The sequence below is a fragment of the Triturus cristatus genome, chromosome 11 (genome assembly GCF_964204655.1).
Source record: "Triturus cristatus chromosome 11, aTriCri1.1, whole genome shotgun sequence".
NCBI lineage: Eukaryota > Metazoa > Chordata > Amphibia > Caudata > Salamandridae > Triturus > Triturus cristatus.
Genome location: NC_140594.1, coordinates 976,576,551 through 976,864,908, shown reverse-complemented (window position 1 = coordinate 976,864,908; position 288,358 = coordinate 976,576,551). Strand labels below are relative to the sequence as shown.

Below are 288,358 nucleotides of genomic sequence, written 5' to 3'. Positions count from 1 at the left end.
TTCCTTCTGCAGGTCCTAACTGGTCTGGGAACATATGTATCCTCAACTGTCTCATCACTTGCAGAGTTCACATCCAAATCCTGATCTACAGGGCCCTTGTGAACCTGAGCAGTGGCCGTAATCATAGCGCTTGCTTGAATAAGGGGAGGGGAAACACAAACAACTTTGTCCGAAAGCGAACTCTCATTAGTTAAAGGATTTTGGGGGCTCACCTGGAGGCAATCCTTCCCCAGGGAAGCCCGTCGGTCACTGTTAATTTTATTGACCTTTTTAACTAAATAGTTATCAAGAGGGCCGGTCCCCGTTAGCCCTGGATCCCTTAAGCTTTTAGGCATGGTCAAGGCAAACAAAAAGACAAAAGACAATAACCAGGGCAATTAACACCAGTTAATAGTTCGACTGTACAGTCAACCCTTTGACGAAATTACCAGCTTGGAAGTCTTCAGTGTTCTGTGGCTGCTTAGGTCGACATACAGGGTAGGGCCCAGCCCAGCCTCGAACAGTCCCGGACTGTCACAGACTGTCCGCCCTTTGTCCGGGCTTCGTCCGGCGGCGTCCGTGCGCGTCCGCTGCGCGTCAGCGGCGAGGCGCTTTAAAGGCGCCTGGCAGGATGGCAAATTGCAACCAGGTGAGGGCGATGGCAGCAGGCCCCCTGGGAACTGTAGTCCTCCAAACGATCCTCGCGGCAAATCAGGCGAAGCGGCTCCAGTGTTGTCAACTCTTTTTCAACTTTGCATGTACCCCCAATCTAAAATGGCAGGCAATGGGATCCAGGGCATAAGGAGGAGGCACAATGTCAGCCCAAAGGCTAGCCCACACTGGCCATGCAGCACTCCACTCAGCAATGACACAGCCAGGCCTGCCTGAGCTAGTGGGGGAGATGGGGCAGCGCGTCCTCTCAGTCAGCATATAATGCCCCCTTCAGCAATGGGGCCAGCACAGCTTCACGCGGCTCCCTGCTCCTTGCCGCAGTGCTAATCTCCCACTCCTCCTCCAATGTAGTACCGTCACTGAGCGCTTCAGCGCTAGGCCTTCCGCAGCGCGGGCCGCTCCGATGCAGTCTCCCGCATCTACCTCCACCGCGCGGGATCGGCACTCGGCCCTGGTGAGAGGCAGCTCACTTCCCGGATTCCCAGCCGTGATGCACGAAGTCCGCGACTCGGCTGTCGCCCGCCTCCGCCTCAGTCACTCGGAGCGGCGGCCAGTGGCAGGGGTCAGCACGCACTCACCGGCTCTGGCGCGGCGTCAGCTCCCGGGCCGCAGCACGTCTCCGACAGTGATCTAGTCTAATCACTCACCCTATAACACATGGTCATGGTCTTAAGGAGCTGTTAGGACATGTGCTCTTTTTTGCTTCTGTAAATGATAAGGGAAATGTGTCAGGCTGTAACAGTAATTTGGTACTATTCAGGGACACTGTTTTGTTCTAAAAAAACATAGCATGAGTCTGTGTGCGCACAGGAATTGTGGGCAGAGATTTAGTTTGTGAAGTTGTTGTTCAGTAAGAATTGCAGTCCCAGGAAAGGCGCAGCCTGTTGTGTTTACACAAATTATTCCTTAGCACACATGCACTGTTACGTACATCCCTGCAGTCTTCATGCAGTTCTGGAAATCTCCTTGCTCATGTCTCTTGCAGCTGACAATACATACTCTGCAGAAACACACTCTTGGGACACATGCAGCAGCTTCTCCAACACTCCCATGCGTACTACTCAGGACTGTGTGTAATGCAAACACATTCAACGTCACCAAGGCCTCATTTTCTTTGCTCTACTCTAAACACTCACCCAGGTTGCAGATACTTATGGTATGAAGTAGCTGTTAGGAAATGTGCTCTTTTCTGCCTCTGTGATCTACAAGGAAAATGTGTAAGGCTGTAACAGCAATTATCACTTGATCTACCAGAGTAGTAAATGTGCTTTGAATTTGCAAATCAAATTCTATTTTCTGCTTAGAAGCACACCATGAGGCTGTGTGCGCACAGGAATTGTGTCCACAGATATAATTTGTGTTGCAGTTGTTCTGTTAAAAGATGCACTTGCAGGAAAGGGGCAGCTTGTTTTTTTTCAACTGTGGTGGTTAGCACTGTGCACAAATTAGTAAATCACAAATGAGAGACAAATGGAAAAACATTTGAAATAAATGAAAAGTAAAAAAAAATATTTTAATGAATTATAATTTCAAAAAGGATTTTTTTTTAGTTCCTTGCAGGTGTTGCTGAGCAACAGTGAAAAAAAATGCCTTTAAGGACAAGAAAAAGGAAAGAAAAGCAACAACAAGTATATCTGGACAAAACTGGGGAAAAAAAATAGCAGGAGAAGCTGGTGATGGCAAAAAGAAAAAGTTTACTGGTAAGCATAGCAGAGATTTCTTAAAAAAGATTTTCAAAAAACAAAAAAATGGCAAAAATAACTGTAAAACAAAGAGAGTTTTATGTACAAAGCAACAACCCAGTCAACAGCAAAAAACAAAAGCTAATGTACAATCAGAAGTATGTCAAACTGATTTAACACGAAAATTAGATTTTAAAAACATTCGTCGCAAAATGTTTCATAGAAGAGTGATGTTAAATTTGCTAAAGGATGTGAAAAAATATAAGAAAAAAACAAAATTTATTAAGAACAATTTTTTTATAGAAAATATTGTAAGTAAGGCTTTGGAAATAAAAAGAAAACTTTTTATTCTAATTTTGAATAGGATGCGTAGATTAGATAAATTAGTGAATGCAATGAAGTCACAAAGCAAAAGGAAAAGAGAAGTGAAAAAAAGTAACTTTTGTAAAGTGTTCTTGGGAGAATGGAAACACAGTTCAAGTACTGAACCATTTTTTAATGAAGAGAGTTATCTTCAAAGTAATAGTTTGTTGCATGCAGTTGACACCAATGGTAGAGCATATGAAGTTAAGGATGGTTGTGTGATGCAAAAAGAGAAAATGGTCACAAGAAATGAGGAAGAAGTAATGGCTGCTGAGGCTATGGGGAGACGTCCAAAAGCCCCAGTGTACACTTGGAACTGTAGTAGTATTTGTACTGTGCGTAAGGAATCTATTGATAAATTACGTGACTTTCTAAGAGAATATAGTAAAAAGTTTGTAAAACAGAAGATGAAGGTGCTTCAAACACTAGATCCATGCAGAGTGAGAGAAAATACTGGTTTGCAGGGACATTCTCTGGCTTGTCTATCTAGAAAAGTGTGTAAAAGTGTTTTTCATCATTTTAGGATGCTGGCTGTTCATCATACTGAAATGAGAAAGTTTGTGAGAACATTGTATTTTGCTAAAAGTCCAGCAGTAAAGTTGAATGAGGTGAATAATGCTCTGTTCCATGGATCTGTATCAGATGTAGTGAAGGTTACTGATGAGATTCAGTTTTGTTATTTTGGTCCAGAACAAGAAAGTGCAGAAAAGGACACAGTAAATGAGGAAAATGAGGAACAGAATGTAGAACTCATTATTACTAAAAAATTTGAGGATGAAATGACAAAATTTACTATCACCTCTAATGAAAGACCAAATATTACTTGTATTTGTTGCCGCAGAAGTCATTATAAAATTCAAACAAGGAATGTTGATCTGTATAAAAAAAGAGAAAATGAAGATAATTATAAGTGGAAGGATTTTGCAACATATATATTTCTTGAAAATTGTTTTGAATTGGGTGAAGATCAGCGTATTTGTAAATACTGTTATAATAAGTTAGAAGAAAATAGAATGCCGACCAGAGCTGTACATAATAATTTAGAATTGGATGCTATTCCTGCCGAACTTTCTGAATTAAATACATATGAGTCTATACTCATTCAATGTGTTCATCCGTTCCAGACCATAGTACGTATGGAGCCCAAAACTGGTAAATTACCTCCTTCTGATTTACTGAGAGGTTTAAAAGGAAGAGTGGTGTATTTGCCCTTGGATTTGAAAAAAAATATGGAAACTATTGATGCAGATACTTTGGAAACTGAACCATTAGTAATTCTGGTTAATGATGTACCTACAAAGAATAAGAAGATTTGGCAGGAGCTGGTGGATGTACGAAAAGTACAAAGAGCAAATTTGTATTTGAAAAAAAATAATAAAAGGTATGAATCAATTTATATAGAAGAAGAAGAAGAAGATTTACAAGAAGACACAGAAACACCAACTGGTCAAATTGAAAAAGTGGACAAGTCAAAGGAAGAAGAAATTTATGAACATTTTAGCATACATCCTCTTCATTCAAAAGAAGTTATGGGAGACACTATTGATCTGTTTCAGATGAAGAAAGCAAAAGGAACTCCCGTGAGTGTATGGGAGGAGAGCTTGGAAGCTCGATGTTTTCGTCAGCTGTTTCCTACAGAAAAAGGAGGACGATACGATGAACGTCCAGAACAGATTCCAGCTTCTGAGTATCGGACCACAAGACTATATGCAGAAGATCCAAGATTTCGTCAAAGTATTCCTTATTTGTTCCATCTTTTATTTGAAAGCGACTTGTCTGCATTATCTTATGCAGTAAATCACATTTTAAAAAGTGGAGTACATTTACAAAATGTGTCTGCTAACGATTTTATGGAGAAAGTGCAGCACCGAGATGATCATTTGGAAACACAACTGATCAATCTGATGGCTTGTCAGCGTGGGACAAATGAATATTGGTACCGACGCCATGGTGAATTAAAATGCATGTTACGGAATTTAGGAACTCCTAAATGGTTTCTAACCCTAAGCTGTGCCGAGTACGCTTGGGATGATTTACTGGATTTTCTAAGAGAGGCAAATTCAAACATTAAAAACATTGAATACAAGACAGATGGAGAACTGTGCTCATTGGATCCAGTTAATGTTTGCAGATATTTCAATCATAGTTTTGAGGCTATGATGTCCTTCATCTGCAATAAAAAAAATCCACCTCTTGGAGAAGTAGTGGATTTCTTTTGGAGAAAAGAGTACCAGGCAAGAGGTGCTCCTCATATTCATATGCTGTTGTGGATCAAGGATGCCCCAAAGTTTGGAACAGATACTGATGAAGCAGTGTTATCTTTCATTGAAGAATATGCAACATGTGCTATACCTAAAATCACAGAAGAGAAAAAGTTAAAAGAGCAAGTTTTACGTTTCCAAAGTCATCGGTGTGGAAAATACTGTCGACGGAAGTACAAGACGAAAGATAAATTCTACACAAAGTGTCGATTTGGATTTCCTAGACCTGTTCTTTCAAAAGGAAGAGTTAACAGTTTTATGTCAGCTGTGCGACATACTATAACCAGAAAATCTCCCAAAAATACCTACAACCTAAAAAGAAATGAAGAATCAAAATTTATAAATGACTTCAACCCAGTCATTTTATCCATGTGGAATGCTAACATGAATATTCAGTATGTGGCAGACAATTCTATTGCTGTTGCTCGGTATGTGACATCTTACATCACTAAATCTGAGAAAACAGAATTGAAGGAAATGTGGGAAGAGATTTCTCACGAGAAGACTGTCAGTAAGAAGCTGTAAAGTTTCAGTTTAAAGATGTTATCGCATCGAGAAATTGGATCCTACGAATGCTCAGATAGGTTATCATCTGCAAGTCTTTACTCGAAATCCAGAAGAATAATATGGGTAAGCTTAGGCCTTGCAGGAATGAGAAATCGGGTACTGAAATCTGTTGGAGAAATTGAATATTTGGCCGAGAATGACCCAGAAAGTACAGATATTTTGAAATCAAACATGTTGGACACATATTACCCAAAGAGAAGTCATCATCTTGAGAACATGTGTCTCTATGAAGTGCTGCAGAACTACATTTATTCACGGAAAGCCACAGAAGACATCAACAATGGAAAATATAAAGTCATTGGTGAGGAAGGATGTTTGGTGAAGCAAACAAAAGGAAGTTTGATAAATCACAGGAAGCTCAGTTGCGAAACTACTGACAAAAAGGAATTTTACTACTTGGCTCTTTTACAGCTGTTTAAACCATGGCGTTCAGAGGACGAACTACTGGGAGAATTTCAAAGCTATGAAGATTCTTTTAATGCTAGCAAAGACAGCATAGAATGCAGTACTTTCACAACTTATGTCCAAATGTTAAATGAAGAAAATGAACAGGAAGCAAAAATTGCAGCTGAAGTAGCTAGAGACAGTTCTCAAGACAGCCAAAGTTCAGGAACACTTAGTCAAGATCCCCTAGGACAACCAATCATAGAAAATGAAGCTGCAGTAGCCATGACTGAAGTAGAAACGGCTATGAATCAAGCACAGGAAGATTCAATCGACTTACTAAATCTGGAACAACAACTGAATGAAGAACAAAAATAAATTTATGAAGAAGTCATCCAAAAAATTGATCATGGATTACTACATGAAAAGAAAGAGTGCTCATGCACATCATTTGAACCAATCAGGATGTATGTGAGTGGACAAGCTGGAACTGGTAAAAGTTTGTTAATAAAAGTCATCAGAAGCTACCTACAGCAAAAAACAGCTTCAAATTTGTCTTGTGTGGTAACTGCTCCAACTGGGTTAGCAGCCTATAACATAAAAGGAATTACCTTACATCGCTTGCTAATGTTACCAGTGGAGCATGAGAACAAAATAGAATACCACAAGCTAACTGGAGAAGCATGCCTCGAAGTTTCAAGAGTGTTGAAGAAGATGCAAGTTCTCATTATTGATGAGGTGAGCATGGTTTCAAATTTAATGCTTGCCTTTGTGCATTTAAGAATGCAACAAATTCTTAAGAGAGACTATGACGTGTTATTTGGAGGAAAACACGTCATAGTTTTTGGGGATCTTCTGCAGCTCACTCCAGTTAAAGGACAACCAGTGTTTAATACTGTGACACATGAAGACACGAAGAAGTCAATAGGAAGCATTGGTAATGCGAATATTTGGTCGTTCTTTGAGTACAAAGAACTCACTACCGATATGAGACAAGCAAACGACGAAGATTATGCAAGTATTCTGAAAGATATCAGAATTGGACTACTCACAGAAGTTGGCAAAAAAGCATTACAGAGTCGGTTGCTACATAACTTATTTCCAAATGAAGAAATAGTTGCAGAGAAAATATACCAGAACATTGCAGAAAAAAATACTGTAATCTGCTTAATGCCAACACTACGTGAGTGCTCAATATTCAATGAGGAACTTTTGAAATTGGAAAAGGAAGAGATTAAGAAAATGGAAGCAGAGGACAAAATTCAGCATGAAAGAATTACTTTTACATTAACAGGCAAACTGAAAAATAAATTGGATTCACTAGAGAAGAATATTTCCAAAACAGCTGGATTAGAAAAAAATCTATATGTTTGCATGAATTGTCGAGTGATTTTAAGTAGAAATTTGGATGTAGAAAAAGGTTTAGTGAATGGAGCTATGGGAAGAGTTGTGGGTTTTATTAATTACCAGAAAAAAGATGGAATTGAATGTTTAAAAATAAAATTTGATCAGATAGAAGAAGTTAAAGACATTTGTCGTTGTTCAGTTCGTTTCATGCTTGTGAAAGACTTATATGTACGTAGGAAGCAGTTTCCGTTTTCTCTAGCATATGCTGTAACTATTCACAAGTCTCAAGGATTCACTGTAGATAGTGCTTTTGTAAACATTGGTTCTACTGTGTTCAAAGAAGGTATGGCATATGTTGCTTTGTCACGAGTGAAAACATTATCTGGTTTATTTATGATAGACTTTGATGACTCAAAAGTTAGTGCTGATACAAACTGTGTAAAGGAGTATAACAGATTAAGAAGAACCTATGCTCCTCATTTAGGTCAGTATCCTGTGATTGAAAAACATGTTGTTTGTCGGAAAAGGAGATTTGAGAATATCTGTAATGTGGATGAACAGAACAAAACAAAAAAAGGACAGTGATGTGATAGCAAGGAAAAAGAAAAAGGACAGTGTTGAAGAGGTTGTTGGTTGCCATTTTGAAAATAGCTCTGGTGTCAACTGCTATGCAAATGTAGTGCTGAATGTTGTATTTTATCTTGAAAAGTTACTAGAACAGATAATAGTAAATCATGGAAAAAGTTTGTGTTCTCTGCTGAGTCTCCTTTATGAGAATCTGAGTAATGATAAAACTGAAATAGAAAGTGCTACTGATGTTAGAAATCTTTTATATGTATGTTGTGGTTCTACACAGTTTAAAGAAAATGTCCAGCAAGATGCTCAGGAATTCTTAATATATATTTTGAGTGTACTAGAAGATGAAGGAGTAGAAGTAGAAAACTTATTTGGTGTCTCTTACAAATGGGAACATTGCTGTGAAAACTGTATGAACACATGTAGTAGTAATGTTGATTCAGAAAGGTTCATATTTTTACCATTACCACAAAGTAAATCAGTGACTTTTAGTAAATTAGTTAAAGATGCCAATCACAACATGGAATGTTCTGAATGTAAATCAGACATGTTTTCTACATTATTTTTACAGAAATATGGTCAGTATGTAATTTTAATGATGCAACGTTGTAGAGCTGATGGTTCAAAATTGGACACTTTAATAAAGAAGTTTACAGGACAGCAATTATCAATTTCTGGAAAAACTTTTGTTACAGTTGCAATAATTTTTCATGAAGGACCTACTGTAACTTCTGGGCATTACACAGTTTATCTTAAATGTGAAAAAGGCTGGACACTGTGTAATGATTCCCAATTGATTTTCAAGCAACGTTTGCCTTATGATTTACCCAATTCTTACTTAATTTTTCTGAAACCTAAATTTTGAAAACTAAAAACTGCATCTGAAGAAAGCATTTTTTGTAATTTTAAAGGATTATAATTGAAGATATCACTTAAAAAAGGATTTTGAAATTACTATTTGGCCTAAAGGAAAAGTAATAAAAACAATTGTGGACTCCTTTGACAGAAATTATTTTGGCATGTGTGCTTTTGCGACAAGGTTTAAAGACGGTTTGTCTACAAAATTTTTATTCATCTAGAGAAGTACTTGTAATATATATGTAATATTTCTAACAAGGTATATTTTAGTGAGGAAAGTTTTAGGGCTTTTTTTAAGCAATCTTTCAGATTGGTTTTTTTTTGCCCGCTGTTAAATGATGAATACAATTGTTTTCACTATTTTAAGTGAAAAATAAAAAATTCTGAAAACAGCAAAAAAAGGGCAAAAAATTGCTTAGTAAAATATGTAAAAACATGTAATGCTTTTTGTAATGTATGATTGAATATTAATCCTTTTTTTTCTTTTTTGCAGAACTGGAAAGAAAAAATAAAAAAAAAATTCTGTTCCCTTGCAAAATACTTTAAAAAAAAAAATTTCGAAAAAATTTATTTTTTTTCAAAAATAAGTGAAAAATATTAGTATTACTCAATCCTCCCTTTTCATGCTTCCATTTCTTCACCTCTTTTTGTACATTAAATTAAAAAAAAATCCCTCAAAAAAAAATTTTTGGGGTTTAGTTTATAAGTGGCTCTTAAAAGAGCCCTTGAGTTAATGGAGGGAAACAGGAAGAGAAAAACGAAAAAAAAAAAAAATCATCTATGGCCTACTTGCACTCATGGGCATCAAATTTTCTCTGAATGAGATCAAGACTGGTCTCACCCACAGAAATAAGTTTACCGCAATCAGTGCAGCGTGTGGACAACCTAGCAAAACAAGGTGGTCCAACAAGAGGTGTGGAAGAAGGCAAAGGCACCACTGCAGAAGAAGTGCTCGGCTGAGCTGCCGAAGATGTGCTCGGCTGAGCAGCTGCAGATGTCGTCGGTAGAGCAGGCGGAGGGTTTGCTCCAGAAGCTCGACGAAAAGTCACTGGATGCATTTTGTCAACATGCCTCAACATAGTGTGAATGCTAAAAGAATACTTCTTGTTAGGATTCCCATGTGACAAGACTTTTTGACAAAGTACACATGTAACTTTGGGTGCATTTACCTTTTTTTGTCCCTCTGGAAAAGTGAAAAACTGCCATATAAAGCTGTCTTTCTGCTTCCTGTTCCTCTGCCTCTCAAGAGTGTCCTGGTCACTGTCTGAAGATGGTTGCTGTTCAGCCATTGTCTCTCAACAACAGAATAGCTCCTTCTCCAAAGGAATCAGAACTAATAATGAGGGGAGTAGGTGTGGTTTGGGAAGAATCTGGAACTGAAAGTACTTCAAACCAATCAAAAGTGATGATTCTTGATCACATGACTTGCCATGAGGGGATTGGGTGTGGTGTTGAAACAATCAGAAACTGAAAGTAATGATAACCAATAAGAAGTGCTGTTTTATTATGCATATACCCGAGGTGCGCGCACTGCGCAAGCTCCGAGCGCGCACCTCGTGATTACGTATGCGCGAACTCGTAGGAGCGCCTGTGCATACGTCATATGCGCGTACGTAGCGCGCATACGTTGAACACGCGTATACGCGACCGTTATTGCGCGTAATTTTAGCGTATGCGGAAGTAAACCGCGTGGAGCGCGTTGGACGCACGCACGCATGCATACGTACGTACGCATACGTACTGGGTGCGCGCTCCCAGCGCGCACTATAACGTATATTTGCGTACGTAAATAACGTACGGCGGTATTCATAAAAAACTTACGAAATTGTACTAGGAGCGCACTCAGAGCGCGCACTCCAAGAATTTATATAAAAAAAAAAAAGTGGAGAAAAATTAATTGCAAAAAATAAAAAAACTGTTCAACTTTATCCTAATTGAAATTTTTTTTAAAAAGCAAAAAAAAAAAAAGATACAGATAATATATAAATGAATACATAGGAATTTTATTTTTAATATAAAAAATGTTTTTTTAATTAAATAATACAAAAATTAGCATTTAAAAAACCGTACAAATTCACTGAAAAAACCAAAGGTTTCACACACATTATAGTTAGGAATTAGCATTTAAAAAACCTTGCAAATTCACTGAAAAAACCATAGGTTTCACACATGTTATAGTTAGCTGGACATTTCACTCGTGAAAAACCAATGAAATTCCCCCGTTATAGTTAGTTCAGCTAACTATAACTCGCGCCCCCGCAATGCACTGCTGATGACGTCACATATTACATCACTCATGACATGGTCAGTGACATCACTCATGACATCACTGATGACATCTCAAATGACATCCCTGATGACATCATCCTTGTGACAGAGTGGCAGACCTCCTCTCACCCTAATATAACCTTTGATACACACATTCAAAAATAGAGACTAAAATTTTCAAAAAAATGGACATACCAATACCAGTTACAACAACCTCTTCAGTAATTCTAAGATCCACATACACATCCACTCATTCACCAACAGTCCTGTACAGTCACTCATACATGTACTCACTCATCATATGTACTCATACACCTATACATCCTGTTACACAACGCCACTCATCCATAGAGTTACTCACACACATAGTCACTCATGCTAATAAAGAATCAAACATACATTTACTTGCATATACAGTTATACACACACCACCACACTTACTTCTACGGAAACTTACACAAACTTAGTCTTTTAAACAATCACTTATAGAAACACATACTTACTCATACAGGAACTCTTTCATTCTCTCACTCTCACATATACTCACTTATATACAACAATAGTCACATATACTAGTTTAAAACATATGTAGTTACTCATAGAGACACTATTGAGACAGTCATTCACTCACTAACACACCCATGCACACACTCATCCACCCATACAGTCCTGCAGACATGCTGTCTTCAACACATACAAACAGTGAGTCACTCATTCATGTACCTATGCAGTACGTAATACCCCCCACCGAACCATGCAGACACTCAGACTGATACTCAAAAAACCAACTAATAACCTATATAGACACTCATGTAGCTACTCACCAACCCATGCAGCCACTTATACACAAAGTGAGAGACTGATAAAGATATTTACATATTTAAACATTACTCAGTAAGCCATGTATTCACTAAGATACACTTAATCAGTCAGTTATACAATCAATTTTTCAAAAACAAATCATCCATTTAGACACTAAAAAACCCATTTATTCTTCCATCGTCCGTGAGATATACATATATAAAACATATTTAATTTTCAGAAAAATACACATTCACTGGATGATGTCATCAGTGATGTCATTTGAGATGTCATCAGTGATGTCATGAGTGATGTCACTGACCATGTCATGAGTGATGTAATATGTGACGTCATCAGCAGTGCATTGCGGGGGCGCGAGTTATAGTTAGCTGAACTAATTATAACGGGGGAATTTCATTGGTTTTTCACGAGTGAAATGTCCAGCTAACTATAACATGTGTGAAACCTATGGTTTTTTCAGTGAATATATATATATATATATATATATATATATACATATTTATATTTATATATATCCAGTACCAATTCCGCCTCTACCAAAGAAATGGGTCTGACACATGCTTGGGACCTCTCCAGGTAAGTTTATTCACCACTCGGATACTGGCACAAAGTCACAAATAAAACACCTGGCAGATGCGTTTCGGCGAATGCCTTCCTCATTGCCAGCATTGTGTTTCACAGAGTTGGTTTGCAGGGGGCTTTTTCATACTGTTAGGTGTAATCTTATTGGTGCTCATACATCCTATCAGTGAGCTGCTGGTAAAGTCTCTCACTCCAGTATGGTTTTACATTTTGCTGACGTTTTTAAGCCCCTACTGTATAGTGACATCTGAAAAATCCCATCAACCAGGGCATGCAGGCAGTCCCATTCAGCGAACGAAGGTTCAGTAACCGGTTCGAGCATATAGTAATGCCCTGACTGTGTCAGCTGTGAGGCTGCCCACTCTCTTTTGCGGGATCATCAATGGTGGTAATAATAACCTGGTGGTGTCCTGTTCAGCAATAATTTGCTGCTCTCTCCCCGATACCGCAATCCTTGTCTCAGCCGGGGGGGGGGTCGCCGCCGTGCGCTTTCTGCACTTCTCCCAAACAGCTTGTCAGCTTGTCGTCGGAGCACCAGAACGAGAGGCGTGTCTGCGTGCAGCGCCGACCGCTGCAAAAATATCCAGAACCAATCCCACCTCTACCAAAGAAATGGGTCTGATACATGCTCGGGACCTCTCCATGTAAGTTTATTCACCACTCGGATACTGACACAAAGTCACAAATAAAAGCACCTGGCAGATGCGTTTCGGTGAATGCCTTCATCATTGCCAGCATTGTGTTTCATAGAGTTGGTTTGCATGGGGCTTTTTCATACTGTTATGTGTAATCTTATTGGTGCTCATACATCCAATCAGGGAGCTGCTGGTAAAGTCTCTCACTCCAGTATGGTTTTAAATGTTGCTGACGTTTTTAAGCCCCTACTGTAGAGTGACATCCGAAAAATCCCATCAACCAGGGCATGCAGGCAGTCCCATTCAGCGAACGTAGGTTCAGTAACCAGTTCGAGCATATAGTAATGCCCTGACTGCGTCAGCTGTGAGGCCACCCACTCTCTGTTACGGGATCATCAATGGTGGTAATAATAACCTGGAGGTGTCCTGTTCAGCAATAATTTGCTGTTCTCTCCCCGATACCTCAATCCTTGTCTCGGTCGGGGGGCGCCGCCGTGTGCATTCAGCACTTCTCTCAAACAGCTTGTCGGCTTGCTGCCGGAGCTCCAGAAAGAGAGGCGTGTCAGTGTGTAGCGCCGACAGCTGCAACAATATCCAGAACCAATCCTGTCTCTAGCAAAGAAACGGGTCTGACACATGCTCGGGACCTCTCCAGGTAAGGTTATTCACCACTCGGATACTGTTACAAAGTCACAAATAAAAACACCTGGCAGACGCGTTTCGACGAATGCCTTCCTCATTGCCAGCATTGTGGTTCACAGAGTTGGTTTGCATGGGGATTTTTCATACAGTTGGGTGTAATCTTATTGGCGCTCATACATCCAATCAGCGAGCTGCTGGTAAAGTCTCTCACTCCAGCATGGTTTTAAATTTTGCTGACGTTTTTGAGCCCCTACTGTAGAGTGACATCCAAAAAATCCCATCAACCACGGCATGCAGGCAGTCCCATTCACTGAACGTAGGTTCAGTAACCGGTTCGAGCATATAGTAATGCCCTGACTATGTCAGCTGTGAGGCCGCCCACTCTCTGTTGCAGGATCATCAATGGCGGGTAATAATAACCTGAAGGTGTCCCGTTCAGCAATAATTTGCTGCTCTCTGCCCGATACCTCAATCCTTGTCTCGGCCGGGGGGGCGCCACCATGTGCATTCAGCACTTCTCCCAAACAGCTTGTCTGCTTCTCGTCGGAGCTCCAGAACAAGAGGCGTGTCCGCGTGCAGCGCCCACCGCTGCAACAAAGTCCAGAACCAATCCCGCCTCTACCAAAGAAACTTGTCTGACACATGCTCGGGACCTCTCCAGGTAAAACTAATATTATACATCTTATCAAAAACTGATAACTTTTTTCTGAATTTTAATTACCTCTTTAGTGTAAAAACACATACAAAGCAATTTAAATTCTGCCATTACATCATTAATGAACTTGCTGGGAAGATCTCTCAATGTGGCAGTTACAAGAACTGAGGAGATGGGCAATCTCAAACCGAAATAATGTCTTATTACACCATATTATACTCAGACGTAATTTATTATAACGATTTTGCAAACTATGCACCCTTACCTGCTATGTTACATTACAAAGCCATTCCCTTTCAGAATGATGTGCGCATGCAGGATATATTCTTCAATCATTCTATCATACATAGACTCAAAAAATAATTACTTTAACTTAGAAATTCACTCATACAAAAAAGGTTAAAGTAACATTATAGTTAGGTGAAATTCTCAATAACAACATTAAAATTTTGAATTGAAAAATACACAAAAATTCACCTGATATATTTAGCAGTGCTAACTATAACTTGCGCCCCTGCCAAGCAATGCTTATAATCTCACATATTACATTACTCATGGCATGTTCTATGGTATCATTTATTACATCACTGATGACATCTCAAATGATATTATTGGTCACATCACTGATGACATCATCCAATGAGTGTGCTAGTTTGTCTTAGAGTTTATATAGTGGGCATTAAGGACCATATTACTTGTCTACCTAATTTTTTATATCCTTAGTCTAGCTAATGGGTGTAAGTGTTTACAAAACAACTGTGCTCTTAATGCTCTATAGCTGTGTAGAGGTAATGAACACATTATAAATCTTTGCATTCAAGAGTAACTGTGGGTGACAGTTGACTTGTGTTCATTATGTCCAACACAATTTTGTTGGTTCTGCTGAAAAGGTTGTAATAGGAAAAAGATGGTTCAAGTAGATACTAACTTTTGTAAGCAGGTGAAGTTATTAGACACAATTGTGTCAGCATGACAATTTCTACATGACATAGAATGTGTGCAGCAGGTACTAACCTATGTACATGAGCTTGTTTTGTTTCAGAAGATGTGCTACCTGTAAATTTTTTACCATAGTATGAAGGTTGCAGAAAGTACGATTTTTAGCACCTTCAGATCTTGGGTATTTTGAGCATAGTGTATTTTTTGACAACTGTTACAAAGAGTGTACACTGTTTTTCCTCCACACGTTTTCAATACTCTGTGGCATATTTCTCTTGGGAGTTTCACTGTTTGTAAATAGTGTGGTATAGAGTAAACTTTCTCTATGGAGTAAACACTGATTACAGTACCCACTTCTGTACTGATATTAGATTTTTGTCAATGTAAGTTCAGTGAGTGTCAGCGGTTTGATACAAATAAAAGCTATCCATAGAAGGGCATTCATTTTGGAATAGACTTTCAGCATTTTTAGGAACCTGGGTTCTCTGAACAGTTGTATACAGATTGAATGCCGTACTCAAAGAGAGTTTCTCTTATATATGTTGTTGACTGTTAATGTTAACTATGCTACCTGTGAAGTGTATGGTATAGGGTCAATATTGCAAATAATGCATGTTTTTTACACCTAATGGAGTTGCATCTGTGATGGCACTAATGATGCCTCATATTCTCCTGTGCTATTTTGCAGTTAATTTCAGGGCTCTAATGTCATAGAAATTTATAGAGCAAAATGTGTAAAAACGAAGCTTAGATAATGTCATCAATTATATCATTTGAGATGTCATCAGTGGTGTCATAATTGATGTCATAGAACATGTCCTGAATGATGTAATATGTGAGGTCATAAGCAGTAAATGGCAGGAATGCAAGTAAATATAACTGGTGAATTGCTTTTATTTTTTTTGTTCAAAACGTTAATAGTGTCATTGAGAAATTGACCTAATTTTAACGTTACTTGAACCTTTGCTTTTTACAGTGAATTTCTAATCTATATATATATATATATATATATATATATATATATATATTCACTGAAAAAACCATAGGTTTCAGGGGTGTTATAGTTAGCTGGACTTTTCACTTGTACAAAACCATTGAAATTCCCCCGTTATAGTTAGTTCAGCTAACTATAACTCGCGCGCCCGCAATGCACTGCTGATGACGTCACATATTACATCACTCATGACATGGTCAGTGACATCACTGATGACATCTCAAATGACATCACTGATGACATCACTGATGACATCATCCAGTGAATGTGTGTTTTTCTGAAAATTAAATATGTTTTATATATGTATATCTCAAGGTCGATGCAAGAATAAATGGGTATATAAGTGTGTAAATGGATGATTTGTTTTTGAAAAATTGATTGTGTAACTGACTGATTAAGTGTATCATAGTGAATACATGGCTTAGTGAGTAATGTTTAAATATGTAAATATATGTATCAGTCTCTCACTTTGTGTATAAGTGGCTGCATGGGTTGGTGAGTAGCTACATGGGTGTCTATATAGGTTATTAGTTGGTTTTTGGAGTATCAGTCTGAGTGTCTGCATGGTTCGGTGGGGGGTATTACGTAGTGCATAGGTGCATGAATGAGTGACTCACTGTTTGTATGTGTTGAAGACAGCATGTGTGCAGGACTGTATGGGTGGATGAGTGTGTGTATGGGTGTGTTAGTGAGTGAATGACTGTCTCAATAGTGTCTTTATGAGTAACTACATATGTTTTAAACTAGTATATGTGACTATTGGTGTATATAAGTGAGTATATGTGAGAGTGAGAGATTGAAAGAGTTCCTGTATGAATAAGTATGTGTTTCTATAAGTGATTGTTTAAAAGACTAAGTATGTGTAAGTTTCCGTAGAAGTAAGTGTGGTGGTGTGTGTATAACTGTATATGCAAGTAAATGTATGTTTGATTCTTTATTAGCATGAGTGACTATGTGTGTGAGTAACTCTATGGATGAGTGGCATTGCGTAACAGGATATATAGGTGTATGAGTACATATGATGAGTGAGTACATGTATGAGTGACTGTATAGGACTATTGGTGAATGAGTGGATGTGTATGTGGATCTTAGAATTACTGAAGAGGTTGTTGTAACTGGTATTGGTATGTCCATTGTTTTGAAAATTTTAGTCTCTATTTTTGAATGTGTGTATCAAAGGTTATATTAGGGTGAGAGGAGGTCTGCCACTCTATCACAAGGATGATGTCATCAGTGATGTCATCAGTGATGTCATTTGAGATGTCATCAGTGATGTCATGAGTGATGTCACTGACCATGTCATGAGTGATGTAATATGTGACGTCATCAGCAGTGCATTGCGGGCGCTCGAGTTATAGTTAGCTGAACTAACTATAACGGGGGAATTTCAATGGTTTTGTACAAGTGAAAAGTCCAGCTAACTATAACACCCCTGAAACCTATGGTTTTTTCAGTGAATTTCTGAGGTTTTTTAAATGCTAATTCCTAACTATAATGTGCCTGAAACCTATGGTTTTTTCTGTGAATTTCAAAGGTTTTTTAAATGCTAATTTCTAACTATGCCTACAGAGATAGGACATGTGAAGAAAGAAGAAAAAATGCACAGAAAGAAAAAAAAGAAGTGCAGAAAGAAGCAACAAAAGTCCTCAAAGACGAAGAAAAGTGCAGGAAGAAGGATAACATGCAGAAAGAACAAAAAGAAGAGCACAAAGAAGCCTTGTTGCAAAATCATCCTGTACCCTCAACTTTTTCAGACGGATACTGGTGGTAACTGAGACTGACTAACCAGTCCTAGAGCCAGTGCTATGTTAAAAGACACTTAGAATACAGTGAAAACACCTACATACACTAGGGAACATTATGCGTTGGGGTCCCCCTGTGATTAGCATGACCTCCTCTGTAAGCCCCTAGTACATAATAAGGCAGGGGGATTAAAACTACCTCTTAAAACAGGCCACAGGGCGTTCCTGCACACGTTAACTCAGACCCCGTCCCCTCCCTTCACCACTGTGTAAACACGCCCTGTGTCTGTTTTTAGTTGGGAGATTAAGTTACTTTGAATCCTGAGGGTCCCTAGGGTCCAACTAGCCCACTAGGTACCTTCAGTAAGTGCCACAGAGCTGCGTTGCAGAGAGGTGTAAAAAGTGGCACGGCCTGGACCACCACTCTGCAATGCAGCTCAGTGGCGCCTACTGGAAGCACTTGGTGGGCTAGTTAGCCCCCAGGGGCCCTCAGTATTGAAGGGAAATTATATCCCCAATTTAAAATATGCCACAGTGCGTGTTTGCACGGGTCACCTGAGGCCCCGTCCCCTCCCTTCACCACTGTGTAAACGCACCCTGTGGCTGTTCTAAGTTGAGAGATTAAGTTCCCTTGAATCCTAAGGGTCCCTAGGGTCAAACTAGACCACTAGGTACCTCCAGTAAACGCCACAGAGCTGCGTTGCAGAGAGGTGTAGAAAGGGGCTTGGCCTCAGAACACCTGTCTGCAGCGCAGCTCCCTGGCGCATACTGGAGATGCCTGTTGGGCTATTTGGCCCTCAGGGACCATCAGTATTGAAGAGGAATTAATTCCCCAACTCACAAATCACCAGGGGGCGCGTTTGCAGAGTGCTGCAAGGAGGGGGCGTGGCCTCCGGCACGATGCCAGTCTTTTATTTATTTTAATTTTTTAAGAAGGGGGCTGTGTGGTTCCCCTTCTTATTCTAATTTATTGGACCTGATGACCCCAATCCCCAGGGCCGGCCAGTGTTTTTTTAATTATTTAAAAAATATATATATTTATAGACACACCTAGGACATGCTGGACAAACCGTACGTACCTATCACCATGACGATTTGCGTGATATTCATTCGGGATTCGACAAAAATTCGACCAAAACTATGCAAGAAACCCCCCTCACGGTTAATAAAACACACATCCACTGCCGGATGTGTAATACTTTTTATTTTACTCTCTGGAAAGGGGACGAACATCACTTGAGAGTCACAGCGCGCTCCAGGCCGAGCCCAATGCTGTGTTACACCCACCATTGCCTGCTGAGTGCCACACACCTCTGTGTTGTATTCCACTAGCTAGTGCATATGCTATGACACTCTCTAGCCCATGTGCACTGTAACACCACCCCGTGAATAGGTCATGCCACACTTGTCTTCGCACGGGTTATATTGTCCCATCTAACGTGCCTTCCTCGATGCCTATGTTATAACGCACAGTGCTATGCCATACATATTACAATCTGGGATCCATATCTTTGTCACAGTGCATATGCAACGTTACACTCCCCAGCACATATTTTATATTACAACTTTAGAGACTAGTTAGGTTACACAACACTGCCCTGTGCATATTACACTCCAAGGCGCACATCGCATAGCACACGCTAGTGCCTGTGCTATCTCGCGCTCTCCAATGAATCTGTCATTGCGCACAACGTATTGCATATTATATTTCACGCCCCGGTTCATCTTTTATCACACTTTTTGGTGCATAGTTTATACCATACATTATATCTAGTTTTCATTTTCAATCATGGTCTCAGGACTATGTTCTATATAACACTGTGTTCACCTATCCTTTTCATGGGCATTACATTTTGCGATAGGGGGTGGAGGGTCAGGGGGTGTTTCTGCCAACTGAGCCCGGAGTCACAGTCACAAACGTCCTCTTCTTCCTGAATAAAAGTGAGATTATGCTGCATACTTGTTCATATTTTAAGTAGTTCGCACAGACACACGTTTTAAAAACAATAAAGTTCCTAATACCCGCCTTCTCTGAACAGTTAGCTTGCTGCCCCATCCCCCTCCTCCCTATCCTCTGTTGTGTGAAACCATGGACTAGCCTCCTCCCTCCTGCCATGCATGGTCTGATGTGCTGCCACTGCCCTCAATTTAGTATGATGTACCAGTCCACTCCTCCTGCCCTCCATTGCCCAATTTTATGCCCCATCATTGACCTCCTGCTTAAACTCTGTGCTTAGCTTGCTGCCCCTATTCTCCTTCCCCCTGCCCTCCGATGTCTTTGTGCATGCCCCTGCTCCATCCTTTTTGCCCACCATGTTCCATGGACCTGCCACTCCTATCTACTCTGAGTGTTCTGTTGAGCTGCCACTCCCCTCCCACCTGCCTAGCATTGTCAGATGACTGTAACCTGTCCATGCCACCTCCACCCTGCCTGTCCACATGCCATGCCTCTATCCTCTACCTCCTGTCCTACATGGTCCATTGTACTGCCACACCCTTCTGCCCTCCCTGGTCTGTTGTGCTGCAACTGCTCCTCCTGCCTGCCCCATGCGGTCTGTTGTGAGGCCCCTTCCCCTGAACTTTCTTGTCTGTGCACAGGTCCTGACCCTCTCTTCTATCCTCCATCGTCCTTTGTGCATGCCCCTGCACCCTCCTTCTTGCCCATCATAGCCATTGTGCTGCCACTAACTCTCCCACTTGCCATGCATGGTCTTCTGTGCTGCCATGGCCCCTCCCACCTTCCCTGTGTGGTCAGTTAGCTGCCCCTGACCCCCTCCCACCTTCCCTCCATGGTCTGTGTGTATGCCATCACAGTCTCAGTGTTGCTCTTCATGGTGTGTCTTGTTTCTAGTGCCCATCCTGCCTGACCTCCATGGCTATCTTGCTGCTCCTGCCCTGCCCCCTTGCCCCAGCCCTCTGTTTACATGTGCAGACCCCTACTCCCTCCCTCCTGGCTTGTCTGTTCCATTGTAATGCCCCTGATCCGTCCCTCCTGCCCTTTATGGTCTGTAATGCTGCAGCTTTCTCTCCTGTCTGTCCATTATGGTCAGCTAGCTACCATTGCCTCTTGCCCCTCTGTTCTCTGTTGTCCATGTGCATGGTCCTGTCCCCTCCCTCTTGCTTTCTATGGATTGTTGTGCTGTACTCCCGTCCCGCATGCCCTGTGTGGTGTATTGTGCTGCTGCAAACCCTGATGCCTGCCCTGCAGGGTCAGTTTGGTGCACCTCTCCATGTCCCTCCTGTACTCTGTTATCCAAGTCCATGTCCCTACCCCATTTCCTTCCATGATCCAATGTACCATACTTGCGAACATTTTGAACTTGGTAAGAGGGAGATTTTGAAAAAAAACTGGGGTATTGATTTTCCCCTTTGAGTTACATTGAAAAAGAGGAGATTGTAGACAGGAGACAGATAAAATAAAGCCCATTTGAGCTTAAAAACATTGGACGCTTCCTGGCTGAATCGGGTCTGTTGGCATGTATGGTTGTACTACCATTGCCTCTTCCTTCTGCCCACAATGGTCTATTACATTGCCACAGCCTCTCTTGCAAGTCCTGTATTGTTGGTTTGTTGCCCCTGCTCCCCTTTCCACTGCCCTCCATAGTCTGTTGTGCTGCCACGGCCCTTCCTGCCTGCTCAGTGTGGTTAAATTGTTGCCTTTGCACCCTCCTACCTGCCTTCAATTTTCAGAGTCTGTGCCCCTGGCCTCTGCCTCTAAACAGTATCCTAATGAACAACTAGACTGCTAACATTCTATATTTATTACAAAAGTGTGGAACGCCTGACGTCATCTTGATGTAATCAAAACTGTAATACCTAGAGCATTTCCTTTAGAAATTACATATATGAGAGGGTCTTATTGGCATCAAAATTATGGTTAGTGCTCTAAAAGACTAAAATAAGGACATATTTTCTGAGTTTTCAAATAGCGACAAAGCACTTTTAAATTATTTGTTATCTTTATGTTTTTTATCCAGTTGACCACTTGATTAAATGTTGCACTTAGGTGAGAGGATGTGGTGTTACTTCTAGAACTGCAGACTTTGCAACTGGGGAACCAGGTTGGAGTTTCTGCTTCAGCTCGACATTCTGTGATTCTGGTCAAATCACTTAGTCTCCCCATGTCTACAACCAAAATGAATTTGTTCTTGTGTGATGTAACCAATGCTCATGTAAAGCACTCCAATACCTGACAAGTCTGCACTATATAACACTGCAAAAACACAAAATAATAAGTGTTTTGCACACTTCTGTCATTGGGCTATATTTGGGCTACATCTGGGTGATTTTGGGCTACATTTGGGCTCTTTTGTCTCCGGTGGCCATCTTGGGAGATTTATTTGTTATGAAGTTTCCTAATTTCCTCATGTACTGCAGTCTCCTCAGTAGGAAATGCTTTCAGTTTTTTACTTTGATTCCATCATGAAGGTATTCAGATATGTCACACATTTGCCATAAATTCTGAATGTTAGCACTCTAGTTGCTCAATAGATCACTGTAGTAAAACTACTGTTCACCATGGAAGTCTGCTCCTGGTATTAAAAGTGCCTGTTTCCGTCTGCATGTCAGAATTTTTTAATGAAATAGAAGAGGATTTGAGAAGTCACTCAAAATGTGCCCTCATTTTCTTTCTTCAGCATTAATCATAATTTCTATGGCAAAATGAACCCCCTCATTGTGTTCCTTTTTAAAATAAATGTTTTAAGTGTTACCAGTTTATTCCAATCAAGATGGCTTCAGGTGTGCCATACTTTTGTCATAATGAAGACAGTAAGCGCTCTAGTTGTTTTTAAGAACACTCTGGGACATTCTGTCATTGGGTTATACTTGGGCTACATCTGGGTGATATTTGGGCTACATTTGGGCTCTTTTGTCCCTGGTGGCCAACTTGGGAGACTTATTTGTTATTAAGTTTCCTAATTTCCTCATTTACTGCAGTCTCCTCAGTAGGAAATACTTTCAGTTTTTTACTTTGATTCCATCAAGAAGGCATTCAGATGTGTCACACATTTGCCATAAATTCAGAATGTTAGCACTATTTTTGCTCATTAGATCACTGTAGTAAAGCTACTGCTCACGAGGGAAAACTGCTGCTGGTATTGAAAGTGCATGTTTCAGTCTGCATGTCAGAATTTTTTAATGAAATAGAAGAGGATTTGAGAAGTCACTCAAAATGTGCCCTAATTTTTCTTTCTGCAGCACGAATCATACTTGTTATGGAAAAATGAACCCCCTCATTTTGTTCCTTTTTAAATTAAATGTTTTAAGATTTACCACTTTAATCCAAGCAAGATGGCTTCAGGTGTGCCATATGTTTATCATAAGTAGGACTGTTAGCGCTCTAGTTGTTCTTTGGAACAGTCTGGGAAGCTGCAGTAGAACACAAAGGAATCAACTGACAGTCTCTGCCCTTGTTGGATGTACATGTTTTACTGAGAATGTCAGACTTCATTCTCACATGACTGAGAAAGATAATGTGAATTTACAGAAAATAAGCTCTCAGTTTAGCTTATAGATCACCTTCCAAACCTCTGTGGGAAAAGCATGAGAAAATATTTTTCTCTCAATCATGATATCCCAGCAGAAGGCTTTTTCACATGGTGAAATCACCTTAGAACATACCACAATTCCTAAAATGAGTATGGTACCATCAACAAATGATTTATAATGTAACTAAAGTCTTAAAACCTTCTATTAACTGCAATGCTTTTTAATGAGGTGCTATCATGTATTTTGGTCCCAAGATGGCTGCCAACACTTCTTGGATGAAGTGCTGACAGCCAATCAGATCTCAGGATGAGATGTGTGGTTAGGCTCCGCCCACATATATATATGATTTTACTTTTGATTTTCTCAGGAACTACTGAACAGATTGACACCAGACCTGTAAAAGGCACTTCCCTGACCTGAGGACTACCTCTCTGCCAAATTTCAAGTAATTCTGTTCAGCCGTTCGGGCTGTACCGTGGACTAAAGGTCCCTATGGAAAATTGCATGGGTAAAATGCGTTTTGGGACCCACCTTTTTTCTCAGCCCCCGCTTGACGAATCCCCCCGAGACTTTCAGGGTAGGAGCGGAGCGGAGCGTCCCACCTATTTTGAAAGTTTCGCGAGGATTCGTCAGCCGGCGCCAAAGTTATTCCAAATAGAATGTTGCGGATTTCCTATGGAAACACGGTCCTAACTATAACTATCTACTGGCGACCGCCAGTAGATAATATATATTATCTACTGGCGGTCGCCAGTAGATAGTTATAGTTCGGACCGTGTTTCCATAGGAAATCCGCAACATTCTATTTGGAATAACTTTGGCGCCGATTGACGAATCCTCGGGAAATTCTCAAAATAGGTGGGGCGCTCCACTCCGCTCCTACCCTGAAAGTCTCGGGGGGATTCGTCAAGCGGGGGCAGAGAAAAAGGGGGGGTCCCAAAAAGCGTTTTCCCCATGCATTTGTCCATAGGACCTTTAGTCCGAGCTACAGCCCGAACGGCTGAACAGAATTACTTGAAATTTGGCAGAGAGGTAGCCGTCAGGTCAGGGATGTGCCTTTTGAAGGTCTCGTGTAAATCTGTTCAGTATTTCCTGAGAAAATAGCATTTAAATCAATATATATATCTATAGGCGCGCTCCGAGCGCGTACCGTAAACTTACCGTACGCGCACGCCGCCGTGCACGAGCGCAATTCTGATTGGTTGTTAGATCTCAGTAAACATTCGAATTGGTCGAAACCAGGAAGTGTCGGCCGCCATTTTGTCTCTCGCAGTCTGAGGGGGTGAAAAACAAAGGTGGAGAACGTGAAAAGGGGGCAGGGTGGACAGTTCCTGACCCCCTAGCCTTTGTCAGGGGGTCCCAGAAGGACCCCCAAGGGCAAAAATGTATTTAAATTTTTTTTCGAAAAATCACCGAATGCGCGTAGCGTACGCGCATGGCGTAAACGGAGAAATTCCGCGAGAAAAATTCCGCGAACTTTGCGTAACTATTCTGCGATTACGCGTACCGTACGCGCACGGCAAAAAAAAAAATTTCAAAAAGGAAACCTTAAAAAAAAATTTAAAAAATTGTGAGGTAAGGTTGGCTCTTAAAAGAGCCGTTGGGTTAATACAGGGATAGAGTAAAGAAAGAATGGGAATATTATGAACGTCTACAAACGTGCTGGTCTATCTTACTGTTAATAAGGGAAACACTGGTCTCCCCAAAAACAATAAGACCACAACACGTTGTACACCTCATTGAAACCCTCTTAAATCGAGGGCTAATGTCCAGAGGAGCAGAAGAAGGTGATGCTCCCACCTCAGAGGAAGGGCTCAGCTGAGCTGCCGATGATGTACTCGGCTGAGCTCCTTAGGTTGGGCTCCGGTGACTTACTGAAGAGTTTTCTTCAGTATGTCGAGCAAAGGTCCTGGGATGTTTATCCCTAATGTGTCTCATCATAGAGTGATTTCCAAAGGAATACTTCTTCCTTGGATCTCCTCTAGATAAAACACGGTCACAAAGTGTGCAAGTGACCAATGGAGCACTGACCTTTTTCTGCCCCTCTGGAAAAGTAAAATACTCCCACACAAAAGAATCCTTTTGTTTCCTCCTTCTCTGTCTGATGATGGTGCTGCTAGGCTCACTCTCAGAAGAGGTCTGCTGCATTGCCATTGTATCTCAATGTCAATTCAGCTCCTTCTCCTAGGGGATCTCAAGCAGTAATGAGGGGAATGGGTGTGGTGTGGGAAGTTTCTGGAACTGAAAGTAGTTTCAACCAATGAAAGGTGTTCTTTGTGGATCACATGGCATACCGTGCGCGCTCCGTAAGCTTACGGTAAGCGCTCGTAAACAAGTACGCATGCGCAAACGTGACGCTTACGGAGCGCTTACGGAGCGCGTACGTAAGACGCACTCGCGCATGCGCATTACACGCCCCTGCATAACCGCGACATTGCTGCCGCGCAACGCGCATGCGTGTACGCGTACGACACGTACGTATCACGTAAGCGCACTGTACTTATGACGTATGGAGCGCGTAGCATTAGCTTACCGTACGCGCATCGTATCACGTAAGCACACCGTACTTATGACGCACGGAGCGCGTAGCGTCAGCTTACCGTACGCGCACGGCAAAAAATGCATAAAAAAAAAAAACATTTCAAGAGTTGTAGAAGATAATAACTGTGATGTACAACTGTACGTAAACATTAATTTAAAAAAAATTAACCATTCCATAATGCAGGATATAGTACATATATTATTTTATACATAGGTTGGAAATTATTTTTTACCAAAAATCTCCCAAAAAAATTTGCATTTAAAAAACCGTACAAATTCACTGAAAAAACCATAGGTTTCACACACGTTATAGTTAGGAATTAGCATTTAAAAAACCTTGCAAATTCACTGAAAAAACCATAGGTTTCACACATGTTATAGTTAGCTGGACATTTCACTCCTAAAAAACCAATGAAATTCCCCCGTTATAGTTAGTGCAGGCAACTATAACTCACGCGACCGCAATCCTCTGCTGATGATGTCAAATATTACATTACTGATGACATATGTGTCTTTATGAAAAATAAATATTTGTAATATATGTATAGCTAAAGATTAATGGAAGAAGACATGGGTAAATAAGTGTCTGAATACAGTATTAGCATCAACAGAGGATTGCGGTCGCGTGAGTTATAGTTGCCTGCACTAACTATAACGGGGGGAATTTCATTGGTTTTTTACGAGTGAAATGTCCAGCTAACTATAACATGTGTGAAACCTATGGTTTTTTCAGTGAATTTGCAAGGTTTTTTAAATGCTAATTCCTAACTATAACGTGTGTGAAACCTATGGTTTTTTCAGTGAATTATATATATATATATTGCCATGTCCTTTTACACTGCCGTGGTGATAAACTCGAATTTGACCTTTGCACTAAATAATCGTGTGGTTGTTCGTTTATTAGTAAAGCTGCAATCTTTTTTCTCGTCTTCCTAGGCCTGTGTATACATAGTTGAAAATCTTTCTTCCATCTCGTGATCCCAAACATTAATAATTTCCTTTACTGTGACAATCCATAACCAATCCTCAATCAGATTATTAAAAACACAAAGGGGCATATCAGCAACAACCGGCGATAATTATCGCTAAGCGCACTTAGCGCTAGGATAATTATCGCCGGCTAGCGTGGATTTTGACTCCTGAGATAGCGTGCTATTAGCAACGCTTATCTCAAAAGCGATAAAAATCCTAGCGCTAACTGCCAAACTTGAGATTATTGCTGGAAACCCAGCGATAATCCCACAAAGTTTGGCGATAGCTTGCTGATAGGGCCTCACATACTTAGCCATGATATTCACCTTCCATAGGATATCATGGCTTAGTCAGTTTCAAAGCAGGCGTAAGGAAAGTAGCGATAACAGAGGTTATCGCTACTTTTCTTGTCGCTATGCTGCTTTGCGTAAGGCTTGATAATAGGAGAAATGTCGCTTAGCAACATTTCTCCCGTTATCCTGGGGAGGAACGCCCACTTTTCATCTCATTAGAGATGCAGAGATGGGTGTTAAGGGAAATGGCGATAAGGCAAGGTTTCATGCGATAGCGTGACCTTGCTGAAAAGGCGATAAAATTATCGCCGCTTTTCGTCCGAAAACGGATGCAAAAGCGGCGATAATTTTTTATCGCCTGCTTGCTGATATGCCCCAAAATTTGTTACGTATTTTCGCTCTTTCAATCTTTTGTCAAAAAAATATTTTATTATGTATATTTACAAAAGGTTAAAGCAATGTAAGGGAAGCTTTAGAGCGCAAAATGTCGCAATTCGATGGCACACTTTTCTCTGCATTGACATTTTGGCTTATTTCGCCCGTTTTGCAGCGCCTATCTCCAGTTAAATACATTTACAAAGAAATCCATCAGTCGCCTCCAAAACCTGACAATTTTTCAAACTATTTTTTTGGGCGTGATAACAGTTAAAGGATTTTTTTTGTTTTCATTTTTTCCTACAATCTGGAAAGCGGCAACAAGATTTTATTTAAACATTGCAGTGTCTTGCTAACAGTGGCGCATCAATTCGTGCCCCCTGCGGACCCCCAACAAAAACCCAGACATGAACTCCGCAAGCATAATCAAATTTTAGCGTCAGTACGGTTTAATTCGAGGAATGTGCTGCGCTTTCATTGGTTGGATGTATATGGTAAACTATTGTCTCCAACTCAAAAACCCAACCAGGAAACGCATTACACATCTGGACAGGGCCACAATAGATCACAGAGCCGAATTGGTGGAATTGATGTTATTTCGCTTTGTGCTCGATGGAGAAAGCTTGGACTGTGAACTTTTATAACAAGAAATGTTGTGCATGCAATGATCTCCCCCGAGAATGAATAGATGACCGTGGCAACTTGCCAGCGCCGAATGCACTTTGACTTTTCTTTCATTGCCTGACGCCAGAGTGTGATTTTCTATAGTTTCGACCTAAACTCGTCACCAAGATACGGACGTCTCTTACAGGGGAATCCTGTCTGCATAACAGGCTTAAGCACACAGAACTTGTGAGCCCAACAAAGGGGTTTAACATCAAATGGAGTTTTTTTTGTCGAGAGGCCCTTTTGTATTTAAGCCTCAGTAGACACAGCACCAGTTTTTCCTGCATTACATATAAATGAAACATTTAAAACAAGTTAAAACATTTGACAGGCGCACTTTATATGCACGCCCAGTATTAGCATTTTAAAATGCCTCAGCAGCACCTAACCACTAGCAGTCGTGGGCATGCTGCTGCAATACAAAACAAAGATTTTATTTCAATGCGACATTTACTGTTTAAAGTAACCTTTATTTAGTCGTGCAGAGACAAGCGTCACTTTATTCGATAACATTTTAATTAATTTTACATGCAATTCGTAAAATGCATCATATATTTTTGAAAGTTCAAAATTAGAATTCATTTCAAAACAGGCTGAGGTAAGGTTGAAAAAATATTTAGCAAAATTAACTTGCTGATTTTGACACTTTCGTACTATGTAGCAATTTTCAAAAGCTCAAAACGCTATTGCTTCACACTGGTGCCTACTGTCACTCGCATCTTCCCTTTTAGCCAGGGATGCTGATAAGATAATGCCAGAACCATCCGTGCCATTGCTGTTAATTTCCTGGAGCCGGATCTCGGGATAAAAAATGTTGAGCAGATTCCTTGTTTTAAATTGGCAAGAAACAGCCTTTTCACTTGAATTGCTGGAGTTTTGGGCAATTTTTTGATGTGCCAGATAATCCCTCATCTGCTGCATAATTTTCAGATTTCACCCCAAAATGTGTTTCCGTCTCAAACGGATCAAAAGTTCCTAAAATGTCAAATCATGTGTTTCAAGTGGGACTATTGCTTTGTTGTCACAGACCATTCAGAAAAACGACTGCCTGCATACCGTTTCAAGGAAATGGCCTGCCATCATTTTTCTGTAGCACAGAAATATGCTTTGCCTACAATTTAAAGATCTTCTGACGTTATGAGATAATGCAGTCATGCGTTCCTCTATCTGCTGCATGAAGTTCAAAAACAGAATTTAGCTCGAAAGAGTAAACTTAGTGCATGTAAATAGATAATATTTTTTTGTATATGTGTGTGTTATTGCTCAACAAAACGGTGTGTCGTTCTTGGTGGAAAGAAGAAGGGTGCCACTTCTGCCACGCTCAAGCATTTCTGTTGCTATGGCAACCTGTAATAGCAACGGAAATGCTTGAAGGTGGCAGAAGTGGGATGAGACAAGTCAGTAGGAGCCGAGGTGTCTGCAAAGAGGACTTGAAAGGGTGTGCCAGACTGCGCCCGTAAGCAGAAAGTGATGCCCATTTCAGGGCATTGTCCACACTCATGCTGCACAAGCACATGCAGAAGGTGCTACAGGCACACAACATTTGGTGTATACGAATGTGTGGTAAAAGGGGAATGGGTGCAAAAGTTGCTCCTTGAGTATGGGTCCACAATAGCTTGAGTCGGCTATGGCTGAACTTCAAGTGGAGGAATGATGTATCCCACTTCACCAAGGGTGGAAATATGCTTGCATGGACACTGCTTGATGTATACAGCAAGTGTGACCCTCGATACAGACAGCCACAACAACCACAGTGAGTGAAAGGAAGAAGCTTTACAGGGACTTCCTGTTAGCCACCCATTTTATTAATTAAATAAATGTGGAACACCATTGTATGAGGGGTTTTCATACACTGGTGCCAAGTGTATGAAAACCCCTCCTAACCGGTTCCCTAAAGTTACTGGAATATCTTGAACTGCACCAGTGGATAAAGTAGAAGAACACCTGGGCACTTTGGTATTATGCTGCCGTGGCCCCTTCTTTAATACAGATCGCGCTGGCACACACGTTGCACCAGCACTATCTCAAGAGGGCATTCCCTCATTAGCATGGGGATGTGGCCCTCTGCAATTGAGGGAATCACTTTACCTCTGGCCAGCACTGTATTATGGATGTGGGCACAGAAGTAAGGAAGCTATCAGGAGACTCATGGACAGTGCACCACAAAAAGGTGGTGCACTGTAAGTGTGCCTCCTGATGGAAGCCATCTGGAGGGGGTCAAAGGGATCCTATTAACCCCGAAGGACTCCGATTGCAAGAAGGTACAGACACTCATTGCACCAGACTGCAATAGGCCATCTCTCCCCTCTTTAAAGAGCAAACAGGGGATGCCTGCACAGTGAAACACGGTGGTACTTAGCAGCAGCTGCTCTGTATTTCACTTGAATGATCTGCCCCAAAGCCAGCATGAGTTCACAGCTGCCCTGAGGACAGCGCATTCAATGTAATAGGGCACATTTTCTCTGTTTGAACACGGCTCACCTGTTTGAAGGTGCACCGTGGCGCAAACAGGCAAAATGCACCCTCTACATATTAGGGCCTGATAATCACACAATTCACACTGCTGTTAAGCCTTGGTTGAGTTTTGTTCTTTTTCAAAGATTCAATGGAAGATTCCTGTATTGATTAAAAGACTTGAAGCAGAGTAGAATGTGCTATCAATTGGATTCCCCTTTCACAATTTGATGAGTAGTGTAACCCCACTGTGCGATGGCGCAGTGAGCAAAAACAGCTTATTTGGACCTGTGCCACTCATTTCTAAGAAATAGTCTCCTCTGTTGTATATTCACAAAAGTAAAGTTTGCCTGTAATGGGCATAATTTCATGAAAAACAATTGTCAGCTAACAAGTGAATATTATTTTTGAATTGAAGGAGCAGTCTATCTGAGGACAACCAGAGGTATGAAAGTTTTGAGAAATCTTAAATTCAGTAGTCACCTTCAGCAGGGGCACTGCTGATTGGGTGCCATCAGATAACTTAATTACAGCTCACCACTACTCTACATTAACCCACAAAGTGCCACTCCACTCTACGTCACTCTCCTGTACACCACTACACTCACCACCACTCCAGTGTTCACTATTCCACTATATGCCTCTCCGCTCTACACCACTACTCTCTATACCACTACACTCTATGCTATTTCACTCTACGCCACTCCATTGTACCAAGTTCCACTTTACTCCACTCCACCCTACTCCACTCTGCAACACTATACTGTACGACTGTACACTTTACAACATTCTCCTACATGCTTCAGTACCACATTCCACCTAAGGAAACTCCACTTGATGACAGAAAACAACATGATTTGAAAATATTTTTTATTAGAAATATAAGAAAAAAAACAGTGGCATTAAAATCCAAAGGTTAAGGATAAGTTACAGTTTGGAAAACGTTATGTCTTCTTTCTGTTACACACCCAACTTAAAATACACAAACATTACAAAAACTCTAAAAGTTATAGTTATAAATAAAACGTATAATTTAAGCAACACCTTCAAATTACTATGTCATAGTTATAACTTATATTTATAATTTATGCACCACCTTCAAAGTACAATAAGTCACTAACCTCTATATACAGTCTAAACACCTTACTCGCCACACTACATTAACTGTAACTCATCACTGTGGTCTCACAAATCATGCCATTTCAGATGTCATAAGTGTTGTTCTGAATGGTATGATTTTACATGCTATACGTTATGTAATATGCAAGCATATAATCAGTGCATGGAGAAGGTGCAAGTTATAATTAATGCAGTACAATGAGTGAGGTGACCAGACTGTGTATGGAGTTGCACAGCTTATAGATATTTGAAGGCGGTGCATAAATTATACATGTAAGTTAGAACTATGACTTATAGTAATTTGAAGGTGACATATATTAGAATTCCTATTGTACCTGGGACCCAAGAAGGTTCAAGGAGGGGGGCTGCATACCTCCTCCCCTGAAAAATGCAATTTGTCCCCAGAGGATGGAGTCCATGAGGTCTAATAAGGCTTGGAGGGGGGTGCATGCTCCCTCCCCTATTATTAGTGGTTGACCCTGGGGGATGGAATCCCTGGATCCCAAATGGCTCAGGGAAGGAGACCAAAGCCCCCTTCACTTAACAATGCAATTTAGGCCCAGAGGATGGGGTACCCGGGGTCTAATAAGGCTTAGGGAGGGGGCCACATGGCTGCCCTTTCCATTTCATTACATTCGGCCCCAGTGGATTCGGTCTCCAGGGACGGGGCTGTATGTTACATGTGGTTGGCTGCCTGCTAAGGGGTTGGCCACAGACCCTGCAGCTAGACTCCAAAGGCCATGAGTTGCAGGGGGATGGCTGCCTGCAGGAGAGTTGTGCACAGGGCCTGGCCAGGCCCTGTGACCAACCCCTTGCTGTGCACGGTCAAAGGAGTTGGCTGCCGGTGGGGGATTGGATGCAGGACCTTGGCCCCAGGGGACGGGTTCCCTGGGACCACTATTGGCTCAGGGAGAGAGGCTATATGTGACATGATGTTGACTTCCTGTGGCTACCACTCCTCTGAGCAGGGCCAAAGGTAGCCACATGCACATCGTGTGGTGGACTACCAGCATGGGGGTTGGCCACAGGGCCTGGTTTGTGCCCTAAGGTAACTATAACTGGTGCCCCCGCCATGCACTGTGCACTCCTAATTACCCCATATATTACATTGCTCATGGCATCTTCTATGACATCACTGATATTATCACTGCAACATTTGCAATGAAATATTGATAGGAAACATGGTGCATGGAGGGAGCATTAGTTTTACTTACCTTAGGGCAAGAGTTATAGTTACAAGAGCTAACTATAACTGGTGAATTTCAGTGGGTTTTTACGTTCCAGATGCAACCTTGTTGCAGAAAGTCACTGTTGGGAAATGGCACTTTCTGCAGGGTCACCCCCAAACATTTTGCCTTCCCCCTCCACTTTTTCTGACCTTATTTTTACTGGTATTAGGACTATTAGCACTTTGCCACTGCTAACCATGTGCTTCCTCTTCTTAAACATGCTAACATTGGTTCATACCCAATTGGTATATATAATTGACTTGTAAGACCCTAGCAAAGTGCACTTCATGTGCCCAAGGCCTGCAAATTAAATGCTGCTAGTGGGCCCGCAACACTGCTTGTGCCATCTACTTAAGTAGCCCTCTAACCATGTCTCCAGCCTGCCATTGCAGAGCCTGTGTATGCAGTTAAACTGCCATATCGACCTGGCAAAAAAAAACTTTTTGCCAGGCCCAAACTTTCCCTTTTTATACATACAAGTCACCCCTAAGGTAGTTCATGGACAACCCAGAGGGCAGTGTTGACTATATTTCAATGGCAGGATATGTATATTTAAGTTTTCCGTTTTCTGGTAGTGAAAAACTCGCAAATTCGTTTTTCACTTCAGCAAGGCCCATCTCTCCCATAGGATAACATTGGGGTTACTTTATTATATTTTTAAGTGTAATATCCAATTGTGAAAATTACACTTTTAGAAATATGGCATTTTCTTACGTTAGCCATTTAGTGTCTGCTGCCTGTCTCTGGTCACATGTGTCGGGTGGGTGACAGTTGGGTTTTGCAAATTCCCATAGACAGCCACACACAATGGGAGCTTAGGTGTGACTCGATGGGCCGTCCTGACAGGATGGGAGGGGGGCGTTAGGCATATCCTCACTTACACTTGAATAGACTGTGTCCTGTTCACACACCATAGGTTTCAGGGATGTTATAGTTAGAAATTTGCATATATAACACCTTAGGAATTCACTGAAAAAAACACAGGTTTCAGGGATGTTATAGTTAGTTGGACATTTCACTCATACAAACCAGAGAAATTCAGCCAGTATAGTTAGCTCAGCTAATTATAGCTTGTGCCCCCAAAATGCACTGCTGATGACATCACATGTTACATCACTCATGACATGGTCAGTGACATCTCTGATGACATCACTGCTGACATCTCAAATGACAGCACTGATGACATCACTGATGACACATCATCTAGTCACTGAGCATTTCTAAAAAGTTTAAGAATGTTATAGACATACGCCAATGTGTATTCAAAGAATGAGTGGGTGTATGAGTGTCTGTATGGATGACTTAGTGGGTACGTAAGTGACTGTATAAGAGAGTGATTAAACGTGTCTTAGTGAATGCATGGGTGAATGACTAATCTTTGTGATTGTCTGCATCAGTCTGTCAGTTGGTTTGTAAGTGGCTGCATAGGTTGGTGAGTAGATACATGAGTGTCTATATGGGTTAATGATTGGTTGTTTGAGTACCTTTATGGGTGCCTGAGTGTGTGGGGGTGGGTGGGGGTGTCTGTGACTCTTTGCATGGATGTGTGAATGGGTGATTCACTGGGTGAATGGCTTCATGAGTGCATCTGCGAGGGGCTGTATAGGTGAGTGATTGTGCACATGGCTGTGTTGATGAGTGAATGGATGTCTCAGTTGAGTAACTACATATGTGAAAGGCAGTATATGTGAATATTGGAGTGCATAAGGGGCTGTGAGAGTGAGGGATTGTGACAGTGGCTGTATGGATGAGTGTGTGCTTGTGCCAGTGACTGTATAAGAGAGTAAGTATATGTTAGTATCTGTTTGAATAAGTGAGGAGGTGTGTGTGTGTATAACTGTATAGATAAGTAAATGGCAGTGTGATTGATTCTTTGGGTGACTGACTAGGTACGTGAGTAACTCTAAGGGTGAGTGGCAGTGTGTGAGTGTTTGTATGGGTATATGAGTGCATATATCAGTGGCCATATTGATAAGTGACAGTGTGAATGAGTGATTGCATGTGTGATTGAGTGGATGAGTGTGTAGACCTATGAATCAGTGTGTGTGTATATACTTACTGGCTTTGGTGTGTCTATGGTTCCGAGTATGGTAGTCTGTATTTTAGAGTGGGTGTATAAAAAGTTATATTAGAGTGTGAGGAGGTACATCAGATATTATGAAGATGATGTCAACAGTGATGTCATGAGTGATGTCATTTGTGATGTCATGAGTGATGTCACTGATCATGTCATGAGTGATGTAATGTGGGAAGTCATAAGCAGTGCATTGTGGGGGTGTAAGTTATTGTTAGCTCAGGTAGGTAACTTTCACTGGTAAAATTCAATAGTTTTGTACAAGTGAAATGTGAGCCTAACTATAATTTTCCATTATCGCAAAATAATGGGGATCAAAGCATGAATGCCCGCACCAGTCTTAAAGTCCCTATAATTTAAACACAAAACAAGGTGCAAAGAGCTTGGGACACAATCCCCTAGGTCCCAATATAGAGAACCGAGGAGTGAGACCTAACTGGTTCCTCTAGTACCATACAACAAAACAGCTCAGCACACTTGTAAATATTGAATGTAGACAGTCCACAAAAATATGTCTATAACACAATTGTTTTCCCAAGAAAGAGTCGATATGTTCTGTCGATATTGAAATTCATTCTTTATTCACATATTTTTTACAACCGCCAACGCGTTTCGTCCGCAATCTGACTTCTTCAGGGCTCACAGTGTAAACTTTATATGTTTTCAAGTGTCCATTTCCAATGTATTTGACCAATTGATTTGAGAACAGGTATATCCAAACACTGTACATCTATCGTTTCAAGAAAAGGCCCAGTTAAGAGTGTATCGGTGGATAAATGCACCTGTCTTCACACGATTGTCAGGTTCGAAAAAGAGTTCTTTTTTGTTTTTAATTTTTTTTTGTGCTGCAGTAGCTCTGCGGGTCTGAAAACATAGATGAGACCACAAGTACTCTATGGATAATATTTTGATCAAGTCATTGGAATCAATCCACAAAGCCAGCCCCACCAATTCTGGGACATTTTAAGAATATTGCACACATGTACCTCCCTCATTGTTCATTATTGATGTCAGTGTGAACATATATACAAGTAAATATATTGCCCCCTATATCCGTTTTTCAAGAAAGTAACTCAAATTATGAGTTTCGCAAATCTGCGTATCTATGGACCGGATTCGCAAAGTCGCTTGATGACACTCTCATACCTTGCCTTTTGATTGGGTACAGAAGGACCCCATTCATGCACATGTAAAACCACACCCAAAACCAGTTAATTTTTCAGTGAACTCTGAAGAAATGGGATTGAGAACCAGTGGTGCTCTCCCTTCATAGAATGGCTGAAGCTTTATCTTCTGTCTTGGATGAAAATCTAGAACCTGATGACAATCAAGAGGAAGATACACCACCTCCAAGAAAACAAAGTGATATCTTGAAATCTGAAAATATTTTACAATACTTTCAGGGTAAAAGAAGTTTAGAGCTAAATATATGCGGAGCACAGTGTTTGCAGCAAGCAGTTATCCAGGGGCACAGACAAGAAGTATTCCCATAGGACAAGTTTCATGTGGAAGCACCTAAAAACAATTCATGAATGGGTCTACAACTCAATGATGGGGAGAAAGTAGGTGCAGCAGGAGTTATCCTTTACAGCACCTTGGGAGAACTCTCATCAGCTGCAGTCATTACAATATTAGCTGCCTGTGAAGAATTGAGTGAAGCAATTAATAACTTTATAAAATCCCACATGCTTTTTGCTGTAAAAACGTCTTCTGTGGGTCGATGCTTGGATGCAGTAAAGAAGCATCGTTTTTAGTTTTTTTTCTGCTTTCAGTTACCACATAATGTTTTTTGAACACTGAAGGCAGTTGCTTCTTTCCATTTCCCAATCCTTACCATTGTATTGCCCTTTTTACTTTCGATTGAAAAAAAGAAAAAAACTTTAAGATCTTTTTAGAACCACCATGTGGCCAAGGAATTCGTTACCTCAGTGTTTTTTATGTGTCAGAGACTATTTCATGTGAGACTGGGTATATCAGTGCTATATCGGTGTATGGGTGTGTCAGTGGTTGTATCGGTGTGTGCATGGATGCATCAGTCTCTGTATCAGTGTGTGCCTGGGTGAGTCAGTGACTGGATATGTATCTGTGTGTATAGGTGTTTGAGAGGCCTATTAGTGTTTGACTGAGTATGTAAGTGAGTGTATTAGTGTTTGACTGGGTGTGTCAGTACCTGTATCAGTGTTTGGCTGGGTGCGTCAGTGCATGTATCTGTGTGTGTAGACATGTTTGAGAGGTTGCATTGGAGTTTGGTTGGATGTGTAAGTGAGTGTATTAGTGTTTAACTGGGACTGTCAGTTGCTGTATTGGTGTGTAGCTGGGTGTGTCAGTGTCTGTATCAGTGTGGGCATGAATGCACCAGTCTGTATAGTGGATTGTGGCTGGGTGAGTCAGTAACCATATCAGTGTGTGCCTGGGTGTGTAAGTGGTGCTAAAAATGTGTGAGTGAATGTATTATTGGGTGTATGAGTGTGTGCCTGGTGGGTCAGTGGCTGTATCAGTGTGTGCCAGGGTGTGTCACTGGCTATATCGGTATGTGCCTGGGTGTCTCAGTGTCTGTAACAATGTGTGAATGAGCGTGTTAGCATCTGTATTATTGTTTAGCTGGGTGTGTCAAGTGGCTGTATCAGTACGTGTATGGGTGTTTGAGAAGCTGTATCAGTGTTTGGCTAAATGTCTAAGTGGTTGTATCAATCTATGACTGAGTGTGTCATTGGCTATATGACTGTGTGCCTGGGTGTGTCAATTTCTGTATTGGAGTGTGGCTGGGTGTGTCAGTAGTTGTATCAGTGTATGTCTGGGTATGTCAATAGCTGCCTTGAAGTGTCTTTGGGTGTATCATTGGCTTTATCAGTGTGAGCCTGGTTCTGTCAGTGGATACGCTGGAGAGGTGAGCTGTGAGGAGAGCTTTGAAACCGGCATGCTGCTTCAACGTCGGGAAAATCAACAGCGCGAAGTAACTGCCACTTAACTCGTTGAAGACCAACAGCGGCTTACCGGCTAAATGCAGGCGGTGAAAAGTTGGTGAGGCAGGAGCCGAGATGAGGAGCCAAGACGCGGTGCTCCGGCACTTAATCTCCGCATCTTTGCTTGAGCCCGTCAGCAAGAGGCTGCTTTGCGAGCGGCGCAAAAGGCGGGAGACTCTAAAACAATCGAGAGTAATCGGGAGAGGCAAAGAAGTGGTTCCTATTTATCGTTTTCGGCAGACTGAAGGAGGTGAGAAGGAGGTGTGAGAGGTGAATGGTGAAGCCGTGGCGAAGGTTTGGTTTGAAAAAAAAAAAATGGTTTTACAAGAAAGGGACAGGTAATTGTGCGACACTGTCTTTCTTTGAAAAAGCAGTTAATGACTGAGCGCTGAAAAGGGCACCAAACCGAGACTTATTAAAACTGTTCCCTGAACACTTTTGCCGCATTGCCCTTGGTGCTGGTCTATCCTGTTTCTTTGTCCTGGGGGCTGGCGAGTCCGTGTTGCTGTTCCGGTCTTTCCCCTCCCGCCGTCGCAGTGGTGTTTATGGTGACCGCTGTGTGAAGGGGGTCAGCGAACTACACTCCCCAGGCTCCTCCGCTACAGACACCGGAAGCGGACACCCTGCATTTCGCGCCCGAAGGCGCTTCAAAAGTAACTCCGCCCCCCGCATCGCGGGACCGCGTGCGGGCGGCGCCGGGCTAAGCCCGGGCAAAAGGCGGGCCCTCTGTGGCCCTCAGAGGCCAGAGGAGACCGGGCTGGGCCATAGACTTTGCTCTAATGAAGCTGCAGGCCTAAACGAAGCTGTGCACAGTGAGATTCGTCATAATATATTGTGTTTGAACTGTGTCTACTGTTTTGTATTAGTTTTAAAATTCGCTATCTCACCAGTTGATGGTGTGTAATAATTAGCATAATTCAGTAAGCTTTATTCTGTATTATCATATCTAACTATCCTGCTAGCATGTCGAAACAGAAGGCCCCTTCTGGACCACGTACCATGGATAATTATTTGGTACAGGTAGTGAGCAAAATAAATACTGAAAGGCGGCAGTCACTGGGGATAAGTATATCTCCACCGCCGGCAACCCCTACCCAGTTTCCGCCAGTCCTTTCATTACTGGATGATAATAGTTGTATTAATGCTACTAATTTGGATGTTTCAGCCAGGGAACTGCCCGAGCTTGAGCAGGTTCCCCCCATTTTAGTGGATTTAGATGATTGTACTGATAAGGTAGTACAATGCTCTCCGACACCAGTAGCGCGGCTAGTTAGAGCATGTAGGAAAACCCAAAGCAAAAGGGGGGGAACACGTACTGTAAGGAAACGGGTAGCATCACCATTGAAACATTCTGAAATAGATGAGGCTGCCAAATCTAACGAAGTCATATTAGAAGCTGATTTGACGAAGAACTTAGCGGATATTATTGACCTAAAGATCAGAGGTATTATACACCCACTTGTGTCAAAAATTGAACAACTAACTGCAGAAGTCGCTAGATTGGGCGGACTTCTAAAAAAGGCCATTGAAGAACCAGGAAGAGTAACTACTGCCACAATTAACAGTAAATGTAACACTCAGGACGTTCATTCTATGAAGACTACAAGTTGTAGGGAGAATGTTATAGATAACTCCATAGCCCCTCAAGTGCCAATTTGTAGAGACAGTCAGACTGCCACTATTACTAAAAGTAGCGAGGGCTGGAAAGAAATAAGTAAAGGGCACTTTACTAACCTCCCGCCTGAATGTGCACCATATGTGGTAGTACTAACGAATGTACCGCCACTAGAAAGTGGGGGTCACCAAGAAACACATGACTCTTTAAAAAAAAAAAGTATATCCTGGTTGAATAGGCAAGGCGGTTTTCCGTTAAATCTTTCTGACCAAGTCCTGACTACCAGGAGAGTTAAATGGATAGGGAGTTCTAGGAAAAGCTCAAGGGGGGATTGTGTGATTGTAAACTTTAAATATCCACAACATGCTGCCACTGTCCTCCTAAGAGCTGCGTCTCTCCCGACCTCTGATGCTAATGTATGTGCTCGATCATTAGGTTTCTTTTACAGTCATCTTAATATTAATCACCGTGAGATCAGAGGAAACATTACCTACCCGGCTACCTATAGACCTCACCTTGGTATTCCAACTCAAAATAGATTTCATGCCCTTAGCTCCCTGGACTCTAATGATTGACTTATACAGGGGGGAGAGATGTATTTAGAGAGGGCTAAAGGTATTGGCGTAGATGACTGTGCTAACAAAACTATAGCCATGGCCACACGACCTATGTCTTTATTGACCAAGGTAGAGACTGTTGTTGAGGGTCATGAGGATCTGTGTAATATGAGACACCCTATTGGGGGGGCCTCTGTTACTGGACCTGTAACTACGAATGCTACCAGTAGAGGTACACGCACCAGATTGGTCTGCTGGAACGTGGCCGGTTTAAAATCCAAGGGCAGAGATCTAGGCTGGAAATCTTTTATTAGCAAGTATGACATCTTATGTTTTCAAGAAACCTGGTGCAAAGGTGATGTTAATTATGAGGGATTTGTGTCCTATAACTTACCTGCACGGGGAGAGGGACCTGGTAGAGCCAAAGGGGGTTTACTTATACTTATATCGGTCCATCGCCGGATAGTGGTAAAAAAGCATATACCAGTAGGTGATCTTGTACAGATGCTCTGGATCTCCGAAGGTAAAGGCCGCAATATCCTTTTGATCAACTATTATAATAATATCTTTGACGGCACCAGGAGTAAAATAGTAACAGACCTGGCCAATACCATTGATAATCTGAGTTTGGAATCTAATGTTGTATTTGATATTATCTGGTGTGGGGACTTTAACACTACGTTGTGTGAATTGTCACCCTTAAAGGTTTGTGGGGTTACTAACAATGCTGGTTGGGATGTACTGCTATTTGGTCATGATACCTACGGGGAAACCTTGCACAAATTAATGGGTTGTCATGACCTGGAAATATTGGAATGCTGTAAGGATGGAAATGGCCTGCCCGTCCCAACATTCAAAAACTGGCGTACTGATTCTGTGATTGATCATGTGATAGTATCTTCCAGTATTATCGATTGCTTTGCACCTCCGGCAATTGAAATATCAGCTATAAGTGACCACAATTGTATTATTGTGGCCACTACTTTATGGGAGAATAGTGATGTAGAGGTGGGGATTACAATTGGTAATGTAGAAGCTCACAGGGTCAATGGGGTAAGGCTTAGGTGGGTAGGGGAAAAATCCTCAGAATTGATTACATCTATAATAAAGGGGAATTTGGCAGACATTGTTTTTATTCTGGAAAACAGATTCGACCATGAGCAGGTCTTATCTTCTTTTAAAGGAATCAACACTGCCATTGATGCCAAATTTACCGGTCGTAATAGGGGTCGTTCAAGGATTGGACCTGGTTGGTTTGACCACTCCTGTTCGGCAGCTCTAACCAGCCTCAAGCAGGCCTTAGCAATGAAGCCCAGGGATAAAAATTTAGTAATAAATTTAAGGACAGATTATAAAAATGCTCTTAAATATAGGAAGGGGGATCTACAGCAGCAAGCTTGGGACTCACTCAACCAAGCCGCAGTATTATCTAATTGCACGCTGTTTTGGGCGACGGTTAACTCATCATTCCTTAAAGAGGCCAATGTACCCGAGTTAACAGCAAATGTCTCAAGTGACGGATGGATTACCCACTTCTCGATTATTTTTGACTCTGGTAAAATTGATGATGCCTGTTCATCCAGTTGGCCTATTTTGCCACTTGATTTCTCTGTTAGGGAGGTCGAAAGTGGCATTTGGGCGAGCAATGGCGGGAAAGCCCAAGGCCCGGATGGGGTCCCGATTGACGTTTATAAAGCTGCACCTGAAGTCTGGGGACCCCTGTTAGCTGTCGTTTTTAATGCTGCTGTCTGTACTGGGCCCCCTCCATCCTGGGGGGAGTCTATTATTGTCCCAATTTATAAAAAAGGAAGCAGGTCTGATGCAAAGAATTATCGTCCGGTTTCTCTATTGGACTCCTCTATAAAGGTTATGAGTAGAGTTATGCTTGTAAGATTGGAGGAATGGGTGGAACAGGATTGCATTTTGGCAGACAGTCAGTATGGATTTAGGAAAGGCAGGGGTACGCTTGATCAATGTGTTAATTTAGAATTGTTGATCGGGAAGTACACTGATGCAAAACCAGGCCTTATGTACCTATGCTTCGCAGACTTGAGCAGCGCTTTCGACATGGTGGACCACTCGATTTTGTGGCCAACCTTGTTGAAAATGGGAGCACCAGAGGGTATAATATTCTTTCTTGCCAGGATGTACGAGAAATTAAAAACCTGTGTGCGTTTCGGGAGTAAGGGAGAATGTACCCCAAATTTTAGCGTCAAACTTGGAATAAGGCAGGGTTGTGTTTTAGCTCCTCTTTTATTTATTTTATTCATTAATGGAATTGATGCTATTTTAAAGGAAGCTAACGCAGATGCTCCCATGATCAATGGCGTTTCAGTGCCGGTGTTATTATACGCCGATGACGCTGTTTTGTTATCTAGAACTTCCGTGGGACTGCAGCGGTTGATGGATAGTTTTGCGTCCTTTATTAAAGACAAGAAACTAGTTATTAACAAAGGAAAAACGCATACCATGATCTGTGGTTCAAAGAATTCAAAACATATTATTAAAGGGTACTTTATTGATAATGTAAAGGTGCAACAAGTGGATAAATGTTGCTACCTAGGTATTACCTTTCCTTGTGATAAGAAGTGGATTTATGAATTTAATAATATACGCAACAAAATGGCTAGAAATGGCCATGGCATCTTCAGATTTGCCGCCAAAATTGGGGACCGTAGAACCAGGGACATGCTTAAAATTTACCAGGCCAGATGTGTAACTATTGCACTGTATGGGGCAGGAATTTGGGGTCACTGTTGTGCCCATAATTTGCAGCTGGAAGAAAATCTTTTTCTTAAAAAACTTCTATGCTTGCCTACCTCGGCCTCTAATGTTCTGAGTCACCAGGAATTATCTGTTAACTACCTACTCGACTTCTTATCCCTAGGCCTTTGATGACCTGGCGGTCTATCTGGCTGAAGGATGAGAAGTCCTTTACTAGGTCTATTATCCAGGATTGTTTGCGATTAGACAAATTTGTAGCAATACCCTGGATTAAATACATTATTGTATGTTTTTCAGATATTTTTAACCTGAATATTGTAAAAGACCCCAAAGCAGTTCTATCGATCCCCAAATCTGAGCTGAAAAGAGCTTTTCTGGATTTTGCAGAGAGAAAGAGGGCAGTCGCTGCCGGAACTCTGTACACTGTTATGTTTTACAATAGGTATTTATCTACGGAAGGATTCCCTGTCTATCTAACTTTGGTTACAAGGCCCTCGCATAAATTTGTGTTAACAAGACTCAGATTTGGAATGGTACACCATTTGGTGGCCCATCCGACAGCGAAAAAACATCCATTTGGGCCTTGTAGATGTGATGGGACTTCCACACAAAGCACACTGCACTTTATCTTGTTCTGTAAACTGTACTCTAATTTTCGTATTGCTTTCCTTAAACCAATGTTTGTTAAATATGGAATACGTACAGTTGAGCACGCAATGAAATTAATATTTAATTTGCAATCTGCGGACATTTGTTTTTACACTGCAACTTTTTTAAACAAATGCATCAATTCCAGGAAAAGTATGTGTTTTTAACAAAGTGTGTGATTGTGTTTTTCGCATTTTAAACCAGTTTTAATTAATTTATTGTGATTCTTAATGTATTGTCAATGTTTACTGTAACTTGCCCTTTGTATTTTTTACTATGTCTGTCCCTTGTGCTTTTATGGTCATTAATTTATACCGAATAAAGCTTAATTGAATTGAATTGAATTGAGTGTATTAGTGTTTAAATGGGACTGTCGGTTGCTGTATTGGTGTGTAGCTGGGTGTGTCAGTGTCTGTATCAGTGTGGGCATGAATGCACCAGTCTGTATTGTGGATTGTGGCTGGGTGAGTCAGTAACCATATCAGTGTGTGCCTGGGTGTGTAAGTGGTACTAAAAATGTGTGAGTGAATGTATTATTGGGTGTATGAGTGTGTGCCTGGTGGGTCTATGGCTGTATCAGTGTGTGCCAGGGTGTGTCACTGGCTATATCGGTATGTGCCTGGGTGTCTCAGTGTCTGTAACAATGTGTGCATGAGTGTGTTAGCATCTGTATTATTGTTTAGCTGGGTGTGTCAAGTGGCTGTATCAGCACGTGCATGGGTGTTTGAGAAGCTGTATCAGTGTTTGGCTAAATGTCTAAGTGGTTGTATCAATCTATGACTGAGTGTGTCATTGGCTTTATGACTGTGTGCCTGGGTGTGTCAATTTCTGTATTGGAGTGTGGCTGGGTGTGTCAGTAGTTGTATCAGTGTATGTCTGGGTATGTCAATAGCTGCCTTGAAGTGTCTCTGGGTGTATCATTGGCTTTATCAGTGTGAGCCTGGTTCTGTCAGTGGATATATCAGTGAGTGCCTTGTCTGTCAGTGACTGCATTGGTCTATGCATGGATATGTCAGTCTCTGTGTGGATTTAACAGTGTATGGCTGGGTGTGTGAGTAGCTAGATTGGTGTGTGGGGGATATCTATGTATAGCTGGGTGTATGAGTAGTTATACTGATATGTGGCGTGGTGTGCCAGTGGCTATATGAGTGTATTAGTGGGTGTGTGAATGACTATATGTCTATATGAGTCAATGCCAAGTAGGTGTTTGCATTTAAAAATGGGTGTGTGGATTTTGACTGGGTGTGTGAGTATATGTGTGGGTGTGTGACTACTTGTGTGAATGACTGTATAGGTGTGTGAGTTCATGAAGAGGTACCTGTATAAGTGTGTTTGTGTCTCATAAGTTAACTTAATAATATACATTTTATAATTTTACAAATATGTTTTATTAACTCATTACAATACAATTTTAATCAAACAATAAACAAATAAGTATAACACAAATGATTTACCTATTTACGAATACACTTTTGTACACAACCCCTTCAGATACATGCAGGTATATCTTTACACCAGCAAGAACAAAACAAAGTGATGTCTGGAAGCATTTTACAATACCTTCAGAGGAGAAAATGTTACAGCTAAATATATGCAGTGTCATATTTGTGGCAAAGCTACCCAGGGGCACTACTAAGAAGTATTCACATGGTACAAGCTCCATGTGGAAACTTTTAAAAACAATTCATGAAATGGTGTAGAATTGGATGATGTGAGAGAAACAAGAAGCAGCAGGACATTACACCTCTACAGCACTCTGGTGAGAAACATCATTAGCTGCAGTCATAGCAGTACCAGCTGCCTGCGAAGTTTTGAGTGAAATGGTTACTCACTGTGCAAAATACCACATGCTTGTCGCTGTAAAAATGTCTTCTGTGGGTGCACTTTCCCTTTTTTACTATTCTCTGGTTCTATACATTACTCACATACCATAAATGAGATACTGTTGATAGAATCATCATTGAATAGTGGGGAAAAACAATTGTGATGATTGTAGAAAAGAAAACCAAAACTGCACAAAATGTGTATGCAAGTAAGTGTTTACATGTGTAAATGTATGTGAGCCTGACTGTGTGGGATTGTGAGTGAGTGTGTGAGTGTATGTGTTGGGGTATCAGTACACGTGTGAATGACTCCATAGGCATGTGAGTTCATGTATGATTACCTGAATGTCTATGTTTGTGAACCACAAGTCAGAACAGTACTATACATTTTTAGAACTTCACAAATACATTTTATTATCATATTATAATGCAATTTAAACAAACAATTAACAAAGAAACATAGCATAGCTTATTTAAGTATTTACAAATACAGAAACACACCCAAACCTGGATTTCTCATTAACTACACTAAGACCCCACCGATGTACTTGCAGTGCTGCTGTCTGTTTGTTTTACCTCTCCAAATGTGTTAAATTTGATGGTATGCCCATGTGGGACCAATAGGTACTGGTATCATCATCATGTTGAGCTTAAGTGCACATTCTTAAATTTAGCAACACCAACGTGGTTTTTAACCTTCAGTTGTGCAGAATACCCCTGGAATGACTTACAAGGCTCATTGAGAGAAACAAACGCTAACATTAAAGGCATCAAATTCAAGGCACCCAGAGAACTTAAAGATAGAGTTTCATTTTTGCAGATGTTGTGCAATGTAACATCTGCGGCAAAAGCAATTATCATGAGAGACTGCTAAAACGTGTTCTTATGGGACAAGTATCATGTGAAAGCATGTTAAAACCATCCACGAAAGGGCATACAATAACTTCATGTGAAAGACGGCACCTGGAGGAGAAGGACACTCACCATCTGTAGTAGTTCTGGGGGATCCTTCAAATGTTCAACAAATAACATTACCCTTATACTGCAATAAGTTATCAGACATGCTAACATTGTACAATTTAAACCAAACAATTATTAAATAGACATAACATAACTTAGTGAGCCATACACTTTTGAGCACAAGTAGTGATGGATTGATGGGTTGTCGGAGTACGTGTACGGAGTACGTGAGGGGCGGAGCAAACTGTGTGAGCTGTGCGAGACAAGGCAAGGAGAAACGACTGTCTCAAACCTCCCGCTCCCCCCCAGACCAAGTTCCGAATCCCGTGAACCACAGCCCGATCCCCGCTGGCTCACAGGGACACACTGTGGCCAGATTACAGGACCGGCTTAAGGAGTGCGAGGACAAGTGCAGTCGCCGTTAGCTGGCAGCTGCGGAGTAAGAGCTACCGGCGGCCCGCAGAGGTGGCCTGACTAGGATCAGTTGCAGCCTGTGGACTCGCTGGGCATGCCCCACTCAATCAGGGCAGGGAACTGGGACATTTTAAATTTTAAATTAGCCCTCTTAAAAAAAAGGCACTGGCAGAAAGGATTTTATGCACGTATTAGGAGTTGGACACGGCATATATTTTCCTGGATTACCAATGAGCTAGGACCAAAGAGGGGCCAGTAGGAAAGCGGTAAAGGAGGCAGTTAACAGTATAATGGGATAACGGCACGAAGAGCGGCAACAGAGGGCGTGTCTGCCATGGAGGACGGAAAGGCAATGGCTGCTGACCGCTCTTGGGTACAAAAGATTCATGCAGCACTAGAGAGGAGGGCAAGTACACTAATACAAAAGTAATTAAAGGGTCAAGGCTCCAAAAGTAGCTGGGTGCACCAGACTTTTAACTACCTTGCCAGTTTTTCATAGACTACAGCCCAAAGTGCATGCCCCACTTCCCTGCAGAAGCGGCCCTGCTAGAGTTGGGCATGGGTTGCAGGTGTGGATGGTGTGCCCTACTTAAGCCTTGAAGTTTTAGAAAATACAGTGGCTTGGTGTGAGGCACAGCAGCCTAAAAGGGAATAGGAAAGGTGCCACAATGGCCTCCTCTAGCTCACTCTTGATTATGAATTAAGGAGGGAGGAGAAGTTGTTATAGGACAGAGGCCCACATTTTGTACAGGCTATTTTTGATGCTGCAGACCCAGAGGTTATAAAGGGAAATGCCGCCGAAAGGAAAATCACGCGGGTTTAATAAGGGACTGAAAGATGTCGTACCAAGAAAGTGCAAACAAGGCCAGCATCTTAAGTCAGTAGAGAGTACTATCATTGACCCCCTAGAAGAAAAATCGGCATCTAGTAGGCAAGATATAGTGTTACTCCCCGTAGAAGAAGTGAGTGGGACACCCCTGGGGCAATCTATAAAATAATTTTTGGGGAAATATTGCAAAAGGAAACCTGACGCTTGTGATCATCCTTCTGCGTTGGGCAGTGTTCAAAGAAATGACCTTAAAGAGAGTCTACAGAACGTAATGAGTGTAACAATGACTCTATTATACTTAAAACACTACCAAATTTGGACCAAGTACTGGGAGTTGAAGGGAGGTTGTTTCTATTGGAACCTAGGTTATCGTCATCACCCTGCCTCTCCCGTAGTGGAATTGATTGTCCCAAGGTTGACAGAGATGCTTCTTAACAAGCAGCGACTAGGCAGGGAAGGAAGGGAACGGATACCCTCCAGCAAGGCCCTATCTCTCCCGATACCCCACAATCGTCCTTTGCACTCAATATGACAGCAACCTCAGCCTCGTTATTACTAACAGTGATGTTTTTGATGCAAGAGACCCTCCAGGCAATATTAGAAGCTCTAGTTGAGAACAATGGACAGGGGAAAACCCATAAAATTCAATTACAGCAGATCGCAGAGGAATTAAAACAAATTAACAACTGTGCACCTACCATAGTACGACCAGTAACCGATAAGAGAGATCAGGAAGGAAATTTTTCATCATGCACTGATGAGGGAGAATCTGCACAGCCAGAAAATCCCCGTACAGTATATACCTCAAAATGCCCAGTGCTGGTAATGAAGAGGAGGCAGCACTGGAGAACGAAGAGGTATATATCCAAACATAAAACTATAAGGAATTTGCTGAAAATGTTGAAAAAGAAAGGGGGTTTAAAACCAAGTTGTTGGAAAGAGCAGGATATGGTGGCACCAGAATTAGAGAGACGACTGACAGATGGAACCAGAAGTAAAAAGGGACACAGGGGGAATTTAAATAGAAAAAAATAAGAACCCTGAAGGGGACGAACTCCTTGTTCCGAAGTATACAGTAGTACAGAGGAACAAGGAAAGAATGGGGAGCAGGGCGGGTGGTGAGCTGCCCAGTATAATAATAAGGGGAGAGCCCTCTTCAGATCAACATGGGTAAAGAGATTGCCAGAGGCCGGAAACAGTACCTACAGATGGAAGCAGTAAAGGGAAGTATAAAAACAGAGATAGTCTATGGGTATTTATGGCAACATGGGGGAGAAGGCTAGGGAGAAAATGGCAAAGAAAACTAAAACCCCTAAATCATTCACACCTGCTACAAATATTGGTTAAATATCCTACACTGGGTGAGGTTACATCTGGTGATATAAGGCAAATAGGCTTTACAACTAATTTGGAAGGAAATGAGGTGACAAAGGTCCTCTTCTATTCAGAATATGTAAAGCAGATGGTGGTAAGGGCAGAGGGAGAACTGGAAAAGAAGGGGATAAGACTTGTGCATGATGGTGAACTAAGTATAGAAGGGAGTAGCCCCGGGAACCTTGGGGTCCTCACCTACCAAGCAGGACTACGCCCGGAGTAAATACAGTATGACATACCAGGTGCTCAGCATAGAAGAATTTGTACTGATAGAAATCAGGGAGGGATACAAGTAACTATAGCAAATGCTGTAAAAGGTCCAGTATTGAGCAATCGATATGAATCACTATCTGACTCATTAATAAGTTGGGGTGATAATATAACTGAAGGGTTGAGCAACCTGGATTAGGAAGTGGGGTACTTGCACAGCCTATGGATATTGTTGTGGAATATAGGGGGATATAAGGAACAGTTAACCCAAGACACTCTTAGAGAGATGTTGGGCAGTTATGAAATTATGTTCTTCCAGGAGTCTTGGTTGTGCGAGGTACCCGAACCAATATACAGTTTTTTTCTGCTTAGCAAAGAGGCAGTGTGTATGATCCTAGGGCACCCTTCAGGGGGGTTGATTAGGTTAGTATCATCAAAAATAGCTAACAAAGTAACCAAGTTAAAAGTGAAATGTCGGTGGCTATTAGCTCTTCAGTTAGAGCGGCATGTGGGCAAGAAGACAAATAATAGTGATCAATATATACATCCAGCCAGGAGCCATAACAGACTATGAAGAGTGACTGGTATTGCTAGAGGAAGGCCTGGAGCTCATCTGTACAACAAAAGCATCACAGTTGATAATGACCCTAGGGGATTTCAATCACAAACTGGACCCCTAACTTAGCAATAAACGGTTTAAAGACCTATTAACCATGGCACAGGTTCCCCCATCTTTACAAGAGTAGGTAGTTCTGTATGAGATGAATCTCTAGCAAAGTTTCTTGGATCTATAGGGCTATTCTGTGCCAATAGACAGGCAGATACCGACTGCCTCGCAAGAAAGACCTTGCTAATAGGGAATCAGAATTGCCCAATTGATTATGCCTTTATAAATGCTTAGCATTTTACGGAAGTAGAAGGGTTTGAGGTGCTGCAGAGTGATGGCAGTGACCACTGGCCCTTACGACTATTACCCAGGATAAAACAAGGGTCAAAAAGAGATAGAGTGGTCCCTTTACAGATAGATCACCCTCGACTCAGAACCACCCATATAACTGAGGACAGTCTGAAATTGGTCAATGACCTGATGATTGATAATATGTCTCTCGGTAATCTAGAGAAAAGAGAGAAAGTCCTAACATGGTATGACCAGGTGTTTGAGCAGGTGGTAAATTGTTTAAGGATACACGTAAATTCAGGGCCTGCATCCAAGAAAAAAGAGAAAAGAAATGGTTGGTTTAATAATGAGTGTAGGAGTCTAAAATTGAGGGCACGAAAATGGGAAAGACAGCTTAGAGAAAGACAGGAAAAAGAAAACAATGGAGAATCTCCGTTTGGCAAAACCTGCGTATAAAAATAAGCTGAAGGAAAGGAAAATAGAATATATGTCCAAAAATTGGCAAACAATGTTAGAAGTGATAAGCACAAATAATATAAGATTATTCTGGTGATTGGTAAGAGAGGGAAACGTGTAAGAGGAAATGTGGTGTTTAGTGGGAGCAAATGATTGGGTTAACCATTTGCGGGTAGACTAAACCTTGGAAATAAGGTCCAAGGATGTGGAAGAAATAAAGCCTTATTTCTATTTTCAAATAATAAAAGAAACTATCTGATCTTTAAAACTAACTAAAGCAGCAGGGCCAGATAACCTACCAGCAATTATACTAAAACATAACTTAGACTGGTGGGCAATCTTTTTAAATGTGACCTTTCAAAATAGTTTAACATCCAGAATTTTTCTGGTAAGCTGGAAGGGGGCAATTGTTAGACCAATATATAAAAAGGAGTATGTCACACAGCCCCAGAACTCTCACCTTATAAGTCTGCAGGATGTGGGGGAGAAAGCATTTTCTAAGATTTTGTTAGGGGTATTGAAGACCAGGGTAGAACAATATAACTTGATACCGATAGAGCAAGGTGGGTTCAGAGAGGGCCATTCAACAATAGACCATTGCCTTAGTTTATGGGCAAAGGCAGAAATGGCAATTGAATTGCGAGGTAGTCTGTTCTGCTGTTTTGTCGGTTTCCAAGCTGCCTTCGATTTGGTAGATCATAGTCTATTGTGGAATATGTTGGTGAAGCTTGCAATCAATAAAACAGTATTCTCACTAATTCAGGAAATGCATTTACTGAATTGGGCCAGGGTAGTTTTGGAAACCCTTGGGACGCTATCCAAGAAAACTCAGATAAAGAATGGATGGCGCCAGGGTTGTGTCTTGGCCCCACTGTTATTCTCTTTGTTCCTTTCTGACATACCAAATATATTAAGTAAGGCTGGTGGGTTAAGCCCTAGGATGGAGGGAACTCATATATCATGTCTGCTGTATGCTGATGATCTAGAGATAACAGACATGACAGAGCTGGGTTTGCAAAAACATTTTTTTACCATTATTGTAAAAAAAAAAAAGCCTTACGGTCAATGTTGAAAAGACTAAAACAATGGTGCCGGGGAAAAGAAAGGATTCGTTTTACTGGCAACTGGGAGAGGTCAGAGTTGAAGTTGGGGACAAATATAAGTACTTGGGTATGTGGTTTGACAGCAAGCTAAATTGGAGGGACTACATACAGTCATTAAAATCAAAGGCTCTTTCCTCATCCGTGGCTGCAAACATGGATACAGTGAAGAATCACTGTTGTTATTAATTGTTTTCCTCCCTGTTGAATCTTCATGATTTTTCACAGACTGATGTCAGTTGCTTCTTCCCAGTTGCCCTCCAATACCCCTTTCAAGACTTTGTTTATTTTATTCATGAAAAATGTTTTGAAAAAAATATATAAAACTGTTAATGCTGAAGGACCACTACTAGCATTTAATTTATAGGCACCGGGCACACATAGTATACTATCAGATAAATTAAATATCCAAATTGTGGTTAAGTCAATCAAACCATGTTTAGGTGAGAAGCAAACATACTTTACCACTACCTAGCTGTGGTAAAACTGCTCACATTCATGAGGTGAACTAGGTGTCTCAGTGTGTGACTGGGAGAGTTAGTGGCTGCATGGATGTTTAAATGGGCTGGGTGTGTTAGTGACTGTATGGATATCTAAATGGGCATATAAGTTGCTGTATGGATTAGTAACTGGCTGTGCTAGTCAGTGTTTGGCTGTGTAACTGTGTGAGAAAGTGGGTCTATTTGTAGTGCATACATAAGTACTGTGTGAGTGTGTAAGTGGATGTGCAAGAGATTCTGTCATTGTCTAACTAGATGTGATGTTGGCTGCATGGTTTTCTAAATAAGTATGTTTGTGGCGGTATGGGTGGGTGACTGGGTGTATGGGTCTGTAAGTGTGTGTGTAAGTGAATGAAACTTAGAGGTTCATGTCTTACCTTTTAACTATAGAGACACCTGCCCATTGGCCTACAGAGGGAATACCTTAGTGGTGACTTATGCATTAAAAAACGAGAGTTTAAACATTTGCAAGAGATATTAAATGCCAAGCCAAAGTGGCAGTAAAGTGAACACATAGGCTCAGCAGTGGCAGTCCTCAGTCAGGTTGTATACATGACTCAATTAGTGCTGAAGGCCCACTGCTTGCATTTAATTTACTGGTCCTTGGCAAAAAAGTGCACTCTACAAGGGTCTTTCAGATCAATTAAATCTACCAATTATGGATAAGTAAATGACATCATGTTTAGGTGAGAAGCACATACATTTTACCACTATCTAGTAGTGGTAAACTGATTAGATTCCTAAGGCAAATTGGGTCTCTCAGTATGTGACTGTGCATGTTAGCGAATGCATGGGTGTCTAAATGGGCATATAAGTGGCTATATGGCTTAGTAGCTGGCTGTTTAGTCAATGTGCAGCTGTGTAACTGTGTGTTCAAGTGGCTCTATTAGTAGTGCATACATATGTACTGTGTGAGATTGTGAGTAGAGGTATAAGTGATTCTGTCATTGTCTGACTGGATGTGACAGTGGTTATATGGTTTACTAAATAGGTATGTTTGTGGCAGTATAGGTGGGTGCCTGGCTCAATAACTGGGTGTATGGTAAGTCTGGGCAGTGAACTCTGCTCCGCTTGCAGAGTTTGCAGTGTTTTCTGAACTCCGTGTTACGCGGAGCTCACGGAGTTCTGAGAAACTCCGCTCTGAGTAGCGTAGCTGAGTTTTTCCTCGCTCACGTTCATCAACGTCAAGTTGTCAAGAGCAAGTGAGGAAAATCCACCTACCTGGGAGATTTTTCCTTGTTCGAAATCGTCATCGTCAAGTTGGCGAGCGCGATCATGTCAGTCTTCTCATTGCGACTGATCGGGTATGCTAGCGACTGCTCATGTTGAGAAAGTGTCCGATTGCATTGAGAAAGCTACTGCTCAAGGAAAAATCTACTCAACCGGCAGGAAGGAAGCAGCTTCCGCTTGTGCTGTGCATGGTGCTGTTCACAATAATTGTAGAGTGCGGGTAAGCACCTGGCTCTGAAAATCATCGTGAATGGCCTTTATCTAACGCACTCCGCCACTTGCGGCGCTCCACGTAGCGCGGCGGAGTTTTTTTGTACTTTGCGGAACTCCACTAACTCCACCCAGGCTTAGTGTATGGGTCTGTAAGTGCATGTCTAAGTGACTGAAACTTAATAGTATATGTCTTACCTTTTAACTACAGAGCACCATGCCCATTGGCCTACTTAGGGCGTTCCTTAGAGGTGACTTGTGTGTAATAAAAGGAGAGTTTAAACATTGGCAAAGGCTTTTTTTAAATACCAAGTCAGCCTGGCAGTAAAACTGCATGCACAGTCTGTGCAGTAGTAGGCTCAAGACATGTTTAAAGGGTTACTTGTCTAGATGGGTGACTGGGAGTCTCAGTTCTTGAGTACATGTCTGAATGAGTGTATCAGTCCCTCTGTGGGTGTGTCATTGGAAATATGAGGAACTATGTCATTATATGACTGCCTCTCTTAGTAACTCTATGGATCTATAAATGTGTTTGTATGTGGCTGTACGCATTCCTTACTGGCTGCTTTAGTGACTGTTGGGGTATGTAACATCTGGCTCTGTTACTGATGTATACATATGTGCTATACTGGTGTGTGAGTGACTGTGTGACTGCCTTTGTTGCTGTCTGTCTAGGTGTGTTAGTGGCTCAATGCTTTTGTCCATAGATATGTGAGTCACAGTATGGTAAGTACATTTATTATAACCAAAAAGCAAAAGAGGGAGTGGAGAGGTGCAATAAGCCATGGACTCAGCCTCCTATACAAGTTATGAAAAACTTAGAAAGTCCACTCTTATTTGAAAACAATACTTTCCTTTCAAACGTTGTGCTAAAGTGACTAAAAAAAGAACAATTGGGTTTCCTAAGTAGGTAAAACAATATGTGTTCTAAAATAACCCTCACCCACCAAAAGGTACCTTGGTGGCATGCTTCATCATCGGGTTCTTCCCACCCGCTGCGGGACGGGGCGTGCTATGGCCGACGAAGATGTGGGAGCACTTAATAGTGAAGTGATACTATGTGCTTGATGTGAGAGTGGAAGGGTCAGAAATAATTGTGAGTTAAAAAATACCTGGCTGCGTGGAAACTAAACTTTAATACTCCCTATAGCTGGTATTAATAAAAAATGGGGGGAAAATGAGGAAAGGGTGCTGTAATGGGCTGTTTCTTCGCAGGTCTACATGTTTCTAAGCCTACCCCTATGCTTCTCTTCAGGACCAAAGTGGTTGATCCCTTGTACCACTCTAAATATATAACCTATATGGTCAGCCTGGTCAATATCGAGGGCTAATATACATTAGATGAACATGCATTCATCTGGTACCTAATTGGTATTTTCCTGTAAAAAAACAATATTTTAGGTGTCTAACTTAGATCCCATGAGCTTGAACACAGGAGGGTAGGATAGCTTGTAGTCAAACATTCGTCAAAGCTTCTCTTTCACCCAAGCACCGATTAGAGTGTGGAGTTGGGCCACAGCTATGTCTATTGAGCTAAAAAGGGTTCTAAAAACAGAGGCATTGACAGGGACATGGGTTTTCCAAATGTGGAGATTACTTGGTTTGTCTAGAGAGGGTTAAAGTTTCATCAGTTGCTGGCTATGGTTAAATCCATTGTGGATTGCCGAGCTCCTCCCCTCATGATTGTGCACTGTGGTGGCAATGACCTAGGCACATTGACTAGGATTGGGCTAAAAATCCTAATGAAAGATACCTTTGCAGATCCTATGTTGCTTTGTCCTCACACGGTTTGGTGTACTCTAATATTTGCCAAAGACAATAATGGAAGAGGTCAAATCAATTCTGGCCACAGATTGACAAAGCCAGGAAACATGGTAATAAAACAGTTTCTGCTTTCCTCAGAGACCATAATATGAGCTTTATCCATAACAGCAATCTTCATTTTGACATTCATGGAATATACAGAAGTGATGGAGTTCACCATACAGATGAAGGGAACAGGGTGTTTCTAAGCAACCTGAAACTACATACAGTCATATCTGTAGCTGTCTTTCACACACTCTCATGACAAAAGCTCCTGTCAGAGCTACCCAAGAGGCTAAAATTGTGTTCATTTTCTTGTCAAATAGATATTTTTTGGATCTTTAGAAATCTGCGATGATGTCGCGATGATCACGATCACATTGCGAAATTGCAAAACAAAAGCAGACAATTAAACAACTACCACCACATTAAAAAATTGTACTTAATAAATTAATTCTAAGTATTACAATACACACATTACTAACCACATCAATGCTTTAAAAACATATTTCTACACATGTTTTTCTAGTAAGTTTTTAAGAAACTGTTTAATCCCTACTTCCTGCTTTAGCAATTACACCTAGAGTCGCAATGACTCCAGTAACCGCGACGATCGCACCTTTTTTAGTGGGTGCAAAAGACACATATGCACACATTTTACAGTATTTTAGACACTAAAGGTGTATTACTGCACTGTTTAAAGTCATATTTTTGTATGGAGTTTGTATAAAAACAACCATTGAAACCGATTTTCTGGGTTCTAGGTGGCGCCCGGCGTCACAATTAAATCAGTAGCCGCGATCACTGAGAATATGTCGCAAAATGACAAAACAAATGCTTTCATTCCATAGCCACCACCATTCAAAAGTTATAGCTGCAAAATGGATTATAACCAATACGCTAAACACATTACAATCTAAATGACTGTATAATAGCATGTACAACTCCCTTAATTTCTCTATAACACACTGAATATCTTTTTCAGTGTAAACTATGACTGCATTCATCACTGTATCACTAAGTCTTTCATTCACTGTATAAGCATTTTAGAGGATCGGGGAGATGGTGCATCAGTCTATCAATACTTCTGTAACAAAATGCTTGACTGCCTCAGTGCATCTATGAGTGGGTGCATCAGTGTCACAAGGGGTCTATTATTGCTTGCATATGTCTCTCACTCAATCTGCTAGTAGGTGCATGAGCGCCTTTGTGCATTTGCAAGTAAGTATATAACTGTCTGACTGGAGTGGATACATGAGTGTTTAATTACATGTTTCAGTGTGTGAGTGAGTTGCTACATTAGTCTTTGAGTGCGTCTGTGACTGAGTGAATGAGTATCTCAATGGGTCTACAACTGGGAGCGTTAGTGTCTGAGTGGTTCTGTGAGTGGGTGCATGGGTCTCTCAGTGGGGCTGTGAGCATGTGTGTGTTTTTGAGTATATTAGTGACTGGGTGCATAAGTCTCTCAGTGGGTCTATGAGTGGGTGTGAGAGTGACTGTATGGGTGTATGAGTGTCTAAGTGGGTCTGTGAGTGGCTGTATGAGTGTCTCAATGGGTCTTTGAGTGAGAACATAATCTTCTCAGTTGGTGAGTGAATGGGTGCATGCATGAGTGTCTGAGTAAGTCTTTGATGGGGTGAGTGTGTAGGTAGGTCTGTGATTGAATGCATTAGCCTTGACTGGGTGAGTGTGTGGGTGTATCTATATCTGACTGAGTTTGTGGGTTGGTGTGTTAGTTTCTGAGTGTATGAGTGACTGACTGAGTCCATAAGTCTCTGAAAGGGTCTCTGGCTGAGTGTGGGAGGAACTGTATGGGTGTGTGAGTATATGTGTGAGTGTCTGAGTGGATCTATATGTAGGTATATGAGTGTCTTAGTCGGTCTGTGAGAACATACATGAGTGTGCGAGTGGGTCTGTAAGTGGGTGGGTATGTCTCTGAGTGGGTCTGTACATGGGTGTGTGACTCTCTGAGTGAGTCTGTAAGTGGGTGCTTACGTATCTGAGTGGGTCTGTGAGTGGGTGCATATGTGCCCAGGTGGGTCTGTGAGTAGGTATAAGACTATTTAAGTCAGTATGAGACTGTATGCATGAGTCTATGAGTTGGTCTCTAAGTAGGTGCATGGTTCTCTGTGTGGGTCAACTACTTGTGTGTGTCACTCTCTGAGTGAGTCTGTAAGTGGGTGCATAAGTACCTGAATGGGTATGTGAGTGCATGAGTATCTGAGTGGGTATATGACAAGATGTAAAAGTGCATGAGTGGACTTGTAAATGGTGTTTAAGTGTCTGAGTGAGTTGGTGAGTGCATACATGAGTGTGTGAATGTGACTGACAAGTGCGTACAAATATATATATATATTTTAAATATTTTCACTAATGTTCATGAAAACTTTGTGATAGCTGTGACGTCCCCGCAATGCTACATGGGCTGCACAGATGATCACAGTGTCTTCACAAATAATTTGCACGATTAAAAAAAAATATTTTAGACACATAACTTGTGTCACTAACACACCCATTTCTCAAACATGAGGTCAGAGTATCTCCACCCTGACCCCTTATGTTAGCTTCCACACACATTTTCATCCCCAGGAACCATTTCCAAATGAGAAAATGGCAGCTGCCACTTTCTGTTCAGGTTGTATCAAGCCAATCACAGCATTCCTGATGGCATGCGCATCCACGATTAATCGCAAAACCGCAGCAAAATATCTGCAGCCAGAGATATATTTATACATTTCAGCTTAAATTTGTCAGAAACTGCTGGCCAAATATGCATCAAATAACAAAAAGCACAATCCGGGTAACAACATCTACCTTTCTGCCAAATTCGGTGACATTCCGTCCAGCAGTTCGGGCTGTAGGTTCCAAAGGGAATTAACATAGGAAACGCACTTTTTTGCGTCCCTATTTCTTGGTCCCTACTGCACGGATCACCTCCAAACTTTCCATATCACAAAGAACCTATTTAGACACTTTCGTGGGAAAGTTTTATGAAGATTAGTCAAACGACACCAAAGTTATAGGCAATTCAAAAAATGCTTTTTCTTTGGAAACTAGGTCCTAACTAAAACTACTTACTGGCGACTGCCAGTAGGTTATATGTATATAAATTTGTTCAAGAAAAATGGAAGGTGCACTCATTGCGGAGCCAATCATTCCGGCCAAGTTTGTTCCAAAAATACTTCTTTATTTAGTTAATCTTAAAACTGGCGCACAGCTGTTTTTTGTTGTTAATTCTTTTAAATGGCAGACAAAGGGGGAAACGTGGTGTTATGGGATTGAACTTTGTACACCACGGAAGCACATCGTCAATTAAATGATTGCAATTACTAAGAAAAATTACAAACGAATCCCACCATATCAATTAAACATGAAATTGACAGAAAACTCAAGATATGGGTATCAAATAATCTAATTGATGAAGATGAAAGTAAATATTTGTCTGTGGATTTTCCAATTCTGGCTACAATGTATTTTCTCCCAAAGCTTCACAAAAATCAAAAAGAACCACCAGGGAGACCGATTTTGTCAGCAAAAGGCTCTCTCCTAGAACCAATGGCTAATTGTATTGATTATTTTTTGATTCCATATGTGGCAGACTTAAAATCATATATTAAGGATACAATAGATCTCCTCAGGACCTACAAGGTATAACTTGGCAGAGCACCTACCGTCTGGTCACGATGGACGTGGTTGCTCTATATACAAATATTGACACCACCCTTGGTCTCAATGCATGCCATCACTTCCTACAAGAGAGAAACATCCATTTTAAGGAACACAATGAAATGTTGATGGACATGATTAATATGTGCCTAACAAACAATGTTTTTTTATTTGGGGATGAGCTATATCGTCAACAAAATGGAGCGGCTATGAGATTTTCCTTCAGCCCCAGTTACGCGTGTTTGGTAATGGGGTGGTGGGAAAAAGAGATAGCATGGAACATCAAGTATGAAAAGCACACAAAAAGGATAGTCAGCTGGACACAATTCATAGATGATCTCCTTATCATCTGGAATGGAAATGAGGCAGATTTCCAGGAATATCATGAAATTCTGAATGCGAGCATATCCAATTTAAAATTCACGTATGAATAAAGTAATGAAAGAGTACTCTTCCTGGACGCAGAAATTTATGTAAAAAACAACTGTTTGGAAACTACATTACATCGAAAAAGTACGGCGACCAATGAGACTTTGGAGGCAACAAGCTTTCACCAGCCATCCCTCATTTCCAGCATACCCTATGGGGTGTTCCTCTGCCTGTGGCGAATCTGCAGTGAGGAGGAGGAATGGAAAAAGCACAGTGTAAGAACAATAAGAAGATTCAAGGATAGAAAATAGAGTAAAAACATCATAAACAAATGTTGGAATACAGCAAATGAAAAAACAAGAAAAGAATGCTTAGCACCAAGAAATGTTGAAGCACCATCTGATGGGGAACCCATAAGACTCATCATGGACTTTAGTCAAGAGTCTAAGGAAATAGCCGATACAATAAAAAAGAATTGGAAAATCCTCCAGTTGGATAGAACTTTTGGCAAAAAAATGGGTCCCCACCCAATAATAACATATCGGAGAGCTAAGAACTTGAAAGATCGGTTGGTGCATAGCCATTTTAAAGCAAAGAAACAAAAGGAAACATGTCTGAACACAAAGGGCTTTATCAAGTGTCAGAATTGTAAAGTGTGAAATTGCGAAACCAGTAACAGAAGTCTCAGTGGCAAATAACAAAATCTGGCAAATCAGAGATCTTATAACATGTAAAAGCCAATACACGGTGTATGTAATTGAGTGCCCTTGTATGCTAAAGTATATAGGCAGCACCATTTGTGATTTAAGAAACTTATACTGGAGCATGTACGTGCCACCAACAACAAAGACAGGAACAACGCTGTGGCAAAACATATGGAGACACACCACAACGCAAACTGGAAATCCTTGAAATTTTATGGAATCAAGACTATTCCGGCAAATGCACAAGAAGGCAACAGGGAGAAGAGTTTGCGAAAAAAAAGAGTCCCAACATATCTTGAATGTCAGAACCATGACACCCTTTAGTTTGAACCAGTCAGAGGAACTTTACATACACCTGTAAAAATTGTTAGCTTCCCTCAAAGTGCAACAGGAAAGATGATGTTCTAAACCATGCAGTAAATCACATGGAACATATGAAGCCCAAGCTATAGCATGCCAGCAATTGGATTTACCCAACAGAGGGAAGGAAAAGAGGGAAGTTTTGGAGACTACAAAAGCATAAAATGCGTGATGTCTCCACCAATGCCCACTGGAGGGCTAAAAAAACAACACAAAAAATACATATGATTTCCTTTGTGGCTGCTGTAACAAAAGCATCAGTGATATGCTCATGGAGGGGATGCGGAAGGACAGTATGTAAAACAAACGGTAACCTATACTCAGTATGGTTTCTGAGGAAAATAACTTATGATATGCCATGAAATGAAGCATAGTTAAGAACAAAAAGAATATAATATATTTGACTTTAAAACAATAATTCCTGAATGCACTAGTTGTAAATATATTGTAAATATTTTGTTGTTAAATACAGGACTACATTTCCCAAGAATCAATGGGAAAATCCTGGTAACAAGTAGGAAATGAAGTCACAGTATTTCCTGGAAGGGGTTTTTAAAAAATGTGAATAATCATGTGACAAACCAACTGTGATCAAGGTATATGGAGATACCGAAACGTGTGGGTTGATCTGTGTTTGGCTGTAAAGGAAAATTGATTTAAAAATAAATTAAGATTGAGAAGGACACTGCTGGACTGCGACCATTTACTTTCTCACGGAGGTTTTGTGTTCATTAAATTGCGGTTTGGTTCAACCGCGTTGGTTACGCACCTTTCAGAGCGCCTGATAATCCGGGAGAAGTGAACCGCTGTGGCATTGAGATAAATATATATATACATATATATATATATATTCACTGAAAAAACCATAGGTTTCACACATGTTATAGTTAGGGATTAGCATTTAAAAAACCTTGCAAATTCACTGAAAAAAACATAGGTTTCACACATGTTATAGTTAGGAATTAGCATTTAAAAAACCTTGCAAATTCAGTGAAAAAACCATAGGTTTCACACACGTTATAGTTAGCTGGACATTTCACTCGTAAAAAACCAATGAAATTTCCCCGTTATAGTTAGTTAAGCTAACTATAACTCGCGCGCCCGCAATGCACTGCTGATGACGTCACATATTACATCACTCATGACATGGTCAGTGACATCACTCATGACATCACTGATGACATCTCAAATGACATCACTGATGACATCACTGATGACATCATCCAGTGAATGTGTGTTTTTCTGAAAATTACATATGTTTTATATATGTATATCTCAAGGTCGATGGAAGAATAAATGAGTATATAAGTGTCTAAATGGATGATTTGTTTTTGAAAAATTGATTGTATTACTGACTGATTAAGTGTATCTTATTGAATACATGGCTAAGTGAGTAATGTTTAAATGTGTAAATACCTGTATCAGTCTCTCACTTTGTGTATAAGTGGCTGCATGGGTTGGTGACTAGCTACATGAGTGTCTATATAGGTTATTAGTTGGTTTTTTGAGTATCAGTGTCTATATGGTTCGGTGGGGGGTATTACGTAGTGCATAGGTGCATGAATGAGTGACTCACTGTTTGTATGTGTTGAAGACAGCATATGTGCAGGACTGTATGGGTGGAAGAGTGTGTTTATGGGTGTGTTAGTGAGTGAATGGCTGTCTCAATAGTGTCTTTATGAGTAACTACATATGTTTTAAACTAGTATATGTGACTATTGGTGTATATAAGTGAGTATATGTGAGAGTGAGAGATTGAAAGAGTTCCTGTATGAATAAGTATGTGTTTCTATAAGTGATTGTTTAAAAGACTAAGTATGTGTAAGTTTCTGTAGAAGTAAGTGTGGTGGTGTGTGTATAACTGTATATGCAAGTAAATGTATGTTTCTTTCTTTATTTTCATGAGTGACTATGTGTGTCAGTAACTCTGTGGATGAGTGGCATTGTGTAACAGGATATATTGGTGTATGAGTACATATGATGTGTGAGTACACGAATGAGTGACTGTACAGGACTGTTGGTGAATGAGTGGATGTTTATGTGGTTCTTAGAATTATTGAAGAGGTTGTTGTAATTGGTATTGGTATGTCCATTTTTTTGAAAATTTCAGTCTCTATTTTTGAATGTGTGTATCAAAGGTTATATTAGGGTGAGAGGAGATCTGCCACTCTATCACATGGATGATGTCATCAGTAATGTCATCAGTGATGTCATTTGAGATGTCATCAGTGATGTCATGAGTGATGTCACTGACCATGTCATGAGTGATGTAATATGTGACGTCATCAGCAGTGCATTGCGGGCGCGCGAGTTATAGTTAGCTTAACTAACTATAACGGGGAAATTTCATTGGTTTTTTACGAGTGAAATGTCCAGCTAACTATAACGTGGAAATGAAGTCACAGTATTTCCTGGAAGGGGTTTTTAAAAAATGTGAATAATCATGTGACAAACCAACTGTGATCAAGGTATATGGAGATACCGAAACGTGTGGGTTGATCTGTGTTTGGCTGTAAAGGAAAATTGATTTAAAAATAAATTAAGATTGAGAAGGACACTGCTGGACTGCGACCATTTACTTTCTCACGGAGGTTTTGTGTTCATTAAATTGCGGTTTGGTTCAACCGCGTTGGTTACGCACCTTTCAGAGCGCCTGATAATCCGGGAGAAGTGAACCGCTGTGGCATTGAGATAAATATATATATACATATATATATATATATTCACTGAAAAAACCATAGGTTTCACACATGTTATAGTTAGGGATTAGCATTTAAAAAACCTTGCAAATTCACTGAAAAAAACATAGGTTTCACACATGTTATAGTTAGGAATTAGCATTTAAAAAACCTTGCAAATTCAGTGAAAAAACCATAGGTTTCACACACGTTATAGTTAGCTGGACATTTCACTCGTAAAAAACCAATGAAATTTCCCCGTTATAGTTAGTTAAGCTAACTATAACTCGCGCGCCCGCAATGCACTGCTGATGACGTCACATATTACATCACTCATGACATGGTCAGTGACATCACTCATGACATCACTGATGACATCTCAAATGACATCACTGATGACATCACTGATGACATCATCCAGTGAATGTGTGTTTTTCTGAAAATTACATATGTTTTATATATGTATATCTCAAGGTCGATGGAAGAATAAATGAGTATATAAGTGTCTAAATGGATGATTTGTTTTTGAAAAATTGATTGTATTACTGACTGATTAAGTGTATCTTATTGAATACATGGCTAAGTGAGTAATGTTTAAATGTGTAAATACCTGTATCAGTCTCTCACTTTGTGTATAAGTGGCTGCATGGGTTGGTGACTAGCTACATGAGTGTCTATATAGGTTATTAGTTGGTTTTTTGAGTATCAGTGTCTATATGGTTCGGTGGGGGGTATTACGTAGTGCATAGGTGCATGAATGAGTGACTCACTGTTTGTATGTGTTGAAGACAGCATATGTGCAGGACTGTATGGGTGGAAGAGTGTGTTTATGGGTGTGTTAGTGAGTGAATGGCTGTCTCAATAGTGTCATTATGAGTAACTACATATGTTTTAAACTAGTATATGTGACTATTGGTGTATATAAGTGAGTATATGTGAGAGTGAGAGATTGAAAGAGTTCCTGTATGAATAAGTATGTGTTTCTATAAGTGATTGTTTAAAAGACTAAGTATGTGTAAGTTTCTGTAGAAGTAAGTGTGGTGGTGTGTGTATAACTGTATATGCAAGCAAATGTATGTTTCTTTCTTTATTTTCATGAGTGACTATGTGTGTCAGTAACTCTGTGGATGAGTGGCATTGTGTAACAGGATATATTGGTGTATGAGTACATATGATGTGAGAGTACACGAATGAGTGACTGTACAGGACTGTTGGTGAATGAGTGGATGTTTATGTGGTTCTTAGAATTATTGAAGAGGTTGTTGTAATTGGTATTGGTATGTCCATTTTTTTGAAAATTTCAGTCTCTATTTTTGAATGTGTGTATCAAAGGTTATATTAGGGTGAGAGGAGATCTGCCACTCTATCACATGGATGATGTCATCATTAATGTCATCAGTGATGTCATTTGAGATGTCATCAGTGATGTCATGAGTGATGTCACTGACCATGTCATGAGTGATGTAATATGTGACGTCATCAGCAGTGCATTGCGGGCGCGCGAGTTATAGTTAGCTTAACTAACTATAACGGGGAAATTTCATTGGTTTTTTACGAGTGAAATGTCCAGCTAACTATAACGTGGAAATGAAGTCACAGTATTTCCTGGAAGGGGTTTTTAAAAAATGTGAATAATCATGTGACAAACCAACTGTGATCAAGGTATATGGAGATACCGAAACGTGTGGGTTGATCTGTGTTTGGCTGTAAAGGAAAATTGATTTAAAAATAAATTAAGATTGAGAAGGACACTGCTGGACTGCGACCATTTACTTTCTCACGGAGGTTTTGTGTTCATTAAATTGCGGTTTGGTTCAACCGCGTTGGTTACGCACCTTTCAGAGCGCCTGATAATCCGGGAGAAGTGAACCGCTGTGGCATTGAGATAAATATATATATACATATATATATATATATTCACTGAAAAAACCATAGGTTTCACACATGTTATAGTTAGGGATTAGCATTTAAAAAACCTTGCAAATTCACTGAAAAAAACATAGGTTTCACACATGTTATAGTTAGGAATTAGCATTTAAAAAACCTTGCAAATTCAGTGAAAAAACCATAGGTTTCACACACGTTATAGTTAGCTGGACATTTCACTCGTAAAAAACCAATGAAATTTCCCCGTTATAGTTAGTTAAGCTAACTATAACTCGCGCGCCCGCAATGCACTGCTGATGACGTCACATATTACATCACTCATGACATGGTCAGTGACATCACTGATGACATCACTGATGACATCTCAAATGACATCACTGATGACATCACTGATGACATCATCCAGTGAATGTGTGTTTTTCTGAAAATTACATATGTTTTATATATGTATATCTCAAGGTCGATGGAAGAATAAATGAGTATATAAGTGTCTAAATGGATGATTTGTTTTTGAAAAATTGATTGTATTACTGACTGATTAGGTGTATCTTATTGAATACATGGCTAAGTGAGTAATGTTTAAATGTGTAAATACCTGTATCAGTCTCTCACTTTGTGTATAAGTGGCTGCATGGGTTGGTGACTAGCTACATGAGTGTCTATATAGGTTATTAGTTGGTTTTTTGAGTATCAGTGTCTATATGGTTCGGTGGGGGGTATTACGTAGTGCATAGGTGCATGAATGAGTGACTCACTGTTTGTATGTGTTGAAGACAGCATATGTGCAGGACTGTATGGGTGGAAGAGTGTGTGTATGGGTGTGTTAGTGAGTGAATGGCTGTCTCAATAGTGTCTTTATGAGTAACTACATATGTTTTAAACTAGTATATGTGACTATTGGTGTATATAAGTGAGTATATGTGAGAGTGAGAGATTGAAAGAGTTCCTGTATGAATAAGTATGTGTTTCTATAAGTGATTGTTTAAAAGACTAAGTATGTGTAAGTTTCTGTAGAAGTAAGTGTGGTGGTGTGTGTATAACTGTATATGCAAGTAAATGTATGTTTCTTTCTTTATTTTCATGAGTGACTATGTGTGTCAGTAACTCTGTGGATGAGTGGCATTGTGTAACAGGATATATTGGTGTATGAGTACATATGATGTGTGAGTACACGAATGAGTGACTGTACAGGACTGTTGGTGAATGAGTGGATGTTTATGTGGTTCTTAGAATTATTGAAGAGGTTGTTGTAATTGGTATTGGTATGTCCATTTTTTTGAAAATTTCAGTCTCTATTTTTGAATGTGTGTATCAAAGGTTATATTAGGGTGAGAGGAGATCTGCCACTCTATCACATGGATGATGTCATCAGTAATGTCATCAGTGATGTCATTTGAGATGTCATCAGTGATGTCATGAGTGATGTCACTGACCATGTCATGAGTGATGTAATATGTGACGTCATCAGCAGTGCATTGCGGGCGCGCGAGTTATAGTTAGCTTAACTAACTATAACGGGGAAATTTCATTGGTTTTTTACGAGTGAAATGTCCAGCTAACTATAACGTGTGTGAAACCTATGGTTTTTTCACTGAATTTGCAAGGTTTTTTAAATGCTAATTCCTAACTATAACATGTGTGAAACCTATGTTTTTTTCAGTGAATTTGCAAGGTTTTTTAAATGCTAATCCCTAACTATAACATGTGTGAAACCTATGGTTTTTTCAGTGAATTTGCAAGGTTTTTTAAATGCTAATTTCTAACTATAACGTGTGTGAAACCCATGGTTTTTTCAGTGAATTTGTATGGTTTTTTAAATGCTAATTCTTACCTATAACATATGTGATTCCCATATTTTTTTTATTGATTTTGTATGATTTTTTTATTATAAATTTTTATCTTAAATGTGTTTTTTTTTAAAAAAAAAACAAGTTTTTTTTAAACTTTTTATTCTCTTAAAACACTATGTTTTTTTAAAAAACAATATGCAATATATCAAGTTTTCTCTTTTTTTTTTTACCAAACAGGTAAGATATATTAGTAAAACATAGAAAATATATATTTTTTTTTTTTAGTGCGCGTACGGTAAGCGTACGGTAAGCGTATGGTTTACGCAATGTCCGTAATTTATCTACTCTGTTTGCGTATAGTTACGCAATTTGCGTAGCCGCGCGTACTGTGTGTGGGGCGCGTAGGCGTGTACGCTACACGCGCACGTTACGCGGAAGTGTTGTGGAGTGACTGTTTTGCGCATGCGCGCGAGCGCGTGTCTTTTTTACGCGCATGCGCACTTTTACCGTAAGCGCACCGTAAGCGCACCGTAAGCGTAACATAAGCGTAACGTAGGCGCACGGTGGGTCATGTGATCATGAAACACAACTTTTGATTGGTTGAAACTACTTTCAGTTCTAGAACTCTCCTACACCACACCCATTCCCCTCATTTCTGCTTGTGATCCCTTAGGAGAAGGAGCTGACTTGTCTTTGTGATACGATGGCAGACCAGCACTCTTCTACTGAGAGTGAGGCTAGCAGCACCACCATCAGGCAGAGAAAGAGGAAACAGAAGAGCTCTTTCATATGGGAGTATTTCAGTTTTCCAGAGGGTGAGAAAAAAGTCAATGCTGCCTTGGTGACTTGCAAGCTGTGCCAGCGTGTACTTTCGCGAGGTAATCCCAACAAGAAGTATTCCTTTGGGAATCACACTATGTTGAGACACCTTGAGGATGTGCATCCTAGGACACATGCACGACATACTAGGGGCAACCCTTCAGTAAGTCGAGCAAGCACATCCACAGCAGCTCAGCCGAGTCCTTCTTCGGAAGCTCAGCAGAGCCCTTCATCTGTGGGGGCACAATCACCTTTTTCTGATCCTCTGGAAACGAACCCTCGGTTTGGTAGGGTTACTATGCGGTGTTCATTTTGCCATGATCTAATTGTTCATAGGGAGACCAGTGTTTCCCTCATTAACAACAAAATAGATCAGCACAAATGTCCAACCAGCTAATGTTCCCGTACTTCCTTTCCTCTGTCCCTGCATGAACACAGCGGCTCTTTTAAGAGCCAACCTTACCTCTCAACTTTTTTTTATTTTTTCTTTAAAACTTTTTTTTTTTTTTACCGTACGCGTATTTTTTTTTTTTTTAAAAACACTAAAAATCAATTACCACATCTCAAGATCCTTGAGGAATTAATAACTAAATACTAAAAATCTTTTTGAGATAAAGTGGAAGAAAGAGACCTTCTAATTTCTCAGTTACCTGTCCCACCCAACAATTTAATTTTTAATTAAAATGTAATTGAAATTACTTGAAAAAATGGTTGGTTTTTTTTGAAAATTTTCTTTCACAATCTGAAAAAAAAGAAAAAAGTATTAATATTTAATAAATCAATATATTACACAGTACACGTATTTACATATTTTTCCCCAAAAATGTTTTGCCTTTTTTTTGCTGTTTTCAGAATATATTGCATTTCACTATAAATTGTGAAAGCAATTGCATTCATCATTTAACAGCGGGCAAAAAAAAAATAACAATCTCAAAGATTGTATAAAAAAAGCCCAGAATCTCTTTTAACTTAAACATAACATTATAGAAATGCATAATATTCTAAAAAAATAACAACTAATATCAATACTTATTTCTTTAAAATACCGTCTGACATTTTTGTTTCAGAAGTATAATCACGAAAATATATCTCAAATAACTCCACAATACATCTCGTTCCATTTCCTTTAGGCCAAATAGTAATTTGAAAATTCTTTTTTGATTAAATTTCCAATGGTAATCCAATAAAATTCTAAAGTTTAAATTGTACAGATCTCACCGATTCTCTGTAACATTTTGGTTTCCGAAAGATTAATTAATAATTAAATAAGTCCACAATACAATTGTTTACCTTTCCTCATGGCCAAATAGTAATTTTAAAAATCTTTTTTGAATAAATTTCCAATGGCAATCCAATAACATTCCAAAATTTAAATTGTGCAGATGTTACCGATTTTGTCTAAATTTTTGATTTTCCAAAGTTTCATTAAAAATTTAAAAAGTCCACATTACAATTCGTTACCTTTCCATTAGGCCAAATGATAATTTGAAAAATCATTTTTTTTGAAAATTCCAATGGTAATCCAATAAAATGGTAAAATTGTTTTGTACACATCTTGCCAAGTCTCTCTAAAATTTAGGTTTCAGGAAGATTAGATAGGAATTTGCTAAATCAAAAGGCAAACGTTGCTTGAAAATCAATTGGGAATCATTACACAGTGTCCAGCCTTTTTCACATTTAAGATAAACTGTGTAATGTCCAGAAGTAACAGTAGGTCCTTCATGGAAAATTATTGCAACTGTTACAAAAGTTTTTCCTGAAATTGATAATTGCTGTCCTGTAAACTTCTTTATTAAAGTATCCAATTTTGAACCATCAGCTTTACATCGTTGCATCATTAAAATTACATATTGTCCGTATTCCTTTAAAATTAACGTTGAAAACATTTCAGATTGACACTCACTGCATTCCATGTTATGATTAGCATCTTTAACTAATTTAGCAAAAGTGACTGTTTTACTTTCTGGCAATGTTAAATAAATAAACCTTTCAGAATCAACATTAGAGCCACATGTATTGTAACAGTTTTCACAACTATGTTCCCATTTATAAGAGAGACCAAACAAATTTTCAATGGGAACCCCTTCTTCTTCCAGTACCTGAAGAAAAAACATCAAGAATTCCTGTGCGTCTTGCTGTACATTTTGAGAAAACTGTGTTCGTCCTGAACATACATCTAAAAGTTTTCTAATTTCAGTAGCACTTTCTATTTGAGTTTTATCATTACTCAGCTTTTGAAAAAGGAGACTCAACTCAGAACAGAATCTTTTTCTCTGATTTACTATTATCTGCTCTTGCACACTTTCCAGATAAAATGCAACATTCAGCACTACATTAGCGTAGCAGTTGACACCAGAGCTATTTTCAAAATGACATCCTACAACCTCTTCTTCATTTTCCTTTTTCTTTTTGCTTGCAATTACATCACTCCTCTTTTTTTTCCTCCTCTCTACATCTTCATTATAGATATTCTCATTTCTCCTTTTACGAGAAACTACACGTTTCTCGAACACAGAATACTGACCTAAATGAGGAGCATAGGTTCTTCTTAATCTATTATACTCCTTTACACAATTTGTATCAGCACTAACTTTTGAGTCATCAAGGTCTATCATGAATAAACCAGATAATGTTTTCACTCGTGACAAAGCTACATAAGCCATACCTTCTTTGAACACAGTTGAACCAATGTTCACAAAAGCACAATCTACAGTCAATCTTCGAGACTTGTGAATAGTTACAGCATATGCTAGCGAAAACGGAAACTGCTTCCTACGTACATATAAGTCTTTCACAAGCATGAAACGAACTGAACAACGACAAATGTCTTTAACTTCTTCTATCTGATGAAATTTTATTTTTAAACATTCAATTCCATCTTTTTTCTGATAATTAATAAAACCCACAACTCTTCCCATAGCTCCATTAACTAAACCTTTTTCAACATCCAAATTTCTCCTTAAAAATACTCTACAGTTCATGCAAACATATAGATTTTTTTCTAATCCAGCTGTTTTGGAAATGTTCTTCTCTAGTGAATCCAATTTATTTTTCAGTGTGCCTGTTAATGTGATAGTAATTCTTCCATCCTCAATTTTGTCCACTGCTTCCAATTTCCTGATATCTTCCTTTTCCAATTTTAAAAGCTCCTCATTGAAGATTGAGCATTCACGTAGAGTTGGCATTAAGCAGATGACACTTTTCTTTTCTGCAATGTTCTTGTATATCTTCTCTGCAACTATTTCTTCCTTTGGAAATAAATTATGTAGCAGCCGACTCTGTAATGCTTTTTTGCCAACTTCTGTGAGTAGTCCAATTCTGATATCTTTCAGAATACTTCCATATTCTTCATCGTTTGCTTGCCTCATATTAGTAGTAAGTTCCTTGTACTCAAAGAAGGACCAAATATTTGCATTACCGATGCTTCCCAATGACTTCTTTGTGTCTTCATGTGTCACAGTATTAAACACTGGTTGTCCTTTAACTGGATTAAGTTGTAGAAGATCCCCAAAAACTATGACATGTTTTCCACCAAATAACACATCATAGTCTGTCCTTAGAATTTGCTGCATTCTTAAATGCACAAAGGCAAGCATTAAGTTTGATACCATGCTCACCTCATCAATAATGAGAACTTGCATCTTCTTCAATACTCTTGAAACTTCCAAGCATGCTTCTCCAGTTAGCTTGTTGTATTGTATTTTGTTCTCATGCTCCACTGGTAACATTAGCAAACGATGTAAGGTGATTCCTTTTATGTTATAGGCTGCTAACCCAGTTGGAGCAGTAACCACACAAGACAAAGTAGAACCCGTTTTTTGCTGTAGGTAGCTTCTGATGACTTTTATTAGGAAACTTTTTCCAGTTCCAGCTTGTCCACTTACATACATCCTGATTGGATGAAATGATGTGCATGAGCACTCTTTTTTTTCATGTAGAAATCCGTGATCAATTTTGCTTCTGATCTCTTCATAAATTTGTTGCTGCTCTTCATTCAGTTGTCTTTCCAAATTTTGTAAGTCTATAAATTCTTCTTGAGCTTGATTCATAGCCGTTTCCACTTCATTCATGGCTATTGATGCTTCATTTTCAACGATTGGTTGTCCTAGGGGATCTTGACTGAGTGTTCCTGAACTTTGGCTGTCTTGAGAACTGTCTCTAGCTACTTCAGCTGCAATTGTAGTTTCCTGTTCAATTTCTTCATTTAACATTTGCAGATAAGTTGAGAATGTACTGCATTGTATGCTGTCTTTGCAAGCATTAAAAGAATCTTCATAGCTTTGAAATTCTCCCAGTAGTTCATCCTCTGTACGCCATGGTTTAAACAGCTGTAAAAGAGCCAAGTAGTAAAATTCCTTTTTGTCAGTAGTGTCGCAACTCAGCTTCTTGTGATTTATCAAACTTCCTTTTGTTTGCTTCACCAAACATCCTTCCTCACCAATGACTTTATATTTTCCATTGTTGATGTCTTCTGCGGCTTTCCGTGAATAAATGTAGTTCTGCAGCACTTCATAGAGACACATGTTCTCCAGATGATGACTTCTTTTTGGATAATATGTGTCCAACATGTTTGATTTCAAAATATCTGTACTTTCTGGGTCATTCTTGGCCAAATATTCAATTTCTCCAACAGATTTCAGTACCCGATTTCTCATTGCTGCAAGGCCTAAACTTGCCCAAATTCTTCTTCTTGATTTCGAGTAGAGACTTGCAGAAGATAACCTATCTGAACATTCGTAGGATCCAATTTCTCGATGCGATAACATCTTTAAACTGAAACTGTACAGCTTCTTACTGACAGTCTTCTCGTGAGAAATCTCTTCCCACATTTCTTTCAATTCAGTTTTTTCAGATTTAGTAATGTAAGACGTTACATATCGAGCAACAGCAATGGAATTGTCAGCTACATACTGTATATCCATGTTAGCATTCCACATGGATAAAATGACTGGGTTGTAGTCATTTATATTTTTTGATTCTTCTTTTCTTTTTAGGTTGTAGGTATTCTTAGGTGATTTTCTTGTGATAGTATGTCTCACAGATGACATAAAACTGTTTACTCTTCCATTTGAAAGAACAGGTCTAGGAAATCCAAATCGACATTTAGTGTAGTATTTTTCTTTGCTCTTGTATTTCCGTCGACAGTATTTTCCACACCGATGACTTTGGAAACGTAAAACTTGCTCCTTTAACTTTTTCTCTTCTGTGCTTTTTGGTATAGCACGTGTTGCATATTCTTCAATGTAAGATAACACTGCTTCATCAGTATCTGTTCCAAACTTTGGGGCATCCTTGATCCACAACAGCATATGAATATGAGGAGCACCTCTTGCCTGGTACTCTTTTCTCCAAAAGAAATCCACTACTTCTCCTAGAGGTGGATTTTTTTTTTTGCAGATGAAGGACATCATAGCCTCAAATCTATGATTGAAATATCTGCAAACATTAACCGGATCCAATGAGCACAGTTCTCCTGCTGTCTTGTATTCGATGTTTTTAATGTTTGAATTTGCCCCTCGTAGAAAATCCAGTAAATCATCCCAAGCGTACTCAGCACAGCTTAGGGTAAGGAACCATGTTGGTGTTCCTAAATTCCGTAACATGCATTTTAATTCACCATGGCGTCGGTACCAATATTCATTTGTCCCACGCTGACAAGCCATCAGATTGATCAGTTGTGTTTCCAAATGATCATCTCGGTGCTGCACTTTCTCCATAAAATCCTTAGCAGACACATTTTGTAAATGTACTCCACTTTTTAAAATGTGATTTACTGCATAAGATAGTGCAGACAAGTCGCTTTCAAATAAAAGATGGAACAAATAAGGAATACTTTGTCGAAATCTGGGATCTTCAGCATATAGTCTTGTAGTCCGATACTCAGAAGCTGGAATCTGTTCTGGACGTTCATCGTATCGTCCTCCTTTTCCTTTAGGAAACAGCTGGGGAAAACATCGAGCTTCCAAGCTCTCCTCCCATACACTCACGGGAGTTCCTTTTGCTTTCTTCATCTGAAACAGATCAATATTGTCTCCCATAACTTCTTTTGAATGAAGAGGATGTATGCTAAAATGTTCATAAATTTCTTCTTCCTTTGACTTGTCCACTTTTTCAATTTGTCCAGTTGATGTTTCTGTGTCTTCTTGTAAATCTTCTTCTTCTTCTTCTATATAAATTGATTCATACCATTTGTTATTCCTTTTCAAATACAAATTTGCTCTTTGTACTTTCCGTACATCTACCAGCTCCTGCCAAATCTTCTTATTCTTTGTAGGTACACCATTAACCAGAATAACTAATGGTTCAGTTTCCAAAGTATCCGCATCAATAGTTTCCATATTTTTTTTCAAATCCAAGGGCAAATACACCACTGTACCTTTTAAACCTCTCAGTAAATCTGAAGGAGGTAATTTACCAGTTTTGGGCTCCATACGTACTATGGTCTGGAACGGATGAACACATTGAATAAGTATAGACTCATATGTATTTAATTCAGAAAGTTCAGCAGGAATAGCATCCAATTCTAAATTATTATGTACAGCTCTGGTCGGCATTCTATTTTCCTCTAACTTGTTGTAACAGTATTTACAAATACGCTGATCTTCACCCAATTCAAAACAATTTTCTAGAAATATATATGTGGCAAAATCTTTCCACTTATAATTATCTTCATTTTCACTCTTTCTGTAGAGATCAACATTCCTAGTTTGTTTTCTATAATGAGTTCTGCGGCAACAAATACAAGTAATATTTGGTCTTTTATTAGAGATTTTTTCAAACTTTGTTATGTGATCATTAAATGTCTTACTTACAGAGGGTTCTACATTCTCTTCCACTTCTTCCTCATTTACTGTGTCCTTTTCTGCACTGTTTTGTTCAGGACCAAAGTAACAAAACTGAATTTCATCAACAACCTTCTCTACATCTGATACCGATCCACGGAACAGAGCCCTATTCAATTCATCTAACTTTATTGCTGGACTTTTAGCAAAATACAACCGTCTCACAAACTTTCTCATTTTAGTATGATGAACAGCCAGCATCCTAAAATGATGGAAAACACTATTACACACTTTTCTAGATAGACAAGCCAGAGAATGACCCTGCAAACCAGTATTCTCTCTCACTCTGCATGGATCTAGACTTTGAAGCACCTTAATCTTCTGTTTTACACTTTTTTTTACTATATTCTCTAAGAAACTCACGAAATTTATCAATAGATTCCTGACGCACAGTGCAAATACTACTACAATTCCAAGTGTACACTGGGGCTTTAGGACGTCTCCCCATAGCCTCATCCGCCATCACTTGTACCTCATCTCTTGGAACCATTATCTCCTTCTCCATTATGCAACCATTTTTCACTTCATAAGCACGACCTCTGGTGTCAACTGCATGCAGCAAACTATTACTTTGAAAATAACTCTCTTCATTAAAAAAAGGTTCACTACTTGAACTATGCATCCATTTTCCTAAAAACACTTTACAAAAGTTTGTTCTGTTCACTACTCTTTTCCTTTTGCTTTGTGATTTCAGTACATTAACCATTTTATCTAATGTACGCATCCTATTCAAAATTAAAATGAATAGTTTCCTTTTTAATTCTAATGCCTTTGCTGCAATGGCTTCAATTTATTTTTTTCTCTTGTAATATTTTGCCTTTTGCTTATATTTCTTCACATCCTTTATCAAATTGGACATAACTCTTCTCTGAAACATTTTTCTACGTATCTCTTTAAACGCTGTTTTTCTGTTTAAGTTAATCTTTATTGTTGCAGAAGGTATATTTGCATTAACTAAATTCTCAATTTTTTCCTGTTTTTTTCTATTGAAAACATTCTTTCCAGTACAGACATTTTGTACATTTTTCCTTTTTTTGAAGATGTTCTTTAAAAAATCTTTTGTCTGCTTACCAGAAGATTTGTTCTTTTTCCCAACATGAGCATCTCCAACTAACTTAGGTCCTCCAGTTGTCTTCAAATATAGGTTTTTTTTGTGGTCTTTCTTTAGTCTGGATTTTGTAGGCATCTTAAATTTTGTTCACTGCTCTTCAGCAATACCTGAAAAAAACTAAAAAAAAATTCCTTTATTTTATTTAAATATATTACTACATTTTTTATGATCTTTTCAAATCTTAAAATACTATGTACCCCTTTCCTACAAGTGAAAATCACAATAACACCATCACAAATTAAATATCTAAAAACAATTCCTGTGTGCACACAGAGTCATGGTTTGAAATTAGGCAGAAAACGAAATTTCTTTGCCAATTGCAAAGCATACTTTCTACTACTTTTTTGGCAAGTGATAAGTACTTTTACAGTCTGACACATTTTGAATCCACTTTTCAGATTCTGAAAACAGCACATGTCCAAACAGCTTTTTCAGACCAGCAACATGTGTAACCTGGGTGACTGACTACACTCCAGCAAAGGCAACCAGCCTTAGTGATGCTGAATGTATTTGCATTACTGATTAAAACCTCAAACCCCACTCGGTTGTGAATACTGTGCTTGATTCCACAGGATAAGCAGCTGGTTGTGTGCTAAGAGTCTGCTTCTGCATAAAAAAATAACACCCCCTTTCCATCTAATGCAAATGTAAAATCACCAGAGCAATACCAAACAGCTTTCTCTGACCAGCAACACGTGTAACCTGGGTGATTGACTACACTCCAGCAAGGGCAACCAGCGTTAGTGATGCTGAATATATTTGCATTACTAAGTGCAACCTCAAACCCCACTCGGATGTGAATACTGTGCATGATTCCACAGGATAAGCAGCTGGGTGTGTGCAAAGAGTCTGCTTCTGCATAAAAAAATAGCTCCCCCTTTCCATCTATTGCAAATGTAAAATCACCAGAGCAATACCAAACAGCTTTCTGAGACCAGCAACATGTGTAACCTGGGTGACTGACTACACTCCAGCAAGGGCAACCAGCCTTACTGATGCTGAATGTATTTGCATTACTGACTGAAACCTCAAACCCCACTCGGTTGTCATTACTATGCATGATTCCACAGGATAAGCAGCTGGCTGTGTGCTAAGAGTCTGCTTCTGCACAAAAAAATGGCTCCCCCTTTACATCTAATGCAAATGTAAAATCACCAAAGCAATACGCAATAAATCTCTGCCTGTAATTCCTATTTGCACACAGTCATGTTTTCACATTAGTCACAAAACGAAATTTCTTTGCCAATTTGAAAGCACACTTACTACTCTTTTTTTTTGGCAAGTAATAAACACTTTTACAGACTGACACATTATGAATCCACTTTTCAGATTTTTTACAAAGCACATGTCCAAACTGCTTTTTCAGACCAGCATCATTTGTAACCTGGGTGTCTGCCTACACTCCAGCAAGGGCAACCAGCCTTAGTGATGCTGAATGTATTTGCATTACTGACTGAAACCTCAAACCCCACTCGCTTGTGAATACTGTGCATGATTCCACATGGTAAGCAGCTACCTGTGTGCTAAGAGTCTGCTTCTGCACAAAAAAATGGCTCCCCCTTTCCATCTAATGCAAATGTAAAATCACCAGAGCAATACGCAATAAATCTCTGCCTGTAATTCCTATTTACACACAGAGTCATGTTTTCACATTAGTCACAAAACGAAATTTCTTTGCCAATTTGAAAGCACACTTACTACTCTTTTTTTTGGCAAGTGATAAACACTTTTACAGACTAACACATTATGAATCCACTTTTCAGATTCTGATAAAAGCACATGTCCAAACTGCTTTTTCAGACCAGCACCATGTGTAACCTGGGTGACTGACTACACTCCAGCAAGGGCAACCAGCCTTAGTGATGCTGAATGTATTTGCATTACTGACTGAAACCTCAAACCCCACTCGGTTGTAAATACTATGCATGATTCCACAGGATAAGCAGCTGCCTGTGTACTAAGAGTCTGCTTCTGCATAAAAAAATACCTCCCCCTTTCCATCTAATACAAATGTAAAATCACCAGAGCAATACGCAATAAATCTCTGCCTGTAATTCCTATTTGCACACAGAGTCATGTTTTCACAATAGTCACAAAAAGAAATTTCTTTGCCAATTTGAAAGCACACTTACTACTCTTTTTTTGGCAAGTGATAAGTGCTTTTACAGACTGACACATTATGAATCCACTTTTCAGATTCTGATAAAAGCACATGTCCAAACTGCTTTTTAAGACCAGCACCATGTGTAACCTGGGTGACTGACTACACTCCAGCAAGGGCAACCAGCCTTAGTGATGCTGAATGTATTTGCATTACTGACTGAAACCTCAAACCCCACTCGGTTGTGAATACTATACATGATTCCACAGGATAAGCAGCTGGCTGTGTGCTAAGAGTCTGCTTCTGCATACAAAAAAATGGCTCCCCCTTTACATCTAATGCAAATGTAAAATCACCAGAGCAATACGCAATAAATCTCTGCCTGTAATTCCTATTTGCACACAGAGTCATGTTTTCATATTAGTCACAAAACGAAATTTCTTTGCCAATTTGAAAGCACACTTACTACTCTTTTTTTGGCAAGTGATAAACACTTTTACAGACTGACACATTTTGAATCCACTTTTCAGATTCTGAAAACAGCACATGTCCAAACTGCTTTTTGAAACCAGCACCATGTGTAACCTGGGTGACTGACTACACTCCAGCAAGGGCAACCAGCCTTAGTGATACTGAATGTATTTGCATTACTAACTGAAACCTCAAACCCCACTCGGTTGTGAATACTATCCATGATTCCACAGGATAACCAGCTGGCTGTGTGCTAAGAGTCTGCTTCTGCATAAAAAAAAACCTCCCCCTTTCCATCTAATGCAAATGTAAAATCACCAGAGCAATACCAAACAGCTTTCTGAGACCAGCAACATGTGTAACCTGGGTGACTCACTACACTCCAGCAAGGGCAACCAGCCTCACTGATGCTGAATGTATTTGCATTACTGAGTGCAACCTCAAACCCTTAAATTATTCCTTATTTTTACCAGTACACCTTAATTTTTCGTGAAAACATAGTCCATATTATTTTACATGTTCCTCACATTTAAATTTCTCCCAAAACAGAAAATAATAAACACAACTTCAACAAAAGGAATTCCAATTCTATTATTCATTTCTTAATTTACCATATACATCCCCTCTCAAACTCTAAACTCACCTTTAAAATTAGTTAATTGTAAAAGAAATGTGGCACTCAAACAGCAGATTATCAGAGCTAGGATCTCTGTTCTGTTCACCTCTCTCCTCTCAGCAGAACCAGATAATGGCAAACTTTCCCTCTCTTTTTCCACACATATACATGTTAATTTCAAATCTCAGTGCTTCCCCCTTTTTTTCAAATGTAATCACACATTTCTATTGGTTGAAAACCAACCCTTTTCCAAAAGTACCCTTCCCCCAACTTGACTTCTGCCTAGTACCCTTCCCCCAACTTGACTTCTGCCTGCTACCATAGCAACAGCTCATGGAACACTGCTGTGTGGAGTTAGGTCAGAAGTTCGCCACACAATGTTTCATTTCCAAAGAGCAGGAGTGCTTGACTTTTCAAACCTAACAGCAAATCCATAGTACTGTTCTTTGGTAACACATTTTTCTGTACCAATACAAAACATGCTTCTATAAATTTACACATACAGCCTAGTTTTTATTCTAGAATGGTATGAAACAGCCAATCAGTTATTTTTTTTATAAAAAAAAATATGTATGCCTCCATTTCCAAACTGTCTTTCATTTCTTTTTACCATTCTACTGAATTACACCTCCTGAGTGCATCCAGTTCTCCTTTGAAGATGTTCACAGAGTGGATTGTAGGGCACAGCTATGTCTTCTGGAGTGAAAAGTATGCAGAGAAAACAGATTTGGTGAGAGACCTTGCTTTGCCAAATGTAGACATTAAATGGATTGGTCAGAGAGGGTTAAAGTGGCACCAATTGATGCCATTGGTGAAATCCTTCATGCAAATCCAACACCCTGACCTCATAATAGTGCACTGTGGTGGCAATGACCTAGGCACTTTGACTGGGGTAGGTCTGGAAATGCTTATGAAGGAGACCTTTGCACAACTGTTTTCACTTTTCCCTAAAACTGCCTTTGTGTTTTCTAACATATGCCAAAGGCAAAAATGGAACTGGTCCAATCAATTTTGTCCACAGATTGACAAAGCAAGAAAGCACGTCAACAAATCTGTTTCTGCTTTCCTCCGTGACTATGGTATGGGTTCCATTTACCACAACAACTTGCGTTACGACATGCAAGACATTTATAGAGGAGATGGTGTACACTTCACTGATGAAGGGAACAGAGTCTTCCTCTTGAACCTTAGACTCTGCATCGGTACTTACTTGTAGGTACCAATATAAAATCACTTCATAAACACAACGGCTCTTTTTAGAGCCCCCTAATATCTAAACACTTAAATCTGCATTTCATTTCATTTTTTTTTTTTTTTTACCGTACGCTTACGGTGAGCTTACCGTACGCGTACCCCGCGATTTTTTTTAAAATCAATAAATGTTTTCTTTGTACTTTTCTGTCCTTCTTTGACCCCCTTACAAATGTTAGGGGGTCTGTAACTCTCTTCCTTGCCCCCTTTTCAAGTTATCACCCTTTTTTTTCTGAGTGAAATACACAAAATGGTGGCCGCCGCTTCCTGGTTTCGACCGATTCGAATGTTTACTAAGATCTAAGAGCCAATCAGAATCGCGCTCGCGCACGTCACCGTACGCGTACGGTAAGCGCACCGTAAGCGCACCGTAAGCTGGCTCAGATATATATATTGATTTAAAGGCTATTTTCTCAGAATCTACTGAACAGATTTACACCAAACCTACAAAAGGCACTTCCTTGACCTGAGGACTACCTCTCTGCCAAATTTCAAGTAATTCTGTTCAGCCGTTCGGGCTGTAGCTGTGTCTAAAGGTCCTATGGAAAAATGCATGGGAAAAACGCGTTTTGGGACCCCCCTTTTATCTCAGCCCCCGCCTGACGAATCCCCCCGAGACTTTCAGGGTAGGAGCGGAGCGTAGCGCCCCACCTATTTTGAAAAATTCGCGAGGATTCGTCGACCGGCGCCAAAGTTATTCAAAATAGAACGTTGCGGATTTCCTATGGAAACGTGGTCCTAACTATAACTACCTACTGGCGACTGCCAGTAGGTAATATATATATATATATATATATATATTCACTGAAAAAACCATGGGTTTCACACATGTTATAGTTAGCTGGACATTTCACTCATAAAAAAACAATGAAATTCCCCCGTTATAGTTAGTTCAGCTAACTATAACTCGCGCGCCCGCAATGCACTGCTGATGACGTCACATATTACATCACTCATGACATGGTCAGTGACATCACTCATGACATCACTGATGACATCTCAAATGACATCACTGATGACATCACTGATGACATCATCCTTGTGATAGAGTGGCAGACCTCCTCTCTCCCTAATATAACCTTTGATACACACATTCAAAAATAGAGACTAACATTTTCAAAACAATGGACATACCAATACCAGTTACAACAACCTCTTCAGTAATTCTAAGATCCACATACACATCCACTCATTCACCAACAGTCCTATACAGTCACTCATACATGTACTCACTCATCATATGTACTCATACACCTATACATCCTGTTACACAATGCCACTCATCCATAGAGTTACTCACACACATAGTCACTCATGCTAATAAAGAATCAAACATACATTTACTTGCATATACAGTTATACACACACCACCACACTTACTTCTACGGAAACTTACACATACTTAGTCTTTTAAACAATCACTTATAGAAACACATACTTATTCATACAGGAACTCTTTCAATCTCTCACTCTCACATATACTCGCTTATATACACCAATAGTCACATATACTAGTTTAAAACATATGTAGTTACTCAAAAAGACACTATTGAGACAGTCATTCACTCACTAACACACCCATACACTCACTCATCCACCCATAGAGTCCTGCACACATGCTGTCTTCAACACATACAAAGAGTGAGTCACTCATTCATGCACCTATGCACTACGTAATACCCCCACCGAACCATGCAGACACTCAGACTGATACTCATAAAACCAACTAATAACCTATATAGACACCCATGTAGCTACTCACCAACCCATGCAGCCACTTATACACAAAGTGAGAGACTGATACAGATATAGTGCATAGATGCATGAATGAGTGACTCACTGTTTGTATGTGTTGAAGACAGCATGTGTGCAGGACTGTATGGGTGGATGAGTGTGTGCATGGGTGTGTTAGTGAGTGAATGACTGTCTCAATAGTGTCTTCATAAGTAACTACATATGTTTTAAACTAGTATATGTGACTATTGTTGTTTATAAGTGAGTATATGTGAGAGTGAGAGATTGGAAGAGTTCCTGTATGAATAAGTATGTGTTTCTATAAGTGATTGTTAAAAAGACTAAGTATGTGTAAGTTTCTGTAAAAGTAAGTGTGCTGGTGTGTGTATAACTGTATATGCAAGTAAATGGATGTTTGATTCTTTATTAGCATGAGTGACTATGTGTGTGAGTAACTCTATGGATGAGTGGGATTGTGTTACAGGATGTTTAGGTGTATGAGTACATATGATGTGTGAGTACATGTATGAGTGACTGTATAGGATTGTTGGTGGATGAGTGGATGTGTATGTGGATCTTAGAATTACTGAATAGGTTGTTGTAACTGTTATTGGTATGTCCATTGTTTTGACAATTTTAGTGTCTATTTTTGAATGTTTGTATCAAAGGTTATATTAGGGTGAGAGGAGGTCTACCACTCTGTCACAAGGATAATGTCATCAGTGATGTCATTTGAGATGTCATCAGTGATGTCATGAGTGATGTCACTGACCATGTCATGAGTGATGTAATATGTGACGTCATCAGTAGTGCATTGCGGGCGCGCGAGTTATAGTTAGCTGAACTAACTATAACGGGGGAATTTCATTGGTTTTTTACGAGTGAAATGTCCAGCTAACTATAACATGTGTGAAACCTTTGGTTTTTTCATTGAATTTCTAAGGTTTTTTAAATGCTAATTCCTAACTATAACGTGTGTGAAACCCATGGTTTTTTCAGTGAATTTCAAAGGTTTTTTAAATGCTAATTCCTAACTATAACGTGTGTGAAACCCATGGATTTTTCAGTGAATTTGCAAGGTTTTTTAAATGCTAATTTTTTTTTTTTTCTTCTATTTTTTTTTACATATTTTTATTTTAATTTTCTATCCTTTTTTAAAGACTATGGTTAAATTTTTAAAATTCTATAATATGTTTTTTTAAATTATATTTTATAAAATAAACATGTAAAATTTATTAGCAATACATTTTTTCCTTTTTTTTTTATTTTTTTTTTAGTACGCGTACCGTAAGCTTACGGTAAGCGTACGGTTTATGCAATGTCCGTAATTTATCTACGCTGTTTGCGTATAGTTACGCAATTTGCGTAGCCGCGCGTACTCCGCGTGGGACGCGTACGCGTGTACGCTACACGCGCACGTTACGCGGAAGTGTCGGGGAGTGACTGTTAAGCGCATGCGCGCAAGCGCGTGTCTTTTTTACGCGCATGCGTACTTTTGCCGTAAGCGTACCGTAAGCGTACGGTAGGTCATGTGATCATGAAACACAACTTTTGATTGGTTGAAACTACTTTCAGTTCTAGAACTCTCCTACACCACACCCATTCCCCTCATTTCTGCTTGTGATCCCTTAGGAGAAGGAGCTAAGTTGTCTTTGTGATACGATGGCAGAACAGCAGAGCTCTTCTGAGAGTGAGGCTAGCAGCACTACCTTGAGGCAGAGAGCGAGGAAACAAAAGACCTCTTACGTATGGGATTATTTTACTTTTCCAGAAGGCCAGCAAAAGGTAAATGCACCCTTAGTGACTTGCAAGCTGTGTAAGCGTGTACTTTCAAGATGTAATCCTGACAGGAAGTATTCCTTTGGGAATCACACCATGATGAGACACCTCAAGGATGTACACAGAAGGACACATGCTCGACTTACAGAAGGTAACCCTTCAGTAAATCAACCAAGCACATCCACAGCAGCTCAGCCTGGACCATCATCTGCAGAGCCGAGTCCTTCTTCTGCAGGTCAGGTGAGCCCTTCATCTGTGGGGGGAGCATCTCCTTTTTCTGGTCCTCTGGAAATTAACCCTCGGTTTGCGAGGGTTGAAGTACGGTGCGCCCATTGTCACGATCTAATTACTTATAGGGAGACCAGTGTTTCCCTAGTGAACAGTAAAATAGATCAGCACACTTGTCATACCGTCTAATATTCCCAATCTTTCTTTCCTCTGTCCCTGCATGAACACAACGGCTCTTTTAAGAGCCAACCTTACCTTTCATCTATTTTTTATATATTTTTTAAAAAACTTTTTTTATTTTTTTTTTGCCGTACGCGTAATTGTTTTTTTTTTTTAAAAAAAAACACTAAAAATCAATTATCACATTACAAGGTCCTTGAGAGACTACAATTAAAAACTGCAAATGTGATTGTAGAGAAGTGGAAAAAAGGGACCATGACATTATTGACTTACCATACCCACTCAAAAAAAGATTTATTCATTTAATTTATTTTTAATTGCTTTTAAAATGGTTATAGTTTTCGAAAATGTTCTATCTCAATCTGAAAAAAAAGAAAAAAGTATTAATATTTAATAAAACATTTAATAATACAGTACACATATTTACATATTTTTCAAAAAATATTTTTGCCTTTTTTTTGCTGTTTTCAGAAAATATTGCATTTCACTATAAATTGTGAAAGCAATTGCATTCATCATTTAACAGCAGGCAAAAAAAAATTAACAATCTCAAAGATTGTTTTTAAAAAAGCCCAGAATCTCTTTTTTCATAAACATAACTTTAAAGAAATGCATAATATTCTAAAAAAATATCATCTAATATCTATACTTATTTCTTTAAAATACCGTCTGATATTTTTGTTTCAGAAGTATAATCACAATAATATATGTCAAATAACTCCACAATACATCTGGTTCCATTTCCTTTAGGCCAAATAGTAATTTTAAAATTCTTTTTTTGTTTAATTTCCAATGGTAATCCAATAAAAAACAAAAGTTTAAATTGTACAGATGTCACCGTTTCTCTGTTACATTTTGGTTTCCGAAAGATTAATTAATAATTAAATAAGTCCACAATAGAATTGTTTACTTTTCCGCATGGCCAAATAGTAATTTTAAAAATCTTTTTTGAAAAAATTTCCAATGGCAATCCAATAACATTGCAAAATTTAAATTGTGCAGATGTTACCGATTTTTTCTAAATTTTTGGTTTTCCAAAGTTTCCTTAAAAAATTGAAAAATTCCACATTACAATTGGTTACCTTTCCATTAGGCCAAATGATAATTTGTTAAATCTTTTTATTTGTAAATTCCAAATGGTAATCCAATAAAATGGTAAAATTGTTTTCTCCAGATGTTGTCAAATCTCTCTAAAATTTAGGTTTCAGGAAGATTAGATAGGAATTTGCTAAATCAAAAGGCAAACGTTGCTTAAAAATCAATTGGGAATCATTACACAGTGTCCAGCCTTTTTCACATTTAAGATAAACTGTGTAATGACCAGAAGTTACAGTAGGTCCATCATGGAAAATTATTGCAACTGTTACAAAAGTTTTTCCTGAAATTGATAATTGCTGTCCTGTAAACTTCTTTATTAAAGTATCCAATTTTGAACCATCAGCTCTACATCGTTGCATCATTAAAATTACATACTGTCTGTATTCCTTTAAAATTAATGTTGAAAACATGTCAGATTTACACTCACTGCATTGCATGCTATGATTAGCATCTTTAACTAATTTAGCAAAAGTGACTGTTTTACTCTCTGGCAATGTTAAATAAATAAACCTTTCAGAATCAACATTAGAGCCACATATATTATAACAGTTTTCACAACTATGTTCCCATTTATAAGAGAGACCAAATACATTTTCAATGTTAACCCCTTCTTCTTCCAGTACCTGAAGAAAATAAATCAAGAATTCCTGTGCGTCTTGCTGTACATTTTGAGAAAACTGTGTTCGTCCTGAACATACATCTAAAACTTTTCTAATTTCAGTAGCACTTTCTATTTGAGTTTTATCATTACTCAGCTTTTCGAAAAGGAGACTCAGCACAGTACAGAATCTTTTTCCCTGATTTACTATTATCTGCTCTTGCAAACTTTCCAGATAAAATGCAACATTCAGCACTACATTAGCGTAGCAGTTGACACCAGAGCTATTTTCAAAATAACATCCTACAACCTGTTCTTCATTTTCCTTATTCTTTTTGCTTGCAATTACATCACTCCTCTTTTTTTTCCTCCTCTCTACATCTTCATTACAGATATTCTCATTTCTCCTTTTACGAGAAACTACACGTTTCTCCAACACAGGATACTGACCTAAATGAGGAGCATAGCTTCTTCTTAATCTATTATACTCCTTTACACAGTTTGTATCAGCACTAACTTTTGAATCATCAAAGTCTATCATGAATAAACCTGATAATGTTTTCACTCGTGACAAAGCAACATATGCCATACCTTCTTTGAACACAGTTGAACCAATGTTCACAAATGCACAATCTACAGTCAATCCTTGAGACTTGTGAATAGTTACAGCATATGCTAGAGAAAACGGAAACTGCTTCCTACGTACATATAAGTCTTTCACAAGCATGAAACGAACTGTACAACGACAAATATCTTTAACTTCTTCTATCTGATCAAATTTTATTTTTAAACATTCAATTCCATCTTTTTTCTGATAATTAATAAAACCCACAACTCTTACCATAGCTCCATTAACTAAACCTTTTTCAACATCCAAATTTCTCCTTAAAAATACTCTACAGTTCATGCAAACATATAGATTTTTTTTCTAATCCAGCTGTTTTGGAAATCTTCTTCTCTAGTGAATCCAATTTATTTTTCAGTGTGCCTGTTAATGTGACAGTAATTCTTCCATCCTCAATTTTGTCCACTGCTTCCAATTTCCTGATATCTTCCTTTTCCAATTTCAAAAGCTCCTCATTGAATATTGAGCATTCACGTAGAGTTGGCATTAAGCAGATGACACTTTTGTTTTCTGCTATGTTCTTGTATATCTTCTCTGCAACTATTTCTTCCTTTGGAAATAAATTATGTAGCAGCCGAGTCTGTAATGCTTTCTTGCCAGCTTCTGTGAGTAGTCCAATCCTGATATCTTTCAGAATACTTCCATATTCTTCATCGTTTGCTTGCCTCATATTAGTTGTAAGTTCCTTGTACTCAAAGAAGGACCAAATATTTTCATTACCGATGCTTCCCAATGACTTCTTCGTGTCTTCATGTGTCACAGTATTAAACACTGGTTGTCCTTTAACTGGAGTAAGTTGCAAAAGATCTCCAAAAACTATGACGTGTTTTCCTCCAAATAACACGTCATAGTCTGACTTCAGAATTTGCTGCATTCTTAAATGCACAAAGGCAAGCATAAAGTTCGATACCATGCTCACCTCATCAATAATGAGAACTTGCATCTTCTTCAATACTCTTGAAACTTCCAAGCATGCTTCTCCAGTTAGCTTGTTGTATTGTATTTTGTTCTCATGCTCCACTGGTAACATTAGCAAACGATGTAAAGTGATTCCTTTTATGTTATATGCTGCTAACCCAGTTGGAGCAGTAACCACACAAGACAAAGTAGAATCCGTTTTTTGCTGTAGGTAGCTTCTGATGACTTTTATAAGGAAACTTTTTCCAGTTCCAGCTTGTCCGCTTACATACATCCTTGTTGGATGAAATGATGTGCATGAGCACTCTTTTTTTTCATGTAGAAATCCGTGATCAATTTTGTTTCTGATCTCTTCATAAATTTGTTGCTGCTCTTGATTCAGTTGTCTTTCTAAATTTTGTAAGTCTATAAATTCTTCTTGAGCTTGATTCATAGCTGTTTCCACTTCATTCATGGCTATTGATGCTTCATTTTCAACGATTGGTTGTCCTAGGGGATCTTGACTGAGTGTTCCTGAACTTTGGCTGTCCTGAGAACTGTCTCTAGCTATTTCTGCTGCAATTGTAGTTTCCTGTTCAATTTCTTCATTTAACATTTGCAGATAAGTTGTGAATGTTCTGCATTGTATGCTGTCTTTGCAAGCATTAAATGAATCTTCATAGCTTTGAAATTCTCCCAGTAGTTCATCCTCTGTACGCCATGGTTTAAACAGCTGTAAAAGAGCCAAGTAGTAAAATTCCTTTTTTTCAGTAGTGTCGCAACTCAGCTTCCGGTGATTTATCAAACTTCCTTTTGTTTGCTTCACCAAACATCCTTCCTCACCAATAACTTTATATTTTCCATTGTTGATGTCTTCTGCGGCTTTCCGTGAATAAATGTAGTTCTGCAGCACTTCATAGAGACACATGTTCTCCAGATGATGACTTCTCTTTGGGTAATATGTATCCAACATGTTTGATTTCAAAATATCTGTACTTTCTGGGTCATTCTCGGCCAAATATTCAATTTCTCCAACAGATTTCAGTACCCGATTTCTCATTGCTGCAAGGCCTAAACTTGACCAAATTATTCTTCTTGATTTCGAGTAGAGACTTGCAGAAGATAACCTATCTGAACATTCGTAGGATCCAATTTCTCGATGCGATAACATCTTCAAACTGAAACTGTACAGCTTCTTACTGACAGTTTTCTCGTGAGAAATCTCTTCCCACATATCCTTCAATTCTGTTTTTTCTGATTTCGTAATGTAAGACGTTACATATCGAGCAACAGCAATGGAATTGTCAGCTACATACTGTATATCCATGTTAGCGTTCCACATGGATGAAATCACTGGGTTGTAGTCATTTATATTTTTTGATTCTTCTTTTCTTTTAAGGTTGTAGGTATTCTTAGGTGATTTTCTTGTGATAGTATGTCTCACAGCTGACATAAAACTGTTAACTCTTCCATTTGAAAGAACAGGTCTAGGAAATCCAAATCGACATTTAGTGTAGTATTTATCTTTGCTCTTGTATTTCCGTCGACAGTATTTTCCACACCGATGACTTTGGAAACGTAAAACTTGCTCCTTTAACTTTTTCTCTTCTGTGCTTTTTGGTATAGCACATGTTGCATATTCTTCAATGTAAGATAACACTGCTTCATCAGTATCTGTTCCAAACTTTGGGGCATCCTTGATCCACAACAGCATATGAATATGAGGAGCACCTCTTGCCTGGTACTCTTTTCTCCAAAAGAAATCCACTACTTCTCCTAGAGGTGGATTTTTTTTATTGCAGATGAAGGACATCATAGCCTCAAATCTATGATTGAAATATCTGCAAACATTAACTGGATCCAATGAGCACAGTTCTCCTGCTGTTTTGTATTCGATGTTTTTAATGTTTGAATTTGCCTCTCGTAGAAAATCCAGTAAATCATCCCAAGCGTACTCAGCACAGCTTAGGGTAAGGAACCATGTTGGTGTTCCTAAATTCCGTAACATGCATTTTAATTCACCATGGCGTCGGTACCAATATTCATTTGTCCCATGCTGACAAGCCATCAGATTGATCAGTTGTGTTTCCAAATGATCATCTCGGTGCTGCACTTTCTCCATAAAATCCTTAGCAGACACATTTTGTAAATGTACTCCACTTTTTAAAATGTGATTTACTGCATAAGACAGTGCAGACAAGTCGCTTTCAAATAAAAGATGGAACAAATAAGGAATACTTTGTCGAAATCTGGGATCTTCAGCATATAGTCTTGTAGTCCGATACTCAGAAGCTGGAATCTGTTCCGGACGTTCATCGTATCGTCCTCCTTTTCCTTTAGGAAACAGCTGGGGAAAACATCGAGCTTCCAAGCTCTCCTCCCATACACTCACGGGAGTTCCTTTTGCTTTCTTCATCTGAAATAGATCAATATTGTCTCCCATAACTTCTTTTGAATGAAGAGGATGTATGCTAAAATGTTCATAAATTTCTTCTTCCTTTGACTTGTCCACTTTTTCAATTTGTCCAGTTGGTGTTTCTGTGTCTTCTTGTAAATCTTCTTCTTCTTCTTCTTCTATATAAATAGATTCATACCATTTGTTATTCCTTTTCAAATACAATTTTGCTCTTTGTACTTTCCGTACATCTACCAGCTCCTGCCAAATCTTCTTATTCTTTGTAGGTACACCATTAACCAGAATAATTAATGGTTCAGTTTCCAAAGTATCCGCATCAATAGTTTCCATATTTTTTTTCAAATCCAAGGGCAAATACACCACTCTACCTTTTAAACCTCTCAGTAAATCTGAAGGAGGTAATTTACCAGTTTTGGGCTCCATACGTACTATGGTCTGGAACGGATGAACACATTGAATGAGTATAGACTCATATGTATTTAATTCAGAAAGTTCAGCAGGAATAGCATCCAATTCTAAATTATTATGTACAGCTCTGGTCGGCATTCTATTTTCCTCTAACTTGTTGTAACAGTATTTACAAATACGCTGAACTTCACCCAATTCAAAACAATTTTCAAGAAATATATAGGTGGCAAAATCCTTCCACTTATAATTATCTTCATTTTCACTCTTTCTGTAGAGATCAACATACCTGGTTTGTTTTCTATAATGAGTTCTGCGGCAACAAATACAAGTTATATTTGGTCTTTCATTAGAGATTATTGCAAATTTTGTTATGTGATCATTAAATGTCTTACTTACAGAGGATTCTACATTTTCTTCCACTTCTTCCTCATTTACTGTGTCCTTCTCTGCACTGTTTTGTTCAGGACCAAAGTAACAAAACTGAATTTCATCAACAACCTTCTCTACATCTGATACCGTTCCACGGAACAGAGCCCTATTCAATTCATCTAACTTTATTGCTGGACTTTTAGCAAAATACAACCGTCTCACAAACTTTCTCATTTCAGTATGATGAACAGCCAGCATCCTAAAATGATGGAAAACACTATTACACACTTTTCTAGATAGACAAGCCAGAGAATGACCCTGCAAACCAGTATTCTCTCTCACTCTGCATGGATCTAGACTTTGAAGCACCTTAGTCTTCTGTTTCACACTTTTTTTGCTATATTCTCTTAGAAACTCACGAAATTTATCAATAGATTCCTGACGCACAGTGCAAATACTACTACAATTCCAAGTGTACACTGGGGGTTTAGGACGTCTCCCCATAGCCTCATCCGCCATCACTTGTACCTCATCTCTTGGAACCATTATCTCCTTCTCCATTATGCAACCATTTTTCACTTCATAAGCACGACCTCTGGTGTCAACTGCATGCAGCAAACTATTACTTTGAAAATAACTCTCTTCATTAAAAAAAGGTTCACTACTTGAACTATGCATCCATTTTCCTAAAAACAATTTACAAAAGTTTGTTCTGTTCACTACTCTTTTCCTTTTGCTATGTGATTTCAGTACATTAACCATTTTGTCTAATGTACGCATCCTATTCAAAATTAAAATGAATAGTTTCCTTTTTAATTCTAATGCCTTTGCTGCAATGGCTTCAATTTCTTTTTTTCTCTTATAAAACTTTGCCTTTTGCTTATATTTCTTCACATCCTTTATCAAATTGGACATAACTCTCCTCTGAAACATTTTTCTACGTATCTCTTTAAACGCTGTTTTTCTGTTTAAGTTTATCTTTTTAGTTGCAGAAGGTATATTTGCATTAACTAAATTCTCAATTTTTTCCTGTCCTTTTCGATTCAAATCATTCTTTCCAGTACAGACATTTTGTACATTTTTCCTTTTTTTGAATATGTTCCTTAGAAAATCTTTTGTTTGCTTACCAGAAGATTTTTTCTTCTTCCCAACATGAGCATCTTCAACTAACTTAGGTCCTCCAGTTGTCTTCAAATATAGGTTTTTTTTCTGCTCTTTTTTTACTCTGGATTTTGTAGGCATCTTAAATTTTGTTCACTGCTCTTCAGCAATACCTGAAAAAAACTAAAAAAAAATTCCTTTATTTTATTTAAATATATTACTACATTTGTTTTCACATTAGTCACAAAAGGAAATTTCTTTGCCAATTTGAAAGCACACTTACTGCTCTTTTTTTTGGCAAGTGATAAACACTTTTACAGACTGACACATTATGAATCCACTTTTCAGATTTTTTACAAAGCACATGTCCAAACTGCTTTTTCAGACCAGCATCATTTGTAACCTGGGTGTCTGCCTACACTCCAGCAAGGGCAACCAGCCTTAGTGATGCTGAATGTATTTGCATTACTGACTGAAACCTCAAACCCCACTCGCTTGTGAATACTGTGCATGATTCCACATGGTAAGCAGCTACCTGTGTGCTAAGAGTCTGCTTCTGCACCAAAAAATGTCTCCCCCTTTCCATCTAATGCAACTGTGAAATCACCAGAGCAATACGCAATAAATCTCTGCCTGTAATTCCTATTTGCACACAGAGTCATGTTTGCACATTAGTCACAAAACGAAATTTCTTTGCCAATTTCAAAGCACACTTACTGCTCTTTTTTTTGGCGAGTGATAAACACTTTTACAGACTGACACATTATGAATCCACTTTTCAGATTTTTTACAAAGCACATGTCCAAACTGCTTTTTCAGACCAGCATCATTTGTAACCTGGGTGTCTGCCTACACTCCAGCAAGGGCAACCAGCCTTAGTGATGCTGAATGTATTTGCATTACTGACTGAAACCTCAAACCCCACTCGCTTGTGAATACTGTGCATGATTCCACATGGTAAGCAGCTACCTGTGTGCTAAGAGTCAGCTTCTGCACCAAAAAAAGGCTCCCCCTTTCCTTCTAATGCAACTGTGAAATCACCAGAGCAATACGAAATAAATCTCTGCCTGTAATTCCTATTTGCACACAGAGTCATGTTTTCACATTAGTCACAAAACGAAATTTCTTTGCCAATTTGAAAGCACACTTACTGCTCTTTTTTTTGGCAAGTGATAAACACTTTTACAGACTGACACATTATGAATCCACTTTTCAGATTTTTTACAAAGCACATGTCCAAACTGCTTTTTCAGACCAGCATCATTTGTAACCTGGGTGTCTGCCTACACTCCAGCAAGGGCAACCAGCCTTAGTGATGCTGAATGTATTTGCATTACTGACTGAAACCTCAAACCCCACTCGCTTGTGAATACTGTGCATGATTCCACATGGTAAGCAGCTACCTGTGTGCTAAGAGTCTGCTTCTGCACCAAAAAATGTCTCCCCCTTTCCATCTAATGCAACTGTGAAATCACCAGAGCAATACGCAATACATCTATGCCTGTAATTCCTATTTGCACACAGAGTCATGTTTTCACATTAGTCACAAAACGAAATTTCTTTGCCAATTTCAAAGCACACTTACTGCTCTTTTTTTTGGCAAGTGATAAACACTTTTACAGACTGACACATTATGAATCCACTTTTCAGATTTTTTACAAAGCACATGTCCAAACTGCTTTTTCAGACCAGCATCATTTGTAACCTGGGTGTCTGCCTACACTCCAGCAAGGGCAACCAGCCTTAGTGATGCTGAATGTATTTGCATTACTGACTGAAACCTCAAACCCCACTCGCTTGTGAATACTGTGCATGATTCCACATGGTAAGCAGCTACCTGTGTTCTAAGAGTCAGCTTCTGCACCAAAAAAGGCTCCCCCTTTCCTTCTAATGCAACTGTGAAATCACCAGAGCAATACGCAATAAATCTCTGCCTGTAATTCCTATTTGCACACAGAGACATGTTTTCACATTAGTCACAAAACGAAATTTCTTTGCCAATTTGAAAGCACACTTACTGCTCTTTTTTTTGGCAAGTGATAAACACTTTTACAGACTGGCACATTATGAATCCACTTTTCAGATTTTTTACAAAGCACATGTCCAAACTGCTTTTTCAGACCAGCATCATTTGTAACCTGGGTGTCTGCCTACACTCCAGCAAGGGCAACCAGCCTTAGTGATGCTGAATGTATTTGCATTACTGACTGAAACCTCAAACCCCACTCGCTTGTGAATACTGTGCATGATTCCACATGGTAAGCAGCTACCTGTGTGCTAAGAGTCTGCTTCTGCACCAAAAAATGTCTCCCCCTTTCCATCTAATGCAACTGTGAAATCACCAGAGCAATACGCAATAAATCTATGCCTGTAATTCCTATTTGCACACAGAGTCATGTTTTCACATTAGTCACAAAACGAAATTTCTTTGCCAATTTCAAAGCACACTTACTGCTCTTTTTTTTGGCAAGTGATAAACACTTTTACAGACTGACACATTATGAATCCACTTTTCAGATTTTTTACAAAGCACATGTCCAAACTGCTTTTTCAGACCAGCATCATTTGTAACCTGGGTGTCTGCCTACACTCCAGCAAGGGCAACCAGCCTTAGTGATGCTGAATGTATTTGCATTACTGACTGAAACCTCAAACCCCACTCGCTTGTGAATACTGTGCATGATTCCACATGGTAAGCAGCTACCTGTGTGCTAAGAGTCAGCTTCTGCACCAAAAAAAGGCTCCCCCTTTCCATCTAATGCAACTGTGAAATCACCAGAGCAATACGCAATAAATCTCTGCCTGTAATTCCTATTTGCACACAGAGTCATGTTTTCACATTAGTCACAAAACGAAATTTCTTTGCCAATTTGAAAGCACACTTACTGCTCTTTTTTTTGGCAAGTGATAAACACTTTTACAGACTGACACATTATGAATCCACTTTTCAGATTTTTTACAAAGCACATGTCCAAACTGCTTTTTCAGACCAGCATCATTTGTAACCTGGGTGTCTGCCTACACTCCAGCAAGGGCAACCAGCCTTAGTGATGCTGAATGTATTTGCATTACTGACTGAAACCTCAAACCCCACTCGCTTGTGAATACTGTGCATGATTCCACATGGTAAGCAGCTACCTGTGTGCTAAGAGTCTGCTTCTGCACCAAAAAATGTCTCCCCCTTTCCATCTAATGCAACTGTGAAATCACCAGAGCAATACGCAATAAATCTATGCCTGTAATTCCTATTTGCACACAGAGTCATGTTTTCACATTAGTCACAAAACGAAATTTCTATGCCAATTTGAAAGCACACTTACTGCTCTTTTTTTTGGCAAGTGATAAACACTTTTACAGACTGACACATTATGAATCCACTTTTCAGATTTTTTACAAAGCACATGTCCAACTGCTTTTTCAGACCAGCATCATTTGTAACCTGGGTGTCTGCCTACACTCCAGCAAGGGCAACCAGCCTTAGTGATGCTGAATGTATTTGCATTACTGACTGAAACCTCAAACCCCACTCGCTTGTGAATACTGTGCATGATTCCACATGGTAAGCAGCTACCTGTGTGCTAAGAGTCTGCTTCTGCACCAAAAAATGTCTCCCCCTTTCCATCTAATGCAACTGTGAAATCACAAGAGCAATACGCAATAAATCTATGCCTGTAATTCCTATTTGCACACAGAGTCATGTTTTCACATTAGTCACAAAACGAAATTTCTTTGCCAATTTGAAAGCACACTTACTGCTCTTTTTTTGGCAAGTGATAAACACTTTTACAGACTGACACATTATGAATCCACTTTTCAGATTTTTTACAAAGCACATGTCCAAACTGCTTTTTCAGACCAGCATCATTTGTAACCTGGGTGTCTGCCTACACTCCAGCAAGGGCAACCAGCCTTAGTGATGCTGAATGTATTTGCATTACTGACTGAAACCTCAAACCCCACTCGCTTGTGAATACTGTGCATGATTCCACATGGTAAGCAGCTACCTGTGTGCTAAGAGTCTGCTTCTGCACCAAAAAATGTCTCCCCCTTTCCATCTAATGCAACTGTGAAATCACCAGAGCAATACGCAATAAATCTCTGCCTGTAATTCCTATTTGCACACAGAGTCATGTTTTCACATTAGTCACCAAACGAAATTTCTTTGCCAATTTGAAAGCACACTTACTGCTCTTTTTTTTGGCAAGTGATAAACACTTTTACAGACTGACACATTATGAATCCACTTTTCAGATTTTTTACAAAGCACATGTCCAAACTGCTTTTTCAGACCAGCATCATTTGTAACCTGGGTGTCTGCCTACACTCCAGCAAGGGCAACCAGCCTTAGTGATGCTGAATGTATTTGCATTACTGACTGAAACTTCAAACCCCACTCGCTTGTGAATTCTGTGCATGGTTCCACATGGTAAGCAGCTACCTGTGTGCTAAGAGTCAGCTTCTGCACCAAAAAAAGGCTCCCCCTTTCCTTCTAATGCAACTGTGAAATCACCAGAGCAATACGCAATAAATCTCTGCCTGTAATTTCTATTTGCATACAGAGTCATGTTTTCACATTAGTCACAAAACGAAATTTCTTTGCCAATTTGAAAGCACACTTACTGCTCTTTTTTTGGCAAGTAATAAACACTTTTACAGACTGACACATTATGAAACCACTTTTCAGATTTTTTACAAAGCACATGTCCAAACTGCTTTTTCAGACCAGCATCATTTGTAACCTGGGTGTCTGCCTACACTCCAGCAAGGGCAACCAGCCTTAGTGATGCTGAATGTATTTGCATTACTGACTGAAACCTCAAACCCCACTCGCTTGTGAATACTGTGCATGATTCCACATGGTAAGCAGCTACCTGTGTTCTAAGAGTCAGCTTCTGCACCAAAAAAGGCTCCCCCTTTCCTTCTAATGCAACTGTGAAATCACCAGAGCAATACGCAATAAATCTCTGCCTGTAATTCCTATTTGCACACAGAGACATGTTTTCACATTAGTCACAAAACGAAATTTCTTTGCCAATTTGAAAGCACACTTACTGCTCTTTTTTTTGGCAAGTGATAAACACTTTTACAGACTGACACATTATGAATCCACTTTTCAGATTTTTTACAAAGCACGTGTCCAAACTGCTTTTTCAGACTAGCATCATTTGTAACCTGGGTGTCTGCCTACACTCCAGCAAGGGCAACCAGCCTTAGTGATGCTGAATGTATTTGCATTACTGACTGAAACCTCAAACCCCACTCGCTTGTGAATACTGTGCATGATTCCACATGGTAAGCAGCTACCTGTGTGCTAAGAGTCTGCTTCTGCACCAAAAAATGTCTCCCCCTTTCCATCTAATGCAACTGTGAAATCACCAGAGCAATACGCAATAAATCTCTGCCTGTAATTCCTATTTGCACACAGAGTCATGTTTTCACATTAGTCACAAAACGAAATTTCTTTGCCAATTTGAAAGCACACTTACTGCTCTTTTTTTTGGCAAGTGATAAACACTTTTACAGACTGACACATTATGAATCCACTTTTCAGATTTTTTACAAAGCACATGTCCAAACTGCTTTTTCAGACCAGCATCATTTGTAACCTGGGTGTCTGCCTACACTCCAGCAAGGGCAACCAGCCTTAGTGATGCTGAATGTATTTGCATTACTGAGTCCAACCTCAAACCCTTAAACTATTCTTTTATTATACCAGTACACCTTAATTTATTGTGAAAACATAGTCCATATTATTTTACATGTTCCTCACATTTAAATTTCTCCCAAAACAGAAAATAATAAACACAACTTCAACAAAAAGAATTGCATTTCTATTATTCATTTCTTAATTTACCATATACATCCCCTCTCAGACTCGAAACTCACCTTTAAAATTAGTTAGTTGTGAAAGAAATGTGGCACTCAAACAGCAGATTATCAGAGCCAGGATCTCTGTTCTCTACACCTCTCTCCTCTCAGCAGAACCAGATAATGGCAAACTTTCCCTCTCTTTTTCCACACATATACATGTTAGTTTCAAATCTCAGTGCTTGCCCCTTTTTTTCAAATGTAATCACACATTTCTATTGGTTGAAAACCAACCCTTTTCCAAAAGTACCCTTCCCCCAACTTGACTTCTGCCTAGTACCCTTCCCCCAACTTGACTTCTGCCTGCTACCATAGCAACAGCTCATGGAACACTGCTGTGTTGAGTCAGGTCAGAAGTTTGCCAAACAATGTTTCAATTCCAAAGAGCGAGAGTGCTTGACTTTTCAAACCTAACAGCAAATCCATAGTACTGTTCTTTGGTAACACATTTTTCTGTACCAATACAAAACATGCTTCTATTAATTTACACATACAGCCTAGTTTTTATTCTAGAATGGTATGAAACAGCCAATCAGTTCTTTTTTTTTTTTTTTTAAAATATGTATGCCTCCATTTCCAAACTGTCTTTCTTTTCATATTGCCATTCTACTGAAAGACACCTCCTGAATGCATCCAGTTCTCCTTTGAAGATGTTCACAGTGTGGATTGTAGGGCACAGCTATGTCTTCTGGAGTGAAAAGTATGCAGAGAAAACAGATATGGTGAGAGACCTTGCTTTGCCAAATGTAGACATTACATGGATTGGTCAGAGAGGGTTAAAGTGGCACCAATTGATGCCATTGGTGAAATCCTTCATGCACATCCAACACCCTGACCTCATAATAGTGCACTGTGGTGGCAATGACCTAGGCACTTTGACTGGGGTAGGTCTGGAAATGCTTATGAAGGAGACCTTTGCACAACTGTTTTCACTTTTCCCTAAAACTGCCTTTGTGTTTTCTAACATATGCCAAAGGCAAAAATGGAACTGGTCCAATCATTTCTGTCCGCAGATTGACAAAGCAAGAAAGCACGTCAACAAATCTGTTTCTGCTTTCCTCCGTGACTATGGTATGGGTTCCATTTACCACAACAACTTGCGTTATGACATGCAAGACATTTATAGAGGAGATGGTGTACACTTCAATGATGAAGGGAACAGTCTTCCTCTTGAACCTTAGACTCTGCATCGGTACTTACTTGTAGGTACCACTAAAAAATAACTTAATAAACACAACAGCTCTTTTTAGAGCCCCCTAATATCTAAACACTTAAATCTGATTTTCATTTATTTTTTTATTTTTTTTTTCTACCGTACGCTTACCGTACGCGTACCCCGTGATTTTTTTTAAAATCAATAAATGTTTTCTTTGTACTTTTCTGTCCTTCTTTGACCCCCTTACAAATGTTAGGGGGTCTGTAACTCTCCTCCTTGCCCCCTTTTCTTGTTATCACTCTTTTTTTTCTGAGTGAAACACACGAAATGGCGGCCGCCGCTTCCTGGTTTCGACCGATTCGAATGTTTACTAAGATCTAAGAGCCAATCAGAATCGCGCTCGCGCACGCCACCGTACGCGTACGGTAAGCGTACCGTAAGCGCACCGTAAGCTGGCTCAGATATATATATTGATTTAAAGGCTATTTTCTCAGAATCTACTGAACAGATTTACACCAAACCTACAAAAGGCACTTCCTTGACCTGAGGACTACCTCTCTGCCAAATTTCTAGTAATTCTGTTCAGCCGTTCGGGCTGTAGCTGTGTCTAAAGGTCCTATGGAAAAATGCATGGGAAAAACGCGTTTTGGGACCCCCTTTTATCTCAGCCCCCGCTTGACGAATCCCCCCGAGACTTTCAGGGAAGGAGCGGAGCGTAGCGCCCCACCTATTTTGAAATATTCGCGAGGATTCGTCGACCGGCGCCAAAGTTATTCAAAATAGAATGTTGCGGATTTCCTATGGAAACGTGGTCCTAACTATAACTACCTACTGGCGACCGCCAGTAGGTAATATATATATATATATATATATATAGATATATTCACTGAAAAAAACAAAGGTTTCAGGGGAGTTATAGTTAGGAATTGTCATTTAAAAAACCTTAGAAATTCACTGAAAAAACCATGGGTTTCAGGGGCATTATAGTTAGCTGGAAATTTCCCTTGTACAAAACCCTAGAAATTCCCCTGTTATAGTTGGTTCAGCTAACTATAACTCGCGCCCCCGCAATGCACTGCTGATTACGTCACATATTACATCACTCATGACATGGTAAGTGACATCACTGATGACATCTCAAATGACATCACTGATGACATCACTGATGACATCATCTATGTGATAAATTAGTACACCTTCTCACACCCTAATATAACTTTTGATACACCAACTCAAAATTTCAGACGGCCATTTTCAAAACCATAGATACTCCAATACCAATAACTACATACCCACTCATTGACTCTTAGGTCTACATGCACCTCCACTCACTCACCTGTACAGTCACTCATACTTACAGTCACTCCGCACAAGACTATCATATGCATTTATACAGATATATAGACACTCACACACTGACAATCATCCATTGAGGTACTGACACACCTAGTCAGTTGTGCAAATAATTAAACACAGTCCAATTGACTCACCTATACAGTTAAACACACTCAAGTTCACTTACTCATAAAAATACTAAAAAATGTTGACACTCTTATTCAATTGCTAGTACAAGCACACACTCATCCATTCAGCCAGTCCCGCAATCACACACTCTCACATATAGATAGTTATTTACTCTTATACACATATACACTGTGTTTCACATATGTAGTTACTGTCACATGTACAACTGAGATATACATTCAATGACTAACACACCCTTACATACACTCACCCAACCATACAGTCCATCACAGTTGCACTCTTAAAACCATGCACCCATAGAATCACCCACTCACACATCTATGCACAAAGTCACACACACACCCCACCCACACATACACTCAGGCACCCATACAGATACTCAGACAACCAATCAATAACCCATAGAGACACTCATATTGCTATTCACAAAACCATGCAGCTGTTTATACACCAACAGATACAGACATTCACACAGTTTAGTCACTAGTCTGCAGTAAGATACATTTAATGACTCACTTATAGAGTCAGTTACGCACCTAGAAAATCACCCATTCACTCACTTGTACACCCACTTATTCGTCAACAGGCCTTTCCCTATATATATTAAACATATTAAAACTGTTCAGAAACACATACTCAATGGATGACGTCATCAGTGATGTCATCAGTGATGTCATTTGAGATGTCATAAGTGATGTCATCAGTGATGTCACTGACCATGTCATGAGTGATGTAATATGTGACGTCATCAGCAGTGCACTGCGGGGGCGCGAGTTATAGTTAGCTGAACTAACTATAACAGGGGAATTTCTAGGGTTTTGTACGAGGGAAATGTCCACAGGGACACACTTACTAAAATGTGGGTTTGGGGGGCATTGGCGGTCCTGCAGTTGTTGAGATGAGTCTTCTGGCCCTCATGGGTATCCCTGTATCATGCTCATTGACTCTATGGCACCTGTGGGTGTTCTGGTGTGGCTCTTGGCTGTGTTCCCTTTCATGGTGCAGGTAGTTGTCCTGCTTAACACCAGCAGAAAGCAGGTGTAAAATCCCTGGTGCTAACGTGTCTTATCGCCGGAATTTGTTTCGCATTGCAATTGGTGTGAAAGTTGTGATGTGATTTTTTTCGTGTGCACAACAATATACGAACTGAGCAGTGTATCTCGTCAAGATCCAGCACCTGACACACTATTCCCAATCATTATAAACACAATGAGATTTCTTAATAGATTTTGTGTGTACACTGTAAGTGCAGCCAATACCTCAGTGCAATACAATACAGGATTTTAGTATTTAGAATAAATCGCAAAGGTGCACCTCGTGTCTTTTTGCACGGGAACGGCTACTCTCCATTTCATTATCAGCACTTTAACGGAAGTAAAGTTGAGATAAATCTAACACACTATTCAGAAGTTGGTGCAAACTGCAGATATCACCAGTATTCCAGCGATAAGTGCCCAAAATTTAACACCATGATGGACTCCATCAAATAACAGTAATAAGAACAAGAAAGAGTCACACAGCAGTTAAGAGAACAACCAAAAACATTATTAATTTTTTTTTCAAACTTTCTTTTTTTATAATAATAAATATATAAACGATAAACTATTTACAAACTTTATTTTTTTATTAACATAAATATAAACAATAACTAATAAACAAAATGTAACAACAATAATACAAAACAACAAGGCGGAACACTCCTGTAGGAACCACGGATGTCGATGACAGACTTGGAAAATCAGAAAGATTGTTAAAAAAAAAACAACATGGTATTCTCAACAAAATACCACAAAAAAAAAAATAACAGATATATAAAATGTATACAGCTAACAAAATTTTATTAGTTTAACTTACAAAAACTGTAAATGTTGCCGCTTTAAAATATTTACCGAATCTGAGGAAATTTTTTTGCAGAAGGCACCACGCCCACAACGTTTTTCTTCAGTGGTGAAGAAATTTTTAACTTTTTCCAAGGGGCAAACAAAGACCAATGCCACCTTCTTCATTCGCAAGATTTGCCAAAGAATTCTGTTACGAGGGGATCCTAACAAAAAATACTCGTGCGGCACAGCAAGTATGATGAAACACCTAAGGACCCTTCATCCAAACAATCTTGCACGAGAAGAGTGCAAACAGATGAGAAACACTCCTGTTCTGTATCTGTAAAAAAGAATCACAAATAAATGTATATTAATACCTTTCAAATTTATACTATTCCATAACTGTACAAATACATTTTATATAAAAACTGACTAAGAAACTATAGCCCTGAACCACAAGTGTGACGATCGTTAAAACACTACATGCATAGTGCATACTACTTTGAAGCAGTTCATGCCCTAAAGCCTACCTCACTAAAAGACTACATGCTAACTGACTAAATGATTACAGTACTATAAGGAGACACACTGGGTGAGTGACAGGGTGTTTGTGAGAAGAGTATGAATACTAACTAGGGAATTGAAGGTGTGAAACACAACTGTGTAGGTGATTAGAGGACTGCATCCACACTGCATAGGCATTTAAAGCAGTCCATGTGCTAAGGCCTGGCTCACTGCATGACTACTTGGGTACTGACTGAATGATTAGAGTACAGCAAGGAGAGTGCCTAGGTGAATTTATAAGTGCTAGGCTTTTCGCACAGGGAATGGATTAGTACTTGGTACTGAATGGGTCACTAGAGGAGTGCAAAAGCAGTCACAAGTGCTGGACTGTATGGATACTGACTAGGAAATTTAAAGTGTGAAAGACAAGTGTCTAGGTGGTTAGATGACTGCATGCATAGTGCATAGGGGTTTAAAACAGTCCATGTGCTAAGGCCTGGCTCAGTGTATGAATACTTAGGCAGTGACTGAATGATTAGAGTACTGCAAAGATAGTATCTTGGTGAATGTATAAGTGTTTGGGTTTTAGCACAGTGAATGGATTAGTACATGGTGCTGAATGGGTCACTAGAGGACTGCAAAGGGAGTGACAGGGTATTTCCTGGAAGTGTATGGATACTGACTATGGAATTGAAGGTGAGAAAGACAATTGTGTAGGTGGTTAGAGGACTGCATGCATAGTGGATAAGGGTTTGAAGCAGTCCATATACTAAGGCCTGGGTCACTGGATGAGTACTTGGGTAATGACTGAATGATTAGAGTACTGCAAGGAGAGTGCCTGGGTGAATTTATTAGGGTTTGGCGCAGTGAATGGATTAGTACATGATGCTGAATGGGTCACTAGAGGAGTGCAAATGGAGTGACAGGGTGTTTGCTGGAAGTGAACGGATACTGACTGGGGAATTGAAGCTGTGAAAGACAAGTGTGTAGGTGCTTAGAGGACTGCATGCATAGTGGATAGGGGTTTGAAGAAGTCCATGTGCTAAGACCTGGCTCAGTGCATGAATACTTAGGCAGTGACTGAATCAGAAGAGTACTGGAAAGAGAGTGTCTTGGTGAATTTATAAGTGTTTGGGTTTTGACACAGTGAATGGATTAGTACATACTGTTGAATGGGTCTCTAGAGGACTGCAAAGGAAGTGACAGGATGTTTCCTGGAAGTGTATGGATACTGACTAGGGAATTGAAGGTGTAAAAGACAAGTCTATAGTATGTTAGAACACTACATGCATACTGCATAGACATTTGAAGCAGTCTATTTGGTACTTAGAAACTGACTAAATAATCAGACTACTTCTAGGACAGTGCTTAGGTAAAACTTTTAAATTTTCAGTTCTGCCACAGTGAACAGAATAGTACATGGTACTGCACCTTAGTGTCAAACCCTGACTCATTCTTCTAATGCTACTAAAACTTGACAACATGAGAGGTTTTAAATTAGCTATCTGTCAGAAATTACACGATGTTACCAAATGCTTCTCTCACAGTGGTTCTCAAATGCACACAGACTCACAGTGTAATTCTAGACAACAACCACTATACCTAGGAGTTTACCAAAACTCATTCACTACTCTGGAAGAGTTAATGGTACTGCACACAATCTACATATTTAAGTACACCACATCAGTGTCAAAGCATGACTCATTTAATCAGCGCATAAGCAAAGACTGGATTCTAATCCTACTAAAACTTCACAACATGACAGGTTTTAAAACAGTTATCTGTCAGCAAATACATGATGTTACCTAATGCTTCTCTCACAGTGATCCCAAATACACACTAACTCACAGTGTGATTCTAGAAAAGCACCACTATCCCTATGAGTTTACCAAAACTCATTCACTACAGTGCAAGTGGTAAGGGAACTGCACACAATCTACATATTTCACAACTGCAATTTACTGTCAATGCCTGACTCATATAATGAAAGCATAAACCATAACTGTCTTCTAATGCTACTAAAACTTGACAACATGACATGTTTTACAACACTTATCTGTCAGCAAATACACGACGTTACCAAACACTTCTCTCACAGTGGTTCCCAAATGCACACAGACTCACAGTGTGATTCTAGACAAACAACACTATCCCTCGGAGTTTATCAAAACTCATTCACTACAGTGGAAGTGGTAAAGGAACTGCACACAATCTACATATTTCACGACTACACTTTAATGTCAATGCCTGACTAATTTAATCAACGCATAAGCAAAGACTGGCTTCTAATGCTACTAAAACTTGACAACATGACAGGTTTTAAAACAGTTATCTGTCAGTAAATACACAATGTTACCAAATGCTTCTCTCACAATCCTTACCCAAATGCACACAGACTCAAAGTGTGATTTTAGACAATCAACACTATCCTAGGACTTTACCAAAACTCATTCACTACTGTGGAAGGGGTAAGGGGACTGCACACAATCTACATATTTAAGTACAGCAAATCAGTGTCAAAGCATGACTCATTTAATCAACATATAAGCAAAGACTGGATTCTAATGCTACTAAAACTTCACAACATGACAGATTTTAAAACAGTTATCTGTCAGCAAATACAAGATGTTACCAAATGATTCTCTCACACTGATCCCAAATACACACTAACTCACAGTGTGATTCTAGACAAGCACCACTATCCCTATGAGTTTACCAAAACTCATTCACTACAGTGCAAGTGGTAAGGGAACTGCACACAATCTACATATTTCACGACTGCAATTTACTGTCAATGCCTGACTCATTTAATGAAAGCATAAGCCAAAACTGTCTTCTAATGCTACTAAAACTTGACAACCTGACTGGTTTTAAAACAGTTATCTGTCAGAAAATACACGCTGTTACCAAATGCTTCTCTCACAGTGGTTCCTAAATGCACACAGACTCACTGTCTGATTCTAGAGAAACAACACTATCCCTTGCACTATATCAAAACACATTTCTTCATCTAGAAGTAGTACTACATTTTAGTATAGAAACATAACATAACTCATTTCACAAATTCATAACTAATGACTGGTTTCTAATTCTACCAAAATATAAAAACTGCACAGTTATCTGTCTACAAACACATGAAAAACACAAATGCCAATCACAGAATGGTTTCTACATGCACACACATTGTAGAGAAAAAAAGTACTCCCTACACTTTAGCAGGAAAAATACATTAGTCTGATTAAAATCAAAATAGTCTACATACATCCCCTCACAATTAAATAACTCATCTTTCAAGTTCTTTTGTAGATTAAGGAGTATATTAATCACTCACCATATTTTCTTTTACAGAATCTCTGCACTGTGCACCTCTCAGCAAAAGCAAAGAATGAAAAAGTTTCCCTTTCATTTTCCACACATATACATGTAAACATCAAATCACAATCCTTCGCACATAAACTCAAAAGCAAACACACATTTCTATTGGTTAAACATTTCAACCCTTTCCAACTGAAATACATTTCAACCCTTCCCCCAATCTGCCTTCTGCCTGTTACCATAGAAACAGGTCATGGAACACTGCACTGAGCTCACAGGTCACAAGTTCAGCACACAATGTTCCTACACAAGACAGGAAGTGTGCTTGACTTTTCAACATATCAGCTTATCATACATAATGTTCCTTAAAATCTGTTTTTGTTAACCAATAACAATCATACCTTTAAAAAACTAAAATATACACCCTACCTTTCAGTGTAGAAAGTTGTTACACAACCAATGATTTCTTGTCGTTTTTCAAAAAACGTTGCCGTGGATCCGCGCATCCACCGCAAGAGAATCCGTGCATCCAACGCGATGGGAGGTGCACACCGTGCGCGCATTCCGCTGCTTTTTTTTTTAAAAAGGCGGGCCACAGGGGGTCCTTCTGGGACCCCCTAAGCAGATCTAGAGAGTCAGAGTATTTCCACTCTGCCCCCTTTATATCTTTTACACACTTATTCCCCTTCCATCTTCAGCCTCGCTTCTACCGAGGCAGAAAATGGCCGCCAACAGTTCCTGGTTTCGAATGTAGAGAGATGCTCGACAGCCAATTAGCATTCAGCGCGCGATCGGGAGGGTGCGCGCTCCGTTCGGGGAGGGTGTGCTTACGGTGCGTGTACGGTCCGCAGATCCTCCGAGGCCAGAGATATCACTAACTTTTTTACCCTAATTTTCTCAGGAACTACTGAACAGATTCACACCAAATATGCAAAAGGCACGAGTCCGAACTGAGGACTACCTCTTTGCCAAATTTGGTGTCATTCGTTCAGCGGTTCGGGCTGTAGCTGCGACAACAGATCCTATGGGAAATTGCATGGGGAAAACGCGTTTTGGGACCCCCCTTTTTTCTCAGCCCCCGCTTCACGGATTACCGCAAAACTTTCAGGGTAAGAGCGGAGCGGAGCTAGCCAAAAGTTTAGAGAATTTCGCAAAGATTCGTCAATCGGCGCCAAAGATATTCCCAATAGAATGTTGCGGATTTCCTATGGAAAATAGGTCCTAACTATAACTATCTACTGGCGACCGCCAGTAGATAATATATATATATATATATATATTCACTGACAAAACCATAGGTTTCAGGGGCGTTATAGTTAGGAATAGGCATTTAAAAAACCTTTGAAATTCACTGAAAAAACCATAGGTTTCTGGGGCGTTATAGTTAGGAATTGGCATTTAAAAAACCTTAGAAATTCACTGAAAAATCATAGGTTTCAGGGGCGTTATAGTTAGCTGGACATTTCCCTTGTATGTATTTATAAGTGTTTGGGTTTTAGCACAGTGAATGGATTAGTACATGATGCTGAATGGGTCAGTAGAGGACTGCAAAGGAAGTGACAGGGTATTTCCTGAAAGTGTATGGATACTGACTAGGGAATTGAAGGTGAGAAAGACAATTGTGTAGGTGGTTACAGGACTGCATGTATAGTGGATAACGGTTTGAAGCAGTCCATATACTAAGGCCTGGGTCACTGAATGAGTACTTGGGTACTGACTGAATGATTAGAGTACTGCAAGGAGAGTGCCTGGGTGAATTTATTAGGGTTTGGCATAGTGAATGGATTAGTACATTATGCTGAATGGGTCACTAGAGGAGTGCAAATGGAGTGACAGGGTGTTTGCTGGAAGTGAATGGATACTGACTGGGGAATTGAAGGAGTGAAAGACAAGTGTGTAGGTGCTTAGAGGACTGCATGCATAGTGGATAGGGGTTTGAAGAAGTCCATATGCAAAGACCTGGCTCTGTGCATGAATACTTAGGCAGTGACTGAATCATTAGAGTACTGGAAAGAGAGTGTCTGGGTGGATTTATAAGTGTTTGGGTTTTGACACAGTGATTGGATTAGTATATGCTGTTGAATGGGTCTCTAGAGGACTGCAAAGGAAGTGACAGGATGTTTCCTGGAAGTGTATGGATACTGACTAGGGAATTGAAGGTGTAAAAGACAAGTGTATAGTATGTTAGAACACTACATGCATACTGCATAGACATTTGAAGCAGTCTATTTGGTACTTAGATTCTTACTAAATAATCAGACTACTTCTAGGACAGTGCTTAGGTAAAACTTTTAAATTTTCAGGCCTGCCACAGTGAACAGGATAGTACATGGTACTACACCTTAGTGTCAAACCCTGACTCATTTTATCAATGCCTAAGCAAAGACTAGCTTCTAATGCTACTAAAACTTGACAACATAACAGGTTTTAAATTAGTTATCTGTCAGCAAATACACAATGTTACCAAATGCCTCTCGCACAGTGGTTCTCAAATGCACACAGACTCACAGTGTGATTCTACACAACAACCACTATACCTAGAAGTTTACCAAAAATCATTCACTACTGTGGAAGTGGTAAGCGAACTGCACACAATCTTTATATTTCAGGACTGCACTTTTATGTCAAAGCCTGACTCATATAATCAAAGCATAAGCAAAGACTGGCTTCTAATTCTACTAAAACTTCACAACATGACCAGTTTTAAAACAGGTATATTTCAGCAAATACACGATGTTACCAAATGCTTCTCTCACAATCCTTACCCAAATGCACACAGACTCACAGTGTGATTTTAGACAAGCAACACTATCCTAGGAGTTTACCAAAACTTATTCACTACTTTGGAAGAGTTAATGGTACTGCACACAATCTACATATTTAAGTACAACACATAAGTGTCAAAGCATGACTCATTTAATCAACCCATAAGCAAAGACTGGCTTCTAATCCTACTAAAACTTCACAACATGACAGGTTTTAAAACAGTTATCTGTCAGCAAATACACAATGTTACCAAATGCTTCTCTCACAATCCTTACCCAAATGCACACAGACTCACAGTGTTATTTTAGACAAGCAACACTATCCTAGCACTTTAACAAAACTCATTCACTACTGTGGAAGGGGTAAGGGGACTGCACACAATCTACATATTTAAGTACAGCACATCAGTGTCAAGGCGTGACTCATTTAATCAACATATAAGCAAAGAGTGGATTCTAATGCTACTAAAACTTTACTAATTAATTGGATTTTTTACTAAACTTGTACTTGAAATGAATTTACTCTTGGAAATCATGTAAAAAAATTCAAAAAAGAATAAAGGACATCATTCGAGAAGGATGACATCTGAGGAATTCTCGTAGTGCTGCCGTTAACAAGTCATAAAGGAGGACAATGTTATTTGTGTGTGTGTGTATATATATATATGTGTGTGTGTGTATATATGAATGAAAATATATATATATTCACGGAAAAAAACAAACGTTACAGGGACGTTATAGTTAGGCTCAGATTTCCATCATACAGACCATAGCAATTCAGCAGTTATAGATACCTGAGCTAACTATAACTTATGACCTCGCAATGTCCTGTTTATGACCTCACATAGTACATTACACATGACATGGTCAGGTTTTATTATGCAGGTAAATACTGCATGTCCTAATGCTTACCACTTATGGGTTTGAGGTCTAAATAATCTTCTTGTTTCTTACTTTCTTCTACTTTAATACAGATTGCCTTTTATTGATTTAGTTGCTTATGGTCTATTGATTTTGATGTCCATCACTGTTCAGGAAGATCTACTTAGAATGACCAAATATGCTTAGCCTTAAAAGCCATGCACAATGCAAGAAATTAACTGATGGGAGTGTGCATCCACATCAAATACTAACCATAATCCTTGTCAAGGCGTACGCTTGCAGTCAATAAATTAACATGAATCAACCCCCAACAGCTTTTGCACAAAAAGGCTTAACCTAGAGTTTTTATACAGCACTCAAACAGTAATAAGTACATTTTAGTTGATAAAATGACACTAAAATGGCAAAAATCCAATAAGGGAACTCAGAGTTATGATTTTCAAAATGTTAAGGTTCAAAATAGCACCAAAAAGCATTAATCCGCAACCTCGTCATCTGGTTGTGCTTGACCGGTACCTAGGCCAACCGTATTTCAAGTGCGGGAGAGATCCAGAAACCAGGTTTGTCCCAGTCGGATGTTTTACCTTTGTAGTCTCTGAAATGGAAGTCAAAAATCAGCAGCTGGCAAGGCAGCAGGCCAAAGCTGAAGAGGGTTCCATGATGTCAGTGTCAGATAGCTGCTGATCAAGGTGTCTTGAAGCTGTTGAATTTGGTGGGACACTCAGAGAGGGTCCCTCGCCAGCCGAATCATGTTTGTGTTTCTGCCCAGTGAAGATTTTTACTTTTGAACTTAGTCACTTTTTTGGAGCTCAAATTCTTCCAGTATGGCAAGTCTGCAGGTTGTATCCGAAGAGGGCTCTACGAAATCAGGTACCTTATCCGCAAGCTCCCAATGAAACGGATTTGCTGCTGTGGAAAAGCTCTGAGCAGGAGAAACCTGGATCTTTGGCCCAGTGGTCTTGAAAGCCAAAATGTTTCTAAGTCCTAGGTTTCAGGATATGTTAGGAGAAGTACACTCTGAAACCAGCCAAGGGTCCAGGAACTCGAGAACAGCACTAGGAGATCACGACTCACTCCAGGAAAGGCCAGCAGCATGGTCTGAGGGAGGTCAGGTTGGAACTCGTCATCAGTGCAGTTGCAGAACTGGCCTCTTGTAGCTTGGTATATCCCTGTAGCTTGAAAAAGAGGCTGGCCTTATTACCCTTGCAGTCCATGTCTTTCTCCTGGATACAAGAGGTAGAGCAGATCCAGCCTTGAGGGCTCATCTCAGGTCACTGAGAGCTGGCCCAGAACTCTTCTGTCCTTCTGCGGGACAAGGAAGCTACAAGAAGTGTTCTGAGGAAGGAAATATGGGTGCAACATGTATGCCTGGTTTCCTCCTGTGGATGGGGGAAACTTCTGGCTACTCCCTAAACAATGGGGTCTAAATTCCCTGAGTTAATCCTATCCACAATTGCAGCATTCCATGTGTGCCACACAGCAAACAATCCTACAGTGGCCCTCTTTACATAAAACCAAGATGGCAGGGCCAATCTTCCCCCATGCAGAGGTCCAGTTCCCACCCTAGAAGTATATCTAGGCAAATAAACCACCTCTCCTCTGTGGTCACTCAACAGCAGTTCTGGGTGCTGCTCCTCTACCTCTGGGATTGATGCCTGCCTGACTAGGTGGACAAAGGAGAGGGCAGATCCAGGCGTTAGCTACATCCACCTGTGATCGAGTAGGCATCTTTAAAGTTAATTAGGTTCCCGGGCATAGGCCAGAGGGTCATCCTGCCATAGGATTAGAACAACTCCCCACACCTCAGGCCTTTGCCTTAGCTCTGGGATCAAGTTAACAACTCATCAAAAGAGATATTCAGCACGTGGTTGACAGCTGACACTCATGCAAATAAACCTCTTTAGACTTTAGGGAGGGAAAGGGTAACTTTTCTAATGTACCATTTGCAACATATTTATTATAAATGTGACTTCACCAGGGAATTGAGCTTGTAATAAATATTTCAAAATGTTAAAAAATATAGGCCGGGGTAGAACTCGCAGAGTAGCGCTACGGGGAATTCCACGGAGTGGGCCAAAACCTCCAAGCGACTCAGCAGAATTCCAGAGCAGGCGGAGCTGCTCAGCGCACCTGTTCGTGTTACATTTTTGATGTTTGGCAAAGCGAAGCATGTTCTTGCGTGCAATTCCAAGCACGAACGGCACCACATAGTTTGCATCTGTATTCTGTGCACTATACTGGAACCTTTTTCTTAAATCATCCATCATCTTTTCAATGCTCCCCCTATCTGACTAATCCACTTATCACTTACCTTTATTGTATCAGTGTCTGTTTTTGTGTTTATGTGTTTTATGTTTTTGTCATTTTGTTCGTGTTTTTTGTTCTACTTTTTTTTGTTTTCCCTTTAAATCTTGACTTTTTCTTATCTTCATTCTCCTATTTCTTCTTTTTTGTTTTTTTTTAACCCCTGTGCCAAGGCAGAACAGGGTGAGAGAGAAAGTGGCGGCATCAAGACAGCTGTTAGATGCACACCTTGCAGTCATCGTCACCACCAAGGGGCGCAACCACGCGCCATTTTGGGTGGAGGTGGCTGCAATCATTTTTAATTTGTGGCACCACTTCCTCTCCATGCTGGCAGCAGGTGGCAGGCCTTAAAGAGGATACAGCCTCCGGGAGCATTGGCTGCTGTGGGGGAGGGTGCACCAGAGTGTACGCCACAGCTCTGGGTCCAGCAAACCCAGTAGCTTTTAACACACCTGTGAGCTGACACCCTGGGCAGGGAACAGGAACTACTGAACCTGCTAGGCGTGGACGTTACGGGACCCGTGATAAGTATTTATTTGTTGCGTTCTTTTTATGCTAATATTTTTTTTCTCCAAATAGCATGCTGCTCACACTCAGAGGCAGGTTAAGTTCACATTACAAATATTATGTGATCCACCCAGGTGCTCTGTGCTACCTAATCATACTCATTGGCACTCGCTTGGGCTGATTATTTTAGAATTCATGCAGACTCCTCTGTCCTGTCATTAAGATAGTTGTAGTAGTAGTAGTAATATCAGTGAGTTAATGTTCTGTTCTCTGTGCTTCTGTTTATGCAACTCATACAGTTCCAAGCAATCTCCCAGTGATGTGTAGTACTGATCTTTGCATTAAAAAGAAAAGGAGCCTGAGTTGGCCCTTCAAAACAGGATGAGATTCAGAAAGACATAAAGATAATTCAATGCAATGCATTAGTTGTTCCAAAATGTAGTTTAGGAAATTTTGAATGCCTTAGGTTTAATAAATTAGTAATAGGTCAACTCAATAGTAGTAGTAGAATAGGTGATCTGATGTATAAAAGTACAATGATAATGTGTTTGTCTTTTGTGTAATAAAATATTTTTGGAGAGATTATTGACTGTACCGCTAATCTTTCTTATTTTTTCTCTTTTATTTTTTACAGCAGCATGCAGGGGCAAAAAGAGGGCTGCGAAACGGAGGTGGATCAGGGAGAAGGGGGTACCACCACCAATGCCACAGTGAGTAGAAAATCCGCCACTACCACCAGGGCCGTGGCCGGTGCCAAAGGATCTGCTCACCCCAGTAAGGCCTCCTGTTAATAATATACAATTTCCCTAACTTTTACCGCTCCACATTTAAAATAATTTTTCCTTTTTTTCTCTTTAACTGTACCTGTGTCCTGATTCATTTTTTTCCAACTCCTCTTCATTCTACTTCTATCTGTGTTTGTTAAATTCATGTTATCTTTGCATATATCCTAGTTATTATCTGTATTTCAAGTTTTTGTAGTTGACTATCTCTTGTCTGTACTAGTCTGTCTGTATCTTACTTTCAACTGCCTAGTAAGTAAGTTTTCACTCTCCCCTTATATATCTTGTGGACTGCTACTGTGAGACTAAGAGAAACGATTTTAGGACAGGTATTCTACTGTAAAGATTGTGATTGTATTCCCAAGTTAGCTATTCTTATTCTGCGCATGTTCGCTGAGAAGGCTTTCATGCTCTTTCTCATGCTCAAACTGTTAAATTAGAGAGTGACCATGGTCGTCATGAGTGGACCCCCCAATGTTGTGTATGTATTATCTTACACAGTAGAAGTATACAAGCAGTTTCGATGGCATTGCAGTGTGACTGGAAACTAATATAACGAATGTCCCATTGCATTTGCCAACTAAGTCCATATGTCCTTTATTGACCAATTATTTCGCTCCTTCATTGTGTGCCAATGACTGCTCCTTCACTACAAAAAGTTTTAGTTCGCTTGACTACCTGGCTTTTAAAACATTGCCAACAAACAAAATGCCCAATGAGAAATTTGTGATAGAAGAAAATACTGCAACCGAACTGTAGAGATGAATTGTGGTTGGATTTTGCTAAAAAAAATAATAGGGGAAGGCATATCTATCATATAAGATGTGGAATGTGTTTTTCTAGCTACACAGCTCACCAGGGGAAACACCCATTACAACTACGGTCATTTCACGCAGTGCCATTGCAACGCAACTTTCACATCGCAGGAGTCTTTACATCGCATGCTTTTAGAATGCATGCTACAACTGCGGATTGACATTTACATCGCTACCAATTACAACGCGTGCTGCTCCAAACAAGTGCTGCCATGCTGACAACAAGTGCAGCTGGATACAAGAAGCATATAGACAAGAAGCATATGGACAAGAAGCATATGACAGATAATATGACAGTGCATATAACAAGTGCTGCCACGTAAGATGACAATGCGTTCTTTGCCGCTATTCATATTTACATAATGCCACGGAACATGACATAATAGCCACGAAAGATGGCAGGTGACAGATGCGTGCTTTATGACATATGTGGGAACAAGTGCTGCCCCGAAAGATGACAGATGCGTGATTTATGACATGCGTGCTGCTCCACGGTAGTTCTGCTCCAAGGAACATGACATAATAGCCATGGAAGATGATAGTGCATGCAGGGAAGATGGCATGGATAAAGAGCAGGTCACTTCGAGGTAAGTGACTTCAACGTGTAATGTAAATCTTGGCATTAGTGGTTAATTGGAATATTACATAGATTGGATAAATCGAAGGGGATATGTAATATTGATAAACGGGGAATGCTTAAATATGACATTATAGCTTTACTGTACGTTTGCTAAACATATTTTAACTACGTACTTTATCATAAACATTGAACTTTTCATAACCATTGTCCTATTTCCATGTTCATAATAGGCGGTTTAGGCGGTTACGTAGCCGCGCAGACGTTACTGACGTTGTTCCATGACTCGCCGCGAGACAGAGAGCAGGTGGAAGGCAGAGCTCCGCCAAGGTAGGGAACTTCTACTTTCCGATATACTTGTTTTTAATAATGCGTATGTTCCCTCTTTGGAAGGCCACTAACGTGTAATGTTACATAGATGCTAATCGCGTTACATATTCACCTTTTGTGAGTTTATTACAATTATAAATCAGGCCAGTCGCAAATCAGAACATCTTATCTTGGTGGTAGGATTTAGTTCTTTGACAAGAAGTTCATGCTTGGCTGGTTTCGCACTACTCCAAAGTGCTACAAAGAGACAGTAATATCCCTTTCTTAATTTAGGAAAATATTTTAACGGCACCTTTTAGTCATATTCAGCCCATTAGGATGGAAATATTTTAACTGCACCTTTTATTCATATTCTGCCCATTAGGATGCTCCCTAATGAGTAAAATGGGAGTATAAGGTATTAAATGTGTGCAGTGAAGTGACATTTTGTTAATGGTATGAACAGGCATGTTCAATGGACCCTACATCTCTACAATCTAACAACACAATTCTGTTCTTTTACAAAGTGCTCACAGACATTATTCAATGGTAAATCCCAATCTAGGGAAATGTAGTGGATGTTCCAGAGTTGGGATGCCCTGGAAAGCCTGAGACCACTGTTCCCACTTTTTTTCTGACCGTCTCCCACCTTGGAAATAATTGGAAGATTTCCTTTGTCAATAACAGGAATAAATCTCGTTCCAGGATGACAATGGGAAGTTGAACTACCCTAAAATTACTTTGGCTGTGTGGGAAGGACTTTCTCCTCGACAAAAAATATTTTACTTGCGATGAGAAAAAAAAAAGTTGTGAACAATTTCTCTGGGCACCCATTTTCCCAGGAAGCAACACCCCCATATTAATATTTTTCTCACCCTCCCTCACCTTTGTCAGTTTGTTACTACTTCTCTTTTCCTACCTCTGATAATGACTGTCTCTTTCTACCCAGTGGCATTATAAGGATTTTGGGCTCCTGCGTAAGACATATTGCGGCTGCCTTTTTGTGTGAAAGTTTACCGATATTTCAATTTATTAGGCACCAGACCAGCATGAATTAGTAGGAATTAGGTAATAAATTTCAAACTTGTTCAGAAAAGGGCGCCAAAATATATCTTGCCCAGCTTCCCAAAACCTTTAAGCTGAAACTAGTAAGCCTGTGAGTGAATATTTATGATTATCTTTCTGCGGTACATAAATTGTATAAATACAATGGGATAAGTAATATTGATAAAAGGGGAATGTTTAAATATGACATTATTGCTTTACTGTACATTTGCTAAACTTATTTTAACAACGTACTTTATCTTAAACATTGACCTTTTCATAACCATTCTCCTTTTACCATGTTCACAATAGGCGGTTTAGGCAGTTACGTAGCCGCGCAGAAGTTACTGCTGTTGTTACGGGACTCGTCGCGAGACAGAGAGCAGGTGAAAGGCAGAACTAAGTCAAGGTAAGTAACTTCTAATTACCTATATACTTGTTTATAATAATGCGTTCAGTTTTGGGAAAACTCTGTTACCTCCCAATCTAGGGTAACGTAGTGGATGTTCCAGAGTTGGGATGCCCTGGCAAGCCTGAGACCACTGTTCCCATTTTGTTTTTGACCAACTCCCACCTTGGAAATTATTGGAAAATTTTGTTTTACAATAACAGGAATACATCTAATTCCAGGATGACAATGGGAAGTTGAACTACCCTAAAATGACTCCCGCTGTGTGGGAAGGACTGTCTCCTCGACAAAAAATATTTTACTTGTGATTAAAAAAAAAAAAATTGCGAACAATTTCTTTGGGCACCCACTTTCCAAGCAGCCAACCCCCTAGTAATATTTTTCTCAGCCTCCCTCACTTTTGTCAGTTTGTTAGTACTTCTCTTTTCCTACCTCTGCTTTCTACCCAGTGACACTTTAAGGCTCTTGGGCTCCTGCGTAAGACATATTGCAGCTGTGTTTTTGTGTGAAAGTTTACCGATATTTCAATTTATTAGGCACCAGACCGGCATGAATTACTAGAAATTAGGTAATAAAATTCAAACTTGATCAGAAAAGGGCCACAAAATATATCTTGCCCAGATTCCAAAAACCTTTAAGATGAAACTAGTAAGCCTGTGAGTGAAGATTTATGATTATCTAAACGGACACAATGTAGGGATGTCCCATAACAAATGCCAGTGTTTTCGGAATGTTTTGAAAATCGTATCACTGTGTGAGGTATCTTGGTGTAAAATGGCAATTTACTTCTTGAATATGCCCCGCTAGTCCCCTTATGTGTGGCGCCATGTTTGCTAGGTAAGCATACTGCTCGAGTGGTTTTGGGTCATTGCCACAGTGATGGAAATGGTGTTTCATGTCCCTTATGTTATCTCTAAATTGGCTGTCCTAGTCCTTGCAGCTTTTTAAATTTTTAGTCTGGGGGGTGGGGTGGTGACGAAAAGCAGTAAACAATTATTTCCTCATTCAAATCTAAGTCTTTCCTGCAAGGTGGTTTTGGGTCATTCCCACAGTGATGGAAACGGTGTTTCATTTCCCTTAGGTTACCTCTAAATTGGCTGTCCTAGCCCTTACAGTTTTTGGGATTCTCCGATACCTATACACTTACTACTTACATACTTAGTCCATGTTGGTAAGCTGAATACGACTTGTTGATAAACGGACACAATGTAGGGATGTCCCATAACAAATGCCAGTGTTTTTGGAATGTTTTGGAAATCGTATCACTGTGTAAGGTATCTTGGTGTAAAATGAAAATTTACTTCTTCAATATGCCCCGCTAGTCCTCTTATGTGTGGCGCCATGTTTGCTAGGTAAGCATAGTGCTCCAGTGGTTTTGGGTCATTCCCACAGTGATGGAAACGGTGTTTCATGTCCCTTATAATATCTCTAAATTGGCTGTCCTACTCCTTACAGATTTAGATTTTGGGCCGTTTTGGAAACGGTGACTTACCTTCTAACAAGGAATACAGCATTTTGGCTACAAACGTAACTATTTGAGGCGTTTTGGTAGTACCAGATTGCCACCTAAACACAAAAGGTTTCGGGGAAACAATACTTTTGGGGGTCAAAGTTGCCCAGTCGAGGCGTGCTGTGGAGACCAGGCAAGGAATTAAAGGTCAATTTCCGGGAAAAGCTTTGCAATTTTTAGCCCAAATTGCAATACACAGGGGAAAGAATACACAGAGCATGGGGAGGTGAATAGTAAATTAAGGGTGTTGCATCCAATGGAAAAAGGCCTCTTGGAGAACACATGGACAGAAAACAAAGGAAATTGTTGAAGAAAAAAAACTTAATACGCTAATTACGTACCATACTTCCATTTCACTATTTGTTTCAGTTTTGTTGTAACAAATAAAAACACAAGGGGAAATGTAATGTAACAGAAAAAAAACAATGGGCAATTTTTTGCATTTTTATTACATTGAAATGACATTTGCGGTGGTACGTTTGCATATTACATTTATAGTATTTTATACTTGGAAACATACATCTCCAGATTAATGCGTTAATAAAATACAAATGTCACCTTTATTTTTGTTGTTATATTGGATTGATATCACATAAATACATACTTCTGATGTTTTTAATAACAGAATTTATTTAAATTTTTCTTACACTGAAAGCGATTACGCTATGCTTAACGTTTTGCGTTATTGTTTGATGTAAACCAAAAATTGTCGGTGGTACGTTTGCATATAACATTTACAGTATGGTTTATTATACAAATTGTATAATTATTAGGCATTATTGCTTTATTTTGACAAATTTTGTCGGTGGCACTTTTGCATATTACATTTCTGGATGGTTTATTATACAGTTTTAAGACTTGGAAATTGATTTTTTTCTTATTATTTGGTTTATTCTACAACATATTCCATATATTTCACATCAGATTTTATTCTGATTCTTGGTTGGATGGTATTCTGTGGGTTAATAGGATAGCATATTTATTAAGGGTCTGGGTGTTATGGATGCGGTGCACAAAATGTGTGGTTTACCCTAAGCAGAGTATGCCACAGTCTTCAGTTTAATACAGTTATCAATTTATGGACACATTTAGGTAGACTACAGGAATATTTCGGCTTACATTTGGTGTGATAAATAGTAAAGTGCAAACATTTTTAGGCAAAGGAATTCAGTATATGTGCAATGGAAGCTAGCTAGTCATAAGCCACAGACAAGGTAAAGAGTTTTAGTGCTGCCAATAGTCTAGCCGACATTTCCTTTGTTCTATGGGAAATACGTGGATTTAGAGTACCTGCTAACGATTGTGACATGCGCATTTCCTGGTAACTTTGCTCCTTTCGCAAAATCTCTAAAAAATTGCAGAAATTAGGGTGCGGTTTGCCAATACTGTTGTTTAAAGAGTTGTGCCAACCCTTTATGGCATTGTTTGTCTTTGCTCCTCCCTCTAAGCAGGTCGAGTATCAGTTCCACCAGTCCACAAGGAAACGTGGTTTCCTCCGGCGACCCGACCTGCTTAGATGGCCAATCCATTTGTCTTCGAAATAATTTAAAATTGGTGCCAATTTTTCTTTGTTTCCCATAAAGTACTCTGACTCTGTGATAGATGTGTAGTACTCGTCTACACTGTCAGGAGGAACAAATTAAAGTGCAGTTAGTTTTTTAAGCTCGAACTGTAGTTTTGCTGTCAGGCGCATAGTTCTCAATTAGGGATGTTTTTTTAATTTTACACCAAAATGCTGGAGAAAAGTGGAAAAAACATCCTTGGCTTTGGGTATCCATGTACAATTTGGTTATAGTATTCATCATTAGTAATTCAAAGTCCATGAATATCTTTCTCTGACTTTTGTTTGGAATATTTACTTTTAGGACTGACAAAAATTCAGTATATGTTGAGGATTGTTTGTCTGGTAGTAAACTGTCCATTAAAGGAACTACTGTGTTGTTAACATAGCTGTGAATAGTGTATATTTGGGTGAAAGGGATGGGTGTACTTTTAAATGTACCATCCACCATCCAAACATCACTGTTCTCCAACCCATTTAGATTACGGGGGGGGGTGCTAAAAATTAAAATCCGCTTTAGAGCGTTTTCATTGTCATACAATATGAAAGGTTTGTTTGAAACAGTAAGAGAGAGTTCACGAGAAATATTTATATCAGAAAAGGTTTGTGGTGTAACGCGTTTAGGGTTATTTGCCTGTTTCTTACGTTGGATAATTCTACGCAAGTTTGGAATAGTGGGCGTACTACTGGCAACATGTTCAGGAATGTGTTGGGATACTGCCCTTAAAATAGCACTGCACGGGTCATTGGAGTTGCCTGCAATCACTTTCTTTTCATTTATAGATTCTCTCACTTCAATAGCCGTTGCAGAAGCAGAGTGGTTATGGTCTGTGTTTCTTAAAACAGAGTCACCCAGAGTAACCGCTCGGCCTCTGCAATGGCTGGAGTAGTATTGCACACACCTCCAATGACCCCGTAGCTCTGAATGTCTCTCCTTACAATATATATAACCACTATGTTTTAGTAGATGGTTTCCTCTGCTGGAGGTGATGTATTTGGCCATCTTTGGAACAGACATTAGCTCTAAAAAAAAAAAGAGAAACAAAAGGAAAATCATTTTCCATAAGCAAACATGTACATAAATTGCTGTTGTAAGTTGTAAAAGGTGTAGACGGTTATAGGTACATTACTTCAACAAAAGGAGACAACGATGATTTCGATAGCACCAATAACCATACACATTTTTGGGTACATTAAAAATGGCGGAAATGTTTCTTGCAATAGCACCTCCAAATTTTGGCGAAAAATAGAATAGGTTCACTCACAAACTATCTTTGTAATCTGTTTTACCTTTTGTGCTACTGTGCTCTGGCACTTAGCGACGACACCCAAAACTGTTGTTTGCCTTGAAACTCTGTTCACTTTACGACTCTGCAACAACAAAAAAACATTTTGTTTGCAGAGGGATTATTAGTTTGGTGTTTAAACTACCGGTGTACTATGCAAGACAACACAGAAATTAAATGCCATGGTACTATGCAACACATTAGTTTCAGAGATAATTGTCTGGAGTAAAAGCAATTAGCAAATACCATTCATGTGCCTGTATAGTTGTTGTACACTTGGGATTAGTTCGTAGTTAGTGTTTTGACCTTTGGATATCCCGACAAAGCTTGTCGATGGTGATGGCCTATTTTAGGAGACAAAATTGGTATTATTCAGTCGTAGGGTATATCCCTAAAAAAATTTAAATCCACCAGTTTCGGACTACCTTACCCCAAAAACAATTTCAGACACAGAGTTTAGCATGCACTTTGGTCACAAATGCCAGACTGTGCACTCAATTAGAGCAGTTGTTTTGGTCTGATACATGCTATGGATTGTTCTAATGTGGGCATTTCCTGTGTTACACCACATTATAACAAATTAAAACTAGTGTGTTTCTTTAAGTGTATGGGTTTAGCGCCATCCATCACTCATCCATCCACCCTTTCACACTATCCATCCATTACTCATCCATCCACCCTTTCACCCATCCATCCATCCATTACTCATCCATCCACCATTTCACCCACCCATCCATCCATTATTCATCCATCCACCCTTTTGCACCATCCATCCATTGCTCATCCATAAACACTTTCACCCATCCATCCATCATTCAGCCATCCACCCTTTCACCCATCCAGCCATCATTCATCCATCCACCCTTTCGCACCATCTATCCATTACTCATCCATCCACCGACCCTTTCACCCATCCATCCATCATTCATCCATCCACCCATTCACCCACCCATCCATCCATCATTCAGCCATCCACCATTTCACCCATCCATCCATCCATCATTCATCCTGCCACCCTTTTGCACCATCCATCCATTACTCATCCATTAACCCTTTCACCCATCCATCATTCATCCATCCACCCTTTCACCCACCCATCCATCCATCATTTAGCCATCCACCCTTTCACCCACCCATCCAGCCATCATTCATCCATCCACCCTTTCACCCATCCATCCATCATTCAGCAATCCACCCTTTCACCCATCCATCCACCCATCCATCCTTTCACACCATCCATACATTACTCATCCATCCACCCTTCCACCCATCCATCCATCATTCATCCATCCATCCTTTCGCACTATCTAATCATCCATTCAATAATCCATCCATTAACCCTATTACTTAACCACCATTTCCCTCATCCACCCATCCACTCTCCCGTCCGTTCACCCTTTCACTTAACTATTCATCCATCCATCCTTTCACACACCCATCCACCCTTTTACCCATTCATCTACCCTTGCGCAGGTACATCCATCTATTTACATTTCCTCTCATCCATACTTCCACTCATTCACTCATCCATCCTATCATTATGTATCCATTCACCCTTTCATTCACCAATGCATCCTTTGACTAATCCATCCAGCCATTCACACATCCCTTACATGATTTACTCACCCACCTTTTCACATTATGAGCTGGCCCTTTGTCTGCAAAGTTGCAGACACAAGAGGGCCATTAACAACTTCAGCCCTGCTGTACTTCCTAAAGCAAGGGGTAGAGTTGGGGGTGAGGTGGGGAAGGGTTCACTATGCCCCTGCACAAAGGCAAACTGAAAACGTAGAAGTTATGAGTCATGCATAATTCAAAGTGCCAGGAAGTGAGGTGATTGCGACATGGTGTTGTTTTCCAGGGGTTTAAGTGGTGTAAAAAAAAAAGGGGGGGGGGGTCTCTTTAAAGGAGGTGTTCCATGTAATTAACAGCGTGGTTTAAAACACCTAGGCAAAAAAACGGTGGTTAGCATTGTGTTCCGCGCAACTGGTATTATGTTGTTTCTGTCATTGCATCCAGATATATAATACAGCAAGTAGCATTACACCAACAACAAGACGGGACTATTGGCTTTGTGGCTTAAAATACAGAAGCAGCAACCATGGCTTTGCTGTTCCGTTCGAAAATGGTGAGACAGTGAAAGAACGATTTCCGCTCCCAGCCTGCAACCAACCTCCCTCCCCCTGTATCCATCAAACACCTCGCCTACTGCACATCAGTAGGATTACTTTTCAGGTTAGGCAACGGACAGTACAGGAAATGTACACTTCTTAAACTGACAAACAATTTATTGAAATTCAAAACTTACTGGCTTCACTGCGGGAGAGATTGCTCACGATTTTGGCGCCTTTAAAAAACGCAGACTTTGGAGTTCACAGCCTGTAAAAATGTACAAATCAGTACTTTACGTTCATTTACTGCTACAGGACAGTTAGTTGGATAACATTACTGGGATTTAAGTTACTTACTTGTTAGGCTGAATGCCTCCGCTCAAGGTCGTAGTCCGAACGTAAGCACAACGCGTCTAGTGAGCCGTGGGAACTGGTCAGAACAGGCCTGCAAATGGAGTGCGCCTCCTTTTATACCCGACTTCAAGTGTTGCGTTGTGGTACAATCAGTGAAAGTGTGGTAGGTCTTTTGTTGTAGCGCTTGTCTAAATAGTGTCTCAGTAATCCAAGTTTTATTGATACTTTAAAAATGTACAGAATTCCGTGTTCCTACTCCAAAAAAAGCGCTTAATCTTCATACAACAATAACCGGGTTTTAATTGTAATACCGGAGACATTTTTGGAGTACTCAATTGGTGATAGTATGTTGGCATTTATTCTTACACTACCCAAACCCTAAAACCCCAGGATTACAAACATCACGGCCCAGGGAGTAAATAAACTCAGGAAAAACAAGCATTTACAATGCAATGGTCTCGGCATTGGTAAAGTTAGAGCTATTGGCATTGCTCATGATATTATTTTTGTTTATGTTTTTGTTTTTAAAACATTTAAAGAAACGGCATTGTCATGAGCAATGCCAATAGCTCTAACTTTACTAATGCCGAGACCGTTGCATTGTAAATGCTTGTTGGGGGGAGCTATTGCTGTTCTCTCTATGTTTTGAGTATGTGTGTGTGTGGTTGTTTTGTCATTTAGTCCACAGATCAGGTATACTGTGCGTGCCCTTTTCAGTTTGTATTGAGTTGTGTTTGTTATTTGTGTGATTTTATTGCGTGTGTGGTTGTTTTGTAATTTAGTCCACTGATCTGCTATAATGCGTGTCCTCGTGCAGTTTGTATTGAATCATCGTGTTTTCAGTATTGCTAGTCTGTGTTTCAGTGTGTGCGTGTGTGTGTGTTTGATTTTTCATTTAGTCCACCACAGAGCTGCTATAATGTACGTGTCCTCGTTCCGTTTGTATTGAGGAGTCGTGTTTCGGTGTTGCTGCTCTCGGTGTGTTTTAGTGTGTGTGGTTGTGTGGTTGATTTTTCATTTAGTCCACCACAGAGCTGCTATAATGTACGTCACGTGTCCTCGTTGCGTTTGTATTGAAGAGTCGTGTTTCAGTATTGCTATTCTCTGTGTGTTTTAGTGTGTGTGTGTGTGTGTGTGTGTGTGTGTGGGGTTGATTTTTCATTTAGTCCACCACAGAGCTGCTATAATGTACGTGTCCTCGTTGCGTTTGTATTGAGGAGTCATGTTTCGGTGTTGCTGCTCTCGGTGTGGTTGATGGCTGCCCGCTTGACAGGCAGAAGTGTGAAATCCCCCTGCAGGTTTCCAGCTCACTGTCCCTTAGTGACTGGGTAACAGGCAGCCTTGGAAATGAGTGCCACTGTCTCTCCTCCAGGGGCCGTCCCATCTCTTCCCTCCCAATTCCCACCATGTACCTGGATGGAGGCGGAGCCAGGACGAGGGAGAAGCTCTGGTGGAAGCGAGGCACTTATAGATCACATTCATATGACGATAGCCAGTAGTCCACGGTCTTACTGACAGGGCTAGCAGGCCAACTTCCGTCCAGAAGCTACGAGCCTCGCAGCGCCTTGAAACCGCAGCACCATCACCACACTTTCCTGTTTAGGACTTGTCTGTAAGACAGCTAAACATCTGAGGACATGCAAGAATAGTGTTCGACGTCAGCAGTAAAATTATCCTGACTGGTCTAGTCACGAACATAAAGTTGTCCAGTCATGCTTCCTGTTGGCGGTGTTTTCGGACGCTTGTTTGCCCGATGCTGCGCGGGGGGGGGGCTTCGACACACTCCAGCAGGGGCACAGCTCACGCTGAAGGAGTGTTTCACACTTCTCAGAGAGCGAGCGGGGGGCGGGATGGATGACTCGCGGCTGCTTCTGCTCCTGCCCACGGCGCGCCCAGAGACCCTTCCTCCTCCTCGAGGCACAGCCCGGGCTCCTCCAGCTAAACAAAACAGCAGCTGCTGGCTCTCGAGCGCCGCGAGAAGCGCTGTTTTACCGAACACGCGCCCGAATAGCGCGATACAGAAGGTACTGCGGTCTGCTCAGCCCGCAATAAATCAAGTGAGTAGAGAAGCCGTCACGAGTGTCCGAGGCGGAGCGGCTGCTGTGTTTTTTTTTCTTTTATGTAGCTGGTTGCGTGCAGCCTCCGTCCCCCCTTAGCAGGTGTGTATTGTCACTCAGGGCCACGGGGCAGCGTGCAGTGGAAGACTACCCCCCTCCATTTCCCTCACCACAATGAGAGCCCCCTGCTGTGGCCACGGTGGCGCCCTGTCTGGTGGGAGGCCATCTGAGGTAGCATCATTGGTGTCCTTCTCCCAGAACAGTCTCCACACTGGCAGGCTGTCTGGTGCTGAAGGCGAGGAAACGCAGCGTCCTTTTCGGATCGGGGGGCGTGTTTTGCTGTTGTCTCCTCCCTGAGACTTTTCGCAAAAAACACGCCCCCCGATCCGAAAAGGATGGGGCAGGATTGGAGTGACGGGACCTCTTCTCCAATGGCTGGCCAGCATTTACGAGGCCAGCCAATGGAGAACAGGGCAGAAGAGGGGCGGGTTCAAGCCCCTCTTCTCCCAAGTCATTAAATCTCCGGACTTCCGGTCTGCCGACCGGATGGTCCCGAGACCTAAAAACGATGTAACAGGAGGCGATTTGGTGAACTGCGTTGTAATGACACAAAACAGCAGAGACACTACCATCGCGTGGCAAAAGCATGCGCAGTAAATGCGTGCGATGTAATGCCTTTTACGATGTCACAACAGCGTTGTAATTGCTTGCATTGTTCTGGTTTGCGATGTATCATCATACATCCCTCACCAGTGCTGGGGCCAGCTACAGTGCCATCAGAGCAAACGGAGCTGTGATCAAAGGGGGGACCCAGCAGCAGCAGAGGCGGACGGTGATAAGTCACATTGCTTGCTTATTGATAATTACTAGTATACTGACACTTACTGCAAGGGTGTCATGAGCCCCCTACTTTAGTAATTACAGCAGGGTTGAGGTAATGACCTCTTCTATCTGCAACTCAGCAGACAAAAGCTCAAAATAAATGCTAAAAATGATTGGTTGATGGAAAATGGAAATGAAGGATGGAAGGAGAAAGGATGGGTGAAATTTGTATTTGAGTGAAAGGATGTGTGAGTGAGTGAAGGTGAAAGGATGCATAGGTGGGTGAAGGATGAGTGAAAGGGTATATGGGTGAAAGAATGCCTGCCTGGGTGGGTGGGTAAAATGGTTGATGGGTGAAAAGAATTCTTCTTGGGTGGGTAAAAGTGTGAATGGGTGAAAGTATGCTTGGGTGAGTAAATGGATGTTGGTGAAAAGATGGTTGAGAGCCATGGATAGGTGGATGGATGGTTTTCAATGGACAATGATTGGATCAGAGTATGTAAAGCTTAAATGGTGGCTATCAAGGAATGGATAATTGCTTGGATGTAGAAACAAGGAAGTTCTTCTGGAGAGTGGAGTGCATACCTACCTCACTTGTTTGGAATGGTTTTATCAAAGCTTTGGTCCAAAGTGGGGGGTTATTTCTGAATACTCCATTGGCTCTCTGTATTTGTTAAGAGTGGCAGATATGTAACCCATAATATAACAGAAAATGATGTGCGTGGCGTACTCCTTATTTTTACAAAAATATTCAAACAATCAACTTGTTAATGAATCTCTGTGTGCTACAGTATCTGGGGCTGCCAATCACCCATCCCGTTTTTCAATGCTGTGTATGAAGTAAACATGTACCTGAGTACTCAGGGATCGGCCAAGGCTGTATTCTAGCCCCTTTTCTATTCTCCATTTATATTAATGGTTTAGAAGCCGCTCTTATGGCAATACAGACGGATTCCTCTAGAGTCGGCAGGAGATCTTTGCCAGATTTACTTTATGCTGGCGATGCGATGCTCATGGCCTGCACGGCCCTGGGCTCGCATGTTTTAATTGATGGGTTTGTTGCTTTTATGGATAGGTTGGACTTGTCAGTAAATTTCACAAAGTTGTACGTCCTGGTTGCGGGTCCCGAGGGTCTTCGGTCGAAAACTTTTAAAGCTGGCTCCTATACTTTAGCAAAGGTCCCGGTTTATCTGTATCTGGGAGTTTTATTTGACGACCAATTAAATTGGAAAACATTATTGGAGGGCAAACTGAGTGATTTGAACAAATCTATAGGCGTTATTACCAGTTTTGCCCATAGATTGGGATCCTGGGCACCTGAGGTCATCCTAAAATTGTACCAGTCTATAGGCATTTCTAAGGTATGATATGGTAGTGAAAGATGGGGGCATGTTCCTGCACAGAGGAAAATGGGGGGTGAAAATAAGTTCTTGCATTGGATTCTGCGAGTCCCTCAGAGTACGCCAGCCTATCGAATTCACAAAGTGCTTGGGGCTAATTTCCTGGTGGACCAGGTGACAGTTAAACCTTTATTGTGTAAAAATATGGTTGAGGGAAAATTAGTATTTAAATTGTTTGATCCTTTCAGACAGCCTTTCTCTAGAGCATGCCTATAAAATCCTCTGGCTACGGTATGTAAAGGAGTCCTTCCATGCTCTAGGTAGGCCAGATATTTTTCTCTCATGTGACGTTGTACCCCCGCCAGGATCTCAACATTATAAAAGACCTACACTTTCAATATACATCTGCCCACTACGAAAACACCGGTGTGATCTCATGCTATGTTAAGGTTTGTTCTGGGAATGGAACACTATCTTTCTGCCCTCACTAGTGCTCACGAAAGATTCTTAATCACTTGCTTTAGACTTAATTATCTCCATTTTCTTTTAGCATCCTGACAGGATTTGTCCAACCAAACTTAAGAGGACTCTGTGGTTGCGTCTCTACGTCTACACAGGACACATTACACTTTGTATTACTAGTCAAATTCTTTTCTCTGCCAAGAAGGCAATTTCTCTGTGCCCTTTTAAAGAGTATGAAGTTTTGGCATGCCAGAGTGGCACTTATGTATTTGCAGCTGTTGCCTAATGCACTCACCCTTTGCACAGTGACATGTTTCCTGCAGGCAGCCTATAGATCCAGACTCTCTAGACCCGATTGAACTGTGTCTGGCCTTGTGCCCAGGTTGCACTTTATATTTTTTTTACTGTATTTACCAAAATCGAGAGGCTCTCTTTTAACCTTTATCTTTTACTACTTTTTAAAATGCGTTGTGGAATAGTGTCATTAAACTTTTATTGATGATGTTTTTTCTTTTCTTTTAATGTATGGTTGTATATTTTATGGTTGCAATGGCTTCAGAATAAAAATGGGTTATTATTATTGTTAGAAATGCAGGGTCTCTAGTTGGCAAGGGCTTGCACCTTTGTCCAAGTAGGGACCCTTCCTTTTAGTCAGGATAAGGAAGTTAGAATCTTAAAATATCCTCTGCTCACCCCTTGGTAGCTTGGCACAAGCAATCAGGCCTATCTTAGAGGTAGTGTGTAAAGCATTTGCACATAACCAACACTAACACAGTGAAAGCACCACAAAAAGACACCACATCAGTTTAGACAAATATCCAATATTTTTATATACTTAAGACAAGACCAAAAATGATTTAAAAAAATGCCCCAATACAGTACTTAGAAATCTTCAGTGCTCAAAATAGACTTGAAATAAAGTACCTTGAAGTCTTTAACTCCGTCTGGGGCTATCATGGCGTAGTGAACAAGAAATCCAAACAGTTCTGGATGACCACGGTGTCGCGGGCCAGCTATGCTGTCGGGACAACCCTCAAAACAGTACCTTTAGAAATGCAGGGCGTCGGCGACCCCTCGATGAACCCCAAAAGCACGGTGTCTGTAGGCGTCAGTTCTGGAGGTCGGTGCAGGAGTCATCGGACCTTCGAAGTCACATGCATTGCAGGTTGAACCCTTCGTGGTTGAAGTCGGGAGTGCCGGCATTGGCAGGAGTTGGGGCAGTGGTGCGAAGTGCAGCGGTGTGACGTGTGATGCCCTCAGGTCGCAGTGCAGGCAGCGGCTCAGTGACAGTTGTCCAGCGGCATCATGAGACCAGGGCTGCGGTGGGAAGTGATGCGGTGCTCGTTGCAGTGCTGGCAGGTCACGGTGCAAGCAGCAGCGTCGTCGTTGCTAAAGTGCTGTCGCAAGCTGACGAACTGGAGTCAATGGCGCCAGAGTTGATAGGCCAAGACTGCGGTACAGGATGAGGACCGTGCGTCGTGTAACTTATGAGCGGTGCCCACGAACCACAGTGGCATCAATGTTGGCGTGGAGTGGCATCATCGGGGATACCAGGGTGATAGTGAGAAGTGAGGCAGTGCAGAGTATGGTGCCCTCAGGTTGCAGTGCAGGCAGCGGCTTGTTGACGGTCTTCCAGCAGCATTGTGAGACCAGGGCTGTGGTGCAAAGTAATGCGGTGCTTGTCGCAGTGCTGACAGGTCATGGTGCAAGGAGCGGCATCATCATTGCTAAAGTGCTATCGTCAGCTGACGAACTGGAGTCGATAGAGCCGGCGTTGGTAGGTCAAGGCTGCGGTGCGAGATGAGGACGGTGCGCCGTGTAACTTACGAGCGGTGCCCTCGAACCACGGTGCAAGCAGCGGCGCTGATGTTGGCATGGAGCGTCATTATCGGGGACACCAGGGCGATGGCGTGTAGTGAGGCAGTGCAGAATACAGTGCCCACAGAGCGCGGAGCAAGCAGCACATTGGTGACTGCGTCAGGTGGCGTAGTTGGTGAGACCAGGATTGCAGTGCAGCATTGCGGCAATGCCCTCTGCAGTGCATTCAGGACACGGAGTCAGCAGCGTTGTCGTAGATGGCATCATGTCGTTTTTTCTTCTGTTTCAACACAAAACATACAGTCCCCAATGCTGATGACAGAAGAACTTGAAGTCTTTGCTATTCCTGAGACTTCTTGAACAGGGGGCAAGCTCTTCCTCAAGCACTTGGAGAAACTGACAAAAATAAATTGCAGAAAGTTCAGTCCAGTCCTTTCACTGCCCAAGACAGAAGCAGCCACTGCAGGCCAACACAGCAGAGCAGACAGCAAAGTGGTAGTCCCTCCTCAAAGCTTCTCCAGCTTTTCTTCTTGGCAGTTTTCTTGGTTCTCAAAGAGTTCTAAAGTTTAGGGTTTTGGCCCCCACTTTTTATAGCCCAGAATCCTTTGTTTTCTGGGGGCAGGGAGTGTCTGTGTCCAGCCAGAACCAGTTCTGTCCTCTCTGGTGCAGCTTCCTGGCAGGAGGTGGAGACAGCATTACCGCCCAGGTCTATTCAGCCCCTCTAGACTCTCTGGAGCCCCCTGTTCCTCCCCAGCCCCTGTCATCCCAAAGCCAGACAGTCAATCCACAAACCCAGCAGAGGCACACTGGATGGCTAGGCAAGAAAATACCTACTTTCTAAAAGTGGTATTTCCAAATACAGAATGTAAAAATCACCTTTACTAAAAGATGCATCTTTAGATTCTGAGTTCGGGCATGATAAACTTTATTTTTCTACCTTGTTCCCAGGTGTAGTTATATTTATAAGATGTTATAAACAAACTCCCCGTTCTGTCCTATAGGTACAGGTAGTTTTGCAATAGTGCAAAAATGAAATTGGCATTAATTCACTATCAAATGCCACACACACCAGGACATGTCCTACCTTTTACATACACTGCATCCTGCCCACAGGGGTACCTTGGGCCTACCTTAGGGGTGACTGACATGTAAGAATAGGGAAGGTTAGGGCCTGGCAAGTGGGTCCACTTGCCAAGTCGACATGGCAGTTACAAACTACGCGCAGACTCTGCAGTGGCAGGTCTGAGTTACCTTTTCAAGCTACTCATGTGGTTGGCACTATCAGTGCACTTTGCTAGGGACTGATTAGTAAATCAAATATGCCAATCATGGAAACACCAATCCATAATAACAATTTTCACAGACAGCATATGCACTTTAGCACTGAATAGCAGTGGTAAAGTGCCCAGAGTCCTAAAACCAACAACAGCAGGCCAGGAAAAAATAGGAGGAAGAAGCAAAATGTTTTGGGATAACCCTTCACAAAGGGCCATCTCCAACAATTATTAAAAAAGAAGAATCCTCACAACTGATGGGATTTAATGATGTTTGTATAATGAAAAATTGAAGTGATTCACAAGAAATAACATTGTAACGATAACAAACGATAACTATTTTTATGTAAACTTTGAATGAAAGACAAATTGTCTTTGAGAAACTTGTATAAATTGTTTTTTGCAGTGACATGAAAAAGTGAATGTTAAATACACTCAGCTGTGAACACAGATACTCAGATATATATCCCACTCATGACATTCCTTCACATGGCATTTTGCCAGTGCCATCCATAATCTAACTGCTGCATGGTTCAATTTGTCACTGCAGTATTGGCTGTGTAATGTGTGTCTGCTTCAGTTAATGCTGTATTTGCAAAGTTTTTAATGCATGACAAAGTGAAAACAAAATGTGTTTTCATTCGCTCCCAGTGCCCACTCAGTCACTTTCTAGTACTTCACTACTTTATTCTTTCCTCAGTTCTGTCCCAGCCTGCCCAAAAAAATGATAATTCCATTCATGGAATGCACCACATTTTCAGGCCAAGTGATTTGTCCATTTCATGGCTTCCATAACAGATTATACCTGTTCAAATTTTTCTTGTTCAAAATCTGTCAACTTCAGTGAGTGATTATGCCAAAGCTTAGGCACATGATGATGGTCAGTGACACCCGCTAGCCAAATCCCTCTAACTTACCCTGCAATTGAGTAAGTTTCCTTTCCATACCTCCGAGCAAATGTATTCATTGAAAAAAAATAATTATAAAATTGGGCTGGAGGGCAAAGCCAGGGAGTAATGTGGGACTCAGTGCTGTGAGTTTTTGCGGATGGGATAGTCTAGGATGATTGTGCCAAATGCAATCTATATATTCCATTCCTTAATCCTTTCCCTGAATTGCAGTGCATTGTTTTCCTCTCGTTTACTTACAGCAAAGGACATCTGTATTTTATACCTGACGTGTGTGACGTTGCATCATTACTATTGATCTGCCTTGAGGAACGGTAAAATTAAAAGGTATTTTTGAGAAGAGCAGGGCCATTGGGATAAGATAATTGTCCATTACAGCTGCCCCAGCTGCAGAGAGCAGAGTAGCAAAGTAGCTACTACTGACACACTAGCTAGTATATCTCCATTAATTTAGAACAACAAGAATACTGGTACTCCATAGGCCGTAATGTCTTACTTCTTAATGAGAGGTGATTTATTTTTATTTTTCACACATAGTGTCTGTTTATTTGTTTACTTGAAAGTCCTTTAAAAGAAAAAAATAACAGTTTTTAAAAATCTGGTGTGCTGTTATTCTGCCTTAATTCCTTTCAGCTAGTTCAGCCTTTCGTGAGGCATGTGTGAGTAAAAAATGACTATGACAAGTTTCCATTTGTCCATCCCATTGGTCATGCTTTTAGTTCCAAACCCCTCCTCTTTGCATAACATACTCATTGATCGTTTTTTTCTGCTCAAACAGATGTAACAAATAATAGTTTGAGTACCAACCTGTTGCCATCTTTTTTAGGAGTGCTTTCACAGGTACTATGTTAGCATGCTGAATGATGCTCAACTGCTTCTGGGCTTTGAAAGAACGGCTGAAATGTGTGCAGATTCTTCTGCAGATGGTCAGTAGGTTGCTGAATAGGACTTCTATTTTTGAGAAAGTCCTGCATAATGATGTTGATGCAATCTGCCAAACACAGGACCCGGAAATAGAGATCATTTGCCATTGCCTTAAATATATCACTGCCACTATCCATGGCAACAAATACTATTCTGAGACCAATGGGTCGCAGCCATTCAAACACCTTGCAGTTAAAGTCATTCAGGGAATTTTCCATGGCGAACATGGCTACTTTTGCATGCTGCTGAATGCCCTTAAAAGTTCCTTCAGCATTGAGAACTGTAGATAGCTGTTGCCTAGCTCCCACAAAAGAGATCCATTGTGATGTGATACAAATGTAATCAGTGGCTTGACAACTGGTCCACATGTCTGCTATCAGGTGGATAGTATGAACAGCACTTTGCTGCAAAGCTTTTCAAACCAATTCCAGCACATCGTGATGGACCTCCGGAACAGCCACTCTGGCAAAGTGTGTCCTGCTGGGAACCTTCCATTTCAGGCAGATGGCTGCAATAAACTCTGAAAAAAACACTCCTTCCACAAAAGAAAAAAGGGAGGAGGTCCAGCGCTAACATTTTAGCCAGGTTGCCAATGTAGAAACGTGCCGTTGGGTGGTTACGGTTGTAGGACCCCTCCTGCCTAACCATGCTCATAATAGTTTTTTTTGCTGGTGGTGCAACTGATACAGGTGAATTCTGGAGAGGACCAGGGGGTGGCAGATTTAATGTGCATCTTGGGGCAGGTACTACTCCATGCTGTATTGTCACCATCTGAATTGCCATTGTGAGGTTGCTGATGATGAGGCAGGTGATATTGGAGCACTGCTGGGGACAGGGCTGCTTTCAATAAGGATGTCACCTTGTTCTTCCTCATCAACACCTACAATTCCTACTCTGATGGGAGGCTTCAGAGCTGATACCCCTCCCAAACTAAGCGCGGTCCACTTTCTTATTGGGCCACTGGTGCCACTGCCAATGCCTGAAGAAGTAGAGGTAGATGGGTGTATCAATGACTGGGTCTCTGCAGTGCACACTTCCACAGAGCTTGTGGTGGATGCAGGTCTCTGCATGTGCCTTGCAAATATGGGTGCTAGCGCAGGTGGGGGTGGTGCCACACCCCTTGGAGAATGTTGAATAGGAGGAATAATGTCTGTATCCTCTGTGCCAGCTTCTAAAATGAATGCTCATCGCCATCCTCACCCCTTCCATATTTGGAAGACTTTCAGGAACTTTCCTTTTTCTGAGCATCTCCTGGCGTGTATCAGACTCAGCCGTGATCCAATTTGTGCCCAGATCATCAGAAGGGGGCTTGGAGAAGATGGTAGAGCAACCTTACTTTCTTGTGCTGGAGACCTGGAAGCCAACGCTTGTAAAAGAGGAGGTTCTTGCTGAGCAGGAAGCTCAACCTCCTGTTTTGCTCCTACTTCAGTATGATCCATTGATGGCAGCAGCTGTTGTGTTTGTGGAAACAATGGTTCATATGTGGCCAAAAAATGGTCCAAGAAAGATGCAGAAGTTGCGTCAGAATTGGGAACACTAAAACTGAGTCTGGAGAGGCAATTAATTCTAGAGGGAGCAAGGAAATGTGTGACCAGGGACACATTTCAATCCCTGAAGGACGCCCTTCACGGAAGTCAGAGACACAGCCAGCTCCTCCCTTGGCAGACTGACTCCTGCGGTCTGATTAGCAAGTAATGCTACAACGGAAGGAATTAATTATCCTCCGCAGGCAGCACGGACATGTTGCACGTTGTATTACCCTACTAATCATAACTCAATTGGAATTAATTTGAGTGCCTTCCTCGTTACATGCACTGGCATCAAGTATTGTTTGCTAGACCCGCACTGATTTAATAATGCCCCACCTGGGTCCATACAACTTACGGGCAGATGCAAGCCCCAGCGCTCACCAATTAGAGGTCTCTCTCCTTGCCCTAATTGCGGTTAACCTTCAGTTCTATTTTGACTATTCCACCGGCACCGCCTGGTTCATAATTCAGATTGCACACATATGCTATGTCCTGAAGATGATCTCTAATAACTGAGATTGAAATGCTGTCAACCCCCAACAACCTGAACTCCATGCATCTACATAAATTCTTTCATATGGAGTTCTCTTGTGTGTTGTCAATGTGACGTGCATATTTTAAAGTCACCCTCACTGAGCACCTCCTGCTTGTTGTCACTTTTTTATGTGAGCACCTGAACTTTTATTACTATTTCTTGCATACTATTGAAAATAAATACCTACTGTTATCCTGATTGAAACGTGTCTCTGGTCACACATTTCCTTGCTCCCTCTAGCATTAATTGCCTCTCCAGATTCAGTTTCAGTGTTCCCAATTCTGATGCAACTTCTGTGTCTTTCTTGGACCATTCTTTTGCCACATATGAACCACTGTTTCCACAAACACAACAACTGCTCCACCCCAGGTTCTAATATTGGGGTACCCTTGTTTTCCTTTCTAGGGGCAGCAGCTGTTGGCCACTTTCTGGAAAAGATTGGGTACTACTTCGGGTAAGAGAGAAATCCAATTCAATGTCACTGCTCATCAGCTTCAATGTGATTGCAGTGGCTTCCTCGTTGAGAGACATGGGTTGGGCTTAGGCTGGGGTAGTGACATTGATGCAGGAGTGCTGCTCGTGGCTTGCTCTTCAGAGCCCAGGGCAGCAGCCACAAGTTCGCCGAAAAAGTTTCTGGATTACATGCCAGTGGCGAAAATCTGATTCTTCTCCTGGCCACTTTCTTGGCAGCACCTTTCTTTTGAGCCATCTTGAAGCTGTTAGTTGACAGTGGCACTTAGCTGCACAAGCGGAAGAGACTGAAAGACTTACATGACTGTCTCTTATGCACCTGAAAGAAAACACACAAGAACAACATTTAGTGAAATGTGGCATTGTTGCAGGTTTAATTGGCAGAGACAATATAATCTAGTGTGCTTATTTAAGTTATCATAATTATTATAAATATTTAAAAACAACGATGCATTTCAAAGCCAAACCGCACCACAAGAACATAATATTTAATTTCCAGTCACGATAACAACATAACTGTTTGCTTTGTGTGCAATGCATGCATCTAAGGGAGTAACCTGTGGCACTCAGGAAGGTTCAGTGGAGAATGGAGTAATCCTTAAAACAATTATGTTGGTGGGTGTTGTGCTCTTATGGCAGGCAGGGTGTGCAGGAGAAAATGGAATAATCCTTAAAAAACAAATGCTGGGGTGTGTTGTGCAACTATGGCCGTCAGGGTGTCCAGGGGAAAATTGAATAATCCTTAAAAAAACTAATGCAGGTGTGTTGTGCACCTATGACTGGCAGGGTGTCTAGGGGAAAATGGAATAATACTTAAAACATGAATGCTGGTGTGTGTTGTGCACCTATGGCAGGCAGGGTGTCCAGGGGAAATGGAATAATACTTAAAACATGAATGCTGGTGTGTGTTGTACACCTATGGCAGGCAGAAGGTCCAAGGGAAAAAGGAATATTCATTAAAAAAATATATGCTGTTGTGCGGCTGTGCACCTATGATGCGCGCGTGGTGGATGGATGGTGGCAAACCTCAAAAAACACATTTAAAAAAAGAAAGAGTGTGCTGAAAAAAGACATTAAATAAGAATTTTTTTGAAAAAATTAAAATTTAAAAGATCACATTTTAAAAAAAATTACAATAATTAATTGCTGGTGTGCTAGGGGACTATGAGAAACCCATTGGGAGGCAAAGAGGTACAGGTAAAAAGTATAAAAAGCATGTAATATAAAACTGTTAATAAATACACAAATATTACACAATGATACTCAAGCAAAATATTAAACTATAAGGGAAAAGTAAAAAAAATAACAAATCTTAAAAGGCATAGCCATCTCCTATCAATCTCTTTTTGAAATATGGCAAAAAAGAGTAGCTGCACAAAATGGCCACCGACCATATGGTCAAACAACAACAATCAACAAGGAGGCATGGACAGAACAAAGAACACATGCAGGTCTATGGTAAAATCACATTGGCTGACTACACAAAATGGGCACTAGCCACATCGTCAAACAACAACAACCAGCAAAGGGGCATGGCCACAAAGCACACTGGCTAGCTACACAAAATACCTGCCAGTCACATTGTCAAACAACAAGCAAGGAGGCATGGAAAACAAAGAACACATGCAGAGCTATGGACGCTGACTATACAAAATAGCCCCTGGCCACATGGCAAGGGAAACAAAGACAAATGGTGTCCTACGGCAAACATACTCACACACTGGCCAGACAAAGGATAGGAGAAAATAGCATTATTCAGCATGCAAAAAAACTAAAATTAGCTGGGCTGGAAAACTTTACAACAACACACATCTTCAAAATGCATCAAATATATATTACCCCACCTATATGCATTTTCCAGAAAAAAAACGTGAAATACCCACTCTAAAAAAAACATATTTTGTAATTCAATCCAATGCCATCCATGGCCTAAATGATGTTTCAATTCAACAGACATCAGAGTAAGGATTGTTTAATACACCCATGACTAGTGTTGGGCCTACTGGCTGAAAGTCACATTGGCAGATTAGGCATTATAGGGAATTAAATGAATATTGATAATTTATTTAAAAAAATAGAGAAAATGTACTGTACTGTGAAAAAAAGAAGAAAGATTAAATGCATTAAAATAACTAGACCCCAACTGAAACTTCAGGCCACCTACCACTATGTATTTTAAGAATCAAATAAAAGTACAAATACATTTCTGGTGCATGCCCTCTATCAAACAAACAACACCCTTAAACAACAGTTTTTGAACTTACTTGTGACATCACAAAAACAAAGCCCTTAAATTCAATGGTATATATGCAGCAAAGAAAGGGATCCTTCCAGCTTCAAGTCCAGAGGAGAAATGACCAGGAGATGGACAAAGCACTGGACTGGAACAGGAAAATGGAGTTTCTGGGGCACTTCAGCCTTGTTGAAAAAAAAAAGTAAAATAAAAATAGGGACTTCGCACTAAAAAACAACTTGGAGGAAAATATTAACTCAAAAATATCTTCTCAAGTAGATTTAGCTGCCTCTTGAGGAGAAAAGCTGCTTGAAGGTGCAGCCACAGTCGCTCTCTAGTTATTGTCAGAAAAGAAGCAGCAGATGACGCCGGCGCAGCCTAAAGCCACTCTAGCAGCTGGCAAATCTTGTGCGTGCTCACAGGTGGTTGGAAAGTCTCACTAGAACTCACGGGCAGCTGGAAAATCTCACCAGCACTCGCTGGCGCTTGGCAAGACTCATCAATCGCTCTCGCCAGTGTGTGACTGTTAGATCTGGGGGTCTCTAGTTGGCAGAGGTATACACCTTAGACCAAATAGGGACCCTTGCTTCTAGTCAGGGTACAGGGACACACACGGTAGATAACCCCTGCTCACCCTCTAGGTAGCTTGGCTCGAGCAGACAGGCTTATCCCCAAGGCAATGTGTAAGGTATTTGCACGTAGACACCACAATGATCCCCCCTCCACACACCACAAACTTAGACCACACAGGTGAGTTATATCAAAAATAATATATCTTTATCTAGTTTCCGCAGTTGAAATCAAGCATCACAGGTTTACACAATATTCGCTTTCTTGGTTGGTCGGGATCGTAAGATGATAGTCTCTAGTCTCTGGAGTGATTCGATACTCACTGAGAATGAATCACTTTGTAGGCTCTCGATGTTTTAGGCAGCTACGTTGCGCCGGCAGTGTCGCTGCGCTCGTTGTACAAGCGCTCCTCGGGCTGTTCGGTGCAAGGATTCCAAAACTCCCTCGACGAGCCCCCAGTGACGATGTCGACGTCACTAGAGTCAGCCACTCACAGCGCGGCTTCGTAGAGCAGGGAAATACGACTCTCGATCTGCTTCAGGTCTCCGGGTCGCGGCAAGGCACGTGCCGATGAGCACGTCGATCTTCTTGATGCGGCAACCGGTGTCGGGCCCGGCTCGGTGCGGTACTCTCCAGCAAGACAGAGAGTAGCCAGCCCACCTCACAGGCAGATGTTGAGAAGCTTGGTAGAACAGTCCACGGTCCCTGCGGCACACAGCAGCGCAGGTGGGACACAGCAGAGTCTTGAGTTCTTGGCAACCTTTCTATCCCTGGGTTGCGAAACAGGAGGCCAGCTCTTCTCAGGCCCTTGGAGATTCAGTTGAAGACACAGCACACAGCAAAGTCTTGTTTGGTCAAGTGGATAGGGTCAGCACACAGCAGGACCCCTTCTTCTCCTTAACTTCAGTTGTACGCCAGAACAGGTCAGCCTTTAGAGCACACAGCACGGCAATCTTCCTTTAGTTCTTCAGCGGTCCGTCTTTCAGCAGAGGTTCCTCTCGATGGTCGAATCTAAAAATCTGTTGTCAGAGGTCTTGTACTTATACCCCTAGAAGTCTTTGAAGTCTTTGTGCAAGTGGGTCCTGAGCCCGGTCTGATCCAGTTCTGGGTGTTGCTGGAGCACTTTGTTTTACTGGCTTCTACATTCTTTTCAGAGCGAGGGGCAAGGTCGTCAGCCGCCCAGCAGGAGGTGGAGCCAGCAGAGTGGCAGGCAGGCACAGCCCTATTCAATCCCAGGTGCTATCTCCTCCCTCCACTCTCCTTACGATTGTCGCCATTCAGCAGAGGGCTGACTCAGCCAGCCTCTCGGGGGATCCCCAGCCCCTGTCACTCTCAAACCAGACAGTCAATCCACAAGCGCGCCCAGGCACACAGAAGGGTCAGACAAGAGAACAGCTACTCTCTAAAAAGTACTATTCTCCAACTCAGGATTTAAAAACAACCTCTCCTAAAAGATGTGTTATTAAATGCTGAGCTCAGGGATATCAAACACTCATGTCTTATCTTGTTCTTATGAGAAGATAGGCGGATAGCCATTGGCACCCGCCTCCCTCATGTTAGCCTATGGAACAAGATAACCTTGCAGTAGTGAACACACAAAATGGCCGGTGTTCACTACCAGAACATGTTACCTGCACTAGTACATGCTCTACCTTCTACATACACTGCACCCTGCCCAGGGGGGTACCTTGGGCCTTCCATAGGGATGACTGATGTGTACGAAAAGGGAAGGGTTAGGCCCGGTCAGTGTGGACACTGGCCAGGAGGACATGGCAGTCCGGGGACTGCAGGCAGGCCTGCGGCGGCAGGCCTGAGACACTGTTTTAGGGCTACGCAGGTGGGTGGCGCAATCAGCGCTGCAGACCCACTAGTAGCATCTGTCATCACCAGCCCTGGCACACACAGTGCACTTTACTAGGGACTTCATGGTGATACAGATATGCCAATCAGGTATATCCAATCAATACGATATTTTACACAGGGAGCACTTACACTCTGGCACTGATCAGCAGTGGCAGAGTGTCCAAAGCATCTAAACCAGCAAAACGAAATCCAGCACAGCATCAAAAATCCATGTAGCAGAGGCAAAAGATAGGGGAAAAACCCACGCCAAGGATGTCAGGTCTAACAGTGACAAATTATGACTCGAGTGCACCAACAGAAAAAAAATTCTGCTATGATGCGGCGTGCAGAGTTTATCGGGAATTCAGCATTCTCCGAGGAGCATGAAGTTCCTGAATTCCACAAACTCTGTGAGCGGTGCAGAATTTTATGCCCCAGTCAAGAAACATTAACTCTGTCATTTTTCATAGCCAAAGATTACAATATTACATTTAGGGGTCGATAATGATGTTGTTCGGGCAGGCTCCGAATCGGATTCGGGTCTGCCAAATCCGATTCGGAACCCTTCTTTCTGACTGATTCAGAAAGCTTTCCGAACGACCGATTCTAATGTTCTGAAAGTGTTTGGACTTTCCGAGTTGGTACAAAATGGCATGCAGAGGAACTGCATTATTCGGGGCTGACTCGTACAGGTCAACGGTCTGCATTTCTGACTGAGCGATTACGATGTCAGATTCAGACAGCCTTTCTGAATTGGTTGTTCCGACACAGATCGGCTGTCGGAATCTGACTTTGGGGGGCTGTAGCAGGCCCCCCTTCACCTACAGCCTTCAGAAAGGGGCCCATGGGGGTACCCAAGGCCCCTTCTTTGCAACTGTGCAGTTTTGCAGGCTCAATGGGGTGCCTACCACAGGGTGCACGATTTTCCACACCCACCCCTTTCTTCAATGCGAGCCTGTGTATTCGGTCGTAACACAGGCTCCCATTGAAGTCAATGCGAATCCAACCAAATGATGTTGGAAAGCATTGTAATCGGTCAGTTGGACTCGCAGAACCAAATTCGGATGGAGACATTTCTGAATTTGATTCAGTCAGAAGAGTTTCCGACCGAAATCGTAATCTGCCCCATAATATTGCATCCCTAGACTTCCCTACGAAATAGCTAATTCTGCTACAGTGAAAATAGCCTTAAAGTAAATTTAATTCTCAAGGCATGTTTAACATTAAACCTCTACATGTCCTATGGCAGTAAAGCCTAGTTTGGGGGTGACCTATAAATATATAAGATATATATGTTTAGGCCTTTTCAAAGGGGTTATTATAATAGTTCAAATTTGGAGTTAAAACCTGCACAGTCAGACTACACATGCAGGCCTGCAGTCATGCTTGCGTTGTCACTGCAGTGATTGTCACAAAGGGTACTGAAGCCCACTGGTGACATTTAACTTACATGTCCTGGGTGCACTAGGGTCTTATAGGTAAGGTAATTATGCCAATCCAGGGTGTGTCATTTCCATCATGTTGGAAGGAGGAGCAGAAGATAAAGTGCACGGGGTTTTACGTTCTAGTAAAAACAGTCAAAGCAAAAGTCTGGGGGTACACCACACAAATGATGGTCATTTTCCAACACCAGGAAAAAAATATATAGTGAGCATTTGATATAAATAATAAAAACACCTTAATAAATGTAATGCTAGAATTATATCGGATATAAACCTTTACATCAAGCTAGTGAGATACAAAAATACCAAACAGTAAGTATGATCTAAATAGTGAAATATTCATATCTATAACAATTTTAGACAATACATGGGGCTGGTAATAGGTATCGGTTTTAACTGAAAGTTCCTATATAGTCACTGGGGAGTTTAGATACTCAATACATCATTATGCATGCACCCTGTCACTCTTCCTTGCATTCATGCATCCATTTATACACCCATGAACCCACCCGTCCTCAAAACACACACACACACAATCTGAACAAGGAAATGCAAGATAAACTTACATAACAAAAGAAGAAAAAAGAATCATGTCACAGCATAAGCAGGGTGGCCATGTGAAAAAAAACAAATTTAAGCAGTAAGTGGCTAATTTGGAATGAAATTTTGCATAGGGATTAATTGGCGTAACGATCCAATGGCTTACACATTGGTACTAAATATGTTGATCATCTTGGAATGATATAATAAGGACACAATATAGACAGTAACTTCAAGATGGATGCCCAGATTAGAAGACGTGGTTGTGTGGGATGTGGTGCACAGCAGATAAAATGAGCTTCAAACGAGCAGACCAGTAGCCCTGTCTAGGGGTCTGGCTGGCACTAAATAAATGGAAAGAACAATTGTTAGAAATGTGGTCATTAGATGGCAGAGGTTTGCACCCTGTCCAAGTAGGGATCACCACCCTAGTCAGGGTAACTCAGATACGCACCCTATATTAACCTGTGTTCACCCTCAAGTATCTTGGCACAGCGCAGTTAGTTTTAACTTAAGCGTCAATGTGTAGAGTATTTGTGTAACATTTAAATTACAGTAACTCAATGAAAACCACCACACTCTTCGGTCCAGGCTTAAGGCAGTGATGTGGGGGGCCCAAAGTTAAACCGGCTAAAATTCTACCTGTTAGGCCGCTGACAGGCGGTCTCCTTCCCTCTGTTTCTATCCAAATTTAGAATGACAACAAATGGTGTCCCCCACGGCTCTTCCCTCAATCTTATTTTATTCAATATTTATATCACACCCCTCATCTCTCTTATTAAGTCCCACAAGATCACGCTGATGAACTATGCAGATGATACTCAGCCTATTCTGTCATTGAACAAAGACCAGAAGGACACTCAATGCAACTTTCAGGCATGCATCCTTGACATCTTTGACTGGATAAATGCAAATTTACTTAAGATGAATGGAAGCAAAACTGAGCTCCTCTGTTGGTCGTCTAATAAAATCCCGGTATCTCTATCCCCTAACTTCTGGCCTCTACCCACGGAATTGCAACTGGGTAACACAGCGGCGGTACGAAACTTTGGTGTAAATATAGATGAAGGTTTGTCCATGGAAAAACAAGTGAACAGACTTAGCGGGACATGCTTTGCACTGATCCGGGCCATTAGGAAGCTATATCCTCTGCTCGACCTGCCAGCTAGATCGCTGGTCTCTAAAGGTGTAATACTAAGTAGGCTGGACCACTGTAACACCCTTTTCATTAGGAGCCCTCAGCTATTTATTAAAAAAGCTAGAGCACATCCAGATAATTATAGCAAAGTTAACATTGAAAAGACCTCAACACCCTTCTGCCACAAAGGCTTTCAAAGATCTCCATTTATTGCCCATCAGACAGAGAGTTATTTTTAAATCTCTGTATTGTTCATAAGACAATACACAACAAAGGACCAAAATCCCTACAAGCCTAACTAATAAACTATACTCCCAGCAGACACCTCCGATCAACCACAGGCAACTATGTCTAAGAATACAGATTTCAAAATGTCCGACACGGAGGATGTGCTTTTACCGCAAATACAGCTCGGATATGGAACAAACTACCAGTTCTATTAAGTTATCACTTTGACCTATTAAAATTCAGAAGATCGCTGAAAACCTGGTTGTTTACTCATTAATAACCTGTTTCAGCTTCAGATTTCCATCAGTTGTTTTCTCTTACACAGTGGTAATAACTGGCACCAGGATACCATGTTGGTCACAGTGTGCTTTATAAGTAATAAATACATACAAAACACCACAAAAGACCACACACTGGTTTTGCAAATTAGAGAATATGTATCTGAATAAAGGACAAACATCCAATCAGTAGTAGTTGAGATATTAAGTTTTAAAGAATAAACAACAAATGGTCCTTAGAAGTCACTGGGGGCCAAAAGGTTATTGGCATCAAGAAGGACGGGTGCAAAGTCAAAGTCTGGACCAACCATGATCGACAGCAGGGTGGCTACAGTGCCTACTGAAGAAATACCTTGGATGCAGCTAAGTGTTAATGTTGAAACCTCGAGGCAAGGAGCTGAGGAGACACCTTGTTGTTATCGATCTGTGGATGGAGGTGAGTGTTATCACGGATCCACACCAATGATAGAAGCTTCATTGTTGAACCCCTTTGTGATGCAGGCCCTGTGTCAATGTCGGGCCGCGCCAGCTGTAAAGTCACTGTCACCTTGCATCTGCTGCTTCAGAGTTGAGGGTGATGCATCGGTTCCACTGGGTGCTAAGTCACCCCTGCATCAATGTTGATGTCAATGTAGAGAAAAGCTGACGAAACCCACTTCTGAGGCCCGGGACTAGAGGGGACACCTCAAGCAATGGTAGGACTCGCAGATAGCAGAGTCCAGCAGCACCAGCAGGATTGTAGGAAATTGTTTGTGTCCCTAAGACTTCAAATAACAGGAGGCAAACCAGCAAGCTCTTGGAGTCACACTGGGTTCAAGGGAGAGTTGTCCAACCCTTGTCCTCAGCAGGGCAGAGATCAGTAGACAGCTGGGCAGCTCAGCAAAGCAGCATTTCCTCAGAACAGTCAGTCATCGCAAAGTGGCAATCCTTACATCACAGCAGTGTTTACTACAGCAGAGTTCTTCCCAGGTCCAGTAGTGTACTGATTTGATAGGGCCAGAGCCCTGGTACTTATAACCAAATAAGCATTTGATGTAGGGGGTGACTTCAAAAGAGTTCATCAGAAGTGCACAAAGATCCCTTTCAACCCATTCCTGTCTGCCAGTCCTGTCTGTAAGGGGTAATTAGTCCTTTGTGTGAGTCCAGGACAAGCCTATTCAGATGTAAGTGTGAGCCACCTCTCCCCCTTACTGTCCAGGAAGACTACCAGAAATCAGAAACATGTAAATGTGTTCTCTATCACATCCAGCACATCCTGTGTTAGTGGCTGTCTAGAGGGAATGCACAAAGTGCAGCTGTCACACAGCCCAGATGTGTATTAGAGACAGGCTGCAGGTATATAGAGCAAAGTTAAGAGCAGAGACATGTCTACTTTCTAAAAATAAAACACACAAGATGATGGACGGAATGTTGCACATTGGCAAAACATTCACCCCAGTCACAGATCTGGGCTCAATCCATCGTTATTCTGCTCACCACGCCACCCCAGTTCAGACATGGCCATATGCAATCAGTCTTGACCCTGTGCCTCATGGGAACAGTCCAGCCCGAACCGCCAAGCCATGTCTTCCCTGGACCGGAATCAAGCATCCTAGGACCGGTTTTGGGGTTTCACCCCTCTTCAGCCAGGATAGCTTGACTCCAGTGGCGTAGTGAGCACGGGACCAACGTCTGGGCATACCCTTCCCACATAGGGCGAACAGCAAAACACACAAGATGATGGACGGAATGTTGCACATTGGCAAAACATTCACCCCCAGTCACAGATCTGGGTTTAATCCATCGTTATTTTGCTCACCACACCACCCCAGTTCAGACATGGCCATATGCAAATCAGTCTTGACCCTGTGCCTCATGGGAACAGTCCAGCCCGAACTGCCAAGCCATATCTTCCCTGGACCGGAATCAAGCATCCTAGGACCGGTTTCGGGGTTTCACCCCTATTCAGCCAGGATAGCTTGACTCCAGTGGCGTAGTGAGCACGGGACCCATGTCTGGGCATACCCTTGCCACATAGGGCGAACGGCAAAACACACAAGATGATGGACGGAATGTTGCACATTGGCAAAACATTCACCCCCAGTCACAGATCTGGGTTTAATCCATCGTTATTTTGCTCACCACCCCACGCCAGGGTATGCCCAGACGTGGGTCCCGTGCTCTCCATGCCACTGGAATCAAGCACAGTGTCAAGACTGATTTGCATATGGCTAAGTTCAAAATGGAATGGCATGGTGAGCAAAAAACGATGGATTTAAGCCCAGATCTCTGTACTGGGGTGAATGTATGACATTGTTCTCCATTCTGTCCATCAACTGTTGTTTTTGCATTTGTCACCCCGAGTGGGAAGGGTATGCCCAGACGTGGGTCCCGTGCTCTCCATGCCACTGGAATCAAGCTATCCTGGCTGAAGAGGGGTGAAACCCCGAAACCGGTCCTAGGATGATTGGTTCCAGTCCAGGGAGGACCTGGCTTGGCAGTTCGGGCTGGACTGTTCCCATGAGGCACAGGGTCAAGACTGATTTGCATATGGCTAGGTTCAAACTGGAATGGCATGGTGAGCAAAAAAACGATGGATTTAGGCCCAGATCTCTGTACTGGGGTGAATGTATGACATTGTTCTGCATTCTGTCCATCAACTGTTGTTTTCTACTTTCTAAAAATGGCATTTCTAAAATAGTGATGTCAAATCCAACTTTACTACTAAAGAGGATCTATCACCACCATTACAAAGATATGAAACATGATGTAGCTACTTCTTTCTGCTCAGGAATTACAGTGTAAAAGTGTGTTAAGGAATTCCCAATGCTAGGCTATGAGAGGAGTAGGCCTCACAGCAGTGAAAAATGAACTTAGTTGTTTGTCACTGCCAGGACATATAAAGTTTAAACGTACATGGCCTTCCTTTTAGTTACACAACACCCTGTCCTTATAGTCACTTAGGGCCTATCTTACAGTTGTCTTATGTGTTATAAAAGGGTAGTTTAGGGCTCCGGCAAGCAAACTTCTCTATCAGTGTCTTAAGGACACTGGTCTCAGCCGGGTCTGGGAAATTCGGACCACTCATGCTAACTTGAAGAAAATTGTGGGGAAGACAATAAGGAGTATGTCACTTGTAGAAGATAAAGTTACCTTTGTGCAGACAAAACATGCTTGGATGACAATAAATGGCTATTTATCACTGAGACCTCAACTATACTTCAGAGCAGGGTACTCCAGGACCATTAAGGAGAAATTCCTGAAACACCTTTTAGAAAAATTGCCAGCCTTTTAGTATTTACCACCATGGCTATGGGGTCAAAAGTCTCCAGATTGCAGCTTGTGCAGTAACAGGGTCAAGGACATGGCTCACCTGATATGTACCTGCCCCATCCTAAGAAGTGAAAGATTGTGTCTGTTCAAGCTCCACTTCAATCTGCAAGGGATTCGAACACGGAGACAAGCCATGATATTATTATTATTATTTGGATTTGTAATGCGCACGGCTGCCACAGCAACGAGGTATCCCAGCGCAGCAGTCAGAACCCAAAGAAAACGAGAGCCAGGTCAGTTGTCGGGGTTAAATGGTGGGAATGGGGATTTTTTTACAGAAGCTTGCCAGATAACTGAACAGTCAGGTCAGATCTAAAAATGATTTAATACACATGCAGTTAAATGTTACAGTTAACATGACAAGTATATACAACACTACAGTCGCAAAACAGAATAAACATGCCCTAAGAGCATCCAGCAAGAATTACCAGCAAAAAACTCTTCTGCCACATGGTTTGTCAGAGTGGTTAACCAATGTGATAGACATTGCCAACTGCAGTAATCTATAAGATTCCTTCTTCTAACATTCTGCTCTAAAGATGTTAATAGTGTAATAACAATCCACACTTAAATGTTTATTGACTTTAACATATGTTTCCATTAGTCAGCCCTACTGCCTTTGTTGCATCTTTGCATAACAGATCAGGCCCAAGGCATCTGACATAACATTTCCCAATAAACCAATCAGACCTAGAACTTTCATCATTAGCTAATCACAATGCAAATCTTCGACTGCGTGGGCTTGTCGGAAAGGGAAATCAGCACCAAAACACATGTCCACTTGCCTTCTACAGTAACATCTACAGGCTTTACCACAGCATAATAACAATACATTTGATGACTTTAGCATATTTTTACTGTAAATATGTCAGCTCTAAATCTTTTTTTAAACGTTTCATAGTAAACAGATCTGACATATGACATCTTCCTTTACTTTTCCCAGTGAACCAATCTGGCTTATAGCCTCTATCGCTGGCTTGTCACTATAATCAACTCGGGCCTACTGTATCAAATATAAGCTTTCATCCAGGGCAACCACCAGCATAGAGTCATACAATTACAAATATGTACAAAATTACAGGTGGCAAAACAATAAGCACACTTTCTAATTAGAATTGACAGGCATTCGCACAGTGCAAATCTTCTGCCACAATGGTCTGTCAGAGAGGGTAAGCAAAGCAAAAACACCTTGTCAGATCCTATGTAACAAAATACCTGTGTACTAGTTTTACCACAGTGTAATAACAATCCTCCCTTATAGACCTATTAATTGCAACATATACTTTTCACAATAAATAAGGCAGGACTACCACCTTTGTTATAACTTTATATAAGAATGGATCATACCTTTGGCAAATGGCATTAGTGGCTTGTCACCATAAGCAATTCATGCCTACTTTATTGAATATAATCTTTCCAAGAGCTTTTTCCGAGAAGGCACACAACTTCTGACAAATCAAATGCAGTAGGTAGAGGAATCAACAGGTAGACAGGGCCAATAGGCCCTCTTCAGCAGTGCTTTTAAGAGCTACTTTTCTGTGGATCCCAGGGTAGCAGGCAGTTTCGTTGTCAAGCAAGACCAAAAAAATGTCCTCTATATAAAACCAAATTGCTTAGATGAATGATTCACTAATAATATAAAAAACAATGGAAAATGTAGAGCAACACTGGTTCAATATTCCTTTTTAGAACTTTGCGGATTTTGCTTTTGATTTTCTTCTTAGACTTTGTTAACTCACATTTCATAATGCCATCTGATTGCACTACAGGAAACCCGAATGACTGAAAAGGCTGAAATTATATTTTTTTTACTTCACATGCTAAAAATACAGAAAGAGGTAGGAAACAATAGATTGCATAATTACATTAAATTATACCATTCAAATAGCATGATTTAGAATCACTTGAAAACATTACATAGTTTTAAAAGTGCTCTTTGATTGTGTTTCAAAATTAGACTGTAATATTCTGAAGAAAAAACACATTGATAAATGTGCCATTGTTCTAAGATAAATAATTTGAGATCGCAGTGACCACTTTCTGTGAAATTCAACATTTGTTGTGTGATAGATTCAAAATGCACATTGTTACTTTATATACGCCCCCTAATCTTAATGGGTTCTCTAACTTGCAACGTTACCCATATTTGTCTATGGCCTCCTTTTCTTGCACTTAGATGTCCTATCCAATGGTGACAGGACATGTAACTGCATGAAATTTAGATTTTTTTCCAGCCTGGTGGGCAGAAAATCTGAATGTTATTAAAGATACAGAGGCTAAGATTATGCAAATCTCCTTTATTGCCAGCTCACAGCAGTAACAATTGAAGAATATAGAACTTTGATAACATTCGAGAAAGCTATAAGATCCCCCCCTTGTAGAATTCTTCTTTCTTTGTATTGCGAGCAAGATAACTTCTCTCATTATTAATTTTCAAATGATAACTTTATTTCCACTAATGAAGGAAAAGATTTCTTCCACTGAAGGAGAGAGAAAAGAAATCAATACATTAACTTGCTCATCACCACTAGGGAGGATCATAATGCTGAGGGATAATCTTAGTCTCCATGTCTTAAATAAAATCCAGATTTTCTGTCCACAAGGCCTGCGAAGAATTAAAATTTGATGGCATGACACGGAGGCTACCACTATGCAAGTTTAAAGTGCATTTAATACATTGCCAATTAGACTTGTGACAGGTCTAAAGTAGCAAGTTTTGAACATACTTTCGTTAGACCAATGTGCGGCCCTAAGGATATCCTGTAAACCACCTCACAGGAAAAAGGCTTTTGAGGCTGAAGCACACCTAAGGGAGTGGGCCCCAAACATAGAGATTTCTACACAAGCTTCTCTCATCACTTCTTTCACCCATCGTGCTAAGGTGGGAGAAGAGACTGCTTTGTGAGGGACTCTATGAGATATCAGTACTTGTTCTTTATTTCCTTGCAGGTTCCCGGTTCTCCTCCCATACTCCATCAGGCATCTCACCACACACAGTTTTTGATTCTGTGCAAAGAAAGAGTAGAAAATGGAAGTTAACAGGGTCTTTGGGTGTCTTTTAAGATAGAAGTAAACCCCTTTGGGGTGGAAGGTTTGGTTGGTGATGTCTAGTGCTCTCACATCGGTGGTCCTTCAAATTGATACTAGGCAAAGTAGGAGAGTTAATTTATAGGAGATACGTTTTATGGATATTCCACAATTCTCTCCCCAACTTAATAGGGTTTGTAGGATGTCTCTAACGTCCCATAAGGGTGCATATTTCACAGAAGGTGGGTTTAATTATCAGCATACTTCGCATGATTTTATTTAGTCAGTAAATCTTATCCTACGGAGATTCCGTCTAAAAGGTTGTAACCTGCTGCAATATCTGATCTGTAAACATTAACAGTTCAATAGGAAAGTCCTGAAGTGAATAGTTCACATAAGTAGTTAATTACATGTACTAAATCATTTGTAACAGGATTGCAATCCTGTTGAAGACACCAGCGAATCCATTTCTCCCAGGCCAGTCTATATGCTTCCCTTGTGCCAGGTGCCCATGACTCAGATATGAGTCTGAAAGCGCCTGCAGACAGGCCTGGGATTTGCCATTTTTGCCTGAAATCTTACATGCCATCAGTGATAGAAGACCCTGCTATACAAGAGGATGTGGTTCTCCTTCTGGGTCTGTAAGTATTTCCCTGAAGGTTAGGATTAGGATCGCTAAATCTATGCTCATTTCCAGAAGGATTGGGAACCATGCCTGTGACCTCCAGAAGGGTAGTTATTACCACCAAGTACTCTTTGCTCCTGCGTGCATGTAGGAGGAGTCTTCGTAACAATGCGAAAGGAGGAAAGGCATAGGGTGCTAACCTTTTCCAGTTCTGAAGGAAGGCATCCACTACCTGGCTTTGAGGGTCTGGCCTCCAGATGAAAAACTTCAGTAATTGCGTGTTCAGATTGTCTGTGAAAAGGTCCACCCCGAAGGGACCCCATCTCATCTGGATCTTGAGGAAGATTCTCCTGTTCAATCTACAATTACTAGAGCCTTTAAAGTTTTGGGAGAACCAATCCGCAACACCATTGATTAATTTCGGGATATGTTCTGCCACTACAGAGATGCCCTTGCTTAAGCAGTATCCCCAAAAGTTCTTAACCAGGTCTGTTAGTCCCTTGGAGTGGGGGCCTCCCATCTTGTTCACATATCTGACTGCAAAGACGTTGTCCATGTGCAGCATCACAGAACACTTCATTGTGTTCTTGGTGAAACATCGAATCGCAAAAGAACCTGACAGTAATTCTAAGAAATTGATGTGAAGTTTCTTCTCCTGAACTGGCCAGGGACCTCATTTTGAGGAGTCGCCACACCTCGCACCCCATCCTTCTTAACTCGCATCCATTTCTATCACTATCTCTGGTTCTTCACCAAAAATGACTTTCCCATTCCATGCTTCTGCATTTTTTAGCCACCAGATCAGTTCCCTCTTTGAGTCTGGGTCTAAACACACTGTTTGAGAGTAGGATCGATTCGTTCTCAAGGCTTTTGCTTTGAGCATTTGTATTGCTCACTAGTACAGGGGACCTGGGTAGATTGCTTGGATTATTGAGGATAGTAGACCTAGGATCCTTGCTACTGTCCTTAGAGGGAATTCCTTTCTCGTTAACATTTTCCTTAATTCTGTGAGGAGTTTTCTCAATTTTTCCCCTGGTAATTTTAATTCTGTCCATATGGTGTTTACCGTGAATCCCAAGAATTGCATTTCCTGACATGGTATTACACAGGATTATTTCTTGTTTATGACAAAACCCAGGTGTTCTAAGATGTTTATGGTAAGTTCTGTGTGATGTGAAACCATCTTCCTTATTTGGGCCATAAGCAGAATGTCGCCTAGATATATGGTTAGTCTTACCCCACTTGCTCTTAGCCAACCTGCTACAGGCCGTAGTATCTTGGTAAAGCACCAGGGGGCTGAGGAGAGACCAAAGGGGAGGGTGCTGAATTGCCACAGTTTCCCCTTCCAAGTGAATTGGAAGTATCTTTGATGGGGTTGCCAGATTGGTATAGTTAAGTATGCATCTTTTAAGTCTGGACGGGTTAGCCAGTCCCCTTTCCGTAGTATATCTCTTAGGAGGTGTATTTCTTCCATTTTGAAGTGGTGGTAGGTCACCCACTCGTTCAGTTCTTTTATATTTATTACTGGTCTCATACCTTTGTCTTTCCTTTCCTCTAAAAAGATGTTGCTGATGAAACCTAGTTCTGTCCCCTCTCGAATTGCCCCTTTGGTCATTAAGTCCTCTACCTCTTGTGAAACTAGGGCTGAGTCTTTCTGAGACAAAACTATTTCCAAAGGGACTTTTCTTTGTATTGGTATGTTTATATATTCTATCTTGTACCCCTTCACTGTCTCTATAACACATGGGTCTTGACTAACCAAGTTCCAATTCCCAGAGATTTGGGGTAGTCTGCCTCTCACCTTTATAGGAGTATCTAAAGGGTCTTTCATAAGTCCTACCTGTTGCAAGGGATCTTTGTCTCTGCTCTCCTCTGAAGTCTCTCCCATGGAACCTCTGTTTCTGAGGGTAGAATGTTGAGGGAAAGCTGGGGTTTGAAAATCTTGGCCCACGTCCCAGGTAGGGTACTAAGAAACTATGACCTCTATCTTGCAATGTGAACATTGAAGTCTGCATTATAGGCCAGAGAGAGCGTTCAGCAAGGGCCCACAGTCAATAAGCATTGACTTGAGCTCTACAGTTTGCAATACAAGAAGCAAAGAAAACGTGTGCGGAGCCTGCAATGATGCGTATGAGTAGTGCAGACAGAGCACACTACAGCAATCTCTTCTCTTACAGGACTGCATCATCTACAATAGCAACTCGATCTGAATTGTGAACACTACTGTCTGCATTGTTAATTAAAAGCAGTACTCACACACACAACCATTAATACTTTTTCTCACTCCCTCTTTACAAAATAAAACAACATAAATTACAGAGAACTCTACAATGAATAAATCAAAACAATTTGAATTGGGATTTCATCTCTCCACAGTCTACACTACTCACTGTTCCTTTGGACTTCCAAGAAAAATTTGGTCATTTCACTAAACCTATAACTGATATAAAAAAAATTCGTGAAGCAAGTATACTAAAACAATATTGTGTATGTTTCAATAGACGTTCTAATTACTTAACTACTGGGTTCTGTAATTAAACAATCACCACACAATCGAAATTGTGAACCCTGCAAACTGCAGTCTACACCAAATCCAGTGGTCATTCACAACTCATAGCCACATACCGTTGGATTCGGAAGCACGGAGTTGGTTGCACCTGATCAGAGGGGGTACACAAAAATCATCAAAGACTTTACCTTATGACATCCTCAATCATAGAATCAAGACCCCATGTCACTGTTTGCACCTGCTGTACCACAGTATACTCGACCGACTACTGTCAACCAAGCCCATTAATCATGTGCAGCAGTTAGCTATGGAATCACAGACTGTGATGCACCTCAACACACAAACTTCTGAAAAAAGCAAGCAGCAGGTAATATCGGACATCATCCATTGTGGGATCAACACACCGTTCTACTTTTGGAACCTAGAGTTCGTTGCAGCTGGTAGAAGGGAATACCTCCATCTCCACTCTCAGATAGAGTTTTCACATCATCCATTGTGGGATCAACACACCATCCCACTGTTGGGACCTAGAGTTGCTTGCACGTCATCGGAGGGGGTACACAGAAATCATCACAAACTGTAACTTCTAACATCCTTAATCATGTAATTAAGACCCCATTTCACTGTTTGGACCTGCTCGACCGCGGTGTATTCCAGCAATACCAGTCAACTAAGCCCAATAACCATGTGCAGCACTTAACTAAGAAGCACAGAATCTGATGCACCTCTACAGACGGAGTTGTGTGAAATACTAGCAACAGGTAATATCGTTCATTGTGTGATCAAGACACCATTCCACTGTTGGTACCTAGAGTTGGGTGCGCCTCATCAGAAGCTATACACAAAAATCATCACACACTTTAACTTCTGACATTCTCAATCATAGAATTAAGACCTTGTTTCATTGTTCGAACATGCTGTACCGCTGTGTACTCCAGCAACTGCAATAAACCATGCCTAATAATCGTGTGCAGCAGTTAACTACAGAAGCACAGAGTCTAATCCACCTCAACGGAATGAATTATGTAAAAATTAAGCAGAATGTAATATCGGACATCTTCCATTGTGGAATCAAGACAACGTTCCACTGTTGCAACCTAGAGTTGGTTCCACCTGGTCAAAGGGAGTACCTTCATCTCCACTCTCAGATGCAGTTCTAACATCATCCATTATGGCATCAAGACACCGTTCCACTGTTGGGACCCAGAGTTGGTTGCAGCTGGTCAAAGGGAGTACCTCCATCTCCACTCGCAGATGCAGTTCTAACATCGTCTATTGTGGGATCAAGACACAGTTCCACTGTTCAGACCTAGAGTTGGTTGCACCTGATCGGAGGGGGTACACCGAAATCATCACAGACTTTAACTTCTGACATCCTCAATCATAGAATCAAGACCCCGTTTCACTGTTCCGACCTGCTGTACCACGGTGTACTCCACCGACTGCAGTCAACCAAGCCCAATAATCATGTGCAGCAAATAGCTACGGAAGCACAGAGTCTGATGCACCTTAATGGAGGGAGTTCTCTGAAAACTCAGCAGCAGGTAATATCGGACATCATCCATTATCAGATCAAGACACCGTTCCACTGTTGGGACCCAGAGTTGGTTGCAGCTGGTCGGAGGGGGTACACCGAAATCATCACAGACTTTAACTTCTGACATCCTCAATCATAGAATCAAGAACCCGTTTCACTGTTCCGACCTGCTGTACCACGGTATACTCCACCGACTGCAGTCAACCAAGCCCAATAATCATGTGCAGCAAATAGCTACGGAAGCACAGAGTCTGATGCACCTCAATGGAGGGAGTTCTCTGAAAACTCAGCAGCAGGTAATATCGGACATCATCCATTATCGGATCAAGACACCGTTCCACTGTTGGGACCCAGAGTTGGTTGCAGCTGGTCGGAGGGGGTACACCAAAATCATCACAGACTTTAACTTCTGACATCCTCAATCATAGAATCAAGACACAGTTTCCCTGTTCCGACCTGCTGTACCGCGGTGTAATCCACCAACTGCAGTCAACCAAGCCCAATAATCATGTGCAGCCATTAGCTATGGAAGCACAGAGTCTGATGTACCTCAACAGAGGGAGTTCTCTGAAAACTCAGCAGCAGGTAATGTCGGACATCATCCATTATGGGATCAAGACACCGTTCCACTGTTGGGACCCAGAGTTGGTTGCAGCTCGTCGAAGGGAGTACCTTCATCTCCACTCTCAGATACAGTTCTCACATCGTCCACTATGGTATCAAAACACCGTTCCACTGTCGATACCTGTCAGACTATTGTGTCACTATTATACAGAGCACTCCACGCTCCTGGGCCTCAGGCTGGGCTCTGTGTGCCTGTGTCGTGGTAGCCAGCGTTAATCTCAGGAGCCTTCCGAACTCGCAGACCTCGGCCCTGGACCTTCCGCCGGCACGTGGTCGGCCCTCTTTCACATACAGCAGTGTGGAAAGGTGAGCTTTGGGGCATATATGCGTCACAGCGGCCATGACGGTTTCTGAGTACCAGCAGGCTGAGAGCATCATTCACGCACCTACCTTCGCTCACAGAGTCAACCTCGTGGTGGTGTAAGCTGCGCAGACCTGGCAGACATATTCGCCAATCCGGAAGAGAACCACACCCAAAGAAACGTGCCTTTTATTCATACCCCTACGCTAGCCTTGCGTACGGCGAGCCAGCCGACTTCCCTAAACATTTGGGGGGGAGGCACGTATGCGCTACCATTCCGTAATCTTCCCTACTGACTGTACTATCATGGTTGCGTCCACTGTCCACTTCACTCAATAGACCATCAGTTTATGTTGACATGTACATGTCTGTTCTCTGCATGCTCAAGTCTGTCTAGCACATCCCCTCAAGACTTTGCATTGTATACTTTTATAATCAAGAATGACTTGCCACCTTCGCACATACTTTGCTCTCATCTCTCCCCGCATTCTGCATCCTGAGGCAGAGGTGCCATGCCATGTTTAGTTTGTATACATGGCTAGCCACGGTTCACACAGTATGTAGTGTCATTGAGTCTCCTACGTGCACATGTTGTTTGTCATGTTGAATGTCATTATATAAGGTAGCGCATGTATTCACAAGCAGTGGCTTATTCCATTTACATATCGCTGTCTTAAAGAGCATACAAAAGTTTTTCTCACAGGTGAATAGTGCGACCACAATGGCAGTCATTCATTACTATCCAAGAATGTCCAACTACACGGCGCTTCTAAGCTTACAGCCACCAAGCTTGCGTACTTTCTTAAAAGGACGCCAACTCCCACAATCACACCAACATTCACACAGCTTTCTAATGACAGTTATCTGCTTCTCAATAACATACACTGCTACGGAATATGAGCTAGCATACCGCATGTCCTTACTGTTTCAAACACAGTAACGTCCTGTGGCAATATCTATTCCCACCCACACAAACTAACTCCCAAACTTCAACTTGGCCTTCAATTCCTAGTTTAAAAACCCATTTCAAGAAACAAACCAAACTAAAAGCACCTTTGTTCAGAACAGAAGTCTCCCTCACTTCTGCAAAATAAATTTATTGACTGCAGATACCACGAACTTCAAATAAAATACACTCCCTTTTAAATACGAACCTTCAATTACACTTTGTGAATTGTTACACAATTTTCAAAACATGCCACACTCAAGGTCTGGCAAACACGGTCTCCTACAGCCTTCTAACATGCTTTCAAACTGTTCTTCTTTTAATACCAGACTACATTCAGACATTCTTTCGATCATCTCTGGAATAACAGGAACAGTGCCCATAATTCTCACCCTCTCTGTGGCCATCCTACTACTAATTCTACTTCTAGAAATGGCTACGCTCTCTATGGTAACAACTATGTCAGACAGAATATGCCTTTATGCCAAGCTACATCAATACTGTAAAACAACGGAAAAACTTTTCGGCTGCCTGCCTCTACCTATCATCGGAGCTAGCTACAACATAACATTTATCTACACTTATGCAATATGCGTACAACCATTGTTTGATTGCAAAACTTGCCCATTCGACTGGCGAACGGATGTATGCTTTGCCAACATCTCAACAATCGCTCCAGATATCCAGCAGGTAATGGAGTATCTTGAAAACCATGAACGTGATTGTTCTGGCAGCGGATAAATGGCGAATGCAATGCAAAAAGGAATCGCAGGTAATGGGATTTCTGCGCAGCCGCGAAAGATCTCCTGCAACGTGCAACCTTTTACAACATCGCAGATTGCCTGCCCATTCAAATTACCGCTCCAACATTCAAGGAACATTACTGTCCCTTCGAGGATATGATTTGAATCGCTTCGCTTTTCTCACACAATGGCAGCAATAGACTCTTGGAACATTACGCATCTCAAGCGGCTGAAGAACTTCTGGACTGGAATCTCCAAGACTTGTAAGAGACTCACATTATTCTTGAATGGATTTGTTTCCACTTTTTTTTTACTTTTTCTTTTAAATTTTTTATAATACACTTCAATCCTACTACTTTGATATAATAACTTTCTAAGTATACTCAGACATTTGAACTCTATCCTCATTATTCCCTCTTACGTCTCCAGTCTAACCAGGAATCGGTGATGTATGGCCTATGCAAATACGCTATTTACTTCCAAAATTAACCTAAACCCGACACCCATTTAGAAACCACTTCTATTCTTTGTGCACACACCTCTCTGCCTGACCTTTATTCACAAAGCTCTTTCACACAATTTTACTCAAAGTCAGCCTCTGCTCAGAACCTCACGATGAAAATGTAAAAAGACGACTTTTTTTAGGAACTGGTTGGCACAGTGTGGTAATTGTAAACTACCTTTATGTTCATTAAAAAATGTATTTATTCATGTCTAATAGCTATTCTGTAGGTCACATAGAATTGTAACATATAGGTGCCGATTCCGATCCGTTAAAAAACTTTACCGTCTGTATTTTTTTACGTACGAATCGCACAAGTCCCGTACAAACGGCGAAGTACGATTCGTACGTGAAAAATACATACGAATGACCTCGGGAATAGTTTACGAGACGTCCCGGACAGTTTTACGTACGAGTCGTAAAACTGAAGTCCGAGCGCACAAGTCCGATCCGTACAGCTGTACCGAATACACAAGCGTATGGAAAACGTCCCGTACAGAGCGAACTTTGCACGACCCCTACCCCGGGTACACTTGTGCCTAGGGTATGAGTCGTACGACCCCCAGCCTCTCACCCATCCCACGTACGCTCGCACCGTACCCCCCAGCCCCCGTATGTACGGCGAGTACCCCCCAGCCCCCTGCCTATGTACGCGCCGTACCCCCAGCCCCGTATGTACGCACCGTACCCCCAATCCTGTATGTACGTGCCGTACCCCCAGCCCCCGTATGTATGCACCGTACCCCCAGCCCTCCGTATGTACGCGCCGTACCCCCAGCCCCGTATGTACGCGCCATAACCCCAGCCCCGTATGTACGCGCTGTACCCTCAGCCCCACCCGTATGTACGCGCCGTACCCCCAGCCCCGTATGTATGTGCCGTACCCCCAGCCCCCGTATGTACGCGCCGCACCCCCAGCCCCGTATGTTCGCGCAGTACCCCAAGCGCTACGGGTAAGGCGCGTACATACTGGGGGCTGGGTGTACGTCACGTACATACGGGGCTGGGGGTACGGCGCGTACATACGGGGCTGGGGGTAGGGCACGTACATACGGGGCTGGGGGTACGGCGCGTACATACAGGGCTGGGGGTACGGTGCATACATACGGGGCTGGGGGTACGGCGCATACATACGAGGCTGGGGGTACGGCGCATACATACGGGGGGCTGGGGGTACAGCGCATACATACAGGGCTGGGGGTACAGTGCGTACATACGGGGGGCTGGGGGTACGGTCCGTACATATGCAATGTTGGGGTACGCACCGTACATGATGATACGTACGATGTGGGTGATGGCGTGTACGGCGCGTACCGGCCTCCTTTTCCTCGTGCATCGTGGCGTACTTAGCTTTTCCGGCACTTTTTGGCTCCCGTAAAAATATTGCCGTGCGGAGTGCTGTGGGTACGAATCGTACTTGCTGGTCTGTAAAACGCTGCCTGACTCCGTGCGGACGTCGCGTACACGCTGTGCAGGATCGGAATTGTATGTATTTTTTAGCCGTACGGTGTTTTTTACGATTCGTACGGAAATGGTATTTCTGTACGAATCGTACTTGCTGGTTTGACCGGTGGAATTCCCGGGTACGGAGAAAACGCTCCGTACGACCATTTGTACCCGGGTTTTACAGGATCGGAATCGGCACCATAATGTGCAATTCGCTGATGCAGGAGCTTTGATTTGACTACAGCAGAAGCAATTGGAGTTTGTCTAAGCTCGATGCCTTAGCTCTCTACACAAGAATGTTTTTTTGAAACAGCTGAAGACAATAATGTACGGTTTGAGTACAAAGGTACCGAATGTGCTTCTCAGAAGCAAAATGTTTGTATTCATCCTCAAAGTTCCAATGTGGGTAGAACTAGTACCAATTCTGACACGCACCACATTGAATCTACTGTACAACAGATTGCTAACTATTCTACTGTTGTTAATTTTCTGTTACAAAAAAGCACTGCCAAGGTACTTAAAATGTTTGATGACTACATTTTGCAATTTCTTTTTTATTTCTTTCTTTTCTTAACCCCTTCCATGCCCATGACGGAACGGTTCCGTCATGAGCATCGGTTGCGCTGTGCTCATGACGGAACCGTTCCGTCATGGCCCCGCCCGCGCTCGAACCCTTCAGCACCGCGGGGGAATTCCCGCCGCGCTGAAGGGGTTAAACAATATATGTGGTAATCGTATCCTACCTTTATTTTCTTTATAGAATGTAGAGTCATTCAAGTGTAATAGCTATTGTTTATTTCACATGCAACTGTAACATGTAATATACAATTCACCGATGCCAGAGCGTACGTTTGAATACAGCAGAAGTGGTTCAACTTTACATCAGCTGGATACCCTAGCTCAAGCACCAATGGGTCCAATTATGGTACCTAAATAAAGAGACTTTCTATATAATTTTCAAACTCCATCCCTTTATTACACACAACCACTTTCTTAGACACAACTCATTTTACCATTTTCCTGCTCTGGCATTACAACCTTCTGCATTATATTCTTCACGATTATTCCTTTATTCCTGCTTCCTAAAACACTACATTCGACTCTTCAGACCAATAGGGATGAGTAGTTAGTTTCAGACTCCCTGCATAGAATAAACGCACACTAACATCACCTGCACAGATATGCTACAGCGCCCACTATGCTACAGTGCCCAGAGCACATCACTTTACAGCACTAAGCACACAGTTTCGATGCACGGTTTCATGCCAGAGTCTACCGGCACCTCACCTCAGCACCATCTCACAGTGGGCAAAACAGCACTTTCACACCAGTAGGGATAAATAATTAGCTTCACACTCCCTCTATAGCACACGCTACCCACCCTACAAACCTCACAGCACTCCTACCCTCCTCTTTCCCACTTTTTTCTCACTTTTTTCCCCTTACTCGCCTCAACGGAATCACAAAATGGCGGCCAACACTTCCTAGTTACAACCGCTCACACCGCTAGCAGCCAATCACCAGCAAGCTCGTGCTCGTAACGCCTCAGCCAATCAGATGGCAGAATTCCCAAATATCGAAATCTGCAAATTTCGATAGTTCTCAAAAACTACTGAACGGATTTACACTAAATAAACAAAAGTGTGCTCTCTAAACCAAGACCCTTCTCCCTTCCAAATATGGGGTAATTCCGTTCACCCGTTCGACCTGTAGCCTTGTCTAAAGTTTCCTATGGAAATTAAGATTGAAAAAACTCGTTTTGGGACCCCGCTTTTTGCTCGGCACACCCTTCATGAATCACCCTCAAACTTTCAACATAGGAGCTGATCTCAACAAAAAATTAGTAGCTCGCCAGTAGTAGCTATAGTTAGGACCTAGTTACCATAGGAAAATCCTAACATTCTTTTCCCAATAACTTTGGCGCCAATCGGCAAATCTTCGCGAAAATTTCAAAACTGGTGGGGTGCTCTGGTCATCTCTTATCCTGAAAGTTTGGGGGTGATTCATCAAGTAGGGGCCGAGAAAAAAGGGGGGGTCCCAAAACACGTTTTCCAAATGTTATTTCCCATAGGAAATTTTAGACACGGCTACAGCCCGAACTGCTGAACAGAATTACACCAAATTTGGCAAAAAGGTAGCCCTTGGTTCAGAAAGCGTCCTTTTTTTAAATGGTGTAAATCCGTTCAGTAGTTCCTTATAAATTAAAAAAATAAAGGTCAAAAAATCAATTTCCCATAGGAAACTTTAAATACAGTTAGCAAATACTGCTTAACGGAATTTAACCAAATTTCGCAAGAAAGTACACTTTGTTCCAGAAAGCGACCTTTTTAAAAATGGTGTAAATCCGTTCAGTAGTTTTTGAGAAATGTAAGAAATAAAGATAGTGATATCTATGGCCGCGGAGGATCCGCGCACCCTCCCGATCACAAGCTTCATGCTAATTGGCTGTCAACACTCCAAACCAGGAAGTGTTGGCTGCCATCTTGTGCCTCGGTAGAACAGAGACACAAGAAAACAGGAACAAAAATGCGAAAAAAACAAGAAAAGGGGGCAGGGTAGAAACACCCTGACCCCCTAGGCCTCCGCGGATCCGGCAAATAAAATTTAAAAAACAAAGAGCAGGCTCCCGCACTTCATTATTAATTAGCCCCCGGGTGGGCCAAGTCCTGGGGGCATTTATAAGATGTATTTGCTGGGGCCCAGGGGGACCCCCGCAGCCCCGGCTTTATGTTCTTTATGTGTGGGGGCCTCCAAGGCCCCCCCAAGCCCCGGGGACCTCCGGGTGTGTTGGTGAGTGAATGGATGTCTCAGTGGTACATGTCCAAGTAACTACATATGTAAAAGGCAGTGTATGTGAGAGTTGGAGTATATAAATGACTATACGTGAGAGTCTGAAAGTGTGAGAGTAGCTGTATAGATGAGTGTGTACTTGTATCAGTGATTGTATAAGAGAGTAAGTATGTATTAGTTTCTGTATGAATAAGTGATGTGGTTTTTGTGTAACTGTATAGGTGAGTAAATGGAAGTGTGATTGATTCTTTGCATGACTGACTAGGTGTGTTAGTAACTCTGGATGAGTGGCGGTGTGTGAGTGTCTGTATAGGTGTATGAGTGCATATGATAGTGTTGTATTGATGAGTGACTGCATGTATGTGTGTATGGGTAAATGAGTGGATGAGTGTGTAGGCCTAGGAATCAGTGGGTACATACGTGGTAACTGGTATTGGTGTGTCTATGGTATCGAAACTTAGTCTGTATTTTATAGTGGGTGTATCAAAGGTTATATTAGGGTGTGAGGAGGTGCATCAGTGATGTCATCAGTGAAGTAATTTGAGATGGCAGGAGCCGGCCCTGGTGGGTGGCGGTCCCCAGGGCCATCACAGGATCCAGGAGGGGGGCCACGCGGCCTCCCTCCCATTACATTGGCAAAGCCCCGAAGAGGTGGCAAAGGCCCCGGGGCTTGGGGGTCTGTAACGGACCCCCGAATTTACATAATTAGTGCCCCAGGAAGGTAGCGCTCCCCGGGGCTGTGGGAGTCCCCCTGGGCCCCCGCATATACATCTTATAAATACCCCTGGGACTTGGCCCACCTGGGGGCTAATTAATAACGAAGCAAGGGAGCACGCGCTTCGTTTTTTTAATTTTCTTTGCCGGATCAGCGGATCATCTGCGCATCCCACGATTTAAAAACAAAATGCTTTTTTTGGCCATGGGGGTCCTTGTGGGACCCCCTACGCAGGCCTAGGGGGTCAGGTGTTTCTACCCTGCCCCCTTTTCTTGTTTTTCGCATTTTTTTTTCCTGTTTTCTTGTGTCTCTGTTCTAACGAGGCACGAGATGGCTGCCAACACTTCCTGGTTTGGAATGTTGACAGCCAATTAGCATGAAGCTCGTGATCGGGAGGGTGTGTGGATCCTCCGCGGTCATAGATATCACTATCTTTATTTCTTACATTTCTCAAAAACTACTGAACAGAATTACACCATTTTTAAAACGGTCACTTTCTGAGCCAAACAGTACCTTTTTGCCAAATGTGGTGCAATTCCGTTCAGCAGTTTATGCTATAACCATATCTAAAGTTTCCTTTTCAAAATTGATTTTTTGACCTTTGCTTTTTGAATCTCTCAGGAACTGCTGAATGTATTTACACCATTTAAAAAAAGGGCGCTTTCTGAACCAAGGGCTACCTTATTGCCAAATTTGGTTTAATTCCGTTTAGCAGTTCGGGCTGTAGCCGTGTCTAAAATTTCCTATGGGAAATGACATTTGGAAAATGCCTTTTGGGACCCCCCTTTTTTCTCATCCCCCACTTGATGAATCACCCCCAAACTTTCAGGATAGGAGCTGACCAAAGTGCCCCACCAGTTTTGAAAATTTCGCGAACATTCGTCAACCGGCGCCAAAGTTATTGGGAAAAGAATGCTACGATTTTCCTATGGTAACTAGGTCCTAACTATAACTACCTACCTACCGCCAGTAGGTAATATATATATATATATATATATATATATATATATATATATATATATGCACACATATATTATTACTCCAAACAATCTGCATAGTCCCGTAGCTAGACAAACGCGTTTCGGCCATGAAGAAATCCAGTAAAGCGCACACTCGGAGACCGATTTGCTCGTGCAGGTTTATTTACTCAAAGGCAACACGATTTGACAGAAAACTGTCTTCTTCAAACACCGAGTAAAGTTTCAAAATGCATTACATAGAAACATGGAGACATAGACGAAGGACTCCTTTCACAAATCATCAAGGAACCTAGGCAAAATAGGTGCCATCTTACCACTGTATAACAACACTCCTGCAGCATAAACGTTTTGAAATAACTTGGAATGACATATTCAAATAACACAGCATTTGTAAATAAACATACAGATAATGATTCATGTAATGTTTATGCTGTGATCCCCCCATAAAAACTGCAAATTTGCATAATGCTTGAAAAGTGCAAAAGGTATTGGTGCAGGGTACCACTAGAGATGCTGTAAGTCGAGGGCACAAGGCGGACATGGTAAATACCACGTAAAGCCTTATTGTGGACAATATCGTATTATGGCTCCGCGCATGGAAGGCTCTAGTGCCTAAGAAACAACGGTGCTGTGAGACTGGACTTGTGCCGGTACTTTGGCAGAAGTCAGAGGAAGTAAACCGCCAAGTGGCATAGTGTATCATACCGAAAGGTCTAATGGAAAAACAAATCTGCCCCAAGTGGCAGAAAAGAATAGAGCATCTGGAGGAGAGGGCGGAGGAAGCAACATGTACTAAGGACACCACACTGTAGTGCCTAGAGGCAGGACATAAAGTGAAACAGTGTTTACAGAAGGGAACTTGACGTCCCAATGGCAATGTAATAAAAACTGAGTATAGGAAAGCCATGTCTCCACGTCAGTAACGAGACACAGAAAAAGAAGTGAAAAGAAGAAAAGAAACTCTTATCTATATTAAAGTGCACACCCTGGACAGGGGAAGAAAAGGGTAGGGAACCCGTGAAGTGTCTGACAGCATGCAGTGGGTCCCTTCCTTTCCTCCTGTGACAAAATAAATTAAACAAAATGTAAATAAGTGTTAAAATTACATATGGAAATATACCAGTACATATAAAGATAAAACCAACTGTATTCTAGTCACAGAATATGGAGGAAGAACAGCGTTATCAGATGATACAGTATGACACATTATTCATCATGCAAATATGTTGCTAATTCTTCATTGAGATTGTGGCCTCCAGGGTACTTGGTCTCTAATTCAAGTATCCATCTCGATTCCTTTTTCGTAGTTTTAGCATCCTGTTTCCACCCCTTGGCCCCATGTATATACCTGTTCAATGGCAAAGAAGCACAGAAGGGAGTTGTTGGACAGATGGTATGCCTGACAGTGTCTAGCAATGGGATAATGAGGGTCCCTGTTGGTGATGGCTCGTAGATGTTCTAATATTCTTTTCTTAACCATCAAAGTAGTGCTGCCAACATACCTCATCATACAGGGGCACTCAAGCACATAAATCACAAAGTTAGAGCTACATGTCAAAAAATGAGTAATGATTCTACTCTTTTTGGAGTCTGGTATGGTGATCTCCTTGACCATGTACCTATTCGGCAAGCTTTACAATGACCGCACGGATAAAAGCCTTTGAGATTGTGTGCCCCCAAAGACCTGATTTCAGTTATGTCCCCATGAACCAGCATGTTTCTGAGACTCCGGCCGTTTCTGTATGTGACCCTAGGTCTCTCACCGTTGGTAAGGCCTACAATGGAATCGCTTTTTAGGATGTCCCAATTACCTGCCAAAATCTTGTGTATTTTATGGGATTTCATATTGTATGTGAGGATGACTATGGTACCCACAGTAACTGATTCCCTGTTCTTGGCACCCAGTGTCTGTTGTCTGCTAATAGTGCTCATTTTGGAGATTGCTCGATTGAGTACCCATTCTGAACACCCACGGGTTACGAATCTGGAAATCATGATCCCTTGTTCTATTTGATATGCCTCTTTGCTACTACAGTTCCTTTTTGCCCTCATCAGTTCCCTATAAGGAATGCTCCATTTGAGGGTATCTTAGTGGCTACTGAGGGCATGAAGGAGGCTGTTTCCTGCCGTGTCCTTGCGAAACAGGGTGGTCCATAGTATGCCTTGTCGTGCTTCAACCCTGACATCCAGAAAATCAATACGTTCTTTGCTTATGTTGTGTGTAAGCATTATGTTGTATGTGTTGTTGTTAAGTTTGTTTATGAAGTTAATGGCTTCTTGTTCACTGTCCTTCCATATTACAAAGAGGTCGTCGATGTAACGAAACTATAACACAACTTTTTGGAAGTCAGGACAAAGTGTGACATCACCCCGTATTTCCTCCTCCCAAAGACCCAGAAACAGATTTTCAAAGCTTGGGGCAAAAAATGTACCCATGGCTGTGCCCAGTGTTTGTTTATAAAGATCACCATTGAACATCTCTGTTTGCCGTTTTTTTTGTTCAAGAAGCGCCGGGACGCCCCTTTGCTGGGGCAGCTGAGCGCTATATAAAACCAGGTAACATAACATAACATGAAGATGTTGTTCTGGAGACATAGGTACATCATTTCAATGAGCATGTTGGCATGTTCCAAATAGCTGACACGTTTGCTTTTCAGGAAATGTGAGCAGGCCTTTATGCCCTGATCATGATCTACTATGGTGTATAAAGAGCTCACGTCAAGAGTGATAAGGGTGTACATATCATTCCATGTGATGTTCTCCAGTTTACGCAATACATCTTTAGTATCCTGTACATGCAATGGTAAGGTAGTTAGGTATTCCCTCAAAAAATGGTCTATATATTTTTAAATGTTTTCAAACACGCCAGCCTGGGATGATTCAATAGGTCTGCCAGGGGGGACCGCAGGATTTTTTTGTACATTGGGCAGGAGGTACAGGAGGGGCAGCTTGGGGTAATCCCTCACACACCACTATGCAACCTCTCATACATCCACTTATACACCCACAAAGCTGTCACATAACCTCTACTTTGAAGTAGGGCCTACCCCGGGGAGGTAGCGCTCCTTGGTCCACGAGGCCCCCTCGATTTATTTTGCATTAGCCCCAGGTAGATGGAGGTCCCCATGGCATAGGGGTCCACAAGACCTCTCCATTTCTTTTCAATTAGCCCCAGGGAGTTGGTTGTCCCTGGGGCACACGCTGAGGTGCCCTGTGCAACCCCCTTCTTTATCATCTAAGCCTGCATACACCTGGGACCTAGCCCACCCGGGGCTAAATAACAGAGAAGAACAGGAGGCACTTGTTTTTTTTTTCAGCAGAAATAAAAAATAAAAATAAATTGCCCTGGAGCGGTCCTTCTGGGACCAAGAGGCCAAGGTGGTCAGGATATTTCTACCCTGCCCTCTTCCCCTTTTTTTTACTTTTTTTGTGGGACTTGGCTGAAGCTGAGTCCCAAGATGGCTGCCAACACTTCCTAGTTTGAAGTGTTGGCAGCTAATCAGATTTCAGCACACGGACTTTTGGATCCTCGGAAGATCTGCATCCCTATATATACACATTTTTATTTCTTTTAATAACTCCGCAAATACTGAATGGACTTGCATCAAATCAAAAAAAGCACTTTTATGGACTCTCAAATGACACCAAAGTTATTGGCAAAACAAAAAATGCTTTTCCTGTTAAAACTAGGTTGTTACTATTACTACCTGTTGGTGACCGCCAGTAGATGTTACACACACACACACACACACACATATATATATTCACTGAAAAAACCATAGGTTTCAGGGACGTTATAGTTAGAAATTAACATTTAAAAAACCTTAGAAATTCACTGAAAAAAACCATAGGTTTTAGGGACATTATAGTTAGTTGGACATTTCACTCGTACAAAACCAGAAAAATTCCGCCATTGTAGTTAGTTGAGCTAACTATAACTCACACCCCTGCTGAGGTCACATATGGCATAATTCATGACATGGTCAGTGACATCACTGATGACATCATTGGTGACATCTCAAATGACATCCCTGCTGACATCATCCAGGGACTGTGTGTTTCTGTAAAGTTTAAATATGTTTTATATATATATATGCCAAGGTGTATTGAAGAATGTGTGGGTGTATAAGTGTCTGAATGGATGATTTAGTAGGTGCGTGACTGACTCTATAAATGAGTGATTAATTGTAACTTACTGAATGCATGGGTTAGTGACTAAACTATGTGAATGTCTGTATTAGTCTGTCAATTGGAGTGTAAGCGGCTGAATGGGTTGGTGAGTAGCTATATGAGTGTCTATATGGGTTATTGATTGGTTGTCTGAGTATCTGTATGGGTGCCTGAGTATCTCTGTGGATGGGGGGTGCGACTTTGTGCATAGATGTGTGAGTGGGTGATTTACTGGGTGCCAGGGTTCAAGAGTACATCTTTGAAGGGCTGTATGGGTGGGTGAGTGTGTTTGGGTGTGTTGGTGAGTGAATAGATGTCTCAGTGGTACATGTGTGAGTAACTACATATGTGGAAGGCAGTATATGTGAGTGTTGGAGTATATAAATGACTATATGTGAGAGTGAGTGATTGTGAGAGTGGCTATATGGATGAGTGTGGGCTTGTGTCAGTGATTGTAGAAGAGAGTAAGTATGCGTTAGTATCTGTGTGAATAAGTGAAGTGGTGTGTGTATAACTGTATAGGTGAGTAAATGGGAGTGTGATTGATGCTTTGCATGACTGACTAGGTGTGTGAGTAACTCTATGGGTGAGTGGGGGTGTGTGAGTGTCTGCATAGGTGTATGAGTGCATGTGATAGTGCTGTATTGATGAGTGAGTGCATGTATGAGTAACTGTATGGATGAATGATGGGTATGTGTGTAGACCTAGGAATCAGTGAGTGTTTATGTAGTAACTGGTATTGGTGTGTCTATGGTTTCGAAAATGGTAGTCTGCATTTTAGAGTGGGTGTATCAAAGGTTTTATTAGGGTGTGAGGAGCAGCATCAGATTATCACGTGGATGATGTAAACAGTGATGTCATCAGTGATGTCATTTGAGATGTCATCAGTGATGTCACTGACCATGTCATAGATGATGCAATATGTGACGTCAGCAGTAGTGAATTGCGTGGGCACGAGTTATAGTTAGCTCAACTAACTATAACGGCTGAATTTCTCTGGTTTTGTATGAGTGAAAAGTCCAACTAACTATAACGTCCCTGAAACCTATGGTTTTTTCAGTGAATTTAAAACGTTTTTTTAAATGCTAATTTCTAACTATAACGTCCCTGAAACCTATTGTTTTTTCAGTGAATTTCAAAGGTTTTCTAAATGCTAATTTCTCACTATAATGTCCCTGAAACCTATGGTTTTTTCAGTGAATTTAAAACGTTTTTTAAATGCTAATTTCTAACTATAACGTCCCTGAAACCTATTGGTTTTTTCAGTGAATTTCAAAGGTTTTCTAAATACTAATTTCTCACTATAATGTCCCTTAAACCTATGGTTTTTTCAGTGAATATAAAAGGTTTTTTAAATGCTTATTTCTTCATACACTGTCTGAAAAATATGTTTTCTTATTTTTCTAATTCTTAAAAAAAGAATGTATTATTTTCTAATTTCGAAAAAATAAATGTATATCTTTTTTAATAAAAAAAGTGGATTTGCATACTGATTGTGTACCTGTCTCGATTGGTGGTGAATCCAAGCCGCCATATTGGTAAAGTCGTGTAGCATGTGCGCTTCGTTATCGATGGGTGTGCGAATTACGACCCTGCGTAACGTTACAAACGTAGTTCCGGAGGTCGCGTCGGGTGCGCAAATCCACCACAAATTTTTAAGTTTTAAAATTATATATATATAAGTTTAATATGTATATTGAAGCAAGAGATCCATTAATTTATTTATAATAATTATATATTTGAAACTGAAATAAAGATAAATTATTGATAATTATATTTTTATGGATTCGCGTCCAGTGCACGCTGGGTGCGTGCACAGTGCGCGAATCCATGTGACTTTTAAAAAAATAATTTCATTGGTTAAGAACCTTTTCATTCTAGAAGTTACAAGACCCCACCCAATTTTGTCATTCCTTCGAAAACCTTGTCAGGAGACACACCTGTTGTGTTTTTCTCTCTCTTCTTTATTTACCAAAGATGGCATCTTCAAATGCACCGGAGAACATCCATTAAGAAGATGATGACTTGGAAGAACCCCCACGAAAAAAAAGGAGAGTTTTGTCTGGCATTCATTACTTTTCCGGAGGCTGAAAAAAAAGTGAATGCTCGAAAGGTCACCTGCAGCATTTGCCATCATGTTTTATCTCGGGCGCCTAGAAGAAGTTCTCCTGTGGTACTTCTATGTTAAAGCATCTACAGACGATCCATCCTCGGCAGCTGGCACGAGAGCAAAGGAAAAGAGAGCTGGAAGAACAAGCCCAGCAGAATAACCAGAAAGCAGGACCTAGCACTTCCTCTGGTCCTGGATCGTTAAACAGAGGACCAAATATAAGGCCCGAATTTGCTGGTCTAGAACAGGTATGCATCAAATACAAAATAAAATTGTGTTATGGCGAGCAGTCCATCGACGCCATAGTTTTTGCTGCTCGAAGCCACCATTGTTAATTTTTTTGTTTTGAAATGTTGTTTAAATTGTAAAGGTTTTGACAACAGTTCTGTCACTTTATTTTGTTGTTTTTTTTTTAACACCCATTTTTTAAAAGAGTTTGAAAAACACAAAAAAATAAAAGAAAAAAACAGTTCTTGTTAGAACTACCTATTCAGTTAAAAAAGAGAAATTTGTATGTGTTGTATGAAGAAGTGTATGGATAATATCTGCATGATTACATGGTTGCACGGGTACTGCCTGGATGACTAGAGAACTGCAAGGATTGTGCCTGAGTGATTGCAAGAGCGCATGGGTAGTTCCTCAGTGATTTTATGAGTGTATGGTTAGTGCCTTGGTCATTTTATAAGTGCTTGGGTAGTGGCGGAGTGATTGGATGAGTGCTTGGGTACTAACTGGGTGATTGGAGGATTGCATGGGTAGTGCCTGGGTGATAGCATGAGTGCATTGGTAGTGCTTAGGTGATTGGAAGAGTGCATGGGTAGTGCCTGAGTGATTTCATGAGTGTGTGGGTAGTGCCTGGGTGATTACATGAGCACATGGATAGTGCCTGGGTGATTGTAAGAGTGCAAGGGTGTATGGTTAGTGCCTTGGTCATTTTATAAGTGCTTGGGTAGTGGCGGAGTGATTGGATGAGTGCTTGGGTACTAACTGGGTGATTGGAGGATTGCATGGGTAGTGCCTGGGTGATAGCATGAGTGCATTGGTAGTGCTTAGGTGATTGGAAGAGTGCATGGGTAGTGCCTGAGTGATTTCATGAGTGTGTGGGTAGTGCCTGGTCGATTGCAGGAGTATATGGCTAGTGCCTGGGTGGTTTTGTAACTGCATGGTTATTATTTGTATGATTGTGTAAGTGCATGGGTAATGCCTGGCAAATTGCATGAGTTTATTGGTAATGCCTGCATGATTGCATGAATGCATGGTTAGTGTCTTGGTGATTGCGTAAGTACATGGGTGCTGCCTGGTTGTTTGGAGGAGTGTAAAGGTAGTGTATGGTGACTTTATAAGTGCATGAGTAGTGACTAGGTGATTGGAGGAGTGCATGGCTAGAGTGCATGGCTACTGGTGGGTAATTGAAGCAGTAAAGGAGTACTGTGTGGGCGATTAGAGGAGTGCATAGGTAGTAGACAGGTGATTGGAGCAGTGCATGGGTAGTGTCTGGGTTACTGCATGAGTGGATGAAAACTGCCTAGGTGATTGCAAGATTACATGGGTTTTGCCTGGGTGATTTTGTAACTGCATGGGTATTGCTTGGGTGATTTTGTAAGTGAATGGGTAATGCCTGGGTAATTACATGAGTTTATTTATAATGCCTGGATGATTGCATAATTGCATGGTTAGTATCTTGGTGATTGCATACGTTCATGGGTACTGCCTGAGTGTTTGGAGGAGTGTAAAGATAGTGTTGACAACATTTCATATTTGCAGTGAGTATATTTCATATCTTGATTAGCTGATTTTACTAATTTGTTAAAAGACACTGTTTTGCAATCTGGTATTGTCAAATATATGAATCGTTCAAGTGTCTATTTCAGTGGTAGAAGAAAATGAACAGTCTTCACATTTATGATCTTATCTGTAACGAAGTCCAAACTGATTTTCAATTTGTATTCCTTCACCTTCCAATACTGCAAGCATAAACATAAGAAATTCTTGAACATCTTGTTGTACATTAAGTGTAAATTGTGAAGAACCAGAACATATATCCAAAAGATGCCGAATGCCAGAAGCAGTATGGATTTTAGTTTTATCAGTTGTCAATTTTTCAAAAAAAGAATGCAACAGAGAACAAAATCTTTTTTCTCGATTCTCCATAATTTGATGATGAGGATTTTCTAAAAAAAACACGATGTTCACAAATACATTAGCATAACAGTTGATACCTGAACTATTTTCTAACTTTTACCCTACAATATCATCAACAGTGTCCATTTTCATTTTCTTTGCAGCCTCAACATTCTCTTTAATTGTTTCCTTCTTTCCAACCTCACTAGAGTGTTTCTCATAGGTTCGTTTTGGACACACAACACGCTTTTCATATGTGGAATATTCACCTAAGTTAGGAGTATACAGTCTTCTTAACCAATTATACTCTCTTACACAATTTGCATCTGCACTTACCTTTTTCTCATCAAAATCAATCAAATACAATCCAGATAATGTTCGTACTCGAGAAAATGCAACATATGCCATACCCTCTTTAAAAACTGTACTTCCAATGTGTGCCACAGCACTGTTTACACTTAAACCTTGAGACTCATGAATGGTCGCCGCATATGCTAAAGAAAGAGGAAACTGTTTTCTATGAACATACAAGTCTTTAACAAGCAAAAAACAAACAGCATGATGTCCAATCTGTTTTACCTCTTCAATGTGATCAAATTTAATTTTCAAGAAATCAATTCCATCTCTATTTTGATAATAAACAAAATCAACAACTTTTACCATTGCTCCATTTACTAAACCTTTTTCTACATCCAAATTGCGCCGTAAAATTACCCAACAGTTTTCACATACATTTAAATTATTTTCTAAACCAGCAGTCTTAAATATAGACTTTTCCAGAAAATCAAATTTTGATTTTGATTTTAATTTTTCTGACAGAATAATAGTAATTCCTTCATGTTCTATTTTATCATTGGTTTCCAGTTTCATTATTTGTTGTTTTTCCAGCTTCAAAAGTTCTTGATTGAATGTAGAACACTCTTGCAGTCTTGGCATTAGGCAAATGATAGATTGCTTTTCTGCAATATTTTTGTACATTATTTCAGGACCAACATTTTCTTTTGGAAACAAGTTTGTAAGTAGCCGACTTAGTAAAGCTTCTTTACCACGTTTTGTCAAAATACCAATTCTTTTTTGGTTTGCCAGACGCCAGACGCTGTGGACACGAGTGCGAGCAAGGCGCATTGCTCCCTGCAGCTGCCTTCAGCTCCCTTCCGCTTGCAGACTCGCCGCTCAGTCGTTGCTTGCCGGGGATCCACTGAGTGCCGCTTCAGCTCTGCTGGGGCTTTCCGCCTTTCTGCAAGTTCCCCGCGATCCCACTCTGGTGGCGTCCGCCGCCCTTGCCACCTTTGCCGCTCGGGGCACCCGGCTTTGGACCTGTCGACGGGCGGGGAGCCTGGCGGCGGCGGGAAGTGGGAGCAGGAGCTGCCGAGTCTTCCTGCTCGAGCGTTTCCAGTAGCGGCGAGAATCTGCAGCGGCAGGAGCCGTGAGAGTGTCCTAGCAGCGGCAGCAGGTGGCAGGTGTGTCTTCGCAGTGGCTGAAGCAGCCAGAGTGGCTTGGAGAGGGAGCCACGATTCCCCCCGCAGTGAGAGAAAGCCACGAGAGTCACAAGAGCCGGAGTTTCGCACTGATCTTTTGCGCCCCCTGGCACCGGCACCAGCAGCACCAGTGGCACTAGTGGAGGTGTGCATGGAGGAGAGCAGATGAAAATAGAGGTGAGCGGAGAGAGGTGGAGCCCACTCCTTGCTCTGAAACTACTGCAATAACTGCGCCTTACCTTACCTTGCCTTCTTACCACCTAGTGCCAGTATAAGCCGTTGGGGTACGATATAGTTGGTGTCTTTCAGCAGGTTCTCACCTCAATTAAAGTGACTGAGTGGCTTTAGTTTAGTCCAGGCTAGGTCTTGCGGTTCGCGACTCCCCTCCGTGATTCCCCCCGCAGTGAGAAGAAGCAAGTGTAGGCTACGAGAGCCATCTGGCGAGTTACTAGTGAGCTGCGCACCAAGGGGAGCAGAGGAGCAGAGGAAGACTGAGGCGAGCAGAGAGAGCTGGAGTGTATCCCCAGTTTATCCCCAGCTCTGAAACAGCCAAAAGATCTATACCTTGCATTTTACCACCTAGCCCAAGCAACAGCGCCCAGGGCAGAAGTAGCAACTGACCAAGTGCTAGGAAACAACTGCCACAAGCTGCCACAAGTCAAGATAACCCCCAGCCACAGACCTCTTCTGGCACTGCAGTAAACTGGTGAGTGCAGTGCCCAGGAGAGTGTAGGCGTTTTCAAGTGCCGGTTGCTGGCACCAAACTTAAAGTCAAAAACTAGTCAAAAGCGGCCAATAAGGAAATGAGATCAGGAACAAACAGGCAGGCGCCACCGAGTAAAGCCTCACGGGGTAAGAAGGTAAAAAAAACTAAACCAAACCCCGACACAACCGTCCATGAAAACCACACTCTAGTAACAGTATAAATGGGAGGACCAGCTGTCTTGAGGACAACGATGGCAGGAACAGCTTCGAGACCTGTCAAAACTGGTCATAAACCAGGAAAACAGCAGAAGATTAACAAATTCCTCTTTTTAAAAGATCCAGTTTCCGCACTCTTTGTGACAACAATGGAGGCACAAAACCTACCGAGTCCCATTCAGCCAGACAAGCCAAAGTCTTCCAAACCTTTGGCAAGTTTAATTGAACTAAGATCTAATGAAATAGCACGAGCTCTTCCACTTTTACCTTCTGAATACTTGGGTAACCAACTGCCAGGAAACTGCCCGGTAACTGTGCAGGCCCAGGTCCACAAACTAAACCAACCTGCGCTCGAAACCAAGTCGACTCCTTAGCAACAAAAGGAACAGACACAACTTAACCCTCAAACAAGTAAAAGAGACACGAAGAGTGACCAACAACTATCACCAATTCTTTTGACAAGTATAGGAAATGAATCCCTAGAGAACATCTTCAAAAGTTCTGAAAAAACAAATACAATTGGCCACAGAAATAATAGTGACTTGCCTAAAGAGTTACATCAGGAAGATCTTAACGAACAACTAAAACTGAGGTCAGGAGGGGAGGACGTCTGGTCACACTCCCCCCACGCACCAAATGGTACAAAACGACAAAAATCAACAAGAACAAGTATATTAAATACATCGGCGCAAGGGACTACTCTATCACAGGACCCACCTTTCAAGGAGTCTAGGTTGGGCCCTGTCGCCTCCACACCACACAACTTGGTGGAAAACTCCGACAACCAAAGAATTTGGATAGGAGACAGCAACAGTTACGGAGGAATAACCAGAAAAGAAAACACACAGCCGCCTATTTCCATTTCATCAGCAAGTAAGATTTCTCTTTTACACAAATTGGATGGGCGCACAGGTAGCCAAGAGCCCAGTGTACACTGGGGGAATGCACTAATAAGCACGCTTGACCAGGCTATAAGTGCGCTCAATTACCAGTCTGACAAAATGGACGTCCAAATTGACCTCATAAATGTAATCGCAGAGCATATTGCATTCATTAGCTCCAAGACTGACACAATAATATCTATATTGGGAAATAGACCAAGTGTGGAGGGCCCCTCAAACAATACTCCAATCAAACTTTTAACCAACAAAGGAAACATCGACCCTTCACCAACTAAGTGCAAATGTGGGAGTATTATTGAGAAATTATCATCTCTCCCAGAATTCCTAAAAGAAATACTAGGAGTAGTAAAATCAACAAATAATTGTAAAACCGACCAAGACCTGCTAGACAATAAAAAAAATAAACTTAGAAAAGAAAAAAGTATCGCCTCAAGTATTCAAAGTAAAAAGTCTAGCAAAGGGGAGGACAGGTCACTTAATCATACAGTCCATACAGAGAACCAGTCAAAGGAATCTGTCATTCTCGAACTTCAACCAATTAAACCCCCGGTTAATCTCAACCCTCAACCTCAAGTCAAATTGACAAAAAGGCAAAGGAAACGAGTCAGGAAGGGAAGGTCAAAAGCAAAAAGCAACCAACTAACTGCTTCAGACCTCCTCTTTCCGATATTTAGGAACAACTCAAGAACAGAACTAGAAAAGACACACAACCCTCTGAACACTTTGATTAACAGAACGGAGGTTCCAGAGCTGGAATGAGCAACCCTTCCGAATAAGAAATTGATGACCCTGGAGTCATTTCAAGACCCAGACTCAACACCATCCGAGAGTTCAAACCAGGGTCTGTCACCATTAACATCTAGAATTATTATAGAAAGCTCTGTCAAACAAGTATAGACAACGGCCACACTGGTTGAGGACGCACGAAATAAGCACCTAGTAAACCACCATTCACTTTCAATCGACTCAATTACATCTACCGAGGCCAGTTCACCTCCAAATGACCGGAGCATAGAGACCACACAAAAACTGGGCGGCGGACTATATGATAAATTCTCCAAGCAATCAAGACACGAAACTAGGCTTGTCAATCAAGAGTTTGACCTGACCCCACTGAAGATTACGAAGAAGGGAAACACCAGGCATTGTTCGGTTCAAAATATAACCCGAGTGCAAGCGTAAATCAAGACAAATCAAACGGGAGCGAAAGGATTTATTAGGGACAAGACTCCAATTAAGATCACAAGAATTGAACACGAACGCCAATGTACAATACAAAGCAAAAACCAAGATCAAGTCAAAAATATTCGAAACACAAAAGGAGAACAGGCTCCCTCCAGGGACAAGAAAAAGGTGGGAAGCTTAGGACAGGCTCCAACTAGGACAACAAGCGAAGGCGAACCTCTTAAGTCGGACTCCCGAGGAAGTCAAATAAACTGCAAAGAAGACATATCGTTTATTTCTGAATACGTGACAAAAGGCAGGCAGGACACACTTAACAGAGGGAACATAATAAAACTAATCAACGCAATTCCAGAGCTAAGGGGAATAGATTCTCGTGACATGGTGGCAGTGGAGTTTCGACAAAACAAACACTCTCCAGACATAGAAGACTCTGTGACCACCTGGGCCTCAAAGGACATTGCAGCCAAAATCTTTGCCAACAAAGGATCATTTGAGCACTGGGGAATAACTTTGATCCAACATAGACGCCCCAGATATCCATTTCCCCTAACCTGAGGTACCTTTTCACCAAAAGGGAACGTGTCAATTGGTCGTAAGCATAAATCATGTCTTCGAGGTGTCCGTTCTACTACCCAGGAGAAAACCCCTGGAACAACGTATACTTATCCACCCCAGCCTCGCAAAAAAGGACCTCTAAGCTTAGATCAGGATTGGTCGTGGATCCCTTCGACACTAAATCAACAGAATTCCTAAAACAGACGCAACTTCATTTTTAAATAAAAAAACACAAAACCAACATACCGAAAAAGCCTACTCGGAAACAATTAATTTGTGCTCATGGAACACACATGGCTTTAGTAGTATGGATCAGGACCACAAGACCCAATCCTTTCTACAAAAACATGACATACTCCTCCTACAAGAGACCTGGAACCTGACACATCCTGCAATCCCAGGTTTGGCTGAACACCACATACTGGCTAAGAAGCTGTCCAAGTTCGGACATCCACGCGGAGGGCTATCGACATAAGTATCACAGAACTTCAACTGGGAAACCGAGATGTTGGACGTGGGGTTAAGCTGGGTTCAAGTAGTAAAAATTAACAGAAAGTTGCTACAACACCTTTTAATAATAAATGTTTATATCCACCCCGATCGGTCAATCAAAGAAGAAAAAATGTAAACACTAGTCAAACTCATTAAAGTCCTACAGAAATCAAACGAGCAATGTCCACTGATAATTGCAGGGGACTTTAATTCTAACCTAATGAGAGACGGACACCTAGTCGCAACCAGACCACAAAATCTGGACTAGGATACAAAATAACTTTTTTGAATAAATTAGAAACACAGGGCTTGACAATCCTTAGAAGGGAGGAAAGGGAAAACTCAGCACTAGGACCAACTTACACGAGTGGGAAAGTCAAGTCCATCATAGACTTCACAATAATTAGTAAGAGCATAATAGACTGCATTCTAGACTACGACATTGTCCAGCGTATAGAAAGTGATAATTTTCCCCAAATCATTAGGATGAAAACTGCGGTCACCAGGTCTAATAAGATCATTTCCCTGTCTCATTTTCCGGAGAAATTTAATTTGAGGAAAAATAGATGGAGAGGTGGAAAAACCGAAGAAATCCAGGCAACAGCAACCAAATTTATGTTAGAATGTGAACAACAAGAAGACGGAGACTATGTAACACACTGGGAAAACCTGGTTGAGGTTTTAATCCAAAAGCACTCTGCCCTCCAAGCCACTCAAAAAAACTCAAAAATCTTAAAAGAACCATGGTTTACCGAAGAATTAAGACTGGAAAGAAAAAAAAATATGCAGGGAGCTATGGAACGATCACACGACCAAAAAATACGGAATTAAATCAAACCATACTCTGTTAAGGAGCTTGAGAAAGAATTATCGAAAAAAGCTGTGGGCAGCGAAGGCCAAATACAAAGAATCAATGTGGCTAAAACTTCTATCAGCCAGTAAAGAGCAAAACTCTCGGGACTTTTGGGGGATCATAAACAAGTTGAACAAAGGTGAAGAGATGTCCCAAGACCCCGGTATCACTGCCGATGGCTGGGAAGACCATGTAAGGAACCTCTACGCAACAAAGGACACTAGCTCACTTAACAAAACGCTATGGGCAACAAACGAAACGGACCTAGGTAACCAAGTGGGTTACCAGGAGGGTTTAAAAAAGCCTACCGACCTGGACAAGGAAAAATTGGAACGCGATCAGCCAGTACTGACATCCTGTAAAAGTGTAACAAAACTTATACAGAAACTAAAACCCGAGGGTGCACCTGGTCCAAACGGACTACCGACTGCTGTATTTAAATTAAATGAGGACTTTTGGTCCAACCTTCTAACAGCTATGTTTAACCAAATTTTTATCCTTGGCCGCATGCCAACATCGTGGAAAGGAAATATTATCCACCCCATCTATAAAAAGGGCAAAAGAAGAAACCCAGGGAACTATAGGCTGATCTCTCTTATAGATGTGGAAGGAAAATTGTATGCCTCATGTCTTTTAGAGCAGGTCCAAGAATGGGTAGAAAATAACAATCTTCTTCCCATTTTCCAAATTGGTTTTAGACAGGGGATGGGGACAACAACAAACCTGACGACATTGGCTTTGCTAATGGAGAGAGCTGAGAAAAAGAACCAACGATTGTATGGGTGTTTCATTGACATAAGAGCAGCCTTCGATCGAGTGAGCAGGTCAAGACTATGGGAAAAGCTCAAAGACTGGGGGATGCCAAGGATGCTACTAAACGCAATAATCCGCCTATACACCGACACATGGGCAAGGGTCAAACTTGGCCAGGGACTGAGTTTAACATCTAAAATTAAAACTCAGGATGGCTTAAAACAAGGCTGTGTCCTGGCTCCGTGCCTATTTAACCTGTTTTTGGCAGACTTAGGTAGCAATATAGGTCAAGTAAACAGCCACGCACCTAAACTAGGGAACGATTATATTCCAATATTGCAGTTTGCCGACGATATTGTTTTACTCAGTAAAACGCCAATAGGTTTACAACATTTAATAAACAACCTTCAACCCTACTTGTAACAAGAAAAACTGGAACATAACAGGGAAAAAACAAAAATACTGCGACTAGTGGAGCACAAGAAGATCAAATTTAAATCGACGATTGACAAGTCAGCACTGGAAGAACAGAACTATTACTGGTACCTAGGCGTGACGATTGGGAAAGGCAATTCAAAAAAAGAACACATTATGGCTATAAAAGCAAAGTCCCAAACGCTAATCTATGCATATAGACAGCTCCAACTAAAAATGGGGGGTCCTAACTACACGCACCTCCTTAGGGTAATGTCTGCCCAAATTCAACCTACATTATCATATGGATTAGTGACTTGGCTCGGAGGCGAGGCCAAAATCTTAAACGAACTACAGAACAAAATATATAAATCTGTGTTCAAACTGCCAAAATCAGCATCTGGCTTACAAAACCAACACCAACGTTCAATGTCAAGGTTTGTAAAATGGTGTCACAAACTTCGGCTAGCCCAATCCAAGTCCATGGACCACGTCTGTTGGCAAGAGATAAGCATTCAAGACAGAGAGCCTACCGGAAACTCTTGGGCAACCTACTTGAATTCCTGTTTGTCCAAACTTGATCTCCTTGACACTTGGAACAAAGAAATAGACCACGTTTCCTTTTGTAAAATAGCCAACAGAGTGGCAAAAAGAAAATCTTTATTAGAGGATAAAACAACATTGGCTACTCGACGCCACGCTTGGACCGTAATTTCCTCCTACACTTATCAGAAACCGCAGGTTTACTTAGCAACCCACTTTAGCCAATACTTTAAAAAAATCTTCATCGACTACAGATTGGGTTTACACTACTCAAAAGACCTAAGACCATCTTGGAAACATCAGAAAGAAAGTCTCCAATGTAGACTATGCGGATACCACAACGAAACTCTAAGTCATCTGTTTTGTGTGTGCCCAGCGTGAATGACATTAAGAAGGAAATACTTACGTGCTATTTTGATCAACCTGAACATAAAAACATGTCGGCAAGCGATAATATCTTGGTTGAGTGGTTCTTCACCCATTTTAGCTTGTCGGGGACTCAAATTTATGACAGAAGCAAAAAAACTATTCCTGGGTAAATGAGTAGTCCCACATCAGAATCAAAGAGGAAAACAGTGATTAAGGCCGGATGTTTAACCCCTTCGCTGCGGCGCGAATTCCGCCGCAGCGCTGGGGGGGTTTAGGGGGTTTGCGGCGCCGCTATGCTCATGACGGAACAACGCCGTCATGACTCATGAGTCACGGGCGAGCTGTGCTCATGACGGCGTGGTTCCGTCATGACTCCACCCACTTGCGCTAATCGCCCGCACAGGCGGGAAATTAGCGCCGCGTGGGCGGAGCGGCAGCCAACGGCTGCAGCATGATTACACGGCGCCCGTGGCTCATGACGGAGTGGTTCCGTCAAGGGCATGCAAGGGGTTAACCACGTGATTTCAACTCAAAACACGATAGACTAAGACTCAGAAATTAAAAGAATAATCCTTCGAGGACCCTGTGATATGGTTTTAACAACAAAAAAAAAGTGAGAGATGAAATTAATTATTTATGAATGTAAGTTTTAACAATACGTATTGCTTTTATATTAAATGTGGATTGTAATAATTTTTATTAATTATGCAATAAACTTGAACTTGAACTTGAACAATTCTTATATCTTGAAGAATGCTTCCATAATGTTCATCACTTGCTTGTTGCATATTCCTATTAAGTTCTTTATATTCAAAATGAGACCAAATGTTCACATTTCCAATACTTCCCAAAGATTTCCTAGTGTCTTCATGTATGTGTTTTAAAAACTGGTTGCCCTTTTACAGGAGTAAGTTGTAGTAGGTCTCCAAATACAATTACATGTTTTCCTCCAAATAAAACATCATAATCGGTTTTAAAAATCTGCTGCATTCTTAAATGTATAAAGTCAAGCATTAAGTTTGAGACCATGCTAACCTCATCAATGATCAGAAGTTTCATTTTCTTTAGTATTCTTGAAACTTCATAACAAGCTTCTCCAGATAGCTTGTGACATTCCAACTTATTTTCATGTTCAACTGGTAGCATCAGTAAACGATGTAATGTAATCCCTTTAATGTTGTCTGCTGCTAACCCTGTTGGAGTGGTTACAACAAAAGATCAATGTGATTCACTGGTTTTCTGTAGATAACTGGTCAAAACTTTAATTAAGAAACTTTTTCCTGTACCAGCTTGACCACTGATATAAATTTGAATAGGTTTAAATGATGTGCAGTTGCATTCTTTTTTTTTCATGAGGTAAACCATGGTCTATCTGTTGTGTAACTTGCTGATCTATTTCTTTCTGTTCAATATTTAGTTGTTGTTCCAAGTTTCCCAACTCCATAATATCCTGTTATGCTTGTTGCATTGCCGTTTCTACTTCACTCATGGCTATTGCTGCTTCATTTTCAAGAATTGGTTCTCCTAGTGGATCTTGACTCAGTGGAGCAGAACTTTGACTATCTTGAGAACTGTTACTAGCAATTTCAGCTGCAATAGTAGTTTCTTTTTCAATCTCTTCATTCAACATTTGTAGATAATTTGGAAAAACTGTGCATTCAATGCTATCTTTACATGCATTAAAAGAATCTTCATAGCACTCAAAATCTCCATGTAATCCCATTTCAGTACACCAAGGCTTGAAGAGTTGCAGAAGTGCTAAATAAAAAAATTCCCTTTTATCTGCAGTATCAAAACTGGATTTCCTGTGATTAATGAGATTCACTTTGGTATGTTTTACCAAACATCCATCACATCCAATTACTGCATATTTTTCTTCATTTATATTTTCTGTAACATTTCTCTTAAAGCTGTAATATAGCAGTACTTCATAGAGACATATGTTTTCCAGATGTGGACTTCTTTTAGGATAGTACCTATCCAACATGTTTGTTTTAACAATATCTGTACTTTCTGGTTCATTTAATGCTCAGTATTCAATTTCTTGTACAAAATTCAATACTCGATTTCGTGTTGCAGCAAGACCTAGACTTACCCAAATGATTCCTCTTGACTGTGAATATAAACTTGCAGATGTCAACCGATCCAAACATTTATAGGATCTAATCTCTCGATGGGAAAGCATCTTCAAACTAAAGCTATACAATTTGTTACTAAGAGTCTTCGCTTGTGAAATTTCTTCTCACATTTCTTTCAACTCTGTCTTTTCAGATTTTGTTATGTATGACGTAATGTAGCGAGCAACAGCAATTGAATTTGCATTCCACAGCGTCAAAATCACTGGATTGTAATCATTAATATACTTTGAATGTTGACTTCTTTTTATATTGTAAGTATTCTTTGGAGATTTTCGAGTTATAGTCTGCCTTACTGTTGACATGAAACTGTTGACTCTTCCTTTGGAAATTACTGGACGTGGGAATCCAAAAACGACATTTTGTATTAAGTTTTTATCCTTTGACTTGTATTTCCGTCGAGAATATTTCCCACATCGATGACTTTGAAACCGTAAGACTTGTTGTCTTAAAGTATATCTTTTCCTGTTTTTGGAATACCACATGTAACATAGTCTTCAATGAAAGATAAAACAGTCTCATTAGAATCAGTTACAAATTTAGGTGCATCCTTGTTCCATTAAACCATATGTATATGAGGAGTACCTCTGGCTTGGTATTCCTTTCTCCAAAAGAAATCAATAACTTCTCCAAGAGGTGGGTTATTTTTATTGCAGATAAAAGACATCATAGCTTGAAACGTATGATTAAAATATCTGCACACATTTACAGGATCCAAGGAACACAGTTCTCCAGCTGTCTTGAATTCAATGTTTTTAATATTTGAATTTGCTTCTCGTAGAAATTCAAGTAAATGGTCCCATACGTATTCAGCACAGCTTAGCGTAACAAACCATGTAGGGGTTCCTAAGTCCCATAACATGCATTTAAGTTCTCCATGACGACGATACCAATACTCATTAGTACCACGTTGACACGCCATCAAATTAATCAATTGAGATTCTAAATGATCGTCTCTTTGTTGTACTTTGTCCATGAATTCTTTTGCAGAAACATGTTGAAAAGGAACTCCTGTTTTTAATATGTGGCTCGCTGCATATGAAACTCCAGACAAGTCACTTTCAAACAAAAGGTGAAATATATATGGAATACATTGTCGAAATCTTGGATCTTCTGAGTACAATCTTGTTGTACGATATTCTGAAGCTGGAATCTGTGTGGGTCGTTTATCATATCGTCCACCTTTTACAGTGTGGAACAGCTGTGGAAAACAACAGGCTTCTAAACTTCTTTCCCAAACACTCATAGGAGTTCCCTTCACTTTTTTCATTTGCAATAATTCAATAATATTTCCAATCACTTCCTTTGAATGTAAAGGATGTACACTATAATGTTCATACATTTCTTCACTACTGGAGATGTCCACTTTTTCAATTTGGCCAGTTGAAATTTCACTATCTTCTCCTAAAACTATTTCTTGTTCTTCCAGATATACATCTTTATAATAAAAATAGTTTTTTATGAGATATAACATAGCCTTTTGAACTTTGCTGACATCTACTAACTCTTGCCATATTTTCCGACTCTTTGTTGGAACACCATTAACTAGAATAACAACAGGTTCAGTTTCCTCTCTCTCTACACCAATAGTTTCAATATTTTTCTTTAAATCTATTGCTAAATACAGAACTCTTCCTTTTAATCCTCTTTGTAAATCTGATGGAGGCAGCTTACCTGTTTTAGGCTCCATACGAACAATAGCCTGATACGGGTGCACATATTGAATCAGAATGGACTCATACGTATTTAAATCTACCAGTTCTGCAGGAGTAGCTATCAACTCTAGGTTATTATGTACAGCTCTAGCTGGCATTTTGTTCTCTTCTAATTTGCTGTAACAATATTTACCAATACGTTGATCAATACCCTACTCAAAAAGACCTTCCACCAACAAATAAGCACCAAATTCCTCCCGCTTATCATTGTTTTAATTTTCACTTTTTAAATACAGATCAACATTTCTAGTTTGATTTCTATAGTGAGTACGTCGACAACAAATACAAACATAGTTTTATTTTTCAGAACAAATTACCTTAAACTTTGTAATTTCTTCTACAAACTTCTCAGTAGTACTTTTGTAAAAGAACCAGTATGTAGCCAGTTGAAGTCCGCTTACCTGGACGCCGTTCAGGTAGTTCTCTTTCTCTGGGTGTGAATGTATCGGTCCTGACCGCACTACAAATGGACGGGACTCCTCCCCTAGCCGTTCAGTGATACCCAATCAGCGGCGGCCACACCTGGATGTAAAAGTAACCCTGTGTTCACTCGGGGAAAGAGGCTGATAATGGGAGCCATTTCTAAATGAACTACCATTCCTAGTGAGGAATATATATATGGTCAACCCACTGTGCAGTATACAAAATAATAAACGGATAAAGTTGGAACTTGGATACCCATATGATATATATTCAATACGCCACTGTTCCAAGAGTTAAAGTTGTGATTCAATTAATTGAATCGTAAGCGGACTTCAACTGGCTACATACTGGGTCTTTTACTAATCTGGATTGTGTTAAATTGGAGATATTCTTTGTTTCATGTGGCGACTTGGAGCCGTTATACCTGTTTTTGACATTTGGATACCTGATTGAGTGCACATGAGGGAGTTGAAGGCTATCATACTGGTTAGTTTTCTATTTTTAGTTTTCACATTACCGGAGGGGTGATAACTGCTGTCAGCACTTATCAATCAGTTAAGTGTGTGTTCTTTCTTTGGAAGCGTTTTTTTTTAGATAGATCTTGGATTACTTTTTTTTTAAACTGTATACCAGTTTGTATTTTGTCCTTGTGAACCGACTTCTTTGACCCCATGGACATGGGGTATAGACAGCTGCTGTGAGGTGGGGTTTTAAATTTAGTAAATTCTTTGTTAATGGCCTAATTCGGTGCTGGGATTTCTTGGGTTGGCCTCCAGCAATACAGCGTTATGTTGCTTCCTGGATTACATTACAGGCTGTGTTATCAGGTGCATGTACTAATGATGTATGGCATGCTCGTGTTGGGATACATTTTTTAATCTAGTGTCCTAGCGTATTAGTTTGAAGTGTGTGGCAGGTATCATATGGGCATGGGCAACTCCCCTTCTCTTTCTCTTCTTTTTTTCTAGATTTTAGTTGGCAGGACTTATCATACCTGTCAGTTTTCTGCTTGGCTCCAGTGCAATACACGGGACCACCACTAGTACATACATTGAATGAAACTATCTGTTTATAAAGATATGGTGTCCTAATGTTTCTCACTTTGTTATTGTATTATTGCAATCAATATAAGGGGGCTGGATTTATGCTTCACCTATGGGTACCACTGAAGAATTCCTACTGTTGGGATAGGAATATTTGGTAATTTGTCAGTGTACCACAGTACATCGTTGTTTATACAATTATGTCGATATTATCTAACATCTAGACTCAGCGCGCTCGGTATGGGCAAGCTTTGGTGTATGATAATCTTTCTTGTTATCTTATTATGGATCTTTGCGCGGTGACTCTACCTTTTCTATGGATTTAGCATTTTGGGCCCTTAGAGGTTGCAACACACTCTGCTCACTATGTCAGGTGATGGAGTACTTTTACTTCTTGCGCACTATTTTAACTTAAGCTCTCTGCTCCTTTAATATATTTCCTCTATCCCCTTTCTTCTTCTTCTCCTCTTTTCCTTTGGTTGCAAATCTGTTTTGCCCATAGGGGTGTTCCGACGAGGCATGAGACATATCCAACTGGCCTTGTTTTGAATCTCAAATATTCCATTCCCTAGACATACATATGGACGCTCTTTGACTTGTGGAGAACCAGCACTTTTTTGGGGCACTACGGAACACCTACATTGGCCATTGCTGAGAGTACTTTCTAGTCGTCATTTTTTCATTGGTAAGGAATGCAGTGTTTCTTTTTGCATCATCCGCTGTCCCCCCTGTATCTACAGTAGATGTTAGGCTGTTTAGTTCATCTACCTTTGTTTAATGTTTATACAATACCTACCATATTCGTTTTGTGCAAATACTTAGAGGTTCTATACTTATATTTGCCATCAGTACATCCAGTTGAAGCATTTTGCATCTAGGATAATATACTGTCCCAACGTCATGGTTTTTGAGAACTATGCATATTCTGAGTTCAATATGCACACAATATGTTTGGCCTTGATTTGAATTTTAAATATTCCATTCCCTAGACATACATATGGATGCTTTTTGATTTGTGAAGAACCAGCACTTTTTTTGACACTACGAAACACCTACATTGGTCATTTCTGAAAGTACTTTCTAGTCATCATTTTTCATTGGTAAGGAATGCAGTGTTTCCTTTTGCATCATCCGCTGTCCCCTCTTTTATCTGTATTAGATTTTAGGCTGTTCAGTTTATCCACCTTTGTTTAATGAATATACAACACCAATCACATTCGTTTTGTGCAAATACTTAGAGGTTCAGTACTTATATTTGCCATCAGTACATACAGTTGAAGCATTTTGCATCTAGGATAATGTTTTTGAGAACTATGCATATTCTGAGTTCAATATGCACACAATATGTTTGAAATTTGTAATTATCCGCGTCTTGACTGCTCAACAACAGTGGTCTTATATATCTTTTATGTCATGTGGATATTTATGTGTTTGTGTATGTATTTTTAAATTTATTGATATGTATATATGTACCTTTTCAGTCCTGTGTCTCAGTATTTGAATGTAATATTTGTGTTGTTTGTCATTGTTTCAGCCCTGATGAAGTTCCCAGCATGGGAATGAAACGCTTTGGCTGAGTTTTAAAGAATTTGGAATAAAGAAATTGATTTTATACATTACTATTTGGCTATTGGACTTTATGATCTGTGCACCCCCATTTCACAACAAACAACTTTTTGATCTGGAGCACAGTTATGTCAAACAGCGGCTGGCGTAGGGGTTTGTTGCGTGGCAAAACTTATTGGAACTGGAGTGAGGTGCGGAACTAGAGGTCCGCCGTTGCTCCATTGAACAATTATTCAATTAGAGAAGTTGTTTATATTTTTTGTGCCTGGGTTTTACTTTTTGACATTGTAAAGGTGTGAGTAAATTAATTTTACTTACTTAATAATTAGTTTTTATATACAATTAGTTTTTTAATTGAAAATACGTTTTTATTGTGTAATTAATTTTTCTGCTGTTTAATTTTACCAGTGGTCCGTGGGGATTATAGGGATAAAGTGTGGGAAGTTTAATAATTTTTATGAGTTTTAATTTGTTCTTTAATTAATAATATTTATTTAAATGGTAATTAGTTATGTTAATTATGTACATATTTTTTTTAAATAAAATTTAGATGTGGGTTGTGAATTGTGTGGTGTTATGGGGTAGGAAATAAAAAAAGTAAATGTATGTAATAATGCTTTTGATTCTAAATAATTTCTAATAAAAAATATTTGTTTGAAAATGATTATGTGTTTATTTAATATAATATTTGTAGGTATTTTTCATATGCATTTAACATTATAATATGTTCAAATTTGTAATATTAAATACATTTGTATTTTAATTTTTAATATATTTATATATGTTTTTATTTATTTGTTTTTTAAAATATTTTAGTTGTTAATATTTTGTTTGTTTTTGCTTTTGATCTGACTGGAGTGAGAATATTAATTGTTACCCTTTTGCAATACAACATTTTCCCTACTATTGCACTGATTGAAGGGGGAATAGTAAATTTGATCCTGCCACTGTCCAACACTTTCCCTACTGTTGCACTCACTGGAGAGGGAATAGTAAGTTTTACCCCTCCCCTATCCAACTCTTTCTCTTCTGTTGCACTCATTGGAGTGGGAATAGTAATTTTTACCCCTACGCAATCCAACACTTCCCTTACTGTTGCACTCACTGGAGTGGGAATAGTAATTTTTACTCCTCCGCTGTCCAACACTTTCCCTTCTGTTGCACTGATTGGAGTGGGAATAGTAAGTTTTACCTCTCTGCTATCCAACACTTTCCCTACTGTTGCACTCATTAGAGTGGGAATAGTAATTTTTACCTATCCGCTGTCGAACACTTTCCCTACTGTTGTACTCACTGGAGTGGGAATAGTAAGTTTTACCTCTCCGCTATACAACTCCTTCCCTAATGTTGCACTCATTGGAGTGGGAATAGTAATTTTTACCCCTACGCAATCCAACAAATTTTCTACTGTTGCACCCACTGGAGTGAGAAATACTAAGTTTTACCCCTCCACTATCCAACACTTTTCCCACCATTGCACTCATTGGAGTGGTAATAGTAATTTATACCCCTATGCAATCCAACACTTTCCCTACTGTTGTACTCACTGGAGTGAAAATAGTAAGTTTTACCCCTCCGTTATACAACACTTTCCCTACTGTTGCACTCACTGGAGTAGGAATAGTAAGTTTTACCCCTCAACTATCCAACACTTTTTCTACCGTTGCACTCATTGGAGTGGTAATAGTAATTTTTACTCCTGTGCAATCCAACACTTTTTCTACTGTTGTACTCACTGGACTGGGAATAGTAAGATTTACCGCTCCGCTATACACCACTTTCCCTACTGTTACACTCATTAGAGTGGGAATAGTAAAGTTTTACCCCTCAGCTATACAACACTTTCCCTACTGTTGCACTCACTGCAGGGGGAATAGTACTTTTGTACCTCTCCGCCATCCAACACTTTCCCTACTGTTGCACTCACTGGAGTAGGAATAGTAATTATTACCCTTCCGCTATCCAACACTTTCCCTACTGTTGCACTAACTGGAGTGGTTAATTTAAGTTCAAAGATTTTTAAATAGTTTAATGATTTAATTTATAATATAACGTTTTTTAAATAGATTTTTTGTTATTGGTATATATATACATAATATATATTTATTATATATATATGTGTGTATAATTTTATAAACTTTCAAAATTATAAAATAAATTTAAATTATTAGTTTAATAATTGTTTTAAAGTAAATATGTATATATATTGATTATTATGTATGTGTGTTTAATATGTTTTTATTACGTTTATTTGTTATATCAGTTAAAATGTATTTTTGCGCAAAAAGAATGGGGTTGGGGCAAGACAATATTGAACCTATCTCTAGTATATTTGTTAGCTAAGAAAGTAAGGTGCTACGGACCGTAGTTTCAAAACCCCTAAAACTCCTAAGACACAGAATGTCTCAATTTATCACAAACAACACACAGTGGTCCAGCATCTTAGTATCAGTTGATATTCGCTAAATATGACACATTTCCTCAAAGTAATGGAAATTCAGCAGAGATGTTTCCATCAAATTCTTTATTCGTAACTTCTTTTTCAACACGATAAAAAGACCGCGGCCAACGCGTTTCGTCCTCTCGGACTTCTTCAGGGCTACAAATAACACATATATTTACAAAAATTAATATACAATATATACATATCCTGAACAATACAATAAAATAACAATACAAATTCATTCCCATCAGTTTGAAACATTAAATTATCAAAAATTCAGACACTGTGAATTTCATAAGCTCATATCATATTTTTTTATCTTTTCAGCCAAACAGAATGTATAGAATCACATTTCACAAGGGTAATATCAGAAGTAAGGAAAGTTTATTAAACTTTTATTAACTAAGACATGTGACCGAAATAAAGTGTAGTAGATTGATATGCACTTCAGTTGCTCAATGGAGTAATGGCAAAAATATTAAAGTCGTCCAAACTACATAGACCAGAATTCCTCTGGAAAGATGGGCGGGCCATTTTCTGATTGACCAGTACAGAGTAATGTCACAAAGGACCTTGAGCACCGTAATGCTAGGCAATACTAAATAATGTTGGAGACATGTCAGCTGCGTAATATCATGTAAACTTGGATCCGCTACAAATGTGAGATAGATCTGTCACTTTTCTGTTTGATACTCTATATATGTGTTAATACCGATATGTAATAATCTCTTCATGAAAAGATGTACAGATGACTAAACGGGCAGCAATTGCATATGTAAAGATGGCGCCCATAATGCAGCAACTACGGAAGCAAACTGATAGTCCCCTTTTTCCTTTTCATGACTTTAGAAAACATGTACATAATGGCATCCTTAAGGTTACGAACGCTGTGTGAACAAGCCGCTACGGTAGCGAAACGCGTCACGGCGGGTTTATGACCCCCAATTTGCTTGAAATAAGGTTCGGTGTCTATGCGTCAGATACTTTCTGAGAGCGCGAGTGGTATTTCGTTTTTGGAACATATTGATTCCCGGTTCTGCACCGCCGGTCTTGCGCCACCCCTTAAGGATTGAAGGCATGTACAGGAGGATCTTGGATTGATTGAAATTTGGGTGCCTTTTAGATCGGCCAAGGGAACAGAGAGTCATCGGAAGAATCCACACCACCCGCAGTACAGACTGAAGAGACCGCACGCTATCCCAAGGATCGGGATACACCGTGCAGGTAAGATTAAATTCTTGTTTGTTACAAAACGGGGGTATAAATAACTTGACTCTTGCATATGGGGTTAAAATTCCTAGGCGGAATTAAGAAAATTTGCAAAAGGTGTGCCAGTGAACCCTATGACTAAGAGGGAAAGAATATCTATAAGAAAACAAAGGCACATTCAATATTGAACTATACCTATACATGCTGACTTCCCGAAGGCTTTGGGGAACTCTATAATATATAGAGGGAAATGTACTGACGCGGACACCAGACCTATTTTCAGGAATAGTGCACCGTTTAGTCGCAGGATGGATGAAGATAAGGAACGCAGAGAGGTGGCACAAACACTCTTTGCAAGGGCACCTGGCATTGGAAGATCTATACAGGCTATAACATCAAGTGAGAAAACAATCTTTGAAAACACTAAGAAGATTTGAAAAACTCCATAAACAGGAAACCTCCAAATGGTTGGAGGCAACGTCTTTGCAAGATTATATTGATAAATCAATGGTACCGCGAGGCCTAAGAATCTATATAATCCTTCATATGACTCTCCAGACCCCAAAATGCTAGAGGAGTGGTCGGTGAATTCAGCCACCAGCTCCAGGAATATGTTAGAAATATTAGTTAAATATGCCTGGTCAGACAGAGACAAGATTAAACAGGAAATAGAACAATTTAAAATCTTGTTAAATGCGCATGACGACCAAGAAACGATTATGAAATTCCTGGAAGAAATGAAAAAACGATTAAAAATAATGGAGGATGATATCAAAAGGTGAAAACAAAGAAAGTTACACAGGGACTGTGGCGACTATGAGTCGGGCAGAGTCCTGATGTACAGCAAAAAATATGATAATTTGTACAATAAGGCGACAACTGTGGAAACTAATATCAGACAATACCCTGAACAACATGGGGAAGAAGTAACAGATCCCAGTGACACCAATACAGATGAATCAGAAATAAGAACATCGGAGAGCTCAACATCAGATACAGAAAGAGTGACTCGGCCAAAAACAACTTTTTTAGACAAGTATCAGCTCATGAAGCAGAGTCGTCAGACAACGAGATCGATGTCCAGAACAAATCAGATGGAAGACTCTCCACAACCGAGAGGAAGGGGCAGAGGGAGAGGAAGGGGTACCAGAGGAAGAGGAGGAAAAGGTCGAGGCAAAGAAGAAAGAAAAGAGAAAACTACGGAGTACATGGGAAGAAGACAAACACGCTCCAGGAAGAATTAATAATGGACGATGGGATGGTAAATGAAACTATTGTGAATTTAACCACTACGACCATTAGTAACAAAGACAAAAGAACATTATGTTTAGGACTTTCATTCTGTCCGTCAATTCCCATGAATTATGTTGAAAGTAAAATTGATGTGTTCAAATTTTGCAGGAAATTGAAACTGAAAAAGTGGCATAAACTGAAACCAGCTAAGAGTAGAGAGGTACATCATACAGTACGAACTACACAAGAGGATGAATTATCAATTGGGGATATAGATACCATGATAATTCGACATGAGCTTCAAAATAATCCAGACGAGACACACATGAGTCCAGATTCTTTGCTCATCTTGGATGAATTAGAGATTAGGCATGATAAGGCAGCCTGTAGTGATTTTAAACCACAATCTACTTTTGTACCCAGAATGGGGCATAATAACATCGATACCTTTCAAGAACTAGTAGGTGCTGAGATGCTAAACTTTAGACAAAAAAATTGGGATAAAAAAATAAAAAGTTTAAGCATAATATAACTGCGACCCAAAAAAAAGCAATAAATGATCTGGCTACAGATGAAAGTATTGAGTAAGACCAGCAGATAAAGGTGGTAATATTGTTATTCTACCAAGAGAGATGTATATTAATGAGGCTTTACGCCAACTTAATGACAGTAAGACCTACATCAGTGCAACCAGGGTGGAATATAACAATAGCATTTACAATGGGTGGGAATTACTCGATGAATGGAAAGATAAAGGCCTGTTGGAATGGGAGAAGTTTTGTTTTTTGAAAAGGGACTACCCTATCCTCCCAGTTATGTACCTGCTTCCCAAGCTACATAAAAGCAAGGACAACCCCCCAGGCAGACCGATTATTTCATCAAGAGGTAGTGCCCTGGAAAACATCTGATGATATGTAGACCATTTCTTACGAGAATTTGTATTCACTCTCCCTTCTTATGTAAGGGATACAAAAGATTTTTTGAATAAAATTGCCAATCTGATATGGAGAGAGGATTACATCCTTATAACTTTGGATGTTAATTCACTCTATAACATAATAGATCATGAACAGGGGATACAAGCTTGTGCAAAATTTCTGAGACGCAGAAACATTAGCCTGTTGGAACATATAGACATGATCTTAGAAATGATCAGATTCTGTCTCATGAACAACTATTTTATGTTCAATGGCTCAATATATAAACAAGAACACGGTACCGTGATGGGCACTTGTTTCGCACCTAGTTTCGTGAATCTGTTCATGGGGGCATGGGAGGAGGACATACGTGCTAATACTGAACTGGAAGAATCATTTACCAGAGTCAAACTGTGGCTCAGGTATATTGATGATATTTTTGTGGTATGGCAGGGTGAAGCAAGAGAAGCAGTATGTTTTATCAATGAACTAAACTATAACAACAAGAATCTCACCCTAACAAGTACCATGAGTAAAGATCAAGTGGAATATTTGGACACATGTGTCCAAGTCAAAACAACACTACACATACGATAATTTTTCGCAAATGTACTGCAGGTAACACACTACTTCATGCTCTAAGTAGTCACCCAGACAATTTGAAATGGAGTATACCCTATGGGGAACTACTTAGGGCAAAAAGAAGTTGCAGCTCCACAATAGACTACCTCAAAGAAGAAATAACTATGATCGAAAGATTTAAGACAAGAGGATATCCAGCATGGGTCCTCAAGAAGGCAGTTGAAAGGGTAAAAATGGTTGAGAGATCGAACACTTTGATAACACCAGACACAACGACCATAGCCAGCGATGAGGACAACACAACTCGGATGATTATGACATATAATGGACATTCTGCCCAGATACGTAAAGTAATACATCGACACTGGGAGGTTTTGAGGAATGATGCCACAATAGGAAAGAACTAACCAGCTAAACCTAGTATAACATACAGGAGGGCACGTAGCTTCAGAGACTCATTGGTACATAGTGATTTGACTTCCAATATTGAGACGAGAGGTATAAATTAACAAGGCTTTTTCCCATGTGGTCATTGTAAAGCTTGTGGGAGTAGCAAAATGATCAAAGAATACTGGAACACTAGTACTAATACTATGATTAATATCTCTCAATTTTTGACATGTACCAGCACGTTTGTCATTTATGTGTTGGAATGCCCATGCAAACTTTGTTATGTGGGCAGTACTACACACATGGCGAAAAAACGTGTGCTGGAACATATGAGGGCGATTACAAATAATGATAAGCAATATCCTATTGCACGTCATTTTGCAAGTCACCATTTTTCAGATTATGCCAAATTAACATACTATGCCATAGAACAGATCTTACCTAAGGCCAGGGGCGGCAATTGAGTTTTGAGACTCAGACAGTGAGAATCAAGACATATAATAGGCATGTGTACCCTTTTTCCGAATGGCCATAATATGGATGAGGAAATGGCCATACATCTTCAAAATGAATGATTAATCAGTAATTTTGAGTATATATTTTTTCTAATATGTGAAGTATGCAAAGTCATTAATTTAACATGTCTGGTGTAAATATATTTATTTCCTACGGGAAGAAAAGGAAGGGAAAATGTCGCTGACCAATGCCAACGAGATCCCTACCCTTTTCTTCAGACCATCCGGAGAATTTGAGTGACATTCCAGATAAGATTTTAAATTTTGACACTTGTTTGATACAAAATAAATTTGTGTATTCACTGTGGGGTGACACGGGGGGTAACCGGGATGCCATTTGGGTAGTATTAATTTATGACAGAATGAGGTGCTTGTGGACTTTCCATATATGTATATAACTATGGTTGTCATCGTGAAACCACCCACTAACAAGGGTAATATCAGAAGTAAGGAAAGTTTATTAAACTTTTACTAACTAAGACATGTGACCGAAATAAAGTGTAGTAGAATGATATGCACTTCACGTGCTCAATGGAGTAATGGCAAAAATATAAAAGTCATCCAAACTACATAGACCAGAATTCCTCTGGAAAGATGGGCGGGCCATTTTCTGATTGACCAGTACAGAGTAATGTCACAAAGGACCTTGAGCACTGCAATGCTAGGCAATACTAAATAATGTCAGCAACATGTCAGCTGCGTAATATCATGTAAACTTGGATCCGCTACAAATGTGAGATAGATCTGTCACTTTTCTGTTTGATACTCTATATATGTGTTAATACCGATATGTAATAATCTCTTCATTAAAAGATGTACAGATGACTAAACGGGCAGCAATTGCATATGTAAAGATGGCGACCATAATGCAGCAACTACGGAAGCAAACTGATAGTCCCCTTTTTTCTTTTCATGACTTTAAAAAAAATGTACATAATGGCATCCTTAAGGTTACGAACGCTGTGTGAACAAGCCGCTACGGTGGCAAAACGCGTCACGGCGGGTTTATGACTGAAAATAAACCCCCAATTTGCTTGAAATAAGGTTCGGTGTCCATGCGTCAGATACTTTCTGAGAGCGCGAGTGGTATTTCGTTTTTGGAACATATTGATTACCGGTTCTGCTCCGCCGGTCTCACGCCACCCCTTAAGGATTGAAGGCATGTACAGGAGGATCTTGGATTGATTGATATATTGATTATTATGTCTGTGTGTTTAATATGTTTTTATTACGTTTATTTGTTATATCAGTTAACATGTATTTTTGCGCAAAAAGAACGGGGTTGGGGCAAGACAATATTGCACCTATCTCTAGTATATTTGTTAGCTAAGAAAGTAAGGTGCTACGGACCGGAGTTTCAAAACCCCTAAAACTCCTAAGACACAGAATGTCTCAATTTATCACAAACAACACCCAGTGGTCCAGCATCTTAGTATCAGTTGATATTCGCTAAATTTGACACATTTCCTCAAAGTAATGGCAATTCAGCAGAGATTTTTCCATCAAATTCTTTATTCGTAACTTCTTTTTCAACACGATAAAAAGACCGCGGCCAACGCGTTTCGTCCTCTCGGACTTCTTCAGGGCTACAAATAACACATATATTTACAAAAATTATTATACAATATATACATATCCTGAACAATACAATACAATAACAATACAAATTCATCCTCATCAGTTTGAAACATTAAATTATCAAAAATTGAGACACTGTGAATCTCATAAGCTCATATCATATTTTTTTATCTTTTCAGCCAAACAGAATGTATAGAATCACATTTCCTGAATCATATGCATTCTTTATTTCATATGGTCCTAAAAGTGTTTTTTCATAAAAGTTTTCAAACAGGTCCAAATAGAGGTTTCGGTCGGTTTAATACATGTGCAGCCGAGTGGTTAACTTAAACAGCCATTAAAAATATTAGAAAAGTTAGCATTTCTTACCAAACAGCACATTTACTTGCGGTCTGTACTGTAATTCAAAGAGTACTATGTCCCTTTTCAGGATTCGATAAAATCTGATTATATATGGTAAAATTAAAAAAGGATTTTTTTATTAAAAGAATGATACAGCTTATTTCTAATATATTCAGAGGTACGATAGTCACTCTTAACTTTGAGCATACAGATGTGTCCATACCTTAAATTAAAGTGCACTGTTACAATCCTCACTATATACTGGATTGCTCGATTCTCATGGTAGATGGTCAGTCAGTCTCAGCCATCCTTTGTTTTTGTTCCCCGAAAAGCTATTTGAATAGAGATAACAATAGGCTAGTGGTATCTCTAAATGTGTAGAATTCAAATAACATTTTTTTACACTGTTCTTTGCGCTATAAAAACCCTTTTATTTTGGGATTTTCCGTATTTGGCATTTTTAGGACAAACGTTTGCAGATATCGCAAACTCTATATGCAATTTCATTTGGCATTTGTTTATCCTACTATTCCAAATTAAAGTATCATCAGATTTTTATTTTTAAATGTCATCAAATTTTCATCTTTATCCTGCAGAAGCATTTCCGCCCCTTTTAAAACAACTGATTGAACAAGTCAATGCCCCAGCCAATAGTATACCGACGGGCGCCGTTTAATAAAAAAAAAAAATATTTACAAATTGAGTCAAAAAGGAACAAATGCTCCTATCACGGACATTTATATTTGTATTCCCTCGTTATAAGCAAGGATCTTTAGATCTAATCATTTAAATCGCTGTACTGCTGATAATAAATGAGAAAGAGTAACAGTGAAAGAAACACAAAATGTAATATATAAGTCAAACCAAGATCCCACGTACAACCAGCAAAAAACACACAGAGTTTGCAAAACTTTAATCGTTCTGTGAAACTTTAATCATTCTACACAATAATATATTGTCCCTCCGGGTTTTTCAAATTGCGGTTTAAGGCAGAATTTAAGTAGCCAGCTCAACAATTTCAGAGCCTAAGACAACTGTATTAGACATCAAAACAAAAAATAGGTTTCATATGATGAGCGGTCGCCATCTTTAAATGGGCCGCAAAGGGTAAAAAAGACACAAAAACCATTTCGCTAAATGCAGCAAAATTATCCAATTACAAAATGCGAAACTTCCTAGAGAAGCATTAGGCTTATACCCTATATGAGTTTATCAATTAAAATCACTTTAATATTGGCAATAAGAGTAACAACGTTAAAGGGACACAGAATACAAATAGCATAATGGTCCCATGCTTTAGCAACTAATATCACAAACAGTTTAAAGAACTTACTTTCAGAGCTTGGGTCGTCCTGCACGGTAGCGTGGCATCTGTCTCGATTGTCAAATTGCAGTTTGTGGCACGATTTAAATAGCCCGCCAAACACTGTCAAAACTCAGGACAGCTGTGTTTGACACAAAAGAGAGACTAGATTTCATATTCTAAGCAATCGCCATCTTTAAATGGTCCGCAAACAGTAAAGGTTTGCATCGTACATAAAGCTGTCATGCTTAACACTGTCTGCCTTTATTTTGTATGTTTTTATTTGACATTACGTTATGTCCGTGCAGGTAATAATACATTTCTGCATAATAATATCATACGGAAGTGCCCATATTAACATAAAAAAGAGCCGGTGCCATGTTCGGACAGGCAAGGTTCCTACAGGAGAGACTAGTTTTATATTACGGGATTACCATCTTAGAATGAACCGGAAATGATAAAGAAGACATAGAAAGTCGATGTTTCCTTAAAGTGCTGAAGTAGACCTGTCATACTGAACAATGTTTTTATTCACATTACATTATGCAGAAAGATTGTATTATTATATAGTAAAGCTGTACAGAGAGTGCCAATGTAGAAGTACAAAAAAAACGACTTTAAACAGGATTAAATAAAAGGTTGCATCAGAATCTGACGTAACGGAGGATCACCATCTTGGAATAAACCGCAATTGATAAAGGAGACATAGAAAATGTATGTTTCCTTTGACTTCGCAAGTAAATCTATCATACTGAACAATGTTTTTCTTAGCATTACAATACGCAAGGGAAATGTATTATTATACAGTAATGCTGTACAGAGTGTGCCCAAATTGACGCGCATAAAAACCGGCGCCATAATCGACTAAAAAGGATAAAATAAAAAGTAGCGTCAAAATCTGACGTGGCGACCAAGTCTCGACGACATGATTAGATAGATTGGCACTATTAAAAAGTGTAGTTTCGATATTAATGATCTCTTTGGACTATCCAAGACCCCAAGATGTTAGTTATTGATACAAAAATTGCCTAAAAAAGGCAATAGTAGAGAAAATCTCTATGGCTTTAAACGGGAAACCATCGCCTGCTCGTTGTAACACAGTGATCAAGGCTAATGGTAAGGCTGTCAGTTCCCTATTTCTCAACTGAGGAAACTAAATTGTGCCATTTTATCATCTATATAGTTCTCTTTTCATTATTCACATGATATTTTATAAGAAGTAATGAAGCTCAGTATTGGTATTCAAACCTAATACTGATGTCCTCAAGCAACATATCCAACCTGCCTCAGCTCTCCTTAATGCTGTCTCTCTATTACCACCTCTTTCGGGTATTTTTATATGTTCTAAAGCATGGAACCATATACCTGTTTCCGAAGGATGGTGCTCCTGTATATGTATAGCCATAGGGTACCTATCATCCTTATTTTTAATGGCCCTCACATGCTCTTGGATCCTAATTTATGAGCTTCGAATACTACTGCCTATATAGACTTTGTTACATGCACATCCGACGATTGCATAAACCGTGTATGTTGTATTACAATTAATAAATGTATTGATCATGTATTCTTTCAAGGTGTTATATTTGAATTTAGTTTTCTTGTTGCATCCAAATTTACAGATTATACATGATCCACAGACAAAGAAGCCAGGTGGTTTACAAGGTAGCCAAGATGTCATTCTATGATCTGCATTTTAACATAACTTGGGCAAAGCAGTTTTTTAAAGGTTTCGCCTCTTCGGTACACCACTTTAGGTTTTTTAGAGATCGTGCCAGATGGCATCTGGCCAGAGGCAAGTAGGTGCCAGTTCTTGAAGAGATGTTACAAACATGATCGCTATACGAATTATACTTTGTTATAAAAAGAATTTCCTTAGAATTTTCCCTTTTGTTTTGTTTACAATGACTGGTCATTAATGTGGTTTTCCGGTTCACTTGTAAAACCCTGGACTCTGCTTGATTTAAACATTGATTTGTGTATCTCCTTTCTCTGAAATTGCATTGGATGTTTTTAACACTTGTTTTGAAGTTATTTTGTTCACTGCAATTACGCCGGGCTCTGATCATTTCCCCATACGGTATTGCTTTAATTGTCACCTTGGGGTGCGCACTTTCGGCGTGTAGGATACCGTTACAGGCCGTAGGTTTTTTGTGAATATCACTATGTATCTTGTTGTTAGATATATACAGTGTTAAGTCCAGAAAGTCTATCGATTCTCTCGAATAATTGATGGTCATTTTCACATTAAATCTGTTTAGGTTGAGGTACTCATGATATTCGAGCAACTCACCAACCCCTCCATTCCATATTAGCAGAACATCATCTATGTATCTACCATAGAATATGATGCTATTGCTCCAGTCTTGTGAGCCAGGTCCCCAGGCATGCTCCACCTCATACAAACTCATAAAGAGATTTGCATAAGACGGAGCAAACCTGGATCCCATGGCTGTACCCTGTTTTTGCAAAAACCATTCATCATTATGCAGGAACGCATTCATAGAAAGGATCATGCGAGTCATTTCAATTAGCATAAGAGTATGTTCAAGATGACAAGAATTTCGTTTGTTTAAAAAAATGCTTAAGGGCATCCAGTCCACAGTCTGTTTTAATACATGTGTATAAGCTTTCCACGTCCAGAGTGACAAATAGCAAATCACTACTATCCCAAATAAAATCTTCTAGCTTGCAGAGAACACCCCTACTATCTTTCAGATATGAGGGTAAGTTTTTTACAAAGGGTTGTAGAAACCCATCCACATATTCAGAAAGATGTTCCGTGAGGCCCCCATTTCCTGATATGATCGGTCGTCCTGGAGGAAACCCCTCCCCCCCTTTATGAATTTTGGGGAGGATGTAGATGCACGGGTATCTTGAATCATGTGCCTGCAGGTATTTATATTCTTTATCTGATAAGAGGCATGATTCATGTCTGTCTCTTAAGCTGGAATTAATATTCCTTTCAATTTGTTTCATGACGTTCTCATTTAATTTGATATAGCAGTCAGAATTATTTTGCTGCCTATCAATTTTCCCCAGGTACTCATACCGGTTTATCACCATGATATTCCCCCCTTTGTCCGTCTCCCTTATGACTATATTCGGATCTTCCCTTAGTGATGTCAACAGTTCTCTGTCCTTTTAGATATGTTATATTCATGTTTGCAATGTACACTGGTGGTATGCTTATCTTCTAGCTGATGCAATTGCTGTGTTACCTTATTGTAAAATTCATCTATAAAAGAGTCTTGAGATCGTGGTGGCATACATTTAGACCTATCCCTTAAGCCACTATCAACCAAAGTGTCCTCAACAATTTCCAACATGCCTGCAGTGTCAGTGAAGCCAACATTATCATCATCATTGTCCAAAGATGCAATTAAGTGTGTGACATTCAAATCTGCAATGGTTAACATTGATGCATTACAATTATTGGATAAAGCATTGAGCGGAACTGGATGATGCTCAAAGAATTGTTTTAATCGCAATTTCCTGACAAATTTAAAGAGATCAATATGAACATCGACAAAGTTACATGCATTGATAACACAAAAACTCAGTCTTTTCTGTAAAACTTTTTTTCATTGTCAGACAACATTCTTTCAGACAGGTTAACAATGCATAGTTCATATGATACAGTGTCATCATTAGCAATTGCATTTTCATTACAATTTTCTTCTATCTATTCATTTACTGCCTCATCTGTGTCTTGCTTTGCAGCCTTGTTTGTACGCCTGTTTTTGTACTTCTTCCCTCCCTGCCTGATTCTGGGTTTTGATTTTTCTTTTTGTTCCCCAGCCTGTAGCATTGGACCTTTCTTAAAAAGGGAGGAGGCAGATGTTTCTAAAATACTAGGTCCTTCACCAGCATCACTCTACAAGGACGAAAGAGAAGTACTGCTGGATGTCATACTCACTGCTTTTTCTGCGTTCCCCTGGTTAGTTGCCAATTTTGGGGGTACATCATCGTATTTTTTAGAGAATGTGAAAATACGGCCATTTGCGTAATCAGCCTCATCTCTCATTATTTTTTTCAGTTTCTTTTCTTTAAGATAAATTTGGTAGGCTGCTAACTTCTTTTTCAGAATTTCTGAATTTTTCATGGTTGCGTCTATAAGGTTCATTTCCGAAATTTCTCTTTCTAATTTCATGATTTCATCCTTAATCTTGCTAACTTTTCTCACAGAATTAGTGATAAGAACCCCCATCATGCGATATGATGCATCGTAAAGACCTTCTTCCCAATCACCTAGGAGATCTTGTTCCAGATCTTCGTAATTGGGAAAAATTAAAATCCTTAGACCCCGTAGGATCTTTTTATTTTCGATGTATTTCCGCAGGGTCGCCCCATCCCACCATTTGGCGAGTTCCTGTTTTTCAATTTCTCACGTCTATAGAATTTCTCTTTTAGGCCCTCATTTTTCAGGGGTGGTGTTTTAGAGACATCAATGTTGGGTCCTTTAGATTTAAATAGGTCCCCCAACATCTCCTCCCGATTATCTTCAAAATCCATGATGCTTGTGAGTACGGTATCAGAAGATAGTGCCAATCAGCCCAAATTAACAAATTTTGCGCAAAAAGAACAGGGTTTGGGGCAAGACAATATTGCACCTATCTCTAGTATATTTGTTATCTAAGAAAGTAAGGTGCTACGGACCAGAGTTTCAAAACCCCTAAAACTCCTAAGTCACAGAATGTCTCAATTTATCACAAACAACACACAGTGGTCCAGTACTCTTAGTATCAGTTGATATTCGCTAAATATGACACATTTCCTCAAAGTAATAGCAATTCAGCAGAGTTGTTTCCATCAAATTCTTTATTCGTAACTTCTTTTTCAACACGATAAAAAGACCGTAGCCAACGCGATTCGTCCTCTCGGACTTCTTCAGGGCTACGAATAACACATATATTTACAAAGATTAATATACAATATATACATATCCTGAACAATACAATACAATAACAATACAAATTCATCCCCATCACTTTGAAACATTAAATTATCAAAGATTCAGACACAGTGAATTTCATAGGCTCGTATCATATTTTTTAACTTTTCAGCCAAACAGAATGTATAGATTTGCATTTCCTGAATCAAATGCATTCTTTATTTCATATGGTCCTTAAAGTGTTTTTTCATGAAAGTTTTCAAACAGGTCAAAATAGAGGTTTTGGTGGGTTTAATATGTATATTAAATCTATGTTCTTTTTTTACTTCATTTTATTATTTAATATATTTTATATTTATATGTTTATTTTATATATATATATATATATATATATATATATATATATATATATATATATATATATATATATATATATATATATATATATTCAATGAAAAAACCAAAGGTTTCACACATGTTATAGTTAGCTGGACATTTCACTCGTAAAAAACCATTGAAATTCCCCCGTTATAGTTAGTTCAGCTAACTATAACTCGCGCGCCCGCAATGCACTACTGATGACGTCACATATTACATCACTCATGACATGGTCACTGACATCACTCATGACATCACTGATGACATCTCAAATGACATCACTGATGACATCACTGATGACATCATCCTTGTGATAGAGTGGCAGACCTCCTCTCCCCCTAATATAACCATTGAAACACACATTCAAAAATAGAAACTAAAATGTTCAAAATAATGAACATATCAATATCAGTTACAACAACCTATTCAGTAATTCTAAGAACCACATACACATACAGTAATTCACCAACAGTCCTCTACAGTCACTCATACATGTACTCACTCATCATATGTACTCATACACCTGTACATCCCGTTACACAATGCCACTCATCCATAGAGTAACTCACACACATAGTCACTCATGCTAATAAAGAATCAATCATCCATTTACTTGCATATACAGTTATACACACACCACCACACTTACTTCTACAGAAACTTACATATACTTACTCTTTTAAACAATCACTTATAGAAACACATACTTATTCATACAGGAACTCTTCCAATCTCTCACTCTCACATATACTCACTTATATACACCAATAGTCACATATACTAGTTTAAAACATATGTAGTTACTCATAAAGACACTATTGAGACAGTCATTCACTCACTAACACACCCATGCACACACTCATCCACCCATACAGTCCTGCACACATGCTGTATTCAACACATACAAACAGTGAGTCACTCATTCATGCACCTATGCACTAAGTAATACCCCCCACCGAACCATACAGAAACTCAGACACTCATAGTGATAAAAAACCAACTAATAACCTATATAGACACTCATGTAGCTACTCACCAACCCATGCAGCCACTTATACACAAAGTAAGAAACTGATACAGATATTTAAATATTTAAAGATTACTCAGTAAGCCATGTATTCACTATGATACACTTAAACAGTCAGTTACACAAAAAAAATTCCAAAAAAAAATATCCATTTAGACACTTATATACCCATTTATTCTTCCTTTGACCTTGAGATATACATAAATATAAAAAATATATAATTTTCATAAAAACACACAATCACTGGATGATGTCATCAGTGATGTCATCAGTGATGTCATTTGAGATGTCATCAGTGATGTCATGAGTGATGTCAGTGACCATGTCATGAGTGATGTAATATGTGACGTCATCAGTAGTGCATTGCGGGCGCGCGAGTTATAGTTAGCTGAACTAACTATAACGGGGGAATTTCAATGGTTTTTTACGAGTGAAATGTCCAGCTAACTATAACATGTGTGAAACCTTTGGTTTTTTCATTGAATTTCTAAGGTTTTTTAAATGCTAATTCCTAACTATAACGTGTGTGAAACCCATGGTTTTTTCAGTGAATTTCAAAGGTTTTTTAAATGCTAATTTCTAACTATGCCTACAGAGATAGGACATGTGAAGAAAGAAGAAAAAATGCACAGAAAGAAACAAAAGAAGTGCAGAAAGAAGCAACAGAAGTCCTCAAATACGAAGATAAGTGCAGGAAGAAGGATAACGTGCAGAAAGAACAAAAAGAAGAGCAGAAAGAAGCCTTGTTGCAAAATCATCCTGTACCCTCAACTTTTTCAGACGGATACTGGTGGTAACTGAGTCTGACTAACCAGTCCTAGAGCCAGTGCTATGTTAAAAGACACTTAGAATACAGTGAAAACACCTACATACACTAGGGAACATTATGCGTTGGGGTCCCCCTATGATTAGCATGACCTCCTCTGTAAGCCCCTAGTGTATAATAGGGCATGGGGATTAAAACTACCTCTTAAAACAGGCCACAGGGCGTTTTTGCACACATTAACTCAGGCCCCGTCCCCTCCCTTCACCACTGTGTAAACACGCCCTGTGTCCATTTTTAGTTGGGAGATTAAGTTCATTTGAATCCTGAGGGTCCCTAGGGTCCAACTAGCCCACTAGGTACCTCCAGTAAGTGCCACAGAGCTGCGTTGCAGAGAGGTGTAAAAAGTGGCACGGCCTGGACCACCTCTCTGCAATGCAGCTCAGTGGCGCTTACTGGAAGCACTTGGTGGGCTAGTTAGCCCCCAGGGGCCCTCAGTATTGAAGGGAAATTGTATCCCCAATTTAAAACATGCCATAGTGCGTGTTTGCACACGTCACCTCAGGCCCCGTCCCCTCCCTTCACCACTGTGTAAACGCACCCTGTGGCTGTTCTAAGTTGAGAGTCCCCCTGAATCCTAAGGGTCCCTAGGGTCAAACTAGACCACTAGGTACCTCCAGTAAGCGCCACAGAGCTGCGTTGCAGAGAGGTGTAAAAAGGGGCTTGGCCTCAGAACACCTGGCTGCAGCGCAGCTCCCTGGCGCATACTGGAGATGCCTGTTGGGGGCGCGTTTGCAGAGTGCTGCACGGAGGGGGCATGGCCTCCGGCACGATGCCAGTCTTTTATTTATTTTAGTTTTTTAAGAAGGGGGGCTGTTTGGTTCCCCTTCTTATTCTAATTTATTGGCCCTGATGACCCCATCCCCCAGGGCCAGTCTCCTAATTATATTTTTTTGACCCCAATCCCCAGGGCCGGCCACTGTTTTTTTATTATTTTTAAAAAATATATATTTATAGACACACCTAGGACATGCTGGACAAACCGTACGTACCTATCACCATGACGATTTGCGTGATATTCATTAAAAGGCGACTATGCATGCAATGAATCCACGTGGAATGTATTTACACCACTAGTGAAGCTCTGACATGTCTGATGCCCTACCGTGCCTAATCCTGGTAGACACCCTTGTCGTTTATTTATACAAACATGGGTAGCTATTGACGGGCACATTTAATACACATGCACACCAAGCCATTCAAAGGGGATTCGACAAAAATTCGACCAAAACTATGCAAGAAACCCCCCTCACGGTTAATAAAACACACATCCACTGCCGGATGTGTAATACTTTTTATTTTACTCTCTGGAAAGGGGACGAACATCACTTGAGAGTCACAGCGTGCTCCTGACAGAGCCCAATGCTGTGTTACACCCACCATTGCCTGCCGAGTGCCACACACCTCTGTGTTGTATTCCACTAGCTAGTGCATATGCTATGACACTCTCTAGCCCATGTGCACTGTAACACCACCCCGTGAATATGTCATGCCACACTTGTCTTCGCACGGGTTATATTGCCCCATCTAACGTGCCTTTCTCGATGCCTATGTTATAACGCACAGTGCTATGCCATACATATTACAATCTGGGATCCATATATTTGTCACAGTGCATATGCAACGTTACACTCCCCAGCACATATTTTATATTACAACTTTAGAGACTAGTTAGGTTACACAACACTGCCCTGTGCATATTACACTCCAAGGCGCATATCGCATAGCACGCGCTAGTGCCTGTGCTATCTCGCGCTCTCCAATGAATCTGTCATTGCGCACAATGTATTGCAAATTATATTTCACGCCCGGTTCATCTTATATCACACTTTTTGGTGCATAGTTTATACCATACACTATATCTAGTTTTCATTTTCAATCGTGCTCTCAGGACTATGTTCTATATAACACTGTGTTCACCTACCCTTTTCACGGGCATTACATTTTGCGATAGGGGGTGGAGGGTCAGGGGGTGTTTCTGCCAAGTGAGCCCGGAGTCACAGTCACAAACGTCCTCTTCTTCCTGAATAAAAGTGAGATTATGCTGCATACTTGTTCATATTTTAAGTAGTTCGCACAGACACAATGTTTTAAAAACAATAAAGTTCCTAATACCTGCCTTCTCTGAACAGTTAGCTTGCTGCCCCATCCCCTTCCTCCCTATCCTCTGTTGTGTGAATCCATGGACTAGCCTCCTCCCTCCTGCCATGCATGGTCTGATGTGCTGCCACTGCCCTCAATTTAGTATGATGTACCAGTCCAGTCCTCCTGCCCTCCATTGCCCAATTCTATGCCCCATCATTGACCTCCTGCTTAAACTCTGTGCTTAGCTTGCTGCCCCTATTCTCCTTCCCCCTGCCCTCCGATGTCTTTGTGCATGCCCCTGCTCCATCCTTTTTGCCCACCATGTCCCATGGACCTGCCACTCCTATCTACTCTGAGTGTTCTGTTGAGCTGCCACTCCCCTCCCACCTGCCTAGCATTGTCAGATGACTGTAACCTGTCCCTGCCACCTCCACCCTGCCTGTCCACATGCCATGCCCCTATCCTCTTCCTCCTGTCCTACATGGTCCATTGTACTGCCACACCCTTCTGCCCTCCCTGGTCTGTTGTGCTGCAACTGCTCCTCCTGCCTGCCCCGTGTGGTCTGTTGTGAGGTCCCTTCCCCTGAACTTTCTTGTCTGTGCACAGGTCCTGACCCTCCCTTCTATCCTCCATTGTCCTTTGTGCATGCCCCTCCACCCTCCTTCTTGCCCATCATAGCCATTGTGCTGCCACTAACCCTCCCACTTGCCATGCATGGTCTTCTGTGCTGCCATGGCCCCTCCCACCTTCCCTGTGTGGTCAGTTAGCTGCCCCTGACCCCCTCCCACCTTCCCTCCATGGTCTGTGTGTATGCCATCACAGTCTCACTGTTGCTCTTCATGGTGTGTCTTGCTTCTAGTGCCCATCCTGCCTGACCTCCATGGCTATCTTGCTGCTCCTGCCCTGCCCCCTTGCCCCCAGCCCTACTCCCTCCCTCCTGGCTTGTCTGTTCCATTGTAATGCCCCTGATCCGTCCCTCCTGCCCTTTATGGTCTGTTATGCTGCAGCTTTCTCTCCTGTCTGTCCATTATGGTCAGCTAGCTACCATTGCCTCTTGCCCCTCTGTTCTCTGTTGTCCATGTGCATGGTCCTGTCCCCTCCCTCTTGCTTTCTATGGATTGTTGTGCTGCACTCCCGTCCTGCATGCCCTGTGTGGTGTATTGTGCTGCTGCAAACCCTGATGCCTGCCCTGCAGGGTCAGTTTGGTGCACCTCTCCATGTCCCTCCTGTCCTCTGTTATCCAAGTCCATGTCCCTATCCCATTTCCTTCCATGATCCAATGTACCATACTTGCGAACATTTTGAACTTGGTAAGAGGGAGATTTTGAAAAAAAACTGGGGTATTGATTTTCCCCTTTGAGTTACATTGAAAAAGAGGATATTGTAGACAGGAGACAGATCAAATAAAGCCCATTTGAGCTTAAAAACATTGGACGTTTCCTGGCTGAATCGGGTCTGTTGGCATGTATGGTTGTACTACCATTGCCTCTTCCTTCTGCCCACAATGGTCTATTACATTGCCACAGCCTTGAAGGAGGGTAGATTTTGTATCACAGGGGGCCCCTGGCCCGTTCTGTCCACACCTGAAGTATGAGACCCTTGTCCTTGCCCTGCCAGCTGCATTTGTAGGCCGTATTAAATTGACCAGCGGGTCCTGTATTGCTATATAATTATCCTGAGACATCCTTACCACTCAGCCAGCATAAAACCCCTGTGTAGGCCCTTCTGTTCAATATGTAGGCCTCTTTGTTAAATTGACCATAGCTCTGCAATTTTAGTGTATAGCAGTCTGAAGGCAGGTCTGCGAGGCCTTCTGATCCAAACTAGTAGCCCCCACCCTACCCGAGTGCTCCGTGCTCGGTATCAAAGTTCAACATCCCCCTGAAGCTGTCGACATACAGTAGGCTGCATCCTGGACTGGTACTTGCTTCCTGGGCAGGTTTCCCGCTTTTAAGGAAGTGGCAACCGCAGAGCGTCAAGTTAGGAGAACTGAGGAGATTTTATACATGAATATATTGAATTCCCGTACAATACCCATTATTTTCTGCTTGCTCTATGGAACTTACGATAAGCGATTGGCCTGAGAGACTGACCTTTTCACCCAGTCCATTGTCAGCATTAAGTGGGTAAATGACGAAATGTCTGGTAAAATCTGCAGTCGAAGCTTTTGGGTAGCATACGTAGGTAGATGTAGCGTGCAAAGGAGCCCACAAAATGATATAAAAAGGGAGCACCCACAGATATCGACGGACTACCTCGCCGTCTGTATGTAGGTTAACAGGCAGTGCAGGTTTTCCCCAAGAGCTGGGAGCTCTTGTCTTCCTTTGCTTAAAATGTCTTGCTCTGCTTTGCTTGAAGTATCTTATTCTATTTTACCTATATGAAATGTCATGTTATGTTTAACCATTGTTCTCTTTACTTTTGCATTTAAAAGATTTTGTATTGTAATTGCAGGAATGCTTGCTCTAAGAGTAAACGTGAGTGTTCCTAGGTAACATTTTCCTTGGTGTAACTTGTTTCTCATGATGCATTTATAGATGTGTTTTCTCTCTCTCTCTGTCAGTACATTAATTGAGATACAGAGAATATTATGACAGCTGTATGATTATCTGGATTCTGTTTTTTGTACTTTATGTCTCTATTCTGCGGTTTCTTTGAAGTTGCATCTTCTCATTAAACTGCCATTGTATTCTGCCTCCAATTCCATGTCTCATATGTCTGTTTTCTTCATTTTTGGAGCAAGCGTTCCTAGGCACCCCGGCTCAAATTAAGGTGCCCCTTTTGTCCCTGACTCACTCTCCTGCTCAGTTCTGTGGTGGCTCCTGGGGATCTGGGGACCGCCCCTAGCTTCCTTGACCCGTAATAGATCTTCCCTCCAACAGCCTCTCTTGCAAGTCCTGTATTGTTGGTTTGTTGCCCCTGCCCCCCTTTCCACTGCCCTCCATAGTCTGTTGTGCTTCCACGGCCCTTCCTGCCTGCTCAGTGTGGTTAAATTGTTGCCTTTGCACCCTCCTACCTGCCTTCAATTTTCAGAGTCCGTGCCCCTGGCCTCTGCCTCTCAACAGTATCCTAATGAACAACTAGATTGCTAACATTCTATATTTATTACAAAAGTGTGGAACGCCTGACATCATCTTGATGTAATCAAAACTGTAATACCTAGAGCATTTCCTTTAGAAATTACATATATGAGAGGGTCTTATTGGCATCAAAATTATGGTTAGTGCTCTAAAAGACTAAAATAAGGACATATTTTCTGAGTTTTCAAATAGCGACAAAGCACTTTTAAATTATTTGTTGTCTTTATGTTTTTTTATCCAGTTGACCACTTGATTAAATGTTGCACTTAGGGGAGAGGATGTGGTGTTACTTCCAGAACTGCAGACTTTGCAACTGGGGAACCAGGTTGAAGTTTCTGCTTCAGCTCGACATTCTGTGATTCTGGTCAAATCACTTAGTCTCCCCATGTCTACAACCAAAATGAATTTGTTCTTGTGTGATGTAACCAATGCTCATGTAAAGCACTCCAATACCTGACAAGTCTGCACTATATAACACTGCAAAAACACAAAATAATAAGTGTTTTGCACACTTCTGTCATTGGGCTATATTTGGGCTACATCTGGTTGATTTTGGGCTACATTTGGGCTCTTTTGTCTCCGGTGGCCATCTTGGGAGATTTATTTGTTATGAAGTTTCCTAATTTCCTCATGTACTGCAGTCTCCTCAGTAGGAAATGCTTTCAGTTTTTTACTTTGATTCCATCATGAAGGTATTCAGATATGTCACACATTTGCCATAAATTCTGAATGTTAGCACTCTAGTTGCTCATTAGATCACTGTAGTAAAACTACTCCACCATGGAAGTCTGCTCCTGGTATTAAAAGTGCATGTTTCAGTCTGCATGTCAGAATTTTTTAATGAAATAGAAGAGGATTTGAGAAGTCACTCAAAATGTGCCCTCATTTTCTTTCTTCAGTATTAATCATAATTTCTATGGCAAAATGAACCTCCTCATTGTGTTCCTTTTTAAATTAAATGTTTTAAGTGTTACCAGTTTATTCCAATCAAGATGGCTTCAGGTGTGCCATACTTTTGTCATAATGAAGACAGTAAGCGCTCTAGTTGTTTTTAAGAACATTCTGGGACATTCTGTCATTGGGCTATACTTGGGCTACATCTGGGTGATATTTGGGCTACATTTGGGCTCTTTTGTCTCTGGTGGCCATCTTGGGAGACTTATTTGTTATGAAGTTTCCTAATTTCCTCATTTACTGCAGTCTCCTCAGTAGGAAATACTTTCAGTTTTTTACTTTGATTCCATCAAGAAGGCATTCAGATGTGTCACACATTTGCCATAAATTCAGAATGTTAGCACTCTTTTTGCTCATTAGATCACTGTAGTAAAGCTACTGCTCACCAGGGAAAACTGCTGCTGGTATTGAAAGTGCATGTTTCAGTCTGCATGTCAGAATTTTTTAATGAAATAGAAGAGGATTTGAGAAGTCACTCAAAATGTGCCCTAATTTTTATTTCTGCAGCACTAATCATACTTTTTATGGAAAAATGAACCCCCTCATTTTGTTCCTTTTTAAATTAAATGTTTTAAGAGTTACCACTTTAATCCAAGCAAGATGGCTTCAGGTGTGCCATACGTTTATCATAAGTAGGACTGTTAGCGCTCTAGTAGTTCTTTGGAACACTCTGGGAAGCTGCAGTAGAACACAAAGGAATCAACTGACAGTCTCTGCCCTTGTTGGATGTACATGTTTTACTGAGAATATCAGACTTCATTCTCACATGACTGAGAAAGATAATGTGAATTTACAGAAAATAAGCTCTCAGTTTAGCCTATAGATCACCTTCCAAACCTCTGTGGTAAAAGCATGAGAAAATATTTTTCTCTCAATCATGATATCCCAGCAGAAGGCTTTTTCACATGGTGAAATCACCTTAGAACATACCACAATTCCTAAAATGAGTATGGTACCATCAACAAATGATTTATAATGTAACTAAAGTCTTAAAACCTTCTATTAACTGCAATGCTTTTTAATGAGGTGCTATCATGTATATTTGTCCCAAGATGGCTGCCAACACTTCTTGGATGAAGTGCTGACAGCCAATCAGATCTCAGGATGAGATGTGTGGTTAGGCTCCGCCCACATATATATATGCTTTTAAATGCTATTTACTCAGGAAATACTGAACAGATTTACACCAGACCTGCAAAAGGCACTTCCTTGACCTTATGGCTACCTCTCTGCCAAATTTCTAGTAATTCTGTTCAGCCGTTCGGGCTGTAGCTCGTTCTAAAGGTCCTATGGAAAAATGCATGGGAAAAACGTGTTTTGGGACCCCCCTTTTATCTCAGCCCCCGCTTGACGAATCCCCCCGAGACTTTCAGGGTAGGAGCGGAGCGTAGCGCCCCACCTATTTTGAGAAATTCGCGAGGATTCATCGACCGGCGCCAAAGTTATTCAAAATAGAATGTTGCGGATTTCCTATGGAAAAGGGGTCCTAACTATAACTACCTACTGGCGACCGCCAGTAGGTAATATATATATATATATATCAATACAACAATTTGCCCAAGGCTATTATTGTGGGGAGCACAAGGACATCGGGAGCAATGTGCCTTTCCACTTACCCACTGGGGATTTATTGATGGAACTTTCTACAGCGGCATCCATTTGGTGATATTAGGTGTACTACGAGGACCAGTAGGCTTCATTAACGACGCCCATGGGGGCGGGATCTGGACGATATTTAATCACGAGTGCTCATCATGGCTGCTGTCTTCTTGCCGAAAGCCTGTGATCAAGGACTTACCTGTCCGAAACGCGTCGAGCTGGCAAAAGTTGGGGGGGGAATCTGCCTCTGATGTTGCCCACGAATAAACGGCTTAACTCTTCATGTGTGGCTCCTTCTCCTTGGGCAACTTGTTGTATTGATGTTTTGCGGCTGGTCTGGCCGCGAAGGAGCCCCGCTGCCATAACTTGGCAGATCTGAAGCGCTCGTAAACACGGGCGCTGTGTGGAATGAGGAGGCTATTATTGTGGGGAGCACAAGGACATCGGGAGCAATGTGCCTTTCCACTTACCCACTGGGGATTTATTGATGGAACTTTCTACAGCGGCATCCATTTGGTGATATTAGGTGTACTACGAGGACCAGTAGGCTTCATTGCCGACGCCCATGGGGGCGGGATCTGGACGATATTTAATCACGAGTGCACATCATGGCTGCTGTCTTCTTGCCGAAAGCCTGTGATCAAGGACTTACCTGTCCGAAACGCGTCGAGCTGGCAAAAGTTGGGGGGGCATGCTGCCTCTGATGTTGCCCACGAATAAACGGCTTAACTCTTCATGTGTGGCTCCTTCTCCTTGGGCAACTTGTTGTATTGATGTTTTGCGGCTGGTCCGGCCGCGAAGGAGCCCCGCTGCCATAACTTGGCGGATCTGAAGCGCTCGTAAACAGGGGCGCTGTGTGGAATGAGGAGGCTATTATTGTGGGGAGCACAAGGACATCGGGAGCAATGTGCCTTTCCACTTACCCACTGGGGATTTATTGATGGAACTTTCTACAGCGGCATCCATTTGGTGATATTAGGTGTACTACGAGGACCAGTAGGCTTCATTGCCGACGCCCATGGGGGCGGGATCTGGATGATATTTCATCACGAGTGCACATCATGGCTGTTGTCTTCTTGCCGAAAGCCTGTGATCAAGGACTTACCTGTCCGAAACGCGTCGAGCTGGCAAAAGTTGGGGGGGCATGCTGCCTCTGATGTTGCCCACGAATAAACGGCTTAACTCTTCATGTGTGGCTCCTTCTCCTTGGGCAACTTGTTGTATTGATGTTTTGCGGCTGGTCCGGCCGTGAAGGAGCCCCGCTGCCATAACTTGGCGGATCTGAAGCGCTCGTAAACACGGGCGCTGTGTGGAATGAGGAGGCTATTATTGTGGGGAGCACAATGACATCGGGAGCAATGTGCCTTTCCACTTACCCGCTGGGGATTTATTGATGGAACTTTCTACAGCGGCATCCATTTGGTGATATTAGGTGTACTACGAGAACCAGTAGGCTTCATTGCCGACGCCCATGGGGGCGGGATCTGGACGATATTTAATCACGAGTGCACATCATGGCTGCTGTCTTCTTGCCGAAAGCCTGTGATCAAGGACTTACCTGTCCGAAACGCGTCGAGCTGGCAAAAGTTGGGGAGGCATGCTGCCTCTGATGTTGCCCACGAATAAACGGCTTAACTCTTCATGTGTGGCTCCTTCTCCTTGGGCAACTTGTTGTATTGATGTTTTGCGGCTGGTCCGGCCGCGAAGGAGCCCCGCTGCCATAACTTGGCGGATCTGAAGCGCTCGTAAACACGGGCGCTGTGTGGAATGAGGAGGCTATTATTGTGGGGAGCACGAGGACATCGGGAGCAATGTGCCTTTCCACTTACCCACTGGGGATTTATTGATGGAATTTTTCTACAGCGGCATCCATTTGGTGATATTAGGTGTACTACGAGGACCAGTAGGCTTCATTGCCGACGCCCATGGGGGCAAGATCTGGACGATATTTAATCACGAGTGCACATCATGGCTGCTGTCTTCTTGCCGAAAGCCTGTGATCAAGGACTTACCTGTCCGAAACGCGTCGAGCTGGCAAAAGTTGGGGGGGCATGCTGCCTCTGATGTTGCCCACGAATAAACGGCTTAACTCTTCATGTGTGGCTCCTTCTCCTTGGGCAACTTGTTGTATTGATATTTTGCGGCTGGTCCGGGTGCGAAGGAGCCCCGCTGCCATAACTTAGCGGATCTGAAGCGCTCGTAAACACGGGCGCTGTGTGGAATGAGGAGGCTAATATTGTGGGGAGCACAAGGACATCGGGAGCAATGTGCCTTTCCACTTACCCACTGGGGATTTATTGATGGAACTTTCTACAGCGGCATCCATTTGGTGATATTAGGTGTACTACGAGGACCAGTAGGCTTCATTGCCGACGCCCATGGGGGCGGGATCTGGACGATATTTAATCACGAGTGCACATCATGGCTGCTGTCTTCTTGCCGAAAGCCTGTGATCAAGGACTTACCTGTCCGAAACGCGTCGAGCTGGCAAAAGTTGGGGGGGCATGCTGCCTCTGATGTTGCCCACGAATAAACGGCTTAACTCTTCATGTGTGGCTCCTTCTCCTTGGGCAACTTGTTGTATTGATGTTTTGCGGCTGGTCCGGCCGCGAAGGAGCCCCGCTGCCATAACTTGGCGGATCTGAAGCGCTCGTAAACAGGGGCGCTGTGTGGAATGAGGAGGCTATTATTGTGGGGAGCACAAGGACATCGGGAGCAATGTGCCTTTCCACTTACCCACTGGGGATTTATTGATGGAACTTTCTACAGCGGCATCCATTTGGTGATATTAGGTGTACTACGAGGACCAGTAGGCTTCATTGCCGACGCCCATGGGGGCGGGATCTGGATGATATTTCATCACGAGTGCACATCATGGCTGTTGTCTTCTTGCCGAAAGCCTGTGATCAAGGACTTACCTGTCCGAAACGCGTCGAGCTGGCAAAAGTTGGGGGGGCATGCTGCCTCTGATGTTGCCCACGAATAAACGGCTTAACTCTTCATGTGTGGCTCCTTCTCCTTGGGCAACTTGTTGTATTGATGTTTTGCGGCTGGTCCGGCCGTGAAGGAGCCCCGCTGCCATAACTTGGCGGATCTGAAGCGCTCGTAAACACGGGCGCTGTGTGGAATGAGGAGGCTATTATTGTGGGGAGCACAATGACATCGGGAGCAATGTGCCTTTCCACTTACCCGCTGGGGATTTATTGATGGAACTTTCTACAGCGGCATCCATTTGGTGATATTAGGTGTACTACGAGAACCAGTAGGCTTCATTGCCGACGCCCATGGGGGCGGGATCTGGACGATATTTAATCACGAGTGCACATCATGGCTGCTGTCTTCTTGCCGAAAGCCTGTGATCAAGGACTTACCTGTCCGAAACGCGTCGAGCTGGCAAAAGTTGGGGAGGCATGCTGCCTCTGATGTTGCCCACGAATAAACGGCTTAACTCTTCATGTGTGGCTCCTTCTCCTTGGGCAACTTGTTGTATTGATGTTTTGCGGCTGGTCCGGCCGCGAAGGAGCCCCGCTGCCATAACTTGGCGGATCTGAAGCGCTCGTAAACACGGGCGCTGTGTGGAATGAGGAGGCTATTATTGTGGGGAGCACGAGGACATCGGGAGCAATGTGCCTTTCCACTTACCCACTGGGGATTTATTGATGGAATTTTTCTACAGCGGCATCCATTTGGTGATATTAGGTGTACTACGAGGACCAGTAGGCTTCATTGCCGACGCCCATGGGGGCAAGATCTGGACGATATTTAATCACGAGTGCACATCATGGCTGCTGTCTTCTTGCCGAAAGCCTGTGATCAAGGACTTACCTGTCCGAAACGCGTCGAGCTGGCAAAAGTTGGGGGGGCATGCTGCCTCTGATGTTGCCCACGAATAAACGGCTTAACTCTTCATGTGTGGCTCCTTCTCCTTGGGCAACTTGTTGTATTGATATTTTGCGGCTGGTCCGGGTGCGAAGGAGCCCCGCTGCCATAACTTAGCGGATCTGAAGCGCTCGTAAACACGGGCGCTGTGTGGAATGAGGAGGCTAATATTGTGGGGAGCACAAGGACATCGGGAGCAATGTGCCTTTCCACTTACCCACTGGGGATTTATTGATGGAACTTTCTACAGCGGCATCCATTTGGTGATATTGGATGTACTACGAGGACCAGTAGGCTTTATTGCCGACGCCCATGGGGGCGGGATCTGGACGATATTTAATCACGAGTGCATATCATCGCTGCTGTCTTCTTGCCGAAAGCCTGTGATCAAGGACTTACCTGTCCGAAACGCGTCGAGCTGGCAAAAGTTGGGGGGGCATGCTGCCTCTGATGTTGCCCACGAATAAACGGCTTAACTCTTCATGTGTGGCTCCTTCTCCTTGGGCAACTTGTTGTATTGATGTTTTGCGGCTGCTCCGGCCGCGAAGGAGCCCCGCTGCCATAACTTGGCGGATCTGAAGCGCTCGTAAACACGAGCGCTGTGTGGAATGAGGAAGCTAATATTGTGGGGAGCACAAGGACATCGGGAGCAATGTGCCTTTCCACTTACCCACTGGGGATTTATTGATGGAACTTTCTACAGCGGCATCCATTCGGTGATCTTAGGTGTACTACGAGGACCAGTAGGCTTCATTGCCGACGCCCATGGGGGCGGGATCTGGACGATATTTAATCACGAGTGCACATCATGGCTGCTGTCTTCTTGCCGAAAGCCTGTGATCAAGGACTTACCTGTCCGAAACGCGTCGAGCTGGCAAAAGTTGGGGGGGCATGCTGCCTCTGATGTTGCCCACGAATAAACGGCTTAACTCTTCATGTGTGGCTCCTTCTCCTTGGGCAACTTGTTGTATTGATGTTTTGCGGCTGGTCCGGCCGCGAAGGAGCCCCGCTGCCATAACTTGGCGGATCTGAAGCGCTCGTAAACACGGGCGCTGTGTGGAATGAGGAGGCTATTATTGTGGGGAGCACAAGGACATCGGGAGCAATGTGCCTTTCCACTTACCCACTGGGGATTTATTGATGGAACTTTCTACAGCGGCATCCATTTGGTGATATTAGGTGTACTACGAGGACCAGTAGGCTTCATTGCCGACGCCCATGGGGGCGGGATCTGGATGATATTTAATCACGAGTGCACATCATGGCTGCTGTCTTCTTGCCGAAAGCCTGTGATCAAGGACTTACCTGTCCGAAATGCGTCGAGCTGGCAAAAGTTGGGGGGGCATGCTGCCTCTGATGTTGCCCACGAATAAACAGCTTAACTCTTCATGTGTGGCTCCTTCTCCTTGGGCAACTTGTTGTATTGATGTTTTGTGGCTGGTCCGGCCGCGATGGAGCCCCGCTGCCATAACTTGGCGGATCTGAAGCGCTCGTAAACACGGGCGCTGTGTGGAATGAGGAGGCTATTATTGTGGGGAGCACAAGGACATCGGGAGCAATGTGCCTTTCCACTTACCCACTGGGGATTTATTGACGGAACTTTCTACAGCGGCATCCATTTGGTGATATTAGGTGTACTACGAGGACCAGTAGGCTTTATTGTCGACGCCCATGGGGGCGGGATCTGGACGATATTTAATCACGAGTGCACATCATGGCTGCTGTCTTCTTGCCGAAAGCCTGTGATCAAGGACTTACCTGTCCGAAACGCGTCGAGCTGGCAAAAGTTGGGGGGCATGCTGCCTCTGATGTTGCCCACGAATAAACGGCTTAACTCTTCATGTGTGGCTCCTTCTCCTTGGGCAACTTGTTGTATTGATATATATATATATATATATATAAAAATTGATATTTTGTACAATTATATTTTTAACATCGATATTTTTTGTGTGATATTTTTGAACTTACCTGTTTAAGAATAGGGAGTCAATTTTTTGCATTCTATATTTTTTCATCGTTATTTTTTACTTCTAGATTTTTTTACATCGATATTCTGTCAGTGAACCATCATCATCAGTGCTATCTTTGCATGGGCTCCACAAGTGTTGATATGCACTCATACGACAATAAAACTTGACATAAACATGCTCCCTCCCTGTTTTCGTGCACCGTGAAAGATAGGCTTGTGACTTAAAAAAATGTAAGTCTAAGTTTACCTTTGTGAATTGGGCCCTTAGACCTCTGGACTAAGTACAGCTTTGTGAATTGGGCCCTTAGACTTCAGGTCTAAACTTAGACTTCAGGCCTGAAGTTACCTTTGTGAATCAGGACCACATTATTTATTTAGATGGTTTATAATGCTTTTTGTGTCCCCCTTTGGTAATACAGAGCACTGGAGAAAGGCAACATTCTGAATATTGAATCAGTGGGGGGAGTAGAGTTCAATCACCAATACATACATCATCAAGGTAAGAACATATAGAGTTAATACTAAGATCTAAACTTACCTGTATACATTGCAAAGTGCTAATAGATAGTCTTCTGACAACGTTGTTGCAATTCAAAATTAGAATCTTGATATTTTTATACCACAACCACTACACAGTCACTGAGTGGGGTGAGTTAGTGAAAAGCCTTACAAGGACTGAGTAGAGGTGAGTGGGAGTTATTGAGGGAGAAGCACTCTGCATAAACTGAGTGGCATTGGCCAAGGACATGTTGTGTAGTTAGACAGTGGACTGAAGAGCGGGATTTAGGATTTTATTGAACCACACTTCAGAAAGTAAGCAGAGTGAGTGAGGGAGCTGTACTGGGCAAACAGTGGGTGGATGAGAAGCACCCTCCTGGAAGAGAATGGGGAAAGTGAATGAGAAGAACTGTCTAAATGGTGAGTGCAAGATATCACTGTTGAGAAAATTAAAGGACAAAATCATTGGACAGATGCTGAGTGGGTCAAAAATTCTCTGCAGTCAGTGGGAGGGAAGTACTGGCCAAATGGCGAGAAAGTGACAGGGTTAAAGAGAGAGAGAGAAATGCTATGCATGCAGGAGGATAGCTGTGCAGTTGCTGCATGGTGAAAGAACACCAGGGTCCCCATTACCAGTGGCCAGGGTAGGACACATATTTCAGGGGCCCTACTGACACCCCAAGAGGCATTATTTATTGAGTCCATAAGTAACTCTACGAGGCTTCCTTCAGGGGGATTGCAAGCCTCAAAGTGCAGTACAGCATATCAGCCCTGCAGGAGGACTGGATGTTGGTGAAGATGGGTCCCTCTTCCAAGTAGCATATAGTGCATTTAACCCTCCTGATGCTCAGTATGCATGTGGGCTGGGAGTGGGTGGTGCCTAGGTGAAGTCTAGGCCAAGGGCAAGCCATCATCGCCTGAACAATACTGGGCTTGGTCACCTCTGTGGATATTCAAGAAACTGAATGACAGGTACTTTTACCTTTTCTATCATGCCTTACTTCGCTTGTTTTAAGCATAAGGTGTTGACTGGGATATGTTTTCCACAGCTGGGCTGCAAGCTGTTTTATCCTTATAATCTGTTTGGTCTTTGTCGGTCCCACAGTCAATTAATTTTAGGAGGTCAAGGATCGCTGTCTGAATCACAAATACAAAGAGGGAAATGAAAAACTGACCCAGCCCAATCGTAGATGAGCGACCATGCAATTATTTAAGTTTTTTAGCACAAGCTATGGAGGTTATCTATAAAGAAATTGAACTGGTTGATCGTCTCTTATCACTTCCTGCAGAAGACTTTGGGACACCTTTGGGTCTTCCCTTGCAGAGTGGGCTAGTGCCCGAGGAGCAGGCTACTTTTTCAGCTGATAGTGTCTAAGGAAAGATAATGAGGGACCCCTTAAGGAGATTGACAATTCAGAGGCTGTTTTGTGCTAGAAAAGGGCGCAGAAGTCTAGACATTTCTGCCTGAATCCATAATATATCCATTCTTGGCTAATGACAGAGGTACTGTTGATGACTCAGAACACACTTTAAAAAACCTTATGTAATAAGATCAGCCTTCTTCTAGAGGTTGAAGCGTGTCCCATTATAGACTGATTAGATTCTATTGACAAACATCTGGGTAAACTGGGGGCGGACCGCTGAGTTCTGTTGGACACTCAATCAACTGCCCAAAGTGCCAGTCACACCAGACATCTTCAAATACTTGATTATCTTAGATTAAAATCCATCCCAGTCGTGATGGGGCACAGACTCTGGGAGGTAATCCTGGTGTAGTTAGCTACACTGGGTCTAGTAGTCCTCATTCCAAAGAGATTATGATTACTGTTGATGCAACTCACAAATGTTGCCCACCTCCTTTTCCAGTTTTCCATTTACCCCTGTTCTCTTGCCCGTACATTGCAGTGTTGGCCAATCTTTCTTGCTTGATACCTAGTGAGTCAGAGTCTTCAGATAAATTGAAAACTAAGGTAGCAGATTTGTTTTAAACAAGTGTGAAGTCCAAAGTACTATTCTATGATGAGATTTTAATAATCCAGAGGGTAAGCCGGGTGAGTCAACAGTCGAAGAGATTCAAAGGGGCATTTTTGTCAAGTAGCATTTCATTGTTGGAGAGCTAATGCACCAAGCCAAGATGGACTTGATCCACCCAGGTCCAATCAAACTACTGCTGCTAACTTTTTTCTATAGTCATCCAGACCTTTTAGCACCACAAAATATTCCAAGCAATAGGCCGTTCTTGCCGCTTTGTCATGCCAATACATTTTTATTAACAAATCAATGTTCTGCTCTATCGGACCTCCAAGAAAATGACTGACAGAGGGGGCATGGGGCAGGCATGAATTTTGACTGTGCCCAGGTTCTGGCGTTTGAGATAGACTGTTTTGCTGTAGTCCAAACCCTGTCAAATCAGGGTACTTTCTACCAGCTTTTCCCATGATGCCTTTGGGATATTATCATTATTATTATTATTACTGAGTTTTATATCGCGCCTGGTTACCCTTGGGCATCCCCACGCTCTTCCAGAGAAAAAAGACACCATAACACAGAACAGCAGCATTAGGCAGGAAACAGGGGGGTCTTTAAAAGTTTTCAGAAACGTAAAGTACTCGTATGACACCAACAATGATCTGGCTCTTGTTTAGGGAGTGCATGGGGCAGTGGATGTATTTGGTGGTCTATTAGAGGGGCAAGTCTCCCTGCACAACAATAAGCCCTTGTCTTGCATCTGCAGGACACTACGCAATCTCTACCCAACGGATCTGAATTAAAACTGTTAAGTTGGAATATAGCTGGTCTATCCTCCAAATTGCAGTCAGCGGACTGGATGCATTTAATTAGCAAGCTTCATATTATCTTATTGCAGGAAACATGAATAATACATGATGTTTATTTTGATTGAAATAAGTGTTATAACCTACCTACTTCACAGTCTGCTTCGGTCGGTCAAGAGTTAGACTTGCTTCTTGCTTCAAAGTCTCAATTGATGGAAATATTTTGGCACTTTCCATTAAGGGAGGGAATCTCCAGGCCTTTGACCTGAGATGGGGAACTACATTTGGGATGGTACGTGGGAGTTTTTATTACTGAATTTTCTATCAAGGACAATAAAAATGTCCGTAATGTCCAAAATGTGCCTGAATTTGTAGGCAATATTGCCAATATAAATGCATTTGGGTATTAAACCTTCTAATAGCAGACGATTTTAATGTTAAACTAGGAACCAGATCATTGCCTTCAGCTACAGCCTTTCCCTTTGTGCACCAGGAGCAGGGTCCCATTCAGCTTCAGGACTTGAGGGGTCGTATACTACATACTCACCTGGTGACCTCCTACCTCCAGAGTGTTATGATTGATCGAGACTTGAATGTGCCAACATAAATAAGTAGAGGTAATTGCTCCATAATTGATTATGTCTTAATGTCCAAGAGCATGTTTAATCATGTAACCAATGGGGAATTTTGGCTAGTGTACACAGCGACCATAGTCCTTTAGCCATTTCTTGAGATGTTTCGAAGAAACAGCGGGAGACATTTGTGGGTCCGAGGTCCCTTTTTTCAACCCAAGACTCAAGATGACTGTTAGTCTTGCAGTCTGTAAAAATTAATATAATATTGTGCAGGGCAATTGGTAGTAACAGGGAATAGATCAGCTCTTGTTTGCCCCTGACAACAACCCTATTACTACTGTTGAAACTTTTTTAAAGCTGACCGCCAATATTAGGACTATGTGTATTGGATCAGTTGAAATCAGTTGAAAATAAAAATATCCAAAATCCATTGTGGTTTGATGGGATATGTAATGCCGCTAACGCTAGGCTCAGAGGTGAACTGAAACATAAACCTAGGAACAAACAAGCAATAATAAATTGTCGTAGAGAATATTAGAAGGCTGTTAAAAAGAGAAAGGCAGATCTGCAGACTGAGAGTTGGGAAGACTTAATCTCTTCTTGCAAACTAAAAGCTACCCAACCTTTTTGGAAGTTAGTTTATGCTACCTTACCTTCCAATAGTCTGAAGAAGAGGCTGAGTTTGAATATTGACCCAGAAGAGTGGATAGATCACTCTCATATCATCTATTGCCCTGCTGACAGTACCTGCGATCTTATGAGCAGAGACATTGAAACTTTTTTTCCCTGGAAGAAGTAGTGGATGCCATAAATATTAGTCCATCAGAAAAGGTGGCAGGGCTGGATGGGATCCCTATGGATCTTTACAAGGAAATCCCTGAGTTCTGGGCTCTTCTCCTTACAAATACCATGAACACTGCATGCAAAGCGGGCCCTCTGTGCCACTGGCATTCACCAATAAATGTAGATGTCTTAAAAAAGAGGAATAGATTCCACAGTGAAAATTATTGGTAGAATTGTTTTGGATAGCTGTTGCTTTGGTCCATGTTGTAACATCAGGCTCAGTTCCTCGCTGCAATGACTAGTAGGGCCTCACCCCGAAGCGGTAGGGGACACTTTTTAGTGCTAGTTCTTTTACTTCACAGATCCTGGCTACAGGCAGAAAAAGAACTTCCACTAAAAGACCACCCCCTTTCAGTGTGAGGGTCCAGCTAGGCATTGGAGCGCCCACCTATCATGGAGTTGAACCCGATGACAGGGGCGGCTCTAGGCTCATGGTGGCCCTGTGCCGGGAGCGTAGGTAGGGGGCCCGGAAGAGGGGGTCCGGGCGGGGCGGAAACCGGAGGCCGCCAAATCCCTGCCAGGGGCCGCCACGAATATGTATTGTATCCGATTCCTCGTGGCCAGGCGGCCCCTGGGGTTCGGCGGCCCTGTGCAGGTGCACAGCTTGCACATGCCTAAGGCCGCCCCTGCCGATGACGAAGCATGCCTCCAAGGTACATGGGGGTTCAAAAATCCTAATTTGGGAGGCCCATCATGAAAAGATGTGGGAGCATTAGGGTTCCTAATATGGGACTTGTTTTTTACCTCAACTAACTATTAGGTCGAGGTTTACATTGTGGGACGTCACATGTTTTTGATTGCATTCTATTTTAGCTTGAACCAGCCTTAAAGAGCAGCAGAGAGCCACATAGTAAACATAATTAAGGCAAATACAAATAGAAACATGCACAAACATACAAACAGTGCCACTTACACAAGAATAACAAGCCTGCAAACGATATCAATACACAGAAAGGAGACGGAGGGGTGAGGAAGACTTAAAACATCAGCGATTATGTACTTAAACCCCACGTCAAAATAGAAGTAGTATTATGGGAAGGAAGGCTTAGAGAGATGTATCATCAGAGAGAATTGGGCATGGGATTTGCATAAATTAATAATACATTAATTTAGCGCCGAATAAGGCGGGGAGGACAAGAGACGGCCATTGATCAGTAGTCATGTTAGATCTCTTTGGAAACTAATGCGCGTGACAGCCAGACTTAGCTCTGCGAGAGGGAGCTTCATATTTCCAGGCGCACCGGGAGGAGGATTTAGGCAAAGCATGCTGTTTCTTTAAAACACGAGGGATTGATTCAGAAACATTTTCATAAGAGTATTGATCTATTAGATGTGAATTACAGAGATGTCGGGTCCTAGATTTTTTTAACATATATATTTTATTGTTTTTTTTACAACAAAACCCTACGGTTGAAACATGAGAAAATACAGTATTACTGCATCCAGGTATCAACCAAACATGTGAAAACACGACCAGCAAAAGCAAGAGCACACAGCCTCACCACAATGATCGCTGACTCTTAAGCTACAGTGCCCTTAGTATATGTTTATTTGTGTTACATTTAGACCCGAAACACAGTGACATAAAGAAACTCGAGGGTGGCCTCCTGCAAAGTGCTAAAGGGGCCTCCCACGCTACAGACCCAGAACGGAGCTCTCGAGCCAGGGACATACATGCCCCCCCCCCCCCCCCACCGCTCCGCAGGGGTTGTGGGGGCTTTTGTGATGCCAGTGCGGAAACGTTCAGCGCCGTGAGGGAGTGTCTGGTGAGTTCGTAATTAGCCACAGTATCCCAGTCCGTTCCATCAAATCATCTACAATTTTGTCATCTATACTTGTGATTTTTGTATGAATCTCTTCTCCTCGTGACTGTTTTCCAGCTGGCTTAGGTGGGCAGTCTATTTTTCCCCAATAAAATTGCCAACCTTGTTGTTGAAATCAACTCTCAGTTCTTCACATGTGAAGCAGGAAACATCAGTGCCCGGTATATTTGTGACAGCTTCTGGGGTGTAAGGTAGCTTCTGTGCACATACTAATATTGCGTAAGTTTGAGACAGGCGTTGATGGCTATTCTAAGAACGTGTTCACCTTCTCGTCTCCATTTCCCGTCTGTTATGTTTTCCACTCATCTCTGCGGTACATGTCCCACCTCCACCATTGTATCCCCTTGCATTGCCTTGTATATATTGGTTCTCAGTTTTCCTGCCAGCCACCGTCAATAGTACTTCAAGTGTTAGTGTGACCTCCGGGGCCTTCGGGAACATTAGCCTCAGCCCTTTGCTACCTTCTCTTCACTGATTTAAGGTACTGCAGTACCTGCTCCCCCACGCTCCAAAGCACTCATGAGCTTCCTGGAAGGTGACACACTTATTTTTGCAGGACAGGTCTCTTGCTAACTCATTTCCCCCCCTATCCATTGTTGGACTGCCATGTCCTTCCCCATCTCCTTGAATGGTTGTAGGATCCAGGTCAGAAGGTCTGCTGTATATGGGGCTCTCTTGATAACCCTCCGCACCATCGAGTGCCACACCTTGGCCACTGTTTTAATCATGTCTGGGTACACGTTTGGAATCATATTTTCCATTGCTAATCCCCAACGTAAAGCAGGGCACATTATGTGGGACATTACGCAGTGCTTTACATGGGCCGGTACTCACCGGTACTGAGTACCGGCACCTCCGTTTTTTTTTTACCGTCAGTACCGGCACTTCTCTGTAGCCAGGGAGAGTACCGGTACCATGATCAGCATTGCAGGCGCAGATTAGGTTTACCCTCCAGTGCAGGGCAGATGCAGCTCTGCTTCCGAGGAGCTTGTAATGAGTTAATCTGTTTTAGTGACATGAACGTATTTCTAGTGTGCTTTGATGTGTGCTGCAAATGGTACAGAAGTCATTAAGTATGATCATATCTTGCCCTTAGACCCATCCCTAGCCCCCGCACACTTGCCACACCTCTATTTTAGTGAGTACCTGCACTTATTTTTTCCCATTTAAAGCACTGGGCATCAGTGATGGGAAATATGATTCTAATTGAGTGTGTAAGTGTCCTGCAGCAACATCCCCCCCACCCCCAGCTGTTTTCATCAAACAAGTGTACGGGTAGAGCTGGGGAGCCTCGTAGTACAGAAGCATACTCGACAGGCCCAGCCCCCCCTTATCACAGGGCAACTTCCATATCCCCAATGTTAGATGCCGAGGCCTTGTTTATAAGGTTTTATTTGTGAATGGTTGTATTTTACTCCAGGCTGTATTCTAAAGTATTTTCATTCCTTCATACCTGCCTGGGCTGAAGGAAGAAAAACTCGAGGGGGTATGGATATTAAAAGGCTCACTTTTTCTAGATAGAAATAGATAAGGCTTGGGTGAAGTTACATCCTTTCGTGAAATCCGATTGCTAGCTAGCCTGCTGATAAGAGCAACAAGCTATATTGCCAATTGGTCATTTGAAACAATACCTTAACTGGAGCTTGATACATTACAGAATGAATCCTTAGTGAAAATGTATCCAGCAACTTTACACAACGCACTTCACCACTATGCAGCAGGGCGGCAGAGCCAATGTCTTGAATATTCACATCATTATGGGATAATTTTGGGTTCGATTTCAGACACTCCAAAAATGAGAAGCCACCCTTGAACTGAACGAGAACAAAAGAGGTAAATGGTGAACATACAGGACAGTTCTATCGCATTAGGAAACTGAGGCCCATAGTTACTAACACGTTGCACTTGGTTTGAATCACAAAAGCGACACAGACCGGGCACAAAGCATTGGGTAGGGATTTTCTATCCAACGTAAAACCGAAATGTTGTTGGGAATTTGCACAAAAGTAAAAGAAAGTTGCCTTATGTGCTACTTTGAGCTACTGTGCGTCAAGCGGCGTTCGATATGTGGTACATGGGCATTCCCATGCAACCACCCATGAGTTTTGGCACATGCCCTTCTCTACAAACATCCCTAGACAGGAAACCTTATGCCCCCTGGACAGTTACCAACCACAGCACTCAGACCAATCCCAATGCTGCTATGGCAGCGCGTTGTGATTCGTCAGGGGATTCTGGGAGGCTGTGTGCTTCCTGCCGAGAGGGGGAGGGGGGGGAGGAGAGAAAGAAAAGGCGGCGGCCGGCTATCCTCAGTAAAGAGGTAAGTGCTATTATTTTTTATCACCCCCCCCCCCCCACCACACCTGGTCGTTAGCCCCCGCTACCGCCCCTCGAGGCAGGTGTAACAGTGAGAAATGCTTTAATATCTTATTTTTCCAACTTGGCACATGTGCTGCACTGTGCAATACAGGCACAAAGAACAAAACACCCCAAAGCATAGTTTTTGTACAATAGGACTCCCCCTCCAGTACAAACCCTATGCTTGACAGAATGCACACACACTTACAATATGGTGCAAGGTGTGTGCATTGAAGCATCACAGCCTAAAGCGCGCCAGCGCTGGGATCAGGCACGCAACGCCCATTGGACTCAAAGGGCTTGAGCCCCCACCCCTTCGTGTTTGGCTGCCCAGGATGAGACAGCTTCCCGGGCACACACACAGCCGCATGCGAGTACTTCACAGGTCTTTAAAAGACCTTTGGCTTGTTAATGAGGCTTTGATGGTTTTTTCACCCCTGCTTAGAGCCCCTGCAGCTCCACTCTGCCTTTTGCTTGAATAATCAGCCCCCCCCCCCCCCCAAAATTTGACTCTAGTTGCGCCACTGTCTGGGATAGTGAAATACTGCTCTGTATCCTAGGAGCTATGGTGCTGTTTTTCACTCTCCCTTTCATGGAGCACAGCGCGTCGCATTTAAGGGATGAGCTATGAAGACCAGGATACAGTTTGAACTTACTGATGCCTTATTCACCATTCACGCTCCCCCCCTTTGGGTGTGCAGACCGAGAACATGGAAAACATATTTATGCACTATTCACATATTAAATGGCAGACATCATGCATGCCAGACCTTCAATACTAAAACATTTATAAGCAAGTGCTTCAGATAAAACGACATCGTTAAGAAAAAGGATGACAATTCTGGACGTGCAATGCCTTCCTCTGTGCATCCATGCAAAAATTACAGGCTCTCTAAGAGGAATTATTACAAATAGTTTTTTTTTTTTTACAACGTGCCAATATGCTCAATAGTGTATGGTATGCGCGAGTATATAAAACCACCTCGGGGAATAAATACAAACACTTAGCACCCATTACAAGGCATTACAATGATGTCTGAGGTTTGCAGGTTAAGAGGCCTCTGCCCCACGGGGCTGGGAGTCTAAGTGTAGCTGAAAGAAGCTCAGCCAAGTGACTGGGCATTATATATCACCAATGTGGTAACAAATAAAAAATAAAAATAAAGATAAACCTGAAATTTCAATATTATTTCATCTCTAACTATATCTTCAGGCAAAGCTTTAACATTGTTTGTGCCTATTATTGTTTGAATAGCTAATCCTGTATTTAACATTTTTTTTTTTTAAATCATTCAACATTGTATAATACACTCTGTCAGAATTCTATTACCGAAAGGGCAATTCATCATGTAGAGATGCTGAAGTGACATGCGCTCTAATAATGGTTACATCTTACCTGGAGCCTACCGCCTTGGCTGCCTTCGTTTTATGTACAGAAAAAATCCTTTAAGGTAGAAGGGACTTGTCAGATACTCACTTGAGCCTGTCAGAAAATATTCTGAAAGAGCTGCATATATATTTATAGAGAATATGCAGTATTTGGCTCAACAAAATAAGATGAAAAAGAAACCGGCATAGCACCTTGTAAGAATTCCATATTGTGTAGTTGTTCGAGGCTAATGGAAAATATTCTAAACTTTGAGACTTGATACATTGATGGTTGTCTGGTAAAACAACTATGTCGTAAGGCAGAGGCAGTGATTTGGATGAAATAAAAATAAACATTCCTACCTTTTCAAAGATTTAGATTAGAAACATACTTTAGTGCACTGTGTTGGTCCCTGTTGTGCGGGTAAAGCTAATAATTTAGGCCATGTACCTTTTTGCAGACAATTTGCACTGATGTAAAAGAAACAAAAGAGAGCAGCTTCATAATTAAGGCTCCCTGTTTTCCGTTTTTACTTATTTTTTACAGATAAATACAGACAGAAAAGCTTTTATTTTCTTGTCTGTATTTATTTTGAAATGTGGATAAAAACGGAAATTGTGTGCTTTTTGAGTGATATACTTTGCCATGACTGCCAGGCCAAAAACTGTGTGGATTGATAGGCAAGGGGGTTAAAAAAGAAACTAATTTTAGTAAAGAGGCTTAAACAACAGTAGGTATGCACAAGGCCGATTCTGAAATGTGCATATTTTCATACAAGTCCATGGATTTATCTTCTGCAGGTGTTCATATCTCTGAAACCTGGCAGGCATTTAAGCATGACTGCATAGTTATTGGTAAAATAAATGAGGAAATATACCATTTTCAGCTTTACTTTTTTCACAAAACCCATAATACATGTGGATAAATACAGACGGAAATGACAAAAAATAAATATGGATAAATACAGACGGAAATTTACAAAAAAATAAATACCATAAAACTGGGAGCCCTATTTATAATGTACATTTTTGCTGCTTGTGAAATAGGGAACTGAAGAAACACTTGGTACCATCTATGTTACAGAATGATGTTTGCAGTAGAGGCAGGAAGGCAATTGATGAAAATGGAAATAATACCAACATGCTAATAAATCACTTCATTTCTTAAATATCAATAACGTGTTTTATATACAGCAATAAACAGCACACAAGCGCGTTCTATGCGCTGTAAATAGCAGGCACAGTTTATTACACAGTTTATGGTGCTACATCAACCGAACTTGAAAGAAGAGTAGGCTCAACCTGCTTCTAAGAATTTAAACTCATGACCTTCGGGACACCGCCTTTGTCACAGGAGAGCATCCAGCTCACTGAGACAACCCTGTCAACTAGTACATGCTCAAGAGATTTTTTTTGTGCGAGGTGGGATATTCAATATCAAGTTCCAACTGGTATTTCCTGTCAACTTTCCAGCATGTTAAGGACCTATGTGGAGCCATTACAAGAAGCGTCGGCATCATTATCAATGAAAATGTAATTTTTTTGCGGCTTTTCCTTGACTCCATATTTGGGGAAATTAAGATTACTGTCGAGAATGAGACTTTCCTCAATGGATTTCTGAAAAGAGTGGTCTGCAGCCAGCTCCTGTATCTGTGTTTCGCTTTTCGCACAGGTTGTGAAACTGTATTACGTCCCTTGATGCAGGGTCTAGTTTTGCCTGCAGACCATGTGCTACATTTTCCAGCTCTTAGAGAGAGTCTCTTGTTTTCTTTCCAGACAATTTCTTCTTTTCACATCTGCCCCTCTCTGTTTGCAACATAAGTATTAGGTCAAATGGTATATAGCCACCTATGACATTGATCCGCGGAAACTAATTAAACATTCCTGTTGTCTATCAAGAAGTTTTGGTGACTTCGGAGTTGAAGGTGGCTAAGGGTTGATCATTTGGAGTGTGTAGTTTGCTGCTGACCGTTTTTGGCTCTGGTGATTACAGTTATAGTGCTGCAGAGAAAGCTATCCTTGTTTTTTCTTGCTTTGTTGACAATTCTTGTAAAGTTCATGCTTTGGTCTTGCTGAGGAATAGAGACTAAGGTGTTGATTACGATGAGTGTCGGAAAGCCTCTGAAATTAGGTCGGAGGCTTTCCGACACTCGTCAGTTTCACTTCTGACCACCTAATTACAATCTAGGCAGTCGGAATTTAAACCTACTGGTTATTCCGGCTGGACTCCGACGGGCTCAAGGAGCCTGTCGACCATTCAGAGACTGGCCCATAATCCCAAAGGACGGCGTTTCCGCCATTGGGATTGCGATGCTCGGTTTCTGACAGGCATTCCTGGTACATTCCCGGTAGGCTTTCTGTCATGGAAAGCCTGGTGGAAAGTGAGTTTGGGGGTCTCTAGCAGGGCCCCCTTCTCCTTGCGTCCTCCAGTTGGTGGCTGAGGGGACACCTGTGGTGGCCCTCTGTTGATCTCTGCACAGTGTGGCAGGCACCTTGAGAGACCTGCTACACAGTGCAGGGATGAACACAATCTCCCATTTCTCTATGGGAGCTTGCACTGCAGCAGGTTTATGGCCGTAGAACAAGCTCCCTTTGATAAATGGGAGTATGCTACCATACCATGTGCGGTCACATTGTAATTGCGGTGTTGGGACCACTGACCGGAGTTGGTCGGTCCTGAGACGGTTACGGTGTTAGTCACAGGCAACTCCGACCAACATCGTAATAAGGCCCAAGTGGTGATCTTCTACTTTTCCTCACTATGTTCGTGGATTCTCTCCACCTTCTAGATTTAGACCTCCTGTATCATACTCCTTGAGATAAGAGAAGGGACATGGTAGAGTGGGCTTTTAAGAGGGCCCAGAAGTGAGGAGTTGCTTTGGTAATAGCTTAATAGGGCTTGCGTTCTTTGCCTCATTCGTGGGAGAAAGATGTTGCTTAACTTTTTAAGTCTAGCTTGACTGCTTTAGCTTCCTGCAAGGAGTTTTGGCACTATTCCAGGAAAAACTGGAAACAGCATTTACAACGCTATCATTACTCAGCGCTACCATTACAACGCGGTTGTTACAAGGACCGCGTTGTTAGTATGTGACACATTTGCATCGCAAGTCATTACGATTTGCACTTGGGGGCGCTTAGGTATTGAAAATAAATTCCAACACCTTTCCTACTGTTGCGCAAACTGGAGTAGTAATAGTAATTAATATTATTCCTAAGTTCAGCGCGCCCCCTTGTGCAAGTGATTGTAATGACTTGCGATGTAAATGCATCGAGTACTAACAACACGGTCGTTGTAACGACCACGTTGTAATAGTATGCGATGGTATAGCATGCGTTGTAACATGCTATATTCAGGAAAAAATATACACAGTGTGACCTTCAGAGGTGTAAACAGTGTCCACCTCCTGTTGTTTCCTGTTTGGTATATCATTCTACCTCCTGTGGAGCTTTTCATCTACATTTCATGAGTGTCATCTTTACATCTAAAAAGTAAAATGAATCACCACACTTTTTGTCATATTCAATTCTGTATCTCACACCTGCATTCAAAACACAAGGCAATCTTTTTTCACTCCATCAGGCCTTTTTATGAATTTTCAAAGACCCAAGTTCTCACCTGACCACAAGGTTGACTCCCTCACATCTTGTTAGTTTAGCAATAAAAAGCAGCAATCTACTTGACTACAGACAGCCCTGTTATGGACAGCCCATCTCAATCTCAAAGAAAAAAGCAACCTGCAGTCTTCCATTTTTATGCTTCATTCAACCGCAGGGGTCCCTGCTACTGCGTTTTTCCATCCGCTACTCAGGCAATCACTTTACCTTTCAGTATTGAAATAACGATCCATGATACAGCATGAGGCCATGAGATTGTTTCCACCAATAAAGGTTGGTAAGCAGAGAAGAGAGATCAGTAAAGAATGGAGAGCAAAAAAGTGTCTAGGTTTGATTCCATGAGTACTATTCTAAGCATATTAATGGGGTAACTCTGGGAACAGGAGATTCCATTTGGTGGGGAGGGGGCTTGAAGGAGGGATGGGGACACACTTATTAAATTCCCTATCAAATTTAAAAAGGGCTCACACGATTCTTAAGTTATGAAAGATATTAGACATATCAAGGTAATTTCTTTAATCAAAATTCCAACTTTTGGAAAAAATCTACATTTGTTTAGAATTTAAGAAAACGAATAGCTTGCATAAATAATTACTATTTTCATTGCTGGAAACCAAGCAAACAAATTTATTATGAAATTAAAAAGTATTTAATAGCATAATTGTAAGAAAGTGGGTTATTGGGAAGAATAAGCCCCAGTGCTGTCAAAAATTAATTAGTCTGCAACCTTCTGTCCACTGGGAACCGAGTACCTCCTTGTAGAACTTAACTCTCTCAGGGTAGTGAGTCACAACACTCCAAGGTCTACTCAAGGAAGGTGGTGTGGGCTAGTACACCGGCACACAACAAACAAAGCCTATTAAATCAGTGTCCAATCAGTGCATTATAAAAAGATAAAGTGTCAGGGTGTTGCTACACACAACAGAATACCAGGGTCTGTGAGAAGCAACAATTCAGAGCCTATAGAGTCAGTGGAGGATTTCTTTAGTAGGACAACATCCCTCACTCACCAGAGGTGCATACTTCATCATGGGGATTCTCCTCACACCATAACAGCAAGTCAAGTCATGATGCAGGCTACATTTCCAATGTAGGCAGGAAGAGCTCTTCAGAAGTTTTAGTATATTGTGGTGTCCCTATGTAGTCAATCAAGTGGTGAGGCTAGCAGAGTGTAAAAAGTGTGCTGTGGTTCAAGCAAAAAAAATGTAAGCGATGTGATTAAAAAGGACTCCAAAACAAACGTTATAGTTTCTTATAGTCTGCCTGGGTCAGGATACAAAATAGGTTAAATATGCAGGGCAGCAATCTATAAACCCTGTTGATGTACTATCTCATGGTCAACATGTTTCTGCCCTCACTACAACACTCAGCAGATGTGTCGGGGCATTCGTAAGGACCTCAAACAATTCACTTCTGCTTTCAGTGAAAAAAGTAAAATAGTGCATAGATAGAAAAAAAAACAATAAAGAAAGTGGTCACCAATATCTCATCATCAGATTCACTTTTCAACAACTTGTGGGAAGATATGAACATGGTCAGATCGACATCTTAGTCGCAAGGAATGAGCAACACCAAACATGTTAACAGTGCTGTCAATAACCCATGAGGGAAACAACAGTTTCCTCCAGTGTAGGATCAATCTAAAATCCGGTTGTGCTACACACAAAACCTGCTGGCTTACCGTCAAAAGTCAGGCATCATGTCTCAGTGTGAAATGCCCTGGCAGTACGGTCAGGGTGCATTCTATCATGAGAGTAAAATCATGAGGTGCGTAGAACATGGTCATTACAGGAGAAACTCATATGTACCAGTGCGACAAGCAACTCAACTGAATGAAGCCTAATGGCCAACAGACAAAGCTGCTACCTTCCTCATTGATAATATGCCATTGTACTTCGAAAAAAAAACACTTCTGAAACTGCAGGGGAAGATTTCATATGGGCTAGTAGAGGAATACACCTCTCATGGAAAAAGTTGAGACGGAAAGCGGGTTTGGGAGGCTTGGGCCTTCCCGATCTTCAGATCTATTGTTGGGCGTTTCAACTTAAAAACAATAGAATGCTTCAACAAAGACCCGATTAATCTCTAATAGTGGTTATGTTTAAATCCATGCTGGTGGGCCTGCCCAAGGAGGGCTTCTCTTATAAATATGGGGCTCCAAAGTTTTCCAAAAAGTCAGATTAAAATGCCCCCAGTCAGCGGCAAGAACTTGGTTTGTGATAAGCTTGATCCTAGGTATACTTTATTACAGCAGACTGTCTCCCATATGGTATTCCCCAGGTACACCGGAATGTCTATCAGATAGCCTAGCAAGACCACTGAATAAGCCAGATGTTAAGCAGTGGGGTCAACTGTTAGATGACGGACAAAAGCTAACTTGGAGCTTCTGGTATGACAAGACCAAAGGGGCAATATCCAGATTTAAAATCTACCAGATCAATTCCTGGCTCAAGAGTCAGAATGGGTTAGATAGAGTCTCAAATCAAATGGAAATGGAACTTCAAATCACAACGGCAAGGAAAAAAGAGGTGGCACTTTGGTATCAATGTCTGCTGGATGCAGAACTGGCAGAAATGAAATCACCACACAGTGTATGGGATGGATGCTTGCCGGAAGCGGAGCTGGCAGATTTATGGCAAGTATCTTACGCTACACTTTACTTGGTAGTTAAACCTTCTGCTTTACAGAAAAATCACTTTTTTACCTTGCATAGAATCTATTGGTCCCCAAAAACGCTGGGAACGATAAAAGGAGGCACAGATTCAAAGTGTGAGCGATCCGGCAGTGGAGATGCTGATGATGTGCACATGTTTGCCAACTGTTCAAAATTGGGAGGATTCTGGTCAGCAGTGGGTAAGACCATTTCACGCTCCGTGGGTGTCAACATAGAGGTAAGGCCTGAGTTAATCATGTTTGGGATATCCTAGCAGGTTAAAGATAAGTACGTTTTGCAAGAGAACTGCCATTATTTGATTTTTTACTTAATACTACTGGTAAGAGGAGAAATCTGTTAACTTTGGGCTTAATCGGAGCCCCCCCTTGGCAGGGGTGGAAGAATTCTGTGAGTTTTTTCAAGGAAATGGCTAAAGTAGTCTCAGATTTTGGAACTTGCTAAATATTGAAGATCTCTCTGTCCAATGATTACACCCTCTCATTTCAGTAACTGGGAGGGTGGTGCAAATTTCGAAATAACCCAGTAATTCTGATTGACAGGTAGCAGATTATGGGCATTCACGAAGGGCATATCAACTGGTGCTCATCGGTGGTGACATGAGGACAAAATAAAAAACCCAGACAAAGCTGCATAATGCTTAGTACTACACATAATCCAGTGCCCAACCTTTGTGCTGGCTCACAAGAATCAATGGCACCGACAGTAATGTCGTGTGCAACAAACAGAAGAAATCAAAAGAAGGAAAATAAGCAAAGACCCAGAGGGGAGTAGCCCCATCACACCGCAACCTCATAGTACCAATAAAAGTGGTGTGGTATCACCTTTGAACATCTGGCTGGCCAGCAGAGCATTTAACTAGACTCAGCAGAGGGAACAAAAGGAACAGCAGGAGATTTTGAATGTAGTCTTACTATTTTAGTTTTGATATCTATTTTGGGTTGTTCATTACAGGGGTTATTGTTTGAAGGGAAAAATGCTTGTTGATTTGCTTACAGTGGTGCTACACATGAATTTTTAATCAGCAAGTTTAGCCAGCCGCAATATTTTCTCTTTCCTTCAGTTCCACCTAGAGGAGTCGTTTAGATATTTAGGGTCACTTGTATGAAGCATTTTTGTGGTCGGAAATGGCCGATCGGGCCATTTTCAACCACAAAAATGCGTTTCCATACGTACAAATTATAAATTGCGATTTAGTAACATGTTACCGAATTTCAATTTGTATTTGTGATTCTGTATTTGGAAGGGGCATGTTTAGGGTGTCCCTTCCAAATACCAACTCTAAAGGGCATGTATGAATGTTTTGCGGCTGAGTTACGGTCACCAAACATTCATATTTTACTAACTTCTTGAAGGAGGTGGTTGCTAATTCACAAATGGGAAGGGGTCCCCAGAGACTTGAAAACAAATATTTTTTGAAGAGCAGGCAGTGGTCCCACAGATCACTGCCTGCTCCTAAAAATGACAATGCAAAGTTTAATTTTTCTTTTTAAAAGCATCCCGTTTTCCTTTAAGAAGAATGGACTGCATTTTAAAAAAAATTGCTTTATTAAAAAGCAGTCACAGACATGGTGGTCTGCTACCTCAGCAGGCCACCATCCCTGTGATGGCTGTGATTCCTAATGGGTAGCAAATTGTTACATACCTCATTAATATGAATGAGGTAGGTCTATTTGCGACCCACTAGGAATCATTAATGAAACTCACAAGAGTTTCATACATTAGGAATACCGATTTCCTAATTGTGAATCGGAGAAAATCGCAATTTGGAATATATGTATGCCTAATGTTAGTACACCTGGTCTTTAGCGCTCTCGTGTGTGGAAAAACCCACTAGGACAGTGATTCTTAACCTGTAGTCCGGGGAACTCTGGGAGTCCACGAAGCACACTCAGGTGGCACACAACAGCTTAGAAAATAAATTCATATTAACAGCTAAAAAGTGCATGTAAGTAGAAAAGCAAAATTGAAAATTATAAAACTTTCCGTAAATGTGCAAGAATTTGAAAATGGAGGCTAAACATGAAGTTAGTATCCTCAGATTGATTTGTGGGAGCAGTGCAAATGCATCAGATGGAATATAGTATGGATGATGAGTGGCATCAATTGAATTTAGATAAGCTCCATCCTTCCCATTGAAAATATAATTACGATTTTTTTATATTTGTGAATTAAATCCAATATTTAATCATATGTGTATTTTTTTGATGAATGCTTGTTTCGGTAGTAAATGCTTAGTCTGGGGTATTAACCTTCTAGTAATGACTGAGTGGGGGCCCCCGTTTCAAATAACGATTGAGTGGGGGTTCACAGAATTCCATAAATTAAGAACCACTGCACTAGGCAGTCAAGGTGACTCCCCCATATAATGCAATCTGTGGAAGGCACGTGCTGCCAGCAGGAACATTTTTATGTTGTTGGATTTTCTTAGTTTGTAACTTATTTTATGCTGGTCATTTCAGGGGGCTTTATTTGGAGGGATTGGAGATAAATAATTGGCAATTTGCTGAAAGTGGATATACAAATGTATGTTTAATTAGCCAGTTTGACCCACAGCCATTTTTAGTCTTTCCTTCGGTTCCACCTAGAGATGCCATTTTACATTTTACAGCTGTAGTGTTTGGAAAAACTGGCTTGTCAATCAAGGTGACTCACCCATATAATGCACTCTGAGGCACTGACATGCTACGGATGCACCGATGGTGCTTCAAATGTTGGAACAAAGTCACCGAAGACCAACTGACCACCACCCTCGCCCAGAACCCGCCCAGAACCCACCTATCAACCCCACCTGCCCTGACGCTGCAGCCCGCAACCTCAGACAGTGGATCGACGACTGCGCCAACACCCTCGCCCCACTCAAGAGACCATCCAACAGCCACGCCAGCAGGAGAGCCACCTGGTTCACCGACGAGCTCCTGGCCTCCAAACGCGCCTGCCGTAAGCTGGAGAAGAAATGGCTCCACAAACGAACGGCAGAAAACCACGCAGCCCACAAGGACGCCACCCGCAGACATCACCACCCCATCAGACTTGCCAAGAGATCCTCCTTCAAAGACCGCCTGGATAACAACGCACACGACAGCAAAGAGCTCTTCTGCATCGTGAAAGAACTCTCCAATCCCGACGCCAGCGCCAACGACATCCCGCCCTCACAAGAACTGTGCGACTCACTGGCCATCTTCTTCCACCGCAAGATCGCTGACATCCACAACAGCTTAAGCTCCATGACTGCACCAACGATGCACGACTCCTCCCGCCCCGCGATCACCAACAACGCCAACCGCCTGACCTCCTGGGCCAACACCAACGACGACGAGACACGCAAGATCATGAACTCCATCCACTCAGGATCCCCGTCAGACCCATGCCCACACCACGTATTCAACAAAGCAGACGCGGCCATCGCACCCCAACTACGGAAGGTCATCAACATCTCCTTCGAAAATGCGACATTTCCGGAAAGCTGGAAGCACGCTGAAATCAACGCCCTCCTCAAAAAGCCCAAGGCGGACCCCACGGACCTCAAGAACTTCCGACCCATCTCCCTGCTCCCGTTCCTGGAAAAGGTAATTGAGAAAATCGTCAACATTCAACTGACCCGCCACCTCGAAGACAACAACATCCTGGACCTGTCCCAATCCGGATTCAGACGTAACCACAGCACCGAGACAGCCCTCATCGCCACCACAGACGACATCAGACGCCAACTGGACAACGGCGAAACATCAGCCCTCATCCTCCTGGACCTGTCAGCCGCATTCGACACGGTCTGCCAGCACACCCTACAGACACGCCTCCAAGAAGCCGGAATCCAAGAGAAGGCCCTTGACTGGACCATGTCCTTCCTCTCCGGCAGAACACAGAGCGTCCGCCTCCCACCTTTCCGGTCAGAAGCCACCGACATCATCTGCGGCGTCCCCCAGGGCTCATCCCTCAGCCCGACGCTGTTCAACATCTACATGGCCCCCCTCGCACAAGTGGCCCGCCACCACAACCTCAACTTCATCTCCTACGCCGACGACACCCAGCTCATCCTCTCCCTCACCAAGGACCTCACACCGCCAAAACCAACATTCACGAGGGCATGAAGGCCATCGCCGACTGAATGAGGAGCAGTCGTCTGAAACTGAACTCGGACAAGACGGAGGTCCTCATCCTCGGACCCACCCCCTCAGCCTGGAACGACTCCTGGTGGCCGACCGCCCTGGTGACAGCACCGATACCAACCGACCACGCACGCAACCTAGGATTCATCCTCGACTCCTCCCTCTCCATGTCCAAGCAAGTCAACGCCGTCTCCTCCTCCTGCTACAACACTCTACGCATGCTCTGCCGGATCTACAAATGGATCCCGACCGAAACAAGAAGAACAGTGACACAGGCCCTCGTCAGCAGCAGACTGGACTACGGCAACGCACTCTATGCAGGAATCCCAGCCAAACACCAACGGCGGCTACAACGCATCCAAACGCCTCCGCCTGACTGATCGCCAACGCCCCCCGCCGCAGCCACATCACCCCCGTCCGGAGAGACCTGCACTGGCTCCCCATCGACAAGAGGATCACCTTCAAGCTCCTCACCCACGCACACAAAGCACTCCACAACGCCGGACCAGCCTACCTGAACAGCAGACTCAGCTTCTACACCCCCTCCCGCCAGCCCCGCTCCGCCAACCTCGCCCTCGCAGATGTCCCCCGCATCCAACGTACGACCGCTGGCGGCAGATCCTTCTCTTACCTCGCCCCCAAAACCAGGAACACCCTCCCAACCCACCTACGACAGACCCAAGACCTACTCGCCTTCAGAAGACTCCTCAAGACCTGGCTCTTCGAGCAGTAGCAGCACCCACCCCCCCCCCCCCACCCCTCAGCGCCTTGGGACCCTCACGGGTAAGTAGCACGCTTTACAAGTACCCTGATTGATTGATTGATTGATTGATTGCTAAATGCAAGCCTGTCTGCTCCCATCCACATCCGGATTGCGGCCAACGCCAGTCACATTGCTGGTTCGCCTCAGAAAGGAAAGGTGTGGATTGTCTTTAGTAGAGAGGGACCACTTGCACTAAGAGCAGGGAAGGAATGAAAGAATCAGCTCAACCCTCTCGATAGCATTAGTACCATCAAATGCCACACGTAACAATGTAAAATAAGACTGCTACATAGCTGAGTAAGTGATTTTGAGCAAGAAAATGGTCATTTGGGGCCTTTTAAATGACAATAACTGGAATGTGCTATGCCTTTCTGAGAATTGGTAAGGTGCGTCTTCTGGTCCCGACATTGCCCTAGCCATACCTGATGGCTATGCAACTTTCTACTTAGATCGGGAAAACAGAAAGGAAGGGGGGTGCCATTGATTTACTAATCAGGCTTTACCTGCACAGAAATGATAATGAAAGGATTGCGATCAGGCCGTTTTCAACCACAAAAATGCTTTTCCATACGTACAAATCATAAATTGCGATTCAGTAACATGTTACCGTTACCGTTACATGTTAATATTCTCCATCAAAATCTCACATATTTTTTTCATTTTCAGGAGCACTAATTTATCATCCACCAATATATGGGCCAAAGTTTTGTGAGGCATTAGCTAACGCTGTCTAACTGTTCCCATTGCAGTTTTTGAAGTTAATGTTATTGGGATATTTCAATGTTTATGTTCCTGCCTTTAAGGCGGCTAGTGCACTGATGGAGGCAATGACAGATCTAAATCTTCAACAAAAAGTGAGTGGCCCCACACATAACTTGACCCACACACTTGATCTGGTTTTCTCCAATTGACCCAACCTAATAGTGGACAAGCTACCACCACTGGTATGGCCTGATCACTTTTTGGTGTTGCTGATTTTCATTTGAATGATATAAAGCCATCGATTTCAGTGCGTCCATGGCATATAATCTCAGACTCTAATCTGTCAATGGCATTGGGCTCCTCTTGAATTAGCATGAAGAGGAATTTGGAGACAGATGTTCTGACTTTCAATCGTTTCTTATTACAGGCTATTGAAAAAATAGCCCCTTAAAAATGGGCTAACTAAAAGACAACAACCTTCTGCACCCTATTTTTACCCTGGGTTGTGGGAGGGAAAACGTAATTGTAAAAAACTAGAAAGAAAAGGGAGGCAGCAGTGTGATGAGGAAGCCAAGGCAGCATATAAAGCGGCCTTGAAAGTCTTCTGAAAGAATAACAGACAAGCATGGGCAGAGGCTCTGGCAAGTTGCATTGATACATCTAACAATAGGGTAAAGGAGGTATTTAAGATTACTCGATCATTCTCATCCCCAGCTGCCAATCAACAGACAATTACAGCCTCATAATCTTTGTATGACCATCTCTCCGGGTATTTCCACAAGAAAATGGAGGGTATTTAGTCCCACTTTGATTGCCAGAAGAAGGTTGGCATCTCTGACTATGACTCTAGTGAGCAGGCCATGAGGAGCGGTCCAGTATTGAACACTTTTGAGCATATTTCTTCGGGTGATTTTGAATCAGCTATTTGTAATGCAGGTTCTGGGTCACCTTTGGGTCCTGCCCCCCCCGTATTCTTAAAACTGGCCCTTTCATCTGTGAATCCAGTAATTATTAAGCTGTTTATTCAGTCATTGGAATCAGGATCTGTTCCTCATGACTGGAAAAATGCGCAGGTCCGGCCTCTCTTGAAGATGCTGAATGCTGACCCTTCCATCTTGAGCAATTGTAAGCCAATTTCTTAGCTCTAAGTTTTAGGGAAAATGTTGGAAAAACTGGTAAACAAACAGCTTTCCCAATGTACCGAGAGCAAACACATTTTCCATAATACATCCATTATACATAATTGAGCTTCAGCCACAGGTTTAGTACTGAGGTAGCACTTTTGGAGGTCTCAGAGTTTATAAAATTCAATCTTGACCTGGGGAGGAAAGAAAATTGTGATCATTTTACATTTATTGGCAGCTTTTGATACCTTTTCCCATGATATTGTGTTGCAATGCCTGAAGCAACAGGTATGGTTGGCAGAGTCAAACAATGGCTCCAATCCTTTCTGGCAAATAGGGTGTATGCAGTCAATCCCCCTTGGTAACTCCAGTTATAAAGAGATGCTACGTAGAGTTCCTCAAAGCTCTACACTTATTCCTACCTTATTTAACATTTATGAGGTGCCTTGGCCAGGATGTTAGAACATTGAGTTTTCAATATAGTGTCCTGTGAACTCATTTAATGCTTTCTTTGCAGCAGATTGACAATTCTCTTGTGGAGAGGTTCCAGGGTTGTGTCTCTGATGCGGTAAGTTGGATATAAGTTGCCTAAAGCGGAATTCTGCAAACACTGAGCTACTTTTCTTTGGCAGCTATTGTCGATTCAACCTATTTTGCAACAGTGGCCAATTGATCTCAGAGCACCGCTGGCCCCTTCCACAGTGGTAAGAAATGTAAGAGTAAAGGTTGACAAACACATCTCTTTTAAGACCCAAATTCAGGCAATCACAGTAGCCTGTTTTTGTATATTGAAATCCCTGAAAAGATTCTAAACTTTTTACCAATGCATACTTGGAAGTCGATTGTGCTAGCTCTTAAACCGTCTAGATTAGATAATTCCAGCTTACTTTATCTTGGGGTCCAGCATGCTTGATATATAAATTACATTTTGCTCAAAATCTATCTGCATGGTAATTCACAACTGTCTAAGGAAGCAATCTATTCTTGCTGGTTTGAAGCAACTACATTGCCTGTTGGGAAACAAACAGATTCATTTCAAGGCCCTGTTGATTACCTTCCCAGTTATTCAGAAAAAGGGACCTGTTTACCCTAGGACTAGATCATGTAAATATCAATCTAAAATAGTTCTTCACTCATCCATTCAGGAACTACTTCATGTACCTAAAGATTTTAAGGCTAGGAGGGACGGCTGCTCTTTCTGGCTAGTAGTAGCTAAGATATGGAATGGACTCCCAGTTGGTTCATTAATGTTAAAACTGGAAGCGCTGCTCAAAAAGAGGCTCAAGACTATATTTTCAATAGAAAAGAAAGACCCCTATTAATTACCTGCTGGTCAGCATTGAGTTGCTTCCTCTGAAGTATCTGTTCACGCTATACAAAAGGCAATTCAATTCAATTTAAAAGCTAGGAATCTAAGTAGGTGCTGATTTAGAGACATGTGACAAAACCAAATTTCCGACAAAAATCTATCAATTCTAAATTATAATTACACTTATGTAACAGTTTTATCTTTTTAAAAGCTTGCTCTGTCCAGTAGTGCAATGTTTGTGATGTACATTTGGCAAACAACCTAATTTTCTGACTTTTCATTGCAGATTTAAGAATTTCAAAATGTAACACTTTTATAGCAGGTAACAAAATGATTGACATTTTAAGCACATCATGCATGTAATTGTTACAGACAATCGTTTTTAAATCAGTAACAGACACACTCTAGAAAACCATCATTTCTTAATCACTTGATTAATCTGGTACATGCCCACACTTTTAGACCATTTCGATCAAATTAGTGACATTTTAGGCCCAATTTCCTATAACATGTAAAAGCTAATATCTCCAATTATATAAACTCAAAACATGTGGGCAAATAATCGCACAAATGTCTTTCTGCCACACACCATTGAAAGTGATCAAGATACATTGATTATACCAAGGCATCACCATTATGTCTTCCTGTATTGATGTACTGGTGCTTTACCAACTGCCCAAAGACTCACCACTGGGAAATGTGAGCCAGCCAATCTAATGATGTAGAACAGTGGATCCCAAACTGTGGTTCACGGACCCCCAGGCGACCATGAAACATTTCCAGGGGTGCCTCATACAGTAGTTTTAAAAGCACTGCAAAGTTCTTTGTATAATCAGCACATTTGGACAACCATAAAAGTATCATGATAACTCTGGCAGTGGCATAGCAAGGGGGTTCGGCCCATCCAGATGCATGAGTTTTGGAGGTAGTGCCAATTTCACCCTTGTCATCATCTGTCTCCCCGCTCTACGCTCTTACCTGCGGCCTTAGCGGGGCGGCAATTGCAGGGACAGCCACGGGCAGCAAAAGGTCTAGCTATGCCACTGAAGTCTGGTGTAACTTATGGAGAGAGATAGGAGTTGTGTCTAGTGTCAGCTTTGACTCATCTAAGGTAATGCAGATGGTTACTATGCCTGCTGCAAGGAAGTTTACCATGCATTTAAAAAACTGTATTTTCTATGTACATTCTTTTGTTACTGTGCAGTTCATAAGTTACAATTGTAATCTAGCACAGTGAGCTATGAAGTGCCATCAAAGAGCTGCATTCAAACTGCATGCTACAAGTTAGTAAGTTATGTTTTTTCCCAGTCTTCCATTATCCAGATGCTGATAAGTTTGTTTGGATAGAAATACATTCTTAATATTAAAGTCAATGCTAACCACTGTGTTATGTTCTGAATCCTGAGTTAGTGCTTCTCCAGACCAAGCACTCTTAAAAAACGGCCTATCAGTATGGATGACATGTGAATCCTACACCTTGTAGTCTCCTTTGTCTTATGTAACATTTTCTACACATGGGTATGCACAAGTATGATTCATATTCTCTGTATGAGTGTGATGTAAAGTTTTCAGACACCCTACACTGGTATGAGAGGTGCTATAAAACAAATGAAATACAAGTAACAAAGGGGAAATGGAGAGCTGAGAGACATTGTTGTAGGGAGATAGTGAGGGAATCATTGAAGAGCTCCATAAACAAAGATTGTTGTATTCTGGTGCACAGTAAGGTCATCATTTACTATGCTTTAAAGCTAATAAAATGCAATATATACTGACAAATGTGTTATAGAATGCACCAATTTTTCCCAAATTTTCTTTGGGGGGAGAGCTCTCCAAAGCCCTCTTCGTAGTGGTCAGGCTCAGTCACTGCACTTGGTACATTATGTATGGGGGCAGATCTGACAACTTCTGCCAGGGCTGCTCTGGGTTGCCAGTCTGACCCTGGCAGGAGCCTTGAACAGTGAAATAAAACCAAACATTTAAATGTTCGCCACTGAGATGCAGCACCAACCTTCCCATTAACATTTTTCAATTCTTGCTAATTTTTTCAATACTAAATAATAAAAGTTTAGCAATTTGAGTATTTGTTTGGTGTTTACTTGTTTGTGTATTGTTTGTGAATTATTGTTTTAACCCCTTCGCTGCTAGGCCTTTTTCCCTCCTGTGCTAAGCCTTTTTTGGGCTATTTGGGGTAGTGCGCGCTTAGGCCCCTGTAACTTTTTGACCACAGTAGGTATCCACGCCTAATTTGCGTCCTTTTCTTCCAACATCATGGGGATTCTAAAGGTACCCAGGGTTTGTGGATTCTCCTAGAGGGTTACCAGAAATTAGTCAAAATACAGCAACATTTTGTTTTTTTTGTGAAAAATGAGGAAAAGTGGCTGCAAATGAAAGTGTCTGGGTTTTTCTCTGCAAATGATATCAAAAAAGGGTTTGTGGGGCTGAAATCACCATTCCTCCAGCTTTTAGGGAATGACAGATTTTTGTCAGAAATCCAACATTTTTTACACAGTTTTGAAATTTTTCTGGGACATACGCTATTTTTGCTATTTTTTGTGCTTTCAACCTCCTTCCAGATAATGGTAGAAATGGGTAGAAAAGCAATAATGGATCCTGGAAAGCTATACATTTTTGAAAAGTAGATAAAATTCTGAATTCAGCAAGGGGTCATTTGTGTAGATCCATCAAGGTTTCTTTATAGAAACTAACAGTTAAATATAGGAAAAAATAAAACTTTGTTGAAAAAAGCAGCCTTTTGTGTCAACGTTTTCACCTGTAACTTCTTCTAATTATGACATCTCTTTGAAAGCAATGTACCGTTACATCCGGTGGACCTTCCTGGTTGTGGGAATATATAGGACTTGTAGGTTCACCAAGAGCCCAACGAACCCAGAGTAAAAAACTGAGCAGCATTTTGTAATGTTTTTTTTTTTATTCCGGGTATATAGCAATTATTGTGGGAAAATGTATACATGGAAAAATCGGTATGAAAGACACCTATGTATTTCTGAAATGGGAACAAATTACAGAGTTTAGAAACAGTGCATATTGGCACATTTTCGCAATTGGGAATACTCATACTTGCATGACAATTATTGGTCATTTTTCAAAATGACTTTTTTTTTACACAATGTCTTTCATTTGGAAGGGAGAAATTCATCAAAAATCAATAGGTAATAACAGTTGCTTTACAAATCTGAACTACACTAAGTCTCCCGATAAAAATGGTGCCTCACTTGTGTGGGTAGGCATAGTGCCCACGACAGGAAGTGGCTCAAAACCTAACGTGAACACACCACATTTTCACACTGAAAAATGACCCTTTTTTGGCGAAGAGTCTAGCTGTAGTTTTTGAACCCTAGCCCTGCCGGCACCTAGGGAAACCTAGCAAACCTATACATTTTTGAAAACGAGACACCAGGGGAATCCAGGATGGGGTGACTTGACTACCTCCCACCATGGTCTGTTACCCAGAATCCCTTGCAAACGTAAAAAAATGACAAAAAAACACATTTCCCCCACATTTCTGTGATGGAAAGTTCTGGAATCTGCGTGGATCCACAAATTTCCACCCACCCCGCGCTCCCCAAAGTCCTACGAGAAAAATGGTACCTCACTTGTGCGGGTCAGCCTAGTGCCCGCGACAGGAAACAGCGCAAAACGCAATGTGGTCACACCTCAATTTTGCAGTGAAAAATGACCCTTTTTTGGCAAAGTGACTAGCTGTAGTTTTTGAACCCTAGCCCTGCCGGCACCTAGGGAAACCTAGCAAACCTATACATTTTGGAAAACTAGACACCCAGGGGAATCCAGGATGGGGTGACTTGACTGCCTCCCACCATGGTCTGTTACCCAAAATCCGTTGCAAACGTAAAAAAATGACAAATAAAACAAATTTTCCCAGGATTTCTGTGATAGAAAGTTCTGGAATCTGCGTGGATCCACAAATTTCCACCCACCCCGCGTTCCCCAAAGTCCTACGAGAAAAATGGTACCTCACTTGTGTGGGTCGGCCTAGTGCCCGCGACAGGAAACGGTGCAAAACGCAACGTGGTCACACCTCAATTTTGCAGTGAAAAATGACCCCTTTTTGGCAAAGTGACTAGCTGTAGTTTTTGAACCCTAGCCCTGCCGGCACCTAGGTAAACCTAGCAAACCTATACATTTTTGAAAACTAGACACCCAGGGGAATCTAGGATGGGGTGACTTGACTGCCTCCCACCATGGTCTGTTACCCAGAATCCCTTGCAAACGTAAAAAAATGACAAAAAAACACATTTTTCCCACATTTCTGGGATGGAAAGTTCTGGAATCTGCGTGGATCCACAAATTTCCACCCACCCCGCGTTCCCCAAAGTCCTACGAGAAAAATGGTACCTCACTTGTGTGGGTCGGCCTAGTGCCCGCGACAGGAAACGGTGCAAAACGCAACGTGGTCACACCTCAATTTTGCAGTGAAAAATGACCCCTTTTTGGCAAAGTGACTAGCTGTAGTTTTTGAACCCTAGCCCTGCCGGCACCTAGGGAAACCTAGCAAACCTATACATTTTTGAAAACTAGACACACAGGGGAATCCAGGATGGGGTGACTTGACTGCCTCCCACCATGGTCTGTTACCCAGAATCCCTTGCAAACATAAAAAAATGACAAAAAAACACATTTTCCCCACATTTCTGTGATGGAAAGTTCTGGAATCTGCGTGGATCCACAAATTTCCACCCACCCCGCGTTCCCCAAAGTCCTACGAGAAAAATGGTACCTCACTTGTGTGGGTCGGCCTAGTGCCCGCGACAGGAAACGGTGCAAAACGCAACGTGGTCACACCTCAATTTTGCAGTGAAAAATGACCCCTTTTTGGCAAAGTGACTAGCTGTAGTTTTTGAACCCTAGCCCTGCCGGCACCTAGGGAAACCTAGCAAACCTATCCATTTTTGAAAACTAGACACCCAGGGGAATCCAGGATGGGGTGACTTGACTGCCTCCCACCATGGTCTGTTACCCAGAATCCCATGCAAACGTAAAAAAATGACAAAAAAAACACATTTTCCCCACATTTCTGGGATGGAAAGTTCTGGAATCTGCGTGGATCCACAAATTTCCACCCACCCCGCGTTCCCCAAAGTCCTACGAGAAAAATGGTACCTCACTTGTGTGGGTCGGCCTAGTGCCCGCGACAGGAAACGGCGCAAAACGCAACGTGGTCACACCTCAATTTTGCAGTGAAAAATGACCCTTTTTTGGCAAAGTGACTAGCTGTAGTTTTTGAACCCTAGCCCTGCCGGCACCTAGGGAAACCTAGCAAACCTATACATTTTTGAAAACTAGACACCCAGGGGAATCCAGGATGGGGTGACTTGACTGCCTCCCACCATGGTCTGTTACCCAAAATCCGTTGCAAACGTAAAAAAATGACAAAAAAAACAAATTTTCCCAGGATTTCTGTGATGGAAAGTTCTGGAATCTGCGTGGATCCACAAATTTCCACCCACCCCGCGTTCCCCAAAGTCCTACGAGAAAAATGGTACCTCACTTGTGTGGGTCGGCCTAGTGCCCGCGACAGGAAACGGTGCAAAACGCAACGTGGTCACACCTCAATTTTGCAGTGAAAAATGACCCCTTTTTGGCAAAGTGACTAGCTGTAGTTTTTTAACCCTAGCCCTGCCGGCACCTAGGTAAACCTAGCAAACCTATACATTTTTGAAAACTAGACACCCAGGGGAATCTAGGATGGGGTGACTTGACTGCCTCCCACCATGGTCTGTTACCCAGAATCCCTTGCAAACATAAAAAAATGACAAAAAAAACACATTTTTCCCACATTTCTGGGATGGAAAGTTCTGGAATCTGCGTGGATCCACAAATTTCCACCCACCCCGCGTTCCCCAAAGTCCTACGAGGAAAATGGTACCTCACTTGTGTGGGTCGGCCTAGTGCCCGCGACAGGAAACGGTGCAAAACGCAACGTGGTCACACCTCAATTTTGCAGTGAAAAATGACCCCTTTTTGGGAAAGTGACTAGCTGTAGTTTTTGAACCCTAGCCCTGCCGGCACCTAGGGAAACCTAGCAAACCTATACATTTTTGAAAACTAGACACCGAGGGGAATCCAGGATGGGGTGACTTGACTGCCTCCCACCATGGTCTGTTACCCAGAATCCCTTGCAAACATAAAAAAATGACAAAAAAACACATTTTCCCCACATTTCTGTGATGGAAAGTTCTGGAATCTGCGTGGATCCACAAATTTCCACCCACCCCGCGTTCCCCAAAGTCCTACGAGAAAAATGGTACCTCACTTGTGTGGGTCGGCCTAGTGCCCGCGACAGGAAACGGTGCAAAACGCAACGTGGTCACACCTCAATTTTGCAGTGAAAAATGACCCCTTTTTGGCAAAGTGACTAGCTGTAGTTTTTGAACCCTAGCCCTGCCGGCACCTAGGGAAACCTAGCAAACCTATACATTTTTGAAAACTAGACACCCAGGGGAATCCAGGATGGGGTGACTTGACTGCCTCCCACCATGGTCTGTTGCCCAGAATCCCATGCAAACGTAAAAAAATGACAAAAAAAACACATTTTCCCCACATTTCTGGGATGGAAAGTTCTGGAATCTGCGTGGATCCACAAATTTCCACCCACCCCGCGTTCCCCAAAGTCCTACGAGAAAAATGGTACCTCACTTGTGTGGGTCCGCCTAGTGCCCGCGACAGGAAACGGCGCAAAACGCAACGTGGTCACACCTCAATTTTGCAGTGAAAAATGACCCTTTTTTGGCAAAGTGACTAGCTGTAGTTTTTGAACCCTAGCCCTGCCGGCACCTAGGGAAACCTAGCAAACCTATACATTTTTGAAAACTAGACACCCAGGGGAATCCAGGATGGGGTGACTTGACTGCCTCCCGCCATGGTCTGTTACCCATAATCCCTTGCAAACTTAAAAAAATGACAAAAAAACACATTTTCCCCACATTTCTGGGATGGAAAGTTCTGGAATCTGCGTGGATCCACAAATTTCCACCCACCCCGCGTTCCCCAAAGTCCTACGAGAAAAATGGTACCTCACATGTGTGGGTCGGCCTAGTTCCCGCGACAGGAAACGGTGCAAAACGCAACGTGGTCACACCTCAATTTTGCAGTGAAAAATGACCCCTTTTTGGCAAAGTGACTAGCTGTAGTTTTTGAACCCTAGCCCTGCCGGCACCTAGGGAAACCTAGCAAACCTATACATTTTTGAAAACTACACACCCAGGGGAACCCAGGATGGGGTGACTTGACTGCCTCCCACCATGGTCTGTTACCCAGAATCCCTTGCAAACGTAAAAAAATGACAAAAAAACACATTTTCCCCACATTTCTGGGATGGAAAGTTCTGGAATCTGCGTGGATCCACAAATTTCCACCCCCCCCCCCGCGTTCCCCAAAGTCCTACGAGAAAAATGGTACCTCACTTGTGCGGGTCGGCCTAGTGCCCGCAACAGGAAACGGTGCAAAACGCAACGTGGTCACACCTCAATTTTGCAGTGAAAAATGACCCCTTTTTGGCAAAGTGACTAGCTGTAGTTTTTGAACCCTAGCCCTGCCGGCACCTAGGGAAACCTAGCAAACCTATACATTTTTGAAAACTAGACACCCAGGGGAATCCAGGATGGGGTGACTTGACTGCCTCCCACCATGGTCTGTTACCCAGAATCCCATGCAAACGTAAAAAAATGACAAAAAAAACACATTTTCCCCACATTTCTGGGATGGAAAGTTCTGGAATCTGCGTGGATCCACAAATTTCCACCCACCCTGCGTTCCCCAAAGTCCTACGAGAAAAATGGTACCTCACTTGTGTGGGTCGGCTTAGTGCCCGCGACAGGAAACGGCGCAAAACGCAACGTGGTCACACCTCAATTTTGCAGTGAAAAATGACCCTTTTTTGGCAAAGTGACTAGCTGTAGTTTTTGAACCCTAGCCCTGCCGGCACCTAGGGAAACCTAGCAAACCTATACATTTTTGAAAACTAGACACCCAGGGGAATCCAGGATGGGGTGACTTGACTGCCTCCCGCCATGGTCTGTTACCCAGAATCCCTTGCAAACTTCAAAAATGACAAAAAAACCACATTTTCCCCACATTTCTGGGATGGAAAGTTCTGGAATCTGCGTGGATCCACAAATTTCCACCCACCCCGCGTTCCCCAAAGTCCTACGAGAAAAATGGTACCTCACTTGTGTGGGTCGGCCTAGTGCCCGCGACAGGAAACGGTGCAAAACGCAACGTGGTCACACCTCAATTTTGCAGTGAAAAATGACCCCTTTTTGGCAAAGTGACTAGCTGTAGTTTTTGAACCCTAGCCCTGCGGGCACCTAGGGAAACCTAGCAAACCTATACATTTTTGAAAACTAGACACCCAGGGGAATCCAGGATGGGGTGACTTGACTGCCTCCCACCATGGTCTGTTACCCAGAATCCCTTGCAAACGGAAAAAAATGACAAAAAAAACACATTTTCCCCACATTTCTGCGATGGAAAGTTCTAGAATCTGCGTGGATCCACAAATTTCCACCCACCCCGCGTTCCCCAAAGTCCTACAAGAAAAATGGTACCTAACTTGTGCGGGTCGGCCTAGTGCCCGCGACAGGAAACGGCGCAAAACGCAACGTGGTCACACCTCAATTTTGCAGTGAAAAATGACCCCTTTTTGGCAAAGTGACTAGCTGTAGTTTTTGAACCCTAGCCCTGCCGGCACCTAGGGAAACCTAGCAAACCTATACATTTTTGAAAACTAGACACCCAGGGGAATCCAGGATGGGGTGACTTGACTGCCTCCCACCATGTTCTGTTACCCAGAATCCCTTGCAAACGTAAAAAAATGACAAAAAAACACATTTTCCCCACATTTCTGGGATGGAAAGTTCTGGAATCTGCGTGGATCCACAAATTTCCACCCCCCCCGCGTTCCCCAAAGTCCTACGAGAAAAATGGTACCTCACCTGTGCGGGTCGGCCTAGTGCCCGCAACAGGAAATGGTGCAAAACGCAACGTGGTCACATCTCAATTTTGCAGTGAAAAATGACCCCTTTTTGGCAAAGTGACTACCTGTAGTTTCTGAACCCTAGCCCTGCCGGCACCTAGGGAAACCTAGCAAACCCACACATTTCTGAAAACTAGACACCCGGCGGCTTCCAGTGAGGTATGGCTTGCGTGGATCCCCCAACGTTTCCTTACCCAGAATCCCCTGCAAACCTCAATTTTAGCTGAAAAAAATCACTTTTTTCACACATTTTGGGGTGGGAAAGTTGTGGCATCACCGGGCTCACACAAATTTACCACCACCCAGCGTTCCCCCAGGTCTCCCGGTAAAAATGGTGCCTCACTTGTGTGGGAGGCCCAAGTACCCGCGGCAGGCAAGGGCCCAAAACGTAGTGATGCGACATTTGGGATAGGCAATGTTGATGTCGCCTCAGTACGTTTTGGGCCCTTGCCTGCCGCGGGTACTTGGGCCTCCCACACAAGTGAGGCACCATTTTTACCGGGAGGCCTGGGGGAATTCTGGGCGGTGGTAAATTTGTGTGAGCCCAGTGATGCCACAACTTTCCCACCCCAAAATGTGTGAAAAAAGTAACTTTTTCAGCAAAAATTGAGGTTTGCAGGGGATTCTGGGTAAGGAAACGGTGGGGGATCCACGCAAGCCATACCTCCCTGGAAGCCGCCGGGTGTCTAGTTTTCAGAAATGTGTGGGTTTGGTAGGTTCCCCTAGATGGCCGCCGAGCACCGGGTCAAAAACCAAAGTAACCCCCCTTGCAAAACCAGGTGGTTTTGCGATAGGCCATTTTGATGTCGCCTCACTACGTTTTGGGCCCTTGCCTGCCGCGGGTACTTGGGCCTCCCACACAAGTGAGGCACCATTTTTACCGGGAGGCCTGGGGGAAACGCTGGGTGGTGGTAAATCTGTGTGAGCCCGGTGATGCCACAACTTTCCCACCCCAAAATGTGTGAAAAAAGTGATTTTTTCAGCAAAAATTGAGGTTTGCAGGGGATTCTGGGTAAGGAAACGTTGGGGAATCCATGCACGCCATACCTCCCTGGAAGCCGCCGGGTGTCTAGTTTTCAGAAATGCGTGGGTTTGGTAGGTTTCCCTAGATGGCCGCCGAGCACCGGGTCAAAAACCAAAGTGACCCCCCTTGCAAAACCAGGTGGTTTTGCGATAGGCCATTTTGATGTCGCCTCACTACGTTTTGGGCCCTTGCCTGCCGTGGGTAATTGGGCCTCCCACACAAGTGAGGCACCACTTTTACCGGGAGACCTGGGGGAACGCTGGGTGGTGGTAAATTTGTGTGAGCCCGGTGATGCCACAACTTTCCCACCCCAAAATGTGTGAAAAAAGTGATTTTTTCAGCTAAAATTGAGGTTTGCAGGGGATTCTGGGTAAGGAAACGTTGGTGGATCCACGCAAGCCATACCTCCCTGGAAGCCGCCAGGTGTCTAGTTTTCAGAAATGTGTGGGTTTGGTAGGTTTCCCTAGATGGCCGCCGAGCACCGGGCCAAAAACCAAAGTGACCCCCCTTGCAAAATCAGATTAACTATTGTTCCTACAGCGTGAGAATTTTGGAATAATATTGCAAAGAAAATGTGGCAGACTTTTTGAGGTTTGCAGGACATTGGGGATAAAAAAAACTTTTTGAATTCACAAGAGAGACATGACCAAGAACTCCCATGGGTTTTCGACAATATCTACAGTTGGTGGGTTATTCTTGCATGGAAAGTGTACCTTGGCAGAGAAACTAAAGACAAAGATTCCTGCACAACCATCTATTCCTCAAACACACACACATACTGGTTGGATTTGGCACGAGGGTGAGTCATGGTTCAGTGTATTAAATTTTATTAACAAGAGATTTCACAAAAATGAAATGCACTGTCAATAATTAAATTCACAAAAAACCAAACCAATGACTCGCAGCTCGTGAGCTGTAAAGCCACGTCAAGGCACCAACCACTTTACAGGCCATTCACACACCTTTCATACGTGATACAAACAAGACCATTCGCACCACCAGGCACAAAAGCAACACATTACAAAATTCACCCAAAAGGGATAAGGTACACCCTGCTTCAGAAAGACAAATATTACTGCACAGCCATCTAATCCGCAAGCACACACACATACTGGTTGGATTTGGCACGAGGGTGAGTGATGGTTCAGTAGATACAATTGTATTAGCAAGTGATTTCACAGAAATTAAATGCACTGGTAATAATTGAAAGGGCGAGAAACTGAACCATTGACTCACAGCTCGTGAGCTGTAAAGCCACGACAAGGCACCAACCTCTTTACAGGCCATTCATACACCTTTCATACGTGTGAGACATACAAAACCATTCACACCACCAGCCGCGGGCTCATCACATCACAAAACTCACACCAGCACACAGCGCCATACAAGGGCCCATCACTTTCACACGCCCACAATCCAGACACAGCAACTACACAGGCTGATGGATTGCGTGGAGTGGCACTCAGCTAGCAGTGTGTGTAGTGACCAGCAGAAAGTCACTACTCACACACAGCCAGCCCAGCACCAGTCCACACACACCGCTAGCCAAACACCAGTCCACGCACACCGCTAGCAAAGCGCCAGTCCTGGCACACCGCCAGCCAATCGCCAGTCCAGGCACACCACCAGCCAATCGCCAGTCCAGGCACACCGGCAGCCAATCGCCAATCCACGCACACCGCCAGCCAAGCTCCAGTCCACGGACACCACCAGCCAAGCACCAGTCCGCACACACCACCAGTCCACGCACACCGCTAGCCAAACACCAGTCCACGCACACCGCCAGCCAAGCACCATTCCACGCACACCGCCAGCCAAGCTCCAGGCCACGCACACCACCAGCCAAGCTCCAGTCCACGGACACCACCAGCCAAGCACCAGTCCGCACACACCACCAGTCCACGCACACCGCCAGCCAAGTACCAGTCCACGCACACCGCCAGCCAAGCACCATTCCACGCACACCGCCAGCCAAGCTCCAGTCCACGCACACCACCAGCCACGCACCAGTCCACGCAGACCGCCAGTCCATGCACACCGCCAGACCACGCACACCGCCAGCCAAGCACCATTCCACACACACCACCAACCAAGTGCCAGTCCACACACACCAACAGCCAAGCGCAAGCCTACACACACCGCCATCACATTTAGGATTTTTTTAGAAAAAAATAAAAACACAAACAAATCGCAAATAGATACAAATCTTATAACAGAAAATCAGCAACTAAATACATTGCACTAACACCAACCTTGAAACAGAATCAAATTATCCAAAGAATACAGACCAGGCAGTTCACTTTACCACTCATGAATGCTCCCCAAAATTCTTTCGCGTGTGGTACGCTCTAAAACAAGCAGGGAGACACAGTGCAGGATGAGAAGGACAGTCGGGGCAGTACATACGACTCTCCTTCCGCGAACCTCTTCGCCAACAGACTCTACATCTCCTACTGGGAAAATCTTTTGCGGGTGTGGGAGGAATGTGATCTGGAAAGTGGCGTTCTTTCAATCTAGCAACATCCTCCACCACTCCAACTCTAGGAACACTTGCCTGTTCCACTACAACAAGGCTGCCTATTACAGACTCCTGAAACTTAGCAAAAGTCATCTTTGACTCAGGGCAAGAATCCTGGAACACAACAAAAGCATTAAACAATGCCAAGTGGAAAAGATGGATAGCCAACTTCTTGTACCAAATGTAAGCCTTACGAAGAGCAGTGTAAGGTTCCAACCTCTGATCTACTCTGTCAACACCACCTATGTGCCTATTATAGTCTAAAATGCACACAGGTTTACGCGCTTCAGCGACCTGACCCCAAACAGTCACAGGTGCAGTGCTTTCATCATGGATGGTAGTCAGCATGTAGACATCTCTCCTGTCTGTAAACTTCACAGCAAGAAGCTCCTGGCAACGCAACGCACTGCACTGTCCCCGCACAAGCTTTTGACAAACAAGTTCTTTCGGGAAACCTTTACGGTTAGAGCAGATTGTGCCACAAGCAAGAGTGTCCACTTTGGCCAATTCCCTGAACAACCGCACACCAGTGTAGAAGTTATCTACATATAAATGGTGGCCTTTGTTAAAAAATCCTCTACCAAGTTCCCAAACAATTTTCTCAGTCACTCCAAAAGTGGACGGACAACCAGGGAGGTTAATCCTAGATTCCTTACCGGTGTACACCCTGAAATTAGAGACATATCCAGTCCTACTGTCACACAGCATATACAGCTTTATTCCATAGCGTGCCCTCTTACTAGGAATGTATTGCCTAAAAACCAAGCAGCCCTTGAACAACACCAAAGACTCATCCACTGCAATTTCTTTCCCAGGGGCATAAATCTCCGAAAATCGATCAACAAAGTGATCAAGGACAGGCCTAATCTTAAAAAGACGGTCACAGTCAGGTTGATCTCATGGCACCGTTAAACCATTATCAACAAAATGCATCATCCGAAGCAGAAGCAAATACCTGTCACGACTCATGACTGCCGGAAAAATAGACGTTGCCATCAAGGGACTGCTAGACCAATATGAAAACATTGATGGCTTCCTTAGCAAGCCCATCAAAAAAGTTAAACCCAAGAACTTCTTCATCTCTTCAACATTTGTGGGAGTCCACCAGGTAGCTCTAGAGTGTGGCTTAAGACTGGCACTGTTGTGCCTCAAAAACTGTTCGGCATACAAATTAGTCTGCTCAACAATCTCTTCCAAAAACACATCGTCCATAAACAACTGAAAAAAATTTACCGGCAAAAAGTTTTCAGTATTCACTCTAGACCCTGGAACACCAGTAAACTCTGGCAATGCCGGCTGCACCATGCCAGGGGCAACCCAGAGGTCATCACTTTCAAAGGGAAGCCTTGCAGCCCCAGCCTGCAGCCCAGATGCCTCTTGCCGCACTACACCAACGGAAAGCCTTGCAGCCCCAGGCTGCAGCCCACATGCCTCTTGCCGCACTATCGGCACATCAGTCTCCTCCTCTAACACAGGCACTTCATCCGCACTAAGAGTATCTTCATCATCCGATGACTCAATACGGAGAGACAACTCACTGCTAGAATCGTCCCCTGCCTCCTCTCCCTCAGATGCAGAGTCAGTCCCTGAACCATGGTCAGAGGAAGACTCAAACAGCAAACCAACAACCTGCTGAGCAGTAATCCTGCGGCTAGCCATTATACTTACTAAGATAGAAGACTGCACATACAAGTCAACAACAACCAACAATGTGCAAACCAAGTAAGTAAAGAAAAGTGTACCTTTATCACAAAGATCAATGTACTCAAAAACTATACAATTCAATTACAAGAGACAGCTGCACTCACCAGAAACCAACTCTGCAGTGACACAGCAAAAACCAACGATATCCAACTAGAAAGAAGAAAAAAAAAACAAATTACTCACAAGACAACAAAATACACATCGAGCACCAATGCAAAAAGTTTTAGACACTCAAAAAACAAACATACTGCTATTATTACACCATTGGCAAAAAAAATTCATGCAGAGAAATCAAACACATTTACATTGAACAAAAAAAAGTACACAAACAGCAGAACCACCAGTAACAAAACGGCACAATGAAAAGAGCAAACGCCTTCACCAAGAACTAAAAAGTAAAAAAAAAACATTACAATTGCAATTCACAAAACATATAACAATAAACATTATAACATGCTAAGTCACTACCCAAATGGTCAATCGGGTTGTGTGCCAGGTGGGGCAGAAAACAGCAGGAAAAAAAGGCTACTCTGTCCCGGGGCGGGTAGGTCAAATACATTTTATAAAAAATTGCACCCTGGAAGCAAGGGGTCAATTCGATTTTTATTTACACTAATTCCCTGGTGTCTAGTGGGCTTTTCTGCCCCCCCTGGGACCAGAAACGGCTACACAAAAGACCGATCTGCCCCCAGGGGGGGGCAGAAAAGTCTTGAAAAATATTTGAGCCCCCATTAAGCGACCCTTGCCCAAGGGGTCGCTTCCTACAATATCACAAAGATACCTGGTGTCTAGTGGGCTTTTCTGCCCCCCCTGGGAGCGGAAACGGCAACAAAATTAAACCGATCTGCCCCCAGAGGGGGCAGAAAAGTCTTCAATTACAATTGGGGGCCCAGGAAAGCGACCCTTGCCCAAGGGGTCGCTTCCGAAAATATCTAACAGATCCCTGGTGTCTAGTGGGCTCTTCTGCCCCCCCTGGGAGCGGAAACGGCAAGAAAATTCAACCGATCTGCCCCCAGAGGGGGCAGAAAAGTCTTGCAGACATAATGGGGCCCTAGGAAGTGACCCTTGCCCAAGGGGTCGCTTCCTTTATTGCAAAAACGCATCCCTGGTGCCAAGTGGTGGCATTCCTATAGCACGATCGCGACGCTGTGCGCGATCGTGCTGCAGGAATGCCCTGTATTGAGACATCAGGGGAGAAGAAATACTCTTTCCTCTCCCCCGATGCCTCAATACTTTCAAAATCACCACCGCGGCCCCCGCGTCCCCACCGGAGAGCTCCACTTGCCTGATGCTGCTGCTGGGACGCCCGGAAGCAAATGGCTTCCAGGCGTCCCAGCGCTTCCTGATGACGTCGGCGCGTGCTGACGTCACCAGGAAGCGTGGGGGGCTCGGGGGTGGCAGCGGAAACTCTTCCGCTGCCATCCCCGTCTGTGGGGGCACGATCGATGCCCCAGGGGGGGAGCGCCAGCGCTTCCCCCAGGGGCTGTGCTCATGACGGAGCGGTTCCGTCATGAGCACAGCCCAACCGATGCTCATGACGGAACCGCTCCGTCATGAGCATCGAAGCGGTAATGTTCGAAATTTAAATTGAGCAAATTGCTTGGGGATCCCAGCTTCCCGTAGCGACTCAGTGGGGTTCCTCAGAAGTCAAAATGTTGGGAACAACTGGTATATATTAATGTTACTGCCACAATGCACATTTGTACTAAAATTCTGAACATCTCAATGACAGAGCTTTCAGAATTCTTGCAGATTAGTTTGTAAACAAAGCATGCCAGTGTTGACCAGTTTTCCTGTTACAAGTTATTTGAGATTGAGAATTTGATGCTAATTGTCAACACTTCTTTGAGTAGAACCCACAACTTTGTTCAGTAAGGCTTTAGATCCATTTTAATCTGGGAGCTATCAGTGGATAACATATTACTCTTCAAATGCCTATTAGGCCACTATTTGTCCCCCAGAATACTGTTGATTAGTGCAAATATAGATGTTTTATTTATGCTTAATGTGCTCATTATCATACTATTTCATGCTTCAATCCTTTCATAGCAATCAATACAGATATGTTTCATTGTGATTTAGATGTTGCTCACCATTTGAACTAGCACACAAAAGTTGCTTATTGAGCAAAAAAGGCTAGTGACCAAGTCGTTAAGTTCATTTTTTAAAGTTGCAAGATAGGGGTTGGTAGGAAGATCTGGTGAAAAGCAAATCCAGATTCTTGTGATACTGGCTAAGAAAGATTGGGGCATATGTACAAGGAGTTAACGCCACCATAGCATCAATTTTTTGACGTTACGACAGCTTTTTTATCACCATATGTACTAGTTGCCGCTAACCGCTGTGAGCGGCAGTTTGCTGGCAAAATCGTCCGTTTTTCCGATCGCCACTGCTGTTAGCGTTAGCTAACGAAAATGAGATGCAAGGTAGGCGTTCCTGCGCAAAAACGGCTGCTAATCCCACTTTGCAATATTTACAAGGGATTTCCGGTCCGGAGATACTTTCCAAAAACTGTAGCTAAGTCCCGTTAGCCGCTGGATTTTAAGACCAGAAAAAAGCGGTCTTAAAAATGGTGATAAAAAAAACAGTACACAAGGGAGACTACCCCAGAGCCTCATTTACTACCCTACTGATGCCATGAAGGTACTAATCTTGCAGCTCGGAGGCCCAAGAAGACCACCACAACAACCAGCGCCACCACCTCCAGGACCACCACAGAGGCAGTGCCAAAGAAGACAGTGGGTCTATTGCCAACACACCACCCTGATAGACCTCACACCAGAGCTCCATCCTCCGCATACTGATCCAGAAAGCTCCCAGGCTGCAGGCACCATCACAGCGTAGCATCAACATCCCTCCTCAGACAATGCTACTAGTAGTGCTGCACATGATGGCCTCTGATACCTTCCAACCCACTACTGCCAGAGTTGCTGGAGTCTCCCATTCATCCTTTTCAAGGTTCCTTCCAACTGTCTTGGATACCATTATAAGCCTGACACCACAACACCTACGCTTCCCCAACACTGCGCAAGAACAACTTGACACCAAGCAAGGCTTCTATGCCATGGCTCGGTTCCCGCATGTGTTGGGGGCAATTGACAGCACCCATGTTCTGCTTGTGCCTCCTGCGGACACTGCACACATCTACCACAACAGGAAGCACACACACTCCACTAACCTGCAGGCAATTGTGGACCACCGGGGCTTTTTCACCAATGTTGTTGCTAAGTTTCCAGGGAGTGTGCATGAATCCTACATCTTCCGACAGACCATCATCAATCAGCGGTTTGAGAATGGCACATATGGAAATGGACTGCTTGTTGGTAAGTACTAACTGAACACACCAAACACCTCAAGTACCCAATCATGTAGCTCACAAATGTGATAATGTAAATGTAGCAAATGTAATGCCATGTAACAGGTCCACCTACCATACACAAGAACACAGGGGACTGCGGTTAGTGGGGGTAGCCTTGTAGACAAACCTTCCTCAAAGGTCCTGCCCCTCCATCACACATTTGCAAATGCTGGGAGAGGTGGGAACCAAGTAGGTGTGATGGAGGGTCAGGACCTATGAGGAAAGTGTGAACACAAGGCTACCCCCACTAACCACAGTCCCTTGAGACACATTAAATCCACCTGAATAGGGCGCACAGAAAACACTTCAGAACTGGATGGATAAGCATACCTTCCACCTCTTCACAAGAGTGCAGCTATCTGCACCCTCAGTTGAGAACAAGATAGGGTGACACCCCCACTGAAGACCCAGGGAGGTAAGCCCATTTCACCATTAAGAAAACCCAGGACCCATGTGGACCACCCAATACGAGGGAAACATGTTGGCATGCATGAGGACCATCATCTCCTGATGACACCCGTTCATTTTCTTTCTCACATCCCCTGCGACTCAGTCATCAAAGGGATACCTGTAGACATAGGAGGATTTGTATTCTTCAGACCCACTGGCCTATCTCTCTAAGTGCACCCTGAGATATGGTTGAGCCCACCCTGACCTTTATGATTCTGAGTGAACCCGATGACGAAGCATGACACCACTAGAGTGTGTGAGGGTTATTTAACAAAAAGGAATTGCGTCCTTCCCTGCCTCTGAGCGGTTGACGCCACAAGAGTTCAGAACCGTACAATCCTGAGGATGAGCAGGAAGACGAGGCAGATGCTGCATACACCACAGCTTCTGCTGCAGGAACAGCATGGGGGGAACAAATTATAAATAATGGCTTCACATAAGCATGTCAAAATATGACATCCTTTTTTTTCTTTTCTTTGGAAAAAGCACATAAACATAGTTTGTGGCAATAAAATATCACTACACCAAAACCATATGTGTCTGTTTATTCTCTGCATAAGTTCATATATCTGACAAGTGAAAGTTAAACATTTTGTGGTTAGGAATGGTGAATAGTAAGTTTTAGGGTGGGTATGTGTTTTGGGGGTCAAATATGAATTTTAGGGTGTGTTTTGGGTTCAAATATGAATTTTAGGGTGTGTTTTGGGCTCAGAGATGAAATTTCATCAAATCCTGTTCATCTGAGGAACAACTTGCACTTAGCGTCCAAAATTTGGCCTCCTTAACGCAATAATTTTTTCATAACCGCTATGTAAAATAATCGCTAAATACATGTAACAACATGGAATATTGCTGCTAAAGCCAATTTGCGTGCAGACTCTCATCGCAAAGTCAAAAAATGGGTCGCAAAACACAGGAAGTGATGTCAGCATGCATCCTGTGTACTGTAGGAGTACTGTGCACTTTCACTTTCTCTTTTGGGCACACTGGTGGTAACTGTGGAGAGTGTTGGAGGTGTTTGGTGTTGTGTGCTGGTGATTTTTGATTTTAAGAGTGTTGTTTTGTCCTGTGAACTGCCCCTAATGTCTTCGTGAAGTCTTGTGTACTTGTCCTTAAGTGTTTTTTGCCTCTTGCACTAAACAGGTGTTTGTCCAAGGGGTAATTTACAATATTAATTGTTGTTGGGGTATATATTTGGGCTTTATTTTTGTAGGAGTGGGTTTAGGTGTGTTCTGGTAGATGGTGGGTGTGGGTTGGGAGGGCAGGATGTCAGAGGAGGCATTGGGGGCTTCCTCTGGCTAGTTAAGTACTACCTGCCCTTTATGGTTGAGAGTGGGGGTCGGATCTTGCAGGGATATGCCGTACGTGTGCGGAAGGTGAGGTAGGAGCATGTGAGGAGTCAGATACTGCAGGTCTTCGGTGTGGACAGGACTGTCTGACACTGGAAGCACTGATTGCAGGATTGCATAGGCCATGAGAGTGACCTGTTGGATCACCTGGGTGTCCTCATTGGCCTCCAAGTGGTAAGCACAACCTCAAAATTGTTACACGAACACTTTAGTAAGAAATCAAAAATGCTCTCTGTAACACAATGGGGTATATGTTCAAGAAAGTGGCGGAGTGAGACGTTAGCCATCATGCCTTCACTCCTAACTTTGCCACTTCAGAAACGCAAGGCTGCACCATATTTACAAGCATATGGTGCAGGCTTGCATTTCCCCCTGCACTGGTGCGACACTTAGCAGTGTATTGCCAAACCAGGCACCCTTGCACCATAGTGCAAGGGTGTCTGCGTGCAGGGCAAAGATTGTTCATGTAGTGGAAGGGTGACCTTCCTGTCCATAAACAATCCAAGGCATTTTGATTTTTTCAATGTGGGCTGCACAAGGCAGCACACATGGAAAAAGCAAAAAGGATGAGGAATAATGCATTTCTACTCATTTTGCAAAGGGAGTATCAGGTTTTCCATGAGCTTAACTTTTGTCGCTGCCTCCTATGTATGCTGCCCTTGTACCTAGGTATTGTGTAATGTTTGAGGAGATAGGAAAATTTGCTCATTTAAAATAGAACATCTCCAGAGTGTCATACCCCATCAATAGTTGTGTCACACCCTTGCACGATTTTCAGTGATGCTATTGTCTACAGACCATGGAGAACAAGATGTTGTTGGGAGAAACGGGGCCTTGGGAATGTGTCACACAAGCAGTATGTGCAAAATGTGCAAATGTGCAAGCAGGATTGTCTTGTGTTGCCAAACTCTGCATTATCAAGTCTTGCAGGAATAACAGGCAAAGTAGACACAATCATATATGCAAACTTAACTGCAACAGTACAGTTTCAGAGCATTCTCATTTATGTTGATGAATCAGATGATGAATAGGACACGTGTGAATTTATGTCGAATAGCAACACAGGTTTCTTTTCATGTCTCACAGCTGGCAGACCACAGATCACACAGGAGGACATCGACTCCTTCACAGACCCACACGCCACTGGTGAGTTCACCCATTAAATATTGTCATTGTGAGTTGTGCTGAATGTCTGGCTAAAATCCTGTACGTAGTAGTATGCAGTATGGGTGTGTATCACATGTATCTTGCCTCCCGTGTGATGATGTTTTGTGGATGTGTGAACTAATCAGTAAGTGAAGATGGAGAGATGCATATGTCTTCTGGATGTAACTTTGCACATCCTCAGTCAGGGATACTCATGCAAGAAATATCAATGGTTTCTGTCACCACAAAACATGCATGTGGATTACAGAGAGTACAGACAGGAGAGGAGACATGTAAGTGGTGATGGTGATAAATATGACCAGACATGGAATGCGTGTACATCCTTGACTGAGATGGCTGTGCAAGTGGGCCAGATTATGCACAAGGAAGTAGAGTTCTTCAGGCCGTGTGGGGTCAGACACAGGTCTGCACAGCACTATTGTAGGTATGCTGCATACCGGCTTTCAAGAGCTTGCAGGGCATAGGTTTAAGTCAAGGATACCAATGTCACGCTCCCCAACCACCTAACAAAGATGGCCCTATGTATCTAATTGCCATATTTTGGCACTGCAATGATGTTGTCTAGCTGTCTCCTTGGGGTCATTCCCCTGGAAGACTCAGGGGCAAATGTCCAAGCCCCTCTCACTACCACTACGTCACCTATTGTGAATTTGTGGTGGCGAGAGAGGCTGCACCTCATGTACAAGTCAGTGTTCAGCCAACTAACGTTGTTTTTCCATGTGTGCTGCCTTGTGCAGCATACATGGAAAAAGACCAATTGCATAGTTTGATTCTGTGCAGGAAGGAGTCCCTTCCTGTGCATGTACAAATAACATGAAACATTTGATGTTGGCGCTTCCATGTGTGCTGCTTGATGTATCACAAATGAAAGTTACAGTAGGGTTTTTCTAGGATTGTTCATGTACAGGAAGGACCACCTTCCTACACAAAAACAATCCTCCCCTGCACACAGACACCCTTGCACTCGTGTGCAAGGGTGGCTGTGCTGGCGCTGAGTTGATAAACTTCACGCAATCACTGGGGGACACGCATGGCTGCAACACATTATTGTACATATGGTGCAGCCCTGTGTTACAGAAGTGTGGAGCAAGGCGCTACACCCGGATGGCTAATGCCTCTCTCCTCCAATTCCTTGTTCCCCTCAGTCAGGGTATGTAGCAGCACCATCATTTGACACTGACATTCTCACTGTGTTGTGACACTACATGTGACATGCCATGCACTGTTATGTCAGTGTCACCATCATGTTGTAACTGATCCTTAAATCAACATTGTATTGCCCATGTCACTTTTGAACTTCACAATCTTTTGTTAGAGTGTAGGCTCCCATGTTTCACTGACCTTGTGTTTCATAGTTAAATGGATAACATTGACATAGTCATCAGGACTCACATATTGTCATTACTCTTATTTTACAGACAATATGACACCAGAGGAGGCACGCATGTTTCAGGTCCAGAAAGAACGACATCAGCATATATGCAGGGTGGTCAAGGGCTATCGTAACATGGAGAGGAGACACTGAGCTGACCGGGCAGCTGGGAGGTGGAAGTCTGTGCCCCAAGTAGTACTCCACTGGATGCAGAGGGACATACAGGCCATACCGGGCCCTTCTGGTGACAGGCGTGGGTCCCAACATGGACAGAGATCATCAGATCACCCCGAGACACCACACAGACAAGCTGCTGTGTCTGGATCTGGCTGACAATCTGGTGCCCCCTCACAGCCACACAGACAAGGGACAGTGCCATCTGCAGCATCAACACAAGTAGTTGGATTTACCATGAGGGACCGTCGCTGCCTAATGGACATGAACTTTAGACGGGCCCAAATTGAACGTGAAATTGTAGAGCACACCACCCACCTCCAGGACATTAAGGCTGCCCTGGGTCTACCATTTTGACTATGAACAACAGTGACCCATCCCCATTTTCCCTGTTCCCCCAATGTTTTTTCATTTTAATAGTTAGTCCTATGTACGTTTTTTCAATTGTTAGGTAGTGTAGTTGTTGTGTAGGAATAGGTAGTGTAGGATTTTGACATAGCTTTATAGTTTTATTCTCTTGTAGTATTTGGGGATAAGTTTCCTTTTCCTTTGGGTGGGGGGTTGATGTATTTGTTGTTATATAAAAAAAATATATATATATATTTATATTTGTGTAGGATAAATGTGTAGTTAGTTTATGTTTAGCTAAGATGTATTTGTCCTGTCTTCTGATGTGCCTTAAGGGTGGGAGGGAGGTTGATGTCTTAGATATGTTGTTGCATGTTTAGGATTAGTTACGGTAGATAGTTTGGATTAGCATGCACTTAGTTCCAGTTAGTTAAGACTAGGTTAGTTGTAGTAGTGCTTAGTTTTAGTTTAGGGTAGTTAATTTTGTTAATTGTTAGTACATTTTTACTGTTTACGAATTCTGGTTGCACTTATGTCAGAAGTGATTTTGTTGGGTGGTGCTTTTTACCCTGTATACAACTTATTCAATCACAGAACAATCATTTGAATGTGTACGTGTGGTACTGATATGTTACTTAGCTGGACGGATAGTGTTAGGATCTATTTGATTTGAGCACAGGAAACCTGCATGGATTAAAGGGTGGCAAGTAGGAGTTATGTCCTAGGTTGGGACACTCTTTTGTGAAGTTTAACATCTTATGTGTGACTCACAGAGTTGGACAGCACATTGTTGCCCATTTACAACACAATGTAGGAATATGGCCTTGAGCAAACATTGACATTGCAACTCTTATCCATCATGAAGATGGATATATGTGCTGTGTTCCCAAGATTACGACACCAATCTGCATTTCACATGACCCTGGCGCAGAGTCCATCTACCATGCACAGACATAGGCACACTTGCTGCGAAGTGCAAGTGTGTCAGCATTATGGAAATTGGATGTTCCTGTTCAGGGAGGCTCACCGTTCTGCCCATGCAGAATGTTGTCATTTTGCGGATCAAATGTGCACGGCACCAGGCAGAACACAGTTCTGCAGCAAACAAGAGGGGACATGTAGCATTGCTCCATGGAGTGCCAGTGTCATATCCACTTTTCCTATCTGTTACTTTTAGTATTGCTTCATGGTGATGCCAGCCTTGAAATGGTGGTACAGCATCTGACTATATGCTAATTGCAGTGCACTACACATCCCTGGACACATTGCCCTCTCCTTTCACAGCGAGCACAGCATGAGAGGGTTCTTTATTTCCAAGGCATTGTTAAGCAACGGGAAGTGGCTGACTGAGGACTTGCGCTTTAGGATAAGTCCCTATTGCCAACACAACTTCACTGAAACAGACATTGTGGTTACAATAGCGGGTGGTCGATATGTGCCATTACGAATATTCATCTATGTGAATATGGTGTGCTTTATCTTTGAATCTGTCATGCAATGACCCCCATCCCAACAAGCTTTGTCCACCCCGTTGAGTGTCAGTCAATCTGCCAATTGAGACTGGATACCACCGCTAAATGGATACACTACTTGTGGCTTGTGACTGACTTGGACATATTTCCGCACATGCCTATTCCCATCATGTACGTAGGGCAATGTTGAAATCTTGCAAGAATGTTGTATTTGAGCAAAGAGGGCATGGCTAGTTCACACATACCCGGTTATCTCACTGCCTATCTAAGTCACAGTTAAACATGAACATTTATCATATGTCCCTCGTGTACTTTTTGATGGATTCACTGGCCGAACATTTTTCAAGACTTCTATACTTGAATGGTCAGAGGCAACACAGATCTGTGTGATTTAAATATTTTTATTTGCATGTGCATTGACTTTGGTGAAGACTGGCCTAGTACTTGGTCAAACAACCCCCACATTCCATAGATGCCCAGTGGAGGGCCTGATAGAGTCCTTTGGGGGTAACATGTCCAGAGGAAGAGGCAGAGTTCTGTCAGCAGGCTGATTGCAGTGTCATTGGGAACAACACAAATTATGGCAGTCCATATTGAGGTCCAAGGTGAGTGTCGCAGATTGAATCTGGGGACAGTGGAAGCTGATGTTCCGGGGCATGATGCTAAGCACAGATCCAAGGAGAAACAGTCCATTTTGCATAGATGAATGCTTCCACTTTCTTCTTTGCAATAATACAGATTCACCAACATCTTTATCCTCTAATGTGTCATGTGCCTCTCATGTGTGTGGTGGTAGATTGGCTGCGGTACTGTGAGGCACTGACACATCAGGGGGCTGAGATGTGGATGTTGAAGCAGCAGCAGCATTCATATGTGCCAAACCTTGAGGCAGCACTGCTGTGATGAGCAGCTGCAGGGCATGGAAGATTCCAACAACGTCTCTGTGGTGTGCAGCCGTGGCAGCTATTTGTGAGACTTGCATCCGCTCCATGTTTCCATGATCATTCGCATGTGACGCAACTCCTTGCTGACATCTCTGGAGCCACTGTGACTGGACAGTTGTTCTTGTCTCTGAATCAGTACTCCAGTCATATCAGCCATGGAATGCTGGAGAGCATGGAGCGGACTGTGGGTGTCTGTGATGGTCTGTAGGTGATCCTGAATGGGACTGAGACAACCACGTACCCCATCTAATTTGGCCGCCAGGCTGTCACACCCCACCCGAACATGACCAGCAATCTCCTGCTGGACCTTTACTGCACAACGTTGAAATGCCAGAAGTGGGTCCTCAGGGTCCTGGGAGACAGCTGTGGTGGTAGGTGCTTGCTGCTGGGTGGTTTGTGCAGGGGTGGAGTTTCCTCGATGCTACTGGATGGCCCTGCTTCCGGAGATGGGGTGCTCTTTGAGGCGAGCAGCTGTTGAAGGGTGTCCTGGTTGATGGTTGGAAGCTCTTCATCTTCATCATTAAAGAGTGGGACCGGCAGCTGTACAGGAGGAGATGTTTTTCCCTCTGCAATGTAAAGGGGAGATGCAGTTGTATATGTATTTTAAGTATGCTCATGCATTGGATAAGTTTACAAGCAGACTGCATGACAATGTCCATTCAGAATGTTTGGATGGGATGCCTATTACATGCCGGATAGTGATTCATTGTACAACATCATAATTGTGAGGTTATAGTTGTACATTATCATCTCACAGTTTACAAGTATGCCAAATGGGAGTGACCAATTTCTACACACATGCAGCACCAGTTGTGTCTCTGTTCAGTAGTGACAGTGATGCATTTGTACCACATTGTTGTCAATTTTGATTAGGTCATATTTATGTGTCTGTGTACTGCATTGTGTGAGAGTCACCCCCTACTCAGTACACCCTGATACATTTTCAAGATTGATCTTTTTAGGAGAGGAGAGGTAGATTGCATGGTGCTACACCCTGCTGTTGGCAATGCAACATGATTGTTGTTGTAACATGATTAGGCCAATACCACTGTTGTGATCTGGGTTGATGTGATGTGCCACATGATATGGGCAGGGAGGTATGCTTGATTTGCCATGATACACACAGTGTAGATACTTGTTCATTTTGCTAAGTCAAAGGGAGTGGTGGCAACTTAATGGATGCATGTTGATCTGCAGGTATGGTACAGCTTTGGTTTTACTGCCCCTTATCCCTTTCATACAGTGACCCTTTCACTTATGTGCATTTTCAATGGTGAGATGTTGCAAGCTTGAGGAAAAATGGGTCTTGGTTATAGTTGGGACACTTGTGCATTGTTGGCCAGCAGATGTCTTTCTTAGATCAGGGGTTGTATGGACACGAGGAAGTGACAGAGTGTGTCCTGCTCCTTTAAGGATGAACTCCACATTCAGACACTTCATTGACCAAGGCCTGTACCATGTTAACATGTTTATGGTGCAGGCATGCATTTCATCATACACTGTCACTTGCCTTGTCAGTGTGGCTCACAGACAGGCAGCTTTGCTGGGTAGTGCACATAAGCATGGGTCTGGTGCTAAAATTTTTATGTTTGAGGAGAGACCCCTTCAGGCACATTGGCAATGATGGATTAATAGCTGTTTCTATGTGGGCTGCACAATGCAGTACACATGTACAAACAAATAGCTTTGGCTATTGTGATTTCTCTTGTGTGCATGTCGTCGGTCATGTTTTTCCTTGCATGCATTGCTTACTGCCCTCCTGTTGGCTTAACCATTGTGAGTATGGTACAGCGTGACTTGCTATTGTTGTTGCAGGCTGAACAGACAGTAACAACACCCATTGCCCTCAGCGTTGACACCACGTGTAGTTAGTAAGTGGGCCTAAATTTCAGGGCTGTGCATTTCCAAAGGCTTAGTAGTGCTCAGGCCTTATCAGCCCCCACCCCCAACATCACATAAAGTGCAATTGGCATGGTGATGTGTGTTTGGGTATATGACATGCAGATGGTCATATGGATGATACGTGCTGTCCTGTTTCAGATTATTGGATGCCCGGGTTTGTGTGCAGAAATGACTGCAGATTTGGTCACTGACACTGTTGACTTTTAAAAAATTCTTGTTTCCATGCATACAGATCAAGGTGTAATGGGCAACTTCCACCAGGACTAATGTAAAATACTGTTTTTGGTATGGTACATGTGTACACTTGAGAGTAGAGGAGTGCATTTTGACCAAAGCGGTGATGGTGCCATTTAGAAATTTGACATTCTTTGGTGCTAAATTGGTATTCTTGCTTGGTGTCATACTTGACTTGTCATACTTCTTTACAGGGACTTTTTTTTTACTTCTGTGAGTGTGGTACACAGACAAGACATGTAGTAAAACATTATGGTGACACATTCCTGATGTGCGTAGTCCATGCACTGTACTGTTGAAGGCATGTTCTCCCAGCTTATGGTATGACATCACATTTTGACTCAGCTGTGCTGAATGTGTGCATTGTGGGATGTGCACCTTTTAGACAGAAGGCTGCATGATCACTATGTTGTGACAATGTATATGTTTATGGTATGCAGACTCACTACATGCTTTCTCACTTGGTGTACACAGGGCTGCATCTCATGAACAAGGAAAGGGGCACATTGCCAGGAGATGCAGCAGGGTGTCAAAATGGCCCCCTTGCCTCAACACCACGCACATACAATTTGTCTGCACAGGGCTGCATCTCTTTGATGACAATATGAGGATGCACTTTGAATGCGACAGATTATGCACAAAAGTGATCATGCCACCACCAATGTCAGCACACATGCACCATTGTGCAAGGGTGTCTGAGTTGTGTGCAAGAATGTGTATGTGTATGTGCAGTAAGGTCCCCCTTCATGCACATATACAATCTTCAAATCAACTCAGACACCCTTGCACCATGGTGCATGTGTGCTGACATTGGCGGTGGCATTCTCAGTTATGCACATTAGCTGTTGCGTTTACAGTGCATCCTCATATGGTCTTCAAAGAGATTCATCCCTGTGCATACAAATTGTTTTATGCGTGCTGTTGAGGCAAGGGGGCCATTTTGACACCCTGCCGCTTCTCCAGGCAATGTGCCCCTTTGCTCTTTCATGTTGCCCTTAAATTGTGGTCTGATATAAATCTTTGGCTATATTTTGAATTACTTTTCTGTGCAGATTTCCAAGTCTGTGAACCCACCAATATGTGTCTTGCAATATATTTGTTGACTTGGGTGATATGTGTCTTTATCCCTAGGGACAAGAGTATCTGGGACAAGATCTGCAGTCATTGTGGGTGTGCACTGGTAGAAAAGTAATCAATCACAAATGTAGAATACACCACCAACTTAGAGTTCCAGAATGATTATGTCCCTCCAATAGTTGTAATTCCAAAATTCTTTTAATCTTCACATCAAAATTGTTAATAAGACAGCCAAACAGCCAAAGCATTTCATCCAACTTCCGTGGACTTCCTCAGGGCGTAGTATCTAGTCATATTTTTCAATGACTGATTGCATCCTGGTCAACACTATTTGGTACATGTACCACAGTGTTGTCGTTCAGTTTGAACTATTCCCTCCTGCATATAGGACGCGGATCATGTTAGTGGGAACGGACACGCAGCATGGCACAGGAGCCGAGTAATTTTGAACTTATACTGGATGCAGGAGGGAATAGTTTAAACTGAACAACAACACTGGGGTACAGGAACCAAATAGTGTTGACCAGGAGGACATCAGTCATTAAAAAATGTGACTAGATACTACGCCCTGAGGAAGTCCACGGACGTTGGATGAAACGCGGTGGCTGTTTTAACAATTTTGATGTGAAGAATAAAATAATTTTGGAATTACAACTATTGGATGGACATAATCCACGCGCAAACAAAGGAGTGACACAGGCAAATACCCTGATAGAGTTCGCAGAGCACCGCCGTGAGGGGAACGGCTATCACCATTGGGGAGCACGTACCTTCCCGCTTCCTGGCGAATTCAACGCGACCGTGAGGGAAACGGTTCCTGCCAAAAACTACACCTCCCAGCAACCCCTGTGTTAGGCGCAAGCAGAGGGTGTCATCAGGCAGCGCCGGAGAGCTATTTAGTCCTCGTGGGTGCACCGCAGCGCGGGACGCGCGTGGGCGGCGCCGGGCTAAGCCCGGGCAAAGGGCGGGCCCTCTACGGCCCTCATCAGCAGGAGGAGGCAGGGGCAGGGCCAGAAACGCTGCTGGATTGGACCCTCGTATCATCGTGCAAGTAAGCTAAGCCCATTCATTATTCCATTTCTAGTTGTATTTGCATTCCCTTCAAATATTCGCCATGCCTAAAAAACCTGCTGGAGCTCAACAAAACAAGATAAATAATTATCTTGTTCAGACTGTTCAAAAGATCAACATGCAAAGGAGGGAGTCGCTGGGGCTGAGCCAATCACCTGACTTACTTTGCCCGTCACCACCCACATTTGCTACCACTCTGACTGATGAAACTATCATGCAGGACGTTCACTGTGCCACTATGATTGTTGACATTGCTTCCCAAGTCACACCTGGTTCTTTGGATCATGTATCCCCGGCTTCTGTGGGCTTGCCCGTTGAGGACACTACAGATAATTACAATGATAATGACTCTGACCAAGATATACAGTCTCAGGTCTCTGTTTTCAACCAATCTCCTACAGGCCATATAGTTAGACCTAAGCGTCAATTCACAAAGATTCCTTTAAAGCGGGGTGGTTTACGATCAGGGCCAAATCGGAAGAGAGCTATTACCCCCAAAAACTTACAAGCGCTTCATGATGAGGATTACCCTACCCGTTCTAATGAAGAAGTTCTTCTTGAAAAAATAGCAGATCTCATTGAGATTAAAATCAACACCATTGTTAAACCTCTCATATCCAAGATTGATAAACTGCAAGTAGAGGTCAAGAAGCTGGGTGGCCTCCAAAACACACTTGCAAGCGGCATTGAAAATATAACTACGTTAGTTTCTTGTTTGGGCAATAATTTTAGGGGAGTTGTCTCCGGTAGTGACTTGGGCGTCAGGGAAGGAATAGAACTGCTTGGGGAGAACCCATTGCCTTCAACCTTGTCTGCTATCACCGAGGGCTCTACGATACCATGCCCTCCAATAAACCCAACCCTTCCGGCTAACATTCCCCCAGTGGAAATACAAGCACAAGCCCAAACTTTTACTACGGATCCCCTGCAATTTATCGTTGAAGCAACACCTGTGGTCCTAGTGCTCGCAAACGTCCCCCCGCTGGAAAGAGGCACGGCGGAAAGTCCTAATTCCTTGCGTAGCAAATCCTTACACTGGCTAACTAGTAATATGCGGCTAGCTCCAGGGGGACAGCACCATTTAGCAAGTATAATTAAATCAGTAACTAGGGTTCCCTGGCTGGGAAATCGGCCAAAAAGATTTAAAGGTGACTGTGTGGCTGTGAGCTTTTCGAATCAATATGTTCTCCCCAATATTCTTGCGAACATTTTTCCCCCTCAACGAAGACAAGGTACCGTGGTCCCCCTTACATTAAAATTCTTCTATGGGGAACAGCAAATGGACTGTCATATAGCATTTTTGGTCCCCAATGACACAGTGGAGCTGACAAAATGCTGGTGTTGTTTCCCTGTCACCTCCACAACCAGGACCTGGTTTTCCTGCTGGCTGAACCTGGTTTTCCTCGTCCTCTTCCCCTTGCCCTTCTCCTGGGTCTCTGGCTGGTCCTCCTGGCTGTTTGAGGGTTGTTGTCTCCTGCAGTACTGGGTCCAGCTTCATCCATGGGTCTTCAAATTAATTTTTTTCTGTGTGTGATACTTCGCGGGTGTTTTGTAGTCGCTTTTCCCACCTATCGTGAAAAATAGTGGCGTCACGCTAATAAGTGGGCAGTTCTGGCCACTGACTGGCCTGCCTACACTTTTTTCACGTTAGCGGCAAGATTTGTATCACCGTAACGCTGTTGTTAACGTTGACAGTTTCCACAGAGATGAAGAACTATCGGCATGTAGCGACGGCTTGTAAATACGTCGCTAACATGGCGATGGTTTTCTGCGGTAGGCTGTGATAAAAAATTGCTACTAACTAGCGTTTGCAATAGTTACCGCCAGTCCTTATACATATGCCCCATTGTTTTTTACAACATTATTGTTTACACGTACAAAGCTCAAGTAGAAGGCATTGAGCAATCCTTGACCACCTTTGTCCACCAGAGGTATTCAATTTCTTCTTTAAATAGCAAGGAGTAGACATGTGAATTACTTTATAAGTAGTGCTGGCCATTTTAAATTGTGCTCTTGATTCAAGGGCAAGCCAGTGAAGAGTTGTTAGGATTGGGGTCATGTGGTCAAATTTCTTACAACCAGAGACCAAAAGAGTATCAGCATGTAGCATTGCTCATGAGGTACCTAGATGAAGTTTAGGAATGGAAGTGAGGAGGGAATTGCCTCATTGCATTTTGGAAAGCATGAGTGCCTGTAATAAAGTCTTGAAATCCTGCTAATGAATGAACTGCCTGACAACCCAAAGTAGTTTGAGTTGATAACTTGCACTTTTAGCGATTGCAGGAAATGAAGTTATGTAAATTAAGCTTGTTGCTGAGGATGATACACAGTAATTTTACATCCCCCACATTAGCTGGTTTGCAATCGAGAATAGTACAGGACTTAATACAGGACTGTACAAACAGGTTGGGCATTTTAGGTGAGCGTAACAGAAACTCAGTTTTTGAGGAGTTACGTTTTAGGTAATGAATAGGGGTGGGCGTAACTCACTTAAGTCTGCGTAACATAATCTTGCAGAATTACCTTGGAATTCTGCAGGATTACACTTGAATTATGAGAGAAGAGTAATAGTGCAAATGCCCCCTCACATCCAAAATGGACACGAGGAAGCATTTAGAGCTAAGAAATAGCACTATATGCAGCAGAACATGAATAGGAAGCAAAAACAATGCCCACGCTCGCTAAATGAGGTCTTGGGGTAGGATTTTCCCCCAATTTACTACCGGCATATAGTGCTAATTTAATTGCGCAAAATGCACCCACAGGTTCAAACTGGATGCAAGAATATATTCAGTGATATGGAGCAGCTCAAAATGCAGCAGAATACAAATAACAAGCATGAGCAACCACTTGTGCTCGCTAAATGTGCTCTTGCAGTAGGATTTTCTCCCCCAAATTACTTGAGCAGGAGTAATTGCATAATTATTGGTAATTCTGCATCAAACAATAATGCAGAATTACCGAAATGACTCTCATTACTCTGGCATAATCAACACTCTACCCAGGTCTAGTAATGACCGATTATTCTCCTTTGGAAATTTTGTAGAGTTTTAGAGAGCAAAGAAATGCCACTTGGGGACAATTTCATCAGATATTTATAGGTATCATCATCATACTGATGCCATATTACCCTAGTAGTCCCAAGTGGTTTCATATAGAGATTACAAAGAGTCTCAAGGAAACCATTGTTGGCATTGCTGAATAGAATGTTGCCAATTTTTACTGCCTTGGTTCTGTATGACAGATATGAAGAGAACTAATTTATCACTCCCTTCTGAGTCCATTCAATTCTTCAGGAGGTTGATTAGTGATATATCGTTGACTATATGAAAGGCAGTTGAAAGGTCCAGACCTACAACTAAGCTGGAGTGAGCTGAATCTAAGTAACATAATACATTGTTCACAACTTAATGAAGTGCAGTCTCAATGCAACTACCCTGCTCTGGAGGAGAGGAGAGGAGAGGAGAGGAGGGATAGAGAAGGACAAATGGAAGGAATATGGATTAGTAATATGACTACCAGGGTAAAAAGGCGGAAATGTATGAAGGGTATTAGAATGAGAAGAAGGAGAATATCAGGATGGGCAATTAGAATTAGAAGAGTGTGAGCTGGGGGTAGAGGCAATCATGCAATGCACAATTTTCATTCTTTACCCTGATCTTGATCTTACCGTTGTTAGAGATAGAGATTGGCAGATTGTCATTGAAACGTCTGGGATGATACTCTTAGTCCATGTCCATAGGGTAAGCTGACAGTAGCAGAGATATTCAAACACTAATGAAGGAAGTAAACTGACAAGGCTGTGTTACACGTAAGGGTAGGAGGTAGGATTTGAGGTTATCCTTCCAGGCACAGCGATATTTGGCTGCAGGGACTTCCCTTACGATCTTATGTTTAAAGTTTTTCAATAAATATTTAGAGACATTAGATGGGGTCTTTAGGTGATCAGGTGTTTGGAAAGTAATGGAAGAATTAGGAGAGTCATCAATGGAACAGAGGGCAATGGGTGTGTAAAGGAGTGAGGGGTTAGTTTGAAGGAAGAGTGGGATCTGGGACATGATAATGAAACAGGTATATTGCATGAAAGAAAAAAAAGTATAAAGTATGTTTGTGAATCGAGTGGTCCCCATGAAAAAGCTGGTCCAGAAAGAGAAGCAAGATGCCATTGGGATATGATGGCAAGTGGTAAGATAGTAAAAAGGATCTATTAAGGATGAGTAAGGACCACAGCAGGTCTGCTCTATTTGGTCTAAAAGAGCAGAGTAATAACTGGTTGTGTATGCCTTGGCTGGAGTAGCAAAAGGGCAATAGTCTTCATTTAATAATAAATACAGTTTTATCAAAATAATGTTGATCTAGTTTGTGAGGATAGAACAAGAGCCCTTAATTATTATTATTAATTATTATTTATAGACAGTGATTGGCCATGTGTGTTACTTGATTACTCTAAGGCTTAGCTGGAGTAAATTTGAGCCTGTTTTGTCAATAGTACTACTGGAGTAGATGTGGGTGTGACTTATAATGGCAATTGGCTTATTCATTTGTGCATGTGTTTTAGTACTCGCATTTTCACCCCTAAACCCATCCTTAATTTTCCCTTAACTCCGCCCTATTAACAGCAGATATTTCCCATTTTTCTAACACTCACCATTTGCACTTTCACATTTACTCCTAAAAAAGAGACTTCCAAAAATGGAGTTCTCAGTGCTCATAGTGGAGAATTCTACAGCTCAGTTTGATATGATTAAAAATAAATATAACAATATTTTAAATAATTATTGTGCGTATACATCAAAAGTTGTAAACAATATGGGCACAATTAAAATAAATTACATTACTATTATAAATAAAAATTTAAAAAAATCTAACAGATACATAACAAAAGGTTTTATTTCAAAACCAACCAAGTTAACATTTAAATATACAATGTCTTTAATTTTATATATAATTCTGAAAAGAAAATATGAAATGAATATTAAAAATTCTACCTACACAATAGAAGGGAAACCGTTGGACTTTGAAGGAGTTTGATTTATTATTCCCGCTCCAATTAAGCAACAGTAGGGTAAGTGTTGGAATTTGGAGGGGTCACATTTACTGCTCCCACTTCAATGTCAGATAAAGGGAAAATGTTGGACTTTGAAGGGTTAGATTTACTATTCCCACTGCAATCTGAGAAACAGCAGGGGATTGGTGGACTTTGTCAGGGGCCAGATTTTCTATTTCCACTCCAACCTAAGCAAATGCAGGGAAAGTGGTGGACTTTGGAGGGGCTATATTTACTATTCCCACACTGACATAAATAACAGTAAGGAAAGCATTGGAATTTGGAGGGGTTAGATGTACTGTTCTCACTCCAATGTAATCAAAAGTAGGGAAAGTGGTGGACTTTGGAGGGGTGGGATCTACTATTCAAACTCCCTTTTAAAAAAAAACCATATTAATATAGAACAAAATACAAATTAAACAATAAAACTCAAATGGATATTCATTAAATATAAATTAACTTAAATTACGTTAAAAAAACAAACACTTTTATATTAGATGTATTAAAACAAATTATGAATAATGAAACATTATTAATATGAAATTATTTATCAAATAAACATTTAAAATTGAAACAATTAATAAATATAAAATTAATGTAACCCACTTTGAGATGGTTAGTGGTCTAGTGCCTGGGTATTCTTCTGATGCCTCCACTCCTTTAAAAGCGGGCTGGTGCATGGACAATGGTAAGTTTGTTCTAATTCCTTTTGATGTGGGATGAAAGTGCAGAGACACCTTTTGTCATTTTACAAAAAATTGTTTTTTTGGATGTTGTGTTGACTGCATTTCTGAATCTGTTTTATTACTGATTTTATACTGATTATCCTTTGCTCAAATACTCGGTTTTTTGCACAATACTTGTTCTTGATTAAAAATTAATAAGGCAAGTCCATACTCCGGGGGGGAGGCTGCAACTAGAGCGCTTTCACACATTTTTGCTAATTAGCTCAGCTGCACTCACACTTTATTCATTTTGAGAAGGGAGGAGGGGTTTATCAGTGCTTTTACCACTTTGGCTATAATTTTGAGACGGTTAGCTCTCTAGTGCCTGGCTATTCTTTTACAGGCACATGCATCAAACCTTTTTGCGATCGCAAACGGTGCGAATCGCAAAAATAGGCCGTTTGCGATCGCAAAAGTCAGTGTTGAAATGCATCAACTGTATATTTGCGAAAATCCATTTTTTCGCAAATATAAGGAATCGCAAAACATTCTGCGAATCAAATAGCGAATCGGTATTAGCGTGTCCGAATTAGCGAATCGCAAACAACGATTCGCTAAATGTATGCATGACAAATCGCAAATAGCGATTTCCATGAAAATCGCAATTTAGCGATCGCTAAATAAGAAGGATCACAACCAGGTGGTAATCATGAGTGCAAATCACAGACAGGTGAAAACCAACTGAAACCCATTTAAACACACCCAGAATGAGCCAGCACTGTTCACAATGGCAGGGATTTACCTGATGGCGAGGAGGATGAGGCTGCAGGCTGCCGCACAGAGACGGAGGCGAATGAATGAGCGCATCTTCAGAGTCCGCATAACTTTGCTAGGCCAGCAAGAGGATGAGATATACGACAAGTATAGGCTCAATGCAGCAATGATCCATGATCTAATCAATGAATTGGACCCCATAATGCAACGACAGACACGTAGGACCAATGCCATCCCAACGCATGTGCAGGTCCTATGTTGCCTACACCTCCTGGCGTCAGGCAGTTTTCAGGGGGTCATTGCTGTTGCGGGAGGTGTGTCACAAAGCGCACTTTCAAGAATATTGAAAGCATTCCTTGATGCCATGATGGCCGTGATCGGGTCTCATATCAAGTTCCCTACCACCGCGCTTGACCTTGCAAAAACCAAACAGGAGTTCTACCAGATAGCTCGTTTCCCACATGTTTTGGGTTGTATTGATTGCACCCACGTTGCAATATGTCCCCCTGCAACACAGGAATATATATATAGAAATAGGAAATCTTACCATTCCCTCAATATTCAGGTCGTTTGCAATGCCAAAAACATTATCACTGACATTGTTGCGCAATTTCCAGGGAGTGCACATGACTCCTATATCTTCAGGCAAAGTGGCATACACACCCGTCTTGTCAGGGGAGAATTTGGAGAGGGACATCTGCTTGGTAAATATGTGTTATAGTTTATCACTGTCATTGTACGTATGTCAATGTGAAGCTGCCACTGACTCTTTGCTCCATTACATGTAGGTGACAGCGCATACACCTTGCGTAATTACCTAATGACGCCTTACCTCAATCCCACAACTGCCAATCAACAGAGGTACAATGCAGCACATATGTCGACAAGGAACATCATAGAGCGCACATTTGGGCTGTTGAAGAGCCGATTCAGATGTCTACATAAGACCGGTGGAGCACTGAAGTACAACCCTGAACAATGCTGCAAGATAGTAGCGGCATGTGCCATGCTGCACAACATAGCGACAAGGGGAGGAATGGACATCGAGGTGTCTGACAGCGATTCGGAGGATGGGAACCAGCAAGTGCCACAACACCATGCAGCACAAGGGGCAGGCGCAGCAGAAGGGCGTAGGAGAAGATTTGACATCACACAAAATTATTTCTGAGGTGAGTAATGATGACACAGAAACTGACTATTGCTATCAAAGTATTCTTTAATTAAATAAAATTGCCATGAGTGTTCAAGCACACTTGTAATCTGACCAGTGCAAAGGACATAAGTGGTTTGCAAATGTCAATTCACTTGTCAGTCTGTGAAAAGTCAAATCCAAATAAATGGTTACGTCACCATAGTGGAATGCACTTGTACATGCCAGTCTAGCGCTTTTTCCCACGAACACCCAGACGCCTGTCAGACCCAGCATTGTCATCCGTTATGTTGGAAGCGGCGGGGGTACTGCTGCGTGTGTTGCGTCTTCCTGCAGTGCGGACTGGAACAGCCACACTACTTAGGCTTGAGCCACCCTCACTACCCTCTTCGGGCGTCAAATTGTTGGCCGCAATTGTGGAAGCATTTAGCAAATCAACTGCATTGGTGACCTGGTCCAGTGCTTTAGCCACATCGCCGCTCCAATGGCACATTTCAGTTTGCATGGTCACAGACCTACGCGCCAGCAGTGCAGTTGTCGTGGCCAATCTATTGTTTGATTTAGCAAACATTTTCAATTGCACCATTAGTTGACGATGCTGTCTCTTCTGGGATACATTTCCCTCATGCATCACCTTGCTCAGTTGCTGCACACTTTCTGACAGTACTGCTATGTTGCTAGCCATCTTGCCAACTTGCAATTGTACTAATCGTGTGTTTTTTGTCTGCAGGCGCTGCATACGGAGCATCTGTCCCTCAAGACCACCCCAGACATCACTTGGTTGCTCCTCCTGCTGTGTCCTGAGTGCTCTTCCTCTCCTACGCCGGGCTCTGTGATTAGTTCTGGGGACCTGTGGTTGTGTTTTTGTGATGGAAGTTGTCTGGCCATGGCTGCCACCTGGTGTTGCATCAGCCTCATCATCTTCACACTCCATGGTGACTAGGGATGGAACAGTAGCCCTGCGTGACTTGGTTGGACCTGAGGGATTTATTTGCACCACAGGTGTGTCCATCTGTTCACCTGCGCTGGTGTCCTGCATGTCTGGGGAATCGCTATCCACATCTTCTACACGTTGCGCATCTGTGAGGTGAAACAGTGCAACACTGTATTATTTCATGTCTGTGATATTAATTGCACAGTAATAAATATCTGCCTTTGTAAATGATTTTATACTCTATTAAGCTTTTTTGGGTTGTTACTCTGAGATTTGACATTTTAACTGCTTCACCTGACTACATCTCCCATAATGCCCCTCACCTACTGAACGCATTGTGTACTGGATGTTCAGGGTCAGCACTTGGGCTGTACTGTGGTCGAGTTCTACCTTTACATTTTGTAACACTAAGAAAACATACATTCATCTTACCTTCAGATGTGTTTGCTGCTCCGGACGTGTCCAGCTGGGTCACACCAACAACAGCTTCTGGCTGGATGGTGGATTCAATCAAGTCCTCCATGGGAGTGTTCCCAGTGTCTGTTGGTGTTCCCCCTCCTGTCTTCTTTGCCTCCTTCAGGCGGTCAGCTATGCGCACCTTAGCCCGACTGCGCAAGTCGTACCATCGTTTTTTGAGTTCTTCAATGGTGCGGTGTGTCACCCCAATGGCATTGACCCTGTTTTGGATCCGGAGCCAGATTTTCCTTTTCTCCTGCTCTGCCACTTTCAATGATGCCTTTCCAAACAGCTTGTCATGGCTGTGGACTACTCCCTCAATGAGGGTGTCAATTTCTTTTTCTGCAAATTTAATTTTGCGTTTCCTGCCTGTTTGGCTCTCCTCTGCTGTTTGTGAGGCTTCCATTTGATATCACAGGTTTCTCTTCTGTCTCTGTCACACTCCTGTTCTGCTCCCAGAGCCAGCTCCCTCCTCTCCCTGACACTGTGCACTGGAAATGAGGCTGGTGCTGCTCACTTCCTGGTTGTGATGTCATCAGGATGCATCAAAAAGCGACTTCGGTATTAGCGATTTCGCTAATTGCGAAATCGCTAATAGCGAGTTCGCAAATGCCGAAATCGCAATTTATTTAGCGATTTTTAGCGATTCGCAATATTCTCGCAATGTTTTTGTTGCATCGTGTTTTGCGAGTCTTTATTTGCGATTCCTTAAAATTCGCAAATAAGGACTCGCAAACTCTCTTTTTGATGCATGTGCCTGTTAATGTTTGCACTCCTTGAAAAGCAGGCCAGTGTGCACTTGTGCCACTGGTGCACCGAAGGCATGCCTAAGGCAAGCCTGTCTGCGCCCATCTGTGCTTAGGCCGACTTCAGTGCCAGCAATGCTACATGTTCTGCCACACAGTCAGCGTTTCACCTACACCGCTTCTGAGCTTCAGGTCCTAAGACTGGGGTCACTTTGCTCAGGTAGGTCTAACTCGTCATGCCAGGCCCTATTCTCTACCTGCCACCAGTGCTCCGCTGCTCTACCAGGCATGGGCAGGCCTTCTAAGGTCTTGCATCTACCTTCCGGGAGCCTCCAGGGACTCAACAACGGATTTAGGGTATATTCCTTACTAGGCAATATACAGTCACTGCACAAAAATGCCCTGCACATCCACAACATTCTGAGGGAGGAAATAGTCAACATATATTTTCCCACTGAAACGTGGATGTTCGATAGTCCAGCACCTGACATTGGTATTGCAATACCGGCTGACTACTCCATGCTACATTGCAATAGAGTGGGTAAAGGAGGGTGAAGCATTGTCGTAAGCTATAAACACTCTCCAAAATGTGTCACTTCCAACACTAACGAGCTGCAGTGTGCTGAATATATGGATGTATGCCTTAATCTTTCTGCAAATTAAACCCTGGCTGGAGTGTTGGGACCTCAATATACATGTGGACTCTATCTCTGACCCACATGGCTAGCTCCAATTAGAAAAAATGTCCTCATGAGACATACCACAATTTGTGACCCAGCCCACCCACATAGCAGTCCATACTTTGAGTACCATCTTCTCCCATAATCAAGTCTCAGTGTCTCACATTACTGAGTCTTGACTGGAAGCTGGGGACTCACAAGCAATTTGCATGATTTAAATTTCAAACATTGAAACAGTAATTCGCAAAAAACAAACAATCAAGATCACACCAAACAAATACTCAAATTGCTAAACTTTTTTTTTACATTAAAAGAATTTGCCAAAATCAAAAAATGTTAATGGGAAGGTTGGTGCTGCATCTCGGTGACTAACTTTTTAACATTTGGTTTTACTTCACACTACAAGGCTTCTGCTCCTGCCAGGGCCAGAATGGGAACCCAAAGCAGCCCTCCAAATGTTTTTAGACCAGCCCCCATATGGTGCATAGTAAGTGCAGTGTGTGAGACTGACGACTACAAAGGGGGCTTTGCGGAGCTCTCTCACAAGAAAATTTGGCAGAAAATGTTGCATTCTACAAAACATTTGTCATTATATATTGAATTTTATTAGCTTTTAAGGCGTAGAAAATGATGACCTTACTGTGCACCAGAATACGACTATCTTTGTTGTGGCTTTTCAATGATTTCCTCACTATTACTCTCCATCAGTGTCTCTGAACTCTTCATAGCCACACTGCCGCATGTATTTCATTTGTTTTATAGCACCTCTCATACCAGTGTAGGGTATTGGGGCATTTTACATCATATACATAGGGAGACGATGAATCATACATGTGTAAATCTGCAAATAGAAAATGTTACTTAAGGCAAGGTGTAGGATCCACATATCATCCACACGGGTAGGCATTTTTTAAGAGGGCTTGGTCTGGAGAAGCACTAATTCAGGATTCGGAACATAACCCAGTGGTCAGCATTGACTTTAATAATAATTTATTTCTACACAAACAAACTTTTTTAGGAGCATCAGGATAATGAAAGACTAGAAAAAAAACATAATTTACTAACCTTTACCATGCAGTTTGCATGCAGATCTTTGATGGCAGTTCACAGCTCACTGTGCTAGATTACGATTGTAACATATGAACTGCACAGTAACAAAATATTATCTGTGACAAAAGCAGTAACCCACAGAGTTATGCACATAAAATACCGTTTTTTTAATTGCATGGTATATGCTCTTTGCAGTAGGCATATTAACTTTCTGCACTAACTTAAATGAGTCAAAGCTGCCAGTAGACAAAACTCCCATCTCTTTCCAGAAGGTACATTATTTACCAGAGTTATCTTGACCCTTTTATTGTTTCCGAAAACTGATGATAAAGCATGGGACTTTGCAGTGCTTTTAAAACTGCTGCCTGAGGACTCCTTGGGAATTTGTCATGCACGGACCACAGTTTGGGAACCGCTGGTTTAAAGGATTGGTCCTGACACAGAGAGCTTTCTATCACACTGGCCCTCAGTACCTTTGCAACAAATGTCAAAGAAATCCAAGTAACCAATGGCGGACCTCAGATCCTGCACCTCTTTCCATGTTTCAGTAAAGTGAGGTCCTGTGCACTGCAATTCCTGTACCTGCCGTTGTTCGGTACCACTGCGTTGCAGATAGAAACTGATACTTTGGATGGAATGGTGCACCTGGGGGTATTTATATACTTCTTTCCAATAAGACAGTGTATCTTTGTAGAAACCAGTTCAATCCTTTATTTCCTCTTAAATATATCTTGGTATCCGTAGTAGAATTGTACTTCAATGAATTTCCACTTGCGCATGTAGTCCATGGGGAATGTGCTCCCATCAAGTTCACCAGCAGTAAGGTAATCGCCCTCTGCGGGATTCCGATTCTAGGCGGAATAGAACTATGCATCTGTTTCGAATAAAATAAGGCTATCAAAATTCATGTTGACTTACTCAGTAACTGTACGAGCTGCTGCATGACTACATCTCAGAAACACAAAACAGTGTTTGCACATTTGTGTTATTGAGAAGTACTGCCTGAAGCTAATGCATTAAGCCATGGTTCCAAGCTTTCAGAAATAGATCCTCAATAACAACACAGGAGGAAATCCACTTCGGAAATTCCCCACAGGAAATACTGCAGGATTTGCTATTTCCCCATGCCGATTACCCCATGGATACTCAGATTTTTCACCCTTGTTTGGTGGAAGGGAGTAGCAACAGGAACCGGTATGTACATTGCAGTTCTTGCATCTTTTCCCCTCGAGCTCTTTTGGCTCTACACAAATTTGCAACAATTTCTTCCTGCTGCAATATGCATAATGAAATAATCAGGAGTCTGGGGTTCCCGTGCAGTGGCAGCCAGTGGCAAAATAAGCTGGTGGGATGAATATTTAACCCACTGACAGGATCTTGTAAAAAAGAAAAACAGTGCCCTTAGGTTCAATGCCAAAGCTCTCAATCGTGGTCCATTTTAAGCAGTGTTTATAATGGGCCACGATTGAGAGCTCTGGAGTTGAGGCTGAAGCCACTACAAGTTTCTCACAGTGACTTTCAGTGAGTTAAACCTCCTTCAAATAAAAGAGTTTCTTACCCACTGCCTCGTGCTCGGTGCTCCTCTTCGTCTCAACAGTTGGTGGCTCGAGCACAGGCTCACAAACCACATCCAATCCCTCCCGACCTATCCAGGCGCTGCTCTAAAAAGCACCAGGAATGGCTGGAGCACACTGGTGTCTATGCACCTTCAAGCACTGGGGACCTGTTCTTGCCCTCCACCCAGCTGTCTAAGACAGCAATGACTGAAGTGTTTAAAGTATGCATGTCAGGCTGGCTGTCACAAGACAGACAGCCAAAGTAACATGCTCACTTTAAACTGAAGTTCACGCTTTTCCTCCCTGCTGCTGACCCCGCCCTTAGACTCAGCTGCTGTCAGCATGAAAAATAAAAGGATGTATGACGTTACAACGCATACATTTACATCGCGGTACATTACATTGCGGTTTTTACAACGCAAGTCGTTACAACGACTTGCGTTGGAGGGCGCTGGACTTAGGAGTAGTATAATTTACTATTCCAATTCCAGTCTACGTACAGTAGGGAAGGTGTTGGATAGTAAATTATACTATTCCTTGTCCTAGAGCGCCATCTAGCGCAGGCCGTTGTAACGACTTGCGTTATAAAAACCGCGATGTAATGGCATCGCGATGTAATCCCCGCGTTGTAAACGATGTTTCCCAAAATAAAATGGTAATACATTTGTTTTGTTTCCATTTTATTTTTCATGTTTCCTGCACTTGCAGTTGAGGGGCGATGCTCCTCCGTCCTCATGGCGGCCTTTGAAGGATTCTGCGAGCTAATAAAGTAATAGCTTAGCAAGGGGAGGTTTTATTGCAATTAATACGCTTTTGCAGTTCTGTTCCCTCTTCACTACCTGAATTATATTTACAGATATGCCTTCGCCCAAGAACAACTGAAGAAAAATCAATGATAAGACACTTGGTTTGTGGACAAGTTAGTCAGTTGTAAGTTCTCTGTTTTAAGTCAGAATCAAACCGAACATCACCATATTATAATTGTGCAAAATAATTATGAACTTGTACTATTCAGAGAATCAGAATGAACTACATTCACATTGGTATTTAAACTTCTTGAATGGGGAAAAGGAATCTTTTTTCATGTGGAACTCTCCATCTGTCCCTAGACTCTTTATGAATAATAATGTAATTAATTGTTGTATATTTTAATATATTAAAATCCCTGTTTTGTAAAGATGGGTATCGCCTTTACAAATACAAAGTTATTTTCCCACTATATGATTGTCAAATGAATACATTTCTTTTTCGATGTTGAATGAATTCATGGCCATGTTAGACCTGGCAGCTTTTGGCGTGTTTCCCCTGTCTTTTTGCTTTCAGACCTCCTGGTTTTTAACTCTGTTTTTACTGGTTTAGTGTCTCTGTGCACTTTCTCACTGCTGTTCAGTGTTAAAGTGCAAGTGCTCCTATTGTAAATTACATTAAGTATTGGTGTTTCCATGAATGGCATATTTGATTTACTGGTACATCCCTAGTAAAGTGCCCTCAGAGTGCCAGGGCCTGCAAATCAAAGGCTGCAAGTGGGCTTGCAGCACTGATTGTGCCATCAACACAACCAGCCTTTCAAAGGGTTCTCAGACCTGCCACATCAGTATCTGCGCGCAGTTTTTACTGCCATATCGACTTGGCAAGTGCACCCACTTGGCAAGCCCTAACCATCTCTTTTATTACATGTGAGTCACCCGTAAGGTAGGCCCAAGGTACCCCAATGGGCAGGGTGCAGTGCATGTGAGAGGGAGGACATGTACTGATGTGTGTAACATGTCCTGATAGTGTAATTTATAAGGCTATCTGTCCCTTAGGCTAGAATGGGAGTTTACTTATAACAACTTATAAGCATAACTTACTATTGGGAGAAGTTGGGAAAATGGGAGTTTAGTATGCCTGAACTCAGAATATAAAAATAAATCTTTTAGCAAAGATGATTTTTATATTGTTTGTTTGAAAATACCACTTTTAGAAAGTAGGTATATTCTTGCTTAGCCATCCTGTTTCTTCTGGGTTGTGGATTGACTGTCTTGCTTTTGAGTGACAGGGGCTGGGGATTCGAATTCTCTTCAGACAGCCACTGGGGGTGTCGAGGTGTGTCCTGCCTTTCCTGGATGAGTCAGGGCAGGGCTGAATTGACATGGGTTGCATTTCGAGTAGTGGAAGGAGAATTGTTTGCACGGGAATGGGCCTGGTCTGCCTTGGAAAATGCTGTGTCAACCTCCTGCTGGGAAGCTGGGTCACAGAGGACCAAACAGGTTTGGACTAAGCACAGACACTGTCTGCCCCAGAGAACAAAGAGAAATGTAGTATAAATATTGGTGCCCAGAACTTTAGAACTCCCTTGGACCAAGGAACCTGCCAAGAAGATGAGCTGGAAGAACGTTTAATGCAGCACACACAGAAGTTGCAAAACTGCATTTAATTTTTTTATTGTTTATGTGCAGGAAGGGGAAATTCCTGTACATAAACAATCATTGGCCTTTTGCTTTTTTCATGTGTGCTGCAAAACGCAAAAATGAGGAGAAATGAAACATTTCTCCTCGCTTCACCAGGTTAAGACCAGGTTTTCCATGGTCGTAATTCTGGTACTGCCTTCTAATTACGCCTCCCTTGTAAATAGGATACAGCGTCAGAATCAATGGGCGTTGCGGCTGAATGCCCACCGCAACACCTATTGCCCTCCCCCTTCATGCTAAGCATAGCAAGAAAGGGGGCCTTATTTGTAAGGCAGCGTTAAGAAACATTAAGTGGCTTAACGCTGCCTTGTAAATAAGGCGAAGCCCCTATCGCCACAGGAACGTCGAACAAAGTGACGTTCCTGTGGCAATAGGGGCTTGTACATATGCCCCCAAATTTGCAAGGCTGGACCTATACAATCATTATGACATTAGCACAGATCCTATGCAGCCATCTAAACACCCACTTACAACCCAACCTTGGGTTTGCCAAATATGCAGATTACTTGGTTTGGACAGAGAGGGTTAAAGTTTCATCAGTTGCTTGCTTTGGTTAAACCCATTGTGGATTCCCAAGATCCTCACCCTATGATTGTGCACTGTGGTGGCAATGACCTAGGCACATTGACTGGGGCAGGGCTGGAAATCCTAATGAAAGAAACCTTTGCAAAACTGATGTCGCATTTCCATCACACTGTCTTGGTGTACTCACATATATGCCAAAGACAGAAATGGAAGTGGTCAAATCAATTCTGTCCACAGATT

At 41.7% G+C, this 288,358-nt stretch overlaps 1 long non-coding RNA gene across 1 annotated transcript; it reads left to right on the top strand.

Moving 5' to 3' along the window:
- The first annotated feature begins 279,388 nt into the window (after nt 1-279,388).
- On the top strand, nt 279,389-280,886 carry LOC146785776 (uncharacterized). The gene is made up of 2 exons (XR_014970476.1): nt 279,389-279,740; nt 280,452-280,886. It is a non-coding gene; the product is annotated as an uncharacterized LOC146785776 (long non-coding RNA).
- Nucleotides 280,887-288,358: the final 7,472 nt, after the last annotated feature.